Source organism: Dromaius novaehollandiae, chromosome 8 (assembly GCF_036370855.1).
Source record: "Dromaius novaehollandiae isolate bDroNov1 chromosome 8, bDroNov1.hap1, whole genome shotgun sequence".
Taxonomy (NCBI): domain Eukaryota; kingdom Metazoa; phylum Chordata; class Aves; order Casuariiformes; family Dromaiidae; genus Dromaius; species Dromaius novaehollandiae.
The window spans coordinates 12,203,523-12,489,237 of NC_088105.1; the positions used below are offsets into that span (position 1 = coordinate 12,203,523).

The 285,715-nt window shown below is 43.5% G+C and overlaps 8 protein-coding genes and 2 long non-coding RNA genes across 15 annotated transcripts in view; 5 read left to right on the top strand and 5 right to left on the bottom strand.

The window, feature by feature from the left end:
• Positions 1 to 10,137: 10,137 nt before the first annotated feature.
• On the bottom strand, positions 10,138 to 17,631 carry SELE (selectin E). The gene is made up of 13 exons (XM_064515667.1): positions 17,501 to 17,631; positions 17,154 to 17,229; positions 16,348 to 16,734; positions 15,406 to 15,513; positions 15,094 to 15,279; positions 14,263 to 14,448; positions 13,977 to 14,162; positions 13,550 to 13,735; positions 13,001 to 13,186; positions 11,956 to 12,063; positions 11,520 to 11,541; positions 11,337 to 11,409; positions 10,138 to 10,984 (listed from the first exon to the last, which is right to left on the bottom strand). Exons 2-12 carry the CDS (start codon positions 17,188 to 17,190, stop codon positions 11,352 to 11,354), a joined length of 1,650 nt encoding a protein of 549 aa, XP_064371737.1. The 5' UTR covers positions 17,191 to 17,229; positions 17,501 to 17,631; the 3' UTR covers positions 10,138 to 10,984; positions 11,337 to 11,351.
• Positions 17,632 to 32,590: 14,959 nt separating this feature from the next.
• Positions 32,591 to 35,577, top strand: LOC112997426 (14 kDa phosphohistidine phosphatase-like). Its single transcript, XM_026123442.2, has 3 exons — positions 32,591 to 32,830; positions 33,239 to 33,363; positions 35,397 to 35,577. Exons 1-3 carry the CDS (start codon positions 32,701 to 32,703, stop codon positions 35,487 to 35,489), a joined length of 348 nt encoding a protein of 115 aa, XP_025979227.1. The 5' UTR covers positions 32,591 to 32,700; the 3' UTR covers positions 35,490 to 35,577.
• Positions 35,578 to 39,926: 4,349 nt separating this feature from the next.
• On the bottom strand, positions 39,927 to 42,234 carry METTL18 (methyltransferase 18, RPL3 N3(tau)-histidine). 2 transcript variants are annotated; one of them, XM_026123441.2, is made up of 2 exons: positions 42,123 to 42,234; positions 39,927 to 41,198 (listed from the first exon to the last, which is right to left on the bottom strand). In XM_026123441.2, exon 2 carries the CDS (start codon positions 41,012 to 41,014, stop codon positions 39,980 to 39,982), a length of 1,035 nt encoding a protein of 344 aa, XP_025979226.1. In that variant the 5' UTR covers positions 41,015 to 41,198; positions 42,123 to 42,234; the 3' UTR covers positions 39,927 to 39,979. The 2 variants fall into 2 exon arrangements, with proteins under 2 accessions (XP_025979226.1, XP_025979225.1); XM_026123440.2 differs by lacking the exon at positions 42,123 to 42,234 and adding an exon at positions 41,495 to 41,570.
• FIRRM (FIGNL1 interacting regulator of recombination and mitosis) lies at positions 41,615 to 62,296 on the top strand. 2 transcript variants are annotated; one of them, XM_064515668.1, is made up of 24 exons: positions 41,615 to 41,798; positions 42,306 to 42,346; positions 43,063 to 43,151; positions 44,112 to 44,216; positions 44,795 to 44,935; positions 45,933 to 46,095; positions 46,469 to 46,553; positions 47,089 to 47,227; positions 47,679 to 47,759; positions 49,887 to 49,951; positions 51,628 to 51,776; positions 52,763 to 52,871; positions 53,360 to 53,546; positions 54,562 to 54,644; positions 55,015 to 55,066; positions 55,667 to 55,760; positions 57,046 to 57,227; positions 57,913 to 58,035; positions 58,883 to 58,978; positions 59,369 to 59,482; positions 59,935 to 60,039; positions 60,412 to 60,492; positions 61,324 to 61,437; positions 61,736 to 62,296. In XM_064515668.1, the coding sequence occupies exons 1-24, from the start codon at positions 41,707 to 41,709 to the stop codon at positions 61,919 to 61,921; spliced, it is 2,676 nt and encodes an 891-aa protein (XP_064371738.1). In that variant the 5' UTR covers positions 41,615 to 41,706; the 3' UTR covers positions 61,922 to 62,296. The 2 variants fall into 2 exon arrangements, with proteins under 2 accessions (XP_064371738.1, XP_064371739.1); XM_064515669.1 differs by lacking the exon at positions 41,615 to 41,798 and having other exon boundaries at positions 42,329 to 42,356.
• Positions 62,297 to 62,356: 60 nt separating this feature from the next.
• On the bottom strand, positions 62,357 to 83,847 carry SCYL3 (SCY1 like pseudokinase 3). Of its 3 annotated transcripts, none has more exons than XM_026123437.2 (14): positions 82,976 to 83,259; positions 78,102 to 78,317; positions 77,359 to 77,544; positions 76,628 to 76,741; positions 75,568 to 75,624; positions 74,733 to 74,835; positions 73,391 to 73,502; positions 72,709 to 72,786; positions 69,815 to 69,954; positions 68,815 to 69,002; positions 67,899 to 68,070; positions 65,796 to 65,939; positions 64,405 to 65,123; positions 62,357 to 63,072 (listed from the first exon to the last, which is right to left on the bottom strand). In XM_026123437.2, exons 2-14 carry the CDS (start codon positions 78,264 to 78,266, stop codon positions 63,010 to 63,012), a joined length of 2,241 nt encoding a protein of 746 aa, XP_025979222.1. In that variant the 5' UTR covers positions 78,267 to 78,317; positions 82,976 to 83,259; the 3' UTR covers positions 62,357 to 63,009. The 3 variants fall into 3 exon arrangements, with proteins under 3 accessions (XP_025979222.1, XP_025979224.1, XP_025979221.1); XM_026123436.2 differs by lacking the exon at positions 82,976 to 83,259 and adding an exon at positions 83,745 to 83,847 and having other exon boundaries at positions 62,623 to 63,072; XM_026123439.2 differs by lacking the exons at positions 78,102 to 78,317; positions 82,976 to 83,259 and having other exon boundaries at positions 76,628 to 76,694; positions 77,359 to 77,530.
• Positions 83,848 to 91,793: 7,946 nt separating this feature from the next.
• On the bottom strand, positions 91,794 to 163,238 carry KIFAP3 (kinesin associated protein 3). The gene is made up of 20 exons (XM_064515671.1): positions 163,069 to 163,238; positions 158,200 to 158,331; positions 156,745 to 156,899; positions 155,481 to 155,536; positions 154,859 to 155,000; positions 153,221 to 153,320; positions 152,144 to 152,268; positions 151,560 to 151,658; positions 150,566 to 150,744; positions 148,008 to 148,170; positions 135,167 to 135,267; positions 131,043 to 131,151; positions 129,601 to 129,713; positions 128,439 to 128,604; positions 128,140 to 128,265; positions 127,649 to 127,747; positions 126,044 to 126,129; positions 117,126 to 117,315; positions 112,050 to 112,149; positions 91,794 to 92,238 (listed from the first exon to the last, which is right to left on the bottom strand). The coding sequence occupies exons 1-20, from the start codon at positions 163,098 to 163,100 to the stop codon at positions 92,130 to 92,132; spliced, it is 2,382 nt and encodes a 793-aa protein (XP_064371741.1). The 5' UTR covers positions 163,101 to 163,238; the 3' UTR covers positions 91,794 to 92,129.
• NTMT2 (N-terminal Xaa-Pro-Lys N-methyltransferase 2) lies at positions 163,225 to 197,057 on the top strand. Of its 2 annotated transcripts, XM_064515672.1 has the most exons (7): positions 163,225 to 163,410; positions 163,696 to 163,776; positions 168,227 to 168,303; positions 179,030 to 179,249; positions 185,903 to 186,078; positions 192,255 to 192,504; positions 196,161 to 197,057. In XM_064515672.1, the coding sequence occupies exons 4-7, from the start codon at positions 179,096 to 179,098 to the stop codon at positions 196,433 to 196,435; spliced, it is 855 nt and encodes a 284-aa protein (XP_064371742.1). In that variant the 5' UTR covers positions 163,225 to 163,410; positions 163,696 to 163,776; positions 168,227 to 168,303; positions 179,030 to 179,095; the 3' UTR covers positions 196,436 to 197,057. The 2 variants fall into 2 exon arrangements, with proteins under 2 accessions (XP_064371742.1, XP_025979203.1); XM_026123418.2 differs by lacking the exon at positions 163,696 to 163,776.
• Positions 197,058 to 231,247: 34,190 nt separating this feature from the next.
• LOC112997405 (uncharacterized) lies at positions 231,248 to 247,722 on the top strand. Its single transcript, XR_003262690.2, has 5 exons — positions 231,248 to 237,246; positions 238,141 to 238,247; positions 238,383 to 238,472; positions 240,135 to 241,323; positions 245,466 to 247,722. It is a non-coding gene; the product is annotated as an uncharacterized LOC112997405 (long non-coding RNA).
• A 30,927-nt stretch (positions 247,723 to 278,649) lies between these two features.
• The window catches only part of LOC135329009 (uncharacterized), a 7,085-nt gene continuing 19 nt past the window's right edge, over positions 278,650 to 285,715 (bottom strand). The window contains exons 1-3 of the long non-coding RNA XR_010390128.1: positions 285,571 to 285,715; positions 282,642 to 282,779; positions 278,650 to 278,722 (exon numbers count right to left, since the gene is read on the bottom strand). The exon at positions 285,571 to 285,715 is cut by the window's right edge and continues 19 nt beyond it. This is a non-coding gene — a long non-coding RNA (uncharacterized LOC135329009). The remainder of the gene's footprint in view (positions 278,723 to 282,641; positions 282,780 to 285,570) is intronic.
• The window catches only part of GORAB (golgin, RAB6 interacting), a 9,388-nt gene continuing 8,773 nt past the window's right edge, over positions 285,101 to 285,715 (top strand). The window contains exon 1 of the mRNA XM_064515673.1: positions 285,101 to 285,264. Coding sequence (XP_064371743.1) covers positions 285,195 to 285,264 — 70 coding nt within the window. The 5' untranslated portion in view covers positions 285,101 to 285,194. The remainder of the gene's footprint in view (positions 285,265 to 285,715) is intronic.

Sequence of the window (285,715 nt, forward strand, 5' to 3'; positions counted from 1 at the left end):
GACATGGGAATAGCTGCTCCTTGCAGATAACAAGCTGGCCAGCTGGGGCCTGGCTTGAGCCACACAAGACATCTGGATGACCCTGATTTCAAACTTCAGTTCAGAGTACAAAACAAGGCACATGATTTTTGTTAGAGGACACCTTTCAATCCCAAGAACATTTGAGGTGTCGGTAGTATCTTTAGGACAACCTTATTTACAATTCAGTGTCATGAAAGGAAAAGTGGGAGTGCTTTTGTTTCTCAAATACTTTCAGTAATGAACAGGGATTATTTGTAGTGACAAAACTTGAGTCAAAGAAGCTGCCTGATCATCTAAAGAGGTTAGTAAAGATTCTTGACTGTCCTTGTTCTTGGTCTGGAGTCTTGAAGAAAGCCCAGTTGTGCTCTTTTAACAACTTTAACAAGATGCTAAATGCTCTTTAACAAGTGCATTTAGGGTGTTCTTTTTCTTTCACCAGTCAGGATGCAATTTCTTTCTATAAATATCTAGTGGTTTTACTGTGCCATTGAGCACGCAGGTGAGCTGGCTGGATACATTTATCAGCTGACCACCTGCAGCCTGAATGATTCATTCCCCCTGCAGCAGCAATCTGCAAGTAACATCCTCTGATAGAGGTTAGGTAGGCAAGCCAAACCGCTGGGCTGTGATAGTCCCTGCTAGCTTTATAAACCCCTTCCTCTCACCCGCTGTCTCTCCGGAAAAGGCTGCAGCACCTATCTGGAAAGGGGGGGTGGGGGGAGAGGGGGTGCACATCTGGGCATGCAGACCCAGGCCCATAGGCTGGATTTTACAGAGGTGGTCTGGACTGCTGGGCCCCCTAGGAAGGAAGGGGCTGCTGACAGCATTACTGTATCTGCACTCTGTCACAGACATTGGTCCTTGCCTGCACCGGAAGCAAGCGTGTAGACCCTCATTGGAAGCTACAGCAATTAGGTTAATTAAGTGCTGGGCCTGTCCCATATGTTTTCTGATCTGTTGTTCTTGGGTCCCCTGTTGCACCTGTTCCCACAGCATCCAAACACCCTGAAGGCTTGGATTTTCCTGCTCCAGACACAGAAACAGAAGCACAGCTGTCCCAGATCAAAGCAAAAGCCTGTTTGCCCTCATATCCAGTAGCAGATAGGTGGGGCAGGAGATAAGAACAGGACATATCATCATCCCCCTAGTACAGGTCCTCTCTTCTCCTGGCAATCTGAGTTAAGGATTTTATAGACTAGGCATCGCATTCAAATTATCTTTTTTAACAGCCACCAGTGGATTTGCCTGATTTCTTTTTCTTTTCTATTCATACATCTGGCCTCCATCGCATGTAGTGGCAATGATTCACTTCCATGTGCCTTGTGCAGAAGAGCTTCCTTCTGTTTGCTTTCAACCTTCAGCTTGACCATTTCCTTGGGAGTCCCTTTGCTCGTCTTGTGAGAAACAGTAAATAATTGAGCTGTACGAGCTTTCTCTTCACCATGCGTGGTATGTGACCCTGTCGCAGCCCCTCTCAGGCTTTCTCCAGCAGAGCAGTTCTGTTCTACATGTACAGTTCATCTATACTGCCTTTAAGAGGGAAAACTGGACATTGTAATAACAGGCAAAGGAGATCTAACTTGCTTAGGGCCTCAGCTGAAGGCAGTCTTTCCATCAGCATCAGTTTGTCTGAATCAAACCTTGACTTACATATGATATTTCATCCACCAACATGCGAAAAATTCAGGGAATTCAAGGATTTCCCATTCTCCCTCCCCAAGCCATAAGCATGCTTTGACAATGCGTGGAGATGCAGGCAGGATTCATGTGCTTTGCTTAGCTGTATCAGGATAAAGCTGACAACAAATGGAGCTACTCCAGACTTTCAAAAGCATAGGAAAGATCGTTATGTGGCCTTCATTTGTACTACAAAGCAGGGAGCCAAGCACTTGAGCAGCCTAATTTCAGTTCCTCTGCTGATTGATTCCAGGAAAGGTTTGCTGTGTGCCTCCATTTCCCCATGTATGAAGGTATGTCTCTAATGTAGGTGGGGACTAGTGTTTTTAGAAGAGGCGATCTGGAGGGAAGCACTGGACCTTGCCGTCAACCACTGAGAGCAGCAGCGGGTCTGCAGCTCTGTGACTACAGGCCAGCCCCTGCATCCGCAGAGCCTTGGCCGCTCCTGAGCTGGGCACAACGTGCCATACAGCAGATGTGCACTGGCTCATGTGCCTGGCTCTCCAGGGAAAGGTCCCAGAGCTCTTCTCTGAGGAGTTCGGTATCATTCTGTTTTAGATGCGAGGCAGCAGGGATACAAGGTGGAGACATGAGCTGCTCAGACTTAGTCAGCAGCAGTGCTGGGAAATTAAACCTAGGCCACAGACTCCTGTTAAGCTGCTAACAGTGACAGCTTGGGATTTCTGAAATGGCCAAAGAGCCTTAGTCATGGAATCCCGTCCCTGTAACCCAGGGCCTGTGCACCCATCCTTGGCCCCGCAGACGTGGGGGGCTGCTGTGTTGGGGTCGCTCAGGTCCTGCTCAGGGACCCCCACGCTTTTCACATGAGGTCGCAGTGTGCAGCAGCAACTTCCACCTGCAGCGCCGTCACTCACGGCCAGGGACAGGAGTCTGGAGTAAGCAACTTCTCAGGCCCCATCGAATCCTGTTTCCTGGGATCCTCTGACAAGATCTTTCTCCAGGTGCAAGTGTATGTTCAGTCTTAGGAAAAAAATGCTCTTCCAGTTGGCTTTCTCATTGCAAAGTCCAGAGGAGCTGTTCTCGATATTCCTCCAAGGCAGCTGGTTCATCTGTGCCCAGTGCATTTCTCTGAGGCAGAATTGCTTCCTGTAACTACATTTTAACATTGACATGAAAGCATGATATTATCTATCTCATGAAAGCAGAGATTATCTGTCCATTCTCTGCAACCCTCTCCATTTCCACAGCTGGTGCTAGAACATGAATAAAGTGCTTTAAAAGTCCCCAGAGTCCCCATCCCCAATTTCTGTCACCAAAAGGCTAACTTGCAAGAGTGCATAGTCCCACTCCTTCTTAGAAGGTGAAGGGTCATTTGCCATTTAATGGGCTAGGAACCAAAACCTCTCCTCTGTGCATGTGCGAGGAAAAAGGAAGTAAAAGCGACAAAACAAAAGTCCGCCCAGCCTGTTCTGCGTGTTATTAGCTTCATCTGGCAACAAGCTGAAACAGTCTTGTCACCACCTAAAGGAACCACTTCTGAATTTAACGCAGCCAAACTGAAGCAATGCTGCTTGCAGGCTGGAGAAGAGAGCACTCTGTGCCCGACTTGTCCTTAGCACTTATGTGACTTCAATGAGCCAGACACTTGTTTGTACGCAATTCCAGTCACTCTACAAAGAACTGTTCTTGAAAAGCTACTGTCTTTGAGCCCTTGAAAGAAGAGCAGAGACAGATAGATTTTGGTGGGTATTTCTTTAAGTTTGGAAGTTACTTTTTATGTTCAGGATATGTCTAAAATCTGGATTTTTAAATTCAATGTTAGGAAAGACAGGGATTTTTTCACATCCTGAGAGCTCTCCTGCTGATGTGTCAGCTCGGATTTTATATCGCTCTGAGTAGAAACTAAACCCTCTGCTCAGTCAGAGCAAATTAAAGGGAGCACTGAATATTCCCAATGAAAGAGCTAGTAGGGGGGGAAGAAAATGAACCAGACCAATCTATACTGACCTAAGCGGTAATATCCTGCTGCCCTGGTTCAAAAGAGCAGAATGGCAAATGGATTCAGGCAAATGGCTTTAGCGAAAATAAACCACTAGCCCAAGAAAATTCTGCATGAAGAGGATGTTAAAGTTGTGCATCCAAAACTCACTGCAGCTCTAGCAATTACCCACACAATGCAAAGTGCCACTGTTCCCTTCGTGGGCACACAGCTCCCTGTCTCTCACCTCATCCCAGGGCCTGTCTCCCCCAAACTTGCAGATGCTCCATAGGTTTGATAACTCAGCCTGTGTCAAACGGCATTGCAAGCCGACCACGAACTAGGGGGGAAATGGCAGACAGGCAGGCCCAGACTGACTCGGAGGTCATTTCCCTGGGAAACCAGGCTAAAGCATTTGCGCCACTTGCAATAACTCGAGCAGCCTTGCACACTGGCTTCAGGCACATTTGCTCTGCCCATCTCTTCCTCCAGTCCGTGTGTCCAGGCTGCTCATGCCCTGGTGGATGGGGCTGCATGGCACTCACAATCTCCGAGGTCAAATCAATCCTGTCGTGCTGTGAGGCTCCCACCAGAGACACAGGAGCTTGATAGCATCGTATTGCTAAAGGTCAGATGAGGGGGGAAGGAGTTGCTCTAGTAACTAGAGGGTTTAAAATGTCCATTCACTTCTCAGCATGCCAAACCTTCTGCATGAGGAAAGCTGGGTAGAGGAGTAATACAGTGTTTCTGTACAGGAAACTCTTCCCTTCTCTGGAAGATGCTCATTAAGGACGTGCTAAGATGTGGGAGCTTTGCTTCCCAAGGCTGTGTAATCCGTGAGCCCTTGGCCATGCATTGCCTGAGGCTCTCCAGGCACTCTCGCCTTGAGGGATGTGCTGCCCCTGCCATTCAGCCCCCTCCCCTGCCCAGGGCAGCAGACAACAGGGCAGCCGGTTAGATGCCTACTGAGCCAGGCATGTATCTTTTTTTTTTTTTTTCCTCTTTTTGGTAAATCAGAAGCTTGGATTTGCCATGGAAATAAAGGAAAAGGAACAGTATTTTCTAAGGGGCTTCCTTGCTGGGGAGGATTCAGCCCTAAGCCAAGCTTGTGTGCTCAAATAGCACATTTCAGATATACGTGAAGACCTGTCTGGGGCCACTCCATTTACTCTTTGCAGGTGCCTATGGCCATAGGTTTCCCTGCGACACTGGGTCTCCTACTTGACAGTTTTTCAGGGTGGTCATGAACTTCACTGTCAGCATCCCAGAAACTTTTTATGGCCAAAAGCCAAGGAGTAGAGCATAGGTGGCAGGCAAGGAGGGTCCCCAAGGCTTCACCACTGAAGGGGATGGCCGTGAGGTCCCAGGAAGAACCAGCAGTGCTGGTCCCATGCGTAAAACTACACTTTTACTTGTGCCAGGAGATACATAACTGCTAGAAAGGCACAGTGATGAGATAAAACTGAATCACAGCAAATATCCAATGCTGGAAAGGAAGAAGGCCTGTCCTGTGGGGATGTGATTCATGACAGTCAAACTCTGAGGGAAGCATCTTTCCTATCCCCAGCATAACAAACCTCTTGAGCCAATTATTCAGCCATTGCTTAACCGATCAGCTGGGGTTTGGACATAGTGCTGGGTGGCCAAAATGCAGCCTCGGTATTTCAGCCCCTGGGTTGGCTGAAGGGATGGTCAGCTGTCAGTAAGCTCAGCAATCCCTGCTCCTCTGGATAGTGCAAGACTGAATGGGCAGGGACTTTACCTTCATCCAGGACCCACACTCTGCCCAGGAAGTGTTACATTGCCCTGCTCTAGCAGTTAAGCATCCCTCGCTGCTTGCCTCCACAACCAGGGATGTCCTTCAAGCTCAGGATCTTGCAGGTAGGCTCTTGTGAAGCAGAGCTGGAGCTGTTCTCTGCTCCAGGAAAGGAGGTAGAGCAGCGGAGAGTGCGGGCTGTTTGTCTCCCTGCTCCCTCCAATATGACTCTTCCGTCACCATCAAGTTCTTCAACTAAATCTGCCTTCAGTTGCAAGAGGTTACTGAAGCAGGTGAGTTTTCCCCCACAAGTGTTTCTGACAGAGTAGAAGAATCTCTTCTACAACTGATTGCTTGCAGGGCCTGTCTGGGTCAAAACTGGCTAGCTCCAAAGTGGCAAAGATCTTCACCTTCTCCATTATCTGACACTGAGTCAGCAGTTCCTAACTCATCTGCAGAGCTCTCCCCTGCTGCCTTCAGGGGCCATCCAGATCAGACTCTAGTCTGGCAACAGCCCAAACTGCGGCACAGACAGCATGTCCTGCTCTCCACTCTGATGGCCCCAGGATCCCCCACATCCGCTGGGGGATGAGAGGGAAAGCGAGTACGACTAGGACCAGAGGGGGCAGTCCTAGGAAGCTCTTGGGACAAGGCTTTCTGGGAATATCCCCACTGTCTTCCTGATAAAACCATTTTCCCCATAGAGCATCTTGGTTATTCATGTAAACCCGGCATTTCACCGTGTCTGCTTTTCACAGTCTGGCTTGTTTGCACTGACATGAGATAAGGTGAAGTGGGGATGTCACTGTTTCATGCAGCGTGGGCTGCACTGTATTTCCCTTTTGGTTTAGGCCCAAGTGGGCTCGATTTCCCAAGACGTCAAAGAGAAAACACCCTACCCGATTGCAGCCCCTCCTTTCCCAGAAATCTCTCAGTGGAACAAGCCCTGTACAAAGTGTTTCCTGTCTTCCCTTTAACCCTTTTCCTTCCACCCAAGTGCTCCACAATCCAGGCCTGCTCCAGCAGGCATAGATTCAGTCTGGTCCCCTCCTCTTGCCCACTCAGAGACTGTCAAAAGCCCAAAATGACAGCACTGGAGTGCCAGAAGCAAGCAAGTCACCTGCAATTTCACACCTGCCAATGCTGCTTTCATGGCAGCTGGTGAGGCGAGAAGTTGATGAAGGTCCCACTTGGCCCAGGCTGAAAGTCAAAGCAACTGTTGGGCTTTTCAGAGAACGTCCTTCCCTGAAGTGGGAAGGCAGGTAAAAAATCTGCTGGCAGCTGCCTGGGGGCATCTGTTGCCTTATTGAGGAGGTATTTGTGCTTTTTGCACATAGTCCTGTTCCTGGCACTAGCTTTTCTGAGCTGGAAAAAGCATTGGCCACCATCAGCTGTGGAAGCACTTTCTGGACTGTGGATTTCTTTCTCTCCACTGGAGCCACAGCTGAACTGTGCTGGCCAAGTCTGCCTCCCACCCAGGTGAGATTTAATAGTTCCAGGTACTCACTATCTAGCAGGTAACTATCTAGCAAGCTTTGACTGTACAGGGCAAATCTAACCTGCAATTCGGCTTTCTCCACCCTAAGGACGTTCATGAGAGAGGCCATTCACCAGGCCTGGGACCCCTGTAGTAGCTCAGTGTGACTGTGCAAATGCTATGGAGTGCTGGGCCATGATGCCTGCTGCTCTACCCTCTACCAAGCTTCTGCTGCCCGCTACCAACAGCGCCCTGTGGGCAAGCCCATGCTTTGCTTCTTGCTTGGCATGAGTTACGGCTCTCAGGGCACAGCTCCCAGGGCCCATTGCAGTCCTCTCTGTCCCCAGTCAAGGGCAATAGGACTCACCACGGAAAACTACTTCTCCAGGCCCATGGGCTGAAGACTCCTGCTCGTGTTAGCCACATGCTCAAGTCAAGAGGAGGGAGCCAGCCACCTGCAAGAACCAGGGGAATCCAAACCTGAGTAAGACTCAGGGCAGAAACCAAACTCACAGAGGGCTTGAGTATACAGTATTGCACAGACATTGCATGCTGCAGTCTGGCCTCCTGGCCCTAATATCCTCTGACAGCTCCCAGAGCAGGAACTGAGCAAGTTAGTGATTTGATCACGACTCCAACTCCTGTGGGAGCTCCTGCTTCAAAGTCCCTGCTGCCAAGTCCTTCGCAAAGCACGCAAAGACCTGCAAGGAGCTGCAGTCTCCAAAGCCTATAGCAGTGACCTACCTTTGTGAGTTTAGAACTGCTGGCCAAATGCTGGGTCCAGCTTAACTCTTGGAAACCAGACCTCTGGAAGGCAACTCCAGCCAGGCACTGGTAAAAGACCACTTGTCTGACAGCTAATTGCTTATGAAAATAGAAGGCACAAACTAAGTCAATATCACCATGGGCATGTTAGATACAGAGGCACCTACCCCAAATCAAATGCTACCTGTCTGTCTTGGAGGATTTAAGTGTGAAGTTTGTTTCTAACTCCCCTTCTGTCAAACCACAGATGTAAAATGCTAAAGCCACCTGGTAGCTCAGCTCATTAGGAATACATTAAATTGCACCATAAAAACCATCCTCTTGCCAAACAGCAAACACACAGAGCTGCAAAAGGACATCTGTGCCTCCCAGTTAATGCCACCTTCACAGCTTCCACAGGTCACAGCACAAACAGATATCTGCTCTGAAACAAGATGCCAGGCAAAACACAGATCCTATTCTGGACAATGCCAATAGCCCAGTGAGACCTGGGGAATTTAAGGGAAATGGAGCAACAGGAAATGAGGAAAGTTCCTCCAGCAAAGACTCTGTGGTCTTTTCGTGGCCGTGGCCGCCTGGCACCGCACTGTAAACAGGAGTGAAACAATGGAGTTGCTAAATGACTGCCTGGCAGCAAGCATTCCCTGGGTCATTATCTCAAGGCCATCATTTCCAAAGAGGGTCCTAAATGCATAGCAAACAATAAAAGAGCTCTGTTCATGGTCACTAAGACAGACACATCCATTACAAAAAAAAAGTTCCCAAAGATACTAAAGGCCTGGACCTGCCATATCATCATGGCTGGCAATTCATGTTCTGAAGCAGGAAAAAAGCAGTGCCCAGGAGAGGGCTGAGAATCAAACTACCTAGACAAGCACATACTAGGGCTAACCAATGTTAATTATAAGGACAGAGGTAGCCTGCAAGTTGCTGGAGGCAAGGGGATCCCCTTCAGGGAGTCTTTATCTGGCCTAGGTATTTTTTGCCAGGAAAATGGGAGAATTGGAAGACCAATCCTGTCCAAATGTGGTTTTACTCCTGCTGCCACTAGGAGTCACATGAGATGTGGAGAAAGGGGGACAATTTTAAAGTCTGTTTTCTGGTAACAAAGTCCCCATAAGATCCCAGGAAAAGGAGCAAAGAAAAGCTGCCAGAAGCACAAGCCCTGCTCCCCTCCATGGGAAAGGAGGAGCTAGGCTGCTCCAACTACACCAGGGTGGGAGCCATGCTGGCCACAATGGCTCTCTCTAGAGGATGCTGGGGGCTGCACAGGTAGAGGACAGCAACAAGGACAGGCTGGGGGACACATGTGGTGGTTTAGCACTCAGAACAGCTCCTGCAGGGATTCAGAGCAGGGCCTTTCAGGCTAATCTCCTACATCCCCTCAGGGAACCTGAAGGATTACTGCCCTACATCTGCTCACATGATTGGGCCCCACCTTGTCAAGGCAGGGGACATGGTGGCAGTTTGTTAATCTGGGATAAAGAGTGATGGGCTCTATCTGTTGCAGTGCAGCATCTCCTAACAGACTCCCCTGTTCACAAGCCTGGTGGCTTCTCTTGGGCCCTGCCTCATGAAGCCTCATGTTTTACCAAGTGCTGGCCCCTGTCCATGGCTATGGAGGGCCATAGTGCAGCCTCCTTGGCTACATGAGGGGCTGGGTAAGACAGCCACAGCAGTGCCTGGCCATTACCAGTATCTGAGCATTGCTGGCCCAGGACAAAGTCCTTGGTTACAGCTTGAGCCAAGGTGGAAGCAGAGGTCCCAGGATAGGAGTTGTCACCCACCCCCAGAGCCATGCTCCTGCCTGCTGGTACATGCTCTCCCAGCCCTCCTCTAACTTCGCAGCAGACAAGGCTGCAAAAGACCTGCATGGACTGAGGGCTTTGGGTTGCTAGCTGTTCATCCAGGTCACCTACTTGTTTCTTTCTGCTTTCTTATTCCTGCAGAGCATGCCGTCTCTCAGAGCTCATTGCTAGCCGAGGCACCTGCCTCACAGGACAGAACTGAGCCTTCCTCTTTCCTTTCAGGACTGGAGATACCAGTTTCAGGTCCAGCTCTGGCTGTGCTGGCTCCCATGCAGTCAGTGCCACCTGCCGGCTAACCTTTCCTTGACTGCTATGAAAAAACAGAAAGCTAAATAAGGGAGCAAGCCCCCACAGCCTTGCTATTTGCCAGTCTTCCTCACCACATTTTGCTACTGAAGCTGTATCCGCAAAGCTGACAAATCATCAAAATGATCAATGTTTCCAAAAAGGGAGTATTACATTTAAAACACTTTATTAAATACTACTACAAATATGACAATACATATCAGATTAGGTCAAACAGATGTTTAAGTGAGATGTCTTAAGTTATATTTAAATTGTGATTATAATTTAAAGTCCTTCCCTAAGACCTTAATGATTAAGCTCTTTATACTTTATTGCATACTTGCAATATGAAAAAAACAGGGCTTCCATTTTATTTGCAAATAATATACTGGCATGAAATCCTTAAAAACATCTTTAATTTATTTTAAAATTACCCAGGCCCAGATCAATGGCCACAGACCTACTCAGAGGCAGATATTTTACAGTACTTCTACAGTTAAACAGTACAGAAATACCCACAGTAAACAAATGCACAATTAAATATTATATAAACACTTATATTACAGTGCATAATCCCATTGGGATGAAAACATTTCAGATCCACTTGCTGCACTCAAACCAGAGTACCTAGAATAGACACTAACACTTGTAGTGCTGCTACAACATGAGTTTAAAGTCCAAAATCTTCCTAGGACATGCAGCAGAAACCCAAATAACTGCCCATATTGTTACAGGCATACTTTTTGACATGCTGTTAAAATAAACAGACTTTAACAATAAGCCAGATCGAAGGCTTCAAAGGAACTCAATGAATACTTTTTCATCCCCAGTTATTTTGTTTCTGCAAATATAACCCATGTGTCTCCAGAGGAGACCTCTCCAGCAGCATAGTAAGTGATGGGAAATAATGCATGTCTCCACCTCACCTAGGTACCTTCAAGTAGTCCAGAGGAGAAACCAGCCTCCTCTTTACAAAGCAGCTTACTATTTGCTCACCATCTGGAGAAGAGATGGCAAACTCCCAGTACAAATGCGTGACTGAAGGTAGACTGCATTTTGCCAGAGGGCCAGAGTTTTGCCCTCTGCTTGTTTGTCTTCAATGGAAATATCAGACAGCTTGAGTTCAAAATGTCTTACTAATAAACAAGGTGAATCATCTTGTCAGCAAGAGGTAAAAACATCTGGACAGCTGCTGATCTGCATGCAGTTTTGTTTCTTATAAATCTCTGAGACATAAGTAAAGATGGCTTCAAATCCTGCAGAGAGAACAAAAATCCTCTAAATTGGAGAACTGGCACAGATTTGTATTTGCTCTCATTTCAGAGCAATTTTGTATGTGGCAGGTAGTAAAAATGTACAAAAGTATTTCTAATATCATATGTGGATGGACAAAAGCTTAGCACAATCATCCTTTGATGAGCTGAACAATCATTTCTGAATCAATAAATCCATCGGTCTCTTTAGGAACTTTTACACTATGCTGAGATAGATATTAGATACTCCAAAGCACATATTCCCATTTCTGCAACTGTATAGCAACTAAAGCTCTGATTGCTTCTGTGATTAACAGGAAGAGAAATTGTGAGTGCAGCTATCTTATGCGCTTACCTGAAACATTTCTATTCAGACATTCTGGCCAGCACTCTGGAAACTACCTTCAACAGTGAGGCTCTGACAGCTACTATAAAACATAAATGAAAGGCGCTTTAATGACAGCCGTTCTATATCAAACACATTTTAGTAAAGAATTACTGCAATGTTTCTCATGCTGCTTTTTGAGACACAACTTACCTGGAAGGAGTATATTTCTTTGCTGCAAGAAGAATAAGAAAAAGCATTAGTATTTCAAGATGAAAGTCCCTTCATGCAAACTTTTTTCTGCTAAAAACCTCTCATTTCTGAATATTTGACAAAAAGCCATTGATCTAACCAGCCAGTTACTGTGTTGTCACCAGCCCCATCTCAGCTTCCCATTCATGTTTCCTGGCAGTAATTGCTGATGAAGAGAACTGTTGCTTTTTCCTCTCATAATTTCTATTGTTTTTAATCTTACAGATTTAATTGCCATCCAAAAGCAGCATATATACAGGCTTGTTGAAAAAAATTGTTGGAATTGGCTCAATACAGGAATTTTCACTTTTTCAGAAAAGTCAAGGGTTCTACTCCACTCCCCAGTGAAAAATTCAGGCAGGTAAATAAAATCAGTTAATCCAGTCCAATTGCTCACCTTTTCTTTGAAAACGTCTTGCAAGCCAAAGGAGGAATGACACTGTGGACAGCAGAGAGGCACTTGTGGCTGCAATGCCCACAGAGAGATAGCTGGCTTGTTCAGAAGCTGAAAAGATGAAAAATGCTTCAGTGAGATTAAGAGACATGTGAGGTCTTTGAAGTCTTTTCTACTTCCTTTTCCAAGTGTCCTTCCTAAAGAATCAGAATTGCTGCTTGTCACCTGAGTTCTCTTGCTGAGACAGGACAAATCCTGTACACAAGGTGAAAAGCTGCATACTAATAATTATTCACTTTTGCCAAAGCAATAGCAGGGTAACAAGCTAGCTGTATGAGGTTCTGCCTAACCTCCAGGCTCAGATGACAATTCGCACTCATCTTTTTTTTTATGTTTTGGTTCTTATTTTGATTTCCTCTGGAGTGTCCTCCTCTTCAAAAAGTCCCATTGAAATCAATGAAATTATTCAAGGATCTGAATTCTAAGTAAATAAAGCAGAGCTGAGCTCTTAGGACTTCAAGCAAAGGCACTCCAGGGGGCCCAAGTATGTTTCCACTGAAGTCAGTGGCAGAGCTCTTATTGCCTTGGATGGGCAGGCAAGGCTGAGACTTCTGCCCTATAAAATCAGAGCTTTTGTTAGAAGAGCACTGTGAGGCCTTTGGCTGAGAAGCTGGGGGCAGGGGAGAAGAACTATCAGACTGAATCAGACTCTGAATATAGATTTTAAACCGCAAGGTTATGCTTCTCTAGAAAAGCTTTTTCTTTGCTAATGTGGCAAATGCCCAACACTAAAAATATTTTAATTAAAATTACCAGCTTGAGGGCTTTTGTTCTTGATATGAAATCAAGATTTCTCAATAAGGCCTTTTAGGAATAGGGTTTTGTTTTCCCTATTTTCAAGCAGCATATTGAGATTTTGTTGGTCTTCTTTCTTTGTGAACTGCACTATAAATTATAACTCACTGGTTGGCATATCTGATCTACCCTTCCATACCTCATTTGATTAGAAACCCAGTGCCACCTCTGTGGCTAGTCGCAGGTAGCATACCTTCACACATGGGCAGACTGGCACTCCAGTTTCCTGAATGACTGCACTCAAGCACATGTGAGCCAGTCAGCCTCCATCCTTCTATGCAGCTGAAGTGGCAGGCTGTGCTGTACGTGAAGTTCCCAGCACCATGTAAGCAGTCCACAAAGCCTTTCTCAGGAGAGCTCAGTGGTTCACACTGTACAACTAAAATACAGGAAGAAGTATTATGGTTAATAAAGTATTAAGGACTTTCCTGTCTTCAGCCCTGTTCTTTGCACTAGTCAATGTACACTATTTTTAAAGGGTAATTTACATTATCTTGCCAGAACAAGTGTTCTTTCACTGCTCTTTCCCTAAAGTGTCTTAGAGTTCAAATAAAATGAGCCTGTTAATTTTCTCCCAGATATAGGTATTATTAGTAGCTGTAAATCAACTATTAACTAATAAATAAAATTAACTGCCATTAGCTAATTGGATTTCTAGAGCAGTCAGCACAGATGCATCAGGAATCCAGCATACCCATGCTGACAGACCAATCTGTTCAGAGACAGGCACAAAGAAAGGTACCTGCACAGGCTGGCTGCTGCCTGTCCCAGGCCCCAGAAGACCCACACTGCAGCATGGCTGGTCCAGTCAGGGCAAACCCTTTCTCACAGGTGAACTCGCAGGTAGCACCCCACATGAGCTCCGCAGAGGAATGGGAGCAATTCACAAAGCCATGAGCAGGCATTTCCAAGGCAGGACAAGTCACAGCTGAAAGCACAAGAGACAGCACAGAGTTTAGCTTAGAGCAGGCCAAGACAAACATTCTTCTCCAAGCTGACATGATGATGTGCCCTGCCCTGGAGATGACCTCTGCGGGCCACGATATCACTCTGCAGACCCAGCAAGTCCTGGATACCGGCAGAGTTGACCCAGGAGCCTCAGAGAACAGTGACTGATTTCTTTTCACTGTGCAACACACTGAAGTAAGTTCCACCCCAGCAAGTCTTACCTTTGCATTTTGGGAATGGCTCTGACCACTGTCCCTGGGCCATGCACTGGACACTGGACGGGCCCTGCAGAACATAGCCCTCGCTGCAGTGGAAATCACAACGTGAGCGGTAGATGAGATCTGCAGGAGCATGCTCACAGCTCACAAAGCCTTCCTCTGGCCAGTTTATAGCCTCACATCTCACAGCTGCAACAGATCACAAGAGTCAGCACAGATGCATCAGGAATCCAGCATACCCATGCTGACAGACCCATCTGTTCAGAGACATAGGCATAAAGAAAGGTACCTGCACAGGCTGGCTGCTGCCTGTCCCAGGCCCCAGAAGACCCACACTGCAGCGTGGCTGGTCCAGTCAGGGCAAACCCTTCCTCACAGGTGAACTCACAGGTAGCGCCCCACATGAGTTCCACAGAGGAATGGGAGCAATTCACAAAGCCATGAGCAGGCATTTCCAAAGCAGGACAGGTCACAGCTGAAAGCACAAGAGAAAATTGAGTTTAGCTTGGGAGAAACTGGGGAAAAAAGTGTTTTTACCTGAAGCCTAGCAGCATATCCAATGCATCAAAGTAGAGTTGGAGAAGAGACCTACAATCCTGCCATTTCAGAATGTGAACATGCTGGTAGGAGCTGGAGGATCTCAAAGTGAAAGGCTGTTTTATGGATTGGCTGTAAATTCATCTGCACTTCACAGTAGCTGGCTACAATCTAAAATTTTCAGTGTGACTGCTGCTTGTTGATAAGTTTGATGCTGTTTGCTCCAAATGGTCACTTATTTTAAGCTGAACACTTAAAGAACTAATCACTACAATCAGGATTAACTAGCCTGTGATGAACAGTCTCAGCTGGATCACCTCCATTCCCTGTTCTCTACTAAGGGGGCAGAAAAGGTTTTCTCTAGGAGGAAGTCTAAGGTAGGGCTAGGGCATTGGTCTTGTCCATTCCACCTCTTCAGGGACAAAGAAGGGCCTTTGTACTGCAATAAAATACCACCTCCACCACAGTTAATTAAAAAAGAACGGGCCAGAATCTCAGTTTGTATCAACTGAGAGAGTAACTTTGAAGTATGTAGACCTATGTACGATTTGGAAAGTTCATTAACACTGCTTGAGAAGCTCACCTTTGCACTCTGCAAGAGAGGCAGACCAGACCCCAGAAGAGGTACAGTGGACTGATTCTACTCCAGTCAGCTCATAGCCTTTTTCACACTGAACTGTGCAAGATGAGCTGTAGCTGAAGCTCTTCAGTGGATGGCTACACTTCAGGCTCCCATGATCAGGTTCCTTTAGGGTGTCACAAGTCTCAACTTCAAAGAAATACAAGGAAATACAGTCAGTCACTGGCTGAGCGCGTAAATTGACAAGCCAGACAAACCAAACACTAGTTAACATGACCGTCTTTCTGGTTGGAAAGAAGGATAGAGTAATCTTACCAAACTCGCATTCAGGCCCATAGAATCCAGGGTTACAGCGGCAGGTGTGATTGTTAATAGTCTCTATGCATTCCCCACGGCCACTGCAGAGAGATGGGTTGCAGGAAGCTGAAAAAAATCAGCAAGTTATAAATGAATCAGCAATGGTCACTAATGAAACTTGGTTAGCAATTCGCTTATCTTTCTGGTGCTGAACACACATTTTGTATAGCAAAAGAAAAGCAGGAGACTTAGTATATAAAATTACCTTATTGCATGACAGCATTTCAGAAATCAACACATCTGACAGCCTAGCTCATAGTGAAAGGATTCCACTGGCTGAAAACTCCATGACCATTTGTGCTCAGGTAGATATCAGCAATATTTAAAATGCAACAGGAACAATAGACTATGGTGTAGGTAGAAATCCTCAACAGGGACATTCTTCACCAACTCACTACAGGTCTGATTTGGCAAATACTTGACAACAATTTTTTTTGACCTAATTGTAGCCACCTCCACATAGAGTGTCTAAGCTGATCCAGTGGTCTGTCATCAGCAGAGACACAGGTGCCTCCAAAAGGGCAATTCTTACCACCTAGCTGAGAAACCCACTGCAGGCCAGCTAAGGCACCTGCAGTGTCTCAGCTATTCCAGGGTGGGATTTAAAAAAAAAAAAATCACTTTCTGAAAGAGCTTCTCTCTCCACCAATTATAGAGAGGGTCTGGTGACTTGCTTAGGAAAGACATATAATATTCTGAGGGCTAAGAGGTGGGTGAGATTAATACAGCTCTTAGAACACAGCCAGCTTCAGCCCTGTGAGTAGTCCACTAAGGCACTGTGTTTAAGGGTAAGTGTACAAGTGTCTGCAGGGTCAGGAACTTAATATGTAAGACTACATTAAATGACACCATGCTATGTCATCTCCACAAGGACTTACTGGGATGGACTTCATATCATACCTGTATAGCACAAGGCGACCTTCTTTTTCTCACACTGTGCATCATTCCATCTGCCATCATCCTTCCCTCTTTTGATGTAGATTTCAACACAGTCCTCGTTGTTCCCTTTGCCATTTGGCTCACCTGCAGCCCAGTTTTCTGCCTCTTCTGTCAGTTCTTTGTTAGTTCCAACCCAGGTCCACGTCTCATTAATTTTTCTGATTCCAATCCAGTAGTAACCCGGATTGAAGGGTAAGAAATTATTGAGATAGCTGATTTCCTCCTTATTCTGAATGGCAACCATGTTAGTATACTTGTCTTTGCACCACAGCTCTGCTTCATTGTAGGTCAAGTTTGTGTCTGAATAATGGTAGGTCCAACAATTCACCTCCTCCAATATCATAAATCCTGGAATGAGAAGATACCAAGAAGTTGGTACCTCTTTCTTCTCTAGAAGAGAATATATAAAGACCTAAAAATATTCCATGCTTATCAATATCTGAACCTGCATAGCCAGTAGTTGCAATTATTTTATACACAATTACTCAGCAAGCTTCAAAACAGGCATGTCATCATCAAGTATAGGGACTTCAGCCTGTAAAACCATGCCCAATTACAAAGTTCTGCAAACTCTGTAGTAAACCATATGAGCCACTAATATCTGACAGGTGAGCAGGGAAACATGCTATTGCAGCTAGAATTTTTTCTATATGAGTCTAGCCTCATGATAATTAGCTCATGTTCAAAAATTGTTTAATTTGCAGCTCAGTTAAAATATTTATACTAACATCACCCAACTAGTTTTCTACAGAGACATACACACTTACCATAAGCAAGAAGAGATAGGAACCATAAGCAAACCATGTTTCTGATAATTTTCTCTTCTATCTTTTGCGCAGACAGCTATGAAAGACCAGAAAAAGGGAATACATTTGTATAGAACATATACTGCTTTTTTGCAATTCAATATAAAATACTGCCTACATTATCTGCCCTACATACCTTTTAACAAATCACTGAGAAATTAAATAATACTTTCATTTAGAGGAAATGTAACTTTTAAAACAGTTCTTAATGTCAAGACAACTTTTAAGGAACACCAGCAGAGAATTCTCTGTCCAGTTTTTCCTTAGCTAAGCAAGGAGATTGAATAAAACACTCCATTTATACTCACAGATTGTTGTTACAATGGCCAGGTGCTATAGAAGTCTTCTAATATTTTTCAGTGACTGCTTTCCTTTGCTAAGTTGCTGAGTATGGCCTTGAAGATGAAGTTCAGCTCAACACATCTGGACTGTGTGTTCCTTTTGCCTTTACTGCAGCCTTTTATTCTCTCAGCACAGCCTGCCCCCTGTGAGATGGGAAATTCCATGTGGAAAAAAAATTTCTTGGAATATCCCTGGTTCTGACCCTCACACATATTAAGCCTGACACTTCCCTTTCCCATATCAACCCTCCCACAAAGCCACACTGTGCTGACAAACTGCCAAGCGCTGGATTATACAGTTTTACTGACAGAAACACACAATTCCAGGATACCAGCATAAAGGTTAGTTTAGGAGTTTGCTGTGTGAGTTGATGCCAGCTTTTCTCCTAGCATAGATGGTTGTGCTTTTCTTGATCAGAGGGAGCTCTGATTTTCAGCCACAATTGTTCTTTGTAATAGTGAACCTATGCAACTTCTTGCAGAGTAAAAAAGGAAATACTCTTTACTGGCTTCTGTAGATGTTCAGATACCATACTGATGACATAAGAATCAAAAGAAATGGACATGACAGCTTCTTAAAAGTATCACCATCTATCACTACCAAAACCGTAGCAGATTTTAAAGCAAATGTCTGAACTATGCAAGGCAAACTAGGGTGTTAAGGTATACAATTCCCCTTACTCGACAATGGAATTGAATATGTATATGCCCCAAGAGGCTACAGAAACTTTGAATGTTCATTAAAGCTCTGAAATAGAAAAATATATATACTTCATCCAATTATTCTGTCACTTTTGATACATTGTTCATAGGACCAGATGGGAGGAGAATGCTATTTTGTTGGAAAACAGTTAGCTTTACTAACCAAAAGCTTTCAAAGGAGTATACCTACTACAGCAGATCTTTTCCTCAAAATTATGATGAGGTTGAATTCAGCACAACCAGTATCCTGAGAATTGAAACATCAACTTTTTTCTGGAGTGAGGTTTTATGTTAAGATGTGCCCATCAATACCACTGACAGCTTGATAGCTAAAGCTATCAGCATGCCACCTGAGCTGATGATAAAATATTACAGCAGAACAAGTAGATCAAGTAACATAAAGTGGTTTTAAGGAATAACTTTTGCCTTAGTAGAAAAAGTAAAACATCTGTGAAGTAGCCATAGCTTGCTAAATCTCTGCCCATCCAAGGAAGCCAAAGGAAAGAGGACCTAGCAAAGAGCATATTCTGAAGTGGCCCCAGTTACTGTCAAAATATTAGAGTTTCCTATAAATTTCAACATTAAGCCTTAGAAAGTATGTCAAAGTCAGTTACCAAATATAATGAGAATTAAACAGAACAAACACATACTGAATATTTGCGGGGAGAGGAACACTTTCTAGCAGGTGTGAACTAAGGCTAGAATCACAGATAAACCATCAAGAAATTCTGGAAAGTTGAAGTTAACTTTTGACTGTCCTGTAGATGCATTCTGTGACTGCAGGCCTGGTCCAGCCTCATTTGTAACAACCAGGGTCTTTCCATAGACTTGGAATTCACAGGAAATCAGGACTGCTATTCCTTTAGCCTCAGTTGTTCATCTGTAAATTGAGAATTAAAACATTTCCTGCCTGTCAGTGATCTTCAGGTTGTAAGCCCTTGGAACACAGACTGGTATTTTTAATGTGTCTGTGTAGTACATCATGCAGTGGGTCCTAATTTCATGAGGGTTCTGTAGGTGCTATTCTAATACAAACTAACAATAACAAGCTTCCATAGGACAGTCTTTTTTCTCCTTAGATACTGCTCAGATGTTGCAATCATACATGCACAGAAATAGACCACTTCAGAACAAGTTTACATCCTGCCTAGTGTCTGAAGGGGAAAAATGCTTCACCTTTTCTTGGAGATTCACTTTTTCAAATTGCTTTATGAGCTTCCTACTGGTAAGTGCTCATCTTTTTCATAGCAGAAGGTCCAAAGCCTAGTGGAAGAAATTTTACTGGAATCACTTCATCAGGGGAATCTCCACAGGAAGGAAGAGAGTGTTTCATAGCTTTTAATGGTCTTCCTCTACCATGGCTGTCTGAGACTGCTTGTCTGGAGCAGGGCAGCAAGGGGCGGGGGGGCAGTGGACACACAACTGAAAACAATATCTCTGTAAAAACTCCAGTCTAAAAAAAGACCAACTGTCTTTTTGTTGGCAGCATTCCCATGTTCATCACTGATGTGGGGCTCTTTTTTCCCCCCTGGGAATCCTGTCATCCACAGCTTTTATTTTTATCTCTTTTTATTAAAACAGATGAAAGATACAAGTGCAAAATTTTCAGAAAAACAAAAAAGCCTGAAAAGCATTTTCAAAATCACCCAACTGACTGAGGGGTTAAAGTCTCATTATTAAAAGTCTCATTAGCACTTAAGAACTTAAATCCTCATGTTGTACTGGAAGACTGGGATTCCTATGAGCTAAAGCTACTTTTGAATCCAATTTACATAGGTATTTCATGGAAAATTTACCTCTGATGCAGTTACTTAAGTTGAACTCCAGATATCCAAGCTAGACATGCCAACCAGTCTGCCCCTCAGCTGATCTTTACATTACCGATTTATTCTTTGCCTTGTTTTTTTTCCCACATTTGCACATTTTTCTTCCTTTGCCTATTGATTTGAGTATAATAAAGAACCCCCTTTCTTGTGCTTCAGTGCTTGGTGCAGTTGTCCACTCCCTTCTCATACTGTCTGAACACATAATTCCTTGAAATTAATCCACTCTCCCTCTCTGCCACAAGAACAGCAGACTTGTTAGCCTAAATCAAGTCCAGCTTTCAGAACTGCTGCTCGCTTGTTCCTATATGCTCCAGAGCTTCATTTCCACAGATGAAAGCCCAGCTTTTTCAAAGTGAATGAGAAAACTGTAGATCATCTTTCTTCCCTACAGATACCTCAAAACAGAAGGAACAAAATGTCACAACTAAACAACTCACTAGAACTGAACTTTTGTTCTGTCTCTATTGCCTGCCATTCCCAGCTTTGAAAGAGTATAAACTTGATCTACTACAAGGAGCATGAGCACAACCATTTATCTGCCCTATGGGTACTTTCCAGTATATTGAAAAAATAATTCCACACTTGTATTAAAAAAGTAGCATTAGCATTTCTAATACACACACAGACTGCTTTCCATGGAAACTGGTTTATATAACGTTTAAGAATTTAACAGCAATTTCTAACAAGGATTATCCAACAGCAACTATTTTCTAGTTGGAAAGTTTAATTGATAACCCACTATGAGACAGAAGGCAAGAATAAAAGGCTATACAAACACATTAGGAGTAACTGCAACAAAAAATAGTCAAGTCTGTTATTTAAAGAAGGAGAGCAATTGACAGAGGACACTGCTACCAACTGTCTTTTCTTTCTTTAGAGAACGGTTAGCAGATACTGACTGTGATAGCATTATGCATGGGAAAAGAGACTAGGTGAGAGTAGGCAAAGATTAAAGACAATGTAGATGAATTATATTTAATCAAATTACTACTTGAGGATCCAGCCAAGCTATCTAAGTAATTATCCTTGAAAGAATGAGGAAAGGTGCTGGAGGGTTGAAGAGGAACAAATATTGTCCCTGTACTTCTAAAAGGAAACAAGGAGGAAAGTAATTAAAAGCCAGGGCCTCCAACTTCAGTACCTGGGAAAATACTAGAACTGTGTTGGAAAAAACATTAAAGAAAACATTGAAAAATCAGCAGAGGGATACTAAGATGTCAAGCGTAGCCAGCATTCATTTGCCAAAATATATCAGTTGTATCAATGTATTTCATTTGTACTTAAAGGCTGAGTGAGTAACAAAGAAATAGTGCATTGTCATCTGCTACAATTAAGACTTCACACTATCCCATGACACATTCTTACAAGTGAACAGAGGGAATAGTGCTTAGCTGAAATCACCAAAAAGTGAGCAAGGGGCTGGAAAAACTGCCCTCTGAGTACCCATTTAAGATCACTGCAAATCTGAGAGAACCGTACAAGGAACCATGCAGGGGTTTATCCTGAACTATATTAAGCTAATTAACATGTTGGATGCTAAAATATAAATACACTTATAAAATTTGCAGGTAACACCAAGCTTTGAGGAACTGCAAGGGTTCCAAAGAACCAGTGTAGAATTTGAAATGATTTTGATAAATTAGAGACATGATCTGAAAGAAATAAGAGGAAACTCAAACAAGCACAATGATGCTTTTAAAAAAATCTGAAAATTAAGATAGAAGTAAACTGGGAAATTGGCAGCAAGGCACAAGCATTGTGGGGAAAAAAACCTAGGAGTTGTAACAACTCACAAATTCAGTATGGGTTAATGATTTGCTGTCATTTTTAAAAACATGTAATTTTTAGAAATTGTAATTATTTCATTCAATCTCATTGCTAAGTCTCAACTTGTTGATTGCACCAAATCTTAACTACTGCAATTTAGAAAGACAGGCAGACCAGATGGAATCAAACCAGGAGCAACACAATTGATATATTTAGAACCTTTTAGATCAAAGGTTTATTTGTCCCTTTTTTCTTTTCCAAAAAAGATTATCTCGTGATCTTGACACCCTGTACTCTTTATTTTCAAAGAAAGAAACTAAACAAAAATTTTAATATTCATCGACTAATTTTATTTCTTATACATATACCCTCATTTTGTTTCCTTACCTGGAAACACATGCATGCTTGTCTGATGTGCAAGCATATTGTAAATCTAATTTTACAAACTATCAGTTCCTATGGATCATAATTCAAATAACACAAGTTCAGAAAATATGGCCTACATAAAAACACTGAAGGCATTTAGGTTTTTGTTGGGTTTATTTGTTTCTTCCCTGAAAAAGGACTAGCTAGAAGGGAGAAATCTAGATATCTTGTAGCCTTTGGAAGACTATTTTAGATGTTATAAACTTATAAGATGTACTTAGGAGAAATACAATGAACTTTTCTCCATATCTGCTTGGTATATAACAAGAAATAGTTGGATTAGTTTGTAGTAGTAAAGTTTTAAAGGAGTGTCTACAAGATATGAAGGTAGTGAAGTGCTAGAGCAGGAGTTTTGTAGGGTCTAGCTTTCCATTAGAGATGGACTTGGTTTGAAAAAATACATCAAGATCTTATCAGTAGCTTATGAAAAGGGGAGGCAGTGGAAAATGATTTTTAGATGAGGTAAAAAAATCTGTTGAACTTGCTAGAATCACAAAAATGAGATAAATGTATATATTCAGGCTATCTGAGAACCTACCATGTCCTACATGTAAAGAGCTATAGATTTGTATATCCATATAGAAAGGGAGATTCCCATTTTCCCTGTCTTCATTAAAGAATAGGGTTTTTATCTACATTATAAGATTATACCTGCATTTACATATTTCTAAGCCCCAGTCTTCCTTCTTACATTTTAATGATACCTTTATGTCAACAGACGAAACCAGAGACTTTACCTCTGAGTAATCCAGTTCCATCGCTCTAATAGCGGGTTTACTTGTCACTAAAAAAAATGAAAACATTTCATAAGTACTTATATCAAAGTAGTATATACAACAGAATTTTATCACATGGCAGAGGGCTATAAAACCACTAGAAATCTTGAAGTCATGAAAAAATAACCCTTCACCCACAGTAACACTCAGAAAAGGAAAGCAGAAGAGGAAGAATAAGTGCTGTAACCAGTCTTAAGGGGAAAGGGAGTTTGGTGCCAGTAGTGAAGATGTTTCCTGTTTGGAAAACAGTTTGAAACACTAATTCTTTAAAAATTCAGAGACAAAGTCAAATGCACAAGTTTTCCCTAAGGTCTAGATAGGAAGAAAGATAATTTCCAAGGAAACACTCATCCCTCAGCATCTTTGTGTGTCTCATTAAGTGTGAATAAAGTAGGCAAGAACAGCTGCAGAAGAAGCTGGAATTTGTCAGGCTGCCTAAGATAGTCTCCAATCTGTCTGGAGCAAGACACCAGGAGCCAGAAAACTTTATCTCCATTTCTCATTTCGGGAACTCTGATGTGACTCATACTGCTCAATTTCCTACAGTCAGACAAAAATACATCTTCAAACAAAAATCTAACCTGAGGCCTGGGATCACTGGCACTGGCAAAGTGTGATTCAGTGCATTGAAACATGAAACTGAACAGAGAAATGACCTGATAGTCAGGAGCATCCTCATACCTTGAGGTAGACAAGAGTAGAGAGAGTCTTAACATCTAGTACTTGGTTACCTGCAATTGCAGGTGGAGTTGATCCCATGCATAATTATATTTCCAACTTTATAATGTATCTTATGGCAGAGGCCCTTGGAACCTTACTACCCTTTAAGTCTTGATAAACACATATGAAAGAATAACCATATAACTGATGCATAGATACTGTGGTGTTGAACTTACTGTCCAGATCTACTTACCTCCGCTCTCCAAAAAAGTTTCAACTTACAACACATGTGAACTAGCAGCAGCACTGGAATGCTCACACGACCTTCCATTCTCCATTTGCAGTACTATGAAGGAAAGACTACAAAAACAATGAGGCAGCCAGTAGCTTCACTTCCTTACAGATACATTCAGCTATTTATGAACTCCAAACTTCAGCTCTGTTCTTTTCAGTGCTTCAATCAGTTTCAGATTTCTCCACACACTGATGAACACAGCATTTAATTTTTTCAGTTCCTAGCTAGAGCAATCTTTGGTAAAAAACTTAATCATTAGATACAGCATCTTGTATCAGTATTTAATTCCTCAGGTTTCTCCATGGATTTTCAGTCTAGAACATCCATCCCAGAAGCTCTGTGAAGAACTGACTGACCTCTCTGAAGCTGGCTTAGCAAAGGGACAGAACAGTATTTTAGTCCTTAATTTGTTACTGGGAGATGGGCAGTGAACAAAAACTCTGCAAGAGTTATCTGCAGCAGATCATAAGCTAAAGAGCCATAGTTCTGAAATATCTAGAAGCCTGGGATCCTGTACCTAAAAGGCACTTGGGTGGTGATAGCCTCTGCATCTAAGACAGCCCCCGGGGACTTTTATTAGTGCTTGAGGTCATTTGTAGAACCAAGAAGCAGAAAGGACCATTACTAAAGCCACAGGCATTCTGTGGAATGAGATCTTACTACCTGTATCTGAAAGCTTCAAAGCAAGACTGAAATGCAAGAAATGACTACACAGAGGGGAGGAGGAGAAACTGAGCCATGAAGAGCTGGTAAGAGTGTATCACACTAGTCATAGCTCCCCCCTCCCCAAGTCAGTAGACCGTGAGAGAACAGAGGTACTTAAGTTCTCAAATTACGTACTATTTCATGAGCACTCTGTCCACTCTGCCACAGGTTTGAGCAAGCAAGTTTATTTCTATCAGCTTGATAAATAATTGCTTTTTGGGACAGGCATGTTTAACAGAAGATTAGTGGAGTGTAGCTCAATTGATTTCTATGGCAGTTGCTTCAAGAACAGAGAAATTCATCCCCAACACTGAAAGCAATGGCATTAAATTTCTTTGCATTCTTGTTTTCCAGACAGAAAAGAGTGCCACAAGGCTTCTTGAAGCTTTTGTTAACTGAGCTCAAGATCATTAGGACTTTCCTTATTTCCTGGGACAGAAAACAATGCTTCAACTTTCCAGTGAAATCTTTGCTGTTCCGCTCCCTCCAGACTTCTTGACTCATCAGGAAGGGCAAGTTTGTCACCAACCATTAAGTTGCTCCACTTTGTGGAGGTGGCAAACAGGGTGTCAAGTAGACTACTCACTTTCATATGCCTTTTTACTTGAGTCCAAAAAGCAATCAACACAAACTTTTTTTTTCCAGATGCAAAGAACATAGCCCCCCTTCAATATATATTTAGCAATCATAGTGCATATTAGTTGGGGTTTTTTTTTCCCTCTCAGTTATTAACAGGCTTGTGCTCATCTTTTGTAATTTTAATCAGTAGTAGTCTGGTTTAGATCATGAAAAAGTCATATGCAGCTCATTTGAGCCACTGGGCAAAAAAATATTCTCCACTTATCAGCTAAGTTTGCTTTCATAATAGGCATAGGAGAAGCAGAAAATGCAGCAGTTATCATTTATCATCTATAAAATACTGAGCCCACACAAAATTCTCATCTGAGGCAATTAACAGTTTGGTTTATTTGTACTTTTTCTAAGGGACAAAATCCCCATGATGTTAGACTGGCTATATTAACTACAGAGGAGAAGTTACCTTACTGTAGAAACAGAAAGTGTCCAGATTTATGTCTACTTCAGTGTACACAAGTTAGGCGTGCAGTTGCTCTAGACCCTCTACAACTAATAGAAAGACAAAGGTTTATCTAAAGGCTGTTTAAGTCAAAAGAGAGCCACTCTTCCTCCATTAACAAAAATGAGAGCTGAGTGTAAATAACCTTGGTTAAATGCCTAGAGACAAAGAAAAAGAATCCAAAACAAAACCAAGAATATTCTAACTTTTTCATCTCTTACTCAGGTTGGCAGAGAAGGCCTAGCTACTAATTATGCAAAAAAGTTAAACCATCTGTCCAACAATTCTATAGGTCTGCACATATCCTCTAAGATAGGATTTAAACTCCTTCCCCTGAAATAAACTGTGTACATGTCATTTTGAAGGCATTTCCCCACTTACCAGGGTATATAAATTAGTAACATGGAATAACAAGGATCCATTCCTGTACATTAAGCATTATTTCCTGAACTTGGCACTCATTGGATGCTGGGATTTCAGAAAGCTGCTCTTCATTCATTTTATCTGTATGCAATGTCCCTACTCTCAGGGCAGAATTATTGCTATAGCTAAACCATCCCACAAATAAGAATATTAAAACACCACCACAAGAAATAAAAGTAGTTATTTCCCCTCATTCTATAGCCAGAGTTCTGCAAGTTTGACACCATGTAATTAAATTCTCACCCCTCTCCATTTTCATTCTAATGTTCATCTCTGATCTAGAAAACTGCACTCTCACACCATGAATAAGGAGGGACATAGTTTCCCTTCTCAGTTCCTCCAGCTAGACTCCACCTTTTCAGCTGCCCTCATTTGTCTACTCCATGAATGGGCATTTGAAGAAAAGCAGTTGCATCTGAAAAGCCTTTGTGTTAAGGGTATCATAGATCCCATAGTCTGATCAGTTAAAATAACTCATTCACACTGTTAACAAAGTTAACAGCTGGGACACTGAAATCATTACCTGTACACAGTGCTTCTGTACTACACACTGGCATATGCTGCAGGACAGTGATAGTGAGAACAGGAAAGGACGACAGAAGGACAGCACAGAGCCCTGAAAAGCAAACCCAGAAGACTGGTTTCACAAAACAAGTGGATACTACAGCAGGTGATGTGTCCAGTACTATTTAAGACCTTTCCCTCAAAGTGGGAAAGACTAGCAATCCTATGCCAGGCAGGCAATAATTAAGGTCATGCAGAAGGAAAGCTAGGAATAGGACAATTCCAGATAGGGAACTCTAGGATGGAAAGAAGCAGGTCCAACAGGTCCAAACAGGAGAAATATTTCATGAAGTTCTCTCTAAAGAAACCTCTTCCCAAGTGCCTATTAGAAGTTTGGGTGTTTAAGTTGTGATGAAGAGGAAGCAGCTAGAAAGGCTCAGAAAAAGATGTGATGGGCTCTTTATAGATGTTAGGTCAGTAAATAAGATGATCAGAAGTCTTCTCTATATAAAGGGATAAAGTTAGCACACCAAAAACAGGATACAAGCCATCTGTGAGTAAACAGACTGGAAATTAGAAGGAAGTTTCTAGCTACCAGAGCAATGAGATTCTAGAACAGCCTCCAAAGAGTAGCAGAGCAAAAAGCTTGACTGTTTTGCTACAGATACTGTCTGATTTATGAAAAGGGTTGTATGACAGCATTATGCATGAAAGCAAAGGACAAGACTTGACACTCAGAGCTCCTTTATCTCCTACATTCTGGAGTTTGGTTTGGATTCTTAACCTTAGTGCAAAAAGCAAGCCTCTGCCTTCAGAACTGACTATACATATACAAATTCAAAAGATTTTAAATATTAAGATGGATAATGTTATTATCTTGCATTTCTGCCAGCTTTGTTGCTAATCTGAGCAACAGCTAACCAACAGTTGAAGAAAAATCTTCCTTCAAAGCCTATTATGAGTGACCCAAGCAGCAAAGCAGACCTGCAACCTTTGACATCCATGATACACAATGTAAAACAGTATATTTCATTTGCATCAGTGTATTACCAGGCATTCCTCTGCTCAGCTGAAGTATGTACTCTTGCTCTGAGATAAGGAGCTTGCAAGTCAAACCTTTACATGTACAGCCGAAAGACAGCTCTCATTTTTCCATCTTCTGTATGAAAATACCATGGGATGGAAATCACCTACTTCAAAATTCTTTCCTAATATTTTCCTGTAATACAGCAGCAGGCCAAACATATCCTTACATCTTGTGCCCTGCTGTCAAAGAGCTCATTAAAAGGAATAATTTATAAGCTGGAGTTCAAGCATATTGTTTCCCTTTTCCTGATTCTGGTAACCTGGATTGTCCTTAATGGCTTGACAGAATCCCAAAATGAGCTACCTCTGAGCTCCACCACAGGACAATGTACGTTTAACACATTTGCACAATAGTAACATTCCTTTTCTGCTCACTTGATGCCTAGAGACTAAAGAGAAAAATAAACACAAGCACATTTTGACATTATGATATTCCTGGCTTAAAGATTTTTTTGCCTATTCTTCAACGAAATGTTACATTTGATCTTGAACTACAATCCAGTTTCTTCCTTCTAATGTGTTGTGAGTTAACTAGGGCAGCCTGGGCACTGAAAACAAGCTAGCCACAGCACCTTTAAGACCTGCATGGTAAATTTACCCCTTTTTTGGAAGGATAAGCCAGCCCAATTCAAACTGTTTCTGCAGCCAGATAGCTTCTGGTACCTTCTCCTATTACAACTGACTGATATCTCCACATACAGCTGCAGTATAGCCACACCTTCTCTTCCCCATCTCTCATGTCAATCCAAATTGAGACAAGTGACAGTTATTAATAGTTAACAGCTTCTCAGAAATTCCACCCAAGACCAAAATAGCTTTTGACTACAGATCAGAAAAATCTAAGTTTTCTACTAAACCATCAGGCACAAGGATCAACCTACTTGGGCTTTCAACACAGGCTTTTTAAAAAAAAACTCTTTTTTTGTTAGGAGGTTACTCAGGAAGGGAAACCAGTCTGTTTTCTTTGTAAGACACTGTACTAAACCTTTCCACTTCTTTAGTGACTTTAGCTGAAGGCCAAAACCAAAACATAAGGAAATGGAAGAGAAAGGAGTCATTTCATTTAGACAAAGCTATCTGAATGTTAGCATTTGAGTCAAAACAGAATTTAGTCTCAGAGCCAGACCCCTGATATCCAGCCCAGGAAAGGAGTTGAAACACCGTATGTAGTGCTTTGCCTGAATTTTAAGAGTAAATGCATGAATCCAGTCTAAATAAGAAATACCATTCCTGTCTATACAGAATTTATCTGGAGAAACAGAAAGAGAAGGTGTGAACCTTTTATTTGTGGAGATTTCCTTTTGTAAAGATCTGGTCTTTGCAGGCACAAAAAACATTTAAATACGAAGTCCACTCATACATTTGTAAGCATTCACGCTTAGTCAAAAAAAGACTGTTTTCGTTGCTTTTTCAGTAAATCTTAGTGCTTGAATTCATCCTGCCCTGCACATATGTGCATTTTCAGGGATATTTAAAGGAACATTAGTAAGATTCACCCCCTCTGCTTTTGCAGCAAATGTTTTAGAAACTCAGCAGAGGAGGGACCTACAACAGCAGTCTCAGGTATAATTACATCAAGGAAAGAAAAGAAAGCAATAGCTCAAATGTAGGAAAGGCATAACTGAGCAGAACTGCTCCTGCCCTCTGCAAATCTTTGAAAGGTACAGCACCCACCTCCCTCTGCCAGCACATATTTCTCAGGAACTCCTTGGGACCTATCTTTTGACTTAACCAGATTCGTTAGTCCAGCCAGCAATTTGGCCCAGACATGCCAGATTCACTCTCATACAACAGCCTAACCACAAAAACTGTTCCACCAACACACAAATGCTGTTATATCAACTCTTCCATCTACTACTGCAGCATATATTATAAAATATCAACACAACCCAAAACTAATGCAAGTGTAGAGGAATTTTACAAAGCCTTAACAATTAAAAAACCTGATGAAAGGAAGGGCATAAATAGCAATAGCACAACTTTATAGTCACTTGGGGTCAGAACAAAGGTTGCAAACCATAGTAGAAAACAAACCCCATACATAAAATCAAAGAGAAAAACACTAGCAACAGTCACCCTTATGGTGTGCCTACAACTAATCAACAACTCCATTATCCTATCTTAATTACCATCCAGTTATTTCACTCTTATCTAATTTGAGCCATTTACAACGCTCTTCCTCAAAGCAATGGTTTTAAAACCACACAGTGAAGAGAACACATCCCTTTGCCACGGAAAATAACAAGAACCCTTCATTTTTCAAAAATATTACCAAGCTCTTTACCACAGTTAGATATAAGTAAGCCCATACAATAGGAAAGTCCCTGTACATAATTTTATTAGAGGCAGGCTATCTCTGGTCTAAGACCCACATCACCCTATGCCATCCTCTTTGCACCCTTGAGGACCATAAAGTGACATATTAATAACTACTGCCAACAGCAGGGGCTTTTTTCTTCAATCTGAAAGACAGCAGGAAACTCATTATGGCATAGGAAGTCACATTCAGATAGTGTGGGCACTCAGGAAAACAAAAGACTTAAAAAAAAGAATACAGACAAAGCATACTATGGGCTTATCTACTCCAGCTCATTTCTCCAATTTATGCCTGGTCAAGACCACATAACCGCTCCCTGGCTGCACACAAATTGCTACACAAAATTTAGTTTATGCCTAAGGTATGCCATAATTGTTTCTATTACCATAACTAGGAGCCTTTCCCTTACTCACCAGCATTAGTGCTGTTTGTTGCTAGCACCTTCCTTGCATCACAAAATTAGGCAGTAAGCTTTCTGTCCTTAAGGCCATAATACAGAACTTTACACTCTACAGAACAAAATACCCTATTCAGGTTAAAATAAAAAGATAGGGCTCACACAAGGAAGAAAGGTCTGTGAAATCTTCTGCAGCCATAAACACCAAATATCAACACAACTATAGTTAGAACAACAGGTATTTGAATGAATTAACAAATAAAACAACTAAGGAACAAAGTATATACATACAGAAGTTACCAAAACAAAAAAATACCTCTTAGAGCATTAAAAGCAAGCTTAAAGAACTATTGCTACCACAACACTCCAGGCCTCTCTTGTTCTAATAACAGAGCTACCAGACTGAAGAGCAAACTTCAGAGGCCACTGTTTCATCTTTATAGGACTCTCATTCTCACGATCTAAAAAGATCTCTCAGCCAAACACAGGTTTTATCATTTTCTCTACCTGGCTCAACAAATCCAGAACAGCTGGGAATGGTAGGCTTGGGTTTCTATTTATAGGCCTTCCTCACTTTTCCCCTCTTCTTTGTGATTTATTTCAAGGACTTGGCTTACCTTAACAAGACTTTATTGTTTTTCCTCACAGCAATCATGTGTCCAAAAAGGTAATTAACAGCAATATCAGAAATGATAGGCCATTATAAAATTTTATTAAGGGCTGTGATAGCTGCAAGAGTACATTAGTAAACTCTTTTTTAATTGTGAAGCAGTAAATGATAAAATAAATGATAACCAGAAAGTGCATATGTCTCATTAAGCATCTATCTAGTGCTGTATCTAGATGACATGTATGCTTCCTTTATTTTACCAATGTCTTTTGTGTCACTTCTCAGTCTATATAGTATTCTATCTGTAGTCAAGCACTGTTTTCACACTTCAAAGCTATTACAGTTAGAGAAATATGTATTAATAATAACTTATTAACCATCCTTATTTATTACATATACCTATATAGCACTTAAAACTGATGTAGCTATACCAAAAAAATGTTTGTGGAAGTATTCAAAAAGCTTTTTAACAGTCTTTTTTTAAGATTCTAAAATGCCTGAACCTTATCTCTTCCGAGTAAGTGTGTGATGCAAGAGCATACTCTTACATCAACAATGCAAAGAAACAATCTTTTCATTCAATGAATATTATAGATTCATTTTTTCAACAAAACAGTATATTGTACTTTAGGTATCTGGGATTTCATGAAGACTCTGTACAGAACTTGCCTGACTCACCAAGTGGAAGACTTTAAAAAAGTTAATGGGAAGTAAACTTTTATCTTTTATCTTGAGTAAAAAGCAGCCTGTAGAGTCTGTTTTCCAGCTCTTTTGTGTGTGTGTGTGTGTAACACTCTGGTTTGTTGAGGAGGGACAGAAAAAGTCTGTCCGTAGAACAATGAAGACGTGACTGAGACAGAGGTTTTTAGTTGCAAACTTAAAACTTTTGGGGTGTTTGCTTTTAATAGGGTCCGTTTAGATGCGATGCAATGTTGTCAGCCCTCACAGAAATACTGCAAGTGTTATGATACATAGCACTTCTATTTTCTGCACATAGAAGCACTCAGATAAGCAGGAATGTTGAGTATTTACTCACAGAAATTAGCTTGGGGAGCTCACCAAAGCGGGTGGAGGGCAAGTTCCCCTCCCCGTGACCCTCTTTTCCCCACAGTACCAACACCTTGCTCCCCCAGTGCAACCACGGCAGCGGCTCTGCCTTAATGCTCCAGCTCCCGGGGTCGGGATCAGCAGGAGCAGTCGCTGAGGAATAATTAAGTGCCAGTCACACAGTTCTGAGGAGAAGTGTTGAAAAGTGAGCTCCCTAAGGCCTTGAGAGGCAAATTAAGCGAGTAATAAGCACGTTCATGGGTGTGTTTTCTGTTTTTTTTTTTTTAACAACCTGTTAGTGGGTGGAAGAGCTGACTCCAGCCCTCTGCCCATTTGGGGGGGGGGGGGGGGGCAGGCGCTGCCTCGCCTCACGAGGAACCGTTGGGCGGCGACACCAACGGCCGCCCGCAGCCCCGCCCCCGCCAGGCGCCAACCTCAGCCAATGGGCGGGAAGGGCAGCGGCGGCCCCGCCCCCGGCGCGCGGGCGTGACGGCGCGGTGTGGGCGCTGCGTCTCCGCTCGCTCTCCCGCTGGCGGCCCCCGGGCGCCGCCATGGCGGCGGTGCCGGAGGTGGAGATCGACGCCGACGGCACGTTCAAGTACATCCTGGTGCGCCTGCAGCGCCCGGGCGGCGAGGAGCGGCGGGACATCGTCCGCGGCACCAAGGCCGCCGAGTTCCACAGTGGGTGCCTGGCGGCGGGGGGTGGGGGGCGGGGCGGCCGCGAGGCCACACCCCGGGGGGGCGGGGGGCCGCGTCCCCTGTCCGAGCTGCCACCGCCGGTGGGTGTCGGTGTAGGCGGGCGGCGGTGCCGCTGGAGCCCCCCGTTGTACCGTGCGGGCGTGGAAAGCAGAGCAGTGCGTGCCGGCCGGCTGCCACCCCCAGGCCTGCTAAACCTCGCTCAGGAGTGCGGGATGTGGTAACGAAAAAAGCGAAATAGTCGGCCCTAATTATAGCTTCCACACATCTCTCTCTGGAAACCTCGCTTTAGCTCCTGAGGGAATGAAACCGGAAGAAAAGGAGTAGTTTAACATAGTTCTAGAGCATTTGATACTTGGGCCGTCTTGTAATGGCTCTGTTCTTCCCGTGCAGATCACATATTTGAGAAAGTAAATCCTGAAATGGAAAAGCTGGGATATGAGTGCGAGTGCCTCGGAGGAGGAAAAATTGATCATAATAGCAAAGACAAGAAAATTAGGGTATTTGGACTTTCTACAGTAAGTGGATCTCTTGTATTCCTTCAAGTCTTTTCATTTGTGACGTTCAGGGGAGTTTGTTTCATAGTGCAATGATTTGCAGCGCTTTGAATCGCATTACAAACATTAACTGGGAAACTTGCCTGGCTCACTTTTGAGATAGATAAAACACTTTTTAAGGGAAGAAGGCCAAAGCAAAAAGAATAGATGACCTAATGCTGCGTGTTAGTTATTACTGAAGCTAGAAATAGAAGTTATCAACTCTCCATTCAGAATCTTTTAGTCTTAGTGCCAGAACAGGAATAGCTAATATGTAGCCACACCCATCCAGCTATAGTGTGATCTTTATTTGACCACAAAATGTTGGTTGGTAGTTGATCAGCAAAAGTGTGAATGCAGTTATGTGTATGTGCTGGGTGTGAAGAGTAGACCCAGTTTAGGTGTGGTGGATTTTTAGTAAGTGAAGATGCAGTTTCACACACATGCGTCTTGTGGGAATAAAAGTATCTTCTGGCAGTATGGAAACTAGAGCGTTTTCTGTTATCTATTACTGTTCAGTGTAAATTCATTTTCTTTGTAAGAGACTCAGTAATTTGGGAAATATGCTGTAGTCCTTCTGGTGTTAATCTCTGATGCATAGCTGCTTATATAGTAACACTGAGAGTAAACATTCTAGGCTTCTGATGTGGCCAAAACCAAAATAGTTCTGTCAAGTTAAATGAAATTATTATAGAAGGTGATGGTTGGTTAGTTCAAATTTGCTTCCCTTAACTTCATGAAGATTGAAGGTTGGACCCTGAATGTCTTAAGCATTTTTAAATATTAGTGCTATTTTTGTTCCAAGATTACTCTTCCCACCTGGTATCATATGAAAGAAGAAACTCTTTAGGGCTCATAGGGAGTGGGAAAGGAGTGTATAATGCTTACTCTGCTAAAGTCTCATGATAGTATGTGCCTCTTGTAACTCTGAAAAAGACAGACAGCAGTAGTATTAATTCAGTGTTAGAGACAGCAGTCAATTCTTGCTCTTATAGCAAAGTGTCTAGGGAAAAGATTTTGTTTCTCTGCCTTTTAGTACGTTGCAACTTACAGATGAGTGCCATGTAAAAGCAGAGTTTTATTATCATGAGGGCTTCTGTCAGGCCCTGGAAATTCAGCTCTCAATAGTAGATCAGGAGCTGGTATGTTAACTAATATATATGTTAGTTGGTATGTTGTGATGCTTTTTGTTGTTTGGAGATTTGTTGCATAATTGTAAAACAATACTGGCTTGATGTTTTATGAAAACCAGAGGAAAAAGTCAGACTATCTGTAGTTCTAAAATGAGAAACCAAGATAGTAACTTCAGTCATGTAAGACACTAAGGTATATAAGGCATGTAAGAGACATGAGAAAAAGGCATCTTCCATCACAACTGTTCTAAGTTTCAGTGAAAGTAAAAATGTGACCTGTGATTTAAATGAGGGTCAAAAATCAGATGGGACATCTAACCTGCTTTAGTTCAGAGTTGCAGTGGCTTTCAGTTTGCTCCATTGCCAGCTAAAGGGAGATGGCAGCTAAATAAAACATGGAGAGTGTGATTTATTTGGTGGCCAGAATAGTTCTCACATGTTCATGCTTATGGCTTGTTGTTCCTTTTTCCTCCAGCTGAGCCAGATTAGATGTTTGTATGCCCATATGTTAAACTGGATTGGCGCCATCTCTGTGGTTTAGAAAAACAATTCTATGGAAGTGGTGGTTGAAGGGCTGGGAACATCTCAAAGCAAAGCTTCTGCTGCAGAAGTCACAACATGAAACTGCATCCTTTATTACTTGAGATTGTCTGACCTTATCTTATTTATAGTCTATGAATTGGAGGGGAAATGGGAGAGAGCAATAAAAAATTAAAATCTGATACTGCAAGAGTAACTCTGCAGAACCTGTATTTCTGATTTGTATGTGAACTACTGGAAGTATCAGACCAGGTAACCAGATAGTTTGTATTGACAAGAACTTGATGGTACTATGGACTTACTTTTTGTACTCATCTAATAAATGCTTGTTCTTTCTTGCAGGGCTATGGTAAAGCAGATCACTCGGTGACTGTAGAAATACTGAAAAAAAAGTATACAGATTATGAAATTACATGGTCAGATGACAAAAAATAGACTACTTATGAAATCTGAACTTCGACAAGCGATTCAAAACTGGTAACTTTGTGAGCTGTACTTCTATAAATAAAATGGAATGCAAGTCTTCTCTGTGTGTGTTCTCATAAATCTGGAGTAACTGGACTCTGTAACGTATATTACTGCTAGTAATGCCCAGATATCTCTTATTTTTCAGATCATTCCTTTATGAAGAATCTGTAGTTCTAAGCCTTTCTCCTGCTGCTTTTTAACATGCCATCTTATTAAAGACTCCCCAATTATCTTTCTTCCACTTTCTGCCTTCATCTGATCCTGTCTGACTGATATATCCTACAATATTTTGCCATCAAATGAAGTGCCATAGGACCAAAACTGTTTCCTTGGGTTTTTTTGACCACAATATTTTTTCTTATTTTCTACTGCTGTTCAGTCTTCTCATCTTTATCTCATCCATGTTTACGAAAATTGGGAGGTTTGACTTAGTTCATCTAAATCTTCCATTTATTCCATGGCTTTTAAGTCAGTATTTGTGTTCCAGATAAAAATAATGATCATGCCTAGTGTTTACATTGCATTTTCAAATTTTGTTCAGAAGAGGATCAGTAAAACAGACTGGCAGGTGATGTTGAATTCTGACAATACTTGTTTCATTCTGATTCCTCTGGACTTCTTTCATTCCACATGAGTAAGTTCATTATGCTTTTTCCTTTTCTCCAGGGCTACACTGATCTTCCCTAGGCAGTGTCTGAATTAAGTTATTGCACCTGCTTCCTCCTCTTGTGGCAGAATATTGCCCTTCATTTGCCGTGAAGTTGCTTGCTACAATTTTCATTTTCTTGTTTCAGGACAATCTTCTGAAGGCTGTTACATATTTCAAGGCAGTACCTTTTGTTCCTATGCTTACTTTGTTGACTTGCAGTCTTTAAGAGGTATTTGTGTATAAATCCTAATTATTCTCTTTGCTGTGATTCCTAGTACACTACCTTCCAGATCTGGTAGTGTCTGGTAGCTTTTTCTTTTCAACATGCATGTAACTGAAAGTACAAAGCATGAAATTTGAGTGGCTTTAGTCCACTTTCTGTCATAAAAATCTTGCTGTTACTGCCTCACAACAGTGATTAGACATTCTGTCACCTTTATATTTTGATTTTTCTTTTAATCACTGATGCTGTGATAACATTGATTGCTGGTTTGATTTTTCTTAAGATTTTGATATCAGAACATGACTGTATGCCAGTTTACCTAGTGACCAAGAATAGCAGGCAAGTCAATAATTTGCAAATTGTGTACTTTCCTTGAGACTCCAGCTTTCTAATTTCCTTATGGATGTTTTTCCCCTAATCTTTAGTAAAATAACTGTAACAGATGCCATTTAGCTGGTGCCAGTATACAAAACTGATTTCTTTTTTTAATGGCCTCATTTCCCATAACTGGCAAATAGCCTTTGAAGGAAAGTCATCAGTTAAGGATATCGCCTGTTAAAATAAACAAGCTTTTTAATTTAGTTTCCTGAGACATTTGATGACACACTTCAATGTTTCTCTCCACAATACTTACGGGAAAGATATAATTTAGACCGGATTTTGTGTGGTAATGGCACTTTGAAAAAGTATGGGGATGGAGGAGGGGGAGAAAAGGGGAGATAACTTAGAAATGGGTAGATAAATTGAGTTGTCAGCTGACTTTGTTTCCTCATACAAGACATTGGGCCTCATGTAATGGTTTTTCATGTCATCAAAAAGAGACTTTGAGGCGCCTCTCAATCCTGTTTTTGCTAGTGTGATGTCATTCAGGAGAAATGCTAATTGAACAAGCAATTAAGATATGCAAGTATTACAAGTGGGTAAGTGAAAGATTTTTATTGCAAATTATTTTGCTTCCAGAAAAGAAGCAGGAAACTAGTCACTAGCATTGGGATGATTTGGCAAGTAGAGAAAGTCTTAATCTTGGCTGTAGAAAAGGGAGAGCAGTACTTATCTTTAAATATGGACAGAGCAGCCAGCCTTTAAAACTAGGTGTTGAATCCTGCTTCCTCTCTGTATTTCCACTGGCTTCTAAAAATGGAATAGAACTCAACTGGAGTTATGGAAATCCCAGTGCTAGTTTTGCTGATTTCATGTGACAAAAACATCCTACATTGATTAGTTCTAAAATGGGAACTTAATTGTACTGTATTGGGTTTTCATGTTTTTCAGGTGTTGTGTGATCATTGTGTGATTGTGGCTCTGGCAGTCTTCACTTGAAAGTCCTAAAAAAGAAATCTGATTCTGTATTCAAATGAACACTTAGCTATGTTTGTCAAGTAATCCAAGAATAAAATGAGGATGCTGAGCAAAAGAATGGGTATATTAAACCAAGAGAAAGAGTGAGTTTGATAGTGGAATATTCTCAAGAGGAAGCATAATAGATAATTTTAAGTGCCTTTTTTTTTATTTACTCATCAATGAATACATGAGATTCTTGTTCTTTACCATATTCACTATCATCATAGTGGTCAGCATTTCTTATTACTCTCAGGTACAGTCCTCTGAAACAGCACTAGGCTTAGCAGGCAAGCAGTGATTTGTCTCCAGAATGTTTGAAAATGGCAAATGGTAGTTGCTTTGTTTCCAAGTTTCTAGTTTTGACAAAAAAAACCTGTTAACAGTACTTCAAAGATCTGCCAAAGCTAAAACTTTCTTTTATTCTCCAGTCTGTAGTTAATATGTGTCAGCATCCTATAAGGTAACTGTCATCAGTATGTTTCAGGGTCGATGCAAAAGAGTTCCAAAGCACAACCATAGCCAGGCTGACAAGATTTTTCCTCTCTTATAAAAGAGCAACTTCAGTAATTTCTGAAACATCCATTTAAAATAGCCTACTTAGACTGGTTTTTGAAACCACAGTAGTTAAAGCTCTTCTGTGAAGTACGGGAAATCCTCTTTGACTCTATTTTAATGCAGCTGGTCAAAATAAGAATATGGCTGTTGACTTTCATGGACTTAAATGACAGGAATTTACATAGTAACAGTGATTTAGGTTGCTGTTGTAATAAGCTTCTTTCCACTTCCTCGGACTCTCGTCATTTCTCCAATAGGTTTATTGAGTATCCTTGTATCCAGATATACGGCAGTGGCTGCCTGTCTACTAAGTATGTTTCTGCAAGGGTACACCAGTGCATTACTGCTGCAGTAAAGTGGTGCATGGTAAGTGGTAACTTTGATGTATCTGGTAGACTTGTTAAATAGCTTTTTGACCATTTTTAGTTGAGACAAAACATACGATGGATTTCTTATGAATTGTGATACCAAGCACTGAGAACCAGGTTTTGTAGTTTTTGATTTTGTTTGCTTTTTTTGATAGGGTAATTTCTGCAATAACATACAGTCTTGTCTCACTGTCATGATCTTCAGCCTGAAGCATAGAGGAATGACTTGTATACAGACTTTTCTGAAAGCTTATTGCCCTGCAAAACTGTTTAAAAGACTGAAGAGCTATGATAGTGTTCAGTAGTACCCCCAGAGGTATTATCTGAAGTTACAGTATTGCAAAAAAGCAAGTTTTGAAGCTGGGTCATTACATACAGGCGGTTATTGCGTGGAAAGGTCTTGTCAAAAAACAATTACATCACTCTAGGCCTCCTATAATAGTCTAGTTTATCTCCTTTCCCTGTTGCAACCTAAAGCTCAGCTTTCTGTCATCCTCCCATTTTCTGCATTGTGTTTTGTGGGATTTTTCTTTGCTTTAAAGAACTTCTCTTGTTTAGAATCTTATCAGCTCTGTTACTAAAACAAATCTGTTTTACTGGTTTCTGAAAGCACTGAGGCTTCCCCACTGCCAGTAACTTACTGAGATTTTGATAGTGATGATATGAATGTGAAAATACAAATATGAAAATTCATAAACAGTATTAAATATCCTCTAGTACAGTTTTTCTAATGCTTCAATAAATCTCATATGCATTATATATGGAAAAACTATAACTGGTGAGGTTAGGTTACCAGACTGGAATACATGTGATAAATACAATCACATCCCCCTCTGGTGGCAGAACAGCAGAGCATGCAGGTACACAATTGATTCTGAAACTTGTTGCTGCAGTTGAACCATACCTGAGTTGGGAGCCTGAGCCTTGAAAACTACTTTCTGTGCTATATTGGGATGCGAAATCACCTCTTGCAAGCTGCACTCAGCAGCCACTTCTGTGACTTAAGGTTCTGGCACTGCCAAAGAATGGGAGAGGAGGACTGGGGGCAGTGACTCACTTCGCTTTCCAGTATCTATATAAATGACTATTAAAATTTGCATAAATACTGGTATAAGCAGTACCCCATTTTTCTATGCAAAACAAGAAAGAGAACAGTCCTTCACTTGCAGTCAGACATCCGAATTTATCAAACAGTTCAGTCTCTAGTAAAGAGCATAATTAACTTGTTGGTTCAGAATAACAGAGGAAAAAAAGCAAAGAGATGAGGATTAAAATATCATGTCTTTATTAAGATGTTTTTCAAGCACCCAATGGCTGAATTTTAACTGGAAATGTTAAAGGCTATTTCAATAATAAACCGCTTAAGTCCTTCATCAATTATTTTAACTGTGTTGGTCCTGAACACATTCCTCTCCTCAATGAATTTCTCAAAGAGATAGACACCACCACCAACCCCAAAATAATGTGCTTTGCTTGCCAAATACACGCGGCCATTTTTATCCAACAGCTGAGACAGTGTATCATGCAAAGCACTGTAGTAGTCAGGGTTATAGATGGTCTCAGATGTGAGAATGAGATCGTACTTTGAAAAGGGTTTGCTGCTGCTTAACAGGAGCTGGCTGACTGCAGACCATTCTCCGGAAAAAAATCTGCATTTGGTGAGCAGATCAGGTAAGCACTTTGCTTTCTTGAGCCTCTTTGAAGGAGGCTTACTAGTTTTTCTGTCATCTCTGCTGCCAGTCTCATTGCCATCAAGTATACAGTTAGCCACTGTGTTAGGCAAGGTTATTTCATCAATCACTGTGCTGTTGTAGTCCTGAAAATGGACTTTTTTAGCTTTTCCCCTCAATGCAACTATTCCTAGCAGTCCAGCCCCACACCCGAGATCCAACACTGTCTTGTTGGTAAACTGCATTTCTGTCTCAGAAAAGTAATCTATGAGATCGAAGGTGCATTCCCAGATCTTCATTCCCCCCTCATAGACTCCTGGGATGAGATCAGAGTGCGACGCAACACTTTTAGACACTATGTCTTCTCCATGGGAGCCATCCAAAAGCGTCATTTCCACTACGGACATATTTACGTAATGCAGACCTGATACCGCTTCCACAACTTTGTTTTCCAATACTTGGTTGACGTCTTTGGGAATATCGTGCTCTTTAGCAGCTTTGAGGCAGCACTGTTTCTTTGGTGTCGCATCTTGGTGCTTAGGAGCAGCCAGCCTTGGGCTGCAGGCTGCTTCGGCATCAGCAGCTTGCCTGCTTCCTGCCAGAGAGCCCAGCTGTGACTCTGACTTGTCCCCAGCGTCTGGTTCATCACTTTCATTTTCAATAGAAAAATTAAATCGGAATGCCATTTTCAGGAATAACAGGCAAAAAAGTCAGCTCAGCTTATTACAGCCAGAAACACTCATCTAATAGCAGTGTTCCTACAAAGATTTTGCTTTTTTTTATAAAAAAAGGATGTTTTTCTGTAGTTATGCAGTAGTGATTTCCAGGTAGAATACCATCTGTTTTACCAATATATCAGGTAAATTATTTCTGGAAAAGAGAGTAAACGGTAGTTTAATGATGCAGGAGACTTAAATATTAGCAAAAACATTGCCTAATTGTAGCATCCTAATTGTTATTAAAAAAAAAAAAGAAAATTTAAGAAATTTCTGAAAAAAAACAGCAAGTAGGCAACAGCGTCAGAAGCGACCGCATCATGTAATTCAGGTCCAGCCTTCGCATACGTGTCCTTATGCCGCGCCCCCCCCCCACCCCCGGCTCCCCTTTAGCGCCGCCGTGCTCCTCGCCCCGCTTCCCCCCGCCCCCCGGGCCCGGTCTCGCCCTACCGGCACCGGGCGGCCGCCACCGTCCCGCTCTCACACGTGAGCCGCCTGCCCCTTCCTCTTCGCTATGCGCATGCGCGCCCGCGGCGGAAAAGGGGGCGGGGCGGCTGCGGACGCAGCCGCCCCGCCCCCTTTTCCGCCGCGGGCGCGGAGGCTGCCGGGATAGCGGCGGGACTCCGCTTTCCCGCCGCCCTGAGGTAAAGGGAGCGGGCGCCATGTCCCAAACCGACCCGCTCCTGCAGGAGCTGGGTGGCTGGGACTGGGACCTCTGCCGCCGGGAGCTGCCCGCCGTCCTGCCCCGGCTCCTCATATCCTTCGGGGGGGGGAGCGGTTCCGCTTGGGGGGTCCCGGCGCCGCCGCGGTGGGGAGGGAAGGTCCCGAAATGCCCTGAAATGGGGGCTGGGGGTGTTTTCCTCCCTCGTGTGAATCCGTGGGTGGGAGAAACGTGGTGGAAAGGTGGTGCAGCCCTGGCGAGGGGCTGACACAGGACGGAGAGCGCCACTGAAATAAGTGAAAATAAGTGCTGCTTTTCACCGAAGCAAAACACTTACACTAGAAAGTACCGTACGGTTCATATAGCACTTTAGGTGACCTCCCCCCATCCCCCCCCCCCAGCTTGTTCCCCCTTTACCTTACAGAAATCCTGCGAGTGCTGAAGCGTATCTGCTCGCCTTAGTTGCGGAGTAGCTCCCCTGATTGCACGTGATGGGCTAAGCGTACGCGGGACAGCGTGTGCAGAGCCCCTGTGACTTCTGCAAACGGTTTAAGAATAATATTTACAGCAGGACAAGTTTGAGATTCTTTAACGTTTTTACTCTATGTATCAGGAGTCTGAAGACTGGACTGAGCATATTCGTAAGTAGAGGTCAAGAAGTGCCCCTTCTCCTTACAATCTCTTACAATCACGTTAGAGATTTTGCGCTAGTTTAAAATATTTCTCTTATAACCGATGACTTCCTTACTTCCCTGATGTTCAGCAATCCTGCTGGGCCTTGCACATTGCAGGAATTACATGCTGAATAAGCTTAATAAAAGTCCATGAAGAACCTATGCATGTAAGACCATAGATTCTGACAGAAAGGCACGTTTCACCTTGTATTTTATTGTATTGTAGTGTCACAATTGGCTATTATCTTACAGGCAGCTAAACTCTTTTAATACCCATTAGTGATGAAAAAATGAGTCTGATAAGCAACTGTTTAGGGCTCTTGCTAACCTTCACAGTTAAGTTGTGTATTAGAGGAACAGGCATATTAAGTATGCAGCTATATGCAGTTTAGAATATGGAAAATTCTGGTTGCATTTAGGTATCTAATGATGGACAAATGATTGTGCTCAACTTTCAACTGAGCGTAGTCCAGTGTGTTGCAACAAATGGGTTTATGTATGTTGGAGCCTTTATTGTTGCTTGATTTTTTAGATAATGTGTGTGTGGCAAGTGTTATGTTGCCTCTCAAAATCAAATACCTGGTCTGTTTCACATAGTTCTTTGTTTATCTAGTAGGTTGCCACATATTCTGATAATTATGTGTTGTATTTCTGTAACAGTTTGTAAATATTTTGCTTTGCAGGTGTTTTAAGGATCCTGACTGAAATGTTTTTGCCTCATATCAGCCTTGAAGATTTGGAACAAACTTTTTTCTCAAAAGTATTGCCTAAGGTATGTCACCTTCAGTTAAATGTGAAATTCTATGTTAATCCAGTCTTAAAAAACTGCTTAGGATGAGGTCTCATATTTGAGAATAGCATAGCAAATAAACTTCTAGGCCATACTGGCCTAATGTATGTTCTGTTTTTTGATTAAATGGTAGAGAACTTTGTGCTGTAGTTATATTAAAATTCTTTAATAGCTACCCTTTAAATGAAATACAGCAGGGATGAATTCTGATTTAAATTTCAGGCCTCAGTTTATATATTTTAAGATGCCTGCAAAAATGCCTAATTGATTTCCATTTCCTTTCTTTCATATCTTCTAGCAGATTTTAGAGATTAAAATAAAAATGGCTCATAACATGTATATCCTGAACAAGGGTCAATGTACCATACTGGTTTATGTAGTGTCCTGCATGTGCCTGGAACCAGCTCTCTGTCTCAGCAGGAACCCTTGTAAAATATCCAAGGGCCTCAACCAAAGTAGAAATTATTGTTGTTTGACGGTCATATGATTTTATTTCTTTGTATATTCAAAATGTTAATGATCATTTTCAGAACAAAAACCTACTTTTCTGAGACAAAATGAAAAATGTTCTATCTTAAAATGATCCGGTTAAAACCAAATTAAAAACTCTTCGATAGAATGAGATATACATTATTTCAAGCAAATCAGCTAGGAACTTTGCTTTACTAACAGAGAGAAAGTACTTAAAAACAAAGTGTTATTAAACACTTACGATTAGTAACAGCTACTATAGTTTCTGTCTATAATTAGAGAAGTGATGGTTTTCAGTTTTTGCATATTACACTTCATTGTTTCAAAAGTTAGGCTAGAAAACATTATATTCTCCTGTGACTGACTTCTTTATGACTCCATGCCAAGGAAGCAAGCAGATGCATAATGATGTTGTTATTTGTGTGAATATGTTTATAAATAAAGTGTTTCACCTTTGTTTTGTTTTGACAGACTCTACAATTATTCGATAACTTGATGTATGAATTATCCAATCAAGCCAAAGGTTTAACCAGCCAGAATACAGAGTTATGCAGTACTGTAAGGAATCTCTTACAGGCAAGTCTTGTGAAAGAAGCTGTCAAAGCAATGGTTATTTTATTTTTTGATTTTACCTAAGCAGTAATGAGGTTTTTGGAATATATTTGCCACCTACTAAGCAGCTGGTTAGACTGTAGTTTGATCTTCATTTGCATTTGGCATTTCATTAAAATTTTCTGAATGATTTGATTAGTTAGTGTGTGATGCTAATCAGAATTAAAAAAAAAAAAGACAGCTCAAACTCTTAGTCTCTAATGCAAATGGCATGTGACTCTCCATATTCAGAGAGTAAATATGGCATCTATTTATATAGTCACTTCTGTATTTTAAATTTTTTTTGTAAATTGAAAACAGTACCCAAAAGAAATATGAAGTTTTCATGTAAAGAATATATGGCATTGGAGAAAAGTTCTGGAAGTGCTTCAGATTATTTTGTGGAGCTTCATTCATCTTTAGCAAACTACTTACTTATATAAAAAGCTGTGAACTTTAATGTCATAAACATCTAGGAACAATTCAGCTAAGAAAAGCTGCTTTTGAAATTATCATCAGAGTTGGTATCTTCACTGATTGTTGTTGTTTAATTGTGCTTTCAGACTGTAGTGCAACTGTTGGAAACTTTGACCAGTTGTGTGCGGTACATCTGCACGCTTCAAGAGTGTGTGCCTCTGGAAAGTGTCCGCACCCTTCCGTCCTCTGTTCTTTACATGATAAAGAACACTTTTGCACACTGCAAGGTAGGTCTATGTTAGCGGAAGAAAAATTGTTTTCCTTGTTTTTTTAGGAAGCCCTCCTTTGTAAGAAGATCCTGTTTTGAAAAAATATTCCTGTAGAGGTTTTTTTTATTATTGCTTTATTAAATCATTTACGGAATGTGCTTAGCAACAAGTACAAAGATGGTTTTTCAACTATCTGCCTAGTGAATTTGACCTCATACTGAATGGCAGACTACATTATTCCCATATTTTGCATCAGTGTCAATTAAACATTTTGTCCATAAATTTAGGCCCTCTGTGATATCTGTGCACTTCTGATGGCTGCAGTGGTTTTCAGAGCTATAAATGGTTACCAAAATGGTGTATTTGCCATATTTCTGTGCAAGTTCCAAAGTGGACTGAAAGTTGAGATTAGGATCCTGATGTTACTTATGATAAGTAATGTATATGAGTGTCAGACTTGCATTTTCAGATGCACCAGTAGTTATTGTGCTGGTAACATTTCCCTCTGAAGCAGTGTAAATAAAATAAGATTATCACAGAACTCAGTAGCTTTTGGTCTGCTTTCTTTTTCACTTTTCAATTTGTCCTTCTCTCAGGTACCATTCCTTTATTTACCAATTCTAATTTGAAAGCATTGGGAAATATTTGGAATGCAGCTTTCATTGTTGTTAACAAAACAATTTGTTTCATTTTTTTTTGGAAATCTGATATTAAATGCATGCATCAAGGCCTGATCCAAAGCCTGCTGAATTCTTTATAGCCAGGCAGATTTCATTAGCTGTTGATTAGAGTGCAGGTGAATAGCATTTTGTATTTAACACATAACAAGTAGAGGTTAGTGTCAGAAGCTACAGATCTTGCTGAGTAATGAGTTGAAGCAGGTGTGTCTAAGCCTTGTTCTTTTTTCCAGTGAAGTGCATAACAAAGCTCATAGTGTTTTCAACAGGTGAAAGATCAGGCTGTGATTCCAAAAAATTTTTTTTATTTTTTTTCCACTCTTCCCTGTTTCCTACAGGACAGTGAATCAGTGTACTGTGGACATCTGCACTTAATTTCTGACCTTCTACAAGCTATGTTTAAGGAAGCTTATTCTCTTCAGAAACAGCTGATGGAACTACTTGATATGATTTCTATGGGCTCTGCTTCTAGTGAAGATAACATTGCAGATATGGTGTCAGGTACATGTGGATCTAAAGATCTTTTTTAGTCTTACCCAGTCTTTTTTTTTCTGGCAAGTTTGCACCTTTGAGACAGAGTTTTGAGCCTGCTCAGTTCTGTTGTCTTGACCAGCCCTTCTGAAGGCAGCATTTTGCATCTTGAAATATTTCTGTTCTCCTCCTGAGACTTTCTCTGTGAGATGTGGGGTGTAGGTCAGGGTTGTAGGAAATGGGCAGCACCTCTGCACTGAGCCATTTTCCTGTTCCAGTGTGGCTACTGTAGTATTCTCTAGCACATTCAAATATGGCAGCTGTGTTTTTTCCCAGGTGAGTAGAGTAGCTGTGATCCGAGGAATCTGCTTTAACTTGGGTTTTGCTATTATTTCCTCCACAGTAATCCACACTGTGCTGGACATATGCTCTGTCATTTCCAATATGGACCATGCTCTTCATGCTAACACGTGGAAGTTCATAATCAAGTATGTCTTTGAACTCTTTGGATTTCATTGTAGTATGACTGGACTGTAATTTTAAATAACCAATGTTTTATGTTCAGGGTTTCAAATACAGTTGAATTTAGAAAATTCAATTCCTGTGGAAATTTAGCTAATAAGTAGAATTAAATGAAGATAGCTAAGAATCTTGCATTAAAAAGTAAAAGAAGTTTTATTTTTTACATTAGTATCAGAAGAAAGTTTGAAATTCCATAGTGCGAATGAATAGTTTTAAAAGGTCTGACCTGCAATTCTGCTTATATTTTTGGATCAAGTTGTGATTTCTTGTGCTTTTATCCTGCCTCTCCTCTGTGCTTTGGTCATAACTGCCAAGAGGGTAGTTCTCCTCTCTAAATTTCTGGACTTTTTTGAGGATGCTGCTGTTTTAGCGTACACAGGTATCACCTGATTAGTGTGGCATAAAAGCCTAAATAGAACAATTAGGATATTGGGATTCGTAGTAACTTTTTACATGATCACTTTTGACAATTAAATATCTGATTCTATTCCTGTCTTCTAGGCAAAGCCTGAAGCATCATTCCCTGCTTCAGCGCCATCTGAAACACAGTGAAATCCTCAGTAACCTGTGCAAGGATACTCTTCTTTCTTTTCACTCCTGTTTGCAACTGGCTGAGCAAATGAAGATGTCAGAGATGCAGGTGAATTAAAAAGCTCCCAGAACTGCTTTTGAACTGGAAAAAGTTAAGTTTGTTGTGCTGTATTATTGCTTCGAGTGTTTTCTAATGCATATGGTAGGCAGAATACCTCGTTCTTTTGACACCCTGTGAAAATGAGGCCCATAATTTGCTTAGATTGGGGATGTTTCAGTGAGGCATTGAAAATAAGTTTCTGCCATACTCTGCAGAAACTTTGTTTATTTCCTAAACTGACTATATCCAAAGGAGAATCAAAACACTGTATTTCAATTCTGAATATTACTATGAAAAATTTTGAGGCGTATACTGAGGTTTCCTAAAGTTTTTTCCCTGTTACTGGAGAGTGTGTGGGAATCAATTTCAAAATGTGTTTTGAGTGCTGTTGGCAATTTAGCTTTCTTTTATACTGTATTACTCTCTCTATATAAAATTTTATAACTGCTTTTTTGAATAGGAGGGCACTGACCTCAAGCTGTTCCAGAAGACAGTCAAACTATGCAGATTTTTTGCTAATTCTCTTGTACACTACACCAAGGTAAGATTTAATACTTGAATCCTACATTAGTATTAAATTTAAGCCTCTGCTGTGCAAACTGGGCGATTATGGTACAGCATAGTATCTTACCAATTTATGACTACACCCTATGGGTGGTATAATTAACATCCATGCATAACTTGCTTGTAGTTCTTTCAGCTGAATACACTTGTGAGCCCAAGCAGGATTATCACTGTGATTTAACAGAAAAACAGAAAAGAATAATAAGCTGTTAGAAGCAATTAGTAGGGGGTGTCAGGTCTTTACCTGCAGCCTTGAGCCAATGGAAAAGCAACTTTTCCTTGAAGAATTAAACAGGCTAAACCTGTTCCTGGGGTTTCAGAGTTGTTCCTCATTTTTCCATAATGATCACAATCATTCCTTGTTTAATTTTCTGTGCCTCATTATTGTCATGAGACTACTAGCATTTTTGAATAGGTTTCTAATGAGTATATTTACCCAAATTTACAGCAGTCCTGAATTTAAGATTTCCTCAAGGATTTTCAAGGTTGATTTAGAAAAAATGTATTATTTTTTAGATAGAAGTTTGAAGGCAAGTTACATTGAATTGTCATGTGTGGTTCTTTCATCGTTTAATACTTATACATGGTCTGTTGCATTAGAATAGCTGAGGTATAGTCATACAATATTGAAGACTTTTTGGTTTTTTTCTGAGAGATGACTCAAAAGTGACTTTGGGTTTTAAATCCCTAATAGATGAAAGAAAAATAAATTAAAAAAAAAGAGTTATCTTAACTGTAATATTTGCATGGACTTAACTGCAAGAAGGATTTCTGATCAGGAGAGTCCTGATTTAGAAGGCTGTTAGTAGCTCCCTTTTTATTTTCACCTAAACCTTTTTCTTTGTTGAGTAGTGGTTGTAACCTCTTGCCATGGAACAAAATAGTGTAAGAAGCAGCATCATCTAGTAGTTTGGATGCAGTGTTGAGGATAAGAAATGTCAGTGTAGTATTACTAACTCAGAGGTTAACTTCCTTCTGTTGCCTTGGCCAAGCCACGTTATTGCTGTGCTTTAGTTTCCCCATCATGAGAAGAGGATGCTGTAAATTAACCCATTTTAAGAATGTATGTGAAAGAAATTTGCTGGTACCGAGGACTAGTGATCTCCAGATGCCAGATTTGTTAAAAAGCCTAGTACAATGTCTAGTCTAACTATTATCCTTTGCAGAAGTGGAATAGCTCTGCTTCTCAGCAGGAATCTGATATGTTATGAGCACAACCTCTGGATTTCAATATCTTTTTTTAAAATAAATTGAGATTTTTTTCTTTGCTAAACTTTATGCTAAGTAATCTTTTCAAAGGCCTCGCCTCATTTAGAGTCAAACAAAATTCCATACTTCTTGCATAAAATGGCCAGAGCTGTTAAAATGATTTTTGTTGCTGAACAATGGCAACAGATTCCTGTCCACCATCATTTGCTCAGCAAAGCCTTTTTTCCATGAAGCACATAGGAGAGAAAGATCACCTCAACATTTCTGAGAAAATCCTCTTCTGATAGATAATCAATAATATTTTCCTTGTGGAGTTTTTAATGAGAACATGTGGTCTCACGTGGTACATTTGCTTGTTCCTGCTCAAAAGTTTTTTTTCCTCTACTTTCCATCTTTTATTTTCTTGGTAATCTCTTCCCCTTTTTTCCTCTCTGTATTTCCAGTTTTACCTTTGGTAACCATTTATGAAACATCAAGCAGCAACAGTAAAAGGCATTGATGGTATATAATGTATCTGCTTTGTCCCAGGGGTAAAAGCAGGGTTTTGGTATTTTTGGCACAAAGTGAATAGCATTATGACAGGATAAAATAGCTTTACAACATGTATGTGAGCACTTCAGGTTTTTGCAGCTCTCTATGGCTATTACATCTGTGCTTGCTAAGTTTTTAAAATAAGCCTATAAATCTAACTGTCTTAAGTAGAATATATATACATGCAATGTAATTAACCTTAAGAATTCTTTGTTTTGTACTTGCCTTGTGCTGAAGACTATTAGAATTTAATCATGTTTTGCAATGTATCATTTTACACATAAATATAATAAAACAGAAGGAGAATGTGTTCAATCATGTATTTTATATTAAATGTACTGTTCAAAATTAATGGCTTTTGCAGGAATTTCTTTCTTTCTTCTTGGATTCGTGCTCTCAGTTACACCAGCTGTTTCTTCAAATATACAGGTAAGTGAAGTACAAACAATTGATTATTGATAGTATCTTATCTGCATATTTCATTTTTAAAGTTAAAGTTGCAAGTATTTTGGGATGAAAAAATATATTTCTTGTTCCAGAGTTGTTTGTTTCTTTTTTTCAAGTGCAGAAGTCGGGGAAGTTTGGTGGATAAGATGGGCATCTTTTCTGTGGTACTGGTTACCTCAAACCCATTCTTAATCGGTGCTGTGTCAAAAACAGAAAACAAACCTAACTTTGTTGCCCTTGCTTCTGTCAGCATTTCTTAAAAGGTTGTGTTAGATTACACAATTGATTGGCTTGGACCCTAGGTCTATCTATGCAACTTCATTTGAAGGCTCTTTTTCCTAAAGTCAAAATTCCTGAAGGTAGGAGTCACTATTCAGTTGTCCTGCAGTGAAGTAGCTAGGCAAAGAGGTAAAACAACAACCCAGCAGTCTTTGGAACAAACAGTAGCATATTGTTAGTGACACTGTGCAAAGTCTGGGCAATTCAGAATTACCCTTCCCTAATACCAATTCCTTCCTGTTTCATCTGTCACTAAATGGCCATGCACTCTTCGTCCATTTTTAAACTCTAGTGAAAGAAAAAAATCCCAAAATCTGAACACAAGTATCATTAGGAACAGTTTGACAGATTGTTTCTACTTCAAGACCAAGTATGGAAACATTTGGCCTGAAGGGAGTTTGAAACAGAGTATCTTGAAATTCTTTTACAGCTTTACTGTTGTGCTTGTAATCTCATGAAATCTCACAAAAGGACTGCATGGGTCTCCCAGAAGCAAAGGCTTTTTAGTGTTATGCTATAAAAAGCAAAAACATTTTCTTTTATAGTCTGCAAACTGCTTATCGTTTCTCTTTCAAAAATAATTTGTTCTGTTTGCTGCAATAATGAGGAAGAAAAGGGCAAATTGAACTTATAATAGAGGGCTGATTTCAGTCATTCTTTTGGAATCGAAACCAGGTTCTGTGGCGAGATGCATGCATGAGTTCAGTGCATGTGTTACTACAAAATCCGGTGATTATCTTTTATGAGTTTCCTCTTCTGACTTGACTTACCTTGTAGAGCTTTCCTAAGAGGAAGGTTGTAAATTTTTATTCACTCAGCAAAATGAAGTGGGCTTTTTCAGTAGGAAAGTAGCATTTTACAGTCTCTTTATAAGCTGCAAGAGTAGAAGGTTTTCATTTCATGATCTATTCTGCTTTATTCTCATATCACTTTATTTTTTTCATTTATTGCTCAATTTTTTTTCTTTTTAAATAAATTAAGTGGTACCCTTTTATTAGTGTTGTCTATTAAATTAGCACTGTCAAATTTATTACTGTCAAATTGTATCTACAAGTGTTTCTTCGGCTTTCATTGCTTGCCTTTTTTGTGATACATTATTTTTCTTCTTATATATGTTGCATATTTTACATGCATCTTCTGTGAACTTGAAAGGTTTTTTTCAGATGTTTAGTGAAATACTGGGTTGTGATGCTTGGTTTAATGGCTGAATGCAGAGTTGTAAGTCCCAGTTTTAATAGGTATTATAAAATGGGGAGTCCTTTCTGTCTTGGCTTTTATTTCACAATAATAGGGATCCCATGAATTTGCCTTTTTGCAGTTCTTTTGAAAAGTAATGCTACTGAGAATGTTTGACTCTTTCTTTTTTCTGCCCTCCTCAGCAAGTTTCCTCCCAGTCTCTATGCTCCAGTGATCTCAGAGGTTCATCGAGATGAAATATCCAGGGTTTTTCTTGTGGCTTTAGACCCTCTCATCAACCAGCTGCTTCCCTTAAGCCCTTTTATGGAGCAAGTGCTAAGTGAAAAATTAGGTGGGTTTAAAATACAGCTGCTTCTATTACGGTACTATGTAACCACCTTTAAGGCATCAGACTTGATATTTTGATTTTTTTCAGATGACAAGCGCTAATGCAACATTCTGCGCTTGTTTGTTTGCCTCTTGTCCTTTTGAAGGTACTAAGGTATTTTTTATGCTAGTTGCATACTAACTCAGATGAATTTTATAACAGAGAGTTCGTGTTGCTGTTGAATACATATTTTCCAAAGTACTCACAGTAACTTCAATACTAACCTGTTTAACAGAAATCCTGTTGAATATGGCTGTTTTGCATCATTTCAATCCACATTTATGTCACAATTTTTTAAAGTAGGCTGAATGTTTCCTGCTGTGATATTCATGGGGGAGAACAGCTATTTTTTGTAAAGTATTTTATGTGGAAAACAGAGTGCCCTCAAACTAAAAGATGATCAGCTTTTTGTCGTAACTGCCCAGAAAACTTCTGCTCTGACCAGCATATCATGATTCTGAGATAGCTGTGCTCCCTCTTGGGAGTTATGGTGTAAGCATCAGTTGCTCCCTTTCTCTCTGTAGGCTGGCCTTCCTTCTCGCCCACATGCGCGCTCTGGCCTTGTGATCACAATGATGCACTTAAACCAAGCTTTCGTCTTTTATTATTCAGCCTCTGAGGAATACAGTGCTTTCAAGGAGACTGAAAGCATGAGGCTCCCAGATTGCAACTCTTTTGCAGCATGTTGTAGTGGCCATTCAGAACTGAAATATTTTAACTTTTGCCTGAAATAGTGTGTATTATATGTTGTGTTTATTTTTTGCTTCAAGCATAATACTCTTGATGAGACATTACTTTTTTGTTTTTGCATCAGCTGTGTCAAAAAGTGATTTTTGATTGTTTTGCTGGAAACTTGTATTCTTCGCCATTTCTTTGTCATTTGTCACTTGTTTAAAAGCTACTTTACGTACATGCAAAATATATTTACCAGGGCAACTATACATCTACAGGTCTTCCTCCTGAGCAGCAGCTGCCCCAGTGTCTTCTTCTGATTGCCATAATGGACAAGTTGTCCTCTCAACCTGAAGAAGTGCAAAGTCTCTGGAACACAGGAAGAAGGTACTAAAAAAGGTTTCATGGTAATTCCTGACCATAGCAATCAGGCTGCACAGGCAAACTGAGGGGCTCTGTTGCTAGGGTTTTGCTCACAAACAAATGGTAAAATTAGCAGGTTCTGTGCATTTACATTCTTATCCTGGGAAAAACATGATCTGACATTCTGCTTCAGGGTGAATGACGTAGGTCCAAAAAGACCTTTGTTCAGGAAAGTTCAGGAAAGGGATGGTATTTGGCTTCCTTCCAGGATAGAAAAGGGCCTCTAATTTGTTGATGTTCCACTAAGTTAAAATGTTGCATTTTTATGCCTGAACCCTCTCATAATCACCTGAATTTGTAAAAGGGGAAGGTAATTAGGGATGTAGACCTGTAGCACTAAGGTTACCGGCAGTTTCCAGTCTGATACAAAGATTCTGTAGTACAGGTGTTGTTTACAGGGTTTGGGATTTGCACATCTGCAACTGAACTGTTTGTCTTTTTTTTTCCTGCAGCTTGTCTTTGTTCTCAGCACTTTTTCTCAGTTTCCAGCAATGTTCTGGTGAGCTTTCTCTCCCTGTTTGTTTGCCAGAAATGATTGGTACAGGACAGCCAGCGGCTCCCATCACCTTGTATCACTACGTCTGTGTCCACCTGTGTTCCTTCATTGCTTCCACACTCCCATCACACTTTTCTCAGCTGGTAAGATTGTTTCCTGCTTATTCATCTTTTCAGATGATGTGATGCATACCTAATATTTAAAAAAAGGATGACTTCTGTCTAATGATCTAGCTCTGAAGTCATGCCTAGATATGAAGGGGTTTGTTTACTCTTTAGAGAACAGCTATGATGTAGTTATATAACAGGAGTTTGGTTATACAGTAGAAGTCATTTGTGGGGAGAGGGGGGAAAAGTCTTTATACATACTGTTGAAAACCTTAGTTTCTATCAGAAATCTTTGTTCTCTTTGGGGTGTGTTGCTAAAAGAAAAGTTCAGTGCTTTCTTTTATGCAGTATTCCAACTGTTTTAAATTTGCCTGGTTTTGTTTGTCTATACTGTAAGGTAATAAGAAAGTGATATCTAATATTCAGAATAGATTATTAGGCTAAAGATACACTGTTGTGATTCCACTGAAGACCATGCCATAAAATGGAAATGAGAATTTTTTTCTACATTGGAGGATTATTCTGGGCTTTGATAAAAGTTTTGTAATGTTTTTCACTTTTTCTGATGCATAGACAAAAAAGTTCTAGATAAATGTAAAACTTTATAAAGTAAAGAGCTGTCACAAAAATAATACTCATAGTTTAGCTTTTTTCTGAATGCTACATTCCCCTTTCAGATAAAATTTAGTTTCCCAAAAGAGGAAAGTTTTTGTGTGTTCTTCAGTAAGCTGCCAGTAGACCTAGCAAAAATAATGCATTCATAAAAAATATTTTCATAAATGATGCCTTGTGAAGAAGGGATGCACATATTGAAATACCTTGAAAAGTGAAGGACCTTTGGCTCATTGTAATAAAATGTATGCAAAACTAAAGGTATAGCTACTTGCTTGAACTTGTAAGTGAATATAGAGTATTAAAAGCAGTTGTTAGAACATTTTAAATGGATAAGGTGAAAATCTTTATAGGTTTTATGCTATTTAGTAGAGTAAAAGTGATAGTAAGCCTGCAATCAGTTTCTGCTTTAATTTGCATATATATATTTTCTCCTCAGGAGCGTGCTTTGCTGGATGCTGTGCTTGGTTCTAGTATGATCACATCTTTACTAGCTATGGATTCATGGTGTTTCCTTGCCCGGTAAGCTGTTTTTATTACAGGTCAAGTAGGGTATCAGCAGTTCCAGTCAGTTCTGTTGTTCCTCATAATTCCCCAAGAGAGATTTAAGATAAAATTGTCCCAGAATTGAATTCTATTCAGATATAGAGCATATTTTGAAAATTAGGAACAGAAATGGCTTCAGCCATTTTACATTCATGCAAGGGGGATATACTTTTCCTGTTACTAAATAACTTTTTTGGAACAGTTCTCTCAAGTAAATTATATCTGTGCTTATCAAGTTGAAATATGTTAGGGGAAATGGTCATCTCTAAGACAAAACTTAGAATATTTAGTTAGGAGAAGAGTAGGGAGTATAGCCCCACTAACTTCTTTCTCTTTCACATTCCAGGTATGGAACAGCTGAACTGTGTGCTCACCATGTTTTTGTGATAGCCCATTTGGTAAGAACCACCATGATGTTTCGAATTTGGCACCTGTTTTAACCCTAGTTCTATTGCTACCTTTCTATGACCAAGGCCAAGAGTTTCATTTTTCCAAATGCAAAATGGAGTTTTAATTCCTCAAAGTGATTAAGAATTAGCATCAGCAATACTGTGAGAATACAAAGCTAGGTACCTAGTAGTTCTGACATGCCCTGCATTGTTTTATTTAGAGTGCTACTGTTGAGATCCTACATGGCATGTCACAGATTTTTACTGAGAAGAGTCAAATGGGAGGTCAGTGAATACTCAGTGGAGAATGTTAGGAAAACACTTACAGGTGAAAATAATAAATTAACAAAGGGCTAATGGTAAACCAGGAAGAGACCTTGCTGTAGTGGTTGATGACATATGAGTGGGTATTTCTTGTGGTGCTTTGATTGAAAAGTAAATATAGTCTTGGCTGTAAGAACAAGATCTCATGCTGCTTAAAGTGAAATACAGTGTCTATTTACATTTTTTGGTTTTACGACTCTCAGAAACATTCTGTTTTGAATTCATTTGCTGAATGGTGTTTTTTCCTTAATTTGATTAGATGCATTCCCTGTTATCCTAATTTAGATAAAGTCTTGGCCTAATGAGTGTTACCAGGTCTCAGCCTTGGGTGTTCTGCTGAGGCGTATGCTGTTCTTAATGGCTCCAGATCATCAGGCAAGTATAGCACCAGTGTCATCTGTCTTTAATAGATCAGATTTGAATAAGCGGCCTGTGTTAAAATGTCCTGTTTCCATTCTTCAGAAATGGCAGGAGGTTGATTGCTCTCTTGCTGTACTTGATTTTACTTTGTCATAGTGGATCCTAATTTGTGTAGATGTGATCTTTAAAATATGAAGGGCAATACATCTTTCTAATGCTGGCCTTATTGGATGGCAGTGAAGTCCTTTTTTTGATTAAGTATGAAAACAGCACATCTCCCAGATCTGCTGATGCTGGCTGTGACCATAGTTTCTCTTCGAGGGTGGAACCAGCCTTCAATGCCTATTTTCTTTATGTTTTGAAGCTGTTTTCCAGGACAGTGATGGGGTAGAAATTCACTGTACCCCCGCTTTAATGAGTATAAGATAAAATTTTCTGTAGAATAAAGACAGAATTCACTTAAAAATGAATTGAAGGATGCAATGTGAGTGATTATTATAAATAAAAGTCATTTAATAGAGATTATGGTAAAGGATAATGCTGGAATAGATAACTAATATACAGGAAATCAATAGAGTAAAAAGCATATTAGATAAAGTCATTTTGTTACTTGGGAATACAATGTTAACTTTTTTTTTTGTTATATACTGATCTGTATCAGATTGCATCAGTTGCACAGGGAAAGACTAGTGGCTGTTTATATGCTCATTCACTGTAACATCTGTGAAAAGAAAAGTATGCTCAAGTTTTGTTGCCACGTAGTCTTAGAGTGGGAAGAATAACAGCCTGGTTCTGCAAACTCTTAAGAACCATCATTGCAGATGGTTGGACTGTTCCCAGTGTATGTTACTTAAACAAGTGTTGGCAGAACTGATTCGTCATTGATAACAACACTGATCGCTGCAGGAAAACCCACCACTGTGTTGCTCTTCAAGTATGAGGAATTGTTTCATTCTCAGGTTCTCTAACTTAATCTCTAGATATGGGCTTGGGTTTGGTCTAGTGTCTCTAGTGAAGTCATGCATATTTATGACTCTTGAGCTCTTTCTCAAGTGGCTGAAAGAATAAGTTGTGTTATCATTCTAACATCCTATTTGTGACAGGGAAGTGGCAGTTGTGTAAGATTTTTTTAATACAAAAAAGTTGGACTTTCGTTAAAGAAAAGGTTTTGGACAATTTTTTTCATGTAATACTTCTAGAGCAAATGAGTAGTGCTTTTTGATTGTTGGTTTCTCAACTCTTTGACAGGTTGTCAAATTATTTCCTGGTCTTTTTAGTTCATATTAACTTTTATTTGCAGGTAGAATTTACTCATAAGTTTCTTCCCAAAGAAGTGGAAAACTTGGCAGTGTGGCAGCATATATCCCTCAAGGCCCTAAGTCCTGATCTTAGGAAGCAAGTGGCACATCAGCTCTGTGTGGCAGGGCTCACGCAATGCAGGCAATGGCTGAATAGCAGGCGTGCTTTGGGAGAGCTCCGACCTGTGGTAAAGGAGGTTTGATTCTCTTTGTAAAAATGTGTGAACTTCAGATTTCCAAACTATAAGGATTCTGTTGCTCACCTCAGTTCTGTTTGTCTGTCTGCTGTGCAGCTTTTTCCTATGCCTAGTTGTCAAACACATGAGCAAAGACTGTCATTTTAATATTGCATTCTATTATGTAGCACATTAGGGCCCTGTACTCTGCAGGTGAGAGTGGAGGTCTTGTGGTTCACTAGTTATTGTTATTTTTTCTCTAGGTGAGCAGAGGGATTTTTCCTTAGAATTTCTGATTAATATTATGTCATACAATTACTTCTCAGTTTTAAGATTAGAGCATTATCTTTTGGATATGATGCCACGTGAAGTTTGCTGGTTTCTGTGGCAAAGGAGAGGGAGTGCGAGAAACCGGAGACTTTCACATAAAGCATTAGCTGCCATCTTTTCCCTGACAATGCAGCTAACTACTGTAGCACAGCGTAAAATTCTCAGAGAAGTAAAACATACTGTCCTTGATTTGGAAGCTTTGTTGGCCAGCAGCCTGGTGAATTAGCTGTACTGTACAGCTGACATAAGCACATTGGGCTTCCAGCCATCTCATATGGTTTTAGAAGTTTAATATGAGACTGGGGTTTGGGTTTGTTTGACAGGTAGGTTTTTTTGGTCTTACTTTTGTACTGCTTTTTTCTACCAGAACATTGCTTTTTCTGTCATGTTGACTGCCTGTAATTCTGCTGGTGACACTCTGGAAGGAGAACTTCAGGCATCTATCTCGGGAGTGCTTGGTCAGTTCTGGACTTTCCTCCAGGCTAAGCAGGTGAGCAAATTTGCTGTTCTAATGGTGAAAGCATGTCTTCTTTGGGAGGCTTGTGCAGTTTCGTCGTGTGTGTGTTACTAAATCATTTCACTTGGATTGGACCATTTCCCTAAAGTGCAATGTAGTTGTGCTTCCCATGTGCTATCAGCTGGTGTATGTATTAGGCACGTGCTCTGGGAAGCATCGAGTTTGAATTTTCCTGAACATTTCATATATGACTCCTCACTACTCCATCTGCTACTTGGTCCAATGCAGACTTGCTTAACAAGAAGCCTGAAACACCTCATTCTGATTTATCAGTTATGGGTTTGACCTATTTTAAATGTTGATTACAATGCAAACAAAAAACATGGTGATTTAGATTAGCACATGAAAGCCCGTAGGGGTAGTAACCCTCCTCATGTCTTTGAGCACAAGGGGGAAAGGTTGTCTCTTGACTGTATATCCAACTGTTAATGTTTGCAGTTGGAGACGTAAAGGAGAAAGGATTTGTCATGACTCATACTCCAGATTAAAAAATAAAATGTGAGACTGGGTGTGCAGAAGACATTTCACAACTGATGAAAGAAATAGCTAAGTTAACCTTGTTTGTATAGCTTCTTATATTGGCAAGACTGGAGGAGTCAGATAAGAAAGATTTTTAATAAAAATATAAGGAAAAGGCCTTGTAAAGTACAACTGGCTTGAAGACTACTTTAATCTTTTCTTCTGCTGCATATGATATGTTGTTTTATACATGTGAAGTTAGGCTAAGAATTTTGGAATGTTTCTGTGATTTTACATTCTCTGTTAAGTTGTTCCTTGAGCTGAAACCAGTGATACTAATACTGCATATGAACTGTTGAAGGTGTCAGATGACCCATGTCTCCAGCAGACACTGTGTTTATTACTTCACCTTTTGGAATTTTTCATCCAAACATTGGGTGCTCAACTAATTACTCAGGTAAGAAACTTGTAAGTAATTTATTTCATGAAAACCAAGTTCTTTGTGATTTACTGAAGATCTCTAATGAGAAGATTTCCAACTTTTATTTCTTCCTTGGTTATTTTCCTGGTCTTTAAACCAGGTATGTGACACTTTAGCTAATGTTGCTTTTGAGAATCCTGCTATTCTGTAAGATAGTGCAGATATATAACTATGCTATAGAACATGTTTATTTCTCTCCAGAAGGCACACTGTGTTTATATTAGCCAGTTTTATTCAAGCTGTAGCATACCTACTTTTGGTTTGCATCCAGTATTCTAAAATTAATGTCCTCAGATTTAATGATCAGACAGAACAGTTTTCATCTGTAATCCATGTTTGATGAAGCTTCATTTTGGTTTCCTGCAGGTGTTTGCACTGCAGTCTTCCCTTTTCCAGTTAGATCCGCCAGATCATGTTCGTCTAGCAATGCTGGATTTTCTCTCTTCTATGGGAAAGGTGTTTATACCACAGGAAATCCAGGTAAATATATTACCTTATTTTAGGTAATTAAAAAGGTAATTACCTTTTTGGGGCCTTATTTAATCTCAAGTCCTTTGATGAAAAGATGTGCTTTTTATTTTAATACATGGAAGACTGCCATGGCATAATGATCTTGGAGACTTATTTAATGATCTATGGTGGTTTTATTTTTCATTGAGACACTTGCACTAAGTGCACATAAAATGTTTGATGCATTCATTTGCGTGTTGCTTCTCAACAATCAGGCAGGACTGACATTTGAACCCTCAAGAAGAAAAAAATAGAATGTGTGTCATCTTCCTAAGTGTTTTTTTGCCAGGCTGGGCAGTAGCACTCTTAAATTTCACAAACTTATCCTTTGACCTTAGAGTGAATTTCTAATAAAATTCCATGATGGTAAGACACGCACAGCTAAGTCTGGAAAATCTGATAGATATTTGTTTCTCTTTTAGAGGCAAGTTGTACCTCAGTTGTCATGTCTGTTTGCTTCTCTGCTATCTGACCAGACTTGGCTGATTCATCAGCATGCGCTGGAGGCATTCACACATTTTGCAGAGGTAAGCAAAGCAGTGCTTTGGATGTATAGATCTGGCTCTGTTAACTTTTGTCATACAGAATTTCTTCTGTCTTAAATGTTTGCTGCTCTTTGCTGAACAGTTTGGATCTTAGCATTACAGATGCTGTTGCATGTGAATAAAAGTAATAAGGGCTAACGCACTATGTATGATTTCAGGATCTGGAACTGAAGGAAAATCAAGCATCGGTTGATTAAATTGATTGCAAGGAGCAAGGTTGTTTAAAACTTGTTGTTTAAAAATCTGTCAGCACAGAATTCTTCCCAGATCATTTGGGAAGCAGTTTCTCCTTCATCTTTTATTTCTTTGTTAATATGAATGTACTGAACAACTGTTACTCAATGGTTTTGACAGGAAACAAGCCATGAAGATGTTGTTCCTCAATGCCTTAATTCTGAAGAAACTAAGAACAAAGTTGTTAGTTTTCTGGCTAAGGTATGATCTTAAACTGTTTTACTGTTTTCTTAGTCGATGTATACATCTAATGCCATATTAAGTAGGACTGATGAGCTTAGCTTCAGTGCCACAATAATGTAGCATCTGGCCCATGTCTGTGTCTACACCTGCATCACCTGCATGCACATTAGATGGATAAGTTTAAAATAAACTGCTGTTTACTGGGATCTGGTTAAATTTTTCCATTTGTTTAAATCAGCAGGCCTAACAAATCCTGTATCTATGCACACTGCTCTTCCAGTATTTCTCAGATTTGATAAAAACGCTCTGCTCTTCCATCCTTGAACAAAAATTAAATTGCATCATGATTTTTTAAGTGGAGAAAGTATTTATTAAAAAACTGCGATTCCATCATTCTATTTGTGTGATTTCCCCCCCCTCCCCCCCCCGCCCCGTCTTTTTGGAGCAGTGTCTGTAAGCTAAATGAACCTGTCTGAAACATCTTAGTCCTCCTTTCTTGCAGGTTAAAAAAAATTCTATTAAAAGCAGATGGCTATTTATTCATAATGTAACAACTACCTCCTCCAGTTGTTTATTGGGCTGTAAACCTTAAGGGACTGCTATCTGGACAAGCAGTTCCTGTCAAGTAGATAATTAGCAAAAGAACTGATAGGCATTGATCCTACACTGAAGTTGCAGATAACTTTAACCTCCTGCTCAGAAAAGTGAGAGAGGAATTAGGTTCAACTTGAACTGCAGGTTAAGATGATCCATATATTTTTTTTTCCATTGTTCTGGTATACAAACTGAACCTGTGAAGGCTGGTAACGCCTCCTTGTTTAGTTACCTCTCCTGTGGCTTTCTCCCTAGATGAGGCAGGTAGAAGAGACAACAGAAGCACGAACAGAACGCGTGAAACGAGAAAGGATCGTCTACAGTGCTCATTTTCTGAAAAAGACTGGAGAACTGGAGTCAGCAGGAGAGGTATGTCCACTTCTTTAAACTGTCTGGGCTCTACTGTAGGTTTGTGTCAGTTCTGGGAAGTAGTTAGAGAGGTTCAAGACTGCCCTGCTGCCCTCCATGTTCTAAGAAGAAAAGCTTGCCTGCACTCCTGCCCCTTAATACTAAACCAGAATGCTCTGTGCTGCCTGCCAGCTGGGAAGAGCTCTCACAAGGCATGGGAGCATCTCACAGTTCTTCTCCAACTGAGGTTCTTTTGCAGTTGGGCGACTAATCACTTATGGGATTGTAAATGGTGTCTAACCTGTGTTTAAATCTGCAGCCTCTGGCAAAAAGAGCATGTCACTCACCCTCTGAGGAGCAGTATAAGTCAGCAGTAGGCACAATGGAGGGGGCAGTGGAAGCTGTGAAGCTGCTGCTCCAGAAAGGGTCACCCCCTGCTTGGCTTGCAGTGAAACTGGAGGCTCTACATACAGCTATAGCCACTTTGAGAAACAGTGTACGGTAAGGTTGTGCAACAGGTTTTAAAGATGCTAAAACAGCTCAGCTCTGTGGTTGGAGGGAAGAGATACCTTGTACTGTGATTGTTGGAGAAGGAAAAACTGTGACACAGGGTGATGCTCTACTACACTGTTAAGTGGTAGTTAATATACCAAAATGAACTGATTGATACACTTAACGGACTCTGTGCATCTGAGTGTCATCTTGCCTATTGCCAACATATAGCTTATTTTTCTAAGATACTGTATGATAACAAACATTTAATGAAATTGTCTCGGTGATAAAGATGTTTGAACTTCTTATAGAACTACTACAGTTTTTTCTGTCGTACAGGGTGGTAGGCATTTTTATATTAACTTTAAAATACACTCAAGAATAACAATTTAAGACTCCATGCTGTTCACTGAAAACACCTGTGCTGCTGTTCCACTCCACAGTAAGGTCATCTTTTAAAAATAATCTTTATTGGTTGCAGTTAAGAGCAGAATGAATGTGGTACTTGAACACAAGCTTGTTTAACAGTCCAGTCCTTCACTGCAAGTTTCCTAGCACCTCTTGTGCCATCCACTGACAGAATGGTATAAACAGATATAAATATGTTGAGTAAACTGTACATTCATCTTAAAATCATCTTCTAGATAAAAAGTTAAAATGAGCCATTTCTCATGGCTTTGCTTTTCTGAAAAAAAGGCACATTAACAAAAGAACTGAATGTAACTTTCATTTATTGTCATCAGTTTTTCAGAGCAGCGATGATTTCTGGAACAATAGCTTACACCACTCATGTCCTCCAGTAGCACGTCAGCACCGACACACCATTCAGATTATTCCTCCTTCCTGTAGCAGTGGCATGCACTGCAGCTGGGCATATTGCTTGAGTGCAGGCCTCACCCCTGCAGTTTTTGGCACAGGCTGGAACAGAGCATCCTTTGCAAGGAAGGGATCAGGCCCTGTGGGAGATCTTGCTGACTGCTGCAGCAAGTGCCTGTCTTCCAGCTAAAGCAGTGCTGAGGTACTTATCCATTATACCGTGGAAGCAATGACTTCTCTTACAGAATCCAGCACGCTGTAAAGCCTTTGTCTCTTTCAGTGCCATCACCAGTTAGTATCATCTTCCCAGTTCACCTCTTCCTCTTCACCCCAGCCTGTGGCTTCAGCCTGGAATCATGTAGAAGTTATCAACATTAAGGCACATGTACTTTACTTCTGCACTTAACTCAGCCAAAAAACAAAGTCAGGCATTCAAGGGCCAAAGGAGCTTGGCAGTGCCCTGGGTGGCTTATAGTGACAGAGCAAGATGAGTGTTCAGAATGCTCCAGGAGAAAGGCAGCCTCTCCCTGCCCCATGGAGCACCTGGGGCTCTCAGAAGCAGTGCTCACAGAGAAAGCTGTAGTAGATGAAAGCCCCTCATTAAGACCAAGAGGTGCCAATGTTTGCAGCTTCCTAGCTTAAAGGGCTTCTACCAATAAAAGGAAACACCTTAAACATATAAAAGCAAAGTAACAGGGAATTTGCTGTCCTCCTTCCTAAACAGTTTAAACTAAAGGAAGAATTGTCTCACTAACACAGCTCTGCAACCATGCCAGACATTGCACTACAGTGAGTGACCCCAAAAAGGGGATTGATGTCAAGACAGGGCTGCTTAAAGAGCAGTTGTAAACAACTTCAGTTTGTATCCAAGGCTCCTCTCCCCTTGCTATTTCTGTGGTAGGTCTCTTGAGGTTGAGTTAGCAAAACAGCTTGAAATCAACACCTATTCCCTAATGGAGCTGTGTGTTCAGCTAGCAGTGATGGGGGTGCTAGCTCTCCTCCTAGCAGAAGGAAGCAACCTCTTGAGTATCTATCTGAGATGGGCTAGAAGGATATACGTTCTCACTCAAAAAGGCAGTTTTAAAACCCTGCTCATTCTCTGAAATCGTGAAATGTCTCAGCTGTTTCCTTCTGGAAATTAGGCACCCAAACAGCTTTTCTCAGTAAGCCAGAGGTTCTGGTTTCCTGTTCCTTTTGTAGCTTTTTTAAGAAGAGTCCAAGGGAGCAACACTGAGCCCAGAACATCCTCTGTGCTTGAAAGCCCTCTTCTGTTTGTGTTTGGGGCTAACTTTGTTTTACCTCCCCTGACAAACCAAGACTCACCTTAAAGTAACATAGGGTTCTAGCATCAGGATACAGTAAAAACTCCTTAGTTCATGCCTTTGGTAGGGTACAAGTTAAATCTATTCCTTTAAGGTTTCTTAACATGGCTGTCTTGCTGCTGCAATGCAGCCCACTAAGTTACCTGGTGCCTGCTAAATGCATCATTCACAGCTCAGTATCTTGTATGCACAAGTAAAGACTCAGCTGCACAGTCATGTGTCATTCATACTTCCTCAGGTTAACCACCATCTGATTAAGGAGTCTGTAATGCCAGAGCAGTATGTTGTAGCATATACATGCTTTAGGAATCCTCTGAAATGTACAGTCACTTAAACCCCACTACCCGTAGACTCTTACCTCAGTAACATCAATTGCTGCAAATTTGGATGAAAACAGCATATTCTGGGAGGCACCTTCTCTGCTGGATACTGCACCAGAGTGACTGGGAGCAACTGCTTCTGTCCTCACTTCAGGTAAAATCAGGATTGCTGAAGATGGTTTAATGTCTGGGATCATATCAGCAAACCAGTCCAGCTCAGGGTCTTGCACAGGTTTTCTTTTCACTTGAATAGTGAACTCTTCTCCTAGGCCAGACTCTGATGAAGACTTTGACCTTTCCCGAAAGGTTTCTCCCAGTTGTTCCTGGTGGTCCCACTTGTCATTGCTCCAGCTACTCCCAGGGTAGGACGTTGCAGGGGAACTCAGTTTGAGGCTTTTAAATTCTTTGCTTAGTGGATGGGTCCCTGGTGGAGGCCTCTGCAGCTGAACTGCATCAGCTTGTGTCACAGTGAGGCAGGTTCCTGAGGACAGTTCAGGACTAGGGCTGCTGGGCTCAAAGTCATCCCATGGCTTCTCATCAACATCACGATCAGCAAAGTAAGGTCCTGCTCTGCCCTCTGACTCTCGAGGCTGAATTTGGATGTTCACAGTTTTCTCGGTGTCTGTCTCCTCTGCCTCGCTCCAGTCTGGCCACTCCTCTGCTGGCTTTTCAGAGGCAGTCAAAGAGCTCCTGCTGCTCCCTAGTGTGTTAATGTTTCCAGGAACTCCATTCAGGGGGAGGTGAACGTCTTGCTCACCTATGGAAAACAAGGGTATTATACACTCATCTCAGGAGGACAAGCATGAAGACTGAGTTGTGCCTAAAACTCTCTGAAATCCTTGACATTGCAGGTAGCGCTTGGTATGGAAATAAGCCAGTTCAAAAAATCATGTTCATTGGAAATATGCTTCAGTGCTAAGTTATTCTTATGTTAGAAAGTACAGCAATCTTCCTGCTCATGAAGGAGGGTTATTAATATCAGAATACCTGGGCAATACACGCCAACTACTAATAAGCGTTAGGTTAGATGAGTCGGAAAAGGCCATGAAAATAAACCAAGTCAACTTCTGAGGTCAGAGAAGCAGCCAGCCCATAGTGACAGAGGAACAGCCTGCAGTAGCCTGTCCAGAAAGCTGTGGGGGGCAGGTGAAAGACCACAGCTGAGAACCTGTGGTAAGGGAACACAGCAATTCAAGACAGGCAGGCTGGCCAGCAATGTGTGTGTACCAGATTTCCAAATAAATATTCCCGAGGAAACCAAGGGTCACAGTCTTGTTCCTTGACTTTTTACCTTCACTTTCACCTTTCTTGCTTCACTGAATGCCTGCCTTTTCAATCAGCACATGGGGAAGATATACAATATTTCAAGCAATTTTTCATTTCTATGACACTTCATTTCTAAAAAGGAACAGCTGGGGCAAAGTTTTACCTGTCTTTAAAGCCAGTGGATTGTCTTGTCGCACAGAATGTTTCTTGACAGGTACATTTCCAGAGATGGGGAACACACTAGAGTTAATCTTCACAGGCCGAGAGGGTGGATTTCTCCGATTGCTTACAACATGACTGGGGGAGTCTGCAGGAATAAAACAAAATAAAAGGACACCAACTCCATAAGGTCTGTTGTCTCTTTTAGTTGAAACTGCCCACAGCATTGGAATGCTCTTACCTACAACAGAGGCAAGGAACAGTGAATAGAGTTGCAATGCAACAGCTGCACCTCTTGATCTGTATATGAAACAACACTCTCTTCCTACAGTCTGCAGTTCTTACCAGGATAAAGTTTAGGCAACTGTGAATTAAGGGTCAGTTTCTGTTGACACATTCTTTCAAGAAATTGACAATGAACAAACTTCTTAGAATCTGAACAGATGCTTTAAAAAAAAAAAAAAAGTCTGCACCTAGCTGGATGCAAAACACCAGCTTCTATACTGCATGGCATCACCAATCCCCTGTTATGTGCAAAAGCACAGAGCTGACAGTCACAAGAATGCAAAACAAAAGCAAACCTATGCTATTACACTATCCTTTTATGCTTGGACCTGAGTAAAGCAGTTTAACCTCTTGTTCCTGTAATGTACTACCTGAAGGCTATATTAAAACCCTTGCTCATATCACACACCCTGAGGTGCCCGTGGTGGGCAATAAAGGCTCATACTTTGAATCTGCACCAGGCAGTTTGTTTTCCTGGGCCAGTGATGATGGGTTTGGCAAGCACCTAGTTGCATTTCATTGCTGGGAGGCGCACACTGTCACTGACAGCAAAGATTTGCCAACACTGGCCTAGGCTGTATAAGGCCCCATTACCACAACTGTAGCCTAGTCAGAATTAAAAAGAAACAGAGCTTTACATAGGATGGCTTAGCCCAGTACTAAGTATGTAAAGTGTATTTGCACCTATCCGGTTGTCAGCCAACTGCACCTGCCTAGGCTAGGGGTTATCAGCATAGCCAGAGAAGTGTGAACTGCAGCACTGAAAAGGATTGCAGTTAATAGACAGGACCCCTCCCTGGCCCAAAGCACCTTGTTAAAAGGTGCATGCTTTGAGGGGCTTAAACAAGCATCTTGTTGAGCGTTACTTGGCCTTACTTGTTCAGCCTTTAGTGCTGTTTTTTGCAGGTTGCCACTCACTGTTTAGGACAAAGGTTTTTTTTCCCCCTTACTCCTCAATATTTAAATCAGAGCTAATATTATTCTTTTGAAAAATAAACTGGTTTCCAGCATGAAATCTGAAGGTCTTCATTTAGTATAGTCTATTAAAATAATGTAAAGGAAAATAATGCAATGAACCATCTGCAGATTTTAATGGCGGGTGGTATTTGTCAGTACATACAGAATCAGGAGAAAACATTTATACTTAAGTTGTTCTCTATCATGCATTTCATTCAGTATCTATACTTCAAGTCTAAAGCAGAGCAAAAGCTGATTTTTCCCTCCAACTGTAAGCATTTTTAATTTCAATATCCAGAAAAGCTTTGCCTCAGTATGCTTGGCTCGAAGTTAGCTAGCAGATGCACGGACTACTTTCTTCATTTGGATTAGCTGAACAGCCTCCTGAGAGCTGAGAAAATAGGGAAGTTTGTATTCCTTTTCCAATCTATGAACAGAAATTGGGGGGAAGAGGATGAGATTTACTCCTTTTAAAAACACAAAGGACAGGAATATTAAATAACTGTCTGTAGGTAAGTTCATAAAGAGCACTATAGTTTTTCCATGAAAGACAAACACACAATAAGTATCTCTTGCTTACACAGATTTTTGAATAGAAAAAAAAGGTGTAAATGTTCTTTCTTGTATTTCTTGCATTTAAGGTCCTTTCATATAACTGTTTTATGATGCCAGTTTTGTATCTGCAAACAGACAGCACCTAATTTAAAATTAAAGTTTAATTGCAAATTAGCTTCTTTCAGTTAAACCTGTCAACAGCCAGAGGTTAATTACCCAAGAAATTCTGCCTACATTGCTTGGACAGAATGGGCAGAACAAGCAGAAACAGTATGATGGGAATCCCAAGGACTCTGAGTACATCATTTACCTTCTGGAGACAGATCAGTAGTTTTCATGAAACTTGGTGCAGAGCTTTTGAAAATCTTAGTTCTTTCGCCACCTATAACTACTTCAGGTCCAAGCAGGGAGACAAGAACTGCTAAGCTGTGCAGCGTTATTGCAACGATAGAGTCACTGGTATCTCGAAGGCCCAGCAGTACCTACACAAAGAACATGAGACTGTTACTAAGAACAGAAAATTCTGCTTTTTTGCTCTTCTCCCATTAGATGTTACCTTTGTAGCACATTTCGTTTCTAAGATTTCCTCACAGCTCTTACTAAGCAGATACTGGACCTTATTCTACAGCAAAAAAAACAGCCTGCCACTTTTTGTTCCAAGTTAAAGAGGACTGCTGATCCCAGGGCCTAGTGAACACTGAACTCTCTTGCCAAGGCACCCTCAGCTTAGACTGATCCATCCTCTCTGGTCAAGAGCCACTCGAGTTGCAGAGCAGCATGAAACATAAGTGCAGTCTCATGATGAAGCTGCCAGGTGTCAACACAGGTGGTGTGTAACAGAGGGCCTCAGTGCTGCAGGAAGGGGTGTAAGGCTTAGGACTGGCATAGAAAAGGGTGCTGCACACCAGCATTAGGCAACACTGGCTCAACTGGTAAAGGGGGGTAGGATGGGAAGAAAAGGAATCCCTCAGACCAGAAACAACAGTCCTGACTGCTGGGTTTAGGATTGGAATACTCCACACAAATTGAGCAGCACAAGTGAGGCTGGCAGTGGGGGTTGCTAAAATTGGAATCTATGACGGATGCTTTTGGTAAAGGGGCAGCTGGGATAAAGCTTGCACAGAGGTTGCCCACAGGGTGTTGCCCGGACTACAGGATCTTAGCTTTAAACTGCTCCAGAACTGATCCTAGCAGTAGAAAACCTGTATGGTTTTGCTGTCCTTAACCTGTGGCAATATGATGTTTTTCAACTCTTCCTGAGAGAACAGTTCTGCGTAGGCATGAATGTGAGACAGCAACACCATCCGAACATGCTCTTCGTGAACCTCAAATAGTTTCAGCAGCACAGGGATCACGTGAGTCTGGAACAAGGCTGGTGACAGGAGGCAGTTGGTTTGGCTTTCTCCAATTTGCTCTAAGGAAAAGAGGTGAAAAGTGGGAAAAGGCTGCTTCACAAACCAGAGACAGCTCACCCAAAAATTATTCACTGGCAGATTTCCACAGCCAAGATCCACAGTGTCACCCAACTGCCAGGTCTGGTTCTTTGTCCTGCTCCCTGCACAGTCAGCTGCCAACTCAGCTTCCTTGGGATGTCAGAGGAGATGCAAGAGAGGAAGAAAGGGAGCAAAGGAAGAAGGGAGGAAAGGAGAGAGAGAGGGAAGAAAGGCAAGGCAGGAATGCTTTGCTCAGCAGCAATGGCTCTGAACACTTAAACAATCACAAGCCAGATACTGCTTGGCTGAAACACCAGTAGTTATTTTGGAGAAACCATAAGGGAGGGGAGGCACGCCACAGGTATAGAAGATAGTTGGGGATCCAGTGAGACATGCCACACACCCCTTACAGAGGAAAGAAGAGACTGAACACCCTTGCAGGAGAAAGAGTTTGCCATACACCAGTTCAGTGGCAGAAGAAAAAAGGGAAAGGAGGGTTAGAGGAAAAGGGAGAAGATGGATATGTAATGTACCACAGAGAAAGCCTGCGGTGAGTCGATGGGGGGACACTTCTGAAACAAGAGAACAGGCAATTCCTAATTCTCTTCCCAGCATCACTAGAGCAGTGAAAAGCCTACTGCAAATAGGGAAGACGATATTTCCCAATATGTGGAATAACTAGTTCTGTGTATTACAGTATTTGTTCTGCTTAAACACCGCTAATCTCTTTGTTCTCTGAATTCACCCCAAACTTGTCAGTGAAAGTTTTGAAAATAAAATATTTAAAGTTCACCTTTCTTTGGACCCAGCAGATGAGGAAGAAAACTCTTGACAGCTACAGGTTCAGCAAATACAAGCTGATTGAGTAAGAGAGGCACTAGCCGTGATGCTATCAGCTCCTCTGACAAGCAGGCCACTCTGTCCAGCAGGAATCTGTGTTCCAAGAGAGAGCAATTAGTACCAAGACAGCCTTTCATGCACTTACAACCATTTCCCTTAAATACCACTCTCCCCCTCTTTTTGAGTCTGCCTTGTCTGCTAGAGATGAAGTCCCATCACAATCTCTCACTCTGCATGTATACTGCCCTAGAAGGACAAAGCTCTGCTCCTAACTGAGGCTTCTAAGCAACCATAAAACAAATCATGAGGCAATAAAGAAACACTGAGAGATGCACCCTGTAAAATCCTACACCCGGACCACTGGCTGTCAAGAGTGCATGCCGAAGTGCCACCACACCGACAACCAGCACCTGAATGTTTCCCCCCAGAGGAGCTGACCACTGCTGTGGCATCCTGACTGGCTCAGAGCTGGCAGCTCACATGAAGCACTAAAGCATTAAAACTGCAAAAGAGAGTTGCACTCCCACCCTGCACCTTGGTGCATTGCAAGAATCATTCTCCATCTGCTTGAGAAATTTTACCCACTGCACTCTGCAAATGGGCTTGATGTCCCACTTGAAACCACTTCCATCTAATGCAGAAAGTATTTGAGGTGGCTGTCAAAGCACGGGTTGGGTTTAAGTTGCAAGAGTTGGACTTTGTTTAACAGCTCTTTCTTGTAGAATTTTCCTTTTTGAAATATCAGTAACAGATACTGCTCTTCTCTAGGTTTGGAGGAGACTAATAGTGCACATACTGTGACAAAGCGTGCCAGAAACGGGAAAACTCTATCTTATCTTTAAATAAAGTGTGTTTTCCCTCCCTCAGTAGACACTGCTGTTACAGAGATGCTGAGAATCATTCTGAATGTTCCTGCAAAGATACCCTTTCTCCTCTTCTTTGGTCCAACTAAGTCTCAAACTAGTGGAATCAAACTAGCACTATAATTGATGGTGACCACAGAAGTATAAAACAAGTGGGAAAATAGCTCCTTAAGAACTCCCAGGCCTCTTTTATATACACAAAGAAAGAAAAATTCACCTTCTCCCTTCTTCTAGCCCAGATATGCCATGACTACACTGAAGCTTCTCTTAGAGGAAAGTTCTTGGGGACCATGGCAATAGGATTTCCCACAGATGCTGACTACTAGCACTAGCGCAGCTTAGACATCCATTACAGACAACAATTTTACCCACACAAAGCTGGGTCCACAAGTTTAGCTCACCCAGTATTTCCTATTGAAAACTGTATCCTTAGCAGTTTGTAAGATCTGCCTAAACAACATAAGTTTTCAGCCTTGAGCAGTGTCTGGGGCTAGATTCCACTTTGCAAAGTCTCATCTAAAATGATGAAGCTACTCTTAAGAACAAGGGTAGCAAAAGATTCTTTTTTTTCCAGTCACATTGAAAGAAGTTCTCTGATCTTTCAGAGTACACACTTTGAAACTGGGCAAGCAGGTGGCCTTTGTGTAGAGAACATCCCTGCAACAGCAAGGGGTACAACATGCTTAGCCTGGATGAGGACAGAAGCCATAGGGAAAGTCTTACAGCTCCCACGCACTCAGCAAGCTAGAGCCGCTTCCCAGAGACTGCTGTAGCTGGTAGCACTCCTCACACCTCTGTGCTACCGCACCACCATGGTCCAGCCAAACTGAACATCTGGGCCTTCTCGGCAGCAGGGCTGACGTGGGAAGCCTCAACGCTGCAGTAGTTCCTCCATGGCTGCCTCAGAGAACTAATTTCCGCTCCCTTACTCCAGGACTGGCCTGCAAGGGGCAGGAGACACTTGGCCACAAAGAGCCAGGCGCATAAGAGGCGAAGGAAGAGCAGAGATCTGGGACCCAAGGGCCATGGTGAGGCTGGGCAGAGCTGGAGAAGAGCAGTGGCAAGTGGAAGAGCAAGCAAGACCTGCTGGGCAAGACGACTGGAAAGTGGCAGGGCCCTGGAACAGCTCCAGCAAATAGCCAGAGGACAGGCTGGAGGTCAATAACTGCTCACCAGAGCTGAGGGGAGAGAGCTCGATTTAGTTCATCAGCATTGCAGCAGACAAGCTTGTTATACCACCCTCCGCCACAGTGTCAGCACAACACTAGAGCATACAAATGGGCTTTTTCAAATGATTCCTGCTTAGCCACAGTGCAATGAGAGATGAGACAGTGCTGCAAAGAAGAACGGAGGAAAACTGGAAGAATTAAACTTCTGCTAATAACATCAACGTTATTCCCCACAGAGTGCATCATCTCATTTAGAACACAATGGAAAGAGGTTACAGACAATAGAAAAATTGTTTTCTTTTTACATCCTAGTTACCCTTGGGAAAGTTTCTGTTCTTAGCCCTGCATGAGTTCGACCAAACTGCTAGAAAGCAGATAGGATTCAGAAAAGCACACTTTACGTGAACTGCTTTTTACTGCAGTCCAGTTTCTGCCCAATTCTCCGGCAACAGCAATTGGTCTGTAGCAGGTAAATATTGCTGTTCATACAGCTGTCCACAGCATCATTCCAGAGGCTGGTATCAAAATAATGTAGAGAGGCTGGCAGGCACTGCTCCTCCCAAACACCAAACCATTCCCAACAAGAAATTAGAAAAGGGGGGAAGGAAGAGTTTCCTCTGATGCAAGCACTAGTTTGGCTTGGAGTGCACAAACTACTACATTACAGAGCAAACAATGGTCTGCCAGAGTGATCAAAATCAGGCCCCTGAGGAAGAACCTTTCATGCCACTAGCCTTCCAAGTTACCACCAAGATCCTACTTGGCAGAAGTGTTTCTGAAATAAAAAGCTTCCAGATTACAATTCTTTGACTTACTTGAAAAATTCAGTTTTTTCCTCCTCAGACTTCAGTGTTAAGGTCTTCAGAAAGTTCACGACTTCCAGAAAGTCATTCCTAAGGATAAAAATGTAGGCAGTCAAGCATGATCCTTGATGATGCTTAAACCATCCACAACTAAGAACTCACAAATCCCCATTATTTAGCAGACAGAAACAGAAAGGGAGATGCAAGTCAAATGCTGGTGAACCAAGAACACCAGTGTGACAGTCTGACCTGTTTGTTACCCCCCAGCTGTATGTTCACAGTGCCAAAGTACAGCTGACACTTCTGAAGTCAGCGATTCACAGGGCAATGAGGACAAGGCTGCACTAGCTGTCTCTGACCACCATCCAGGGGCAATAAGCAGAAGCAAGTGCCCACCCTACTCTAATACCACCACCAGGAGAAACATTTAAGTGACAGCAGACACAGGTCTGTGCAGGTTATCTCAGAACCTGCTTCACTTTAAGTGCTACCTCTAATGGTTTTGTTTTCTAGGGCATTCTCCATCTTCTCCCATGAGTTTGAGGAGATCTAACCAGCTGCATGCGACAGAAAGACACACTTCTGTCACCACTGCTAGCTCAATACCTCATTTGGAATGTTGATTATATGTTGGCAATGCAGAAATAAGCAATATCAAGACATACCAAGACAGGCAGGATATTCCTTTTCTTACCTAAAGAACTCATGAGACAATAAGCTTGACAGTGGTGGACGACACTTTGGATCTGGATTCAGCAGTGTACAGTGCAACGTTTGCTGAAAGCTGGAGAGAATATCTGCTGAAACTGAAAGCCAGAGCACTTACAGTTAGATTTCTTTCTCAGCACTGAACATATACTCTGGTTAGGGATCCTCCGCTCCTGCTGAAAACTTCCTTTTAGAAGCTCTATTTGACAGCAAACTATCCAATTGTTCACATCTCTACTGTCCTGCCCCAAAGGAGGGGGGAACAGCATTCCCATTTTTCTCCCTAAGTTGCTGAGCTACTGGGGCATCAAAGAGTTAACACTAAACAGGCAAATGCAGACTATAAAGGTCAGCGTTCTAATGAAGACAAACTTGTCTCAACCAGAGTGTTACTATCCAGCAAATAACTTCCTTCTCCCTCTCTGCTAGAAGGCAGCAGCCCAACTCAGCAGCAGTACAGAACATCTACGTGCTGTGTGTCTGTGTCCCTAACTTTTGATGAAGTGGCTGATGAGGGCAGGACCAAGCTGTGGATGGATTTGGGAGTGCTCATGTTGTGTGGGCTGGTGACTTCCAGCCAGGCCTAGGAGAGCACATGTGACCATGCTCAAAAGCAGGAAGAGGGGAACACAGGAGAAACTTAAGTCTGTATTTTAATCTGAGTAACCCAGTTCTCATCTCCTGTTGCAAGATAAAACTCATTCCTGCCTCCACATCCAGGAAGCTGCTGCTACTCTCAGTTTAGGAGGGAAGAAGTTATCTCAAGGGCCACTTGCACACGCATCACTCCTCACCAACCATCTCAAACCCTTTCGGAGAAAGGGGATTGAAGTTATTAAGTTTTGTGGATGAAGAAAAAAACCCAAAGACAAAAATTATGCAGTTTACCATAGGTAGGCAGAAGGAGACAAGATTCTGGAACAGACACAAGCTCTGCCCACCACCAACCCAACACCCCAGCTCCTAGACAACCCTGACCCACATCACCACAGCCACCTCCTGTTCAAACAGGACACTGCCCCACCAGGGACTGCGACTCCTGGAATAGGAGCCATACTGGTCTCTGTAAGTAGGAAACCAACACTCTTCCTCAAAGAGGCTTCTGTCTAAGAACATGAAGCAAGAAACAGGAGGAACTTGTACAGAAGTGTTTCTTATTTTGGAAGTTCCTGGCAAATGTGAAGAACAATAGCACTCACTGTCCCTGTAAGCATCTGTCACAATATGCAGCTGCGACAATAGGCAAATACCTCAGTTTATGCATTTAAGGAATAAGCTATGCAGGATTGTTGGCAGAAAAATAAATGCAGTCCATTTTCATTCCTCACCCTGATCATTTAGGGCAGTCAGGAGATTTTCAACCATCATTCCAAATGCGTAAGCATCCCGTGCATACCCATAGCTGTTGGGTAGAATTTTGAAATCTGCAGACTAAAGAAATAATCATTAGCAAAGCAGAAGTTCATAAAATACTTGGTAGTTTCCATGAATGCCCATCCACCCTCCCATACACACTCTTCAATTCTTTTTATAGCTCCAAAGCTTATCAAGTACCCTACAAGTAGAATATTCTGCTAAAAAACCCTCCACCAGGGAATTTATAGCCCAAAGGAACAACTACCTCACGATGTAACAATTCCCCCATGAATGCACGCGGCAATTACAAGTCAACAGCTTTCAGCATTTCTATGGAAACAGTTGTTAATCAGAGGGAGATCTCACTCCTTTAGAATACATAGCTCATAGGATGTTTAATAGATATAACGTGACTAACAAGTAAAAATAAAAAAAATAAATAAAAAGAGGCTGTTATATATGAGAGGGCTACATAATCATGTTATCACAGTGATCTTGGCAACCTCAGCAACTGCTCTTAGAAGCATTAAAGCTGCAACAAAAAAATGTTTGTAATAATTACAAGAACTTGCTCTTCCATCACTACTTATTCAGAACTTCACTTCCCCATGCCCAACACCATACCCAGACTAGGGACAGGAGAAGAAAAAAAAAGTAAACCTCAGATATTATCCAATGGCCATTTCTTCCCATTCAAGCATAAGGAGATAAAACATGTGAGTCAAAATCCTTTTCTGAACACGGTGCATTTCTTTTTTGCCAGCAACAAGTTCCTCCAGCAATCTGTAAGGCAGCAATATTACTCACCATCTCTTCACAAGGGATGCACGACTGGTCTCGCACGGACTTCACATGACCCAGGAACTGGAAAGGGGAGGGGGAGACATTAGCTGCCTTAATCTATTTTCTAGGCCAGGCAGCAGGAGTGACCTTTCCCTACAGCACAGCAGCCTCCTCCCCGCAGCCAGGGCTGCGCATGGAGCCGTGGGTTGCCCCTGCCCCGCCAGCGCACATCCAGGGTGGGCTGTGCTCTGCTCTGCCCGGAGGGGAAGCACAATCACATAAGCATCAGGTGTGAAACGCCAAGCTGACGTAGAGCAACTTCAGGGCATCACAGCCAACTCATCCCTTCAGGTCTTCAGTTCTACAGTCCCTGCATGATCCACCCGCACAGGAGATGGATTTCATGACCTGTAGCAGTCAGATTTTACTGCTACACTCTTTGCATTGTTGTGCACCACCACACGCACCAGTTTGTGCCTGCCTGATCCCTTCTGAAAGGTGATACTTGCCAGGGACACTAAGCACAGGTTGTGAAGGACTTGTGGATTCTCTGGGAGAAAGGGCAATACACATTTATTACAGACTGCCAGGCTGCAGCAATGACTCTGCACAGCATGCAGCAGAAATCAAACTAGGAATCTTTCTGCCAAGATCAGTAACAAGCAATGAAGATGCCAGTAGCAAAATCTAGAATCAATTAAATTATTTTTATTTTTGATTCATTTCAACCTGCATGTTCCTGCTTCCCAGTACAGCAGTTTATTTTAAGCAAGTCCAGAGGAGCAAAGATGTCTCCCTCTCCCCAATCTTAACCTACCCTCCAGCCAGTTCTGCCTCCTTCAGAAAGCTAGTTGCTTTTTAGCTAATGGGGAATGAGTTTCTATGTTTACACAGATGTTGTTGTTTATAGTAACAGCATCCTTGGAGCAAAGATTCACATCAGAGCTGGAAGCAAGCCAACACATTTAATAGTAAACTGAGATAACCGGAAGGATTTGGGCCTTCACAGCAACAGAAAGCCAGCTTCAGCAGGCCAGGAGCCCTCTTCCAGGCATCAGAGGGGCATCATTTACTTGTCTCTTACCTCTGGAGTGGCTTCATTAAAGTTGCAGACTGTTTCCATTCCTCCCAGTTTCCAGTGCCCATCCTCACTTACAAAGACAGATGACAAACAGACATTGTTATGTGTTAAGTTTCCCTAAAACATACAAAAAAAAAAAAAAAAGACTTGGGGATAGATGAAGACATCAAATCTTCAGTAGTGCTAACTAGGTGTTGTGAGGAACTAAGGAAAAGCTGCCAAAAAGAACACATTTCTATATGTCCTTAAGGATTTTGTAGGCGACTAGCAGGTATCTCACAGAAGGACTGTGGTTTCAGAGCAAACTTTCTTTGCCACAGTCTGGTAATGTAACTGTAAGTGCAGAGAAGACCTCCAACTAGGAACATAAAGCCTGAAAGCTAAGTCTGAGCCAGGATCTATCTTCAGTCCTGGACAAACACACAATGCCAAAACAGGGGAGCAGTGACACTGATATCTGACATGCGGCAACAGCTGTAAATAAATGCTGAGGCTGAGCAGTCCGTTTCCCTAAAACATGAAGCACTGCAAGTAGTTCTCAATTCATGAACCTCACTTCCTAAAATCACAGGATTTTCATTTACCATTCCTTCTAAAAAGCAGCCAATGGTTTTAGCAGTTTCAGCCTAAAAGAACTGTGGGGTAGGGGTCTGTCTCTTTGTGTGACAACACGCTCCCGTCCTGTTTCATCTGACTCCCAGGGAGGCCTCATGACTGCTTCTGTTGGTACCTACCCTGTCATGGAGGAAGATGAGAGCCAGCAACACATCGTAGATCCCTGCACAGATTTCTGCAGAAGAGAGTGTCTCCAGGACCATCTCCAAAGGTTTCACACGTTCTGTAACCAGGTGGATCCCATTTGCTTCCACAGTACAGGAGAGAAAGCGCAGAAGGCAAGGGTGGCGCAAGGTTTTCAGGTGCTTCCAAAGGAGAGAGAAAAAAAGAGAAAAAAAAAATCAAAGGCTTCTGTTTCAACTTCAGAGTCTAACCACATACCTTTAGCCACATTTTCTGCTTGAATTTAGACAATCCATCCCTGCTCCTCACCAAACACTTAGCACACTCGCTCATCCACTCACTGCAAAACCTTTTATAATACACCTAGGTACAAAGTCTTATACAGAAGAATAAACACAGTATTTTGGGCATAGCCCACCTAAGAAATTCTGTCTGTCTTAGGAAGATCTGCAAGAAGAGATCAACACTCCACAAATGAAGGCAGGTGTTACTATCTGAACCTCCCTTCCCATCACTGTCAGCATGAAGCAGCGCACTAAGAGCTTTGCAGCTGTTCCCCTTCTTCCCCACCACGCTGCAGCTACATTCAGCCATGGCCAAATTCAACAGTTTCTCCTTCCCTCACCCCCTGAGGGTCTGACATTCAGTAACCAGCAGTTACATTCAGTAATTTCCACCGCTCCTAGAAAGGAGAGGAAAAGCTCCAAAAAGTTTGTTCCAAGCGCGCTCTCCACAGTACCTTGGCAGCTTTATTAACTGTATCTTCATTCTCTGTCTTGTACACAAAGACTGAAGCAAGTTTGCCATCTTGCAACACAGCTGGGTAAATCGTGTGTCCAGTTGGCAGCGTAAACGGTGGTTCTTCCAGTGCGTAGCTCTTCAAAGCACTATTCTCCGAGCCCATCACTTGCAGCGTTAGGCCGTTGCAGAGGTTCCTTCTCGATGACAAACAGGCCTTTGGGTGAAGGAAGATTTTTCAAACAAAATTAACTCTAGCAGGCACTGTCCAGCTCACCTTTACAGTATTTTCTGCAAAGCGTGGGGCAGCCATAAAGAACCTCATCTTAATAGTTCTCTTCTCCCTCAGTTTAAGAGCAAAACCTGCATAGTTTATTTTGTAAAGGAAACCGAGTACCCACCAAAGAGTTCAGACCAACAGGTGAGAAGATCTCTGGCTATGGAACCAGGACTGCACTGGCATTTGTGCCAACACCGCCACCAGCCCCTGCCAGGTCTGCCAGACAGATGAATGACAACACAGTGTCCATGACACATTCGGGCCTTGGCTTGGCTACCAAAACCGGATTTCACCAAAGGCTTAATTCAGGCTAAACACAGTCCACAGTTGGGAACTGACTCCCACTGCCTTACACATGAGGAGCTCTTGGCCTCCTCTAAAAAAGCCATTTCTCAATTCTCCAAGTCACAGAGCATTTCACTAGGTGAAGCTATAGTCAGATGCAGTGGAGAAGTCCTATCGCTTTCCTGGTGGGGCAGTACAGGCCAAAAGAAAGCGCCTATACCCGTCCCAGGGTACCTGAGGGAAGCGGTGAAGAGCAGTTTCGCCTGAGCACTGTCCAGCTGCACCCCACAGACCCCTGCTGCAGTGGCACAGCAGCTCCAGAAAGCACCATCCAACAGCACCATGCTCAACCTACAAGAGCTCTCCTGCCAAGCCATACCCGCCTCCAACAGCATGCTTTCTTCCCAATTACCTGCTCTCCATCTGACAAATATCGTATCTGCCTGCCAACCCTTCCTCCCACAGCCTCTACAAGGAAGTGGTGACACAGATTTTTGTGCTGCTTCCTTCCATAGGAAACAGAAACAAACATGCTGATTGCAGAGGCTCTTTCAGAAAAGTGATGCAGCATATGTTCTGCAATTAGTTGTGCTCGAAGGCTATCAGCAAGACCCTTCTGTATACAGAAGTTAACAAATGATCATTTAATAATGAGAGAAGAAGAAAGCAAAACCTAACTTTTCAGGAAAAGTGAGAAAATCCTCCCCCCGCCCTGCTCCCTCCAATATAGCATTTTTTGCAACTGGAGAATTGCTTTATGATGGTTGTTTCCAGCTGTGACCTAAGGCTTCAGGAGGGCAAAAGCATCAAGAGTTGCTCAGCTCCCTCGCTGAGCTAATCCAGCAAAGCTTCTGCTCTGGCCCCTCATGTTATTCCCTACTTTGAGCCCTCCTAGGAATTATGAGGTTAGCAGTGCTGGGTGTACTTTGGAAGGCTTTTCCTTCCAGGGCTTCAGTTACAATTTAGTTATCTAAACAACTGCATCCTCCCCCCAAAAGTACATTAAAATTCAATAAAAATGTTAGAAGATAACATGTTTAAATATACCAATTGCATAACCCACTAGTCAATAGGAGCATTGGAAAGGAGCAAAATGCTACTTTTTTGACAGACAGGTGTTATCTCCTTCCACAGTGGCAAGAGACTGCTCTCTATACTGGAGACTGATTCTATACAAATCGTGCTTACACATCATTTATTCGTTTTTGACTGTTAGCTAACTGTTTTGTAACAAATAGGTGTGTACACGTGCTTCTTGCTGGCAGGTACGAACCATATGAACACCCCAGGTATGGGAACCAGACAGCTCCTAACTGTGTGATATTAACAGAACTTAACCCACCAGATTGTACCAAGCAGGAACACAACAGTCACTACAGCGGCTGAAACTTTTTTTAAATTGAGCTTGGGGACACTGATCCATCTAATATCTAACACTGAATTATCTAGAGACTGTGCAATTTCAGATCTAAAGATACTTTATACCTAACACAGTATTTGTTTTCCATGTAGGTTCAGATTTTAGGCATCAAGGCATACCAGTTCTCTAGATCCTCCCAGGAACATCATAATTTCAGTCAAAACCTAGGAAATCCTAATGCCACCACACATGGCCTTGCTTGTAAGGTAGAACTGCTTCAGGACCACTTGCTAGCCTATTAATCCACCCTTTTAGATCATCAATTCAAATGTAGCCCAACTCAGAAGGAACATTTCAGCCAGCAGTGACCTGCACAAAACAAAACTCAGCCCCTGAAGCCCAATTCTGAGGGAAACAGGAATTCAGTATCTATAACTGCATTCAGCCCCTGGTTCTTCTTTCCTTCCACAGTACAATAGTTGAAGCACAGGCCACACACCATGCTACTTTACCTCACCCTAGCATCAGGGATATATGTTTATCTTTTCAAAAAGAAACTATCAAAACTCAAAGTATCAGACCTTAAATGTGACCTTTAAGGAATAAAAATAAAATTGTATCAGAGTTTTAGAAGCCTTAACTGCTGCTCCAAGCACTGCACAGAGGGGCTTTTAGGTGGAAAGGGAAACACAATTTAATATTTACACACACATTTCTAAAAGGCCAGGAGATCGCAGGGAAGTGCTCTCAGCTCAAAGGCAGGGCTTGCCTCTCAAAACAGTCACTCAAAGCTTTGCTCTGGCTAATCTGAGGTCTAACCTTTCACACCTGTGTACAATACCTGCTGCTCCCCCTGGCACAGCTGAGTGCAATTATCAGCATTTTCGGTTCATTTCAGCTTTGCCTTTTTTTCTTTTTTTTTTTTTTTTTTCTTTTTTTTTCTTTTTTTGCTGCTATCCTCTACTCTAATTATTTGCCAGATTTTATGTAGGATAGCTGAAAATGCCCGAGCAGACCCTGTGCCTCAGATTGCTGCAGATACCCAAGGACACGTTCACTGGCTACAGATCTGGCTTCAGGGACTTTCACAGTTCAAAAATACTGTAATGGCAAAATCATTTAAATAACTGATCTACTCAAGTGCCACTGCATGACAGCCAGCTCAAAACAAGCATCCCCCACCCCAATTAACTGCACCTAACGAGGAGCCCAGCAACTCTCAATATCAAACACCAAGCACCTTCAAGAAAGCAGTTTCAAACAAGCAAGCAACAACAGCAATCTGTGGAGCCACTAGCCACACTTCTCAAGCACATGACAGCCTCACAAAACTGAGCAGAACCACAACGTCTCCTGGTTTCTTTTCTTTCTCACAGCGTTCCCAAACATGCCAGTTTTTGAGACTTTAAGAGACAAGCAATACCATTTGCAAAGGTGCATACCTAGGTGCAGCCAAAGCCCATGGAAGAATTCTTCAAATGCTAGAATAAACTCTCAGGCACACAGCTGCACAGTTCAAAGACTACATAAGCTTTGTAGGTTAAGACTAACCCACATTATAACCCTGTAATATCTTATTTTCAATAAATTGTAAATATGACCATTAGATGTAACAGGCAGTGCACCCTGAGATGTGCAGGAGCCCAGCGGGGAAAAGCAACAGGGGCTGGCAGTTAAGAGTTTGGGTGTGTTACCATAAGCGGTACTAGCCTTGCAATTTCGGTTTAGCTTCATTGCAGAGAGATAACACTTCCCGTATTAGGTATCTGCCTGAAACACACACTAAGCTCTGTAACTCCAGAGCTAAGAGTGAGGCAGAACTGCTGCCTTTGCAAATTAATACAGAGTTGATAAGAAACCACATCTTCTCCATCAGGGGACATTACTCCCATTAGAGCAGGGTATGCGCAGGTGAGGGGAGAAGGTGGTGTGAAGCCAACAAAGCTGTGGCAATAGCAAGCAACCACAGGCACATGCAGTGCTAAGTGTTCCCTTCCCCCTAAATGCACAACAGGTTTAGTCAGCTTGATAATTTATGGGTTTCTTAGCAACAGGAAAATCTCAGGCTAGAAACCCAGGCTGGGCCTAAGGACTCCCAGGGCAGCCCTACAGCAAAGTATTAACTGGAGCCCAGAATGGTCCCACAGCTCCCTCCTAACGCGCTGCCACCCGCACGGGCTGGCAGGCACAGTCCTTCCCCGCTCCCAGCCTGCGCCCCTCGCTCCCTTGCTCCTAGACACTTTCCCCCTTCCCTTCTCATCAGGTTGCTCCAAACACCTTCGGCTGAGCTCCCGCTCAGCTCCCAGCAGATTCGCATGCACCTTCAGGTGGCTGAGCCGAGCCGCTCCTGGGCCCATCGCCCCGGGAGGGATCTAACACACGAGCAAACACCACAGCAACAAACAAGGGCACTGACTGCACCTTTGACCGCTCTCTGCTCACCCCGCGCTGCAGCCTCCCGCCCCGGCCGGATGCCCTCCCCGGTCAGCAGAGCCTTCTAGAAGCAAATGTCACAGGTTATCTGTGCTTTGCTCCCAAAGGCAGACATTTCTTAACATGGGAATTGCAAAAGCTCATCACACACCTTGCACAAGCAAACCCCAGCCCATGGGCTGTGCCACAGACACACACGTGATCAACAGCCGACAGCCTCTCCGGGAAAGGAAGCGCGGTATCAAAGGATATCAAAGGATATCTCAACTTTGGACACTGAAGAAGGGGAGCGAATGTGCATTTTAATGTGGAAGGTACCTTGAAAAACAGCAGCATAACACTAGCTTCCAGCAGCAACATCACTACCTACAGTGTAACCAAAACAACAACGGTCGCCAACACAGTATCACTTTTTCCCGAAAGAGTGCAGCTTTACCAAATGCTCTATCTGCAAGTTACAAACACCCAAACAAACGGCAGCGTCATTATTTTCCTCCCCAGGTTTGCCAGGACCTACCCTGCGCGCGGCCTGGCAGTGCCAGGCACCTCACGGACAGGAGGAGGAGGAGGAGGCGGCGGCGGCAGCAACCCCAGCACCATCTGACAGCCCAAACAGCTCAGCCAGGCGAGGGGGCAGGGAGAGCCCGCCCCAAGGCCCGGCAGTGCCGCACCGGGTGCCCCGAGGGACAGGGGGTCCAGCCAGGGCGCTGGGGGTGCCGGGGCCTTGGGGCAGGGGGGAGAGCTCAGGCTGTGCCCTCGGCAGCCTCCAGCCACCGCAGGGCTTTCCCAGAGGGGCATATGCAGTGGAGCCGCCCCCGAGATCCTCAGTACCCCCATGGCCCTAGTCACCCCTCCATTAACTGCCTCTCCATTTAACCCATTGAACCCCCTTCATCTCCCTTAACTGCCCCCCCTTTACCCCCATTGAACCCCCATCACCCCCCTTAACTGCCTCATTTACCCCATTGAACCCCTGTCACCTCCATTAACCACCTCCCCATTTACCCCCATTAAAGCCCTGTCACCCCTTGCTAACCGCCTCCCCGTTTACCCCAGCATTCCCAATTAAACCCCTTTCACCCCCCGGTAACTGCCTCCCCATTTACCCCAAGTCCCCCATTAAACCCTCTCGCCCTCCATTTACTGCCTGCCCGTTTTCCCCAGTATCCCCCATTAACCCCTTTACCCCCCACTGACTGCCTCCCTTTGCAGCCCCGAGACCCCCGCCCCACTAGCCGCCTCCCCATTGACTCCAGTATCCCCCGCTACCCCCGGCTCGGCCCCACCTGCTGCCCGCCGGCCGCGGGAGGTCGCCTCGGCCCCGACGGCGCCTCCCTCCTCCCGCCACCGCCGCCTCGCGCTTCCGGCACCGGCGCACCATCGAGTCGGGCGGGCAGAGCGCCGCCGCGCCACGCCTCTGTCTCCCTCTGGCGGCGGCCGGTCGGAGCGGGCGGCGGCCATCTTGCGTGAGGGCACGCGCTGTGGCGCAGCCCGTCCGCGAAGCTGCGGCGGCCATTTTGGTCGTGGGCGAAAGGGCGCTGAGAGCGGGCAGGCTGGGGCGGGAGCAGGAATTTATTCACTGGCCCTCGTTTCCCAGCCTGGGCCCCTTGAAGGGCCTCGTGTAGGTACGCAGCGACTGCGCATTGTGTGGACCTTCTTTTGCTTCTCTTGCCATTGCTCCTAAATGCTGACACGGATGTGGATGGTCCCCTTGTCCCGAAAAGCCCTACAGGAGGCTTGTGACACTGACTTCAGCACCAAACCCTGGCCTCTGCTTTTCTGCCGGGGGCCGAGATGGAGCAGGGCTGCCCTTCTCCCAGGGGAGGGAGGTGCTCTGGGACGGCCGGCTCCACTGGGACGTTTGGAGGGAAAAGAGCAGCGTCTGCACAACGGATCCGGGGGAAGCTGTCGGCTGTGGCAGGGAATCGCACTGCTTTCCCCTGACTAGCACACCGCAGCAGGGCAGCAACCACAGCAAGGACATGCTGTGGCCTGGCTGGAAGGGAGAGGGTGGTGAGGTCTGAGGGTCTGAGGAGCTTGTGAATTTGTCCATGTGCGAAAGCTGACAAAGTCACCTGAGCTTGTCAAGGAGCGGGCGCCTCTTCTGTTTTGCTCTTCTGTTTTGCTCTAGCAAGGGTGACCCGAGTCTCTGTCACTACAGAAGCATTAGATAAAGCTGATATTCTGGGCAGTGGCAAAAGGCATTGATCTGATAGCATCATCTGTGCTCAACTGCTAAACATGGTGCTTTCCCATACTGCAATGCCCAAGGACCTGCTCTGTTCGGTCCTGGGCCTGTGTCAGTAAGGAGGGCGCTGTGAGGCTGGGCATACACAGACGAAAGGGGCAGTCCCATGCTGTGCTTGTTAAAAGGAGTATTGACCTGCCAAGGATAAGGCTAAAAGCTGTGGTGTATGGTCTTTTCTGTCCAGTTGCTGGTAGCATCCTCCCTGACTTCAAGATACAAGGGAAGCATAGTAGTTCTGGTAGCAAGTTGCTTTTCTCTCTTCCAAAGGTCAGAAACTTTCCTCGCCCTGCTTTTTCCTAACTCCTCAGGAAGTGAGTGGATCTCTTCCTCTCTCCTCTCCCCCTTGGATTTCTCCTTCTCAACTTCTCTGTCCTGGTTGCATGATCTGGCTGCTCTGAGTATGGTCAAGGATGCTGAGGAAGATGTTTATGAGATCATGTGCACAGGACTCTTCCCTTGGGGATTTCAAGACCAGGAGGGATGCTGCAATGCAATACTGTAACCTCTAGCACAGCAGGCTACCTGGAGTCCCTTCCATTGATTCCTCCACCAATACCATGATTTCCAGATGGGAGCATGTCTTATGTAAAGGCAGTATTGCATCAAGTACTTAGGCGATGGAGAATCCATCTCTTCCTTTGCTAAGCTGTTGCACAGCTTAGTTACTCAGGCGGTTCCAACTCTAACTGTATTCCCACTTTAGCTTTGGCTGGCTTCAGATTCAAGTCACTGATTCTCAGCATGCCTCTGACTGCTGGACTGAATAGCCCTTCGCTACTGGAAAATTTCCCTTTACTAGAGGCACTTACCAGCTATGCTGAAGCCATTATGAATTTTAGCTTTGTTCAGTGCGATTCAGCTTGGGGAAGTTAGAAATTCAACGCTGTGGTTTGTACTGCAGCCAATGAAAGACAAATCCCAGTGTGTAACATATGCTTTGATCAGCCCCTGAGGTTTCTGGCTGCACTGTGGTCCAGACCCTTCATCACTGGCTGGGCTGTCCCCTGGCCAGTCCTATCCTCTGCTTGATTTCTACTGCTCTGTGCCTCAAGTATCATGGGCAAGAGGGACCCTTCATTGAACCCTCCTCTGCTCTGTGCAAATGAGCTCTGTGTGTGATTTATGGGGAATAGGTGTCTCCCTCCTTCTAAGGTATGATTGCCTCCTACCCCCCAACTGCATTTGGTGAGCTAATTTCCTTCCGCAGTTTCCCTTTCAGGGCGTTTGTGTTCAGCCCCCACACCAGTGCTACAGGGAATCTAGCAATAGTTTCTCACCTAGTGTAAATAAAGGGTGGGTGACTGGGTGAAAACTCCATACACGAGGCAGGTGGTCTGTCTAACTGATCTCCCCACACCATTGCCCCAAGCCCTGCTCATTTGCTTCGGTGCTGTAACTTGTGCATCATAAGGAGATCTATTTAATGCCATTAAAACTAATTGCTCTCTATGCTGCAGAGTAAAGTGACTCCAGGGAGAGATTTCACGTGAGTATTTTGGACAGCAGAATGAACGTTGAAAGGAATTACTATAGTGCAGTGGGAGGTCTGGGCTTTTCACACACTATTTTCATATCGCCAATGTTATTCCAGTTTCATGCAGTGCCAGGGCATTAGGATGTGGTTTGCTCAATCATTTTGAACCTAACATTTAGAGTGAGTAGGGCCCAACAGCACACCCCATACCCGTGGCCTTGTCTAGACAAGGATTTAATGGCAATGGCAGTGTATGTAACAAAGGTGGTCTAAACTGTGCTAACTCCTTGGCTTTCTTTAGTAACTAAACTCAACCAGTTTAGCATGTATTAAATTTTGTGCTGTCAAATCTGGCATGAACTTTGTAGAGTGTATTCTTTAGTAATACACTTTTTCCCCCCATTTCAGGCAAAGCCTGCCAGCTCGTGCCCAGAGCATGGACACTGCAGATACTCCAAGAGAAGCATGTTTGCTGGCCAGTAACTCATTTATGTTAGAGTCTCTTTGATGCAACAAAACCACAAGTATCTGGACAGAAAAAGGGATCCCCTTAGATCTTCACCCAAACTCCACAGTTGAGCTTTATGATCTGTTTAGGTAAGGAAAAAGGAAGACTTTCTTCCAGTACTGGGCACTGGGAAGTCTGTAAGCTGGCCCATCGGGGTTAACAACGGGGCACCGTGTTATGAGGAGTCTATGCCTCTGGCCGATGGAGGTATGGGCAGCTGGATGATTTGGGTCTTTTTAAATCACACAGAAAGATGGTGGGAGAAGGAGGGTGCGGGAAAGTAGAGCAGGTCCTTACCCCATGTAGTGTGTGAGCTGTAGTATGTCACATAGTATGTGGTGACATAATAAACGCAGGAACAGAACCTAAAATAAAGTCTAAGTACCCCACCTCCCTCCTTCAAGGGTAGGAAGCATCAGAAGTCTTTGGCCCAAATGAGACAAATAGTGATGCCAAAAGACCCTGACCCGAAGTGCAAAATAAGGGGAATGGTGGACATTCCTCACCATAGAGAAGCCATGCAGTTTATTCAGGGGCCTAAGCAGGGATTTATGTACCTGAATTTGAGGTAGCCATGTTAGAAAACACTGGCCTCCAGGCCTACAATCTGGGCAGATGTTAGGGGGTGAGGGGAAAGAGAAACAGAAGATTGGATGATGTGGACAGCTGCAGGGGGAGGACAGAAACCTCTTAACAACAAGCAGTGACTGTTTTCCACTCACAGCATGTAGCTCTGGCAACAGGCTTCAGGCAGTAGTGTAATTCGTGTGGCTCTCAGGAAACAGCAAACCTTGGCTGCTGACTGCTCTGTGTCATTTATGGCATATTCACTTCGCTGAGATGCTCTCCTTCCCTTTATCTGCTTTCCCCATATGAGTCCCTTATTTCATACCAGCTGAAGCAGTACCAAGGAGCTCACTCTGATCAGGGCCCTACTGTGCTAGGTGCTGCACAAATACAAGAGCTAGTTTCTGTTCTTCAATACTTACAACTTGCCTTTCCTAAGGAAAGAGCCTAGCTGCAAAGACAGCCAATGTAGGTGCCTCCAAAGAAGAATTCAGGACCTCATTAGGTAGGTGTGTACCTCCTTCCTTCTCTTTCAAGAGTAGAAAAAGAAAAGAGGAAACAGAACTGGCAGGACTGCAGAGCTTTTAGCAATTGCCTTGTTACATTTTGTAACTGGTTATTTAACTCATTTGGGCAAGAAGAGCTTGGCACAGTTGAAGAGACAGTGAACTGCAGTGAGGTACACTCGCAGTACTCAGGTGCTGAATACTGTACTCGGGTACTTAGTGACTGCAGAAGAGGGTGGAGCAAAGACAGTATCTACACAGAGCAGAGCCTCCAAGGTCTAGAAGGACAGTTTTGTAGTAGTGTCCAGCAGTCTCTGCTTCAGTCTCTGCTGTCTGCACTGGCAGGAATATTTCCCAGCCCTTCCTTTTCCAGGCCAAAAGACCTTTGGAAGAGGCAGAGGGCAGAAATAGGGCTGGGGTGATGCTCCCAGCAGCAACCTGAACTGCAGCTGACATCTCTTCCAATGATGTCCTCCTGCCACATAGTCATGTTAGATACAACTACATTACAGTAGCCTTCTGCTGCTCAGGGTGTTTCTACAGTACTCAATTTCTTAATAAAGAGAAGTAGGTTTCTCTTTTTTGGGGGGGTGGGGACCCCTACAAAACAAAAACAGCCCAGGACAATATCCTGTCTTACATACCAACTCCAGGAAAATCCATGTTCTCATTCAAATATGTCTCTAGACTGGCCGTTTGCAAATATCACCTTCTAAATGTGAACTACATGCAGTGTCGTCTTCTGCGGCTTGTGCAGGCAGACGGCTCCGGTACCTCTCTTGTTCCCTCAGTGCTCTCTCCTGAACATCACAAAACAAAAACGAGCAGGTCACAACTTTAAGTGCTCCAGTTGGAGCAGAAGTCGCACTAAGAAGTCAGCTTCACTGTATTTTATTTTTCTTGAGAATGATAATGAGAGGAGATGAAAGTTGGTGCTGTTCCCTCAGCTGGGGCCTAGAACCAGAGACTAAGGAGAGGGTAAAAGGAAATGATCCTATCTACATTGGTAATAGGCAGATCTGTGGAGAGTTGCCGAAGAGGGCCTATTTCCCTTCCAGCAGACAGATACGTTTGGGATCTTTATCAAAAGAATACACGTATGACAACAGCACTTTGGTGCTCCTAAGCAGCAGTAAAGAGGGTTCTTGCAGGGCAGCTTCTTAGCAGGAATCAAAGCATGTTGCCTTTTTCCATTAAGGGTAGACAGTTTAGTTCGTCAGCGCTGTATTACAGGAATTCCATTAAAGAACAGGTCAGAGGGACTTGAAATCTGTTCCATCTAAACAGACTTTGTCCTGCTTATTCCAGAATAAGATGCATCTTGTTCTTGTTTAATTTAATCCAGAGTGGATTAGATTCAACAGAATCATGGTAGTCTCTCAGAATGAAATACGCATGTGAAACTGTTATCAGACAACTCCGCTCGTACACCAGTATTGAAAGACAGCTCCTTTATAAGCTGCCTAGGACAAGGCTATTTGTTTGCTTTGGGTTTTTCCCCCCTGTGTTGCCATAGTAAGCTCCTACACATCAGTGTGATACAAATGATAAATTAAAATAAGATTTTAGGATGGTGCATTAAGTATAAAGCTCACTAACAGCATAATGTACATCTGCAGAAAGCCTGAGTAATAGCTAACAGAGGTACAAACTTCGTAGCCTACACTTATTTAACTGTGCTATTAACTTTACAGCCTAATTAGATGTGAAGCACCTGCATAACATCTATCTTTAATTAATTAGCAGATTGGGAAAGAGCAGACTTCTGGGATGGTTAGGGATTGCTGCTGTAGGGAAAGAAAAGAGGAGCAATACAAAGTCAGGGAGAGAAACCAGGAAGAGGAGTAAAGCGCCAAAGCAGTCGAAGTTGTTAAAAGAAAGCAGATCCCTTCTCGCCCCAGTTTATGCAGCATACAGTACTCAGGGCCTGAATCCATAAATACAAATAATTAAAAAGTTACCCTACAGGTCAGACTCTCCAGTCTCCCTCTGACACCCACAGGAAATGTGCTATAGATTGGAACGTGTATGCGCTCATATCTTTTTTCCCCCTTTCTGGCTCAGGGACTGTAATTAAAGAGAAAATCAGCCTCTCCCCTGCCTTAGAGAATATAGTGGCACAGCTGGTTTTCATCCTGGCTAGCAGGCTCTGTCCTCAGGCTACTAAGTGCTGAGTAATTTTTACCAAGCTCTGCTTGCAGATAAATGATGTTCTTCTTTTAGCTGTTGCCAGGCAAAGCTACAAATACTTGATCTTTTATTCTTTTCTCATAAACTCCTAACATTGAATACTAAAAATGCAGCCAGGATTTTTCCATTGCCATTTATTCTCAGCATGGTCACAAATGTATTACAGTTACAGACACCCACCCATTTGCTGAAGCTCAGCTCTAGTTTCTCGTTAACCTGAAGCTTCCAATTAAAGGCTCCTTCAGTTTCATTGATAGTTTGCATATACTCTAGGGACCCACTTGTTTTTTGTTTTTTTTTCCCCTCCAAAAACACATTCCAAAAGGAGGGCAACTGCTTTAAATAACTTCATGCTAATTTTCTGGAAGAGCCTGATGTGTGAGTGCCAGTCTCAAAAAGAAAGGCCTGAGTGTTAATGTGCAGTTTGAGTGTTTCTGTCACAGCTGTAAATATAAAGTAGCCAAAATCTGTTGACTAAATGTGGCACAACCGCCGGGCAGATAAAGCGTGGGCTCAGAGCAATGGGAAGAATCTAGAAAGGGATGGTACTGGAACCCCAACAGTTTAATTCAAGTTTTCTGCAATGTTTCTACAGAGACCTTAAATTTTCTAATAAATTGCATAAGAATTAGTTAAAAACTGTTTAAAAAAATAGTAGTTATAATCTTGGCAATGCTGTTCTTCCACCCACCTCCAGTAAGTGAAGCCAGCACAGGGAGGAGGCTGAAAACTGGTAAGGAATACCATGGCTAATTTTGGAAGCCTTTCCAGTCATGCAGAATGAAACATGATGAGTAATAGTGCATATAAACATACCTGTGCACTTTTAAAAGATCAAGCGAAGTTTTAACCAATCTTGATTTCAAAGATACTTTAAAGGCATAAGAACAATACCATGTCAACTTCCTAAACACCTCTATGCCTTTGAAGATCACCTTCTTAGCATATTCACTGGTCTTAAGGGATTATTGGCTATTGTTTTAGTAGTATCAGCTCCTGATTCAATTTTCTGTACAAACCAGAAATGAGTGAGCAAAGAGGGGGGGAACAATACTGCAAATTAATAGCCATTCATCATGAGTTGGAGGTAGCTTTTGCTTTAAAAAGTGAGCTACTATTTGAATTGCTGTCTTGATAGCCATGTCCAGAAAAGGCATCTGTCCATATGCTTTCTTGTATCTATTCTGGATGGGGGTACAAGATTTAAGAATAGCTTTAGCCTAAACTCTGCTTGCATGCAGCATGTTTCAAAACATGGCTTAATGCAATCCCAGACATTGCAAGTGTAAATCCAAAGTGGAGGTGTCTTGGCCTGTCTCTGCTGCTCAGTCAAAGAGCTTTGATCCAGTTTAAACCCTGTGAACAAGTGGGACGGGATGCATTTGTATTTTAGGATGGGGAAGTGGGGGGAAAACTCTGCATCTGGATTCTGAACTTAGTCGTAGCGTTTTTCTCTTGCTAGTCCTCATTGTGCTTGTGGCTGTCTTCTCTCAGCCTACAGGAACTCTTTTAAAACAGTTTATGGTAAAGGTATTCTTTTGTAGTGTAGTTTCTAATTTTAAGTGTTCCTAAGTGTTTAAGCTAGACTGTAAGTGTTTCAAGCCCAAGGGAAGTGAATCTGTGCCATCTTTCCATTCTTAAAGCCTTCAGACCCAGGACTGGACTTTGGTAACTATGTGCCAAGGCAGTGCCAGGAGATGCTGCGGCTTAACAGTGTTGCTGTTACTGAAATGTTAAAGGGAAAGAGTCCATGCTAAACACACTTCACAGGAAGCATTGCTTTTAAATGCCTTGTAAAACAAAAGAAACATCGTTTAGAAACACTCATCACTACTGACAACGCAGGTTTTAATATTTAATAGAAATTAAATTAGTAGCTTAATATACATAACGTGACACTTTCCAGTCTAGTAGCTTTCCCATACTTACTTTCAAGTCACAGAGCAAATACTGTACAAAAATTATAATAAAGAGCAACTGAGGAGCAAACACAGTCACTAAAACATGGGACCCAGAAAGACTAGGTTTATCTGGAGCTACACACGCCAAAGGATACTTAATGATGGATCCATCATGGTACAGTCATGCATTACCAAAGGACGGATCTACTGCCAGCCACACACAGGCTGGGTCCTCCAGGGGCAGGAGGCAGCATCCTGGACCGTGGAAGGGGCTGCTTTATCGTGCTCCATAGCTGTAGTAGTAAGGTTCATCTGGGCGGTATCCATAAGCAGTCGCAGGGCGGCCAGGAACCCCAGAGGATTGACCAAATCCATCCACTCCAACGCTATAAAAAGAAAAGAGAGAGAAACTGGAGGGTTTTGTACTGTGGGGAAGGTGCAGTAACGCTGGTGTCTCAAACTTTTCCTGCTGTGAAGACAGTTTTAAGAGGCAACTTGGCAAGCTACCTTCCCCTTCTAGTCAGTACTGCTCTGTCTTCCCTCTTGCCTTGGTAAAAAGGAAACGCTGCAGAGAAATCGGCACAAATCAGATTCCCTGTGTGGGATCAGCAGGCCTACGAAATCACTGCATGAATTGTTGGCTTTTTTTTAGTTAAATGTAACAAGTGAGGAAGTGGTGAGTCGGCACTGTGGGATTAACGAGCTTTTTGTGAGCTGCTTTCAACTTTCAGGTCAAATAGGAATCCCAGAGGAGACAGAACTCTTGTTTTCTATCCTGTTGTGCATTTACTGGCAAAGCACTTTGTTTCTGTGACTCAGTGTCTCTACCTATACATTAAAGTTAACACATCTTTCAGGGAAGACTTCAAGTATGCTTGTTGCAAAGTCCAGAGTCCACTGGTAACTCTGCCCTACACAGCACATCTGAAGAGTCTAATTTCCTTCTAAGGGACAGACAGTACATTTCTAAAGCCCCTGGGAAAGCACCAACTGGAAATGAGAGAGTGAGAATATCTGGCACAGCAACATAGTTCAGTAAAGGACACAGTGTTTCTGATGGGATAAAAGATTGACAGCCAACTGGCAGAAAGAATTCATCACATACTAAAAGGCTATGTTCTAATGAGACAGAATAATTCATTTTTCACATCGAAGAGCATCTTTTACATCTGAAATGTCCTACAGCAATGAATTACATACTAAAGCACAGAAACTGCATGGGGGAAAGTGGCACATATTTCATGCTCAACAGTAACTTACATGCGGGAGGTAGAGAGAAAATGAATATGGCCTAAGATACTGGATTATTGCCTATTCACAGTTATGTCACTTTTAAACTTCCACTTCAGTAGAAGGACAAATGGAAAAGGCTTCTAATTTATTGTCTGACTAAAGATGCATTGAAAGGAGATGAACTTCCATGCTGAAGACTGTCAAAACACAAAGAACCGAAGTGCTTTTAGAGTGGGGAAAAGCTGAACCTCATTATTGCCAACTATACATATGGAACACGGGTTAGGCAAGAGTCAGGGCCTGGGAAAGAATAAACCATCCAGAACACGTACAATGGGTGGGCTGCGGGCCCTGGCTCGGCGAAAAGCTGGCACTACTGAATTGCTGGGACCCCAAGGGCTCAGTTGAAGTCGTGGGGACCATGTCCAGCACTCCGTCCTTGCAAAGATATTTTCCTAGGATTATGCCTCCATGAATTCCTCAAAGACCAACCTTTGTGTCTGTTTCTTCAGAAAACTAGTTCACTTATGGCACATTCTGATAATCATACGAATGTCAAAAGCCTGAGGCTGAGATTTGCCCTCAGAGGGGGAGGGAACACAACCAGCAAGCCAAACTGCAGAGAAAATTGTTCTGCTTCACCTGAATGTTCCTGGAGGAACACAGTGCCCTGAAAATGCTTTGCTATTTCCACGTCTGCCTGTCTGTATTTGAACTGGCAGTGCCCCATCTCACAACTTGTACACAGAGCCATCAGTCTGACCTTAAACACTGATCAGTCCCTTCAGCGTGGCAAAGAGAAGCTGAGTAGCAGTGGTGCACCGTATAGTGTCCTGTCTGCTACAGATACAAAGCTATGTGAACACCCATTCCTTTTCATATCCACTCCAAAGTCCTATTACACTTTTCCAAGCCCTTTATGCAATGAGCTGCTTTCTGCTCTAGGTCCCTCATTTGTACCTGGCAAATGACATCTTTCTCATTAGAAGCCTTGAAGCTTTAGAAGACTCCTGCAAAAAGAGATTAAGGGAAGTCCTCAGGCTTACCTTCTCTGTATCGATCGCTTCTTGTCTCCAGAAATGCCAAATCCTGCATTCCAACTTTACGGCAGCCTGCACTCACCTTAACCAGGGCATGGTCCCCTGCTTCTATTCCTGTGACTGGTTTGCAGCATGCAAAAGGATTAGACAGACAGATCTCACATGGGCTGCCCTTAGCTATAGCCTTCTGAATAAAGGCCACAAAGCTCTTCTAAACAAGCCAACAAGGACCTAGCATGAAGCTGACCAATTTCTTTGGGAGTTCAGAAAATGAAAAAGCTGAGTACTCTAAAACAAGGCCAAATTTTTTTAAAGAGTTCTTCCAGTACTGATAATATCAGGAGTTAATAACATATGAAAGCATGCCATAGTGGGATTTGGAGGTTCAGAGTCCAGTTTTGTTGTGCTACCACAAATTTCCAATTGCCAGTGATACCTCCTGTGCGTAACACAGGGTAACAGCAGAGACACAGGACCGTGGTAAATCTACCTTTCAACTCAGGAATTCTACTGTTTTCTTCAAAAAAATCCTTAAAATGCCTGCAGCTGATTTATAATGAAAAGATATTTTAACAGAAAATACTTTTCTGTGTTTATCTTCCAGTGTTTTTTTCTGTGACTATAATAACACTAGCTGTGCATAAGTTGTTTTTATTTCTAGGGGCTCCTTACATGGCTGTTAACTGTTCACAGCACTACCAAAAGCTTCATTCTGGAAAGATGTTGGAGGTATGGCTGTGAGACCCCTAAGCTGGCAGTCTGCTGGCTGCAGGTCAGGCCACGGGGGGCCATCCATGCCTGTTGGCTTACCAGGGAGACGGCTGTAACAGCTTCAGGTTTACTGCAGCAGAGAGGGACAAACCAAATGCCGCAGCCTGGGACACCTACCTTGAAGCAGGACTTCCTTTCTACATGCCCATGTGGCTTCTCTTGATACCGCAGTGTTTCCATAACTTCTTTCGGCCCCTCCTAATTCTCTGTTAGCTCCACTACCTACTACCAAACTAAAACAACATTGTTTTTCCCTTTGGGTGAGGAGTAATAACAACAGCAAGCCACAAGGTGGCAATGGGTCTCTATCACTGCCAACAGTTTTCCCAGCTACTTCCAGTTTAGTAATCCTTATTCAAAGAACTTTTAAATGTATTTAAATTGATAAAGAGAGTGGGGAAAATATGGTTTCAATTACCTTCTCAGCAAATCTTTTTTTATATATTTTTATAAATGTGTAAGTAATTAGGTAAAGATCCCTAGAGTTTAAACTTTGAGGAGTATCAGTTATTTCCAAATGGTTTAGACATATGTTAGTGTCCTGAAGAAAACTGGAAGAGATGGATCAGCTGATAACTGCTTTGGACACTAAATAAAAAAAAAAAAAAAGAACGGAACACAAAGTTACATTAAAACACCTTGATCAAATCACCACTCTCTCCTATCTAAATATTTTTCATAAGTAAATGAAGGCTTGTCCATGCTTCAAAAAAAGTTGGCTTCATTTTTACACGTTAGTGCTTTTGAGACGTACCAGCTTTGCCTATGTGACTGTTTGGGCTGGCAGGCTGTAGCAAAAAGCTTGTCCTCTCGGCTGAGGGAAAGGCTATTGAACCCGGGAGGTAACTGAGGGGTAGGGCAACAAAACAGCACACGCACGTCTGCGAACTGAAGTCTGGCTTACTCATGAGGCTGGCAGGCCAAGGGCAATGACTCTGCAAGCACAGCCTACAGAGGTGGAGACAGGGGTTTAGAAATCTAGTCCTGCTGAATCCTGGCCACGTCTGCCAAGAACAGCAAAAGGGTACAGCCAGGAAAGATGGTAGCTTTTCGGCTGTAAACACTTGATGGCTAATGATTGGCCCGAGATCATGGTTTGTGCCATGTGTTCTTAGATTTATACTAGCAATCAACTTCAAAACTTTCCTCTTGGTTGTTGGCATTATTTATACCGCACCTACATGGGAACTCAGCGCTTAATAGAGCAAGCACCAGCCCGTCCTCCCCAAAAGTCAGGGACACACAATTGTGCAAGCAAGGCAACAACACTCGTCCCCAAGCTGGTATTTTTTTCCTCCCGTTAGGCAGCCCTGTTCAGCTAGATACCTAACAGGAGCGCACGCAATCCCTGTAGTTATATAACAGATACAGATCACACACCACCACAACGAACCTCTCAGATAAATGACTTCTCCAGTTGCCTTAATCTGCAAGTTACTTAAGGCAGCTTTGTCTTACAAAATTGCACGCACAGAGATACTGGTGCTTGCTAAGCACACAATCAAAGCACCACTGTTTTCTTGTGCAAAGGTTACCACCACGCCTGGAGCTTATGGAGTTAAACAGTGAACAGCACAGCTAATTACTATGTACTGCTAACCTCAGTTGCTGGTTCATTTTGAGACCCTTTAAAATATGAACTGTGTATTTTACCCCTATGCACTCTCTTAATGATTTGTTTTTTTTAGACTGAAATCACTTCCAGCCATCAGTTATACTCGCGGTCTCTACACATGCACTTCTCCAAGCACAAATATTTCTTTTTCCTATTGGTCTGCCAGCCCCTGTCAGAGCAAATTTCACTTTAAACTAAATGCTATGATACTTAAAACCTCTTGGATTACTCAGGCTGCTAGTGTGATCTATGACCTTCCCCAAATGACAGCTGAACTTTCCAATTTGCTTGTACTGTCGGGGAACTGAAGAACACATGCTGAAGAGGAAAACGTTCCTGATGTGCATGAGTGAGGAGAGATTTCTTAACAGCTTTGCTTATTGATACTTACTCTGATTCATAACATCCAAATTAACACGCCCATCTAAAATCCTAGGTGCCCTGACATCATTTAAAACAAAGACCAAGAGGGTCGCCACAGCAGGAAATGCCAGCCAGCATCCCACTATGCCACAAAATACTTACTTTCCTTAACTCCCTCCTGCATCCACAGCCTCAGAGACGAGATGGGCTTTGTGGTATGTCTGGAGGACTAGGCTGCCTCAGACAGGGAACGCCCTGCCAGCAACCCTCCGCTGGGGTTCCTGTCCGTACCTCTGCTGCTCAGGAGTGTACGGCGTGAGCAGGCAGTGGGACTCTTGGGGTTAGTCTGCACTTGGATAATTAGCACCTGGTTGCACACTGACTACGGAGCAAAGCTGCTTTCTGTAAATTTTCATGATGAGATAGACACCTGAGCCTGTCCACACTAGCGTTCACACTGTTACTAGTGCTAGTGCTGACAAGTTGCTGTAATATGGATACTAATTCCTCTGGCATAAGCAGGGCTTCAGAAAGGCTGGTCCCAGGTCACTGGGGAAATCTTGGTCAAAACTAACCCCTTGAAGTCCAGCTGGAAATCCACAAGGTAGGATGCACAGGCCTGCATTGATCCCAAGAGCACATTCATGGAGGGGCGTGCACGTTCATGACAGAGGCATGGAGCACTGTGGCAAGAATTGTATCACAGAGAAGAGGTTGTGACTGCCTGTGCAAGCAGAAGTGACTCACGAAAGCAGTCTTCAGCTTACAGAGTGAAGTAACAGTTTAGCAGCTTACACTTAAAGGCCCACAGTTCATCATTTTCAGCCTGTCAGTTTCATGGTTAGAACCCCAAAATTAAAGCACCCTGAAGCCGCTGCCCACTGAAAAGGAAATCCAAACTAAACATTACTTCAAGCACATACAGTGCTTCCACCAGAGCTGAGCTTTCAGCTGCATTTCTTCTCATCCTAAACCTGTTCTAAAACCCTGTCAATCCTCCCTCCTTACTCTGCATCAACAAAGCTTATAGCAGCTCATTTCTGAGAGGCTTTCAGCTACTCAATGGGGATACAAGTTTTAAAGGGTCTCCACTTAGGAGTATTTATTATTCACTAGGTTCTCTGACCTTGGTAAGACCAAGCAAACACTACTTACAGCTCTGAGCTCGTGGTCAACCCTACCGACTTCTGTGGAATTAACCAAAGCTCTCCATGTGCTCCAGTGAACCGCTGAGAGGGGTTTGGTTACAGGCCTAAATATGTGACTGGCGTTTACACACCAGTAACCTTCTCCTGCACCCACTGATCACAGCTGGGACTTCAAAAAAACTCCTCCCTGGGTTTGAGAAAATGGGGTTTGGACCAGAAGGTTTTTCAGCATCCTTCAGAAGCCTGACCTTGGTACAGGCCATAGCAACCCCTTTCTCAGCTTCTTCCATACCGTCACCCTTTATGCATCTTCTACTAGTGTTTTTTAAAACACATTGTCTTCGCTGTCAGAATATCGCACACCTCACCCCTCTGACAGGTATCAGAATTTGGTACAGCGCATCTTTGAAGTCTAATGTTTCATTTTTGTGAATCTTATTAGTGCGCGACAGCGTCGTTGGTAACATATGGCACAGTTACCATCCTGCTCTCTCCTTATAAACTCATGCCAAAAACTCCTGTAATTTATAATGCTGTATCAAGTTCCTGTGTATAACACAGAGAATAAACTATGTTCAAATGAATGCTGAAAGCTGTATTTTTTCCCCTCAGGAGGTACCTAAGCCATAGAAACAGAGCACTAGTCTCTGTAATCTTGAGACAAGCACAGCATTATAACCTGTACAACTGCGATGCAGTTTATTGTTTATAATGCTTGTCAACAAGAGACACAGGAGTTTGCCAATATTAAAAGTCTGTATCCATTCTCCCCTCTCTGTGGCTCCTTTTTAAGTGCTGATGAAAGCCACTACACTGTAGGTCTGAGCCACTGATTGCAGTGCAGGGCAGTATGGCCCTGGAGGGGCTGTTAGAAGATGCTGCAGCTCCCTCCCTCCCCAGTGCCCAGGTCTCCTCTGCACAGAGGCCCCGGTACCGAGAGGCAGGGGAACGGGAGGCAGCCAGCTGCTGTCTCGTTGTACAGCTAGGATTGAGGCAGCGCGTGTCCGGGCACAGGAGCTAGGAAATGTTTTGAATTCCACAGGACAAACAAAAAGACCTCTAATTTCTTCAACTGTCTTCAAGTAAGAAGTAGTTCAGGCGGTGGAAGCTAATCCTCTGTAGGTAGCAGCTATCCAACACACTAAGAAAGGCTCAGAGCCTGTGGCTGCACAAGCTGAAGCCCATGGGCCTTTCTGCTGGTCCTGCCAACCAAACATTGGTTGGGAATCCTGTTCTTCCAACACCAGCCATGAAAGAGTGGAGGGCATCAGAAAATGGAATAAAGCTGGTTGCTGACTGAAAAGATGATCCTGTTTACTTCTCTGTGCCAGCTACTTCTTTGGTTTTGCTTCACCAGTCATGAATTTTCTGCCCTTCAGAGTAAGAGTGCAAACCATGGGATAAGGAGAAACAGCATAAAACTGAGAAGCTTTTTATTTTATTTTTTTTTTTTAAAAAAAAGGGTTTCATTATATGTCCTGTAACTAGATTCTCTCATTATTGGTAATGACGTTAAACTATAAACCACAAGTCTCTTAAATTATGTCTCTCATGGTCCCACTTTCTTTTTCCCCTATCTGTGAAGTTTTTTTTCCATACCTTCTATCCCTCAAGTGGGAAGGGAGCTTTGTGGCATGGACTGTGCCTTTGCACACTACATCAAATACCACATCTGCCTCTATTTCAGCATCTAATATTAAGTGTTCTTAAATAGTTACACTGTATCTCCTCAAAAGATAGGAAATGTCAGAATGAACCTGTGCAACCCTCATTTAGCTCCCATGGACATTGTGATACAGCTTTTACGGCTATGATCATGTCTCCCCTTACATGTGATCCTACTTCTTTCAGTGCACTCAATGACCTGAAAGTTTCCAGTTGCTCCTGGACTTGGTGCCCAGTGGTATCTCAGCACAATACTGCTGCTTCTGCCATTTAATTACAAACAAATGCAAAATCTGACAGTTGTGGAGAAATGAGCACTGTGTCTTCTGTGGCAGGGTCAAGCTATGCATCAAGCAATGAGCATGCCAAAATTCACTGGTGGGAAGACAGCATTAAAAAAAAAAAAATGTTTCCCAACTGAATGGTAGGAGAGCACTGGGCTAAAAAATGGCCTTGCTTAGCCAAATTCAGGAAGAGCTTTGCTTGAAAGCAGTACAGCTTGCCATCCCGACTCTGTGAAAGCAGCCTGGGACCTGGGCTCAGTTTCTTGCTCTGTTACCCGCTGTGTGATCCTGGGCAAGCTGCTCCTTTTCACCATGACCTTGGTTTCCCAGATGGAGTGTTGAGAGAAAAAAAACCCTCCAAAACATTAAAGACAGCAAGTGATAAGCTACAGTAATGAAAAGACTCAAATTAGTCTGACATAGATAAAAAAAGAGACTTTTGATTCTGTTGTAACACCCCTCAAAAAAAAAAAAAGACTATTTCTCATCTGCTAAAAAGCAACCAATCAAAAATACAGCCAGCAGGCAAAATAGCAACTCAGTTGCTTCATACAGCCATCCTCTTTCTTTGAAGGACATCAGAATAATTTCACAAACACTCCCTTACCCAGATTCACAGCTCCCCCAGGTGGCAGGGGAGTTTCCCAGCTATTTTGCAGAGGATTTGTTAGAAGGTCAACTGCACAGTTAGAGCTGGAACAGAAACCAAGAGTTCTGACTTTCCATTATAAGTCCAACAGAGACGTCTCCTGCGCTGTTGGCTCCACAGCTGGCCAAAGCCACTGATTAGATGCATCCATTTCTAAAAAATTAATTAAAAACTAAAACAAATAAAAAAGCCCCGAGAAGTAGGCAATAAAAAAGCAAGGAAGATATCCTTTCATCCCCCTCTCTCCTTGGACAGGCCAAAGTATTTGTGTCAACTCTATATACTGAAGAGTAGATTGCCTTAAACTAGTAATCTGGCTGGTTTGGGAAGGTTTCAAGCACCTCTTTTACTGAGCTCCAGTGATGTCAGTGCTACGTTGAGACAGAAGCTTCTGCCAGCAGCCTGAGCAGAATAAGATCCAAAAGTGCCAACTCCAGAGTGTGACTGGTGTTATTGATTATATCAGCTCAGGATCTGGTCCACATCTTCAACAGGCTTCTGACTAACCTTCCAATTTCTAGAGGAGAAGTACTTCTTGCTTCCTCTGCTAGGTTACAGATCAGGCTCACTGAGAAAATGTACCTTGAGATAAGTAGTTGAAGTGAGAATGCAAGTTTTCAGTGCCCTGGATTGAAGCTCTCCCAGCTGAGCAATTAATTGTTCCTTTAAATATTTATATAAGCTCCTCAAGTCCAAGCACTGCCTCTCAGCTCTAAGCTTCAACACAAATGGGAAAAAAGTTCTCTCTGTGCACAAATACACCGAAGAGCCATGCCAACAGGTTACTAGCTGATGGCCATGCTGTCCCCAGGCTCAGCACCAAGAACCACGCAACTTAAGCCACGGACGGTTTGCAACTGGCACAGTGCAGAAACAACAGGCACCTACTCCAAGGGCCCAGCGACACCGCAGTGAAGTGCCACTCGTGAGAAAAGCGGATGATAATCTCAGTGCTGGAGCGAAGAATGGAGGGGAGGGAGAGTCAAAGACTCTGCTCTACTTTGACTTACAGCTGTGGCCAATAAAAGCTTTCAAACTCATTTTTGAAAGTTAACATTACCAGGGGATTTGCAGTATTCACTAGAGTGCACACAGCAAATGCAATGGAAATATTATTATTGATGAACAAACGTTAAAGATTTTTACCACCACAGATGATTGGCCAGATTTAACCAGTTATATATAATCAAGACAGGGCCCTAGTGAAGACTTGTCAAAACCTATCCCAAATCAGCAAAGATTTTAGTGTAAATCAAAAAGGAATAAGTCTCAGTGTCTCCTGCCTCTTTCTTTTTTTTTTGCTTTAACATTGGATATGTTAGGGAACAAGCCAGATAAAAATACAGTCATCAACCATTTTCTTGGAGATCCATATCTTTGAATAGCATTATTAAGCAAAAACTTCAACTTTAATTAAATGAAAGAGAAATAAAATGTTTCCAGGCCAAAGGTTGGGCAGGGAGCCTTGGAAAAAATAAACTTTAAAAGCTCAAGACCCAGAAGGCAAATAAACTCCCTAAACTTATTTTTTTTTTTAATCTCATAGTTAAAAAAAAATCCTGTTTTTCCAGAAGGAAGGGAAAAGGGAGGCTCAGCATCATATTTGAATGACTGAAGCTGATAAATGCAGAGATTGAGAGTCAATTTTAAAACCAGTACAATTCCAACTATTTGACAAAAGAAATTAATTTGACCTGTTAAATTAATTTTTATATTTGGGACTAGCTTACAGCACGTGTTCAGTTCGGATAATAACCTTAAGAAGTATCCCACTGAAATACGGGACTTTTTAAAACTACTCATTGTAGGTTTAATTTTGAATTCTGTGAGCGTGCTTATACATAATATACAAAACACCCTTCAGTTTATTACAGTTTTAAATCTTTCTTCCAGGTCTGGCCTCGCAACCACTTGTCTTGATAAAATAGGTCACTTGAAAAAGGAAAGCTCAATAAAATGAATTACAAAAACAACAAGATTAAACTGATTGTGCTGTTTTTGTACAGTGCAGCTGAATTCTGCAAATATGCTGCTGGCTGTGGTTTGGCATTTAACAGCATGCGATCAGTGAGAAGGAGGAAATTTTATTCTCATTAACTGTTGCAGATTTACTGCAGTGAAAAAGGGCTATGTAACCTGAGAAGTGACAGAATGGAAAGATCAAAGCACCAGTCTGGAAACTAAATAAACCTTCTGGCTACTTCCTGCAAGGAAAATTCACTCTGGCAATGTAAAACAGAGTCCAGTTAAAAACTACTCTCAGTTTTATGAGCTGTCACAGCAGCTTGAGTGGTTTGGACCAGTCGAGTTTAGAACATTATATTTCCTTGTTTTTGTCTCAGATACTTCTGTAAGCAGTTTTATAGTTTCTTTTTCTTTTTCTTTTTTTAAAGAGAAAAATAAAATTCTTTTCTTTCGGTTGAAATCGAGAAGGTCACAGCTAAACTCATTAAAAACAGGCAGGTCTTCATTTGCACATTCCATTCCCATTTACTGCATTTTAATATTTTACTTTGAGATTTATAAGCAATGTACATTTGCTTTAATAACTCTTCCGCATTCTGTTCACTTATTGTTTAATATAAGTGCAAATCAGTTTACAGAGCCCAGATGGCTTGTAACTGGGGAGCCAGTCTATTCCTAGTAGCACATCTGGAGGGACTAAGAGCAGCAGACAGAACATGGGAATTAATTAATGTTACATTTCAAAAGAGACAGACCCAGGTTTGGGGGCTTTTTGGTAGGACATTCCAAAGGACTTGAGCTAACTGCTACAACATTTTGGTATTCTTTTAAAATTCTTAATAGCCACCTAAACCATGTCGGTTAAACTAGGCCAAAACTGCAGGTGGAATATAATAAAATAAAAAGCAACTGAAAAATGTAAAAGAAATGACTGCAACTGAAAAGGCCCCCATACCCTATTTTCCAAAAGAGCTGAACTGCATTAAAAACTCAATGCTAACTCTCTTCCCAAATGGCATTTGCACCTTGCTGAAAAAATTACACCTTTAAAATATTCCCAACCAAGCTATTTCACCTATTAACATACTAGTATAATTGTTCAGAGCAATTAAACATCCTTACAGTAAATGAAACATGTGCAACATGATCCTTCATGATTATGGACCACACACCTTGGCGCGGTGGTGTGGTCTGGTCAATGGGGCACTGAGCGAGCAGTCAGGAGAGCACTGCTCTACTTGAGGCTCTGCGACCTGACTTTGGATGAATAACTTCTCTTCTCTTGCCTTTGGTATCCTGCCTCTGTCTTGACTATCAGCTCTTTGGGGCAAGGACTCTGTGTGCACTGTGGACACCAGCTGTGTGTTGGGAGATGCCAGGAGAACTGTTTGGAAAGTCTTCCTAGTAAAGTCTAAGAGCAAAGCAATAGTAAATAACACCCAAACACACAAAAAAGCTGCTGTATAGAGGACAGCTTATATGAAAAATATTGTCCACATGTGGATATTCCCAAACTATAGGCAGTGCTGAGACCCAAAGTATTTTGTGGTGCAGCATGCAACAGACCCCCAAACCCTAGGAAAATCCCATCGATATGCATGGGACATACAGAAGAATCTTCTCCCCCTTAAAGAATTGGACCCCTGGTCTTCAAAAGGCTCCAACAGCTGTCCATATTATAACTGCATAATTTGGTCCAATGCATGTTAGTGAGACCTAAAGGGGTTATAATATGATCAGGGTGAAGTATTTAATTTCTATAAGCATGTCTTTTTGAGAACACAGTATGAAATAACTCATAAAACAACAACTACCAGGGAACACGACCACTACCTAAAGCACCAGGGAGAGGAAAGAGATAATGGTAGTTCAGTACTGGTGCAGAAACGAATTATCATAAACTCTACATGAAAAAATTCAGGCCAGCATTCAAAAGCTCCTAGCAATGAGGCACTCGGGTTTTGGATGCACATCTCCCGAATGTAAGCACGTAAGCGAAATAAATACACACACTGAATTTTGTCATTTAGGCCATGATCCAGGATCTGCAGAAATCAAATGAAGTCTTTGGACTAGCTTGTCCCATGTCACAATCAAAACCTCCCAAAGGCAACAGTTCTCCCTTCCTTCCTTCTTTTTAGATCTAAGATCTCTGTTCTATGTGTATGTAACATCTGAACAGACACTGTGTAATAAATAAAATGAAAAGAAATGCTGAAAAGCACCTGTCTGCTTCACATGAATAGTCAGTAAATGTTGTATTGTCCAAATAGGAAGAGCATTTTATCTCTGTCCATTATGTCAAGCCAATATAGAGCTGAATTAGAAACATAGCGAAAACCTCCTGAACATACTCCCTTTAATTTCATAAAAATTAAACATGTAGGCAGTTAGGACAACAGAACGATAAAAAAGATTTGACTTTGCTACCACTAACAGCATTTTTATGGGACAGAAAACAACAAAAAAAAATCCAGAAACTTCACTGGTTCTGGGCCTCTCTTCAAGGCCTTTTCAAATTCGTTTCAGTGGGATTTACAATTTGCTAATTCTGATGTGTGATAAACTAATAAAACCTGCCTACAAGGTTATAGGCCCAATTTACTAATAAAACCTAATTCAATTCTCCCGGGAAATGCAAATTAAATAGTGTCCAAATGGTAGAAGCAGAGTACAACCCTGCTGAACATACTGCAAAGGAAAGAAAAGTGTTGGTTTTTTTATGAAGTTTAAGTATGGAAAAGAAAAAAGCAATGCACAGAACTGTAATAAACATCACTATGGTAAAATGTTTGAAAGTAAAATCATATTTTAATAATAATTTGCACTCTACTAGCTTTTCTTTTCATTAATTAAAAGATTTAAAACCCATTATATGTTTATCTCTGAGTCCTACCTGTAAACAGGTAAGCATTATTGCCTGTGTTTAAATGAATAAGAAATATGAAATAAGAAAAAGAAAAGAAAGATGTGGACATCTTCATTTCTGCTCTGGCTTAGACTCCACATCAGAACATGTGTTTGCTTATCTAAGCCAATCTTCCTAAGAGCCATGAAACAGGCAGTTTCTTCTGCCACTAACTAATGCCTGTAAACAGTTGTGTGAGGCAGCTCATTTTTACCATCTACATATAACTAAGGCATTAGTTTTTCACTTTCAGAGATAACCTGCAACATGGCATTTAGCTGCTGAAAGGATGGAAGTCCAAACTTCTAAATAAACCATGCAGGTGATTGAAAATTGGTGTTTCAAAAGAAAGATACAAGCACAGATGAGAAATATTCCATAGCAGGGTCCCCAGCTCCTCCTGTCCTTAGAGAGAGGGTTTGTTATAGTAGATCCTGTAGGTCTTGGAGACTAAGGGAGGGTACCTCCCTAGCAATGAAATCCCAGTTTCAGTGCTTCGAAAAAAAAACAGATTAGATTTACTTTGCGTAAATCTAATTGAAGATGAAGATCTATATGGGAGATGGCTATAAATGCCCATGTAGGGTATAAGTTACGGGTACGATCATTTAAAAACATTTTTACAAACATTTACAAAGTACATATCTGCCAACACACCTTGCAGTTCCTGCATCTGGCCTGAATAGGTGCTGTTCAGCTGTGACGGGTGACTGGCAGGTTGCTCCACACTGCAGGAGTGTGCTGGAATGGAGGGCTGATCCTAACCAGGGCACCCAAGCAGAAAAGCCCATGGGGATGGCTACTCTTGCCATTCAGTGTGGGATTTTAGCATATGCAGACATTACATGCAGGTAACTTAGCTAGAGGTAACTGAAGTCACAGCAATATAGTTTTCTCCCTGTGCTCCCACCGGGGCCTCTCACCATGTAGTCAATCACTGAAGCCCACACCAGAGTTTCCCTCAACTCAGGACTGAAAGCTAGCTCATGTATGCCCATACTTGCCCAAAACAGACACAGTTTAACTGAAGTCGATGCAAAGCCACAAGGTTCTGGCTCCAGACACTTAGTTCACAAAGCATCACAATGAACTGCCATGGCAAAAAGAAAAAATGCAGCTACAGATTTACGCTGTAAGTCCAGACAAGAGCAAAGATGTTCAATCAGGGACAGAGACAGACAGTCACCCCATAAAACTGATTTTGTTTGACATGCCAAACCTCACTGCTTCCTGGGAAGAAGCTTCAGTCAGGTCTCTGTTGAAAGGACCTGCGAGTACACATGCCGGGAACTGCACACACAGAGAAACTCCTTGTCTCAGTGAAAACAAAGATTGTGCAATGGCAGTTCTGCTACATTTTGTAATGGAGTTAAAAGACTCTGTACTGGAGAAAACTTCCTCTGCAAGAAAAAAATGAGTTTGGGCTAGCTCCAGCATTCCTAACTATTCATCTTTCTAAAGCTACACATAAAGAGAATTTGAGAACTCTGATGAAGATATTTACAACAAATTGGCTTTTCCACTTGAAGTTTGTGCCGTTATCTAGGGATAGCTGGAAAAGGTTAAAAGTGGTCTCTTTCCCGAACAGAAAGAGAAGTCCTGTGGAAATCTCTATTATGAGATATTTAGTCATCGCTATTCCGCCTGTGTCTTATGAAACTAATTAATCTCTATAAGGTCATTAAAATCTGATAAATGACCATAGATGCTTGAAAGCTGGTTTTTCTCCCTTGCAGCCCAGACACTAAGCTGTCATCACATTAGCCGAAGGTGAGGGATTTTTTGTTTGCTACAATCATAAAACCTTCACTCTATATTAAGACTTATCAGAACCAGGAACCCTGAATACAGATTTTAATAACAGATGAAAATTTCAAACCTATGTCTAATGCCCATATGCTTCTGAAAGACAGTATGATGATTCAAAGCTGGCGATCTAATCACAAAAGTCGTTTCCTAGCCAATGAAAAACCTGGATACAAGCTGTCAAAACAACCTCCTCAGTCACATATTTTCAGCTGAATGGAAAACATACCTTAGAATCAGTTGGCTTTCTGCTCCAAACGTTGGAGGAAAATGAGAGATGCTGTTTACGTATTTTATCTCCACTTCTGTGTACAATGTATTCTAGAATAGCTCTATTTATACACATCATACACAATACAACTCTATTAAGAAATGGAGTTCAGAAATAAAAGATAAGAGCTTTCATTTGAAGCTGCCAAACTCACAAACTAGATTACCTAAAATGGACCATTTCTACTTCTAAAGAAGGGTGGTAATATTACAAAGATGCCAGCTTTCCAGGTGTTCTCTTGCATGCCACTTCTCCTTTATGCTGACAAATAGTGGAATGGACAATTATCCCTGCTCGCTTCAGCATATGGCCAGAATAGCATGCAAGCGCAGGTACAGTCAAGAGAGTATTCTCACTTTAGGCCTAGATACTTTTACAATTACCGTCAAAGTTGTTCCACACTTGATGCAGGAATTGTTCATGCAGGGTAGTATTCTCAATCCTGACAGTAGTTGGTAATCTAATTCAATCTAATCACCTAATTCAACAGATCTGTGGATATTCTTACAGGTTATACTATTTCTTGGTGTTTCCTTGTGAAAAAACTATGGGAAGAAATTATGTGCTAGCCCAGTGAATCCAGGCACATATATATATATAAAAATATATATATATAAAAATTTATATATATAAAAATATATATATATATTTATATATATATATAAAAATACCTCAACTTTCTAAAAAACTGACTTCGCTACTGGAATAAGGCTGTGCAGCAGGTCTAGATATGTAGGTCTGCTGTCTCCTGGGACAGGGACTCCACAGGAGACAGCAGTGGTTTTCCCACCGTGTTGCAGGGAAGGCACTGACTTTGCTGATTGCACCTCTGGGTGCAGCTGCAACTCTGATTGCCCTGGGTTTTCCTGAACATAATTGTGTGGAACTGCAAAAGCAGAGGCCACCCTGGACCTCTACTAGAAGCACACCACAACCAAGGAAACACATGTTTTTCACTGCCTGCTCCATGCAGTATAACTGGAACAACAATCTGATATATGGCAGTTGGTCTGGGCTGACTTCCCTGGTGCAAGTATTATTAAACATTTCTTATGGTACAGACCTTCAAGACAACTTGAGCTTGGCTGTGGTCTCTGAAAACCCTCCTGATGGAACCATTTCTTTAGCTCCAAAAAATGAGCTTGGTGATCATGACCCACTTAAGCCCCGGTAATGCCCCCCTTTATAAATGCACTGGGGACACCAACACCAGTTCAACACCACCTCAGCTTCTCAGTGACAGGCAGGCACTAAAAAGGTGAGTCTTTCTGTCCTACTTGTAAGATTTATATAGACTCTCCTGGAGGCAAGGGCTTAATCTTTTTTTCCTGATCCAGTCTGAGCCCGCTGCCAGAATAGGAAATAATAATCTCAGAGAAATTAAACAGCTGACATATCCTAAGACTTCCTCACAGGGCTGCAGAAAGGAGAAGAAAGGATTAGATTTTTCAAAGCTGAGTGGAAAAAGTCAAATTATGGTTGTCACCTACCTCAAATTTCACAGGGTGGTCTAAAATGACAGAACAGACTCCTTCCCAATTCACCCCATTGCTAAGCAAACAACTGTTCCTATTACAGAACAATAAAGCTTAATATAGAAGACCAAGAACAGAAGACGCAGGCGCAACAAATAGAAGTATAACAAATAAAAAGATAAAAGTGTAATAAATGAAAAGGCTGAGAAATATGCAGCTACTCAGTATTAGACCATCCCTCTTTGAACGCACAAAAAGTCACTATTAACTAATTAGCTAGTTGTCTGTGTAAATCATAACTCAACTTTATTTAAAAAAGCTTTCTGAAAACATATCCAAATATTAATAATAGAAAAATGAACCATTTTTATAACAAAAATCTTGATTTATTAAAAGCTGGAACTGGTTAAAAATAAATCCTTGACATAAGGTTCTTGTTAGCTTTAAAATGTAAGCATAAAAATACCCTAGAATTATGTTTTGGTATGGATGAAATGTACACTATATAACACATAAAAAGAGTCTTGACTTGCTGCTATTATTTTTAATTAGGCTCTCTAGCACGTATGGTTTTACCTTCTAACACCAATTCAAATCTGGGAAAAGGGAGGGTTTGACTTTCCAAACTCATGGGACTGGCAATTCCATGGCTCATGCCTTGGAGCACTAATGCATTTTACATTAGCTCTAAGCATCAGGAAATCCTGGCTTCTGGCGCCAAGAAGTTCAAAACAATAATGACACACATCTGAAAACCGGGATTCGCCGTCCGACTGCCAGTATCTATTCTATCAAACAATCCAGTCTTGCTACGTTACAAATAGGACAGAACATTTGCAACAGTCCGCACTGTTTCCAATTAGACTGCGTGTCTGGACTGCAGATAATTCCATGGAGCAATCATATTGAAAAAAGCCTTCCTAGAAAACAGAATTTTAATGAGAAATTTTAATATTTACAGGGGCAATCAACAACGGGCAATTACCAAGTTTGTAGTTTACCAAATTGCAGTTTTTGTGTGTCCTGTTTATTGAGGTTGGCCTCTACAATGCCTTGAGACTTTACAAAGAAATTCTACAAACATTTATTTTAACTAAAGATGCACCCAATTTATTTTACCACTTATTTTAGCTGGAAGATCAGATTAAAAAGCAGCTTACAAACACAGATCCTTGACAAAGGCTTGAAATCTGAGGTTCAGTGAGCTTCTTTAATTTCTATCCAAGGACACAAGATTCTCCCCAGCTGAAAGATTGCTGGCAAACCAGGAGGATCTTGACTGGGGCTATCTTTAGTTTACTGGAAACAAAGGAGCCTGAAAACCTTCCCCTACACTCTCTCTTCCCATGGCAAAGGGGCATGGAGACTGTGGGGATCACCTACCCATATAATGTCCCCATAAGATCGTGGTTAATACAGAAACCTGGCATCTCTTGGATTATATTTCTATTTCGAAGTTCAAGATGGTAAGCTGTAATACTAAGACTTCTAGAGTAACATATAGCTCATACTTCCCTCAGTTTCTCTGTAATCAGCATACTTTGAAGGGAAAGCTGCACATTTGGAAATGATCAGATGACACGGTGTTGGCCGATCTATCACAAAGGCTTTCATTAAAACATTAATTAATTATACTCTTCATAAATATAAAATCACTAACACTGGATATTTAGCAAAAAATTACCTGGCAAGTACATCTTCCTGGACTTTCTGTGCCAGTATCTCTTTCCCAAATACAAACTTCATGCAAAGGCTTACACACACTGATCTAAACTTGATCCTTACCAAGCATAAACAAAACTTCCCTTTCTCAAGGAGACCCATCTTTTAGTCCTACTTTTTTGAGGACTTCAGATATTTTAATCTGTTCTTGTAAATGTTGCCACCATTCCACCTCTGCCTAATGTTCAGCCTTTTGGTGTATTACAGGTAGAACAAAGAAACCAATGTCACCTTCTACTGCCCCTTAACAACTACAAGGACTCAAGGTAAAGAAGAAATCTTCTTTTTTTTGCTTCATCTGTACATACTGTGAATTACTCATTTTTTACAAACGGTGAATAAAGTTGCAAGCGGTGAAAATAACATTATTACTTTCGAAATAACTCCAACCACAGTGCTGTGCATGTCCAGAAAACATCCTGTTAAAGTGAATTCTGTACATTGATTGTAAAGTGTTTGAAACATTTCCTCCTATTTAGTGAATATAGGTCATGCTCTATAAAAGGCATTTCCTAAACCCTACAGAAACTATGAAGAAAAGAAAAGAACCCTCTTCTTTGAAATGAGACCGTTCTATTTTGAACTTGTTGGAGAAACCTACTCAGAAATCCAAACTGGAACAGCTTACTAACATTTAGAGAAGGCGAGGTCATAGACCAGAGGGGCAATTCAGAGAAACATCTCCTAAAAGTCAGGCCATAACAGAGACATCTTTTGCTCATCCAGCAAATTTGCAAAGTAAATGCCATTGGTAATCAAACTGAGAACATCCTGGGAAGATTTAGCTGGGGGGCGGGGGGGAGGAAGTCCAGAAACAGTTTTGGCAGCTAAGAAACTTATTTTTAACAACTTAAGAACACTGGAAATAAAATTCTCCTAGGTAATCAGCATCTCAAGTGTCTCTTTAGACATTTCCCAACAATGATGCCTGAATAATATTTGAGTAATTGTCAAAACATGCAGTTAGCTGTGTGTTCTAGTTTTATTTTACTATGTTACAGCTTTTAGAAAGCTAACATGAATTACAACATGCATGTTACTGTGTTAAAAGAAATGTGTAATTCAAAAGACAGACTAGGTTTTCTAATGTGATGAAAAATTATTAATTCTTTTATATATGATTTCCATAAAACTGCTTTTCCAGTGTAAATCATTCCCCCTACTATGCATTTAGAACATAACCCTACTTAAAATTATAGAGGGCAACACAAACAAAGCCCTGTAAAGAAACCTGAACTAGTCATTTTCTGATCATTTACGTTCCTTTCAAACAGCAATTTACCTGCTGGAGAAGGGATGCTGCCCAACGAGGTCTCCATTCTGAAGATGATAATCACTGAAGAAATCTGGACTCACTGCTCCATCAGGAGCTATTAAGCCATCTATAAAGACAAGAAAGATACAGGGACCGTGTGAAGGAGCACGATTCGGGGGCAAGTAGGCAACAATCATGTTTTGTCTTAGGAATTCATCAGCAATCTGCAACACTTCTGGGAGAAATGACAAATAACAATAATACTGAAAAAAAGCAGCTTCAGTTGCAACAGAAAACTTGCTGGGACTCTAAGCAGCTTAGCCTACTGCCCTGAGAAAAGTTGCAGCTCAGAACTATTGCTCTCACCTTCATTCTCAGGCCTGGAGGGTTTTATCAATACCCATCTGGTCTGCCCTGTCACAAAAGTGGGCCCAGAGAAAAAGTAATTAGTAAGGTCAAACATGAATCTATGCTACCAGAATAAAAGTAGAAGAGCAACAAAGGTCTTAATTCCTCAGCTCTTCATCACTGTATCTTTTAAAATGAGTTAAATAAAACAGGAAAGCAACTTCAAAACCATTTCTTTCACCTCCTTCATGTCACAGAACAGTTGGGGCTGGAAGGGACCTCTGGAGATCATGTGGCCCAACCCCCCTGCTCAAGCAGGGTTACCTAGAACAGGTTGCCCACAGCCACATCCAGTTGGGTTTTGAGCATCTCCAAGGATGGAGACTCCACAACTTCTTCAGGCAACCTGCACCAGCGTTCAGACACCCTCACAGTAAAAAAGTGTTTTCTTGTGTTCAGACGGAATTTCCTGCGTTTCAGTTTGTGCCCATTGTCTCTTGTCCTCTCACTGGGCACCACTGAGAAGAGTGGCTCTATCTTCTTTACACCCTCCCATCATGCACATTGATTAAGTCCCCCCCTGAGCTTTCTCTTCTCCAGGTTAAACAGTCCCAGCTCTCTCAACCTCTCCTCATGTAAGAGATGCTTCAGTCCCTTAATCATTTCTGTGGCCCTTGCTGTACTCACTCCAGTAAACCCACGTTTTTCTTGTACTGGGGAGCCCAGAACTGGACCCAGTACTCCAGATGTGGTCTCACCAGTGCTGAGCAGAGGGGAAGGTTCACATCCCTCGACCTGCTGGCAACACTCTTCCTAATGCAGCCCAGGATACCGCTGGCCTCCTTTTCTGCAAGGGCACACTGCTGGCTCATGGTCAGCCTGTTGTCCACAAGAACCCCTAGGTTCTTCTCCACAAAGCTGCTCTCCAGCCACTCGACCCCCAGCCTGTACCAGCGCATGGGGTTATTACTCCCCAGGTGTAGGACTCTGCACTTCCCTTTGTTGAACTTTATGAGCTTTCTCTCTGCAAAGGGGGCCTTTGCTTATGATGTGCTCATAAGAACACAGATTACAATTTTCCAATTCTTCTTTTATATAAAAACACCAGCAATATCAAGATGCAAACATTTGTAAAGCCAGCAGTATTCCTTAAAGACTTCACAGCTCCTGTTTGCTTTATAAGGAAGAGCAGGAAATCAAGGGCTAACATCTTCCCTCAGTTACATCAGTGTAAATCCAGAGTGTCTTTGAAGTCAAGTCAGTGAAGTGACCCTAGCTGAATGAGAACCCAGATTAACTCTTCCCTGTTCTCATTGCCAAAACACATTTCTTGTTAATACTAAGGGCACAGTTCTTACCTGGTAGTTAGTATTAGGCTCTAATTAGATAAAATGAGCTATTTCATTAAAACAGACCCTACTTCAGTTTGTCTCCATTGCTGTATGAAAATGAACTCAGACTTGCCATGCAGAAAGCACCCTAGTAAAAAATAAAATAAAATAAAATAAAATAAAATAAAATAAAATAAAATAAAATAAAATAAAATAAAATAGCAGAAACAGATGCATGCTGACTGATACTTTAATAATTTAATGGAGGATAGAGAAAGATTCCTAATGACTAGGAAGTAACAAATGCCATTCCACTTTAAAGAAAAAGAGATAAGATCCAGGGAATCACAGGCCACTTAGCTTAACCTCTGTGGTTTCAAAACTACTAAAACTGCCTGTGCAGGAAGCAGTGGAAAGTTACTTACAGACACAGGGGCTTAAAGATGACGAGTCAGGCATTCAAACAAATCTCTCTGTGCTTTATGAATTTACCTGATGCTTTTTGAAGATAATATAGTGACAAATGATAAAAGGAATAGAATTGACACATCTAGATTTCTAACAGACATTTGATGAGGTGCTACAGAGATTCATCTAGAAGATAGTACCTCATGGGAAAGTGACTGAACATAATGCAACAGATTGTAAAGGAAAAATGCTAGTCATGATCAGACTACATTTTAGTAGCATAAGATAGCTGTACATGGCTATATTCTAATTGTATACATCTGTATACAGTATGTGAGAGAGCATCACTTTATAAGCAAGTATTCTGGCACAATCTATATTATTGTCTTTCAGCATGTTCAGATAGACAAGTGCTATATGTTACCATACAGATGGAAAATAACCAAAGAGCGAGGAGGAGAACTGAAATGGCCATTATTAACACTTGTGCCACGTTTTCCTATTTCCTCACCTATCCTGTATTTTACACAAAAAAATAAATGAGGTGGAACACTAGCATTTCTGTACCTGTGGTATTTCAGATTAAAAATTATCAAATTAAGTACCAATGTATTTTAAACAGTTAGGTTTGTTTAGAATTTATTTGAAAGCAGAGACACTTAAAAATATCATCTCAATATCTTTCTGTTAATAAAGAAAGCATTACATTTTAACTTTGAGGCTAGAGCTATGGCTACTTAAAGTGTCTTCAATCAAGAGTGCTAACATTCAAACCATAACACTCAGAGTTATGGCTCACATGAATTTATAGGAAACTGAAAGCACATGGATAACATCAGCTGCATATAATATGATTACAGTTAAAGGACATCTGTTGTTATGTACATTTCAACATAAATTAGGGTTATGTATTTTCAGAGCGAAGGAGATACTGAGCTCATGAAGGTAACTTCGGAGATTCTACCAAGTTTTTGATGTAAGTTTAAATTATTTTGCAAGAGATATGTTGGTATATCAGGGCAATAGGAACTCATCTGGTCATCAGTGAACTCCAGAACTGCTGCAGCTGAGAGGAGATTTGTACTGTGCATCAGCTATCAGTGCAGATCATCTGTAAAATTATCACACTGAAATATAAACATTTAATTTCTGACTGGACAAAGTTTTGCATTTTTGGTATTTTTGACTAAGGCATGCTCTGTACTTCAGAAATCCAAATGCCTGCTCCAGTTGGTACAATAATCCATAGCTTTTTCAAAGAAATACCGTGTCCCCTCTGGCTACATTTCAAAAGTATAAATCTAGCAGAGTTCAGAAGCACACCATTATTGGCACTTGCCAAAGGAACCTGAAAAGTGAATCTGTATTTTGAATATAATCACTTACTCTTATACCTCCAAAAACAAAAGCACTTTTCAAACATCTGCAGAACATATCACTGGAAATCTGCCTCTCCTTCCCTGGTCAAATATCAATTCCAACACAAAAATCTTTGTTCAAATAACATTAAGCCTATAACATAAATGATTAAAAGCCAGGAAATTCAATGTTACTGGTGACACTCCCTCTCTAGCTCACACTACCGGGAAAAGAAACGGCCCAGTGAAATAAGCAAGGGTTTATTATTAAGACCTGAGAAGTGGAGACTACAGCAGGCATGCTTTCACATCTTTAACTGAGGAAGTCCAAAAGAGACCTGATATAATAAGAAACCCTGGTACTGAACTATACTTGGCTCAGACTAGTAACCTTGTAGGTCAAGTAAAGTAAGATAAAGCTAGAGGATTCAAAAGGGAAAAACCTACCACTAAGAAGGCGTGTTGATACGGATGACATACATAACTAAGTACATGAATAAGAATGCTTAAGTTCTGATATACTTTGAGAATAATTTTAGAAATGCTACTGAGAGCTTGCACATTTATTTTCTCATAGCAACTACAGATAAAGTTTATGGGTTTCAGTGGTTTTGTTTTGCTTATTACTATTCCTGCAAATTCATCCAGAGTCAGTTTTGTGACTCATGCTTCATAGCAAAGGACTGGACGCTTATATGGAAAATAAAAGAAACAGACTCAAAATCAACTATTAGCAAAAAAAAAAAAAAGTATGTGCACACAGTCCTCCAGTTTGGAAAGGATATAAAACCGCAAGTTTGAAAGCACAAGCCAACACCTAGTTATTAAAGGTTATGCAGACATTTATCCAGTGGGCAATTTACTTCACAATTGTCTCCTGCAGGGTTTTTTGAACCTTCCTCTGAAACAACTGGCAAGAACGACCACTGGAGAGAGGATACTGGACTAGACAGACCTTTACCAAACGACTGAGAGAGCAGATTCCACTTGAGGTCCTCCAGAACCTCAACTGTGCAGAATTGTGTTACTATGAGCTATCAATAGAAGGTTAAATCTCAAAAAATAATATGACTCCTCTTAATAATCATTCTGATTTTTTTAAATTAAAGTCTTGACAGTGATAACATGACTGCAAAATTATAAACACAGATTAACAACAAGTCACAGAATGATTCCATCTGCTAAGGAAGGTACAAGTTTTACAGGGATATTCCAAGGTCTTGAATCACCCTCTGCTATAAAAATTCCATTATGGAACCAACAACACATAAGGCAGAACAGAGTTCAGCATCAAATCCCATAGCTGTACTGCTCTGTGAAGTTAACAGGGATGAGAAAAGGTCTGTGTTTGCCAAGCAAACAAACTATGGACATAAGAGGTAGGTGTGGGCCAGCTTTATTCAGTCTGTTAATCATGCTCAGTTCGCTAGATCTACTCACATTTCTAGAGACCTGTGATACTCCATAAGGTTATGGATATATTGTACTCAGTCCTTCATTAACATCCTAACAAGGACAATCTCCCACTGGCACAGAAGGGCAACTGTCCCACTAGTTTGAGTCAGCAAGTTGTTTCAGTGTTCACAGATCAAGTTCTGGTTCCAAATACAAGTAGAGGTAGCAATCCCAGTCCCAAACACTAATATATGCTGCCTTACCCGCATTATAGTAAAGGTCAGGTCTTTCCAGAATATCCCCTTCATGGATGTAGGGCTCAATACGATCATCTCCATACAGATACTGCTCACTGTCATCCATCTGCCGACTCTCCACCATCTCCAGCCACTGAGAGTTGTGCCATCGAAATTTCTCGCTCTGGATTTTTTTAGCCCACTCCTCATCATATTCCTGTTAAAAATTGCCACACAAGATTTTAGGACTAGGTATAGACAAAACTGTTTGGTTTCAAAGGACAAATGCCAGAGGAATTTAATGTCAGTGAAAGATGCATATTTCAGGGCTCAATGACTTAAACCCTCTATTCAGTCTGCAGACTGCTTTGAGCAAAAAAGGCAATTGTTTTGAAATGCTAGGCATTATTCTGTTTTTTTATACATGCAGTAGCAGTACAATCTTCCCTTCATGGTTTGTAACTCAACACCATTGAGAAAAACCTCTTGCTTTGAGTGAGGCAGTTCCATTATCATGGTCTTCTCATTTGCCGTATTGAGGAGAGCCAATTACTGCCAATTTTCAGTGGGATCTCAGTGATTAAATATGAAAACTGACCAAATACCCTGAATGTCCTTATTAGAATAAATTTTGCTAGGACAACTATACCAGAAAACATAACAAAAAAGGTTTTGATAAAATCAACAAATTTTTATTGTACTTCATAAACCCCACTAAGATAGGATTTCATTTGCAACTTCTTGTCAAAGTTTGCAATGGCTTTCTATGTTTAGTACTGAATTCCCAGAAAAACAGCATACAACATTCATAATAAAAGGGATAGGGGAATCCAAGGGACAAGCCTAAAATCTGAGAGGAACTTCTCCAGAATGCTGAAGGAAACAGGAGACAGGTTCAGGCCGCTACAGAAACAAAGAGACATGAAATTTCAGTCTGGATTACAGCCTGATTGCACTATAAAGGAAGTGACACAGCCCATGGTCACTGCAATGAGCTGTTTAGAGGGCTCTTCTAAACAGACCTTACCTGTTTGTATCTCTCTCTAATTCAAACAGATTTTATGGGTTGTTGAATATCCACAGCTCTGTGGTCATTCAGTGATAATACTCAGTTTCTCAATGCTACTGGAAAGATAGGGCACAGCTAACACATGAACATATAAAAATTGCAGATGTTATCAATTTGGGCAGATTCACAAATAATGCATAGTGATTGATACTTCTTTAATCAAAGGACTGTAAACAAGAACTTTTCTTAAGAGATCTAGTTGGAGCATTTTAAGGTTTTTAAGTTTTTAAAAATCTGTTTTACTTTGACCTGAAAGGGATGAAAAGCGTTCACACAATCAGTGACAATGTCTTGGCTGCAGAAGTGGTAATTTCTTAAACTGCTCCAGCTAGACGTGCAAAAGCAGATCTGTCTATAATGTGAGGTGAAAAAATAGCAGTGAAGACAGAATAACTTGGCTTAGTAGCTCAAGTTAAACTTCTAAAACCTCCGTGGACGGAACATGAGCTTTTAAACTGATCTAATACTCAAATTGCCTTGTCTTCACTGCCATTAACCTGACATAGGTAACGCTCTCTCCACCCTGTGCCTTTTCCGTCCTCCTGACTGGTTGATAACACAAAAAACAGCTGGCTCAGTCATTCTGGCAGAGGGTTCTCTGACACTGCTGATCAGTCTATCTTGAGCCCCCAAGATTTCATGGGGAATCATGTTGCATTCATCATGCAACCACAAAGCCATTATTCTATAGCAGTGGATTTTTAAACTTCATTTTACTTGGAGGAATCGCAAGTTTGTTTCTTTTGGCTTAAAGCAGAACATAAACTCCCTTTTTGATGGGACATCCATGAAAGCACCTGCAGATTTGGGGCTCTAGTCTTGTCTATATCATCATTTCAAATTTCTTACATTTCACTTCTCATCTGCATTAGTTCCTAGACCCTCCTAATTCCCCTCTGCATCATCTTGGCACAGAAGTAGTCCAGTTCAAGCCCTGGTCTCTCACATAACTTCCATACATAGTGCAAACATCACTGCAGGATCTATAGATACTCCCAGTCCCTAGTGGCTTCAATCAAAACTCCAGTTCCTTGCAGCCACATAGTAATGCAGCGTCCTTAGGGGAAAAAACACCTCATCCTCTTTCTGCTTCTTGATCTTTTCCCCACTTCCACTCTTGATTCAAAGGAAAGACTAGAAACAGCAAGGCAAAAAAAAAAAATTCCCTGGAAAAGGCAAGCTCATCACTGAGATTCATAAGATGACACACAAAAAATGAAAGGGCACGATTTTCAATGATGACTTCTGACCGGCATCTTGGAAATGTCTCCTTTGCTGTGTCTGCCAGAGCTAAGCTGTGCATTATCTATTATATCAACCCTCAGCAGCTATGAATTACTTTCAAGCTTTAGAGAAATATCTTGTAACTGCCAGAGATCATTCTGTAATCCTAAGAAAATTATTTCCAGAAATCATGATTTTGAAAAGGGGCGGGGGGGGAACCCTCAAATTTAACAAACAACAAATTAAAATAATCTGTGGGGAAGCTGAATTGTTTTTACGTTACCTTGTTTGCTTTAAAAAGCCAGAAAAGCCAGTGGTTAAATTCCTAATTCACATTTAGCAAAATGCACTACAGAAAATTTAAAAATTTCCTAAAGTTGCAAATGAATCTCATTTGCACAACACTGCTGCTCCATTCCCCATCACTATCTGAACAGGCTGAGCATCTGTCACAAATAGTCATGAACTTATCATATCCTTCTAAAAATTAGTTAAAATTCCTCAGATCTTGACTGTTCTTTTCTTTATACAATAGCAACAGGGCAGAATATTCCTATGTATTCTACATTTCCCATCTCACATAAAAGCCTCCAAACTTCCAGGTATTTTACTGCAATCATCCCTCCAATATTTGGAAAACAAGATCAGCAATTTATTGGCAAATCACTGGCTATGAGATTGAACATTTTTCATATTACTTAAAATTCATTATCCATTCAAGCAGTTTGAGTATTTTAAGTTTTGAGCAGACCTTTCACTGTGAATGAACAACAGGAACAAAGACATGACCATACCAGAATCAGACTAATGATGAGTTTTGTCAAGAGTTTCATTTTTGGCATCAATCCTAAGGAGGATTTGCAATAATCTAGAATGATTTACGTAACTTCAACACCAAGAAGCTCATCTAGGTACTGTCTGACTGAGAATACACCTGTAGATTTGCCACAGAAATGTGCAGAAACACCACTGGGTAAAAGATTAATGAAATAGCAGCAGAATGGAAGAAAAGCTGTAAATGCAGGACTAAAGTCAAATAGCACAAAGAAACCAAATTAAAGAAAGCTAGGGTAAAACAATTTCCTAAAACACACCAAGTCTTCCATCAATTTTGTTTTGAGCTATTAAAAGCCTTTTTTTTTTTTTTTAACATGAAGGCATGTCTTCTTTACTAAGGAATTCCTGCAAAACCGAAATCAGAAAACTGTTGAGATGATAGAGATAAAAATAGCTTTGTCCCCTCTTGTCCTTCTAAATTTTAGGCCACTAGGGAAATTGGGAAGGAGGCAAGAAGAAGGTGGATGGAACATGCTTGTACTCCAGCACCACAAATACTGTGAGCTCAGCAACATAAAAGGAGGAACTCTGAAGGTTGATTTTATTCTCTTTGGAGCTCCCTGACATCACCATTTTTAGCATTCAGTTCCCATAAATTCAGGAGTGTCATAGAAGAAGCATGGTTTGACTCTGCGTGGAATGTGCCATCCTTTTTGAAGTTCTACTTCCAACTTTGTTTACTACTGAACCATTGAAACATTATGAAGCGTTAACTGGCCTATTATCAGAGTGTGTCTGTTCCCTATCAGGGGTCCCCTTTGTCACTGGCTTCCGTCACACCTTGTATCTGATTAACACACTATAGGATAACATAGAGCTACAGAGATGTGCTTTGTGTTTTCTCACAGCTGATGAAAAACAGATTTTCCTTTTCACTTTAATGTGGTTGCCCTTTAATTGGGTCTGTAATAGGGTTCATTTGATGCAATTCCTCATACTACACTAAACCTGCTACACAGTAAGTTGAATGCTCATTATGTTTAAGGATGTAGCTGGTAAAGTGATATGTTACACTCTTCATTACTTAACCATCCCTAAAACATACACTTTACATGAAAGGTTAAATTAACTGTTTATTAGTTAGGGAAAGATTTATCTTGTCTAACTTTAGCTATCCAAAAGTTAGGCATGTAATTTAAGCTATGCACCTCTGTTAACCAAGGAGAGAAACAGATGGTATGGATCACCTTCTGCAGGTGTTTATGACACCCACCTTAGGATAAGTACCACCAGAGGACAATTTATTCACAGGCTAAAAGATTCTTCCACCATTTACACCTGTGCAACCCACAGTGACTTTCTTTGCAGTCAAGCTCATTACTAAATTTATTTTGAGAGGAAATGAATAGAAGTCCATGGTATGAAATTAATGGCAAGGCAGAGAAAGAAGATGATGTTCATGTCTCCTAAATTTACATGCCTACATAAAATGCACATCTTCCATAGGGTCTATATTGTTGACGGCTGAAGAGAGGAACTTGTTTTTTCTCTGGAAAAATTTAATGCAACTCCTTGGCCAGCTGTTATGATAGTAACAGAGATCAGTGGTTAGCAGAGGTGGTTTGGCTCGTCTTCCTTGTCCTAAAACTCAAAGTGTAAGCACTAATGCCAGTAGAAAATCTTACAAAAACAGGTTTATGTGAAGACAAAAAGAATTAGGACACACCCGCCCTTTCTAATGCTCTCTCCAGTGTGGTTACCATTCTTTTAGTCCAGGTAGAGCCTTTCCTGCTGGGTGCATGCTCTGCCACACAAAGCCACCAGCACCAAAGTGGGCCGATATCAAATTTAACAGTGCAGAAGCTGATCACTCAAAACAGGCGTCAACAGTACAGCCTGCAGTCCTAGCTACTCTTCTCCCCACCTCTCTCTATTCGGAACTGTTAGAGGATGACAGAGACACCACAGAAGTGGAGAGTCTTGATAAGTGAAGGTTGAACCTCTTTTCCTGGAGGCAGCACAGCACTTTTCATGGAATGAGGACACCAAGATGGAGTCAAAGGTTATCTATTTTCATAGTACAGTGCCTATCCAAATAAAGTCCACACCAAATCCCTGTGGTCTGCTCTTCCTTGATTCTGAGAGAGCTGGCCAACATCTTGCACAGCTGACCCCAAATCCCAAAGCACTGAGAGTTCACACAGCACATTCCTGCTTCTTATGTGAAATTCCAGCATTCACAACATGGAGGATCTGTGCCAGGGCACTTGGCTAGCAGAGAAAGATGTAAGCCATTCATTAACACATACCTTTCCATATGAGGCAAATTTTATTTGCTTTTCATTACTACGAGTTGGGGCAAAGAATGAGAGCTGGAATAATGCCTTAGGCACAAGGCCCTTCCTGGGGCAATGGACATATGGACAATGCTGTAGCTATCTAGAAGACATTTTGCTTTGCAAAAGGCATAATGATCCATCCAGGCCACAGGAGAACCAAGATGGTCCAGGTACAGCTCCTGGACTTAAAGCTGCTCAAGATACTGAACAGGAAAAGGGGGGGGGGGGTAGGGCTCATTAGACTACACAAGCTAATGGTCTGGTTATGGTTAAATATCCTTTGAATAAACAAGAAAAGGCAATAAGGGAGAGCTAGGAGAGAGTACCAAAAACCTGAGAGCTTAATGACCTCCTCAGCTCTTGATAATACCATCTATTTGAGGTGAAGAGACTAAAACTCTCATAAGTCAGCTGACATTTCTTTCCACAGGTTTCCAGTGCAGGCATCCAGGCTTCTGATTCAGTGGAATAGGGAACTTCATTTGCTTGAGAATCCTGTAGAATACCCTAAACTAGCTATTGATGCCAGGCTTTCAACTGAGCCATCCAACCTGTCCAGGTTAGGTGTTAGGTTCACTAAACTCCCTGCTTGGTGTCAAGACTCAGCACATGGCACAAAACTGAACCATTCCTAAGTTATCAACACATTTTTCTGTTAACAAAATGGCTCTCTCACATCTACCAGTGCAAACCCTAGACTTCCCCATATGTACCATGCCAAAGCAACACATCTGTTTCAGTTCATCAGCAGTAAAGTCCAGCCAAGCTATATTTAACAATCATCACTAGTGTAACATTTCCATAATTTCTGTGACAATTGCTTTACTACAGAAAGCATACCTCCCCTAAGGCTTATATGGCATCTGATTTTCTTCAGTGTTATTTGAATCACACTGTATAGATTTTATTGATGAGTGAAAGAAGCATTTGTCCGCCTGAGAAAAAAATCACTTTCAAGTGTCAAATCTCTCTTCTCCAGCATTTAATTTCTGATTTCCATCAGAGGAACTAATCGTGTCAGCATGTATGGAACAACAAGATTGCAAACTTAATTTTTTTCTTGCTGTGGATTTAGCACTGATGAGAAGTTCCACCAGACCTAGAGACTGCAATCTATGTCTATTCAGACACCTCAGAAGGTAGTAGCAGTGCAAAGTTTCCACAGGGCCAAACACCTCAGTGTTTACATGCTGCTTTACCATATCCTCTGAACTGAATGGCAAAACATTTATCAAGATCTGAGGGTCTGATAACTTAATGTTTGGTATTTTCCCCCATGACCATCCAAGGTGTGTTATCATCTGCCTTGATTGCAAGTGTTAGATGATGTGCACCCAGCTTATTATATGGCTAAGAAAGCAATGGGAGAGTGGTTCCCTCTGTCTCCCAGACAAGTGGGCCTATTGGGCTTGCTCTCCCTAGGCAGGCATGGTGATGGTTATGGTTTATGCAACTTATAAACCAACACCTATGTAGCAGAAAGCAGAAAAGACCTCCTGAGAAAGGGAATTCTCCTAACATACCAATGAAAACTATTCTGATTAAGTGTGGCATTGTCCCAGCACCAAAAAAAAATTTACAAAGAAAGATTTACTACTACACAAAATATTCCTAGCATATGCTATGGTTTCTTCTCCCACACCCCCAGTATCAGCTGTATCAGCTCATTTCCTCCCCTTATTCTTCCTCAAGACCCCAAAAGCCATGTTCAGTGCTTCTTGCAAGTTCGGAAAGGTCCTTCCCATCATCACACCGCTCTGTTTATTCAAGCCTACCATAAAGATTACCTCTTAAAAACTATTTAGTCAGAGGTTAATGTTGAATGTGAAGCTGTGTCTCAATACACTTATTATTCCAGATCCTACCAAATAAACTAACATTTACTAACATAAAAAGAAGGTCTCAGAATTGGAGTTGGAAGGTCATGGATCTGCCGATTTGATGCTATTAATAAAGTAATCTAGCTACTGAAATGCTAGTACCACATCGTGAGACTTCCCCCTATGAATAAATCAGCCACTAAGACACCTAGAAACTGCACTGACTAAGGAAAAACAAGTTTTGAATGTACTCTTCAGCACAGTGTCCAGCATCACCTAGTAGATAAAAGTCTTTCTACTGTTTCAACCAGAGTTGTCCCTGGAAATGACTGATCTTGGCAAAATAAACATAATGCCCACCAGAAATAAGTACTAAGTGCTAATTCATCTTGGTTAGAAATCTTGCCCTTAGTGAATACCATAGCAGCTCTGCCACTGTTTAGTGCAGCAAGATTTTCCTTCCGTATCTCCATGAAGCAAAAAGCGGAGCCAGATTAAAAAAATCCAACACACAAAAAAGCTTTGTAATTTTATTTGTTACTTTAGACAAATATTAGATTAGAAGGCATTACTCTGGAGTATAAAAGGACAGAAGACAATAGCACTATGCAGAGTAGAATTTAGGTTTTACTCTATATAAAACCTCCCTGAGAGCAAGCTGCAATATGCATAATTCAACTGAAGATGACAGTAGGAAAAGCACTTAAGCAGTCAAAGATTTTAATAATACCCTTAACTTATAGCTAAGTTGTCTTTGGATATAGGACTTACTTTCATGATAGGTACTGTAGATCCAAAAGACCTGGACATCTAGTGAACGCTATAACACTACTATGTGGTGGAATTCCTTTCTGTCAACAGTCCATCCAATTAAACAGTCCAAGAAGGATTTTAACAATGAAATGCAACTTCTAAATGGAATCAGTATCAGATTGTTTTTGCTTTAATGAAGAGCACCTTAGAAATATTAATGCTTCTGGAGTCAAGGACTTGCACTGTACTGTAAAAACAGGATTCTCAGAAGCAGGTTACACATGCCATATATGTTATAAAGGCTGATAAGGCAATAGGGATTCAGAATTTAGTATTATTTCTTTTCTCTAAGTTTCATGCTAAACGACTATCCCAAAAAGTTTATTCTGATTAATGAGTGGTTGGTCAAACTAAGTTGTGTAGCTAAAGGAAACCTATCCACAAGTTGAGGACATTATAAACTTCAAGATTATACCAACTGCTTTAATAACCTTCTCCAGCAGAAAAAGTCAGTTCCAGAATTGCCTCCCACATTTTTTTTTTCCCCTCCAAACAAATACTGGCATCAGGCATTAAAGAAAAGTTGAATAAAAGCTGCTGGGTAACAAGAGCCATTTGTTTGGAGAACTAGGAAATAATGACAGCTTGACATACTTATGCAATGTTATTAATAGTTCTTTTTCCCAGTAAAGAAGCATTCTTTAAAATATATTTGTAGTAAGTAGTTAACTGGTATGGATTTTCAAAGTATATATGCACTTTCCAGAAAGAAACTTGGTATGCAGCCTAGAATAATGACTGTCATTGTCTCATGAAAATTCATCTTTCACTTATGTGATTAAGAAGTTGCTAATGAAAAATATTTTCAGTCTGCAAGTGCAAATTATTGCTATCCAGTCACTATTTCCAAATTATGTCATGCAAAGAAGTTCTTGAATGAAACATGAGAAAAGTCAGACCTACCGCTATAATATCCAGAGTGTTGTCACAAACTTTGCGGATCTCGGCATTTTTATCATGCATCAGGTCTATAAGATATGCTGGAGCCTCTGGGAAAAAATAGTTAAGGATATAAATGCTAGTTTTTAAATCAGTCCTAGGTTCTTCCAACTGCAGATTTCATCAGGAACTCCAGTGTGGGATTTTCCATAACATTTAAGTTTAGCAGCCTTCCCCCAGACTCCCCCCCCCCTTTTTTTTAATTAAAGTAATTCACATTTTAAGACTCTTGACTATTCTTCAAATTTCTGAAGAAAACTTATGTGCCATTTACAAAGAATGCATGCTCTGATTTGTCATCAGAAATCGATGCATTATATGCCTTTTGGACTAACATATGTTTTCCAAAAATGTGTGGCATTGTTTCATCTGTTGAGAAAGTTTCTGTTGTAATTTTTAGGGAATATTTTAATTAAAAAAAGCTTTCAACGCATTTATTTCAAAAATACTGAAGATAGGTCTATTGTGCAAACTGTAGCATTATCACTAGTCTTGTTAATTTGAAAGAGAAAATTGTTATTTGAATATAGAGGCTTTTTATCATTACAGATAAATACAGATAACAGTGGTTTTTTTCTTTAAAAGCTAGCCATCCAAGTCCAAACAGGAGACAAAGAACAACCTCCCAAACAGCTTCTCAGATATGCATCAGAGCTCAAAGAATGAAAGGACATTAAGAGGCAGTTATTATGTTGTTAGCTAAGTACATCACTAATCTGTTTTCCTTGCAAGGGTCCTATTCAATCTGTTCCTTATGTTTCAGTAACAGTTAATACTCATTTAAGGTCCACAAAGATAGCTAATATCTCTTTCCAAAATTTCTGGATCATTTGAATAAGCTCAACATCAGAAGTGACTGAAAGAATGAGAAAAAAAATGATCCAAGAGGATAAGTTACAAGTATCATATCAAAAATTTACCAGATCTGTTACACATAGGAACTGGAAACATGAAGGACAGATTCAGTCATCAAAAGTCAGGTAAAAAAGGAGAAAGAGAGAAAAGCCAAGAACATAAATCCAAGTCTTGATGGTAGGGAGAACCTGGGAGACTCATGCCAAACAAAATGCAAGGAATAATTAGGTGGACACAAAATACAGAAATGGCTTGTGTTTATGGTGTCTTTAGAGTATTTAAAGTATCTTAAAAGTATTTTAATGCCCTTGCTAACTTCAGGCTATGCAACATATACCTGTAATGGTGCAATGCAACAAGATGTTTGTCAATGCTCTGTATAATTTTTCTACAGACTATGACTTTTCACTTTGATTTGCAAAACGAATCATAGAATAATTCAGATTGGAAAGGAACTAACGGGTCATCTGGTTCAATGTCCCTCCATTTCAAACCAAGTTAACTTTTCCTCTGTAGCACTCATCTTGCAGTTCTGCTATGTACCTAAGCTGCTTTGTTTTGTTTGTTTTTGTTTTGTTTTTTCTTCAGCTGAAATAAGCCATTTACAAAGAAACCTCTGAGACCAAGAGGTTTATGCAGGAGAAACATGGGCCAAGCATCAATGATGGCAAATGAAGTACTGAAGTTCTACATGTTTCATCTTTAAAAAGATACGAGTCTCCTTAATAATGACATCTCTGGTGGCTTGGTGGAAGACCATCTGATAAAAGACATAGATGATCTGGCAGACAAACTCATCATCTTCCTGTTGAGCTGCAAAGGCAAAGCACAGTTTCAGTTTTCAGGTCTCACAAACAGAACCTCTTGGTGTTTAGAGAAACATCTAGCTCTTACATGTCAGCTAGACACTTCAATGGTACGTATGTGCAATTCATCTCCTGACAATGCAGACTTTTCTTCCCCACTCCAGTCAAATAGAAACATCACAGACTGCAGTCAGAACTGTACAGGTGTGGTAATATCAAACCAACTAGACCATTAGTCAGTATCTCTATCAGTAATGGACTAATTGTTCCTCCTTTCATAAACAAAAGACCTTCCCCTGCCTTGCAAGAGAAAAGGAAGGGTGCATCTGGGTCAGCGGGCAACTATAGCACCTAAACATCTCTGAAAAGCAAGTCCCAAAGTCAAAGTTCTCAATATACCGTTTAGAAGCTCAATAAGCGCAGGAATGATTCCAGATTTGGCTAACAAAGCAGCACAAGAGTCATCCATAGAAACCGTTCCAATCATTATCACCACTTCCAAAACAAGGTCATCTTCTGCAGAACCTGCAAAGTCAGAGAGCAGAGAGCACTGTCCTTTAGAAATTCTTAATCTTGTGGCAGTTATACTTTACTTGTACATACACTTCTGGTTTTCAATGTTATGTTTCCTAAAACAACCACAAATATTAGAGGGGAACAGACTCTACTTTGAAAGATTAACCAGACTTTGTACAGACCTGGCTTTAGTTTATCCTTGAGGTATGGAACCAGTGTATACTCTTTAAGCACAAGTTCCCAATCAAGATCAGGTAAGGTCAAATTTGCAAGTGTTCCCAGGCATTCAATCACAAATTCCTCCTCTTCATCATTTGATATTTGAGCTGCTAAATCACCAACATAATCCTAAAGAAAATATAGCAACAGACAGATAGCAAATGTATTAGATATGGACAACCTGGGGTTCTGAAGAACTCACAGCTTAGTCAAATCAAAACTAGTTCTCAAAAGAACAAGGAGAGGCTAGTAAGGCATTTTCACTATCAGTTGAAGAATGATTCAAGAAAAATTTGAGCATTCCTCCTCTCATTCCTTTCACTTTCGAGAGATGTGGATCAGTTCTTCAGACAAAAAGTATCTACTGAGCACACTAACAAAGTTTATGAAAGCTAGAAAGTGAAAAAAATGAAGACAGTGAGCATCATACTGCCTGTGTGACAGTAATTGTTTGCTCTTAAAGACTGAGAAGTGACTACAAAGTTTTCAAACACAAGATAGCCATGAGTTTTACTTACTAATACTGTACTGCTTTAAGATGATTTGATATTCAATTCTTATTTTAATAGTACACTTAAAATTTCACAATTAGGATGCTGTATTTTGTTTTTGTTTTTAAAAGGGGGAGGGTTTACATACCTAACTGTATAGTCTGCATTCAATATTTACAGTAATTCTACTTAGGAATTTATTCTGATGACAATGCTGGACAACCCTTTGACAATTCAAGTCCCTTCGGAAGAAGGGAACTTCAAATGTAAGCAGGTCTTATGAGACCCTTCTTAAAAGAGAACTGAATATCCACTTATTCAAACCACTTGGTACAGTTAAAAACCCTCTATTTTGCCCCCATCACTAAGAGATTTTTTTTTTTTTTTTTTTGGAAGAGGGGCCTATTGGATACAGCTGAACACCTGTTTCCCTGTAGTGAGGGATCCAAAGCTTGACTTATCAACTGAAATATTCTTATAGAACAAAACATAAGTACTAATCAATCTACACAAGCCAAAGTAGGTACAGACCAAACAGGATACCTGTAACAGCAAAAGACAGCAGATGTCTAAATTCAGAGTCTTTTCCAGTAGGAAAAGACAGAGATCACATTAGGTAATAGCTAGTACTTACGATAAACAAGTTTTTAGTTGGCCCATCATGTTGTGAAATATTCCTGATCATCTTCATTAACAATGGGTCCTTAAATTTCAGGGCCCGCTTCATTAACATTTTCAAGCCATTTCCTGAAAAGAAACCACTCAGTAAATCCTCCAAATAAAAACAAGGAAAATACTGGCCGATCAAAAAGATATAGTAATAGCTTTATTTATTTATTCATTTATTAAGTTTAAAAGGGAAAGGTAGAGAATCTAGACAAACTATTTCTGCTTCCAAGTTTTACTTAGAAAGGAACAAACCTGTTCTATTCTATAATTTCTATAAAACAGCTACTATGCCCATATGTATTGGTGGGAGACTGTGTTATAAAATCAGATAAATACCTAAACGCTCCAGGTGTGGATTACACCTCCAAAAGAAGCCTGGCTCACTGTTCATTTCCATCATTAGGACAATCCTGCATATGTTCCCAGCATAAACTAAACATTTTGTAAGTTCACAAATTGTCCCTACCCACCTTCATTTCATGAAAGAATTAACTAGCACACTACAGTGAGTGGAGATGTACCACAGCTGTTGGACCTCTGCACTTCACTCCATGGAATAAATACATGCTTTACAAGATTGTTTACCAGTCACATAGAATATAATGGAATGCACTGTGTGGGAATATACACACAAAAACCACATACACAGATTCAAAGTATCTGACTGCACAGGACAAGTCCCACTTTTATATTTCTAAATGATCAATTTGCCTTTTTAATAAGTGCTATTAGCTTGATTTTTTTTTTAAACCTTTAATGCAAAATTGGATATCCTTGTTTCCCCTTCTACATGGCTATAGACAGAAGTGGAATTGCTGGCCATAGAATTCATTGATTGCAATTGTCCCTTTTAAATTTAAATTCTAGTAATCTATTACAGACGTTAATGGTGAAAATTCTGAGTACATGTAAAAATAAGAGCCACTGAACAACAACATGCTGCTTCAAACTAACTATGAAAGTAATGAAACCTGAAAAGCAGTGTAGGGAGCTAAGGAGAGAGTAACTGAGCTACTGAATAAAAAGCAGAGCCCATCTATACCACATAACAAATCACTAGAACCTCAAAGATTTTTTTTTTTTAATGGAAAGATGTAATTAGAAGTCATCATTGTGCTGTTGATTTGGTTTTGGCAGGTGAAACATTAGCTAAATATTTTAGTCATCAGGTAGAACAAAATCTTGATCTCTGTATATAACCATAGTTTTCATGTCACCAGTGTTTTACAGAACTGCTTGCACATATGGGAGATGTGGGCAAGCGTGGCTACTAAGTGTCACTTCTGTCATCAAGACCAATTTGGGAGGGATATGGTCATTTGTTTGCAATCATTACTCAAACGAGTGCATTTATATCTTAAGAGTGTTGCCATCCCCAAGGAAACAGTGAAGTTTCAGGACATTTACCTTCACAGATAAGTTGCACATTTCTTTTGTTAGCAGCAAGATTAATGCAGAAGGAAATAAGCTCCAAGTCAACCCGCTCATCAGGACACTCAAAGAGCATCTTCATTAACTGCCAAGAAACACAAGCACACAAGCTTTGAGATTACTCTGTTGATGGGTAAATCAGCTGTGGCGTATCTGCAGCAGTGTGTTTTATTTTTGCAGCTCTCATTGCTAGAGCTGAACACTGCTGTATACCGGCCAAAGACTTCCCAGTAGTACTCCTGTTCTTTTGGTAACAAAAGGGAACAACCTAGGTCAACATAAATTAATAGGCTGTTGCCTATAATCCTGTTCCACAGTTTAGCACGTGTCAGTGAATTCCTGGAAGATTCCACATGCAAGTAACCTTTCGATTGCCATCCTTTTATATACCTGGCTCCCCTATTATCCATTACAATACAGGCCAAATATTTACTCTAATTTTGTCCACTACAAACTTGACACTTTTTAAAATAGCATATTGAGTACAAGAACATGGCTCAAATGCATCCATTTCATTTTTTCCAGCACCACAGTAGACAAGCAGCACTACTTCCCCACTGAGGGGCTGTAGGACATCACCCGTTTTGCTCCTAAAACCCACTCAGTTCATAAGACATGTCAAAATTATAATGCACAGCAGTGTGATGACAAGACTGAGATTACTGGAAGTTGAAACAACTGAACTGAAAGATAAGACAGGACATAAAATACAACACACATAGCTCAGCTGTGTCAGAAGCGGGGCAGGGGGGAAGAAAGCAACTCCTCTAATCATTAAATAATTGTATGCTTGCCACCTGGTGGCAAGAGAGTTTGTAATGCATTAAACACAGGAGAAGATCGGGTCAGCAATCTGTTTAGAGGGAGAAAAATCGGGAACAATGGGATTGTAGGAATGTCACTCCACGACAGTTTACTGCAGCAATTCAGTATGTTTATCTATTGCCAGATAGCAGGTTGTCATTCCAAAGGGACCCCCAGATAAATAAAACATATTTAGGTTGCAACAGAGTGATTAATGTATTTTTCCTGGGGCTTTCATGTACTGATTTAAAAGCTATCGCTGATTTCTTCCTCTCCGTCTTGGAAAGGTAGAATCAGATTTCCCTTGGTGAGTTTAAGAACTTATAAAACCTTTAGTTTATTAAATCCGTAAGCTTGATGGTCACATAAGCAGAAATTAAGCAGAGAAGAACGTAGCTACTTAACACGTAGAACATGACCACTCAAAAACCACCCCCTGCAACTCTTCTGCTACAAAACCTTTAAAAAGAGATGTTTAAAACCCTTCGAATAACTTGAAGGGAAACAGTCTAAGTACTTACACAATACAAAATCTGTAGAAAAGAGATGGGATTACACTGTTAATTACTGAACTACTTCTCTATAAAAAGAAAAAATATACCCAGTTTCAATTAAACTCCATTCAAATTTTAAAATAATAGTTTCGTACGAGCTCCATGTTTCCCATTATGTCTTCATTTAATTTGATTGCTTCTTGTGCCACTTCAAAAGGAAGAGTAATTGCTGCCAAATAGGAAATATTAAAATTAAATTTGTTCTGCTTTTACTATGTCCATTGTCATCTTTTACTGATTTAACAGGAAGGCAGTAAAAAGACTGCAGCATGTGCAATGAAGAGGCAGTAGTGTTCAATCAGACAAGTCCCATATTGAGTATCAGATACCACAGACCAGGACTGAAATCACTGTGTCTAGACTCTCTGGCACCTGCCTTCACTTATTTACCAGTGACCAGAGGCCAACCCCCACAGCTCTCTGTTCACATACACCTCTGTCCAACCCCCTCCCCAGCCCCAGCTCAAACATCTTTGAATGATTATGCCAGAACTGCATGCCTCAGGAATCTCTCCTGACCGGCTACTCCCTAGCTCTGCTGTTTGAAGTGATGCTCTGGTTTCTGAACTTCAGCAGATAATGGCGGACAGGAGCAAAGGGTGCTGTCAAGAGAGGACGTTTACCAGCATTAAGCTGAAAAGAAGCTTACAGATCAAAGAGGGGCCAAACAGGACAACTGTGGTGGAAAACATGTGGGTAGCTGTGGAGAACCTTGCACACTGCTCTGCGGTGAAATATTAAATATCGCCATGACATCACTGCCTAACCATGCCCTTTGATTGGCCAGGTTATTACCAATAAATGCTTTTATAAGCATCTGGATGGCATTTGCACCTATTTAAACAAAACACGCATTGCTGAGGTCTAAACAAGAATGAACTGTTAATACTCACTTTTAACTGTTACTAGAATAGCACCCACTAACTCCTTGAATCCACAAGGATGTTTACTTGGGACAGCACGTGCAGCCCCCTTGTCAAGCATTTTACACATTGCAAATGACAACAGGGGACAGGCTTGGAGATCACTTTCAACAACAGCTTAAAATTCATTACCAAATATTTGCCAGTTTAGATACACGCCCTTCCTGAAAATAAACCCACAAAAGGGCGCATTCTATTACTGAAGAGAAAATTTGGTATTCTGAGGTAGAATCAAGCAGCAGCGAGCCCTTTTTAAGAGGCTGTTTTCTTCTCTTGATGTCATACCCACCTCCCCTATTTTTTTGCTACCTTTGTCTTCCTGTCCTGATTTTAAGCATTCATCAAGAAAATTTACGCTCCGATTGCTCAGCTTGTCCTTTCTGAACAGTCTCCGGACATGATTTGTGAATAATTACATTGATCACTGACACATCAACAACCACAGGCATCCTTAGAATTTTGCAGTTTTAGCCGAAGTCCAATTTAGGCAGTGGGAATGTTTCCTATTCCGTGGGGCTTTGGATAATGCCCTGTAAGCATTACTTTGAGCAGCCACTGCCTATCAGAACAACGATGTTCACTAAAGCTCGGAGCATGATATCACCGAAGTTTCCATAGCTCTTTACATCTGGCACTGGGGAGCTAAGAACCATGCCAAGATTCCCTGAAAGCACGTCAAAAGTGAGCCCTGAAACACAAAGCATGAGTTCTAGCTTGGCAGGTGACTTTTTAGAACAAAGCAGGTCCCTTAGATCATGCAAATGCCTTAACATAAAATTACTTCTTGTAGCAGAAAGTGCAGTCAGCAGGATGTTTACAAGAGCATTTTGTAACACACGCTCGTTATCCCCATCAGCTTTCTCCCTTCCTCTCCAAAATCCCTCCTGTATTTGGAAAAACACTAAAATTTTTGTCATGAAATAACGACTAGAAACATTCTGAAAACTTTCCATGGCAACTTCCCATTCTGAATGTATTTGATGTTAAAAACATGTTTGGCAAGAAAAAAGATACCACGGTGAAATTCCGAAAAAGCTACCGGAGAGCTTTTTACACTTATGCAACACAGACTTTCTCAACTCCAGCCTAATCAGGACTGAGAAAAAGCTTGATAAGAGAGAATTTAGTGTTTGTTTAAAAACAAACAAAACTACTCCCAAACAACAAAAAAATCTCCAGGAAGTTGTTCCTGTGCTTGGGTCAAAGTCTATGACTAGAGACAAAGAGTTACGAGACAAATTGCCGCCTGAAAGATCAGTGAAGAGTATTTCATTGCCTTCTACAGAGTCTTCACGTCTCCCCTATTGTGCGTGCCTGCAGTTAGAAAAAGGAGTTGTCATGTAGCAATGTAACACTGCTTGGCTGGTTTCCAGCTCATATCCTGTAATACTGGAGACGTTGAAATTTTGATACCCAATGGGATCAGAAAAGAATGCCTCCTAAAACAATAAAGGAAATACTTTCCACAGGGCTCCCTAAGGACCTACTGGGCACACATTTTAATCTCTCTTTAGCATTCCCAATCTTCTGTAGGGATTCATCAGGTCACCTGCATTTTTACCAACTCACTGATGCAGTTCACCGGTTAGGAGTACTGACAAAGAATATCTGTCACCTACCTTTTTTGTAGGACTGTTAAAAGACAGCAAGAATAGTCAAACTGCCCTATTAATAGGCAGCTCACTATTGACTCAGCAGCAGCATGGCTGTTCACACTTTCACCTGTGGGTGTCAGTGTGAGCTATGCTATGAAGAAGGAAGACATGCACATTTGTGGGAGGATGCATCTTACCACTGCATCATATAGAAAAGTACGTACCTGTGGGATACAGTCTGTGTATGCAAACATTGATTTAAAGCGATCATCCATGCTTATGTGATACAGAATACACATTGCTACTTGTTTGTAGTTCTCATTTGCTGTAAGGAAAAGAAAATCCGTTTCAACATAAGCCTGATATTTTGGGTATTGAACAGCAAGGGGAGAACGAAAAGCACAAAAATCCTAGTTAGGGAATGGAAAGTTTAAAACAAGAATGCAACATTAATGAAAGGGTTTTACCTGGCATAGCCAAATGAACAACGTATTTGTGCAAAGAGGAAACAAAGGCAATGCTGACTACTACCCTCTTCCCAGCACCTGAAAATACTTCCTTATCACCACTTTGCAAGGAATATATTTTCTGAAAGGAACACTTAATACTGACAGCCCATCCAGAGAAAATCTTTGCTGACTTCCAGGTAGGAAATTAAATAGCAAATGCAATGTTGATTTAGATGTAGACTTTCCTGTTGAAGCAACAAGCTTGTCTCAAAAGCTAAAGTGAAGTTCTAGAGAAGCCACCAATGCCAGAGAAGAAAAAAGAAAAAAAACCCTAAGAACTACTGTTGTAAAAAGCGTTGTAGAAGAAATTCCATGCCATTCACATACATGCAAAAAAAGCACCATTAGTTTAGGAAAAATAAGAGTTTTTCCACACATTTCAAAGACAATAGTATGCTTTCATATTAATGGATACATATCAAAGAGACAAAGATTCAAGAAAACTTGGCACAGTAAATGCAAGTAGGCTGTAAAGTATTTAACTGAAAGGGTCTACAAAAACAGCCTAGACAAATGTTTGTTAGCAACAACTGGGACGCGTTTGATCCTGGCTCACTGCTGAAACGTGAACTGAACATTCTCTTGAGCTATCCTCTTCTAGCCCTACACTACTATATGGGATAGCATGCTCATCTGAACATCTATATTAGTTAGACCAGGACGTAACAAGATCACCATTCAATTTATTCACAGTTCTCATACACCTGATCAGAAATATCCTACTTCCCACTTTTATTTAAGCTAAGCTGAATATTAGCTGTTCAACACCTCTGCAAAGCATCAAGATTTCAAGAAGCAACCACTCCAGGCAAATACATCATTGGGAACTGAAAGGTACCATATCCTTGCTGCTTAAAGGAAATTCATCCTGAGAAAACACACTTGCATCTTCTTTCAAAATTCAATAACCAGAAAAAAAAAAACATGAAACTTTTGGCAGTCGCCATTTCAAGTCAGCATTTGCCAAAACAACAGTGAAACATTCTTTCCCATGCCAAGCCCCAAAAAGTATCTGACCTTTCAGATCCTAGTGGATCTGAATATTACCTGTATGAAAAACCTGATTAAATCACAACCTTCCACACACCTAACAGCTGGGAGAAGGCTAATATTCAACTTTGAAAGCTACTGTGGCTACAATTAAAATAAAAGCACAGACTCTACCATATTTGCCAAAATGACACAAATTGTTTTAAGCAAGCATAATGAAATGTTTATCTTTTGTGCTTCTCTTGTGAAGAGTCACATTACTGACACATTCATTTGTAGTGACATTACAAAACCAACTATTACATGAAAAAAATTTGCTACGCATATAGCTAAAGGCTTCTCCTAAGCAAATATAAAAAAATTTTTAAAATAAACTATGCCCTCAAATTTCATTGGGCTAGGAAAAAAAGCTGTTTACTCTGCTCTTCGCACTTCTTTCCATGCCTCAATTTAAGACGCAAGCATTAAGACTCAAATTTAAGACTGCTCCAACGCTTAACACACTCAGCATTATTCTTGCACACTGAGCAGACCCTGTATATAAGGGTAAGAAGTGAGAGACTGAAAAATTCACTGACAAGCCAAGTGCCATCTTACATAGGGACTTCACTCCCAAAAAATATAACTGGCAGCTATTGACTATTACCTGAATGTGCCAGCACTAAGTTGATCTTTTTTGTATTTTTTACTTATCTGAAAGCTAATGAATAAATCCTTAAGTCAATCATTGTTTGGAGACTTGGCTGTAAAAAGTTCAAACCTCGCCCAGTACCTGGCCAAAGAACAGCTTTTCAAAACATGGGAGTGATACCTTCTCTGCTAGTTTTGACTACTACTGAAAGATGCCCATGAAAAAGCAGGCACTGCAGAAAAGACTTCCTTATGACTTGGTACAGAAGGCATCAATTATTCCCCCAACTGTAAAAGCAAGGGGGGGGGGGGGGAAAGAAAAAGAAAAAAAGATTTCTGCCAAACGTGTTCATAAAAATCACCAAAGTTTCGGTGGGGTGCCAGAAAGTTGTGGCCTACAAATGCTGGTAGTTTTGAGCATCAAGCATTTTATGACTCAAGGTGGAATAGCCAAATCGCCTAAAGCGGTAAGGGCAGCCCTGGAAAATAATGGTCTAGTCATTATGGATTCTTCTGGTATTTATGGCAATAAAACATGAATCATAATGAACTCATTGGATATTAAATGTGGGGGTCACAAGTACTTTGATAGGATTTCCACAAGAATTTACCATTAATTAACCAAATAATTATTTGAAAGTGTTACTGAATTATCCTTACTACTTATACAACCATTCCAAAGAAATTGGTCATTCCCAGCTGAGTGCAGTTAATGCCTTAACAAACCAGTCATTAACTGCAGTTACTGATTTTGTGGGAATTATTGTGTTATAAAATACACTCAACAGTTTATAGAAACAATACTTAGTTTTTTTTTTTTTTTTTGCAGCTGTAGTTCAGCTGGAGCAGCTGGGATGGAAAAATATCAGGTCCCTCGGGCTGTTTTCACAACTAGTTTTCTGCAAATTAGAGAGGGAAATAAATACATGATGGGTTCCGAGTTCAAAATGGCTTCAGATTTTTAGCCTTTGAACATTAATAAGCAGCCATGTGCCAGTTCTGTGGACCAAAGCCTTAATTACTTGCCTAGATGTTGCTAAGGTTAAGGATTGAATGATCCTAGTAACAGAAACTAAGGAAAAACAGTTTCTTGATCACAAGATCTAGTCCTAGTTGAGACTGCAAGCTTAAAGTGAAAGAGCCTCTGTCACCTTCGTGATAACAAGGGAGGATTCCTAAAGTTGCAGAACTGAAATGCCAATTTAAGTTTCAGCAGCAGCATTCAGCTTCCAAATGCTGAAACAACAATGAGAATATAAATTATGGGCTACATTATCCAAACGGAACAGTATCAGTAATTCATGTAGACATCATTTCTAATGGAATCACCAGTGTCTCCGCACTAGATATGAAATACACCCTATCCAACCCACATGCAAAACATTAACTGCCCTGCATCAAAAACAGAACTCAAATGAAGGTAAATAGCTGTTATGGCAGAGTGAATCTGTATTTCAGTTTCAAGAAAAGAGTATCAAAGTTTAAGTCAAATCTGCTGCAGAATTAGGCAAATTATAAGAAATCTAGAGGGATAAGAATGTCACAAACTGAATATCATCTCTATACACTGTCTCACACTGCTGTCAGGAAACTTTATTTACACTGAAACCAAGAAGAGTTTATTCATGCGTATCGTAATTAGTAACGTTCTTGTGAAAAAAGCAATAGAAAGTTATCTCAGCTTTATTCCATCCCATATTATTTCTGGTAACCAACTCTGAAAGAGTTGGACTAAGTTACTCCATGTGTGGTTTAGACACATATTGGTTTGATTTACATATGTAAATATAAATCATATTGGATATGTCAGTTTATTTTATCAAGAGAACCCGAAAGAATTTGCAAATCTGCTCATACCCAAAGAGACTAGACTATGTAAATAATACACTGTGTTATTAATTATAGACTAATAACCATTACTGTGCCACCTTTATTGTGTTTGAAACTGGCTGCCTACTATGAGCATGACTTTGAAGAAAAAAATTGAGAAATCTGAATTTAAGGAACTAAGCACATGTCACATCTTAAACATGGACATGTATTTTTTCCTAGGAAACAAAGAAGGAACTATAATGATATTTTCTAAGCCAAAGGACTAATAAATGACTAAATTAGGCTGAGTTATTCAATGTTGAAGTTACAGATATAGACAAAAAGGAAGTTGCACATCTGGAGCTCCAGACTCAATTTCTTTGTCTTGAACTCTATACAAGACAGACAGGAAAACACACAATAAACACCTTACTGCATCATTGCTACCTATAAAAGGAGACTAGGCGGAACCACTGGGTAGACTATATACTGGCTAAATTTAGGTATTATGTCCTTTCTTGAGGAGCGCTCTTTCTACAGAAGAACCACATTCTTGTTATTTAGAATGTCCTATAGTCCATCATGCTTGAACTGATTTGAATTCACACAAACTGGAAAATTATTGGGTTTTAATACCCATACTAACCAAATCAGGAGAGAAAATGGTAATAAGTTCAGGGTAGAGACAAAGCAGGAGGTAACAGGATTATTCCTGAAGAAGATAAAGCTACTTCTCTTCTCCTTTCTCCACAAAAGAAAGTTTTTGGTTTAGGCTATGACCGAGAAGCAAAGCAAGAGATAAATTAAAAAAATTAAACAAAAAACCCTACCATTATTAAAAGAAACTGAAAATTAGAAGAGGTTCTTCATTTACAAACTAAGTAAAAAACCCACTTCCAAAGTAGGTGGAAAAAAACTCCATGCAAAGCTTCCAGCAAGCTATGTAGATTAAATGCTATACGATTAAACGTAGATTTATGGAAGCACATACATCTTGCCATATCTGCACTATATTTCGTTAAACCATGTCAATTACTCCAATTATGATATTCTGACTTGGAGGCTATTTTTAGTCCAGACAAGTCTACCTGTTTGAAGCTCAATGAGAACAGAAGTAGCTGGAGGTATTCTGTGCTCCTGGCTCTCATGGTGCACGAGAAGAGCTCCTCAGCAGAGGAGCCTCAGTTCCAAATAGATGGTGCAGCTACAATATTTCGAGATATTCTTGCTCAAAGGAAAACAAAGCAAAAAAACACACCACAATGAAGGATGCTACCTTCCACTTTGAGAAAGGGATCACTTGCCACACTGCAAAAAAAAAATTGTGTTTAGTTTTTATTTAGTGTTATAGTTTAGTGTTTGCTTATTCCATTTTCAGTGCAAGTTTCTGAAGCACAGAGCCAATGTTCAAATTTGTTAAGTCCAAAAAGTGGAGTTACATATTGGTAGAGCTTTTGTGTCTCCCAGATAAAGAGAATTTACAATTCTGTACTATTCAAGACATACCATTCCCTATGCAAACACCAGCAAGCTCTCTTACAAGCAAAGTCTTGGCAGAAAGGTAAATAATTCAATTGTATTCTTCTTATCCCGGAAACATTACAGTTTTATTATGTAAAAGCTCATTCACTGATGATCTATAAGGGTTTCTCTCAGATCTGGTAGTTTTTCCAAAGAGGAGGAAGGTTACAAAAAAAGACATCTGAGACCCTTGCGGTACAAACAAATAGCTCTGTTTTATTCAGATACGTAAAGCTGTGCTCCCATCCTGCAAAGCATCTGTATGTCTGAGACCAAAGAAACAAACTGTTTCTAGAAGTAGAATTTAAATGGTGGGAATCTCTCTTTTCCCCTAAGCTCAAAGGGTTTGAAGATAATACTATCAACCTACAAAAGACTTTTCACCTTACCAGCTGCAGGTATAGGGACACCTGCGGATGGGATCCTGCACTGGAGAAGATAATCTGAGGAACTCTAAGAAAAGTAGCAGAAACACAGCTCTTCTGAGTTAAGATACTTCCCTGTTTTCAAAACAGCAAGTGAACTGGAGCCTTCTCTCTTATGTCTGAACTTATAAGAACTTTGAGATCTATGTGACTGCTACATCTGCAAAATTCTTCCAGATGATCCTTTGAGACCTCCCCTTTACCTACAGGCTTCACAAAGGGTCCAGGAAAGGTGCTTCTCTCCCCCTCCAACCTTGGCCCTCATCCAGGCTTTAGAAAGATTTTGCCACCGATTAGGAAGATAAGTGCCTCATCCCTTTCTTATGGGGGCTTTCTGAGAAACTGGAGTTGGTTGTTTCTGTCCTGTCATGCTTTAGGCATCCAAGTTATGCCCCGTAAAGCTTTAAGATGTCAACACTTCACATAGCTGACCAGATTTACATTCTACTGATAAGTATTAATTTGCTCCTGCAATGTGCAAAGAAACAATTAAAAGAATTCATTTCATTATTTCATTATGTAGTAATTAACATACTGTAGGGCCACACGAGAAATATTGGCTTGTGGGATCCTTCCTGCTCATCAGATCAGGGAGCTTCCGACAACTCAGCTCCCTCAACTCTAAATTGCTGCCATCTCTACCACTCCTGTCCTTGCTGCTACCTTAAGCATTTCTGTTTTCAGTCAACACACAACATTCACTGCTTCTTTTGTCTTATGCCAACATTATCCTCCTCAGTTAAAAAAAGCTAATAATATAGCTAAATACATACATGCACTTGTGAGCAGCACACTGCAGCAATAAGCTTCCGCTCATCTGAACAGTCACATAGTCCAAATATTCAGATTAGCAAAGATCTATTTGTAACAACTACAAAACCAAAAAAACCACTTTGCTTCTAACTTTTGACAGTTAGAAACTAAAGAAATCAGCAAAGTATTAGATAATAGACTTCAAAAACTTTCAAGCAAATATAAAGATTATGATGTTACAAATTTCAGTTACTTTTTCCTGACAACTCACATTTGGCATGCAGCAGGTGAAGGCTTTTGCCCTAAAAAACACTCTCTAGGGATCTTATTTCTGCTTCAAACACAGTATTAATGATACTGTATCTTTTCTACCTTGAATTTTGTATTCCCCGACATCAGAAGCCAGTTTTTCTTTAACAATACTAAAGTTTGCTGACTGAATCCATAGTTAAAGTACGTAAATAACTGCTTGATTCTAAGACATGCCGAGTACCTAACGTTCTGCTAAAGTCGGTAGGACATGCTAGGTCCTCAGCACCATTGAAAGCAAAACTGTTTATTTAGACATCTAAGAGAGATTTAGAGGTTGAACTTCCAGGGTTTTCTTTTTTTTTTGGTAAAACAAAAAAGATCCCTTGGCCACGCTCACCACAAATGATAAAAAACCTACCATTAAAATAAATCCCTTAATAATTACTGCTTTCCAACAGACTGGTCCCTGCAGTTGAACTGTTACTTAATGTGCTTCAGCCAGCTTCTACTATAAAGGAATGGAGACACCCCAGGCAATATTCACACAACAAGTATTAGAACCAGCTGCTGCAGAGCCACCTCAGGAAAAAAAAAAGTTTTCTCAATTTAATTGGGGAAACAGGAGGAAGCATAAATTTTACTGCCATTAATAACTTCAAGCAATCCTGATATGACTTTACCTCACCCTGATGGCTGGACATGTGCTTTTTGTTAGGGTCTTTGCCACATCTGACCCCTATTGTTTGCTCACTTGATCAGGTAAGAAAATGTACGTTTCTTTATAGGATAAATGAGGCTTATTAAAGTTGGAAAAAACACTGCAGTAGCCTATAAGAAGCTCCATTTTCCAACAGATGTGTGAAGCTCCATAATAAGTTCATTACGAAAAGGCCAAGTGAACTCATAAAGAGAACACATCTACTTTAAGCCTTCTTAAAAGAAACTTTCATAAAAGGAACAGACATTAAAAACCCACAGTGCGCCGTTAATTAGAGAGCAAACTACTACTTGGGTTTTTAAACAGCAGTCAATGTTCAATCCAGCTCGGCTGCATACCATATCAAGACTTGATTGTTTAAAAACCCAGCCTACAACTGTTCGGTTTAATGAGCAATCAAAGAATTGCAAAAAAACTTATAAAGAATGGAAAAATATCAGAGGAATTACAGGAGTTTCCAGAAAGGATTTTAGATAATACAAATACTCACAGAAATCATATCAATGAATCCAGTGAAGATGGACTTTTTGGTGAAGACTAAATCAAGGACAGTTAAAGTCACTCCCTGCTCTGGCCACCTCCAACTCAGACAAAGAACTCATAAAAGAAAAGTTTGACCCATTGTGGAGTAAGCAAACTATGGCACAACCCTTAAAACTTCTACATAAGATGAAGTAGACACTCCTTGGTATGCTGATATGAAGTCTTGGAGCACCAAGAAACGAAGGCATTCAAATCAGCATGCTCACATTCATGAAAGAATATAGGCTCGGTATATACTGTAACTGAAAAAACTATACTGTTGCTATTTGGGACTGATCACATTGTATTTCAGACTTCTGTATAACAAACTCATCTGCTTGGCTAAAGGGAAATACAAACCCACAAAGCCAGTTTTCTTTTAGTCACAGCAATTTGTACTTAAAAGCCTAGCCCAAGATGTTCATCACCTCTTGTTTTGAGATGAACACCATGACACTGTGTAACACTTGCACAGGCACATGCACAACCCTGCTGCACTCTCCTCCCACTTTGGGCTAGATTTGTAACCGGTACTGTTTAGCAACACACCCATTTTCCAGGTCATTAATACCTATGTTCAATCAGACCTTGATTTTCATAAGCAGGTAGTGATTTCAAGCAACTAAGTTGAGACACTTTGCTGGGGGAGGAGGGGGAGGAGGATACGGATGGACTGACTTCCAAGCATCCTGGGTTCTTCACTCTTTAAACATAGTTTGCACCAGGAAGTGAATGAAAAAAAGAACAGTTTTTCAAGACATTACATCTTCACTATACCTAACTGTCCAGCAGCTCAAAGGAATGAATCCACATACCACAGTTTTGCTCCCTGCATGCATCCAGAGATACTTGTTGAAGAGAAAAAAGTCCTCCCTACTCCTCTTGTCCCTCAAGCATCAACATCGTTCCCTCTGAAAGTTTTCACACCATTCATTATCATTTATATCCTTTACAGAGCAATGACTAACTCACGGATGGACACAGAAACCCCAGGACCGCCTGCCACACCCTCATTCTGCCAGCAGCTCCTTCTCAACAGGGGTTCATCAAGAGGAGGTTGCAGCCTCCCATCACACACACAGCAGCACTCAGCTGGGTCTGTGAGAAGAGCAGGGAGTGTGTGCAGCAGAGAACATAGAACTATTTGTCCTGCTTCACAAAGGATTTAAAAAAAGAAAAAAACCAAACTTGTACACAGCACAAAAGAGCACCCTTATTAGAAGAATGTGAACCGCAAGCTGTGCATGTATTTAAGAGCGCTGTACTAAAAATTTTGTATTTGGTTTGGCCAGTTAACTGAAAAACAAAGTGTATTTGGTCCAAACAAGAAGTGACTTTTCCTATTCTTCCCTGCAGACATAATGCTTTTTGTTTCCTGCCATGGCATTCTACTGTAGAAACCCATTACAAATCCAGGAGAAGGGTTATGAATAGGGGTAGCATTTCCCCTTTTGCCCAGCAGTGGAAGACCAGCCATAAGGAAAAGGAAGGATCTGCATCTGCTTTAAGACTCAACTCTACACTTCCCACTTTCAACCTGTATACTGTCCACAAGCAAATACACTAACCAAACTCTAATGTATTTGGAGCAAGTCACTCTCCTAATCCACATTGCTTGAGTTATTCCATGCAAAGTGAAATAAGAGCAGCGTAAGGGTGAAGCAAGCCTCTCCAAAATATTCTGCAGCACACTGGTTTGGGCTCTTCTTCCAAGGTGATGATTAGAAGGCAGTGAAACTGAGTTTTCCACATCTTGGGCAAGTGTCCAGTTTAAACCACTTGGTGAATTCACCTGAATTCTCACCCTAAGTCTACTGAAACCACATATCTGGCAAATAAAACATTCACATAGAAAGTGTATTTTTTTTAAAAAAAAAATGATCACTCTGTAGACTCAAGAATTACAAGGAGAACCAAAGTCACACAAATCAACAAAGTCTCTTTCCACACCCTTTCAAGCAGCCTGTGTATGGACGTACCAGAGTACAACAAGCTATATCTTACAGACCTCCACAGCTCTCCTCCAGCTTCTGATCAGTAAGTCTGAAACTAAATTTCTCCTCAGCTGCACCCAGCTCTTTGAGATTAAGAGCATAACAAAGATCGGCTGCAGATGATTAGCTTGGGTGTCTGGAGGGAGGAGCAGGAGGAATCTTGTCATATACAATACTTCAGACTTGTGAAGAGAAGCCACGAAAACTAGCAAGTGGTGTTGACTGGCAAAGCTACATGAGGAAGCAAGCATTGGCACTATTAAAAAGAAAAGGATAATTAAAATGGAAACCAAGACTGAGTAGAATTTCTCATGTGCATGCTTTCAGCAGCAGCCTCAATGACCTGAAGCAAGAGAGGAAGAAAGAGGATGGTTCTCCAATATATCCATGCCATACTTAGCCCATTCCTTTGATAGCTCAGTTTAAGCCAGTCCATCCCCTCAATTTCCAGCCTCAATCTACCTTTCATATCAAGTCCGTCCTGCTCCCAAGCCATGAAACATCCCTTGAGAAAGGTGTACGTCCTCCAAAATTGCAGACTGTCAAAGGAGGCCACCTCAGCGCTCAGTTCTAAACTGCTGCCTGACAAATCCTGTCCATTACTTATTTGCTATCCCAACTCTCCTCTTAAGCACCTAATATACTTAATTTATACTCACCTCAAATCCTGTGCTAAAGACTCTAAGGCACAGCATGCATAAAGGCTAAATTTCAGCAGACCGAGTCAACAAGCTTGACCTCTTGGTATTAGGAGCTGTATGGTAACTTGTCAACAGTTGCTAAGGTGTGTTAGCACTTTAAGGTGACCTGCAAATACAAGCTGAAGGGTACTGACTTGAATAATGTGTGTTGAATGCCCAAATAACCTGTATAAAAGGGGCATCTGGCACACAATTATTTTATTATTGAGGTCACAAGCTTCCCTGAGCCAGGACACACACAATTATGTATTTGGGAATTATCTGAATCGCAATATCAAGAAAATTCTTGTGAATCAGGGCTGGCTTAGGAAACAGGTAAAACAACAGATAATACTTCTACTTATGTTTTTCTAATGGGCACACTGCAAAATAAGTATCAAGCAAATCTAAAGTGAAGAGATAGGGAAAACAGCACATGCCTCCACGCAATAAAGAGAGGTGAAAACTTCCACATCAAGGAAAGAAGAACTGCCCGCAGAGCCAAGCACAGGCAGCGACACTTCTGGAAGCACTAGTAGAATTTGCTACAGATTATTCTAACAGATGCTTCAGGAACAGATTTCAATTTTAACAGCCAATTCTACTGAACTGAACAGCCTTCAGCACAGGTCTAAGTCCAGGAGAATAGCACTGGAAGAGAAATACTCCTCTCCAGATTAGAGTTAGGCATTAGAAAGTGGGTATCTAATGAGTTTAACCTGACACCAGTGTTAAATAGAAAATTTGTGGGAGCTGGGACACCTTGGTGATCCGAGTCATATCAGTTGTCTGTGAAGCCCTAGACCTAGTCCTGGACCACAGTGCTGGGTGCTGAAAAAAAACAAGATAAGTTCCTCCTCCAAAAAGCTTATGATTCAAGCTGAACCAGGCTACCTAGCAATATCTTCTCTCGAATGAGAGAAAACATTTCCTGACCAGCTTCAACTTCTTAGCCTACTTTGCTGCCAAATAACTGTCTGGAGAGAAAAAGTATGAAGAGGGATTCCAAATGTCATTTTCTGCTTCCTCCTAGTTCAGCCTGGAGAAGGATGGGAAGTGGAGACATGTTGAGGGCAGAGAGCATGAACAGATTTGAGGCATTTCAGGATATATCAGGTAGCCATTACGTTAGTCACTGACACAATTAAGGCTTCCAAACCCATGCAAATTTTCATAGTACTAACTTGTAAATTAAACAACAATAAGGTAACGTTGAGGTTGAATATAAAATTGAGAAGGCAAATAATCTTAAGACTGTATAAAGTTAGCAAAGAAAGCTCATAGATTCAGTGCTGCATCCCACTTGTTCCATCAAATCTGGATACACCAGCTGCACTGGATTCAGCACATCTCAATCCCAACGCATCACAGAAAACTTTCACAAAGTCTTGCATCAGAGCATTTTATGTGCTTAGGGCCCTGCAATATAAGATTCTCAGCTCCTATTTAAAAGTGAGCACTCAGCAATTCTTACAGCCAAACCCTACTAAACATGCAGTGTATCTACCCAAAAGCAGCTTCTATATAGTATCAGCCAAAGAGCACACATGGAGCAATAAAAGCTTTCCTCTTTAAAACTCAAGTGTACAAGAGCAAATCAGACAACCCTGTGCTTTTTCCAAACTCCTCACTGGGTCCATAGCTCTTCCATACAGCCAACAAAAAATTTCACTTGTATCTGAAGTACTCACAGGGGCTAACCACAAATTACAGACTGTCAAGCTTAAAGTCAAAAAAAAAAAAAAAAAAAAAAAAAAAAAAAAAAACCAAATCAGTCCTGCCTAGAAGTTTCCCAACTTTGTCAGCTTCAAGTCTAACCTCTTTATCTGGACTACTACACTAACTAGAAGTAGTGAGTATGTGCAGCTCTACAACAAGAGGTAGTTGGTATCTCCATCAGCTAAATTCCCTGAGGTAACTGGCTATTTTTCCTGGGCACTCCTCCAAAATACAAGCATCATTTAAGTGTCAGCTCAAATGATTCTCAGTTAGCTATCAAAGTTGTTTTTAAAGACAAGAAAACTGATTCAACAGTTTAAGAGAAAATGGGAACCTAGTCTACTGGGAACTTCATTATTGTAGACGTCCCTCTAAATCTTCATCTGAAAGATGGTTTGAATGATAGAAAGACTGGAGATAGTGAGACAGTTCTTTGGGAAATACATAAATAAAAGACCTAGCAAATTTTAGGCACACTGTCGTGATGCCCACTTCACTGGCCCTGAAGAAATGTCCACATTAGAACAAGAGAAAACATACCTAGAAGCGCAGTGAGTTTGGGAAGCAGACCAACTTGTACCATTTTATTTCTCAGGCCTGTATCAAAGGAGAGATTTAGTAAGAGTCGAAGAGTGATGTTCAGCAGGTCTTCATGTTCACAGGGTACCATTTTCACAAGTTTTTCAACAATATCCATTTCAACCTGTACATCAGGAAGAAGAATCAAGTCCATAATCCATTGAAACTTAACTTTGTGTTCAGTTTAAAAAGCCCCGTTTTATACATTCACACAATTTGCACACACAAGTGCAATTTCCACCCATAGTAGTGACTGTCAATGCATTTTCATCTGAAGCAGCCTTACATATAAAACTGTGGTTTAAGTCTTCTGCATTGGGTTACCGGGTAATGATGAATAAAAAGTTTTGAACCAAACGTTTTAGCTGTCCTGGAAATATGACCCACAGTTGGAATACTGTGAGAATGTAGTCAGACGACATCACTTGCAGGATTGGGGTGGGAGGGCAGGAGGGGATCAGGAAGCTCATTTAAATTTAGACACAAGCAACCCTGGAGGAACCAACATTAAAGTCAAATAGATACCCAACCAAGACAGAATTTGAGACCTTTCATTATGAATTTCAATGAACCCCTAGACCAAACTTTGCATGTGCTCTCAGAAAAGGCATGCTGTCCTGTATGTTAATTTAATAAAAGTATGAAAGTCATCTTGAAACATGTATCGCTTTCAAATTAAAAAATGGAATCTAAGTGGTATCAGTTCCTGAGATCATGTTCTCTTTACCAGCCAGAAAAGACATCTGATCAACTGGCAAGACTTCAGAAAGTTTTTATCATCTTTTAAGCAACATTTCTCTGCTTTAATTTGTCAAATCTTTTGAATCTTATGAATGCATTCATTCTCTGCCTCACAGAACCTTCTTTGGGCAGAAGAAAGCACATAAAATTACTCTGTATTTTTCAAACTTTTGCATGTATGTAATTAGTCTTCCCATTATAAATATACAGAGAATAAATTCTAAGAAAAGAAACTGAAGCTCTCACCACATGGCATGGGGTAATATTCAAATAACTGACTGGATACCTTTGATCAAAAACAATCAGATAGCAAGAACTCCTACTTAACTGCTTTGAGTCTAATGTGGCACTTGAATTCCAAGGGAAAGAATGTGCTATAAATATAGGTGGATTATTTAGTTTTACTTAGAATCAAGCACTACACAACTAGTCTTCGTTCATTTTGCCTTCAAAATTTGTGTTATTGCTTCTGATACAAACATCAGAACATCATCTCCTTCACTGGTAAGCTTCCATAATAATATTTCAGAGAAAAAAGTATGCATCTCTATTATCAGATAGAAGTGTTCTAACAGACAGCTAATCTAAAGCATACAAACCTTTTCAAAAGTCTTTTCATGGCTGTTCAAACCCTCTGCAATAAAATAAACTCCACAATTATTTCATTTGTCTTTCTGCTAAATCAAATGGAATGTGAGAAGTGTGCCAGGCAGTGGGCTGCACAGCTAATCCTTATTTTCCTAATAAAGTGCTTCAGGGCACTGCACAACTATAAATTAAATCAAAAACCAATCACCTGATAAATAGTCTATATTCCTCAAAACCACATGATTGATGTCTTATTTTTAAGAAATAGGATATCCTCATATAAATATAGGAGATACACAAGCATATTCACCAAACACTGTAGACGAGGTGTAACAGAATTTCAGTAGCAAAGATGCAATTAATATTCTATTGCATTTACACAAACCTTTTCATTGAATGATCTAAGTGTGACAGTAGTCTCAGATTACCTCTTGGATAAGGAAAATTTAACATTTTGATTAACAAACTGGTATACCTAGGTACAGAAGCGAAGGCATTTATCTGTTCCATTGCCATTGGGAACATACTAAACAAAAAACTCAGCTAGATCCTGAAGTTTGGGGGGGGCGCACACACATGGAGACAACTTACAATTTCAGATATTTGAGATTTTGCCTACAAAAGCTTATGAAAAGTACTGCTGCCTCTAATTCATGGGAGCTATTGGCAGCATGAAGGAACAGTTCTGAGGTGCTTTTGAAGAGCAAGCTGACTTTGGGAAGAAGTAGACTAGTTTAACAGACTGCCAATGGATAACTATATCTCCCTTTCCAAGCTAATACATGTTAAGGACATTAATACATTGTCAAAAGAATCTAATCTGGGGGGAAGGGTCTCAGGGACCTCTAAGTGTGCATATGACAAGACTCTGGGGTGCTAACTTCAAAATCTGAAATTCTTTGTATCATATTTTGGTATTTTGGGGATGGCACAGTTCTTCAGATATTTTCGCAGCATGTTACGGCTGGTCTTTGCCTTTCTTTCTTTTATTCATTTTTGTAGTGCCAGCCCCCTTCCCCCCCCAAGCACCCACCAAAAACAAAACGGGGGAGGAAAAATAATAATAATGACCAGGGCTATAGATATTTTGGGTGGAGACAGAGATGTCTCCCTCTTCTGTCCAACCACTCAAAGTCTTTAGAGAGTGTGCATCCCTTTCCAACCTTGCGGTGGACTGCTATGAGCCTTACCATATCATTTTTGTTCTCCATAAAAATGCTGAGTTTCTTCAAGAAAGATACAACCAGGATAAGCAGCTCAAAGTTGTCACGATCCAGAGCTTTCACTAACATATGGACAATGTTCTTGTTTCTCATCTTCAGCTCAGTGCGAGTGTCCTCAGCAAGATTTAGGAGCAAGTAAAGTGCAACTAAAAGTCAAGACAAATCATACCAACCGACTAAAGACATTGATACTAAATGAGTTTATACATAAAGTATTTAAGACAAGACCTTCAGAAGCATTCCACTCTCTTCCAAAAGCATTTTGAAGAAAACTGACTATCAGTGCTTTTTATTCACATTTAGAAAGTTTTAAAAAGATTATAGTTCTAAAACTGGCTTAGCAAAAAAAACATAGATCATAAAATTTAGGATCACTAGAAGCTTTTTAAAAGTTTTTCTTTCTAGTCCAATGGGAACCATTAAAAACTAACCACCCCCAAACAAAATACACAACACCCCTTCCCCCCCCCCCAAAAAAAAGACAGGGGAAAAAACAAACTTTTCCTGGGAGAACTTTGCAAAACTTCTCCCAGGAGTGCTTTGCCACCCATACTTAATGTTAGATTGAAATGGTCTATTTGAAGACAAAACTGAAATAAGCAGATTAAAAGCTATTCAGTCTGAGTCAGATACAAGCTTTAACTTTCCGGTTAAGTAAAAACAAAACCCAATTCACCCCCAAACCAACATCACTAGCAAAAGAGAGTAAAGTCATCTCTTTCACTATTTCTGCAAGCCTGACAGATCATTTTAAAAATTGTTAGCATACATTGTTAGCATACATGATGGTACGTTAGCATACCATCAAACAACTTGAACATCTCCCTATTCTTTGGTAAAGCTCCTCCACATTCCTCACACATTCAGTATATTTAAATCCTCCTAGTTGTAACAAGCATCCAGTAGGATTCTCTACCCACACTCACAAGTAAGGAAAGGATTTGCTCTTTGGCTTTGGTACCTCTCAGTAGCTGTTCCTGTTTGACAACCAGACCTTGATACTTCTTGTACGTTTTCTCATAGTCCTTTTTCAGGGTTTGATTTTCAGGATCTTCATCAAGTAAATAGTAGGAGTTAAGGAGTTCAGATAAAAGTTACACAGTTTGGACGAATATTGTCCACAGAGGTGCTATCTGATCACTAATGGAAAACAGACGGAAAAAAGATCTAGGGGAGAACCAAGCGAAAGAGACTACCTGGGCAAAACCTTGCTAAACCTGTAATCCACAGCACAATTTAAAAAAGACCAACACTAGTCCTTTGTGTAAAAGAGTCTAATAGTCAGTTAAAAAAAGTTCACGACATACTACCGATAAAATAAAACTAAGTTTTTTCTTGAATTGTTTTAATTACTTTACGTTAATCTCTTCAGCAGCACAAACTTCTCACTTTCAGTCTTTTTCATATCTGCAATTATATTCTGCACTTTCTAATAAGTTCTACTGCATTCATAAAAGTTGCTGTACGCAGACATCAAATAACTCAACAACAGCAATGAAGACAAGTCAGAAGCTATCAAGTTGCCCCAGCACACCAAAAGGATATCGGCTTTCTTCTTTTTAGCAAGTTCTTCCTGCCAAAGCTCATGTCTCTTCAGTTCATGATCTATGATATTCATACACAGAGCTCCAATTTTGTAGTGTGTGATTAGTCCATGAAATTGAGAAAAACTACATGGAAGAAAACATAACACATCTGAGGAAAGAAATAAACTGCAAACAACCCCAAAACTGTTTTGACGTCTAGGGCAGCAAGGTCCCAATACTGCATCTGAAGTGTCATAACAAAAATGGTAGTTACCCTCTGCCCCTTATAACATTTTCCTATTGGGAAATTATTTCAACACAATAACACTTCCTGAAAAGATGAATACTTTTCCAAGCTTTTAAAAGGACAAACTTTTTTTTGCAACTGTGCTGACAAAGCAAAAATGCATTTCACCAGGAAAATTAATTTGGATTTTTTCGTGGTATGCGCTTTATTACGTGAATTTAGAAGGAACATATAAAGAAATTAGCTTTGTCTTTTTAAATTAATCTTATAGTCCCAGCTAGAAGGTTTTTTTCTTATGGAATGAAAATGACAAAATCTTAGTATATTTTTCCAAATCAAAATAAAAACACAAACACATAAAGGAAACGTTTACCTATCAGCCCCACTTTTCACACTATAAGTGCCTCAGAGGACCCTCTACACACCAGAAATAAGAGAGAAGTTTAAAAGTCAATTTGCATTACAAATTCCATGTGAATTATTTTCTAAGCAAGGTAGGCTGAAACACTGAATTATCAAAACATGTGCAAGCACTTGCTTCAGTTTTGAATGCTGTTTCTTCCGTCTAGGAGTGTATGAGAGAAATACAAGATGGCAGCACAGTCTATTGGCTATGGGTCAGAATCCTTACTAGATAGTTTCTTCCTAACACTTCTACACAGTGCCTCACCATGGGGATTCTTTTTGTGCCTCAGTTTCATCATTTGTAACAAGTATGTTTTCATCTCAGCAAAAGTAGTTTTTCCTGTTTCAGTCAAGTTTTGCAGTACAATGCAAATAACAAATGAAAAGCCACCAAGCAGAGAAAAGTTCCTTTTCTCCTTAAACACGGAGAGACCTTGCACTTGCCTTGAAAAACAGAAGAAAATATAGATTATATTAGTAGCGAGTTCCACGCTTTGTTTCCAGTCTTCCCTTAGCACTCTAGCCAATGCACCCAGGACAGTTTCTGAAAGAAGACAAGATTTACATGAGCATCAGCATTTCACCTCCTCCTTTTTGGTTTGTGAGATACAAAATCTGGATACATCTTACTCAGGATCAGTTTTTTGATGGAAGAGTTTCGAAGCTATCTCACTTTAATATGTAACGATGCTAACATTCTCTTTGGAGACTGTATTAGAGTATTACAGAGTATACTGATTGACTGATCATCCAGACACAAACCTAAAAAGAGGTGTCATGCAAGGAAGTCACAATGAAATCCTAAAGTCATCTTAAAACTACTACTAACCTTACGATTCTGTAGCCTCTGCCACTTGAATGCTCCATATTACACCCCCAGCCCCTTCCTACATCATCATCACATTCACTTCCAAATCCCTTTAATTTCTGCCTTGACAACTACAATTTCTCATCCACTATTTTCTACCTACTTTTTCCCTCTAACAATTTTGTATTATTTAACACTTTGGTTTATATTTCCTGTTGTTATACTTCAGCTTATTGCTCATTCTGGGATCGCATATCCTTTCCATTTGCTTTCCCCAATCTAGTCCCTCTTCAGATGCACTGTGTTAGGCAATCTGAACAAGAAGAACAAAAAAAGCAACAACTAGCAATTTCAAGCAGTAAAATACACTCAACAACTCATGGGTACAAGCTTACCATTCCCCTCCCATCACAATCTTTTTTTTTTTTTTTTTTTTTTTTTAAACAATATTTTCACTTTTTTGACTTTGCCAGATGGGCAGCAGGCATTTTGAAGCCATTTGATGAATGTGGGATAGAAGGATCAGGGAAAGAGACAAGACATGAACCTACTATCACTCTGGAGGTCTAGCTTGGATCTCCTTTATCTTTTGTTTGTCTGACTCACCTTTACAGATTATAAAGTCCTGTGAGAGGGGACAGTGGGTAGGGAAACAAGGATATGTACATATACACACATATGTATTTACAAACACACACTACTCCACGTTGACATAACACTCAAAATGCACATAGCACAATCCATATGCATGTACCTGTCATGCATTCTGATACAATTTTAAGATGGATCCATAAATAGAAAGAGTATGGTATGCTAGTGAAATATTTGGGTCATGCATTTACATTCAGTTTATTAACTCTGTTGGATACTAGACCTCCATCTTCATATCAGACTGCAAATCCCATTTTCAAGGCAAGTTTCACCTACAGTCCAGTCTTCAGGATAGAGATCTACATTCTTTTCTCCAGCAGCGATGCCAGTTTAAGGTAATTCATCATCAAAATAACTAGGATCAGAACAAATGGCTGAAGCCTGTTGAGGCCAGGGAGATTTTCAGGTGTTGAACCCACCTAAAACAGCCTAAGAAGCATCCATTTGTAAGATCTAAACAGGCTTTGACAGCCAACTTACTGAGAAGCACAGCCTAACAAACTACAAAACACAGATATCCCAAATGAATAGTAAATTACTTTTCCCTGGAGAAAAACACCACAAAACCAACACAATATCAAGAGAACTTTAAATTCTTTGTTACCACTGGGTTTTAAAGTTACCATTGATCAGCAGTTCTTCCAGATTATCAGGATTCCTAGCCAGCTGCAGGATGAGGGCAGAGCCGCGCACCTTGTCGGGAATGTCCTCATACAGTAACTCAATATACTCATCCATGTCATTGATATTGGCAACTTCATCAATCTGAAAGCAGCAATAAGCAAGAGTTTTAACAGAGAAAGAGACGTCAATTCAACACAATCAAACACAATGTTATTCTGCAGACAAAAGAGTGCATGGGCTTGAGTTTTGTTAGAAAAAAATAAAATTAAAGAAAAAATCAATGCATACAGAATGACTGCCAATAAACACCAGGAAATCTGAGAATATTTAATTATAAGAAACAAAGGATGCTCAGACATGACTCCCTGCCTCCTGTCCGATGTTCCAGACCTCACTTGCTGTCCTGCTGCGTGCTATACTTAGAAGAAGTATGCAAGTCAAATATTTTACCCTTTATGGAGATGATTTTTTATTCTATTGTGCAATATTTCTAAACCAAGTTCTTTGTTTAAAAAACAAAAAGAAAAGAAGAATTCAGCATTTTCCTCTCCCACCCCCATTCATATGGCCACTTATTTAAGAAGTAATACGCCTTTGTGTTTCTCTAATACCAGTATTTACCTCCATTCCTTCAAAAGGGGGTGGATCTTTTGGCTTACTGGATTTCTCTTTCTTTTCTACAATGAAAAAGACATGGCCACAGTTGAAGGTACGCATGTTCACAGACAAAAGCATACCCAGTATTGTCACATTATACATTTTGGTAGAGACCAAGGTCAGAGTCCCCTTGCATCGAGCTGACCCCTTAAATACACTGACCCCTTAGACTAACACAGCTAAAGGGTCTCAGTTTCTGCAGCTAACAGCACACAGGGAGCAAAATAAACCCTCAGATGCCTTTGACTCCTCAGTCCAAATGATCAGTTATAGCCCAGTTAGCTGGGGAGGCAGAGAACGACAAATCTTAGTGCAAGTCCAGAGTGAAACATACTCACTTCTACAGTGAGATAGCTTAACTGCTTTGCCAGTGTCCAAGCAGAATCATATCTGTCCTGTAATACATCAAGACACATATAATACATAATAAAAGAGGGTAAAACACCCAGAGCGGTAACATTAATCTTTGTTTTAAACTCATTCAACTGAGAGAAGTTATTCAGCTTGAGAATAGAGCTTACCATTTCATGATTGCATGAAACCTTGCTATCCACAAAGTAATGCAGGATTGGATGTTGAGTATGAAATTGTCCGTTGGGCAGAAAATAGAAGACGAACTTAAGATACATATAGCACCACTAAGATGCCTTGGCATCAGAGCAGAGAATTATTGTTCTCAGTAATTTGTTCATCAGGAAGTTAGGAAGTAGACAAGTGTATCCACTCAAGCTGTTTTTAACACTGTACCAAAGCTTAACAGAAACTCCTGGCTTCAGCTTTACAGAGAGCCTGAATTCAGCCTAACATCATCTCCCCTTGCAGCAAGTGACAACCAAGGTCCTCCCAGGAAGATCCTCACATTGTCTTTTGATGTCATTGCAAGAGCAGATGCAATTCAACGAGGCTACACTGAACAGCAGAATATGTGCCTCCAAGATCTTGCTGAAACACTAAGCAGCCAATAAGAAGCATCAGTACCAAGTTTGACCAACCTAAAATCATACTTTGATTGTTAAAATGATAATCCTACCTTCCCCCCCCCCCCATACCCCAAGACTGTCATTTCTTTCAAGGGCAGTTTAACCATATACCTTCCCCATTCTCACCTCTCTGGAGAAGGTTTAAATCAAACAAGTTAAGATCTCAACTAAGAGAAACCTCAGACTGTACTTGCTGGTAACACTGAAGCACCCCAACCACCAGGCGACTTTATTCCTGTATTATTTACCTTTCCCTGCTGAAGCATCTCTGCGATTCTGTAGATAGTATAACAGCTGTTCTACCTCTGCAAGTTTGGAGGGGTGAATGAGTTTGCATTCTTCAACTACCTTCCGAGCCAGAGAAGCGATGTCTGTATTTGCGTTGAGACTCTTTAGCCGAATGCTGAAACACAGTCAGACAGATTTCATCTCAATTGCTAGATTTCTATATCTTCAAAGCTTCGATTTAAGTTTACACAGTCATGAATTTGTCACGGCAGAAATGAGCACAGGCATTGAAGATACCTGTATATGATTTGGAAAGATAACATCAAAGCAGTGACTCTCTACAACTCAAAAAGGCAAGTAACTGTCAAACAGATTTGACAGGGTGGAATTCTTTCTTAGCCAACAGTTGACAACGCTAAATTCAACTATATGAACAGATCCCTTATAATCATCTCAGATACAGCAGCCAATAATGTATTTGTAATAAGTTCCAAAACAAAGTGCTCAGGATTGCAAAGGAGTACAGCACAAAAAAAAAAAAAAAATCTCCAAAGAAACAGCTGAGGATATTAACTGCACAAGGAAATTTCTTTTGTAGCACCTGTGGATGCAGTGTCAGGAGTGTCCTATAGTTCTGAGAGCACTGCAGCAAAGATCCCACATGCAACAAGGAGGGGGAAAAAAAAAAATCTCTGTGGGCATTAATATCTGGATGGAGCAAAAGGGGATTCCACCACATTGCCGATGTGAGTTAGGTCAGTTCATCTGAAACCAGAGGAAAGTTTTTGATGCATTCAAAAATTCGAGACAATTGAAGGGTTCTCTTCCTCTTCTCTTCTCATTCTTCTTACATGCATTCATACAGGCAGCCACTTCAGCTCAATTTAAAAAAAAAAAAAAAAATTCACTGGGCCAGGGGGAGAGGGAACAGGAAAGATCCAAACTTGTAGTTCAGAAATTATATTTCTGGACTTTTTCAATGAGGAATGCTTCACTGCTCTTGAAAGAAAAATAGAAAGCAAATTAAAACGGAATGCTGTAGTGAAATCAGGAGCAGGGGTGACAGACTGAAACAATAGGAGGTAAGCAGGCTAAAAGCTAGGGCACAAGGTTGTCAAAAGGTTCAGTAGTATTGCTTCAGTGGCATTGACATTAACCACCACCGGAGTAGGAACCAATCACTTCATGTTTCTGAACCTCAAGTTCCCAGCATGTAAAATGGGAATAACTGCTTTTCTTTATAAAACATCTTAAAGTACACAGATGAAAATCAGTTTACAGCATGTGTTTTAGATATCAACTCTCCTAGGCACATCCTGGCTTCTACTTCCTGGCTTCTAAACCCTCCATTAATCTGGTACTAAATTTTGTAAAGATTATAACCTATTATTTCTTACAAGTTGTTCATGCTTTGAGTTATCAAATTTATGACTGTTAAAAACAAAAAAAGCTATCAGAACTTGCTATGACCTTACATTTTCTGACATTCCTTGCGTTCCCCCAGCATGGGGTCTCCCATCTCCCCAAGAATTGTTGCTTCCACTTCATAGTGGACAATGAGGGCTTTCTCAGATGGATGTACATCTATGTTGCCTCCTTTTACCTTCCTGCCGGGAAGAAAAAAAACAAAAAAGAAAAAAGATAAAAAAACAAATGAATTACTGATTAAATGAAAAGCTGAAAAAACATGTCAGAATATAGATTAATAGCAGCCATCTGTCTCTTGTTCTTTTCAGATCAAAACCCAGGCTTGGGCCTTCTGCCACAGTATGGTGTCACAGTCCTTCATTTCAGACAGCTGAACAGAAGCTTAGTGATAGCTGCACATACTTGAATATTGCCTCTAGCATGCACAAAAAACACTGGTCAGGTCTTAGTCATAGAAGCAAAATAAAGGAGGAGGAGGATATATCTTTGGCTTCTTAGTCTTCCAGCTCCCTTGAGGAACTATGATCAGGAAAAAAGATGCATTTCACAAGGGAGGTGAATTTCCCAGTTGATTCCATGTTACAGTACCAATGTTGCAAAATCTTCTGATAATGGCACAATTCTAGAGGTACAAGTACTGTCATTTACAAATGGGAAGCTTTCCCCCAAAGAGTCTGTTGGTAGGCTTAGCTAAATCTTAGATGTTAAAAATCTACCAGGAATGAATTACAAAGTATTTGAATTCAAATTCACTACTCTCTTCTCAAGCACAACCCTTTTCACTACTGTTCTTTAGCCATTGTCTGAACCCCCATTAGCTCAGGATGGAACACATTTAATAGCTTGTTACTGGGCTTGGGGAATTTCCGGATCAACCGACACCAATAGATAAAAATCAAGCATATCTATCTGCTTTATTATACCTACAGATATTCGGGAAAAGCATTCTCCAGGAAAGCACTCTGGATTCCTTAATGGCAAAGGGCCTATTTTGCTCTCTCCTCCTTTGTGCCAGCAACTCTGTGGCCACACAGCGAGCTATAACAGCCCCTTGACCCAGCCTGCCATGCAAACCCTTGCACCAGCACAAGCGTCATGTCAAGACTGCGCAGTCAGGGACAACAGGGCCATGAGGCTCTATCTCATTCCTGTGCTGGTTTAAAGTAACGGTAGAACCACATCCAGAGAACACAGCTGCACAGTTCTATCTTTGGTAGTAAAGCTGACACTTGCTCCTTCTCCTCTTGATACTGCCAACAGAGTTTGTGCAGCCATCCCATGAACCAGGCTGCTAAAATATTGCAGGTTAAAAGCAACTCTCTAAAGCTATTTTTTGTTTGTTTTAGGCAGATCATTTCAATAACCAGATTTACTGATAGCTTCCTGGCTTCACAAGTAGTTGCATCAGCATAAGTGAGGAGGCAGCTAGCTGTGGCACGGGGTCAATTAGATCACGAGAGACTTCTTAGGTCAGCCTCACAGCACTGGAAATGCTAGTAAATTTGAATGCAGCCTTCAGTGTAACCACTCTCTTTAGAAAATGATTGGAATACATGTCTCTTCACCCAGTTACCGTGGTGGCTGCTTTCTGTTCTGCAGAGATGCAACTGCAAAAAATAGCTTTTTCTTGAGATGCTCACTGCTGCCCAAAACCCACCACAAATCACAGAAAGGTGTGCTATGAGAAATTAACAGTCTAGTTCAACTACCAGCCTTACAAAGTCTTAGCAAAGCTACAGGGTAAACAAATATTGCCCACTGCTAAAGAGCAGCGTTTTCCTGTATGAGATTGTAGCAGAACCCCATTTATCACTTAAGGTTTTCTGGAGAGACTTCTTTTTCCTCTTAACAGTACTTTGAAACAGATTCTTCATTTCAGACCATTATCTGTTCTCATACAGAAGCTTCACAAGATCTGGCCGAGCAGAGCAGAAAGCTTATGGAGAATCTATTTCCAAAAAAAAAAAAAAAAAAAAAAAAAGCTTTCTTTCCTCACCCCCAAATCCATTTCCCCCACATTTACATCTTCCCTAAAGCCTAAGAGCCTAATCATGAACGTTCCTCCTGAAAGTCAAACCCTTGTTAAGTTACAGCTCAATAATATTTACAAATACGCAGGAAAGGACAGGGGTGGCCTGAAAGAGTTGGGTGCAGTTTTACAAGCACTAAGCTGAACTAACGGCTCATCTTTTCCAAAAGGATTTGATCTTCCCAAGTTTTCCCTGCTCCTGCCAGTCACTTTGTGTCAGCATCAGTGCTTGTCAAACCCTTTCACACACACTTGCAGCAATTCAGCAGAAAGCACTTCATATTTTGGGCAGAGGGAGTTTTTTGACTCATTACTAAACGAATGCATCTATAGAAAGGGAATAACACTTCCTATCTATGAGCAGGGATAAGGAGGAAAGCGTGAGATCTCCTCCTTTTGACAGCAGTATACCACCAATCAGCTTAGCTACCAGCAGAACCTCAGGCTAAGACTGCTTAAACAGCTTTAGCATTTCCTGTGTTTTTGTCCTTAAGAGGAACAGATGGGATAGTTGAAGAATTTTCAGCTGCAAAGATTTTCTGTCCTCTCACAGAGTCTAGCCAATAACCACCCTCCCTATTTGAGCTACATCCGGGCTGAGGGATTCACAAATAAATCCACATTCGAGTTCCTCCTCTGAAGAATGCAACCTTGTGAGCTGCTTGAAGACCTACACTGAAATGCGCGATACAATGCATACAGCCATTATCTCCATTGGGAGAATACTACATTCAAATTGCCACTATCACAAAGAAAATCTCTCTTTCATTAAACAAAACAACCCCCTTTCCTCTCTCCCTGTCAATTAGCAACACTTACTGTATTGAATTTCTATCCATCTTGAGATTGTATGCATCTAATCACTTCATCAAACATTTGAAAATACATTCTTATAACTGACAGAAAAAGCAATGCACTGGGTAGCTCTCACACACAGTCTGGCCTCTCACTTCACTGCCTGCTCTGCTGACAAGAATTTTGCACTATTAAAGATTTAAAAGAGAAAGGCATTTTCTACAGGCAAAAACTGTGCCAGCTGAGCTCTCTCACAACTGAAACTGGTGTGCGAATGCCCTTTATTAACTAATTCTTTTAGGGGGAAGTAGCCAAAACAAACTATTCTAAGAACAAGTGGCACAAATTGCGCACGCGAATAAGACTGAAAATCCAATTGTAAATCCTAGCAAGTCTGACACAGTGGGAGGGGGACTGCTCACAGAGGATGACAAAGGGAAATAGGGATCAGGAGCACCAGACTTGCACACAAGCCTAGTCACGTTAAACGTCAGCACAGTATCCGCAGTTTCTCAGTTTGTGCTCCCCATAGGACAGAAAATGAGGCTTGTTGCAGGGCAGACTACAAAATAAAAAGATTCCTCCAAGATCACATAAGATGTCACAAACAGAACATGCAAGGCCAAAAACAGGCACTGCTCTGAAATTACAACCATTTCTTTAACTACAGGTGTCCATTTGATTTTCACCTGCTAACACATTTACACAACAGAACTAGTGTTCATCAAACATTATCAAGAGTTTTTTGATTGTTTCTGAGGAAGGGTCTTAATATGCAGCATGGGGGGGAGGGGGGCGGCACACCAAAAAAGCCTAAGCAGCAAGTTCTGCAAATACTGCTGGGTAACATGTAAAACAAGGAGAAAGAGAAGGACCAGTAACTCCACAAGGTTCAAGATAAGATGGATAAAATTATCCACATGGTGGGAAAAAGTGACACTGTTCACACATCAAGTCTTAGCAGAGGCCTGGATGACCTGACGTCTTTTGGGATTGCTAACATCTTTGCTCCAAAACAAAGGATGGAGACCCATCCAGGGTCACCTACACGGACACTACTCTGTAGGTTGACTGGCTTCGACAGAGAAAGACACCATTCATTCATTACATCTTTGACACATTCATCACATCAAACCCTGATCACCCACTTTCTATATCACTATCTCCCTTCAGGACCATCCTTCCACCTATTATCCTTTCTTATCCATGCTGCCCACATCTAACCACTCTCCACAACCACAACCCAGCCCGAGCTATTCCTTACTCCTGCCACCATCTCTGTCACCCGACCATCTTTATCCTCCCCATCACACCCTGCTCCTACTCCTCTAACCACAACCTCCCCTCTCACTTCTCAACACACGCTGCTCACACACCTCTCCAGCAGTCCCCCACCTCACCATCCCATCCCTTCCTTGCAACCCACTTTCACGTGAGCTCATAACTCACTTTTCCCAATGCTCGCCCTCCCTCTCCTCGGTTTCCCACCCCCACACGATCCCATTTTCCCCACCCCAACGTCACCGCCTGCCATGCTCTAACATCGCCTCCAAAACAGGCCACCTCTCCCAGCTGCACCTCCAGCCTGCACCCAACGCCCACCACCCCTCCCGCAGCCCCCCGCCTGCCCCCTCCTCCCTGCGCCATTCCCCAAGGCACCCCCTCCCAGCCCCGAACATCGCCACACCACTCTCCCCACTCACGGCCCAAACACAGCCATCACCCCTCCACCTGCTGCCACCTGGGGCCTCCCACCCAGGCCCCTCGCACACCCCCCACAGCCCCCCCACACCCTCACACACCCCACAACCTCCTCCCCAGCCCCCCCACCCCCTCACACACCCCACAAGCTCCTCACACACGGCACAACCTCCCGCCCAGCCCCTCGCCCTCCCCCCACAACCCCTCACCCCACAGCGCCATGACCCCCGCCCAGCCCCCTCACCCCACAGCCCCCCGCCCCACACCCTCCCACGCCCCGCGACCCCCCGCCCAGCCCCAAGCCAGCCCCCACCACAACCCGCAACGCCTCAGCCCCGCACCCGCTACCGCAGCAGCCCCCTCCCACCCCGCAACCGGCTCCCCCGGTTACCTCTTGAGGTACCGGGCGTCCTCGCCCTGCATGGCGGCGGCGGCAGGGCAGGGGGGCAGCGGTTGGAGGGGGGGCGGGGGTCCCGGCTGGGCGCGGCCCCGCAGCGGCCGCTGTTACCAGGGTGAGCGCGAGCCCCGCCCCCGCGGCCCTTGAGCGCGCAGGCGCCGCGGCGGCGGCGGGCGCGCATGCGCACCGCGCGGCCCCCGCTGCGCGGCGCGGCTGGAGCGGCGGCCCCTGCAGGCGCGGGGGAGGCGCTGCCCGCGCTTCGCGGCCTGCTCCCCTCCCCCCCCCCAGATCCCCCTGTGCCGCCGGGGTGCGCCCCGCGGGGACGCCGCAGGCCAGGTAAGCCCCGGCCGCGGGCCCTCGCTGGCCGGGGCAGCGATCCGCGGGGAGGCCCGCACTGGGGCCGTCTTGGTGCCCGGCCCTAACGGCTGCCTGGGCGGTTCCTCACGCGGAGCCCGCCAAAAGGCGGCCGCGGCCAGCGAGGCCTTTCCGACGCAACCGCCCTCCGGGGCCCGCAGCGCTGCTGCCCGCGGCGCGACGCGGAAGCCCGAAATCCTGGTGTGAAAAGTCACGCCGCACAACGAGCGCCTGACCCCTCCGTCCTTTCACCTCGTGTTTCCAAAGGGCGCTGGGCCGCGGCGTTCCCGAGAGCGGTCAGACGCCGTCTGTAGCAAGGGAGCCCGTGTGGACTGTCGTTTAACTAAGGTTTGTGTCAGAGCAGCGTCTGGTCCCGAAGGGAGATTCCTCCGAGTTATCCAGATATCCCCGACAGAGGTGAACCGGGCCCACCCTGGCTGCGGCACGGCCCTGCTGTCAGGCTGTAGAAACCAAACGGATAGCGCGTAAAGCCAGCGGCAGTTCTGCCTCCTTGGCTTTTTGAAGTCTCTGTGCCGTCTCAAAATAACCTTTTTGTATCTGCTCGTTTTTGTAAGATGCTATGAAACTGTATGGCATGGGATTTGTAGAGGTTTTTATTTTTTTAAGAATTGCTTGAGGAGTAGGGATTGTTTGGGTTTCAGGATAAAAGGGCAATACCACTTTGTAGCAGCTATTATCAGTGAAATATAAGCTGCGGGGCAGATCCACTCGTGTGTAGTTGGCTGGAGTGCCCTTCACAGACCCACAGTCCCATTACATATAACTGAAATGGCCTGAAGTCACAGAGGTAATATAAAAATAAACAATGGCCAGGTACCTAAGCTTTCATTTTTGTTGCCACAAAATATTAAGAATAAAAGCTTAATGTCCATTAATCCCATTGAACACTACCATTTTTTTACATTTTCATTTTTTCTTTAAGACACCAACAAAAAATATTTGTCATATTTCAGTAGCTATTCAAATAAGTATGAGCCAAAATTTAAACTCTGAAGTCATCTAAACAAACAGCCTGTACCACATACCTGACAGCCTCTGCCTATTTTGCTGAGAATTTCTTTTTTAATCTAGTTGCATATGCAAAGTAGTTTTAGACGCACATTAAAAAAGTAGGCCAAAGATTACAAGATGAGAATGATGCAAAAGAGTGAAACCTGAAAAACATGAGGGAAAGAACATTTATTGCAATTAAGTGTGCCGTGCTGCCTGGGCTAAAATTGGCTGTTTGTCAGGGCCTGGAAGGATAGCAGAGCCTGTCTCAACCTGACAGCGACCAACAAAATGACCTCAGATTTGCTCTGCTTGTAGCAGTTGAGCCACAAGCAATGTTAAGCAATGTCTGCCCATCAGTGCCAGGTGATGCGGGGCTTAGATGGCCACGTGGCATAAACACTAAAAACCTTGCCTTACCTGGCAGATTCTTTCAAAATTACGTTGGAAACCAACTGCTGCCCAGGGGCTGGTTTCACACACCTTCCCTGAGTTGTTTATATTGCATTGCGCAATTTCTTTTACTGCTTTTGTTGTAGTGTGATAAGGTTTATGGCGTTACTTAGGGACCTTAGAGATTCCCTTCACCTATATCTTGGAAGCATACACAAGGACAGATAAAGCAGGCTAAGCTAGTTTTTTACATGTTTTTCTGGGGTCTGATTTGTTCAAAGTTTCATTGAATCCTTACCAGCTATTTCAACGTCGTCATGAAAAAGAATCAAACAATAACCAATATTGCTTTTCTGTAGAAAATGAAATTATTAAAATGTAATAGATTCGATTCTGCCTGGAAGAACTAAGAAACCAAAGCAGCCTTGAGATTTGTAGTCTCTCCTTCAAAGAGTGCAACATTCTCTCAGGGAAAAAAAAATTATGTAGGGATTTCAGGGGAAAAATAATGAATGTGGGACATTTTCATAGCCCTTTAAAAATGAACTATGTGTAGAACTCTAGTGACCTTGATTAGCTGAAATAAAATACCACAATCTGAAAGGATGGCTTTCAGAGTAAACATTTTAAGTGATTAGACTGTGCCACTCGGTGGGGGCAGAGACAATCTTGTTCTGGTGTGCTGTCACATAGTTAAGTGATTGAGGCACGGAGTAATAAACCCTTGGCTTAAATGTTTATATTAGAAGGAAGAAGTGAGACGAGGCAAAGCAAAATCTGATATGCAAAGAGAAACTCTGCTTTAACTCTTCGTGATGAAATTAATTTGAGGACACAGATCAAGATAATTTTTCAATGTCTTTTCGATCAGCAGTGGCAGAGACGTCTGCACAAGAGAAGGACATTTTCAATATGACACATGACCATACTGTTAAGCACTGGATGCTCTTGCTATCCTTGAAAGCAAGACTTCACAAAAATGAAAACAGCAGTGTCCTTGGAGAGCTTGATTGGTATTTTGTAATATGCCTAATTCAACACTGACCTAAGGAAATGCATCAATTTGCTGCTTATTTTAACCAGTGGGGAAATTTATGTGTAGATTTTCATTTACTCAGATGTAAAAAGAAGAGTTTAAAGATGTGAAAAGAAACAGACCTCTTCACAGAGCAGTAGAGCTTTCTTTTAATTAGACACTATAGAGCAAAGGGCACCATTTTCTCCCTTGGCTTCTTCAAATCAGAATTGCTCGCTTTCATGATTGCAGTCTCTTTTGACTGCCTTATACTATTGCTCACTTGGCTGAGCTCGTGTATCCAGCTGGTGGTAAACTGACTTCTGCCATCCTGTGTCTCAGCAATCTCCGCAGCAGGAGTGTAACAAAATGTGCGTGTGCAAACCTGCACAGCTGCCTGCAAAGCGGGATAAATATCTATTTATTTATTTCTTAAGCATGGCTAGTCTGAGAAGCATTAGAAGATATAAGACAATGGTAGTACTTTGCCTTTTTTTTTTTCTTAATGGATCCACCCTTTAAGAGTTAATTTTGCTGCAAGGGATACAACAGAACAGCGGGCTGTGTATTTTCAACGTCCTCTGCATGGTGCAGTAGAATTCATGCATCTCATTTCTGCTTATTTTCTGACACACAAAACCTGAAATGCAATATCCCTATGCAAAGAGCCAAAGTTGTATTTTCAGTCTGGATTAATTTTAATTGGATTAAGGAGAACATAGAAAGATCGAATATAAAAGTGTCCATGTAAGAGTGAGCAGATGGCCTGTCTCTGTAACATCATCTTGTTGGCCCCGGTGTCAAGGATGCAGATTTCTTGTGCAAAATCCTGATTCCACTGAAGTCAATGGGAGTTTTACCATTGACCCCGATGGGGACAGAATTTCACCTCTTCATATTTATTAGATGCAGCAGGCAGAAAGCAGACTCATAGCTGTAAAGGCCATGCTATTTTATGGTTCTGACTCTGCAAGCGCTCAAGCACGTGCTTTATTTTGCCACAGTAATAAAGTTAAGCGCCAGCTTAAGTTTTGCAAGAAGGGGTCTCTTTCACACTCGAACAAGCCTATACTTGGTCATAAATCAGGAGTTCTCCCCCTCTTCCCTGCCCCAAAATAAAACAATTCTGAATGTGGCCATCAAAATCTTTCTACTTTGCTCACTTTTTTTTGCCTTTTTTTTTAGTTTTTGTCAAAAAAAAGGGACAGGCAAAGGAAAGGTAAGGAACGGACACCTGAACTGAAATTGTTTTGCTTAGGTGACATTTAACTTGAAACAATTTACTTGTTTCAGACAAATTCAAAGAGAAAATTTCAATTTCCAATAATTCTTTATAAATATCTTAGACAAGGCTATTTCTTAAGAAAAAGTGCTGCTTTTCAGCACTTTACAGCCAAAATCTTTTTTATTAAATTTTTGAACTATCCTCCCTTCATGTGGGGGCAAGTCCTGCTCCTGTTGCAGCCAGTAGAAATCACATTGCTTCTGCTTCTTTTTAACCAAAGCACAAGAAGTGTAGCAGAGAAGCAGCACAAGGAGATACATTTAAATTAAACAAATTCAGACCTGAAATCGAGCATAAAATTTTAGTGGGACAGCACTTAACTGATGGAATGACTTACCTTAGGAGTCATGATTGGATGCTTACACATTATTATCAGTGTTTGTATCAGGAGCAGAGACAAGTGTTCCAGGTTAAAGAGAATCATAGATTCATGGCAAATAGTACTGGAGGCAACCTCTTTTATTCTATCCCTTTGCCCCAAGGCCAGATCATTTGTACCCTTATTATTCCTGTCACTAATATCATCTCCAGTAATGGACATTATAGTCTTCCTGGGCTGCAAGAAAACCTTTCTTTTTTCGTATCAAAAAGTTACTCAGTCAGCCCATATTTTTCTTGAAGAGCCATACCCAAACGTGGACACAGTACTTCAGCTGAAGCCTTTCCAATAGGCAAGAAGGTTGTCTTCATGTTGTTTACAGAGATAAAGTAATCCTTCCACTTTGTACTGATAAAGTTGGTCTTGACACAGGTATCATGGATGGGATTCTTGGACACATGCTGCACTGAAGGGCCAACTAGGTGGTTGTGACAGTCCCTTCTGGCTTTAAGTCTGAGAGAATGTGGAAGATGAGCGCACAGTAAATTACTTTAAGGTTTCTATTCTTATGTTAACTTGTCTTACCTACATCGTTGTTGATAATAATAGAGGAATCAGTCCATGGGGTAGGGGGGATTGTGGGTAGAATCAGTTTTAGCCTCATCAGGAACCCAAATGGATGCTAAGAGAGGTCTTTTATCGCCCACGTGATGCATGAACTGTACTTCTGTCTGATTTAGTGCACTTGCCCTTTCACCCTACTTTCCCTTTCCAGAACCAGCTGTGGCAATGAGGCTATGGTGGAAATTGGAAGAACTTGTGCAGCAAAGGCAGTGCTAAAACAAATGTAAGGTAAGTCAGAGTCAGCTGGGAGCTGGTGACAAGGAGGGTGCATAGAGTGAAGGCACATCATGGGGGCTGTGGTTGCATTTCCCTCCTGGTTAGGAGAGCCTTAAGGCTGCACTTGCTCACTGCCTAGACAGGCCCTGTCACTCCACCTAGGCCATCAGTTTTTGGTGGGGTGATATCAGACAAGCGGAGTGCTCCAGGATCTTTTCCTGTGACTGCCCTGGGTTGCTTCCAAAAATGCCTCTGACAAGGACAGATAAGATTTGCACGCAGCTTGACTCTGGAGCGGTGTGGATTCCAGGGGCCGTCCTAACCGGCTCAGCACAGAAACAGCCAGGGAGACTGCTGAATGTGAAATATGAAGGAGTGACTAGCGAGTGTATGGCGAGCTTGCAAGAGAAGGCTTTTGTCAGAAGAGGACAGAAGCCAGAGGAAGGAAGGATTGGGCCTTGGTGTGACCCTCCCCTGGTTAGAGAGTAAGAGAGTCCAGGAGTTCAGCTCTGGTAATGACTATTTCTCATGAGCTTCTGAGTTACAATAGTGGAAGTTTTACAGTGCTGTTGAGCTGTGTGCTGAAAAAACAATCCTCCAGCTTTCAACTAATTTAGTTACCATCTGTGAGCTGTTTAGGTAATTCTCCTCGTTTAGCTTTCCCTGTTTAATTTTGCGAGGTATGCCTTTGCTTTATTACACCTCCTTTACATATGTCTGTACAGGCACAGAGTAGCACATAGGTACGTTACTCAGAGGATTTTCTATAGTACTTGTCACTGATGCGCTTTGAGGGCAGAAAAGGGTAATGCTAGATCACTGTAGCGTAGCCACACCTTACAGTAATTTTGGTGTGTGGACCTGTGGTCTGTTCTGTTCTTCACGCACCAGTGTATTTTAGACGCACACAGAAAGTGCAAAATATATAAATAAAAAGAGCTTCATCCAATTAAGCTTCAACACTGGCATTTGTATAGATGTCTGTGTTTTATTTTGTGCTTTCTGTACAAAATTCAGTTCACTGTTGGATTTCAAGTTTTGAAGTTAACGTATTAAGGTTGTCCTTAATTCACCCAGGTCAGGCTAAGTATTGCATCTCATATGATGCATAAGATTTCCCTGCAACCCAGGGGCATATCAGTTGTCGTGGCAAGGCACAGTGAGGTGAATTAATTAATTCCAACACATCCTGGGCTCTGTCGACCAATACTGAAGAATCCCAGAAGAAGAAAAGAGCTATCTAGAGCTACCAGAGCTATCCTGTGTTTCCTATAGTATCGTCTGGAATTTTTTTCATATATATTGTCTTGTTGCCAGTGTTCATGGTCTCTGAAATTAAAAGCATTCCTCATAAAGGGGATTACAAGATTAAAAATATTGCTCATAAAGAACATGTTGATCCTCACTGGGAGGATGACAGACTTAAAAACATCAAATTACTGATGTCACCAAATAAAACTAATTTAGGAGATAGCGATGCATTTTTAAAGAAAAAGTAGGGATGTGTTAGATTTACAAACTGTAAGAGATTTCCTTCCCAGTAAGCTCATTCTTCATTTATCATTTTATAATGAGAAAACCCTTTAAATTTAAAGTTAGTCTCATACAAATGTCACTTTCTAGCTTTCTTGCTAATCCAGAGGAAATATTATCCTAGTGGTCCCTGAGGTCCAATGTCTAGGTGTTGGATACATGATAAACTTACTTGAAGCTTTCTTAGTGAGATATAGTCCTCTGGAGACAGCTGTGGATTTAATTTTTCAAGGTTTAGTACAACCTAACCTTTTAAAAATAAGATTTAAGTTTCCCTTGTCAGGTCACTTAAGAGTTTCTTCTTTTATTTTCCGCTTTTTTTTTTTCTCTCCTCTGCTACTTGCCCAGACTTCTAATCCCTGGCCTCTGGAGGAAACATTTAACCATCTCAAACTTTTCATATCTTGATTATTTTTTCATTTCCAAAGGACAATACAGCACATTTTGCTTTTGAACAGTTGCAGTGTGAGAGCTCAGATAGCATGCAGTCATGCAAAGCAAAGAGTTTTCAGTCTGTGCATGTAGGTTTCTACTTTCAGCTCTGAACAACAGTGGTTTTTTGAAAGTTCAGAGTCACTCCTCTGTGTGAGAACAGTATTTCACAAGAAGAGGTATGTATGTACTCTCTGAAATCCATGTTCCCATGTGTTTATGCTGTCCAGGAGTTGGGCTTAATCTAGTTTTCTTGCCCCTTGATACTTATCACTTAGTTTTCCAGAAACTGAGTTTAGTGTTCCAAGGCATGCAAAGGATTTAACCAGATAGTTCCTGGTATTGTGAAATTCCACACAACTTGGAGACAATGTGAGGATGGAGGCTATCCAAGCCAGCGATTTCACAAATACACTATATGTAAACTGTAGAAGGTAGTGTACTTGTGACACTTCTATTGATCCAGTAAAAATGCTGCTTAGAGCTCCTAACCTCCTCCCCTTTCTGGTTCCCTGTGTGCTCCCCTCCTTCTGCCAGGCCAGTCCTTCTCAGGAGCTAAAGGTGGCTGAGGCCTTTTAAAAGTCACTCTTCAGAATTGTTCCCTACAGTCAACGTTTTTGGGTTTTTTTTTGTTTTGTTTTGGTTTTTTTTTGCTTTCAGCTTTTCTTTGGGCTTGCTCAAGAAATGAGTTTTATGCTTTCATCAGGTCTCTTCTTCCTCCCTCTAGTAACTTCTTGACTTGTTGGCCAAGTGCAATGACCATCGAAAGATGTGTACAGAGTCTGAAAGACAACTAAGAGGTTTGTGCAAACTGGCTGCCAGGTAGATGAGAGAGAACGTGCTGCCGGGTAGATGGAGAGACTCCACTGGCGAGGGTTAAGCAGAGCTCAGCTGCTGAGCAGCAGTTAAGGGGCCAGTCGCTAAGTGTGCACTAGCCAGCCAGATGGCACAGATGAATGGACTGGCCAAGCTCTCCCAGAACAGCTTGAGGCTGGCCACAGCCCATGCAGTTTCTCGTCTCAGGTGGATCTTTTGCAATATGTGGCAAGTGGGAAGAGGTATGTGGGCTATTTCAGGTAGAAGCAGTAAGACACAAATCTAAAGGAAACTAAGCATTGTGTAGCTCCATTACTCACAGACAACACATTTGCCAGTTAGTTTTAAGTGCCCTGTCTAAAAGGATGTTCTCCACCACTGTTAGGTAATGTGCTGCTCTACTAGGTGGGGAGGAGCATCAGGGAAATGCCAGTTTGATTTTTGCCACCTTAGCCAACAGCAGGGAGGGATCCACAGAACTCCCTGTGTGCAAGCCTGAGTCTTTCCACTTCAGCCTCTCTAATAACCATATGCTCTCATCTCCATCTCTGGCAAATTGCAGAAGATTGAATGTTCTTTCTAACCCATGGTCTGCCCAGATCATTTCTACGTATTTGTTATCCATTGCACCCTCTCCTTCCTCGTGTCAGAGTTTTTTGTCTTATCCTGATGTTCCCACTCCAGAGAAGGGCTGTTCTGCCCTGGCATCACCACCCTCATGTCCTGTCTCGTCACTAGTACGTGCTCTGATATGCCCAGGATGGGAGCCTTGATGCATCGATCCTTTAAGAGTTCGTGAAAATACTTGGTCTGGCTCTGTGAGGAAGCAGCATGTAGATGCTAAGAATTAGCTGAAACACAAGTTTCTTGACTGATGGATTTAACCGCTTCCCTTAGGCATTGCTACCATTCACTGTCAGAGACAAGCTACTGGGCAAGATGCATTTTGGTCTCAGCAGATGGGTCAGTCTTATGCCTTGGATACAGTCCAGTTGAGAGGAAGTGGAGAGGCATGTTTTTCCAGCAGTGCTGCGTTCAGAAGTAGCTTCGATGGTGTGGTTTACTGTCTTTCTTTTGCTTTGGAAGTGAACATAAAGCCTTTTTGAGAGACTCTACCAAAGCCTTTCTGGTCGTTACATAGCAGAGCTGAAAGAGATCATCAAAACCAGCTTATCTTCCACTTGCCCTGTTCTCCTACAGGCTTTTCTCTATTGTTTTTTGTGCTGTTTCCTGAGTGTGCAACATTTGCTTTATTCTGGCTCACCAAACCACTATCCCCTCTGGTCACTCCTTAAAACTTTTCTTATGTGCAGTCCACAGTGACTGAGACAGCCAGTCTCCACACCTCCTTCCTCCTTGGTTAAAGAGCTGTGCCTGCATTCTTAAACACAGAGCAAGGGGGGATATGTACTATGCAGGCACGCACACAGTGGGCTACAGCTAACTTGAGCCTTCATTTTCCAAAACCCACAGACCCTGCCACTCAGCCAGAAGGAGATTTTTGTTAGCTTTCACCTAGAGAAGGAGCTTTAGCATGCACTTGAGCCAACAGAGGGCAAGATACACAAAAATCGATATCAAGAAGAAGTGCCTTTAAAAGACAGTTCTAAGCAGCCCAGCCCTCACTGGAGTATCTGGAGTCACATATCACAGTGAAAGGCAGGATTCCATGCTGGACCTAAAACCTTCTTAGGCTCCATCAATTAAACCATCACATATGGGGTGGAAGAGACTCATCAAGGAACTCTCACTAAGGTTCAATGAAAACCAGATGTTGTAGGCACAGCTGTCATGCTTCTTATCAAGAACAACAGAGCAGCCCCACTGCAGTTTCATCAGAAACCCTGCCCTTCCTTCTCTCCAGCCCCAACACTATTCGGAGTCCCTAACCAGAACCAAATAACATCCTTGCAGTCAAAGCATGCAGGAGTCCTCCCCAAATATTGCTGTTTACATTATCGTAGTGTTTATGGATCTGCAAATCAGTGCCCCACTGTGATTGTCGCCTTCCTTGCAGATGTGATGAGACAAGCTCCCACTCCTGCCTAAGTGGCTTCACTCACTCCCTTAAAAATGTAATTTTAGTGGTGGCTCCTGACCTAGAAGGATTAGAGGGAAAGAACTGTGTATTCCCTCCATAAGAATAAAGCTCTGGCCAACTTCATTTACATGAATTATAATGTGTTTACCCATAGGGCTCACATGCTGTGTTTTGTTGCTTTAGATGGAATTGCAGATTGCTAAATTCCAGTTGTATAAACGATAACGGATTGCTGCTGTGACTGTACCCGTGAAAGGGCAAGGGAATTGTGCAGGGTATGCCCTGAAGGGCGTGAGTCATCCTGACCTACAGGCAATGAACTGTGCTTGGGAAATGTGGCTCAAAGAGAAGATCTCTCATGAGAGATTAGAAGTCTTGTCCTAGGAATTGGGTCTTTGCCTAAGGACCTGTTTTGCTCTGCATCTGTTTGGTCCTTTTGCCACAAAGTGATTCTGCAAGACTGACTAGTCTGCTGGTGACAACAACATTATTATTGTTTGCACTTGTAAACGATACATTGAAACCAAATTTACCTAAGTGTGATTACAAATAAATAAAGAAGGGAAATAACCCTGCAAACAAAGCAAGACATTTCATTTGACCTGACATGGAATGTTTGTTCATGTGAGGAAACAAATACTTCAGTTTCTGGTCAACCCAAAACAGTATTTTTTCTCAGTTCAGCACTCACCTAAAAACAAATTATTTTCATTATTTCAGTAATTCCTGTGAAGACAGCTGAGTCTAATTGTACCTCTAAGTAGAGTTTAGGTGGGTGAGGATTGTGGCTTAGCGTTCTGGACTTCTGCAAGTCAGACAATTAGCTCATTCATTGTCATATTACAGTTTCCCAGCTAGACACCCAGGCACTGGCATACGCTGTTGCTCTGAATAAGCCACTGAAGCTGCAGTCAGAACAACACAGGCACTTGCTCTCCTGGCTGCAGAGAAGTCAGTTATAAAGGTTACCATCTGCTGTCCAACCTACAGCTGTTCTTCCCTGCCCTCAGGTTTGCCAGCATAACTGCACTTGTGCTCTCTGCTTATTCTTCTTCTGTCACAGTGATCCTGTGGTTTTCAGGAACTTTTAAAAACTTCTTGTCAGAGCTTAAAAAAAGAAAAAAAAATTGCTTTAACATCTATTCCTGACATCATATGCCAGGCCTGAGCATGAGGAAGAAGAATTTGTATAAAGGCTGTTTTAAGATAAAGAGACATCTTACAGCAATCTGATGGCTTGTCTGTGCAGAAATCAGATTGCATACCAGGTGTTTTGTAAGCAGAACACAGTAATTTAAAGGCAAATTTGACCTTTTGTGACCTGCATGATATGTGGAGCTAGTGCACATGTTTTCTTTTTCTCTTCTGTGCAGCTGATATGTTTCAGAATATACAGATCAGATCTGCATATACAGATCAGATCTGTGGAGATAGGTAGTTACCTACTAATGTAAGAAAAAATCCAGCTTCTCTAAATACCCTGATGCTCCAACAAGCAGATCTGCCTTGGATCTTGCAGTGACTCATTATGAGCTATGTGATACCTTGTTTTAAACCTGCCACCCTCAGGCATAGATCAGCTGCAGGTATTTTAACAAGAAGCTACCCTGGCTAATCCTTTGCTTTAATCTGTGAAAGATCTGATGTCCTAGGACTGCCTGATCACACAGGGAAGAGGAAGAAGACAGATGGAGGAACTATTTGTTTACCCACTTAAATACAAGCACATTCTTATTTTAGACCAGAAGCTGTTCGAGGTAATGACTGTCATGCATTATGGCTGTGTCTACACTGTTATTTTAGTGCAGGGCTTCAGTTTACCCCAAGGTCCAGATTCCCGAGTGTCCCTGCTAACAAACAGACTGGCTTTCTGCCTTTACTTTGGGAAGAGTCAAATGGCCCTTTGGGAAAGGCAACTAAAGCTGAGAAGCAAGCTGGCCCACAGTAGCTCTACAGGTAGTATGGGTGCCTCTGTGCCCGCACTCAAGCCCCACTCTTCTTGTTAATGGAGATACAGGCGATATATTCGTGCATGGGCTGTGCAGCTGCGAGATAAATTGATACTGTTCCTGCTCAAAATAAGGAGCTAGGAGACTGTGTGAAGCTAGCAGAGTTGTGAGTTGTTCTTAGCTGGAGATACTAAGATGCTGCTCTTGACAAGTAGAGAATATGGCACCTGAGTTTTTGGAAAAAAACTGAATGTTTTGTGGCTTTTCTCCAGGCACTTCTTGGCATAAATCTATGTTTCTGTCTAATCTTTGACAGCAACAGTAGGAAGTGCTTTAACAGCCTTGGTGCTGTTATCATTCACCTGCTCTGCTGTGTTAGTATCTGAGGACTTAATGTGTCTCCATAGTGACCATTAGAGCGTAAGGCTGTTTGGAGTAGGGACTAAGTCTTAGTTACATGCAAACAAAATGAATGTAATCACCGTTTATGCCAGCTTGTGTGTGTCTTCATTCTTCTTGTGTGAGGCAGGACTGCTGTGAGTGAAAACTACCCTAAGATCATTGCCAATTTATCGATAGCATTTGTAGCCAACATTCATAATAATAATAATTCATAATTCATATTTCTGTGAACTTTAGTTTCTGACAGGTTTGTGTTGAATGGTTGGGCATGGTAACTTGGAAAGAGAGGCACAGAGGTGCTCTTTCACCTTCCTGCTTGTGGGTTTTCCAGTGTCTCAGAAGGGCAAAATTCACTGTGCGGACTGACACTGAGATGGGAACTGTTTTTCTACCCTTTCTACTGTTTTGATGTGAGCTTTGAAGTATTTTTGAGACCTCACTTTTTTTTTTTTTGAGATTACAGCTAGTTTAAATGTTGCTTGGGGAAAGGGTAACAGGGAAATTCAGAGTCATAGGCAGAGACATATACAACATGATTGCACATATTTTTTTTCTTAAGGAAACCAGGATAGAAATGTATTATGAGAAGATCAGTAGCAGAGCATTAAAAAAATAGGGAGTGACTGTTTCAACCTGAAATATGCCCTATTTCTCTTGTGTACATATTCACTGTGGCAATTGGCCAAATCCTTGGAGGTCTAAACCCATAGAGCTTCTCTGGAGTTCCAGCCTCCGGTGTGACTTCATCGGCCCAGAGGAACCTAAATGTGTGGGCCCGAAGGGAGAGCTAACACTCACTTCTGCTTGGAAGGTAGGACAGACAGGGCTCCTTTCTGCCTGTGCTCTTCACATCCTCATAGTGAATGCAAAAGCCCAGTCCCCTATGGGCCTCATGAGTGTCGCAGCCACTGGGAGCCCTTGGCTCCAGCATCCTCCCCAGTGTTGTCCCAGCTCCTGGCCCCACTGGTATACACCAGGGCTTACGTTTCACACTTGGAGTCACTGCTGCCTCTTTGCAGAGAGGTCGCTTTGCTGTACCATAGGCATTGCCAAAACCACAGCCATGACAAATGTAAACTGCAGTGTGAAATGTGGAACAGGTGGGCTCTGAGTTGCTAGGTGGCATCTTACAAAGTGATCTTATGCAATGTCTTTCCAAAGCGTTAATATGCTGTCTTGGCACATCTGTTCCTGGGGTACTAACTGGTGAATGACTGAAAATAGATAAGCAAAGGGGAAGGGCTAGGTTTGTGAGGAAACCAAGAGAGGTATACCAAGGATGCATCTGGGCCCATATTTTTCAAAATGAGTTGGAGAGAACCTTATGCTTCTCTGATAGGTATGTTACTAGGAAGAAGATTTGAGTCTGAGTTACTGCAGGAGACGGCTGGCGTTTCTCAGGCCAGGAGAATGTAGGGAGGGCTCAGGCTGTGGCACCAGGGAGCAAGAACCGATGTAACTAACCCCTGGCTGCCGTGATCCCACCCTCTCCACCCTATCCTCAACTGCAATGTTTTTGCCTCCCTTTTTGCACTTTTCTGGCACTTGTTCGCCTCTGCACTGAGTTGGTTCACTATGCTGACCTGACAGAAAAAGACAACTGATGTAGCAAGCTGAAATGGCTCATCAGAGACCTGAACAGCAGGAAGGCAGGAACAGGGAGGGTAGGAAAAAAGCTTGCAGTACTTAGGTTACCTTTGGGTGTCATGAAACCGCCTCTGCGTGCATCTCTGATAGGGTACAGGGAGGAAATCTGCATTATTGGTAAGACTGCTGTATGGCTGTAGCCATATCAGTTCCTCCTCACCTCCATCCTGGGTGGTTGTTCCAGCCCCCATACTGTAACGCACAACAAATTCCCTTGTGTCAGCTGTGGGATGGATTGGGGAACTGATCCAGCTTTAAAGAAAAATGAATACATTTTTCTGAATTACTTTTCAGGTGTATCAGTTCTCTGATCCGTTCGCCAGTGCAGTTGCCCCATCACATAGACTGGAAGAGCTGAGGGAGCAGTGTGCCAAGGCATTTAGCTAGGAATGGGTAGTATGAGATGGTAGTGGGGGAGGGGGGGTGAGAAAGGCGGTAAAACCTGGAGATGATTTTGCCCTAAAGACTCTGTAGTATCAAAGCACACAGATAGAAATTGACTGCTCCAAGGAAGCGAGTCATGTTGGAAAATATCCTTTAAATGATGCATTCCTAAATGCTGCTTAGCAGCATCTGACATAGACAAAGAGAGTCCTTCTAAAAATGCACTTGATGCAGCAAAATTACTAGTGATTTTCTTTGGGGGAGGCCAGATCTTCTTTGTTCTGCTCTCAGAAGCTTGATCAGATATTTGGCAGGAGTTGCAGTACTGTCCAGGACAGCACAGCAGTATGGCAACCTTTTTGTGATGAAAACACACACTTTCTGAGTATGCATTGCTCAGTCATAGTGTGCTTACACTGCAAACAGTTGGATAAACAGCTTGAAAAGCAGAAGCCCTCACAGCGCAGTGTGTGGAGTTCAGTGCAGTCAGCAGAAAAGCTCCCATTCCCTGCCAGGTACCTCTGCGACTGAGGAGAGTTGAATCTGTACCACATCAAGTGCCTGAGCTGCTGAGTGGCAAACAAGGTTTTGAAACAGTATCTGTCTGTCCTTGTCTCTTAAGGTCCTGATCCTCCTCTTGGATGTGATGTACTTATGATGTACAGCTCCTTCAGAAACTTACCAGTCTCCATCCTAAAAGCAGTTCAGCTTTTGACCCTAGTCTTCCTATTCCAGAATTTTGTTGCTGTAATGATCTGAACTCCTGTTTTCCAGCCAATGTATTTGTCTAACTTTATTAATGAACAACTTATCTCCTTTTGTTCTTCAGTCTATCCTGTTAGCTAAAACAAAAACTCTTCTCCTTCCCGGGTTTTACGATTCCTGTGTTCCCAGACAGCAACTTCTTCCAGCTAGTCTCTGTTGACATGATAGTAGTCTGTACCATTTAAACAGATTAAATGAGTCAGGGCAGACTGAAATGCATAGAATGTGGCTTGCCTATCATAGACAGTGGCAGAACATAAAGTTAAACCTATTGTTTCCTCATTGCTTGCTATAATCATAATTTATTAGGACATATGATTTGTGCAGAGGCATGTCCATGTTCTCTCTTCTGGCCTTTCTTTTGGCTCCTTCTGGACTGGAAAAACAAATAGTGAGGGAGAGGCTGGGAAACAAAATCACCCTCTGAGATTTAGAAGAGATAGCTGGGAGACCCTGGATAATATCTGTGTTCCTTTGAAGTGAAGGCTAAAGAGATTAGGAAAAGAAAAGCGTAATTGAATTAAATCCCCTCTTTTTCAGAGTGGATATACTTTTACCCTGGCTAAGCAATTTGCTGGTGGAGGTTTTTATCACTTTCCAGCACCTGCTGGTTTAGGAGGGCAGAGATTATTCTGAGCGAGTGCCAGCAGCCAGCATTTCTCATCCACTCTCCCCCGCCTCCACCCCCTGCTCTGCTCTAGGCACACACACCAATATAGAATGACAGCACATTGCCACAGTTTAAATGACACTGCCTCTGTCTCTTTAGAAGGACAGGTCTTGCTGAGAGTGCCAGCCACGGCAACCTTCCACCCTTGCAAAAAAAGTCTTTGTCATGGCATATAAGGGAGCACATTTGGCTTTTAAGTCACGCTGGCATAAAACAGATGAAGAACTCTGTCGGCACAGCATGTCCTTCATCTTGCACAAGGCGATCCGGAATGACTTCTTTCAAAGTTACCTTTATCTGCTGGAAAGGCTTCCCCTGGGTGAGTAGCTGGTGGGCAGGAGTGTCTGTGTGCACGTGTGACCGCTTTCCAGAAAGACGTATCATGCTAGACGGTAGACTGCAAACCCATTAATGACAATAAGTAGTTCTGAGGAGCCCTGCTAGAGACACTGCAATGCGAACTAGACCATTTGCTGTTCTCTTTCTCAGCTCCGTCTAATTCAGTATCCTTTGGTATCCTCCTGTTTTACCTAAATACCCCCCAAATTGTTGGCAGGGAGGCAAAGGGAAAGACCTCAAAAATAAAATGTTTTCTACTGATGGTAGCATTAGACCCTTTTTTGTCACCATTAAATTAAAGCATACATTGACCTGTTTGGAACTTGGAAGGACAAATGCAAAAGTACCAGAGCTGGCAGGCCTTACTTTCTGTTGTCTGATACCTATTTTGTTGTTTTTCAGTGTGTCCTTAGCCTTGTCATATGTATTGCTTTGGACAAATGTTTGAAAGATAATGATTTTTAATTTTTTTATCAAGAGCCTCTTTAATCCAGATCTCTGCAGCAGGTTGTCTTGCCCACTGTTTATTATCTAGTGGGAAAATACTTCCAAAATGTTTATTTATAGCGCAGTTTCAGTAGAAGCCTCTGGTTACAGGATGCCAAGACATTTATTTAGGTGCAGAAAAAGGGTGTTCAGTTCTCATGAGAATTTGACTCTGAACAAGAATGAAAGCTCTCCCCAGAACAGCATACCTAAAAATGAGACTTTACTTGAATCTGTATTATGTTAAAATGTCACTTTTTTTTTTAGCAGAATTATACAGCCTCTACTGAATGTTAGAACTGTAGGCATTTGAGATGGGAAGGATGTGTCTGTCCAACCTGCTAAGCTGCTCTTCAGAGTGAATTCTTGAGGGCTACTTCCTAATTGAAAGATCTATTTAGACAAGTGGATTATTTTACCTGATTGTGTGAAAATGCATGGACCACAGTGGAAACTCTGCTTAAGATACTAGAATTCAAAAGTCATGTAAAGAGAAAAGGCATTTCCGTGTTTTTTTAGTATTCAGTGTGACTTCTAGCATATAGCAACATCTGCAGCTATCTAAAAAGAAGCAGGGAAGATAAATTCTCCTGTCCCTAATGGTAGGAAGATGGGAAAAATTAAAAGGAAGGAAAGATGGAAAGGAAGGAAAGTTAAAGGTCCATGTAATCTCAAAAAATCTATGAAAATGTTGTTCTTCCATTTGTTTTGAAAGTAAACACAACATATTAGGAACTAAGCAGGATATCCTGCAATGTAACTGTTAGTATAATTATTAATAGTCATTTAAAGGCTTTAAAAGGTACTACTATGAACATCTAGCCTAGAATTTCACATAACGGTTCTTGTATCATGCTTGTAACTTTTGACTGGGCCACAGTATATGTTTGTGAAGACAAAAATACCTTGATTTAAAGGCTCCAAGTGACTGAGAATTCATCAATCTGTCATTAAGCTGTTTCCAGGCCTAATTGCTCCACTGTTTTACAACTGTATTTTATTTCTTGTCTGAATTTATTTGAATTCCCATTCCCAGCCAACAAGTTTTGTTAAGCCTTTGCCTATCTGATTAAAGAGCCCCTCTGCCAGATTTTTCAGGTCCTGAATCATTCTTACAACTTTTTTAAACAGTTTTTCATGTGTCAGCTTATTGCCAGCAAATACACATTAGTTTTGAGTCAAGCCTTCATGTGAACCTGTAGTTTGTCTGTTACTCCATGGTAACTGTCATGGAGTAAAGGTGACAAGAGACAACGAGCATAAATTGAAACAGTAGAGGTTCAGACTGGATGTAAAGAAAAACTGTCTCCCCATGAGGATGGTCAGGCTTTGGAATGGGTTGCCCAGGGAGGTTGTACAATTCTCCATCCGTGGAGGTTTTCAAGACCCAGCTGTATAAAGCCCTGAGGAACCTCGTTTGACCTTATGGCTGCCCCTGCTTTGAGCAGATATTTGGACTAGAAGCCTCCTTAGTTCCCTTCCGACCTGGATTATCCCATGATCCTGTGCTCTAAGCAGTGGAGAGCACAGAATGTGCTAGGTCTGAGCATCTCTTCAGAAGTACGTTTTCCAATTCAGTTCAGAGTGCAGCTGAAGAGAAATAAACTGAACTTTTCAGACTTAAACACTAGATCCAGATCCCTCTGTGTAAACACTGTTAAACCCCTTAAACAGCACTAAGACTGTCACCTAGCAGTGTAGTTAAGCATGTGCTTAACTCCAAGCATCAGTAATAACACTGAAATCAGGCCTCGCATTGAAGGTTGCAGTGCAGCCCAGGGTCAGCAAGGTACAAACTTCGCTTTGAGCTATACTAACTCCAGACTCATTCCACCCCTCCGTTACTGGGTTCAGTGGTAGAGCGCTTTGGCATGTTTACCTATGAGCTGAGCATATCTGGTATCACAGTCTGTTAAGAGAAACATGTCATGTTTACAGACCAGAGTAACATTTATAAATAAAAGACATGACTAGCTTTAGGCCCTGATCCAACAATGTACTTATATGTGTGAATGCCCTTAAGCCCAGTGGACTTTAATGGAGGTATTCAGATGCTGAATGTTACGCATGTGTTTACTTGGGCTGTGGGACTCTGTGCCAGTGGAGTGAGATCTGTAGTGAAAGACTCAAATGATCAGTCAACAGAGCCAGATATTCCAGCGTGTGAGGCACGTGTCTGTATGTAAAACTGCTTTGGGGGAGTTAATGTTCATCCTCTGTAAAACAGAATTTAAGTGATCCTCAGACCACAGTGGAGAGGTGGATTCCATCCTGGATCCGGATCGCTGTTTTTCAGCTGATGCACAAAGCAGATGTTAAATTTAAAAGGGAATACTCAGCCAATCTGGAATTAGTTAAGTATCTTGCAGAAAGCATTTGGAGCCACAAAATAATGCTTACAAATAAAAACTTAAAAAAAAATTATTTGCAACATTTGCTTCTGGCAAGGAAATTTAGCCGAGCAAACCCTGCAATCAAGAACTATAAGACAGTCTATGCAGGTTGGGATTGCACCCAGTCCTCCTCGTTAAGTGCTTCCATTTCTCTAGAGATTTAGATCAGCTGTGCTGGGAACCTGGAAAACAAATTTTTGAACTGATCCATAAAAAACTGTAGAGATAATGTTGTGGACTTTGCAGGGGAAAGGGCTTAGGTAAATGTTCTCTGTCTAGCCCAGGGGTTGGCATTCAGCTCTGTGTCACCACTCTGCATCCAGATAGTGTTTGCAGTGACTGAAGATTATTAACTTCTGATGAACATTCAGTGACCCTTAGAGAATCAGTTTCTGTTCTCAGCCTTTTATTCCAGTGGGTTCATCTTAACCATCTTCACTTGGAGGTCTTGCCAGCAGGTTCAGCTGAGAGACCAAGCATGTCATGAGAAAGAGTTTCTTCTTACTTTATTTCTTCTTTATTTCTTCTTACTTTCTTACACTTCTCTAACTTGAAGCCTTACAAGTCACCTAACTTACTCCTGAAAACCTTGTCTGTGAAAGACAGCTATACCCTCCCACCCAAATCTCTGTGAGACTTACAGGCTCCATTGTCCTATCCTGCCCATGCTGTACTTTACAAAGTACACTGAAATCAGGTTGTGCATCAGTGACAGATCTCAAAAATATTTCAGTTCCTGATGCATGAGATAGTCCCACATGTGTCATGGAACGGGAGATGCCTCTGACTAGACAGGTCCTGTGATGAGGAGGTATGCTGGAACGGAGTTGCAGTACTTAACTGCTACCAAGGACATATGCCTTCTCACAGGGCTTTTTTGGGGTAGATTCCTGCAGGCTGGCACTCCTCCTGCTGCCTCTGGTGCTGCTGCAGGCGCCTGAGTGCCAGGCGCAGCCAAGAAGAAGATCAGAGGTGAGGCTGATTGTCTGTGTCTGGAAAACTGGGTTGTGGAGTGGGAAAGTTGGCAGTGTTGCAAATTCATGAGAGGGAGGAGTAACACTGAGGGAGCAAGAGGTGAAAATCATCTGTATGGATCGCACACACCATGTGTGAGACCATAGGTCTGCAGGAGTATGCTTTGGGTACAGTGCCACCCTTCATGTTAGCCTGTGTCCTTACATGCCCTCAGGTGGGGGACTTGCATAAGAATATCTCTGCATAGCCTCCATGGGTAGATAAAACCCCATAGATGCTAAGACCAGAGCTGATTTCAGATGCCAGCACGTAAGGCAGGTCTCTGGGGTCCCAGCTGACTAGGGGGGAGTGCATGTCAGCTGGTGTATGTACGCAAATCCCGCCAGGCTTTTTGTGAGTCTGATACTGGATCTGAGTGAGAAATTTGAGAGCACACACTACAGATCTGATATCCTGAACCACATATCGTCTCCATATGTTGCCTTGGGTCAGGTTTCTGTTTTGAGTAGAGGGACTCTGAATATTTGTCATTCATGCTGCCAACTGCCTGTGGCACCCTGTCCTTGTGTGCAGACAGCCTGTAAACACCTTTCCCTTCCATCTAGCAGAATGGGATAAATCACCATGCTTTGGTAGTTCCATTAAACAAGCCCTAGAGATCATCGCTGGACTCTCATAAGGAAGGTCTTGCAAAGCTGACATCCAGGGATTCAGTTCTGGCATCTGAGTGGGAAAAAAAAAGACACTCAGGGAAAAGAAGATGGTGCCACTCCCAGGGGAAGATGGAGATCATTCACTAGAAGAATCACAACCACCAGTGAAGTCTTTATTTCCCAGGCTCTGGGAAGCACCCAGGCCAGGTTGTGCTGGGGATTGGCTGCTACCCTCTGTATTAATTTCTTCAGTTAAATGGTTTCTTCTGAATATGTGAATATAATCAGCGGAGTGTGTAAAACCCCCAGATTTGACCCTTGCTGGGCTCAATGCTTGCTTGTGGTATAAATTTTTCAGGCATAACATAAATGTGTAATGGATTAAAGCTTTAATAGCATCCGTTCAGCAGTTGACTTAAGCAGGTGATGACAAGAGGGGCTGGTAATGCTGCTTTTGTTGGATGAAGGATATGCCGGGCATGCTGCTTATGTGTAACCCAATAGTACTATTCTGTTCCGAGTGGTCGTTGGTGGTAATTATTCCCCATCCTACTTCCTTTGTCCCCTGCCTTATTTTCCTCCAAAATGTCATTCTCCTGCTGAGGATGGGCAGGCACACACTTATCATTCCCTGCTGAGCTTGTTTGCCCTCAATAAATACATTCCAGGCTTATATTCAGGGCCTCTGGCCTAGCTCTCGTCCTCTGCATAGAGGGCATAATTCTCATTCCCCAGCCACAGTAGGCAAGGCATGGCCTGTTCAGACCCTTCTTAGCAGTTACCAGCAATGCTTCTGTAGAAATTTAAAGCTGTAGTACGCAGAAGACTAACTCAGAACAGCAACAAAGTACTGCTCCCTCATCCTTCTGTTTATTTAGTCTGCAGGGAGGTCTCCATTTCCATTGTTTGTAACCAAAAAGGTATTTGCTGCTTGCTCATTTCCAGCTCCTTGAGCATGCTTGAAATCTGCAGCAGAGCTAGTCTCACACTGCAGAACAGCGCGCACAAGGACTTGTTCCTGGTGTAAATCCATCTCTTGTTATTGCTTAGCTTTCACACGCAGGCTTGTAGTTGTGTTTTCATTGGAAGGCCTGGTCGGCAAGAGCTCTGTGTCACACGCAGAAGGAAAACCTGCCTGTACGTGTGTGTGAGACAGCAAGAGCCGATGGGTTCCAAGCAAACTGTTTCTGGTCTGTCTGAATCCAGACTTTTGAGATACAAAGCATAACTACTGTTCATATGCCAAAGCCCATCAAGCATAGAAAAACCCAGGATGCTGAGGATAGATCTCAGTTCTTCAAAGAATGGGGGAAATAACCCTTTACCAAACAGACCTCACAGGTTTTAATAAAATAGCTTCAAACTTATGATTGCTGTATATATACAAAAAGCAAAATAACCAAGCAATGAAAAGAAACATCCCAGCCTCGGCACACAGGAGCTTTCCAGTATATCACCCATTAATTATCTCATTCCTTGATCTGTGACAGATGAAAATTTAGGACTATCTGCTCTAAGATGTCTCCCCTCTGTATAGTCATTTAGGCCTGAGACTACCATCTGCTCTTCGGTTCAACTTACTCACCGTGCCACAGATTGTAAAGTATCACTAAAAATAAACCAGAGCAAGTGCTTCATTCATCCACACTCTCTCTTCTTCTTCGTGCATTCTCTATGCAGCTGTCAATAGCTAGAAAGCATATATGGAGTCTGTAGATTGTAAGAAGCAGTTAGGTTTATCACAGCCAAAATGATCACCCTGCACAGCAATTTATACTGCCCATAGCTTTTTGGGGAGCAAACCAACCCTATTGCTCTCATTGGCATGAATGTTCATCTTCAAACCCAAAATGATTTTTCACTGGCGTGAAAACATGCAGTGTAATGACACAAATGGGGTCTGAGCCTGTGAGCCACTGAATGTGCCCAAGGGGTGCTGCGTCCCTTCAAGGCCTTACAGGATTAAATACAACACCTTTCCTTCCACCTTTGCTTTAGAAACAAAGGTTTGTTAATTTGGAGGGTCAATCCAGATCTGTAGATCTTAGCCATCATGCCTCCAGAACAGTAAACTAACCCAGAAGTGTCTGTTGTTAACAATAAAGTAATGAATTATCTGCTTGCAGTGAAACTTTATGCTTTAACAAGTCAAGTCATCAATGGTGAGATGCAGTTCTACGCCAGGGCCAAACACTTCTACCAGGAGGTGCCAGCCACAGAAGAGGGCATGATGGGAGACTACATTGAACTCTCCAGTACAGACATCGAGTCCTCCAGGGAGTTTCTCAGGAAATTTGTTGAGGTGAGTCATCTAATCACATCTTCTGCAAGAAACAGTGGTCATGTTTCATAAATGACATACATTGTCCCCAGTCACATACATTTTAAATGGCACTGTATCTCATATTTCATGTGCATGAAGCTCAGTCACAGGTCATAACTGGCTTTCATTGTGTCCAGTGACATATAATTTATATGCATTCTACCAGATCACACATCGTAATGAATATACATTTTGCCTGGGCATATGTCATTATTTACCTGCTTTGCATTCATTTCTTATGCTCTGAAGCTGCAAAGAGAATTGTGCAAGGAGTTCTTCTAGTTAGGTTTGGGTAGAGGATTAATTCTCAGTGTAGGACTGGGACCTTTCCTGATACAATCTTTGCCAGCTTCAGTGGGAGAATTGCCTGTGCAGATTCCTGAAATAGGTTTGGGAAAGTAGCTGAGACTAAGTACCAAGTTTATGTTTTGCATATTTATCAATATCTCAGAGAAGGCTGCTGTTCAAGCCTAAGTGCATCTAGAAATCTGCAGATCTTTAAAAGTGCAATTCAGTCATTTCTGACTGCTGTTCCCCTTCCCAGGGGAAAAGCTCAACAACAGTATTAGACGCTAAAGAATCCACAAAGCCAAGGGCTGCAGGAAACCAAGTTTCATGAGTTCTGCTCACAAAATGACTAGTTCCATGTAATGTTACCGTAGATCTTTCATTATCTACTCAAATGTACAAATTTGGGGTAGCCAGATGACCTTTTTTTAGCCTTAATGCTCAACTGTGGAAAGAAGCTCAATAAGTTAATAAGATGTTGTGTAAAAAAAGGACACAGTTTAAATGAATTGGGATGGAAAACAAGTGTGGCTTAACAACAGATAGAAATCTTGCATAGCAGTGAAGGGCAGCTGGTGGAAAAATTTACTGTAGCTGATAGAGGCTTCTGGGGCAACATACCAGCAAAACACAATTACTTGAGTGAACATCTCCAATATTTTTATGAACAGTCATTTGCATTAATGCTAACATAAAAAGGCTTTACAACATCTTAAGTCCTTGGTGTGTTAGGCTGTCTACAAACACAAAATAAGAAAATGTAAAGGAAGTTCAGCAAGGCAGCTGAACCAGATAGCACTTCTACAGAAAATGAAATGTAATTTATAAGTCTAGAGCCAGCCCAAGTCATATCCATCCCTTAAATTTTATTTAAGTCATGTTTGAAGGGTATTTGTGGAATTCAGGTGGTGTATATTCCCTGTACTCAGGGAAAGATTTCACACTTCCTAGACATCATATAGATTCAGCTTCCTGAATGGCAAGTTTATATCACAATGTTATGCTTTCTCCTCTCCAAGACCTGAAAAGGAAAGAAGTACAGTCTATAGCAGAGTTCTCACACGGCAAAGAGACATCATACCCAATGCATCAGGTGTGATGACGGATACAAAATACTCCAGAGCAGAGTTCCTGTTCCTGTTATTAGCCAGGGATAGTCTGAATGGCTGAGATCAAAAAAAGGGCAGAAAAAGGAATCTGCACGTTTTGCTAGTTCTGACTTGGCTTGTTCAAGCCTGTCCTCTGTTGAGATACAGTCAATTGGTAATGTTACTTACAGTTTATTTTCCTCTCTTACTACTGCAATTTGAATCCTACTCAACCAGATATAGATCTTTACTGACTTTCTGTAGTAGTGGCTTTACTGTAAAGCTAATTTGAGGTATGTCTTCCCAAGTTTATGGCTCCATGAATAATTTTTTTTTCCAATAAGGCAATTACAGTTATAAGAAAATGGTTCATGCTAATATAAACTATATTTTCTTTATTGACAAAAGCTATTTTTTAAAGACAGGAAATTTAACAAAATCAGAAAATATGAGAATCAGTTTCAGATCAAGTGAAAATATTTCACTTCATTCTGGGGTTGTTTTACCCTCTGAAAACTTCTCCCTTTGTTTTCAAGAAAAAAGTCAGTTCCAAAATGAAAAATGCTGTTTAGAAATGAAAAGTTGACAAGCTATTTTTTTCCTTGAAAGTCATCAAAAAGAAGTGTCTTGACATTTTCAACATTCTTTCCCATGTTTTTTTGGCTATAACTATTATCTAGATTTGAGATATCAGTTTCACAGATAGTTTTATTCTTCCAAAACTTTATTTTCTGGCAAATTCCTTAAAAAACAGTTGCCCAGTTCCACTCAAATTATTCCTCTTGAGTTAGTTTGGCTTGTGTGGAAATGCCACACAGTGACAGATTTCTCACATGACTGATGTTGCATACCTTCATGTATGGCATTTCTTAGCATGATTCTTAGCACCACCGTAAACTGAGCCTTAGATTTCTTTACCATTGAAGAATTTATCTTGCCTGGACACATGGAAGGAATTACAGAAAGGCACTGGAGGACTAAGGACTTCAGTTATATTTTATACTGTCTCCCTTCCCAGGTGAGTCAAACTGAGTTAAAAGTGCCACTGTGCTCAAGCTAAGAGGTTTTATGTGTGTGTGGGCAGATTTCAAACCAAGAGCAACATTCAAGTCAGAACCTGAGCCAGCAGTGCAATACAGACAAGCTATAAGTTGTCTTACATGTAGCCCATACTTAAAGGGTTATCAGCAGAGCTAGACCAGTGACTATTTATGGCAAAGTGTTTATGCCAGTTAAAGCCTTGATGTCCATGTAGACCCTGTGTTTTCAAGTGCCTAATCCAGAGGTAACCTGTAAAAAAAGGAAACAAAGAAAGGAAAGAAAACTTTAATTCAGGAACAGCTGTGGGCTATAGATGTGTGAAATGCTACAAGAGGAGATTATCCTCAGAGCTCCTTTTCTGCCCTAAACCCTTGCCCTCATTTCACTAGTCTGAGTGGTTACTGCTGAACAAAAGGTTTCTGGAGAGTGATTTTGCCCCTGTGTGATCAGGGGGATGGAAGAGATTTTGTTCAAAAACTGCAGGAAAAAAAATAATTTAGAAAGAAAGCCACTGCGCTTTTTAGCCGTGTCTTGAGCCTTGATTTCTTTTTGTTCCTGTATATCTACACTGTCTTCCTGCCCTTCCAAGACCTGAAGTGCTAGCATCGGGAACATATGCCACAGCTGTTTTACCCCTAAGGAACTTACTGAGTGCCCTGTTCAGGGCAGTGTTTCAGCAGAACTTCTGGCTGTGTACATATCCTAAATGGTAGTGATACTGAGTAATCTGAAGCATATAATCAGAGGAGCAGTTAATCTTAAATTTTTGAGCTTGCTCTAGCTTAAATTTTTCACTTAAACTGTTTTTTTTTTTAATAAGAAATCTGATTTTCAACTCAATTAGGCTTTTAGGAAAACGATTGCCTTCCAAGGAAAATGTTAATACCCTGTCAAAGCTCTGAGCACTCCCAAACTGAAAATATATTAGCTGAACATGAAATTATGTTAACATTTTCATTACAAGCAGAGCCATAGTGCTTCACAGGGATTCTAGTCTGATTGCCATTTGCTCCTGCTCTCTGTCAGTGAAGTGTGGGATCAGGCTTCATCTCCCAGGATTGTCCCTTTTCCTACTTCTTGATGGCAAATGGAAACATATCATCAGACATCCTTTCCACGACACATCACGGGAGATGAATTCCCTGTCTTGAATGAGGTACCCTAACTACAGCTTCCCTGAACACAAGTATCAGAGTCAAAGTAGTCCTTTGAGGTTTTGTCTAATAAAGTTAGCTTTTTGGGTAGATAATCTTTCTTTTCTGGCCAGCTCTCTCAAGGCTTTTTGCTTAATCACATCAGCCTAGGCCTGTATGGATCTGTAGGCAGACAATACAGAGATCTTTGTAAAGATTCAAGACACAGTTCCTTCCCCTTTCATGAATTCCTTGTTACAGCTTAGTCTGGTCCTCAGTAAATGCCACATATTCTTTAGTGCAGCCTATGAATGCAGAATAACTCATATATTTTGGCCAACTACAAGCAGGTAGTCTCCGGAGGGGATAGGGCTGAAGACTCCTATGGACTCTTGCACACATTGGGAGATTAATCTTTCTAGGTATACAAATTGGGACCGGCAGCCCTGGCGAGTTGTAAGAGCCTTTGAGGTCCCTGTGCTCTTTCTGCAGCTACTCAATGTAACCAGATGCTCAGCTGGGCTATTCATAGTCATGTCACTGGTAGTACTGTCCTTTGACCTTAATAATCTACTGAATTACCCACTGAAGCAAGGCCGAAAAAACAGTGAGCTACATAATTTATGCTTGGTCATTATGGGGGGGGGTCTTCTAATAAGCAGGAAAAGCTAAACTCTTCCTGGTCTTATTTCCTTTAGGAGCAGTGAAGCTGCAGCAGGAAGACTTTGGCCCATAACTTTCATTTCAACTTTCAGTTCCAGAGAACAGGGAAAAGGTGTTTACATTTGCCTTTAATATATTTGTTTAACAGATAACTTCGGGCAGGGGAGCTCCAGTCCCACAGTCAGTGCCTGTGCAGCTTAAAATTTCTGTTTTACAGAACAGCAGCAGGCTCTTAAGAACCTTTTTATAGCTAGAATGGAAGCTTTAGGGATGAAATACTTCTTTCATTATAAAGCTCCTTTTCCAGTGACTCAGTATTTTCTCATAGACATACCTTTTGTGCCATGATTTTTCATGTCTGATCCCAGTCCAGAGATGATATTTATAAAGAAAAAAAAGAGGAATTATTAAGTATAATCTACTCAATCATCTTTTTTGTCTCTACGTCTAAAAAAGAAATTCTGTATATGCTTCAGTCCAAACTTTCTGTGTTGTCATAAGTTACCTGTAGCTCTAAGATCTTTGTTCAAAGACAGCTTGTTTTGAAAATTGCACTCAAAGCTCAAGGACACTCTGTATGTGTAGAGATGTCTTTGGGCACCTTGGAAGTTTTGTACTCTGGAAGTTGATTCTTGCATGCAGTATACAGTATGTGCTCATTTTTAAGCCTTCACTGGGCTCAGAATATAATGAGACTTATCTATGTAGTTGGCTGTGAGGTGTGGATACTTGACAGATGAACTTGCAAGGACTTTGTAAAGGTGAGGGGATCTTCTGAGAAGGTTAGGAACTTGTGAAAAGATTTTGTCTCTTCTTATACCAAGCAGAAACTTATTGTACAGCAATGAATGCAGGACTGCAATGAAAAGGTCCCATCAACAGCAACCTTTGTGTTCTAGAGCTCAATAGTATTGTATAGTTATGCTTCCCATCACTCTTACTGCACAGGAAAATATAGGTCTCCCCTTTTTCCCAGAAGAGAAGGCTGAGTCCCAAACTGCAGTGAGCCTCCCAAGGAAGGGAGTGCAGTTTTGAGGAATATAGCCCCTTTAATATTTTGTAGGTTTTTTGAGTGTCTTTTGGGAACAAAACTGTGCCAGCTAGCTTAATTCTTCATGTCTCTTCCTAAAGCTACTACAGAGAGGGAAATTTAGAGGAGGCCTTGAGAGAGCCATTTGAAGTCAGTGCAAATTGAACAAGTCCCTTCTTGCCCTGGGTGAAACCAAGAAGCTATGTCTGAAGTGAAGGCTCTGTAAAGGATGCAGGGAGCTCATTACCAGTAGATACCTGAGCCACAAATGCTGGCTCACAGATGATCTGAATAGATCATTTTAGGTCTGGTAATAATATTTGCAGTTTTACAGACCAAGAGCAGTAGACTTTTGTGCATGACTCTGTATGTTAGTGGCAGCATAAAGCAGGAAGGGATTGCCACCTGCAAGAATGGTTCATGTGCAGATGAAGGAGTGTCTTTGGTTGAGTTACATTTAGAGCCTGCAATGAAGGTTGCAGGAGTAGGCACCAAATGAGCAGTAGCTGCTGGAGACCTGCGGTGGTGAATATGAAAGTCAGTGTGCTGGGGAGGGGAGCCTGGTGCAGGCAGCCTTGGCTGATAGGAGTAGGGCAGGGAGGGAATCCAGCTGGAGAACTAGGGGAGATGTGTTTTCACTCCCTCCTCCAATTGGTTTGGGTATTCAGTGTGAGGTTCTGTAGGACACTGGGCTTCACTCTCAGCTAGGGGGAAGTGAAAACGGAAGAAAAATGAATCAAGACATTCTCTGAGAATATAGCAACCAGCCCTGCTCGCTCATAGGTGCCCAAAGCTGTTTTAATTCTGTCCCAGGTTGTGGCGTCTTGCACAAATAAGGAGATAAGACACTAAGCTCTGGGATCTTTCAGGTGGTATTTTTCAGGTTTCAAATGATTTTCTTGTATTCCACAGGGGGTGGGGAAAGCTGGCACCAACCGCGCCCTGGACTGCGGCTCTGGGATAGGTCGGGTCAGCAAGCATGTCCTGTTACCAGTTTTCAAGAGCGTGGAGCTGGTGGATATGATGGAGAATTTCCTGGCTGAGGTCCCGAAGTACCTAAAGGGCAAGGAGGACAGAGTAGAGATGTATTATTGCAAAAGCCTTCAGGAATTCACTCCAACCCCACAAAGATATGATGTCATCTGGATTCAGTGGGTTTCAGGTTAGTTCAGCATGATTCCTCCAGCCAGGCATCTCAGAGAACTACACAGCCTGTGTTAAAAATTATTTTAAGAATGGTGCAGCTATAAAAAAAGGTTTTCAAATGGTTGGAAAAGCAAGGCTTAAGACTGACCAGTGCTGGGGGCACAAGGCTTGCCCTGCCCTCATTCAGTTCCAGTGCCTGGTCCCACAGCAGCCCTCCACTGCCAGCACAAGCAATTGGGGAAAAAAAAACCCAAAAATAGAAACTACTATGCTCCTGCAGCCCTACTGTGGAGTCAGGCAGTCCTCACAGTTCACATCTCTTTCATATCTCTCTTGCCAGAGAACCCCCTTAGCCCAGGAACAGCCCCCTTCCTTTGAAGTCTTACAAGAGACCTTTGAAAGTTCTCCCAAGCCCCATGCACAGTGGGTACAGATCAAGTTGCTTTCATTTAGATCACATAGTGTGTGTGGGGGGGTGTACATTGAAGAGTAGCTTGCATGCTAAGGTGCAGTTGAGGAGTAGACCTTATATCTAGGTTTTCTTGAGCAGGGATCTTCCTTAGCAAGCTAATGATACTGCATACAGATATGCTGGGTTAGCCTCATCTGTGAGCAGTGATCTATCAACACCTCTACATCTGACATGTCGTGGGAGAAAGACTGTAGCACTGTGGCAGTAACAGCATGTCAGGTTCAAGCTTGGCTGTGAGGACATAGAGCATGTGAGAGAGAGTTGTCTTAGTCTTGGCAGATCTTGGACAACCTTTTGCTCACGTGTTTTTCTGGGGAATTAGGTACTACAGCCAGTCAAAGGGATATCCTGAATGATTTCTTACCATTCAGTCTCGCAGGGAGAAAGAGCTTCTCTGAGAGATCTGCATCCCTTCTTCAGATTGGGCAGGCCAAGGGTTTGGACAGAGGGCAGGTGGTTGGGTTTGTTTGCTCACAAGTTTGGTACAGCCTTCATTTAAGGATAGCTTCTTTTGGCTCTTTGCAGAAAGCCTTTTTCCACACACACTTCACCAACTCTGCGTCACATCTTGACATCCCTGGGGATGGTAACCATAAAGGTCTTGTGGGAATCACTAGCATATCACATACCCCTTGCACACTGAATTCTTTTAGTTGAGTGGCTCTTTAGGTCCTTCCTCAGTCTATGTCAATGAGTGTTCCTCCCTCTTGCTGATTTTCTGGAAGGGTTTTCTGAATCTGATGATTATCCTGACTTGGGAATATTTCAGGAAACATTCTGGAAAAAGGCATAGTAAAATCACCAATATCTGTAAATCAGATCTTATACATGCACTGATGTTTATCAAACAGGTTCACCTATTCATGTCCCACAGCACCTCTTCATATTACAAATGTCTGCTTCTTACCCTGCAAGCCACCCCAGTGAATGCACTGCAGTATTAAAAGCAGCAGACTGGCAGTCAGATAGTGTGGGTTATGTTCTTAGCTCCATTATTTTTATTTGATTCCTCCCAGCATGAAAAGTGCTATAAAGTCATAAGTGAAGGGAGCTGTCCTACACCTGTAGAAAAAGAGAGTGGAAGGTGATCTGAGAAGTCATCTTTCTATTCTCCGAAGTCACACAAAACCACCATTTTTGACAGATGTTTGTCCAAGCTGTTCTTTAAAACCTTCATTGATAGAGATGTCATAATCTTTCTAGAAAACCTGCCACAGTGCCTAACTGTCCATCCAGAAGGAAGGTTGTCTCCTAATCTTTGAACCTAAACGTCCCTTGTGCAGTTTAAGCTGTCAGAACTCATTGTTCTAAAGCACAAGATGAGGCCTGAACAAGAATTTCTCTCTAAAACTCTGGAGGTAGTTTCTTGCTAGACAAAAAAAAAGAAAAGGGACAAAGGCAGAGAGGTTGGCGCAGGAGATGATGTTGTTCAGGAGCACATACTTGTTCTCTACATATAGTCTTAAACAATAATGAAATCAGTCTCTGTAGAACAGGGCTTTTTTCTGTAACTGTGCAAACAAATTGCTTCAGAACAGTATCATTTTCCTTTGTTATTTGTCCTTTTTGAGTAACTCATCATTGCAGTAAAGCTGGCTCCTGCCTCATCTCTTCAGCAAGTCCAAGTCAACATGAGACAAAATGAGCTAAGGCTTGTCTGGAGTTGTGCAAATCAGCTGTGCAGCTGCCTTTTCTTTAGCATAGACACAGATCTGGATTTCTTTCCCAGTCTCAATGAAATATGTAGGAATTTATGTATTATTCAGACTTCTACCCCTCTTTTGAATGGTTGAAATATGCCAACAAGCTCAACACTTATTGGTGGAGCGGCAGCAAGCCAGACTGGCAGGTAGCAACTTCCTGAGATCTTATTTTGTTAGGAAATTAGGCTAAAAGCTAGGTTAAGAGAATGTAAAGTTACAAATTAGGTGTTCAAATGCTTCAATTAATCTTGCTCATGCAGTCTTGATTTGTCTCATGTTTACATAACTGTATGAGCCCATGCTATTATTTTATGAAAAAATAAAATGAAAGCTTACATTTCATATTGAAATTATCATTTTCCTTCAACTTGAAAGCTATTCAGTTTTAGGCTTTGGGGCTTTTTTCTTCTTCTTCTTTGAGGGGGGAGAGGGCTAGTTAAAAAAACTGGCATTCTGTGTCAAAATGTGGTTTTGAAATGACAACTTCCATTTATGAAAGTTCAAATCTTCCATCAAGAAAACTAAATATTTTGACTAGAAAATATAAACAATCAAAATTTTCAAGTTTTTCATTCAGTTTCTGACCAGCTGTCCTTGTTAATTCATTTTAGATGGGTTTCACATGTGAGAGTTCTCAGTTTGCTCTTCTCTGAGGCCTGCACTACTGATCTCAACATAACCAAAGTACTGATCTTTCAGAGAGAAGGATACAAAACATAATCTCAATAAGATATTTTAAAATTTAAAATATTTCACTTTTTTGAACATATGTGGTAGATGTAGAAATCATAACAGTATGGTGTAATATAAAGAGTTTATTTGGCAGTTTGGAAGGCCTTGCATTCTTCACTGATCTTTAATCCAAAGCTTCTGTGATGGGTACACAGTGTTACAGAAAGATTTATAGGTCTGTAGTATTAAAACCCAGAAGGGACCATTAGATTATCTAATTTGACCTACTCGATATCACAAGGTGTTATATTTCATTCATTTACACTCGTACTAAGCCAGTAGTTTGTGTTCAATTAAAGCATATCTTGAGAAAGTCAACCACACTTGATTTGAGGACTTCAAGAGGTGGTAAATCCACCACTTATGTTGGTAGTTTCCAATGGGTAATTACTTGCACTGTTAAACAGTTGTCACTTATTTCCAGTTTGAATTTGTTTGGCTCCAGTTTCCTGCTACTGATTCTTATTATGACTTTAACTGCCAGATTAAAGAACCCTTCAGCACCCAGTATTTTCTCCACTATTCCCAATGACTTCTGTCCACATCTGTTGCTGCTGCTAATACGGATCCTAAATATTGATTTGAGTTTGCAGGTGTTCATCTCACTGATTTGCCCTGGATTTCATAATGAAATCTGGCAGGACTAGAACTTCTCCTCCAATAAATAGGATATAGAGAAGCAGATCAAGGCACCATTCTGGTGTTCAATGGGGGAGTCCCTTTGAAAGGCGAATAGTGATGTGTTTTGCATCTTTTCATCTGTAGGATATCTGACAGATAAAGATCTCCTGAAGTTTCTCATCCGGTGCCAGAATGGTTTGAAGGATAACGGTGTTATCATTCTCAAGGACAATGTAGCCAGGGAGGGCTGTGTCCTGGATTGTCTGGACAGTAGTGTGATCCGAGACCTGAACATCCTCCACAGCCTCGTTGAAATGAGTGGACTCACCATCCTACGAGAGGAGAGGCAGGAGGGATTCCCTGAGCAGTGTGTTCCCGTCTGGATGTTGGCCATGCAGAAAGACCCTGGCCATTCCTGATGGCATCCTGTGACTACAGAGACTGGAATATGGATCAGCCACAGGACTGTGAAGGAGAAGGGGGAAGAAAAGCATCTGCTAGAATCCTACTAACCATGTACTGTTACTACTACAATTCTAAGGGATCGACTTCTGAAGGATCAGGAAATAATTATATTTGATCTAACTTCTCCGAGGGACTGTTCTGCTTCTAAACCCTGCCTGCTTCATCATTCTCTCCACTTTTAAAAGTCTTTTTAGCAGCTCATCATCAGATTTTTCTTTCATTAGAGAGTCAGTACTGTGACAAACCCCATCTAGTTAAAGTAATTTGGTCTGATGTTTCCGTAGTGGCTAATGCTTTTTCGAGTGCCCTATATGAGGGATTAACAAATAAGCCTGTTTTCTACAGTGGCACTTAAGTCTTCTTGGAAATTAAGAAGGATCTGTCAGATCACTGAAGCAGGACATTCAATAACTTCTGGATAACCTAGCCCAAATTTCAACTATCATCACTATCCATACTTTAAAATGTTTAAACCAAAAATGTAAAAAAAGTTGTATCTGTTTGTTGGCATCAGCTGGGCAGTTTATTTTTTGCATTCCTGTCAGTTTGGACAATAAAACAACCTGGCTAATTTTCCTTTCTTTTTTAGGAACTATTTTATCTTGCTGGTGTTTCTGCTGTAGAACGATAGTGGTGTATAAGGGTTTTCACGTTCCGAGGGAAAAAAATTAAGTGACAAATATATGCATGTTTGCACTGAAATTTTGTGAAAAGATTGTCCCACAAATTATGTTCTGGAAAATATTTTTTCAAAATGTTCACAGTGGAAACCACTTGAAAGCATTTCTTTATTATTCATACCACTGTAAATTTCTTTCTTTCCCACATTCAGAACAAGTCTGGCACCATATGCAGAGCTAATGGGATTTCACAGGGTGTTAATAGTAAGACTGTAAGAAGAACTAATACAGTATTGTATTAATTAACAACTGTACTAAACTGCAGAGGGTGTCAGTGTAACCCAAAAGCATCTATAATTTATATTCAAACAGCAGCTGTATAAGCCTGGATTCAACAGTACTAACACACATACCATCTCCTTAAGGCTCACAGAAATCACACATTGAGCAGCTTCTTGTCCTCCTCACATATGCACAGAAAGTGCTGTGGGAGGAATGAAGTTCATTTTGCAAAGTTTTTCAGAATTTGAAATTCTGCTTTATTCTGAATGAGGCCAAAAAGGGAATTTTTAAATTCTTTATAAAGGAAAATTCCAACCACACGACCACAAACATATTCCAGGTAGATTACAATTTTTCATCTGGACAAAAGCAAATGTTTCATTTGAGTTTGACTTTTAAAAACATTTTCATTTAAAATAATTGTTACTATAATGCAGTAAAAAGCAAATTAAAAATGGTTTGTTAAAAATTTTAAAATGAATGATAACGTTAAAATGGACTGTTTCGACTCTGCCGGAACTTATATCTTGTTTTATTCTTATGAAATGCAATTCTTGCAAAACTTACCAGGCTTTGCAAAGGGTTGCATTATGACAAACCTCCATGCTCTGATGGCAGGAGGTTCTCCGCATGGCTCTATGCACAATTGTCTATGTCAGATACTGTCATCTGTGTTAAATTAACCCACACAGAGGCCTGAAGATAACGAGATCAGGGAACCTCTCAGCTGGATTTTAGTGCTCTTTGCCATCCTTTGATAATGAATCTCCAGTTTTGTTTTGAGTAACTCATCTTCTCTAGCAATATGGTTGCATATGTTGAGAATTTCCAGTATATGGCAGAGGTCTTCCTGCAGTCAAATCTTATCCAGTAACTGTACTGTTAATGTGCCATCACTAATTGTAGCATTAAGGATAACAGCCCTGGTGATTTGGTAAATATTCTGGTGTGTCATATAACCTAGAAGCTTATGGTTCCCATGACACAGATGCTTCTGGAATGTTTTGGCTAATTCTTCCATTTTAATCAAGTGGTAATGGAAGTAAATTTAGCATATAATGCTATAAAAAAAGTTAGGTGAATAGTTATGTTCTGAACGTGTCCCCAGGACTAAGTGCTTCTAATTCCTTTTAAGCCACTATAGTGGTTTTGTTCTGCCAAGTCCGCTAAAAGCTGTGGCAGTGATTGGGTGAATATGAGTACGTGCAGATATTTGAAGGAAACCCAGTCATTTGTTTTACAGGAAGGAGGCATTGGTCCTATGGTTAGCAACACTGGTTAGCAGTAACAGAAGAATATTTAAAAGACCTTGGTGTGGATTACAAATTAATTTGTCCTTCACCATTTTTTCTTCCAGCCAGAGAAGTCTGCCATGGTACAGAGTGGAGACTGCTGGAGATCCTAGTACAGTCGTGTCTGTGCCAGGCATATCTGAATGGTGTTGGTCACTACAATGGTGAGAGAACTGCATGGTGGAAATAGGGAAGTAAACCATTTTTTAGAAATCTAAACAGCTGCCCCATCTCACTGTGCAGAATGTATCGGCTGTTCCCTTCAAACCAGAGTGGGTGCAGTTCAGTAATGAGAGAAGCGGTTCCAAGACGGATATAGGATGTAAAGTGGTTTACGATGAAAGGTAGAACATAAATGTTTGATACTGATATCAGTGAAATAGATTTTTCTAGGTAGAGGTGTTCTTCACAGGTTTTGTGCATCTTTCCTCTTTGAATTTCCAGAATACCTATATATGAACATATCACAAAAATACATCACAAAAATATGTTCCCTTAACTATGTGAGAATGGAGACAAGCAAAATCTTAATTTAGTAGAAAAACCCATATTTCATGGTTCCCACATTCCTGGAAATTAATGTTTCATGGCTATTTTGCTTCCACAGTAAAATATTAAAGCTTTTCTGGTGACATAATGAACCTCAAGAGTAAAGAAACACAAGCCCTTCAGGGGTTTAGATGCATGAGATTGCTGCAGACTGAATAATATTTTGGTTTCCTCTTTTTCCAAGGTATATTTTAATTCAAGAATTCCCAGTCAACCAGTAGGCCACCCTTAAATGTTCATAATTTTGGGTAAGGGCCAGTCTTAGCTTAAAAGTGCTGGACTCTCTGGACTTTAGCATAATGTGTAATAATAGTAGATCATGAATTTCGAACTGAAAATTTTGCTTAGAAATCATCTATGTATCAGTTGCCCTTTGATGTTCAAAGACTGGATAATTAACTCAGATGCTCCACCTCAGCTTTCAGGTTATTTAAAAGATGCATTTAAATAAATCTTTAGCTCATCAGAGTGCACTGGGAGTTTGAATTCCATTTATTTGGTGCTCATCTGGGACGTGTTCCTGATTTCAATGCTACCAGGAATTTAATCCGAGATCAAGGCCCTACCTGAGGTAGCATTCACAGAACATTCAGCATCCTGTAAGCTCAAACCCTCCTTTACCACTGACAGGTAATTAATGAGCTAGCCGTTTAGTCCTGCAACCAGCTCTTTCTGTCACACACCCACTATTTAAGTAATCGCTTAGCCAAAGTGTGGTGAAGCCCACTTCTGCCATGTCACCACCAAAGCTCTTGGTAATGCCTGTTTTTCCCATATCGGGTCCCATACTTCTTTGTTGTGTGGCTGAATATCAAGTATTATCTTTATTATAAGAATGTGAGGTCCCTGCAAAAGAGATCCTCAAACACTGACAGTGGCCTCTAAATGCTACTGCAGCCCAAACAAAATGTAATGAAGTAATCCTGACAGCAGTCTGAACAGCAATCCCAACTGTGCAGCTCCAGCAGCCATCACAGCTCAGGCTGTTCATGTTCGGAGGGCTATATAGACATTGCAAATGTCCTTTCATTCCTGATTGGAACAAAGAGCCATCCTTTTGAAATGTACCACTGAATGGATGTTCTGGAATATTTTGTTTCAGAAATATTGAAATGATAGTATCAAAATATATAGTTTGACTTTCTTGTTTGGATGTGTATATAATCTAATCTAAACTTATGTGAGATGATATCTGAAATAATACATTATATGGTATTATAATAGTTGAAATGAAACATTAGTTTCCTACAGAATACTCTGATAAAATCAGTACATTCCCTGCCCCCAAATTTAGTGAAAGCAAGTCAGCAATTTCCAGAGGAAAGTGTTTTCAAGAGAAACAGTTCTGTCAAGAAATTTGCCCAAACTCTTTTTCCTCGGATGTATCCTGTCCTTTCAGGCAGCTTGCAGATATACCTGGACTGGTGAGTGGCCACTGTAAGCTTTCAACAGGCAGGAAGAAGCAGCATCTCCAGAGCAATTCAGACCACCTCAGAGCTGAACTGGCCTGGAGTAAGACAGCATCCCCTCTTCCCAGTGGCTGTAGAGTGGGAATGAAAGTGCATCGTTGTTACAGTCAGTTTAGCATCTTCATTGTTAATGTCAAACAGAAGTGCACAATGATCTGATGAGCTGTGACTGCCAGAACTGTGAAAGGGTATGGACTTGGATAACCAAACACCTATTAGAAGTCCAAGTCCTGGTACTGGGCTACTACATTAATGGGAGGAATATATATGAGTACGTAATGCCAACTGACAAAAGCTTTGTCAGTAGTTCCACAGAGTACCCTGAGCACCTTTATGCCATTCTCCTGTTTTTTCCATTCTCTTAATCCAGGCTCCCCAGAGCGTTTACAATGGCATATCAAACAGTAGGCTTGTCCAGAGGAACTTGACTGTTATGTGTGATTAAAACCAGTTGTGTTGCATCCCATTGCTCTTCTCTTCCTTTGATGCTTCTTCCAACTTGCCAAGGAAATCCCTCCTCCACTTGCCAAAAATGATTTGTTCCCTGTGGACATCACCACATCTCACTGAAGTAAAGCAGACTACCTTTGATTTTAAGAGGAGGTAATTCTGTTTATCTGAGAGCAATAACAACACGCTGTATTTCAAACATACAGGTTAATACCTGTCTCTTTAAATTGATGTCAAAGAGCCACTCCAAGACCTTTTCACCAAACAAAGCTCACACTCTCATCATCATTAGAAAAACACTTTCCATCCCTAGACCTTGAAGCATGTGTTATCATTGTATTCTGGATGAGGAAACTGAGGCACAGAAGGGTGATCTGGGCTGCCTTACAGTTTTATCTAAGTGGGAGCTCTGAGTGATTAACATCTCTACAAATCAGGCCACTACAGGAACAACTACAGAATGTTTTGCAGACAGACATAAGCTTATTCTGCCTGTGCTTGGAGCAGACTGAAACAGTGTGGTTGTGGTTAGCCTGCTGATTAGCCCAACCCGATATGTCCTGCAAAGAACAAGCTCGGGCTGAACATTGCACTTGCGGACATATATAGCTTCTGCTCATTTGAGAGCATTTGCAGAACAACCTGGAGTACACCTGCAAGGGAGGCTGCAGACCTCCTGTTAAACAACAGAATGGGCTCAGCCAGTGCTGCAACAAAAATAAAGACAGAAAATTAGTGGAAATTTTCTCTTCCCTGTCTTTCTGTTCTTCATTGACCTTACAGGTCCCCAGATTGATGTCTGATAGTACCTTCAGTTTGCACCATACAGTAATTCTGATTTCAGCAGGCAGAGCAAACCCTGCCTTTGCCTGCTGTAGCTGAGATCAGTAACTAATGCTCTCTTCTTCTGTGCTATTTCTGGACAGGCAGCTTTGTCCTGTCTCCCCCAGCAGACTGCATTCTCTACACCAAAAAGAGAAATACTGGCTCACAAAAGATGTCTTAGCACACCATTGCTGTAATCTGAACCAGCCATGCAACAGCCGGGACAGCTGCACCTTTTCAACAGAAAGGATTTTAGGAACTCAGTGGACTCCTTTCCTTGGTTGCTTTCTCAGGTAGACAGATCTGCTTACAGTCAGGCTCATATGCCCTTCAGCATCTCAGCATCAGAGCACACTGTAGTATTCAGTACACTGATCTTCTCCACTCCCTTGTCAGATGGGGAGGGACTAGGTAGCTTCATTGCATATATGGGACAATCAGAAAACAGAGTTAGATTCATCTTGTTTTACCTCAGCTGTTTAGTCTAAGCTGGTTTTTCAACTGCTTTATAATCAGGAGAGCAAAGCTGGTACCTCTGCAAGGCCTTTCAGTCCATCCAGCGCTAGCGGACAAATCTGGCACTAGGAAGACCCTGTCTTTTTCTGAGTAGTGAGTCAGTCTTCAGCTGGAACCAGATACTTAAGGTTAGTCAGCTGAATCTCACTTTTGGGGAGAGAGGCCTTCAGGAGTTTTATACATCAGAACAGGGAACAGAACCCAGTGTTCCTTAGACACAGCTGTGTGCTCATACCGTGAGCTTTTCCCTCTCTTATTTATGTAAACTGAGGAGGTTTGGGGTTTGGTTTTCCAGCATGGTAAACAAAGATTTAACTGCTTCCTCTCTCCTCCCAAATAACTTTCCCTGAAATGAAAATGGTAAACAGAGCCCTGACTCTTAAGAAATCTTTTCGATTTTGTGTTGTTTCTGTAACCGATGCTCTGCTGGAAAACAAGCAACTCATTTGTCCGCTAAAAAAACAACCAAAGGGAATGCCTTAACAGTAACATTACAAGCAGTCTCATACCCTTCTCTGCTAGATGTTGTGACGGGAGAGAGGATGCCCACCCATGGATGGGTTTATAATCCTTGTTTTCACATTGGTGCTGTGTGATGAGGAAGTACCGGGACAGTTGGGGCAGCTGGCTATATGCGGAATGTGATGTAGAGCACTTCACTCCCCTCCAGCTTCATGCCTGGCTTGTCAGACAGGAGTGGACAGTAGCTAGTCGGCAACATCTAGCAACTGGGATTAGGAGCCAGAAAGAAGCTGTGGCCTCATGCTGGGCAGGTGAGGGTTGTTAATATCATGGCTGGAGAAGAGAGAAATGCTTGACATGGAAAGCAGAGAACTTGACAGTTTAAAGTATGTTCATCTTCAAACTCTCCATTATGAGACTAGCTTTCACATAATGACATTTTAGAAAATGATACTTTTTTATTTATAGTTAACATCCCTTAAGGCTTAGCTGCACCATGAAGGCTAGAAAGCTGCTCTTGTAAAATGAAAGTTCTTACATAATCAGAGGATGTAGAAGTGGGTCTAACTTGCTGTGCAGAGAGCAGGTGAAGAAAAGGCAGATTTTCCTCTCTCGCTGCGCTATAACAATGAGTGCTCACAAATACACAGATGACATTGCTGTTACCTGAATCTTCAGTGTATGGGAGCACAGCACCAGAAATCAAAAATCAGGACAAAGGCAGGGAGTAAGGAGAAGGTGGAGTCATAGAAAGGAGAAAAACAGGGATTGTGCTACTCCTTCTGAATAAGGAATAGCAAGAAACTTGCTGCCTATCACAAAGGCTAGGAATATGTGTTGAGACTGTGCTTTCTCATGTCCTTACTCAAGTTCAGGCCTGAAAACACAAACCAGCCTACAGGATTTCCATTTGTAGGTCCCAAAGGGTTTGCAGTGCAGAGAGGAACACATGCTAATCCTTACTGTAGAAGAGGAAACTGGCCCAGAGCATCATATCACTGAGTAGCCAAGTTGGGATCACACCTGAATCAATCCTGCCTCTGGACAAAGCTGCCACTTCCCTGTACGCCACCTGTGAGTACAACAGGTCAGTTTTTTCACAAGCTGTTCTGGGACTTGGTCTCCTTTGGCATGCCATGCACCTTTCCTTTGCAAGGGAGCTGAGAATGACAGAGAGCAGCCAGCCCTCTGCCACGGCCTCACTGCTGCTCAAGGCAGAGCAGGGCTGCAAGGAGAGTATCTTGGTGTGGTAGGACGAGAGTTCCAGCCAGGAGAGCTGAGGTGAAAATCCAGCACAAATCCGTATGAGACACCCGTGCAGCTCAAGACATCCATCAGCTAATCCTTCCTTTGGCAGTCTCCCCACTTACCCATTCCATCAAAGGAGCTTGGATTACAGCGGCTGCTGTCTTAATGAGTGAGACTCCAAAGGAAGCTGGTTTCTCTAGGACAAAAATAAAGTACTTTGCACTCCCTGGGTCACCTTGCCTTTTAGGAGAACCAGGCGTTTAACAAACTGTTATCCCCAGGGGGCTATGCACACAGAGAAATCAGGGCTGAGAGAAGCTAAGTACCGTGCCCCATGTCACAACGCAATCCCGGATCGAAACTGGGTACAGAATCTGCGTGTCCCAGCTCCCAGTTTTTCGGGCAGGTCGTGAGGCCAAGGCCCTGGCCATTTGCTGTCATTAAAGACCTAATGGTGTTCTTTGGCAGAGGAAAGGTGTTAACTCTAGTTTCCTGGCCACACTCCAATTTGGCTGGCTATATTGCTTTCTTATGTTCCTGCCCCACCCCACCTACCAGTTTTGACTGCATAGGCCGTTTGCTGATTCCCCAAATCGCTTGTTGATGTCAGCTGCGGAATGGGCCCTCTTTCACCCTAGACATCACTGCATTGCATAAATACAGCATCTCAGGTTGTAAGATTATCTACCGTGGGGTTCCCTGTTGCTGAGAAGCACATTTGCAAGATGTGTTATGGATTTCCCCCCTTCCTTTCCAACCACTGGAAGTGTGGCTGTCTCAAGAAGGGTGGTGGAGTAGGGTGGTCTCACGCTATTGCAGAGCTGAAGTACTTAGAGAGGGTTTTCCAGTTCCTCAGTTCCTGTTGCTGCTATTTCTCCCATAACTATTGGAACAAACTGCCCGTGCCCCTCTAATCAAAGAAATGTGAAGTTAGCGAGAGGCCCCAAATACATTTCCTGGCAATGAGACAAAAGTAAGTCTACTGAGAAGTTTATGCAAAGAGAATATTTCCAGTATATACAGTTCTGTCTTGTACTCAGATGCCCATACCAAAGCAATTACTGTAAGGGAGATGCTGACTGGCTGGAAGAACCTGTTCATTCTGAGTCCGTAATGGGGTCTGTGAGGAGCTCAGCTTCCTGGTGTGGAAGAAGGTAAGTGTGTGTGAGGAAGGGAGGCTGGAACATGTTTATTTGGGAGGGTAACCTTTCTGGGCTGGGAGCCTACCTTTTAATTTATTTGGTGGTCCAGGGAAATTCATCACATCACATTTCTCCAGCTCCTATTTCCACTGAGGCAATTACATCACCCTGGAGTCTTAGCTAGCTAACAGGGATGCAGTGTATAAAGCGCAGGCTGACCGTTTCACGATGGGATGGCAACGATGTGGTTTGTCCCTAAGACAATGTTGCACAGCAGAGGTAGAAGTCTGGGTCCAGCCAGGGAAATGCAGATCCAAGGCCAGCTCTGAACTTTGAGCCAGCTCATGGCTGTTTTTTTCCATGTCTGCCGTTACCCCACCCTTGAGCTCCTCACATCAGATCCAGAGAGACGTGGTCTCCTTGTTCTTGTAAGCACAGGGGCTGCTCTTTCTGGGTTCCCAGCAGAAATGCCCAGGGCATGTACCAGAGCCTTCTGAGTGATAACTCCAATGGTCTGAGAAGCATTTTGATGGTCTGGAGTTGCAGGGCCTTTCAGCTACTTGGCAGCAGTGTGTTTTGCAAAACAAGGATGAGGGGCCAAGGCCTGCAGGAGTTGGGGCAAAGACTGGAGCAGAGGGTTGTGGCAAACTAAAGTGCTAAGAGCGAAGGGAGGTAGAAGGGGAGAGCCCTGGAGAGTAGGATCTCCAGGCTGGAGAATCAGTGGCTCTGGTGTGGGAGACACTAGCACCCAGCATAACTGTGGGCACAATTGCTTCTCCACTCTGCCTTTGGACTGGTGTAGCTACATGTGGCAACAGTTCCTGAGCATTCCCTGCTTGTGCCTCTGCTCACATACTCCCTGTTTGGTGTCATCCCAAACACTAGCAGGAATACAGGAGAAAACTCAGTGCCTACTGGGTCAGAGCCCTTGCTATGGAGTGCCTGTTCCTAGACTCTCAGTATGCAAAAGGATATTGGGATATTCACTCATGAAGTCTCACAGCACCTCTGAGAAGTGTCTGTGTACATTACCCCTGTTTTACTCACAGCAGTGCTAAAACAGTGAGGGGAATAGCCTTACACAGCCAGAGCACTAGGCAGTGTCAAAGCCAGAAAGAAAACTGGAGACTGCCTGGTACTCATTGTGTTCCCCTCCAGACCCTGCTGTCTCCTCTGGGTAATGCTGAGTCTGCTTCTGAGCGCCATGTCTCATGTTTCTAGTCTATCTTTACACCAAAATCTTTATAGTAGTTTAAAACTGACATAATTGATTTTGATAAAATATATCTCTAAGCTCTTTCAGGCAGGGATTCTGGTTTCAAAAGCTGAACTGTTCCTCCTGCAACACAATACAACCGTGCTCTCAGAGAGTTAATAAATCCATGCGTGCCCTTTAAAAGAAGAATCAGGAGGATTTTTTAGACATTTTTAGGCAAAGGTTCTTTTTTTTCATGCAGCCTCCTTGGTAACCAGTTAAAACAAATTCCTCCAGACTGTAAACTAGAGATAATGGAGTTCGCCTTTAATCTCTGTCCACTGCAGATCAAGTTACCTCTTAGAAATTACTTATCCTGGCCAAGCAAATGAATTGGAATTGATGTTCTTAATTGTTTTCTAAATTGCTGTTCCTCACTCCCTTCCTCCCCTTCTCTCCACACAGCTGTTTTGCATCAGAGTCTAGTCTAATGGGTACTGTCACTCACACAAGGGGGTGAAGTCATGTGGTCATAAAAGAGAAAGATTGGGGGAAGAGAGGGAAATACCACCCAGTGCATTATCTGGCTGTGACACACACAAATTGAATAGAAATAATTCCTCCTAGGGGGCTGGTCCCAACAATGGACACAATTCTGTCTTGGGCTAGAAGAATGTGGAGACTTACTGCTTTCTCTGATACTTGTTTCTCCCTTACAGAGAAGGAAGATGATTAAAGCACTAGTTCGGGACAGAGGAAACCTGAGTTGAAACTGCTGACTCTGCTGCAACCTCCTTTGTCTTGGTTCGGGCAAGTTGCTTTGTTTATGCCTTAGTGCCTTTATTTGTAATACATAAAGAACACAGTTCCCCTTCTTTGTCCTTAGGGCAACTGTGGTCTTTCATTAGCTTTACAAAACAGTTTAACCTGCTCTCCGTCTCCAAAAAGTGCTTCAGCACTCCCTGTGTTTATGCAGATGAGTCTCCAGCTTACTTAGAACTTGAGTTGCAGAGCTTTTGGGCTGTGGGGGCATCGGGCCAGGACTTAGCACCAGAGTCCTGGCCTTCCATGTCCTCTAAAATGGAGACAGGTCTCAAGTCTTAGGCAGGAGCCATCTCCTAAGGATATTTTGGTCATATAAAAAACATTACTGCATGTCGAATGTACGTAAACAATTTCACCAACCTCCCTGTCCTACCACTGTGTTCCCTCCCACCCAGTAAATGGCCTGTAATCCCAGTTTTGCTGCCAGCAGTTTTCCAGAAAGTGGCTGTTCCTTTTTGGACCCTGTACTTACAGCTTCCATTGATGGGCAACTGTTTTCTGCTCATCTGTCCATTCAAAGTGGAACCTAGAAGTGCAAAGGTTATCCTCTTCCTAATCTCCCCAAGAAGGTCTCTCTTGACAAACAACAGTCTATCACTCACCCTCGTTACACTATTGTGTCTGTTTGCTGAGGGAGACTAGGCAAATGGAGAAGTGGTGGGGAAAGCTAATATCATAGCTGTGGAGACTTTTCCCTCCTTTTCAGTAAGGAGAACACAGATTGCCTGGGCTTGCTGCAGCACTGAATTATCAGGTACCATATCATTGTTGGCACTAGCAAAACTGTGTGCATTAATTCTGCAAACAAGTATCCTGGGGGAGCTACACATTCAGCATCCTTCCAAATTGGAAAGAGACTCTAACACTGGCTGGCCTGTCCTTGTAGACACAGCTATTCTGCTCAAGCAGCCTTGTTTCTGAGGAAGTGTAATGCAAATAGTTATGATTAATACTAACAACACAATACAAATATGCTTATCTCCCTGCAGAAAGGAGGAGGAAAGGAAAATCTCCCTGTGACAAACCTTAGTTAACAAGGCTGGGAGGTGATTTTGATGCTGTTATGGAAAATATGGTGTGAGAATCCAAGGAGGATGGAATTTGCTTTGCTTTGCTTTTCTGCATCTAGTCATCTCTGCGACAGGTAGGGCCAAGAGCTGCTCAGTGTCGTGGAAGGAAGAAAATTAAATCTGCAGGTGTTAGGGGTTATGACTGAGGTTTTCAAAAGCATGTATGTGAGTTAGGAACACAACTTCCAAGTCATGTCAATCAGGTAGTCCTAATTGTCTGAATATGGGATTCATTTAGTCTAACTTCAGCTGTCTAAAAGTCAGGGTGTCCAGTCTAAGCTAGTTCTAGGAGACCTCTTAAAAGTCAATGTAGCAAGATAGAAAATTCATGAGGATGATGCATCCTCCCATCACAGACACTATGCTAGTTGCTTCTATTAACAGTTGCAGGAGCGGTCCGTTACCTGGTTCTGTAAAGTGATCCAGAATAGCAAAGACATAATTTAAAGTGACTAAGTGTGACTGTGACTTACACTTCACTGACCCAGCCTGGGCAGCAGTCACATGAGTGGTTATGCCAGCAACCTTACAGAAGGGTGTCTTCTAGGAAGAAATGGTTGGACTTCTAGGAAGAGATGGCTACATGGAGGTGTAGGTAGACAGTAGTATGTTTCTCCTGCCTTCACATGTGGGGACTATTGTTCGGTCTGGGAGGGAAAGCAAACAAAAAGTGATTAGAGTAATGTTCAGGAAGGAACTCTGACCTTCTCTCCACAGCCTCCTTTTATCACAGGAGAATTTTTCTAGCTGTCAGAGCTGTAAACCCAGCTCCTGTTCTTTTTGCTTCTTACCTCGTTACCAGTAAGGAAGAATCTGCAACCAGCATTTTGCTGAAGAGGTGCCAGGAAGAATGGAACCCAATGTGCTTTTTCTGTAGCTGTGTGTGCTAATAGCAGGAAAGAGGAAAAAAAGCATTTGTGTCAATGGAGCAAACAGATGTGACCCTCTGTGCTACCCTTGCTGACAGTAGGTACTAGCTGACTCCCTGAATAGCTCCGTTCAAATCAATGTAACTGCTGTTGGAGCAAGGTTCTGCTCAGTGTTAATGAAGATGTCGGAATCGGCCCACAGGGAATAAATGCATTGAGTAAGAAGGGGCTTTTTTATAGCCTCTTTCTTAGAACAAGTTTGGAGGCCTACATTTGCAGCTGGTTCCTATCTCAAAACCAGGCCAAACCAACCCCCCTTAGCAAAAGATGCAAGCATGCCCAGACTTTTGGAAGTTCAGCTCCAGATCCAAACATTAGGTCTGATCCAAAGTTGATAGACTCCCACTGACCTAAACAGACATTTGGACCAAGCCTTTGTGACTGCTGACACAAAACAAAATACTTTACCCCAATATACTGGGGTCTCTTGGCCCATTTCTGTAAGAATACAGTCCCGTTTCTTTTTTTCTCTTGCCCTTTTTTTTTTTTTTAGAGAAAGGATTGGTCTCAGGGAGGCATAAACTCCCTTCTTTTCTGTCCCTGATTGAGTATCAAACTCCTCCGCTGAGATTTCTCCATGGAGACATTGGGTTTTCCTGGCAGGCAGGGTTGCAAACTACTCAGCGGAATGTCTACAGCTCTGCAGCTCCAGCGGAGCCAGGAGGCTGGGCATCCCAGCCAAGGGAAATACTGCTGTCGTCCCAAGAACACTTTCATGGAGACTGAGGTGCATACTGGATTAGAGACGGCTAAGCTGGGTTCTTGGGGGTTTTTGTTGGTTTCTTTTTCCCCTCGAAAATCTGAAGTACAGGGAAGAGAAATCCACAGACAAGAAATCTGGGGATCCTTATAGATGTTGCAAAATGTGGTTTGCTGATGGATCCTTTTACTTCTGGTACTTCTGGCTTGTTCAACACACACGCGCACATACAAACATACAGAGAATAACTTGGCAAGCTCGTGTTTTCATGGCACAGCACCAGGAAATGGGAGTTCCCCTCCCAACAGAGAAGATCAGGGCAATGAGGCAAAGGTGGGGAATCAGACCCAGCCTGAGTCCCAGTGGAGCGCTGGCCCGGACAGCTCTTACACAAATAATCTCCAGGAGCTCTGAACTCGTGCTTCGTTGTGGACACAGACAGTGCCGTAGAAAAAACAGACTGAAATTGCTTCTCTTTCATGGCATCTGTAGTGTAAAAACGGTTTTCGTCCAAGACATTTGTGGTCGGAAAATCCTGACACCTCATAAATTATCTTAGAGGCGCAACAAAGCTTCAAAAAGATGAAACTCAATGCTGAGGTCAGCATCATTTTTTTTGCATCTTCTGCAGTGGAGGAGCTTTTTCAGTCTCAGGAAAACCACCACAAAAAGAGGCAGCAAGAAGAGAGAATATTTCTTGGCATGAGAGCCTCAGTGCTCAGGGGAGTGAGGCATCTTCTATTATTTATTTTTGGCCACCTCTATGTTCACACATCATCAGAACATGATCCGAGCGAGTAGGGGCAGCCTGATAGCGAGGTGGCTGCTGCAGTCAGGTGACAGTTCCAGTTCCACCCAAAGACAGGCTAAACGCTCCTGCATAGTATGGGGGCTGCATGGGCTGAGCACCTTGCAGGAGTGGTCTGACAAATTTTTTTAGGTGAAGGAGACTCACAATAGGGGTGAAGTACTGCAAGACCACAGTATGCTTCAGTGCAGGTTTGCAGAGAGTGTGGGACAGTGTTCCAAGGAAAGGGTCATGGTGTCCATCAGCTCATACCCACAAGCAGACAGCTGGCATTTTTTAAACTGTTGCCCTGTTCCCCTTGACTACAAATGCAAACCACTGCTGGAGCTCTGGCTGCCTTGCTGCATGAAGCTAAGCAGGCTATCTAATCCCTTACACCTTCCCTTAGCTAACTTAATCTGAGCAAGAATAGCTGCCTGGCAGTTTCCCTTGATCTCTTCCAAGACATTTCTTCTTTGCTATATAGAGGAGTTTCTTTCCTCCAAACAGGGAAGAAGATGGGGAAATAGGACCCCAGTCGTAATGTCACATGCAGTCTTTTCTAATGCAAGAAACTTTGCAGGTGCTCAGTCACCACAGTTGAGAGTTGGGCTAGTGACCAACTGTTCTCAGCAGCACATTAAACCCTGCGTTGGTCAAAACAGAGGGAAGCTGAGGTGATGCTTGCAAGGAGAATAGAAACTCAGTGTCCGGGATGACCTGTGATTCCCATGTTGTGGTGTGTGGCAGGAAGGACCTAGCCAAAGTCAATTAGTTCAGGAGAGAAGGGCTTTTGTGGGATGAAAAACTGAAACAGATGTAACTAAAAGGTTCTTCTGAAGGTTCCTCTTTGGGCACATAGCTACCCTTGCCTTGTATGGGGTCTCGCATGGTCCTTCCTCTCCCTCCTGCCAGGATATGCCATGCATGTGCTTTGTAGAATGACTTCTTGCACACAGCCTGTCTGAGTCCCATTCCTGGGGACTGGGATGGCCTTCCATCCCTCCCTGCATGCAGAGACCATTGTGCAGAGCCAACTCAAGGCTTACCAGCCAAGTCATCTTCTCGGGGCTCTGGCATGGCCAAGGTAGTCAGTGGGGCCACAGCCCTGTTGCTGCTTCTGCCACTCAGCTGCCTTAGGTAACTCCTGCCATGCCTGAGCCTGGCCTGGCCCTGCAGTGTCCTGGGAGGAGATCTGAGGTGCTGCACACATGCCAGAGGTGTGCGTGCAGCCTGGGTGAGGGGTGCCCAGGAGAGGCAGTGCCCAGGCTCTGACAATGAGCCCTGCTACAGGTTCTCAGGGCAAGGGGGACAGTGCGTACGTAGTCAGTTTTGCAGATGGGGACAGTGTCCTCTGGGACAGACAGTGGGTTTTAGGGTTGTTGTTTATTCCCATTACCGAATGATCATCAAAACAGCTCCATTTTAATATATAGCATTGCCTGTTGCTTTTATGTGTCTTATTTTAGATAATGAAGTTACAGAGTAAGATATGAACTGCTTTCTATTGCTGTGGGTGGACAAAATGTTAAGGTTTAAAACTTCTCTCCATATGTTCAGCCTTCTGAGTCCCTAGCAGGATCTGATCTCCTTGCCCACTTAGTAAATCAATGGTTTCTAAGGCATGTAGAACTGATTTTATGGCAGCAAGATGCATTTCACTAGATTTATGTTATTAAGCTGGAGGGGGGGAGCCTCCTTTTATTTGGGGCAGTCCTTGAGTTTTACAGGCTTGTTTGAGTAAGTAATTATTTTGGTAATGCTGGGGCCTCCTTTATTGAATCGTAAATGCATCCTGAACAGCTCTCAGAATAACAAGCAGACCTTTCGCTGGAAGTCTACGGATTGCCCTGATTAGCAAATCTGAACATTACTAGTTTACTCCCCAATTAGGTTTGCTCCTGAGGGCTGCCTCAGTTCACTTCCCTGGGTCTACTCACAAGATTAAGCATGTATGTAAATGTTTGCAGGATCAGTGCCACAAAGGGAAAAAAACAATCCAAAGCTCTTTCTTTGGAAACATCCTCTCTGACCATGTTAGGGAAAAGGATCAGATAATTGGGATCTTTATGATGCTTGTTATAAAAAATGTTCTGGAACTAGTTCAAGCACCAATCAGAAACCACATTGTTCCACTAAATCACTTTCAGATGCCATTTCAGATACAGAATACAATTACTCCTAGTTTAAAAATATAAATGTTCCCTTCATAAAACACACACACACACACAACTATTTTAATTTATTTTATTTTTATCTGTCTTGGCTGGAGTTCAGGCCTTCCACAGATGATCTCTTAACAGATTTTGTACCGATCCTTTCTGCCCGGAGTTGTGTAGAGCCCACAGCTTGGTGCAGAAGAGCTCTGTGACAGACAGTAGGACTTTACGTGTGAAAAGACCTCCTGCACAACCCGGGGGGCTGGAGGCCTGGGCTTGGATGTGTACATTCTCAAGAAATCAACTCACAGCAAAACCTGGAACAAAGATTCTTCCAGAATGTTGTGTTAAAAACCCATCCGAGATGCCTGGAGGGGTTCCTGGCCTGTCATTTTTTGTTATTGGACAGCTATGGTTTGTGCGCAGCAGACATCCTTCCCTACGTGGTGGCTGCCGCCCACGTGCTCTCCTTGTTGTTAGGAGAGGGAACGTGGATGCCATCTGTGAGCACAAACTGTGAGTCCGTAAGTTGGGGACCCACCCGCCGTCCATGCTGTTTATGTGCAAGCACATGCTGAGGTGCAGGCAAACAGGGCGGTGTGAAAAAGCTGTTTTTCTGTGGGCTGGATGGGCTGGGCACCCCACAGCTGGCCAGCAAGGCCTCAGCTCGGCGCTGCCAGGATTGCTGCCCAGTGCCCTGGGCACAGCCAGGACCCCAGGACTCAGCCCCTGCCTGATACACTTAATTTTGGAGTACAGGCACAACGGGCTTCCTTCCGAGGCTTTGTAGGGGTGAGCAGCTCTGCAGAGAGGTATGAGGAGAGCCCAGAATAACCAGATGACTACCTCCAGGGCTTCGGTGGGCGGAAGTTGGTTGGAAAGGATCCCAGTGTGCCTGGTGGCAGCCCTCAGTGCAGACACCCTGGGACTCGCAGCTGAGCGTACCCTTTTACAGCACAGCTGCTGCCCCCGGGGCCATGCACAAGACTTTTCTGCCTCACTAGAGCACCACACTGCCTCCAGGCTGGGACTGTGGGGGATGTTGCTTTCCTTGTTGCTGGGAAATCTTCCTTTGTCATTGCTGATATCCTCCTGGAGAGTGGTTGTTCTGTGTTGGTGCGCAGCCTCCCAACCCCGGCTGCAAGCATGAGGGCACACATCCCACATCCCTGCCAGCCACTGGCGTTGCTCCCCAGGGTTTGGGGCAGCTGCGCTGTGTTAAATCCCACTGTGCAATGGGAGGCCACCAGCCCCAGAATCCTTCTGAGAAACCTCGCAGGAAGCCCTGGGAACCTGGGATCAAAACAGGGATAACATGGCTTAGCTTTCTTCCCCAAGGCTAGAGATGCTTGAGGATGCTGCCATCTTTCAGAGACTCCACAGGCCACCCCCCCTTTTTTTTTTCTGGGTGAGTAAAGGGACTTCTCAGCAACAGAACAACGTGAGAATCCTCAGGGCTGCTCCACTGCATTTTGGAAAAATTGTATGGAAACATTTTCATATTTTCCAAAACAAAAGATGCTAAGGGGGTTGTTACTAAGAGAAAATTCCTGCACTGTATTTTTGCAAGAGGCTGGGATTTCTGAGTTTCACTTAGCGCAGCTCATGGCTTCTTTAGGAGTGCTGTAGTCTTGACCTTGAGAGGAATAGCCTTTGAACTCAGAGGTAGCTTAAACACAATGTGTGAAATCTTGGCCCCAGGGGAGACAATAGACTCCCAATAACTTGCACCAGTGACTCCAGTGAGAACAGGAACTTGGGCATGGCACGTTAGCTTGGGCCCTGCCTTCTCCTCATGCTGGAGTAAGATATCTGCTCTCGGCCAAACTCCTGGTCTGCATGGACAAAGACCATTTTGCTTCTATGTCTCACAGGCCTGTGAATCAAAGTTTGATTGGAGAACAGAGCCTTTTCTGACGAATGAGTGTTTAGGCTAATGTAGGAGTTGAAGGAGTATTTTGTAGCAGTCTGAAATAAATCCAAAATAGGGGATTTTTCAGAAGCACAGGCTGTTCTTTCTGCCACCAGTGACTGAATTTGCCATGGGAGCACAGTTACGCTGATGCAAGGTGACTTCTCAAATTCTACCCTCAGTGCTCAGGATTTCTAATGTTTCTGGCCAGAACATAGGGGCTCTTGCTGAGATGTGATTACTTCTGCGATGTTTCGTTGTCACAATAGAGTAATAGAGCCTCATTCAAAGGCCAGGACCTGCCTGTGCTTTGCTGATTCCCTAAAGGATGTCCCAGTCCAGCTGGGCCATACCCGAATCAAGTCAGGAATGGCTCACAATCCCCTTCAATGAGTATTTTTTAATTATTACATGTTAGTATCATAAATCACTTTGGTTTTCAGCAAGATGATTGTAGCCTTCACTATTCTGCAACATGCTGATTTCCATTTAAAAGAAATATTTCACAACCCTCGCATTATGATGTGCTTCTTACCTCAGGGATGCGAGTTCTGCTCTGCAAACAGGAAAAAATTTTCACTGATGAAATGGGGAGATTTTATAGGTCTTGATATCTTGAGATTCATTATCAACTTTTGAGCTATTCATGAAGGCTTGGTTATTGGTGGTGTGTGATTCTTCAAACCTCTCAGGTTTTCTGCTTTTCAAGATTATGTTCCTAGCGCTTGTGATTACAGAAAGGTTTCTAGTGCAATGAGACAACTGCACCTGAAAGCCTAAAGAAACCTAGAAAGCCAGTAAAAGAAAGTCATATTCTTCATTCTTTTCTCTCTCCTTTTTTCTTTTCTTTTCTTCCTTTTTGTGCCTGCCTCCTGATTCTTTGATACTGAGGTTTGGCATCTTAAAAAAACTCAGTGGGAAGAGAGCCAAGACTGTTTATGCAGAGAGGTCTGAGCTGTGATATCAAAGTGCAGCTCCAGCTTCAGATCCAAGTGTCCTCAGAATCCGGTTTTCATTAGCTCTGATGGTTGGGTTTGAGCTCTTCTGCACAACAAAGAAAACTTAATTTACCTATATGGAGGTGTGGAAAAGCGAGTGTCAGTAGTTATTAGCAACGGCAGGACAAGTGCCTTATTTCTAGGTATGCACCTCTTCTGGGGCTCACTCCTCATTCCACGGTAACATTGAAAATGCCAGAGGAAACAGAACCAGCAGGAGCAGAGGTAATGGGCTCAGGATGGTGCCAGATTGCCACGGGTGAGTTTCCTTGCAAGCTGCCCTTGGAGAGGGCCCGTCAGCATGCAAGAACAGAGCCATATTTCATCTGCACATAAGAACCCGGGATTGTCCTGGGAGTACACGTAAGGAATGAGGCTCCATGGTCGGTGCTAAACCAATAACAAATACTGCGTTCCCTCCTGCTAAGAGATCACAAAACAGTGGGGGGACCGCAGCAGAGGCAGGCTGGGACAAGCATGGAGCAGCAAGGATGTTTGTTAGTTCTTCAGCGTGTCTCTTCCCAAGCGTAACTAACCTCGCCATCATCAATAGGGATTGTGACCAGGGAATGAACACAGCTTCAGGACTTACTGGACATTTTTCCTCAGAAGGTTCTTAAACAAGATACAGTATTTTTCATGCAGACCCTATTTTGAATATTTTTTGGAGAAAAAAAAGCAAAGAAAACCCACTCCTCCTCAAAGTGAAACATTTTTATAATGTCGGAAAGTTATGTTTTTATATTTTTGAATGTTCTGAAATTTCATATTTTGCAATGTGAAATGTTTTTGGTTATTTTTTTTAATGTTTCAGAAGACCCAATTCAAAATGGAATGCATATGTTCACATACACATATCAATACAGTTCAACTGACCTATAAGGAGTTTATTTTCAGAATGTTACCTTATGGCAACAAAAAAAGTTTTACCCACTTCAGAAGACCAAAAGAGTTCAAAATTGAGAAAAAACTCATGAGACAGAGAAACAGAAAAATAAAGAAGGCATGACATGATGAAGAGGGGCAAAAGGAAAAGGCTTTAGAATGGAAAGAAGGGGGTTTCAATGAAGAACCATCCAAGGTTAAAAAATGGGGAAAAGCAGAAGGAGAGATTCTCTGGTGTGGGAAGGACGCACTTAGAGGCCTGGAGGTCTGTTTTCTGTGAAGTGGTAGCAGAGCGCCTGGGCTCAGGGTACACAGAGAAGGCCCCAAAGAAGGCCGTGCTCGAGGCTGAGGAAACTGAGGGAGCACTGTTCCTGCGCACTGCTAACAGCATGGGGATTATCCAGAATACGGGAGAGCCTGGCTAGCAGCATAACTACTTCTCCACAGCTATGGGGATTATCCAGAATGTGGGAGAGCCTGGCTAGCAGCGTAACTACTTCTCCACAGCTATGGGGATTATCCAGAATATGGGAGAGCCTGGCTAGCAGTGTAACTATTTCTCCACAGCTAAAGAGCACAGCAGGACGGACAAAGGAGGGGGACAAAGATGACAGCGCTTTACTCCTAGCACCTCTCCATGGCTGGCAGGCAAACCTGTTCCCAAGGGCAAACTCTGCAGAGCCAGCTGCAGCAATCCCCCTCTGGAAAGCATAGGAGCAGTGTGGGGTTTCAGAGGCTTTCAGGGTCCTTGAAAACCACCTCTTGGGTCTGCTGCAGTCTTGAGTAAACACTTCAGGGACACCACTAAGATCCCCTGCCTCTCAGACAGAATAAACCAAAGTGATAAAAAACAAAAGAAAATCCCCAAAGACAAAAGGGAAGAGAGAGAAAATGCTGTGAGGCCCAAAGGGCCAAGGATGTGGGTACTGCTGGGCTTAATTGTCTTCTTCCTTGCTTTGCGAGGAGGAATGTTGCTGGGGCAGTGTTGCTTGCTTTTGGGTTGTTACTTTTTTTTTTTTAATATTTTTTTCCCCAAAACAAACAGGCGAGTGATGTAAAGCAAATGGAATTGTGGTTCTCAAGCTGGGAAATTCGGAGATGATCCCAAGCTGCAGAATTGAGATCTGGATTTTGAACTCCCTGCAGCACAAGGCTTTTCAGGCCTTCAGTTGGAGTTAGGCCTGTAGCATCAAAGAGGGGCTAGCTGCCAACTTCAGAGTCAGGTTCAGGTTTGAATTCTGAAATGAACTTCCCTTGCTGAAAGTTCATGGTTGTTCATGGAGGCTCAGGGGGACAGCACTGATTCCGGCCCTTCTCTTCTAACAAATTTTGAACTTACTCTAACAATTCATCTGGGCCCCTACTGAGGAAAGCCGTCCTCTTTGTGATGACAGTTAACTATGTGCTTGGGCTCTTTCCTCAATCAAAGGTCAAAGTTATTTATGTTTAAATTATTTCTGTACTGTGGATGTTCCCAGATTTCACAAACTTTGTAGGTTATTCTGGTTCAGAACATGTGAAGGACTTCTGAATAAAGCAGGTAGATGTCCTCTCACAACCTGGGACCTTGTTTGCTTTATCAGCCTTGAATCCACGTCACATTGACTTGTTCTTCAGGGCTGTGAGGTGCTGGAAACAACGTCTGGGAATGAAACATGAAACAAAGGCCTTGAGCTCTGATTATCACTGCAAATCCGTGATTGTTTCTTGTTTTGAAAACTGGAATTCTTCCAAAACTCATGAGTTGATTGGACTTTCCATCAGACAGTTGGAGAGGAAATGGTTATGACATGATCGATAATTCAAGCAAATAAGAAAGGTCAATTTAAAATGGACTCTGAGAGCACATTCACTTTGAGGGGCAGGTTAGCCACAAAAGATACTGCTTCAAAGTGTTAAGCTATGGAAAAGCATTACAAGTCAATCATAGCTCCTCATCCTCATGACCTTCACAGACACAAAGCTGAAGGACAGTTCACACAAAGTAACCCCAGAGTTTGTGATTGACTCAAGACAGTGAAAGAGGAATAAAGGAAGCACAGTTACTGGATATGAAATAGGGCCCATGAAGTATGCAGGGATTGCAGACACTGGGTTTTTTTGCAACATTTATTGGAAGAGACAGGCTAAGAGCGCTGAGGGATAAAGGATCCCAAATCAAACAGCCTAATTGGTCTCAAATGGAGTGACTAAGGAACTCTCTCCCTTCCAAAATGGGTCAAATTGCATTTTAGAATGGGATCTCTGAAATTTGAGTGGGAGGCCTGGATAGCAAAACGAATGGATGAACTCATAATTGACATGGATTCCATTATGGCTAATGCCTATATCAGAGCTGCCACTGAATATGTCCTGCAAAACCAGGCTGGGGGAATTCCCTTTAGAGATGTGACCCAGGTGAAGCAAGCTATTTGCCATGAGCCTGTGAGGAACTGAGACCTTAATTGCAAACATATGGCTGGGTAACTTTCCAGCAAGTGAAAACTAGGGAATAGTTAGAGACCTGCTCTGAAACAGATGATCCAGGGCTTTCACTATCTCTGAATCTCATAGGCCTGAAAAGGGAGTGGATTGCTGTGCTTGTGTATCATTTTATTTGATGATTACAAAATTGTGAAGAAAGAAACCTCAGTATCAAAACGCAGTGTTGGCACAAAGAGCCCAATGATTTTAGGAAGAATGAGGGTGAAAGGAAGCTCCTAGTGATTTTATTTAGGAATGGTTGGAGCCCTATCTGTGTCATCTAAAAGGTATTGAATTGATTTTCAGCTTGCTCCTTTCCTGGAGAAGATTTGAGGTGGTTTGTGCCATGAACAGCTCTCCCTGGGGACAGTTCCAATCTGAGAAGATGTCTTGAAGGACAGAATTGTCACTCCCTTATGTTGGGGGCCATTGTGGCTGCTTTGAGTGCCTATGCTGGTGCTCTGCAAGCAGGGTAGGTGCACTGCAGAAAGGAGGGCTGGAATCTGCTCTTGAATCTGCTTCAAGAGGTGATAGGGAAAACCACTCTCCCCATATCCAAAGTCAGGATCAGCAAGGTACATGAGCACATCAGACCTACAGTGTAGCTGAGGCAAAGACCAAGGGCAAGGTCCTAAGTTTAAATGCAGCTCCCAAGTGAGGTGTGGAAGAGCTCTGTAGAGGCTTCTCACAGCTCTTAATCACACCGCTTTTTTCACAGCAGTCTGATTCCCAGCTTTGAGTAGCACCATCTCAGAACTGGCCTTCAGCACAGGCAGCCAAACTTCAGGGAAAGGGGAAAGTTTGCAGAACGTTTTCGTGTGCTCGGGGTCTTGACAGTGTAGACTGTGGATTTCATCTTGTCTGTTGTTATCTCTTCTGATTATCCTGAAAGTTGATGGAGTTCATGCTTTGCAGCATATTTTGAATTCTAGGAGGTCAGCGTGCATTTGTGCTTTTCTCTGGGACAGCCATCCCTGAACCTGAAAGCATGTTCATATGCATAAAGAAGGGCACATTACTAATGTCCTGGATGAACAGGGAAGAGAGATGGGGAATATTGGCCTGGCGTGGATCACAGGGCCAGAAGGGATGAGCTCAAGGGACTTTTCAGAAAGTGTTTTTTATTTGTCCGGTGGCCTTGACAGGACAAGAACCTAACAATACAAGAACAGCTACCTTGTGGTAGCTAGACAGGAATGCAGATGGGCTGGTCAAATTTTGTTAGGTTGCACACTTTCTGGGTTTTGGCCTGGGTGAGGCAGTCCGTTGGCATCACAGGCAGCTGGCCCCTGGTGAACTTGTGCCTTTTCAGCACTGGAGTTGTTTGACTCCTGAGCGTTTGAGACTCAAATGATGGAGCAAATTGAGCAAGGCCTGTCCTTGCTAAAGACAAAGGATTTCCCCTTCCTTGAGCAGGCATCCAGGTAAGGCAAGCAGTGCATCAAATGTCAGCTGGGTGGTTGCCTTTTGGAAGAGAACCAAAGAGAGAGAGAACATATGCGACAACCCATGAGTGCCACTTTTCTGTCCATAACTACACTCTTCCATGTGACCTGAATATTAAGGTTTGAAGAAGGAAAGTGTGTAAGTAACTTACAGTCTAATTGCTGCTTTGCCATGATGTTTAGCAGTTCACACAGGCCAAAGCACCAATTTTGGTCAGGGCTATTTTTCTAAGAGCAGTGTCTGGGACATCTGTGGCAAAGGCTCTGCTTATTCTGTGTAGTCGTGAGAATGGAACCAAGACAAGTTGGGTCTGCAAAAGCGGAGGCATTTCACAGTAAATATTCCCTAAGCCACTGACCACATGTCTGAAAAGGAAGATTTTTGCAAAATAGGAAGGGAAGTTTCGTAACAGCACTCTTTAATAAAATAACAATGACGTATGCACACATGTACACACACACTCATTCTAGATAAGATCAAATACCCAACACTCTAAAGATGAAACACTTTTATACTTATTTGTCCCCTTCTGACTTTGAAATACAAATTTTCTGGGACTGACGGTTCCAGGCAGAAAGGCTATGGAGGTCCTGCAGGACTTGTGTCTGGAGCAGGAATTTTCATTTACACTGTTTGTGGTTAAAGAAAAGGGTGATTTTTCTCATATTTTCTGAATCAGAGCAATAAGTGAATAAAGAAAATGAGCTATGAACCCCTATAGGTGTGACACAACTGTCTTCAGTTGTAATGGATGGTAACGCGCTGGCTGTGCTTTACAGCCAGCCTGAATCTATGCTTTTGAGAAGATGCAATAAGGTGTTGACTCTGAATGCCAGTGATAATATCTTAAATGTTATCATTAACTATTCTGTTGTTCATGTTGTATTTCTGGTAGAGGAAAATCTATGGGAATTTTCTCAGTGAAAATGTTTATATTACTGTTATTGTCAGTGGTTAAAAAAAGTGCTTAAGAGTCATAGTCAATGGGGACAAATGAGCACTGTTACACTCTATGCAGACTAAGAAGTTGGGCTATGATCCCAGGGAGCTTACAGGGATTTTAGCAGATAAAATAGAGATAGGGAAAGGAGTGGAGCCATCAGAGCAATACTGAAAGCTGTTGGATAGGAGGAAATGCAGAAAGGAGTGAGAACAGGAGGTAAAAAGTTAGAGGAGGGGAGGAGAAGTGGAAAGGGGAAGGTGGAGAAGGAAGAGGAAAAACAGAAAAAGAAAGGATGCAAAAGAATGACAGATTATTCCTCTAAGCAATGTTATATACTGCATAAATTATAGTAAATTGAAATACTGTTGATTTATAAAGGCTGTATTGTTCCCTTTTTCCTTTGGCCAACTGCTGCTGACGTAAGCAGGAACTCTGCTCTGGGCTGCAGGAATCTAAAGCCTAACAAGCAGCCCTGGCACCCAGACTGTTGAAAGTTGGCCTCTGCTGCAGAAAGGCTCTGAGGACTCAGAAACAGAGGAACCCAGGCAATGTGTGACTGCTGGGGCACGCTTCAGACAGGAGCATTTAGTCAGTGTTTCTTCTATAAAAGCTAATAAAAATACATCTTTAAATGTCTTACTGGAAGAAGTCAGGGCTCTTCTGCGAAGTTAACGTGCCCAACATGGAGAGCAGCTTAATTATTACAGGATGAGACAGAGGTGTTTTAGTCCTGCTAGATGTGCATATATTCTGCAAGTTTACTAAGTAGGTGCTGCCAAGTCCATGATGTATATATAGATGTGTGTGTGCATATATGTATACATATATATACCTAAATACATATACATATATATATCACTGTGTATAACCACATGCAGCTATCTGTTTTCTACCAGTTTTCCAGTAACTCTGCCTTTAGCCTTGCAAACTGCAGGATTCTGGCCAGCTGGAGTGGGAGAGGCTGCCAAGTGCGTCAGGTTGATGGAGCCAGCAGGCCGCGCCACCTGACTGTCTGGAAGCATTCTTTTGCTCTCTTGGGAGGTTCCCAGAGTGTCTCCATTTCCTCTGAAGGAAGGTTCACCCATGATTGCTACGTTTATGTCAGATCTTCTTTCCATGGGTACTGAAGCTGCAAAACCCAGAGACCCATGGCTCCTCTTTGCGTTGTTTCATCCATCTCCCAGCTGCCGCAAGCCCTGAAATTCTGCAAAATACAGCTAATGAAGCAGATGAAAAGACACAAGCTCTCAGCAAGTGCTATAGCTGTTTTATAAAAATGAAGGGATGGAACAACAGATGATCTTCTCAAGACCTCTTTTTACCTCACAGCCTGGTGAAGGCAGTAACAAACTATATTTCTCTGCTCTTTTAAAAGAGAGGAAGAACTTTTTTGTCAACAACTGAGAAGATCCTAAAGAATCCAAAGATGCATTAGTAGGTAACAAGAGGATAGCCAAAGTTTACATCATTAAATCTCTGTGCTAATCTCAAGAAGGGTCATGCTGAGAAAATGAATCTTTTGCAAATGTTCATGAATCTCTGGCATTCAGGTGCCCTGCAGGAGAAACACAGAGAGACATAAAAAAAGATTTTCACCACTTCATCTCAGCATGTGGCTCTCATCTGGTTCTGTGCTCTGCCTGCTCCTTTCCTGGGATGTTGTTCAAGGCAAGTGGGATTTTCAAAAGTGCTCAGTTTGGAGGAGATGAAACAAATGTCTGCTTTTCCCCCTGGCCAGGCTGAACAGCTTGCTCCAGCTTCACCTGCCCTTCTGGTTCCTCTTCCCAAGTACAGATGAAGGACAACCCTTCACAAGACTTGGAAACAGAAACAGTCACTTGCATGTCATTTATACTGACAGTTCTGTTATCCATCTGTAGTCGTTTCCTACTGTTGTACTGCCTAATAAGTAGGATGGTCCTTTCAGTCTTGTTTTACACCTGAAAGTGCTATCCTAAGTTTGTGCACAGCAGTGAGGTGGAGCTGAGAAAGGGGAGGGAGAGAAAGAGAGAGAGAGAAAGGAGAGGTGGAAAAAAGCACCAGCAACCAGCCCAGGAAGTTTGGTAAATGCATAAGCAATACTATTAGTGAGCGCTCCTGAAATGACATGTAATATGTAGTATGTAGCAGCTTCACTGATTCTGGGTGACTTGCAGAGTAGGTAGAAACAGGTTCCTCTGTTTCTGAGTCCTCAGAGCCTTTCTGCAGCAGAGGCCAACTTTCAACAGTCTGGGTGCCAGGGCTGCTTGTTAGGCTTTAGATTCCTGCAGCCCAGAGCAGAGTTCCTGCTTACGTCAGCAGTAGGTCTCAACATGTCATTAACAGGTGACATGTTCACCCTGGCAAGGAAATCTGTCATTTTTTGTTCAAGCTCACTGTAGTTTGTCATACATGGAAAAGAGATGCAGCTCCGTGCTCTTTCTCTCTTTCATAACCCAGTGGTTCTAAAACCATGACAAAAATCTGTGCCAGCCTTCTTCTTGTCTTTTGGAGCATGTACACTTTTATTGTACAACTCTGAATTGAGAGTCTTTGAGAAGAGTTGGTTCTGCAGACCAGCTACAGACTTTTAAAATAACCCTCACTGACCATCCATGGCTCTAGTGTGAGAAATGCTGTTTGGACAATAAAAGTGTCATTTTAGAGTGAAGGACTCATGATCTGCTCTTTGACTTTTGAAAAATAAGAACATGGATGAAGAAGAACAGCATGTAAAAAGAAGCTAAGGATAAATGAAGAAGCAAAGAGCAGGTCTTTTTTGCTTACGTGGATAGGAAAAAAAAGTAAAACAGCTGCTTGTGGAAACATGGAAAGTGTCCAGTATAATGAATAATAAGAACAATTTCAAATATATTTTCAGAGATCTGAACAGTATTTATATGCAAATACTATCTCAGAAGGTAGTGGAAAAAATCAGCTTTCCTAACATTGGCTGGAAAACAGAATTTGCTGTTCTGGAAGACTTACGTTTTCCATAGGAACCAGATGAGATGAAGTAGAAAGACTTAACAGAGGTGATTAAAAAGTATTTTGTACTGAAAACAAACTTTCTAGCTGAATGACATAAATTACATCTAGGGGAGCAAATGGCTTTCTAGTGAGCTTGAAAAAGCATGCCAGTATCTGCCCTTTGATTGCTCTCCGTAAGAAAGCCTTAGAGATCAGAGAGCTAGGCTGCAGAGCACAACCTAGGAGCAACCATGGGCATGTCTCTGGGGTGGCACATTGAGCTGGTGTACATCCAGACAAGGTAACCGAGGTCAAATGGACAGTACTAGTTTATGCTACCTGAATTTTGGGGCCCTGCTAATATTTGAAAGAAAGAAATCTGGTCCATAAATCAAGAAAGGACCTCCCATTATTTTCGCTTGTTTTGAATCCTTCTAGCCTTCCTAAAAGATTGGAGGTCAGGATTGTGGGCAGAACACTTCATCCACACTGTCTGATGTTTGGGAATTTTAACGAAAGAAGGAATTATGAATGACACCCTGCATTAAGGATTTGTCGAATTTTATATTTTGTTTTGGTTATTTTAGCAGTAATAATTTTGTGGTTTCTATACTCGCCTTCCCAAAGGAAAGAGCCATCACAAAAAGGCAAGCTACTTCCTCCACAGTGCTATTTCTGTTTTATTTTATTAGTAATCTAAAAAAAAAAGGTTGATCCACTTTCCAGCTTGATACATTTGGTCAAACTCTGATCCTGATTGAGCTCATGTTAATCTCAGCAAGATTAATACAGGTATATGCTAATTCAGGTACCACTCTTTTTAGACAATGGAATGGGCTCTTGCAGTTAGACCTTGCTGGTACAAGGTCAGTGGATATCTCTGCGAAGATAAAGATCTTTCTGTAGAGAATTCATTGCACGATTGGGGTATAAGGTGAAAGGTATTTGGCTTAAAACACAGTTAATTAGATACATGTAGGTAAGCTTTAACCATACATTTATTGGTCCTTCTTCCACTGAAATTGATGGTAAAACTCCTGTGGAGTTCAGCAAAGTGGGATGGAATCTATGTAGAAATTATTTTTCCCAGAACAGCTTTGCAATAACCAGTGGATTTGCAAACTCCTCACTCTGACACATTGAAACAATTTGGGACTTTCATTCCATTTTGCTTTAATTGGACTTTGCTACATCTGAGTCTTCCTAAGTGAGTTGCTCTGCCTAAAATATGTGCAGGCATGTTTGCGCTCTCTGAGGGAACACAGAGGTTAAACTAGAAGGCGAGGTTATGTTAGCAAGGATATTTTCTTTTTATACTGTTTCCAAAGGCAACCCTGTTTCGGCTCACCACTCTGGCTTGACCGCTCTGTGCCTCTCCATACCAAATCATGCTGGGATTTGATGAGAAAGCACATCCTCTTTCCAGGAGCCAAGCCAACCCCTACATCCTAACTCACTGGTGTTCTGGTACCGTAGGCACTTTGTGGTCTGAAGGCAGACTACGAATGTGAGTATTAGCCGTGGTGATATTAGACTGTCCAAACCCTCTGTAGGAAGAGAAGAAATTTCTTATGAAGCTGCTGTTGCCTGTTTGTTTGCCAGTTCCTCCATCTTTATGTTTCTTGAACAGTGCCAGCCAAGATGGTTCTTAGCTGGATCCCAGTGCAGGCAGGGCTTGATTTGGTTCATGTCTTCCATAAAAGTTTTCCATCTCTGACCAAGGTATTTCAGTTTGGGTTAAAAATGTGAGTAAATCAGAGCTGGCGTCTATCCCAGACATATCAATTCCCTTAATTCCCTTTTTCCTGTGGCTTTGGGACAATCAAAATAGGGAATGTTTCCATTGCTATACCTTTATGAAAGTACAATATGCGAATGCTATATCCTGAGTGCATCTCAGTGTTTCCTTACCTTGGTCGTTACCAACTGCACAGCTTTCTCTGGCAATTATCTGAAATGGAGCACTGCAGTAGAGTAAAGCTTTTGGCAGGACTTGGCTTGAGGGAAGATCAAAAACTGTGGTGTGACAGTTAATGAAACAAGAGGGAAGCTGTCAGTCCCAGCCAGCCAACACTAACAAGAGTCCAAAAGCGACTCAAGGTGCCAAGGTGTCTGTCTGCATTTGGAAAGAACTGTGGGGGTCGTACAGAGGGCTGGGCTGAAGGCACTTTTCCTGGCAGGAAAAGCTACTCATAATAACTCGGGAGTTGTGGAGACCAGTCTTCCTCTCCAAGATCTGTCATGACTGTTGTGTACTAAAAGGTGTCCTTATGATGCTGTCTTTTTTAAGCTATAGAACAAGTTGGCATTATTCTACATCCCTTGGGTAACCTCACTTTGTTGAGGGCCACAGACTTGGGTGGAGTGTATGGAGGCACACTGTGGATCCAGGGATATAAACTGAATGCACAGTAGTTGCAAGGACATGAACATGAACTGAACGGTGCGGAGTGCCTGGTCCCCAGGAGAGACAACCAGTGTCCTTTAATGGGCAGTGTAATGGAGTTAAAGACAAACGTGGCAGTCTGCAGCAATGTGAGCCATAAAGCAGAGCAGAGAACAAGGACTTCCTGTAACGAGCCTGTTTATCTCTAAAGCAGTGTTTCTTAGTTTGTGATCCAGGGGCCTTTTGGGGTCTATAAAACATCCAGTGGTGGCTCATGAAACAATAGTAAACTCTCTCTCCTCTCCTCTGACAGCCACACAAGCAAGCAGGCAAACAAAATGGGAGAAAATAAAAGCTAGTATGGCTTAATTTTCTAATTTTAGGCTTGTGTTTATTTGATTGCAAACGAAAAATATACAAGTTGGTCCTTGGATTATTTTTTTTTCCTGAAGAAAAAGGTTAATCCTTGCACTTGAGAAGATTAAGAAATGTGGCTCTGAGGGTGCTGTTTTTGGAGCCAATTACAACAGCATCGAAATGTTGAAAGATTCCTTTTGTTTGTTGAAAGATTAGGCTGAAGCCCTTGAGTCTATAAAAGAATAATAAACCCTAGAGGGATAAAATACTTCGTCGCAATGAGGATATAAAAGCCGTCTCAGAGTGGAATGTGACCTGGATGGAGGCACAGAGCTGGCAGAGCTGGCACTGATAATTTCTAGAGCTACCTGTGCCCAGAAAAAAGGACTGTGAACTCTTGCATTATTCAAGTTACATAATCTCATCCTCCACCTCGTGCCATCACCTAGAGCTGTGCAACTTATGTAAAAAAACCACTGTCATGTTGATGTAGCATTTGCAAAAGCATGTGCATTTACATGGTGTGCCCAGTCCCCATTAGTGTCCCTCAGTGATGTATAATCTACTCTGAAGTGAGTTGTTAGAATGGGTAGATTAGCAAACTCGTGTCTCATGAAACCTTGGAGTGAAAACTAGCTGTAACTGACCTTTTCTTCCTTGCCAGTATTGTCATCTGGGACGTATCTGTTTTAAGAACCAGGCAGTGTACATCTTGCAACTGTGCAGTGTTTGCTTTTCAGAGTATCGTATTTTCAGGAGTATAGTTTCTGGATTATCTGTAAACCCCCTGAGATTCATCAGCAGTGAGGATTATGTAGCTGTGCCCTGCCTCTGACTTTGTGCAAGTTATCTGCAAGCGCAGATTACTAGAGGGGATGGATGAGCTGAAGACTTTCAAGGAACAGTATGTTTGAAGAGACACAGGCAGTCTGAGGTGCAGGGCTTGCATGAGAAGATAAAGTTGCCGGAAAACACTAGCCATGCATTTGTCTGGTCTGGCTGAAATGGTGACAATTCAGCAACGGGAATGGCAGCAAACACCTTGGTGCAGGTGTAGGTGTGTGTGTGAGATAAAACAGCCAAACAGGAGTGACGACGGTGTCCCTGGGTTATGAGCTGGAAATTCACAGCCAGCGATTCACTGTTGGTCCCATCCTCAGGCACCTGTCTGAGGCTTGATGGTCATGGGTCACGTCCAACAATCCCAATCAGCCTGTTGCTTATGGAAGTTTTGCCCAGCTCCCCCTCTCTCCCCCGGGCTGAGTACTGATCCTGCTGCCCCAGCCCATTCTTGTGGGATGCTGCTACCTGTCACACCAGGTATGGATGGAACACAAACAGAGCCTGATAAAAATCACATGGCGCCTTTCACTGTTGTCTTAGCCAAGTTGCAGTGTGATTAATCACACTATTCCTGCCTAAACTTCCCCTCGCTCACCACGATTGTAATTCCTTTCATTTCTTTTCTGGCCAGCGTGTTATGTTGAGCAGCACTTTCTCATTAGTTAAGTGTCTTTGTTTCACCTCAGAAAATGCCCTTTCTCTGTAGTAAATGAGGTGATTCCTCAGTGTCTCTTCTTTCTTCCCAGGACGACTGTGGTGAGGATTTGTAAGCAAACATTTGCAAAGTACTTTGTGATCCTCTGATGTAAGGGTTTATACAAGTGTGAAATATTGCCTTTAATACGCCTTGTGCTGGCAGTCTGAAGGTCAGACCGCCGCTGCATGTGCCTTTGTGCTGTAGGTGCCGATATGCTATAAGCCCAGAAAGGGGAAGCTGTCTTCCTTCTCCAGCTGTATCCAGAACTGGAATCATCTCTCCTAGCCTTGGGATCAAAGCCTGGCTTAGCATGCCGGCTGGGGTGAATCTCTGGATGGCCGATGGACAGGTGGTGTCTGTGGAACATTTGGGTCTTATGAAACCAGTCTCACCAGGATTTGCAAGATGGAAGGAAATTCGCCCACCCTCAGTGGCTTGAGTTTGATAGCAGAGTGGAGGTGCCTTTGGGGAATGGGTGAGGAAGAAGAACTCTTGAGAAACTGATTTCTACTTCATGAACCAATTCCACACACAAATGAAAAACAAGCCTAAGCAGAATGAAAATCCCTAATGTACTATAAACATAACCGGCTCTGACATGGTGTGTCGTCCCTGTGTGCCTTTTATTGGACTTGTCCAATTCATCAGACTTTCACTGAGTTGACATCAACTTGGAAAACAACATAGACCCTTGGGCAGGACTAAGGTCAGGCGATTGCTGGCTCTCACCACCGGCCTCAGCAAGGAGTGTCCTGGGACCTGTGCGCCTGCTGCCAGGCCTCTCTGCGGTTGCTGTCGGCAGGGCACAAATTCGATCGCAGCCCAGCAGGGAGCCCATCCTCCATGTCTGTGAGTTCAGGTAACTCTTGGCAGACTTGTAGGAAGCTCTGATTCTTACCTTGATGACCTTATGGTAGGAATAGGAATGATACAACAGGTCTAATCCACACCTACTAGTCTGGATAAGTTTTGAAACTCAGTCTCTCCTTTGCACTCAAGCAGAGCTATAAAAGCAAGTGGGTCTGTGAAATCAATGAAGCCAGCTTTCCTTTGCCTACCGCCTGTGGGTATTCTCTGATGTCTAATAAAATAAGGTTATTCACCTTCCCTTTGCTTGGGCCCCAATTTGGATCTCTCTCCACTGTCAGGGTATTCTGTTGTCAGGAACTTAATGCCTCTGAAATGTCTGCCCCTTTCACCAAATGGGTTTCAAAACTTGACAACCAGTTCAAAACTGACAAGGAGACACAGTCACGTGGAATATTAGCACACTGATGTTGTTTCCTTAGGAAATTGGCCTGAAAGCCCCCCCACCTAGCCCCCTTCCACCTGCCTGGTTTCAACTTTGTTTCTGCTCATCACTGGAGCCCCTTGGTGACTGGCGTGGCAGACTGGCATCTGCTCCTGGAGTGGCAGAGACCAGCTCTATTGGGTACTGCCGTTTCGAGCCGTGAGGCAGGGCAGCAGTCTCCTACCTCCAGCCAGCTCGATGTTTGCTCTAGCTGCTGAGGGCAAAGCTGTCTCAGGCAGCCCTTCCCACCCAACATAGGCGCCCTCCATCGCCTTCTCTCCACTGTGCCTGCGATGAACTCAGGCTAACCAGCAGATGTTTTGATGGCTGAAGTTATGTGGATGGGTCCTACTTTATAGGGTTGTACCAGTGGTGTGCCAGGGATAGTAAAAAGAGTCACTTGTTTAGAGAAGACTTAATGGGCCCTGAGGCTGGTGTGAGAGGAATGGAGAGAGTAGGACTGTGGGACAAGAGGGAAGGAGCCACGGAGAGAAAGAGAAGAAAGAGTGAAAGATAAGGCTCTACTTAGACATGGATAAAAAAACTTCTGGCAGCTTTTATTATTATTATTTTTAGCACATAACAGATCAACCCTTCATTAATTCTGACCTTCCAGATTTAGAGGATTTTAGATAGAATTCTAAGTGGTCTGATGAATCACAGTGGATAGTAACTTTAGGCCTACTTTGCTGCCAGCCACCTCTCCTCCCAGTGCCACCTCAGCACGAAAGTACATGAAAACACACACAGGCAGGCGCGTGCGCGCACACACACACACACACACACACACACACACACACACACACAAGCAAGGACAGTGCTGTCAGACTGATCCTCTTGAGGACAGGAGAGCACATTCCTCCCTGGGTGACAGCGTGAATCGTCCTGTTAAAGGGGAAGAGCCATGGCAAAAGAGATGCAAGTTGAGTCAGCCGCCTTGCTGGTGGGGGCTGGAAAATGAGGGTGGAAGGCAGGGGTTTCCAGGGCTCAAATTAATTGCAGGGAGGGGGCTTTCATGGAAGGAGGAGAGGTCAGTTGCACTGGATAATGCCTTGGATTCAACTTTTCTAGGAAGCTGCAGCCCAGAAGACTTCTCTTCCCTGCCAAGTGAGAGCCAGCAAAATGACACCCTTCCCCCAGGCCTCCACCCTCGGTATTGCAGTAATTGAAAAGGGAGATTATTCCTCGTGTGCCAGGCATTAACTCTTCAGCTGCTGGAGCAGCTCTTCTGCCCTGAGCAGCGCTGTCAGGGAAGGCCCACGACACCTCCAGGAAGCTGCCTGCACCCTGCGGCTTTGCTCGCTGCCCCGAGGATGCAGGTCCTAGTCAACAGGACAGAACCACATCTGCCTCAGAAAACCACTACCACTTGAAGCAGCAGCAAAGAGTGGAACTCACACGTCCGCAGCTCACACCTCTGTCCCCTTAGCTCACAGCTGTTGCACTCTGAGCTTGCACAGAAAGGCCTTTTCCACCACTCTCTTTACTCCTCTGTTGCCCTCCCTGTCCTGTTTATCACAGCGGTGGGTCCAGGCTCTGTGTGTCAAACTGGGAATCTGCTCAGAATTAAAACCACCCCATGGAGGTTACAGCTCAGCCCTTGGTAGACTCAGGTTTGCATAGCTGTGAGATTTGAATTTATACCTTAAGGGACTTCCAAAGCTGTGAGCCAATGCCAGTTCCTGAAAACTAGTCTGTTTCTCCTAACTAGTTAAGGAAAATGGAAAATCCACCACATGTTGGGAGCCCTCCTGCAGGAGACTCCTCACAGAAGCTGGCTGTCCTCCTGACTTGGGGAGCCTGTGGGGAGCCATGGAAAAAGGTGCATCTCAGACGCCAAGGAAGCATCACTTGGTGACACCACGTCTCTTGAATTTCTTCACTCCATCTTTACACTCTTGTTAGAGAACTGAGGAGAGGCATATGGCCTGACTAACTGTTAATCCACTTTCCTCAAAGAGTAGCTCTGCCCACTGGTCCTTGTGCTTCATTTTAGAGAAAGCTCCTCTCCGAGGCACTCTGTGGGCATGTAAAAATAACGTAAAGCCTGTAGCCATGGGAGAGCGCTACACAACTGCTGTGCAAGCCCTACACAAACAAATTGGATTCATCCCTGACCACTGCCTGTGCAGAGAGCTCCTCAGAACGTTGCAGGGCTCACACCAGTGCCCTGAAGGCAAACTTGTTGAGGCTGTTCACCCTACACATGGAGACCTACAGCCAGAAGCCCGTCCACTGCTCAGCAGGAGCATGCCATGCTCCCGGACCAATTGACATTTCTTTGTATGCTGTCTCTCATGCTGGAGGACGAGGTGTAATGTCATTGTGGACAGGCCTGGTATATCACAGCCACTGGGACTCATTCCATGTGACTCCTTGGATAAAACTCAGGGTCTGCTGCAGGACTGATGGGGATGGGACCCAACTTCATAGGTGCTCGTGACAAGCGGTGCTACTTTCATCATCAAATTGGGAGCTCTGGCAGCCCTCTGGGCACATGTGGGGACTAGTGTCAGATCCTCAGCTTGGTCTAGAAACTTCAAGGCCTCATCACTTTGTCAGATCACCTTCCTTGGAGAGATCATGCCCCACGCCATATCTGCCTGAGCTGAGTTGTGCTTTTTGTCCCTCCCAGGCTTATGCTGCTGAGAACTGAAATGAAAGAGAGTGGCCATGGGCTTCCTTTACACCACTGCCAAAATGCATGAGGGGATGGGGGTCCCAGGACTGGCTCTTGTGCCCCGTCATGTGGGTCTCTGAGCAGAACGCGCTTCTCGCAGTGCGAAAGGGTTAAGCTGTGTTGTTCATTGTCACATGATGCTGGGAATGCAAACTGAGTAAGAGGCTGGGGAGCTGGAGCAGCACATCTTGACTGCACATGTGGCCTCTACCACAAACACTTCAAAGTGCTTCCCTCAGACTGACGGAACAGTCTGACGCCGACTGTAAATGCCCTTGACACGCAGAGTGGAAAATATCAAACGCTTCAGCAGTCCCCCCAAAATGCAGCCTATTTTCACTGGGGAAGGCCTTAATGAACCTGTGCTGGAATGAAGGAAGGAGGGAAGGGGAGGGCTGAGGAGGACGGGAGGTGTGACGGGTGGTTCTGATTTAGCCCTTGTATAGGTACACGCCAGCCTGGGCAACTGGACTTAATCTGAGGCAAATCCAAGCACTCTAGGACATTTTAAGAAAGGCTGAGACATCAATCCCGGGCTGTTTTGTGTCAAGACCCCACTGTGCCTTTCCCCTCCTCCCTGCCCCCTTCGCATGTACCGAACTGCACAATTAGGAACAAAAGAATTTCCAGGCTGGAGATTTTTCCTTTTCCTCTCCTCGCAAAACCCCCCACCTCTCCCCATCCCTGTGCTACCCTTCCCTTTGCCACCACCAGCTTTGAAACATCCAGCCTCACCAGGTGCTCTGTTGATGCTGGATTTCTCTCCAAACCCAGCACGGAGCGACCAAGGGCCGTGACTATGTCGCAGGAGGAAGCCTGCCCTGGTGAGGGGTGCCCATGGGCAGGAGCAGATAAGCCTGGCAGCCCCTTAGGCAGTGCAGACCCTTCTGCTGTCTCTTCCCTTGCTGCCCAGCAGCTCTGGAACACGACCATGTTTGCATACGGAGTGACATGAGGAAAAGCCCTGCAGACTGGAGCAGCAGCTCTTAACCTCAACCACACTAGGACCTGGGAGTCTCTGGAAGCCCTGTGCTGTGGTCCACCTAGGAACAGCATCTCCTGCCCTTCCTCGTGACCTGCCAGGACATGCAGTCACCTTTGGGGGTGCACACAAGACATTCATGTTATGTCACCGTGTTGGGTGACACTGCCATGTGCCTGCCTACAGTGGGAAGGGCAGGCAGCCTCCAGCCATTGGAACAGCAGTCTGTGCCCATCCCTGTGCCATGAGACACATCCCTGGCTTGTGATGGAAGACACCAGTGTCGTAGTTATGGGAGGGACTTGCAGAGTCAGAGAACCTGGGGAAGAGGCGGCAGCATAAGCAGCCAGCTCCCACAACAACTCATGCAGCCTACCCCATGCCCAAGGAAGGAGGGCGGTAGTGAGCACCCCACCAAGAAGGGAAACAGCATTGGCACGCTGGCTGTGCCCAGGTTGGCTACTTGGGTCGGGATGGTGAGTCTCTTGAGCCCGCTACAGCAGGGCCTCTACGTCCTCCATGGCAAGGGGATAGGTCTGGCTGCTGTGGCTTGTACAGATATCATCAGCCAAGAGTGCGAGTGAGCAACGGAGTTTGGCCCAAATCTTTTGAGACCATTTCCACATCAGGTGCTGCACAGAGAGTGGGAGGCAGAGCAGGGGCCCCAGCCAAGGCAGAAGGTGTCGTGTTCTCCTTGCTGCCTGCACATGGAAACCCCCAGTGGACCAAGAGCAAGGCACTGCCTCTACGGGAGCAAAAGATATGAAGTGCAAAAGTGTGGCTCTTGACCAGCAGCTCTTGACCCTGAATTAGCATCCAAAAGACATAAACATCTCAGGTGGCCATTTTGAGCATGATCTCAGCAGACTCAAGGGACAAACGAGCTGGTTTCAGGGGAGTGAGCCGTGGCCAATGGAGCAAATCTAACTACACAGCCAGACACAACCATTCTGCATAGCCAAATGCAGAAGAGGGGACAGAAAGACGACAGGTCTGTGTGCGGTCTCCTTGGCTCCAAAACAATACACATCACTGAAAGGCTGAATGGGACTCTATGACTGTAGGCAGGGATCCATTGGTTATGACACACTTGGCATGAAGAAAATTGCCTCATAAAATACTTCTCAGATCAGCAAGAACTTGAAGGATCTCAGGAGGGAATTGAAGGAGAGGAAAGTTCAGACGATCAGCTTAAAGATCCCTCATGTCTTAGAAGCAAAAGCAGACAGGATCCAATGGGGCAAAAGATGTAAAATGAGGTAAAACAAAGGTGTTTCAATTCATGGAGCATCGGGTATGCTTTCTGAGGGAGCATTTCCCTTTTCTGAGGGAGCTGGACCACCTCCATGTCCCTGGGAGACCAACCACTATTCTAGATAACAAACGAGGTAGAGCAGTTAAGAGGGCTTTAATGGAGCATCTTTGGGGAACAATATTTAAGAGGGTAAACAGAAGACGTAGGTGCCATCATAAAATGCTGACTCCTGGCAGCACAGATGTTAAAAAGCAAACCTAGAAGCCTGGGCAATAAACAACAGGAGGTAGAAATAGCCACTGGTGGGGGAAAAAAAAGACTTGGTATTTCTGAAACCTCATGGGAGCATTTACCCATAACTAGTCTGTTGGACTCACCAGTACCCTCTGTTTGGAAAAGATGCCTTGCCTTCTTTAGTATTCCTGACTTTTCAGAAGGGCAAGACGTAGGATGCCCACTATCTGGTGAATCACAGGATGGGATGCAAAGGGAGTTTGCTGGGGAGACCGAGTCAGAGAAAGCAGTCAGAGCAGCGGTGTGTTCCTACTGCTATCCGCAAGACATACTGGGGGTATAGTGAGGGAAATGCTCGAGGTGGTGGGATCCTGCTTTGGGGGAGTGGGCAGCCACAGAGATGCCAGGTGGCCGATGGTGAACCTCCCGGGCACTGCCAGAGCCGATGGGTGATCTTGGGCACGAGCACCAGGCACATCGGGCACTGTGGCCGGTGCGGGGTCCTTGTGTGCTGGTCCTGTGCTGACAGATAAAGATGGATTGATCGTTGAGTTGCAGATTGATGACTGCTGTCAGCTGGTGGCCTGCCTCGCCAGCCAGCGAAGGGAAGCAGACTCCATGCCCAGCCCTTTTAAAGGCTTTTGCCTCAGGATATGATTTATTGTTAGAAAACAAAGGATGTTTAAGAAAAAAAGCCAACGCGAAATAAAACATCTCAATTGATGAAAGCTGTCTTCAGTCCCCTGTGGCTTTGCCCCCTCTCCACAAGCCTGAGAGAAAAGGAGGGCTACCCCCCCCCCCCCCGCCATATAACCCTAAACCAGCTTCCTCTGCCTTTTAGATATGTAACTCTCGTCTCCTGATGGGCAGAGACTCCACAACCTATTCCCAGGCTGTCTCTGTGCCAGTGAGCATGACATTGTGTGCAAACCCAGAAGAACTCTGAACAGTGCTATTTATATGTGATGAGAGACCAGATTTTTAAAAGCACAGAGGTGCCCAGCTCTGGTCCCTGCTTCTGGTAAAAGAATAGTTTCTCCAGGCTGAAAAGAGTTAGGAGCAAAATTAGGAGTGGAAGGAATTATTTAAACCAAAAATTTGAATAGATGATAATTGGGAAGTGTTTATGGACATTTTGTGAGGTGGTTTAAGATAACCACTATTCTAGAAGCATGAGTGCTGTTTTGTTTAGACAAGCCCCAGCTAGGAGAGAAGCAGTGTTACTTTACATTTAATATACATATATACTTAGAGAAATAGCATTATGAGTATATATATTTGGTATCTATGCACATGCACACATATATATGTATGTTAAATTGTAAATAAAGAAGAGAAATCTGATAGCAGTGAGTACAAACCACTGAGAACATGCAGACAATTGGGAAGAGAAGCTAAAGGTGGAAGTGAAAAATCTGTGGCCTGTAGGGTTAATGATAAAAAATTGTTTAAATGTATCAAGAAAAGCCAAATCCTAGCAATCCCAGGGATCCCAGACAACAATGGAAAAATATTCAGTCCGTGTGTAGAAAAGACAGTTATTTGTTCAACATTTATTTTCTCTTTGGAAAGAAGGATGACACATTCATACTTTACAGAGATAATGAAATACTTTATATTCTATCAGTGATGAAGCCGTATGTTAAACAGCAGTGATTAAAGTTAGACATTCTGCAGGATCAGATAACTTGCATCAAAGGATAAACAAATTGGCCCAAGAGCTCTCTGAACCATTAGTGTTGATTTTTAAACAAATCTGGGAACACTGGGGACGTTCCAGAGGACTGGAAAAAAATCTAACATTGAGCTAATAAAGCCGTAAACAAGATGACCCATGAAAACAAGCAGTGCTTAGCAAGACGTGGATCCAGAAAGACTGATCATAGGAAGAACCTTTATGGACCACAATCCGTGCAGACTCAAGGTATGTAGCATAATTGACATCAATCAGCTGTATTTGCAGAAAATAGATCCTGCTAGACTTTTTACTGTTTGTAATGGGAAAACAACTTTAACTGACAGATCTTTGCATGATGTTTGACTTAAGTCTGCATGGCTTCCTGACGTAAAAATATCATCCCTGTACAAAATGAGTATAGTCAGGATTGAATGACTTTATAACTAGGTCAACTGTGAATTTAGCAAGGTTGTCTGGCAGGATGGTTCCTTATGGGATAGATCACTGCTAGAAAAATGTGCAGACAATCCAAAAAGGTATAAACCTCTATGTGGACAGGTCATTTGAGCTCTGTCTATGCTAACCGGTCTTTGCATCCTCGTCTCCAGATCCTCCAGATTAGGGAGCTATTGCGATGCGCCAGCATTCCCATCTGGGTTTCCTTTGTGTGCAAACTGAGGCTCTGGGGTTGCTGGTACATACCCAATCTGGAGCTGGGATGCAGCCAAAACATGCCTCCAGATCAAAGATTTCGGAAGCATTCTGGGAAAACTTCATCTAGACATAGCTTGTGTCCCTTGGCCAGGAGGACCCCCCCTCAACAATATGTGCTTTAACCCAGCTGAACACAGAGCTTCCTATACCTAGAAGGTTTGACTAGCTGGCATAACAAGTCATTCAGATCCTCAGAGCAAGGTAACCCCATAAGCTCTGCAGTCCTCTCGGGCTTGTGAGAAACAGGACACATCAACCAGTGCAAAGGTGCATGTGATAGCAAGTGCCATGCATCTTTCCCAGAGCTGCCCCACACTCGCATCAGTTCAGAAACAGCTGTTCCCCATCATGCCCATTTATTCCCTCAGGCAGTGATAATAATCAACTCCATTTCAGTGTATGTGACGGTCTGTCTATTCCCTTCAGCCGAGTTTCCACAACAGTGGTATTTACAATCAAACGCTTGCACCCAGAAATATATGCAGAAATGCCTGGATGAATTTTCATGGAAGCTGAGAACCCAGTTATTCTAGGTATGCAGTTTTCAACCTGTTATGATTTATGGAGTCTTAAATCTTTTCCCTGAGTATTTGAGATCCTCTTTAGAAATTTCTAATCTGTAGATAATTGCAGAGCAAATATGAATATTGTTTCCTTATTCCTTGTAGGAGCAGTTCACAGTGTCTTGCTGAGTTGGTGGGTCACAACCCCCTGATTTAAAAACGGAATTCCTGTCTCTTCAGAGCATGGAGAAGGAGGTAAGACCAGGAAATAGCTCAGGTTTTACATAATGCCTTTTAGCCTGGGAAGTGTCAGTGGTTTGACTTTGTAGGAGCACCACTCTGTGCATGGCTGGAACACATCTGCCCACACGGAGAAGTAGGTAGGGCAGGTATCTCTGAACTCTCTACAAAACTAACTACACCCCAGCAAAATTCCAGGGGAAAGGTAGGTGGGCAGAGGGTAATTAGCCCAGCTGGAACTCAGTAATAACTTTGAGGCTCAAGACTGAAATAATGTTTCCTGCAGAGATAAGGCTGAGTGATTTACAGGTGAGAAGGAACCATGGCTCTTCTCTGAGAAGAAGGCAGCCTAGGACTTTACCATCCACCAGTTGTCAGAAATGAGACAAAAGATCAGAAGGAAAAGGCCCTCTCCTCCAGGTGTACCCAGTCCTGGCCACAATGCCAGACAGGCTAGCGCACAGCAACTGGGGAAACCTCTTAATGGTGGGTGACCGTCTTCCATCCAGGAATGGACTGGCTCATCGTGGTTTCATTTGTAGGGGCTGCTGGGATGGCCATGAACATATGAGTCTGTGGCGCATTCATGGGGTCAGCAGGATACAAAATGAAAATCCCTTTCCCTTGGCAAGCTGCGTGCTCCATAACTCAGGAATGCGAACGACCACATGTTTGGCTGAAAAATGATCATCCTCAGGAAAGGAATAGGTCTATCATGCTAAAGGAAGGGAACAGCTCAAAGCATGACATGCAGAAACGACACCTCAGGGCTTCAAATTTGTTCCCCATCAAGGCAGAGGAAGAAAATTGACCTAGATGCTGTTGAGGTTGACAGGTCTTAAATTTAATCTGCTCTAAAGGCAAGACATGACCCTTTTTGTGCACTTTGTAAGGCTGCAGCTGTTTTACCGATTGGCTTTTCCTACTTTCTGGCCACCTCACAACCTCTCAACAAAGCAGAGAAATATTCATGTCTCTATATGACTGTCAAACATTGACTTCAAGGGGATTTTCTGCGTGAATAGCTGCAGCTAGGACTGCCTGGACTGAAACCCAGGGCCTGAGGAGCTGGCTGTTGCCAGAGGATGCCATACCAAGGCCTAAAACCCTGTCTGGATTGCTCCTGCAGCCGGAGATGGGTATAATGAAAATGGTATCTCCAGGGGGGCCCCATAGGCTGCCTCTGGGCTGAAATAGTGAAAGACATGCCTCCTAGCACTGCTGGTCTGCTATGAAACTGCTGTTTAGTGACAAGTGACTGTCAGCATTGACAGCAAAAAGCATGAGCACCCCAAGTGGTCTGGGCTACAGGTGAGGCCATGGTAGAGGGCATCCCTTCTTGTGACCTTGCTCCTCTCTGGTCAGAACAAGCCTTTCTCTGGATCCTGAGGCTTTCCTGCTTGCTGGCTGCTGCCAGAAAAATAGCTGGGGCATGTCAAAGTCCCTGTGTTAACTGTGAAGCTCCTGGGAAGTGGCCTGGATGAACCGAACCCTTTCAGAGCTCCCACTCCCTCACTCCCTCCCCTTCAGCCCTCAACCCTGATTCCTCAAAGGGAGCACGTTTCTTCCCCTTTGACTTTTTGAGACCCCCAAACTGGGGTTTGGGAGTTTCTTGGACTTGGTTTGTCTGCTGTTGCTGATTTTGCCTTTTTCTTCCTTTTTATATTATGTCATCAGGCAACTGTAGATTCAAAACTTGGTGAGCCCTGCTGCAGAAGCCAATGGCCCTTCCACTGGTTACTGATGCACTCAGAGCCGCGCCGGGTTGGACCTGACCCCCGCTGATCCCACCACCGTCACCTCCTGGCTCTTGCTGGTGGTCTGAGCTTTGCTGGCAGCCTGGCCATGAGACGTGGTTCCCGGCACGGCCCTTCGGGGCCCTGTGGTTACCGCATGAGCTAAGGCCTACCTGGATCTCAGTTCAGCTGCAGCCGTGTGAATAACTGCTGGGCTTTTTGCTTTACCAGTGGAGCCAAAATGCTGAAGAAGAAAAGGTTCCTGCCAAGCCAGCAGAACACATCCATCTTCCTGGTGAAATGAACAAAAAAGGGTTTCAGGTTAATCGATCTACCCAAAATGAAGCATTTTGGTTTGGCCTTCTTCACTTCCCTGTTTCCTCCTGAGTTCGCCTGTTGTGACTCCTTGGATTTAGGATTTGCTGAATTCGACCCAAAGCCATGGAGGGGTCCAGTCCACTTGAATTAGTATTTCGCAGACAAAGTCCATATCTGAAAACTTGTGTACGATTTTAGTTTCAGTAATTTTCTCTATCACAAATTCCCTCCTTTGACCTTGGTCCAAATACTTGAGCTCTATGGGACATTTGTTTATTTGTGTAAGATCCTCTTCCCTTTCAGTGCTGATTGTTCGTCGTAGCAAGGACTATATTTAAACAGTACCCTATGTTTACGCAGTTGGCTGATGTGCTGTTGTGAAACCGTTGATTGAGGCCTGTTAGAAGATGGAGCATACTCAGTGCAGATGGACTTTGTGCTTAATCCATGTGCCAAATGCTAACCAGTCTCTGCTATTTAAGAGGCTCGTGATCTGTCTGACTTCAGGCGCTGTCACAGGGATAGAGAAAGGCCCATCTTCTCACTCAAGGGACACATCTTGCCAAGCTTCCAGTCCCAGCTCCAAAGCCCAGAGGCACTGCCGCTTCTCGGTAAAATGGTTGTAATAATGTTTTAACATTGTTAAAAAAGAAAAGGAAAGAAAAGAAAAAAAAAAGACCTCCCTAAATCTTGTTCAAAGGGATGGTGTAAATAGAGTCATGGAATTTTTTGAAAAATACAAACCAAAACACAGCCCGAGGTGGAAAACCAGCATGGAAAATTGGAGCCCAGTTAAAGTCTGGAAAATATAAGTAAGTGGAGAAACTTCTATTCTATTCTATTCTATTCTATTCTATTCTATTCTATTCCTAAAAAGCTGCCTTGTATATCCTCTCCTTGGGCAGAAGATGAGAGAATAGGTACAAGGTGACTAGGCACCTCAGAGCACAACTGGGAAGTGTTTGCATGTGTTGTGTGGATCAGGATATAAGAACTCCAATGGGCAGAAGAGCATGAAATGTTCACCAGGGGTCAGGGGCGTGGTGGAAGAAGTAGGAAATGAAGAAACCCAAAGTTTGGGCTCTGGTTCAGCCACTGTTCCCATGGTGCCATGGGAAATGTCAGAATTTGCCTTTCTGTGTCCCAGTTTTACATCTCTTCAGAGGTAACAAGGCTTCCTTGTCTCATTTGTGCATCAGGAAAATGCACAGTCCAGGGTGACAGGACACAAGCTACTCTGCTCCCTCGTACCTCATTGATAGGGTAGGAGAAGTCAGGAAAATGTACTTGGCATTGTTGAGGGGTTAATTTAAAAACCACAGTTTTGTAAGAATTGAGGGAGGGGTTTCCCAGTCCAGATTCCCCTGCATTGCGCTAGGTAGTTCTCTGCAGGCCCTTAGCAGGCCCTTGCAAACTCCATAGCATAGTCCCCATGTGACCTCATTATTTTCCCTCCTGATTATCCTTTGGGCATGAACTAAATAAGGGATGTTTCTGCTTTCCTCTCACATTCCTCTCTTTCTGGCCATGTCTTCTAGTCCTTCTGCCTCCCTTGGACCTGGTTCCTCCCATTATTTTTCCTTGCCCGCATCTTCTCCCTTTCCTATTTGAGGTTAGTTTTGTAAGAGGCCCAGCTGCTCCCCCACACCTCCCAGCTCTGACAGGGCCCTGCAAGAACTTTCTGCCCTTGCTGGGTGGTTTCCCAAAGGCCAAGTGCCTAGGGAAACTGGGGATGAGGCAAAGCCCAGATGCCACAACTGCACCACTTGCCAGGGTGAAAACAAACCCTTTCCAAGAGGCCTTGGGGCAGGGATGCTGGCTGCAAGAGAAAAGTTTTTCTCATGTGTTACAGACACCATGCACATGAGAGGCATGGCTCTGCAGAGCTGGGGAGCAGCGGGCAGTGCATGTTTCATGCCTGTACGACACCCTTGTGAGCCCATGGCACTTCAAGGACCAATGAGGTTTTGCCCACTCTAAGGCAGCCTCATGGTGGAAAAGGCTGGGATGGTCTCAAACTGCCTCGGGGCTCACCCTTTTGCAGCCCCTCCAGCAGGAAATTTGCAATGAGTGAGACCAAGGCGGGGTGGGGACTCTGAACGGAGCTGGTGGTAGCAGCCAAGGGAGCACACAGTAGTTCCTGGTCCCCATTCAAAGAAAGTAATTAAGACGCAGAAGATAATCCCCCTTCCCTCTCGGGTGACGCTGCTGTGTTTTTCCTACTTTTTCCACTGCGAATGGGATCCAGCTGTGAGGTGGGCTGGCATGGGGCAAGGAGATGCTGCTGCAAGGGGGGTCGAGTCATTCACAGCATGGACTGAGGCCCGGAAACCAGGGGCTGAGGCTGAGGATCCACATGGCGGGTGTGACACTCTGCAGCAGGCACCCACAGTGGACGGCATGCGGATTTGGGGCTGACTCACAGGGCCAACGGGCTGGTGGGCTGAGAGAGGGCTTCAGAAGACATTAGGCCATTTCTTCAGTCAAAAGTGGGTGCATTTTTCACTGCCCAGCTGAGGAAAGGTGCTACAGGCATCCGAAGGGTATGGTCACTGGGGAGTGCAGCCATGACCCCGCGGTGCCTCTGCCCTGCATGGTGCTACTTCCCCCTGTGCAGACTACACACATCATCCCCAGCACTTCAGGGAGGGAGCGCAGGGGCAGTATGTTGCATAAGAGTGGTGGCAGAGGGGAGATACTTACTAAAGGCTGGGGAAAATATATTTATATCCGTACAGAGACCAAACTGCTTTGCCTGCCGGGATCTTTGTCCAGACATCCAGCTTGAAATTGCCATGTAAAATGAGTGCAGAAGGTTGTGAAATGTGCTCTGCTCAGGCATGAAAGTGCACCGGCAGGAGAGTGCATGTGCCTGGAGCCAGCCTGGCAAGGTCCTGCTTTGTCCATATGGGAATCCACCAGGCCAGTGACTCAGTTGGCCTCAGGAATGCATGTCTGAGCCATTTCCCCTCAGCCATCTGGGGAACTTCCTCTCCGTGTAGTCATCCTTGCAAGCATCGAAACCATGCCATTTCATCTGGTGAGGTGGGGGGAGCTAGAAACAGGGCCATGAAGCGGGGTGGACACCTGGGCAGTTCTTCGGACATGCCTGCATGTGTCCTCAGCTATTTGGCAAGTCTGTGTCTGGACCATGGCAGTTCCCAGCTTGTCTTGCACAATTAAAAAGTCTAGTTGTGGCTGGGCAGCTCCTACATCCTGCTGGAGACTTCTTCTCTCATTGTCCCAAAGCACGGCCTGAGGGGTCAGTCGTGCTGATCTGTCACTCATGGGAAGAGATCGGAAAAAAACTGCAGGCTGCATTTGACTATGGGATATCCCAGACTTCAACACTCAAAGGGAAGAAGCAATGGGACCCCCAAAACTGTCAAGGCACCTTTCTATATGGGGCAACATGATGGGGCAACAGAGAGGAAGTTGCTCCTGTTGATGGATCCACAAATAAGTCAGAGGAATAGCAGGGCATGTCCTGGGGATTTTGCTGGAAAAAGAACTAGCAGGTGTTGATGAAGAAGACACTGGACTGAAAAGGGAGCAGCAATGCCCATGACCATGTGGCTGCATGACTCCTGGGGAGGAGAGCAGAAAAGCCTTCTCAGAGGACATCTTTGGCAATAGAAATACAGATTGGGTAATGCCAAGATCCATTGCGAAAGGGAAGAGATAGTTAGCTTTTTTGAATTCCATTTTCTTTTCCGATTCAAGCAGATTCTCATATCGAAAGTCCATCCAGGTTTCTATGTGTGCTTAAAAAAATAAGGAAAAGATCCTCAAAATTAGGCAAAAGACTTTTTTTCTTTCTGGTTAAACAAAACATTTCAGCCTTTTTTAACTTCTTGCCTCAGGCGCACCTACTTAAAAACATTATGTTAGCTTGAAAACAGTTCCGGATTTGAGGGAGGGGGTGTTTTGTTTTGTTTTGTTTTCCCCTCTTTTAACTATCAGGAAACCAAAAATCACATATTTACATCAATCTTGCAGAATTCTGGATTTATGTCCTACTGAATGGAGGAAGGTTGCAGGACTAAAAGATGGGAACCCTAAACGCCATGGTGGGAAGAGGCTGTGAAAAGTTCAGATAATCACCTAGCTGTTTACAGCAAACCCCCATTTCTCAAATCCCCCCACCTTTCTTAAGGGGGATTGTCAGATCTTGTCTTTCCAGAATGATTTTCCTTGCACCTGTGTCCCAGAGAATATTTGCTTCTACCTGATCAGCAAGGACATCTGAGAAGTCCTCTGGAATATCTGGATGCAAGCTTTGAATTATTGACAACATCTTTGGAGGCACACATGAGACAAGTGTGCCTGAGGCCTAGCGGAAACCTTGCAGAAGACCTCCCCGTGGCCGAGGCCCGAAGACCTGTGCAAGTGGGTGGGAAAGCTGCATTTCTGACTCTCTGTTCCTGAAGCAGCTGAGGAACGGAGGCAATGGCTCCAACAGATGTGTCTCTGTCAAGAGAACATAGCCAAGGAAAGCAAGAAACAAGAAAAGCTCAACCACACGTTTTGTTGTTTACTTGCTTACTTTCATGCTTTCTCCTTGAAGATGATGTCAGGTCTGGGACACCCGCAGCCTTATGACAACGTAACTGCCATTAAAGTGCCATCAAAGGAGGGGAAAGCCAACAAAAGATGCTTCCCATTTCCTGAGCTTCAGATTGCATCCTTTTAACTAACTCTGTTAACTACCTCTGTCTGTCAGTAGCGAATCTAGGGCCAGTGAAAGGTACCAAAATTGACAGCCTCCTTGATCTGCCTTGCTGTCAGTCCTGACACAGAGGCTGAGAGCTTTGTGGGCTGTGGAGACCAAATTCCTCCCCATTCCTATACAGCATCCATTTGGGCAGCGGGGGATCACACTGATGAGACAAACTGGTTACACACTGGCAGCAGGACAGGAGGTTTCTAAGCATGCTTCGCTTCTGTCTCACAGGGTGGAGAGAGGAGTGCCTGCCTTCCCAAAAGCCCAACATCCACTGCAGCACTAAAGATTTCCTCACCTGCTCCCTCAACAGCCTTCAGCAAGGTGAGACACTATCACCCAACTCAGCCGGCTTAAAGCAGCCCTGCTCCTAGCATGGACCATGGAAAGGGAGGCGTTTCCCCGGGGCATTTGACCCCTACCATCCTAGCCCCTACCACCGGATGGGATGGAGAGTCCTGGAGGGATGTTGCTCCCCTCTTGGTGGCTGTAGAGGGAGCAGGCAAGATGAATAGTTCAGCAAAGGTGCTTGACTTTGGGATGATGAAGGTTATCATGAGACAGCCTCACCCAAAAAGATTTTAAATGCAAGAGAGATCTGAACATCTGTAAACTAGGGACATGTCCTATTTCTGTAAGGGGCCAAAATGAACCCATCTGGGGTCTGCATAAAATATGGCCATTCCATATACCATTTGAGTTCATATAGCAAATGTAGCTTGCATTTGGATAAATATGGTTTGGAACCAGCACGCTGTCATTTGAGCTGCTCCAAATGCCAGAGCATGTGTGCATGAAAATGAACTACCAGTCCCCTGCCTGTTCAGCCCTGGAAAAATCAATCTTCTGACAAAATAAAAAGAAGCCCATAGTTACAATCTTGCCTTTATTTAGGTATGAAGGCCCAGGTCCACAAAGGTATGCTAGAAGTCCATCCTCAATGGGAGTCTTTATAGACTCCCTTGATCCAGGGAATGAACTCCTGGTTCTGGTCATTTATTTAGGACCCCACCACATCAAAGCATTTCAAGAAAGCACTGGGGTCCTGTTCCAGGACTTTTGTGTGTGCTGAAAGATAAGCATGTTTAGATCCTCCTGAAAAATGTATATTTGGGGATCCTTCTCCACATCTGAGTTACAGAGAATGTGAATTTATCATAATACTCTGAAGGAGCACTTGGCCAACCCTGTCCCTTTCTCTCTTGAGAGTCCCATCTCAATCCCTGGATTTAGACAAAATGGGGGGCAAGTATGAAGGCGTGAATAGAAGATTTGGGTGGGGAAGGGACTTCGTAACCATCCCACATTGTAAGAGTAGTATATGCCATATCAGTCACTGCTAATAATTCCTCAAGAGACCTGTCCCAGCATCAGAGCTTTGGTGAAGAAGGTGTATTTTTACTCTATGGACCTGAGAACGATTGCAGGAGTCTGAGACAAGGATTGATCTACAGGACCCCTAGTCCCTGCCTCTAAGTCATATGGAGTGTGTCCTTGCAAACAAAAGCTCATCATAAAGCAGACACCCAGCTAGGAGAACTGAGTCCTTTCTTAGTCCTTTCTTGACAAAAAAAGTAGTTTAACCTCAGGTACTACCTGGATGCTGCTAACTGGCACTGAGACAGTGCAGTTTAACCGCAGACACACCACTAAACCTTCTCTTGTATCTGGTTTGAATGGAAAGGGAGCAGGCTGCCAGCTAGAGCGCCTGGAAGGACATGCTGCACTACATGTGGTTAAAGTAGCCTTAATTTTTTGATGGCAATGGTATTAAATGTGTATAAAGCAGACAGACTGGTGCTAAAGTACTTACTGGGAACATTAATAAACCATGGACCACCCTTCCTCATCATATGATGTGGTTCTGTCCATAGGCAAGATATGTAAAAACAATTTAAAATTAATTTAACTTTTAAACCTTTTAAAAACATATAAAAAACCCACCCTTTTGATATAGGATTAGGCTGTTTTTCCAAGTGGGAGAATGTTCACATCAGGATTGATTTAATTTTTTTTCCCCTTTTAAATCATAAACAGTCCCGGTACAAGAAACAGTAGCTGTTATTGATTAAAAGTTCATTTGCCTTGTCTTTACTGATGATTGATATTTGGGAAGGAGGGATGGAAGAGGGGAAGGGTGTTGTACGTTGGAGAGAAAAAGAAAATGTGTCACATGTTACCTGCATCTTAGAATAATGTTAGTGTTGGAAGGAATACGGATTGTGAAAAATAATAATTGTTTTAAGGTTCAGTACATCTCAGTTCATTTTGTGTGCATGTGTGTGTTTTAATGTGTTAGACGGGCCCTCTTCAAATAGCAGTGTGATGCAGGAGGGGAGCAAGGCAACTGCATTTCCAAATGGGATTTTTATGGCCCGTTGAAGGAAAGCAGCTACCCGCTGAATAATACCGCGTAGTTTCCAGTGGCAGGCTTTAAATGCTTCCTTTCGCGAGCACGTGTGCTGCACAGCTTCGCAGGCAGCGAGTAGCACAAGGTGGAGCAACTCCAGACCTGGCCAGCAGCTTTCAGGTTGGCGTGTCTGGGCCCGAAAACCTAGGTCCAACCCATGCACAAAGCAGCTGGCACTGCTGCCGGCCTCCTCGCGCCCCAAAGGGCTCTCTGCGCCCACGTGCTTGGAGGGAGCAAATTACAGAGACAAGAGGTTGTGAGCTCAGGGGGTGGCTGGAGAGCTGCTCCGGCCTGACCCAGGCCAGAGGGGATGCGGACAGGAGACCAAACGAGGGGCTTTTGGGGGAGCAGTGTGACACTGATGTGGCTTTGTGAGTCTGGAGGATTGTCTCAATTTGGTGAGGCAATAGCCGACATGCTTCGTAAATGGGGTGCCCCAAAACCACCCTTTTTACCTTCTGAAAGGCTCCAGTTTCAGCTGACTCACATGGAAATCACTCCAGAATGCTGGAGGTGAAGGTCCCATTCATTTCAAGGCATTCAAAAGAATGAAACTCAATGGGACATGAAAGATATTTCTCAGTCAAAGCATTTTCCAAATGAAAAAGGACAGGTTCAGAGATGGCGAAATTCTGTGAATTCCTCTCCGTTCCCCAAATTATTGAATTGGGGACAGGGCAGAAAGGGAAACATTTTGCTTAGATGTTTTTGAAGCAGAATGTTTCTGAGTTTTACTTGCACAGTCTTCAGTTTCAAGACCTCCTTCAGTTTCAAGAAAAAATAAAATTCTTAAAAAAATATTTAAAACATCTGTCAAAACAGAAACTTCTCAGCAGAACTGAAATCTGCATTTTCCAAGACTTCATAATTTGCTGAAAATATTTGTGGCAAAATTTCTTCCCAGCTCATTCCCAGTGCAAAATATTTTTTGCACTGAATGAGCATGCTGTGATTTGCAAAGCTCTCCTGTACTTTTTCACAGCACTTCTATGAAGATCCATCAATGTGTGAGGAAATTATGGTAAAAAACTAACAGATTTCCCAGGAAAAGGAGTGCATGGGGTTGTGTCACATGTACCTTCAGACTGGTTTAATAAAAATTCATTGATTATAAATGGACGCATGTTTTAATTTTCAGGCATGGCTCATCTCCATTAGCTTGATCTGCTTAAAAATTAGACACTTCCTACATTCCTAAACACTTCCTAACACACCTGATGCACCCTTTCAAAGATGCCTTTTTTAGTGCTCATTTACACCTACCTACAAAGAAAGCTGACCTTCTGCTAATTACAAATAGCAAGGAGCCCAGAGGGATGCATGAGGTTTTCACCTAAAAGGGCAGAGTTAAGGGTAACTTAGCCTGCGGCCAGCAACTTTGACTTAAGTTGATTCATTACACATTCTCTAAAAGTGATTTTGTCCATAAGGCAGAGGCATCTGGCATTTTATTGCATTTTCCTATGTTTTGAATTGGTTTGAAAGAAGAAGAGAGGAAGGGAAAGGCATTCTTCTGTCTGACATGTGTGGATGTTTTTCTGGCCTGCTACCTGTGTAAGGGCAGGCTTCTTTATATCCTCCTGATTTTATTGCTGGCTTTCCCATAAACAACGTGCCCTGCCTACTTTTCTCTTACACTAAGAATCACATCTTGCTCTTCTGAAGCAGTTTATAGCCAGGAGAAGCAGAAATGCATCTGAGTTACAGACCCAGAGTCTGGGTCCCCTCAGCAGTGCTGGGAGATGCTTGGGTCACCAGCCACAGGTCAGGGCCATCCCTGATCAAAACGATACCAGGCAAGGGGGCAGATTCTCTGCTGTGAAATTTGGTTATTGACAGCGGTGCATCCATGCTTATTTGCAGAAACAGGAGCTTTGGCCCTGTTGGTTCCTTCCTTCCTTCCTTCTTTGCAGTTCACAAACCTAAACTGCTTCCAGTTCAGATCTTCAGTTAATGCAAGTACCACCAGGGTCCAGTAGCTGGGATTTTTCGAAGTAGGACAACGAGTTGTCCAGCTCTTCCTTATTTCCAGTTAAAATTTGCTAGTGAATCTTCTCTGCTTTTGTTCCCCGGAAATCCCAGCCCAGGCTTTCAAATCTGGGGAGTCTCAGCACTCCCCCTGTGGCGTCTGCTGAGGAGACAGGGAAGGGGACAGCAAGGAGGATTAAAGGGAGCAAAAGTCAAGGTCCTTCAGATGCCCCACGTGGAAACCAGATGCCACTGTTCCCGCGCCTCACGCTCAGCGCTCGGAGCAGGATGGGCCCCTGCGTGCTGAACCCACCAGACCAGGAGGCTTCAGGGCCTGGGGCTGTCCTGGGCTCAGCCGCAGCGTGCGCACGTGTCCGGCAGCTGGTGCTTCCCAGCAGGACGTGCACCAGGGACCCAGGGAGAGTGGCAGCACTCTCCCATGCCACTTGCCCTGCTGGTGCTGGTGCCATGCTGGTGCTGCTCTTCCTTCTGTTCGCAGGAGGGGAGCAGCCACATGGCAGTTCCCAGCCCAGGGCAGGGGAGTCTCTCATTGAACCAAAAGAGCTTGGAAAGACCACTCCCATCCAGCTTATTAATGACTTGTGCTAATTACCATTAACCCTTTTCTTGGCCTGGCATCGTCCTCTGTGACTTTCATGCCAAATGTTGTGACATTTGCATCCATCCACCCAGTCACGCCAAAGATGGAGCAAAGGAAGGATGAGATGTCCCCTTTGGCAGCTCAGTCTTTGTCCTGCAGGCAGGCACAGGACCTGGCCCAGTGTGACAGGGGACAGCTGACACAGACGGGCCACCCAAGGTTTGTGCTGCACCTTGAGAGCCAGCCCTGCTCCCCACACCCAAGGGGCTCACTGCAACCCCAGGCTCATGGGACTTCGCCCCCCAGCTCTCTCCTTCTCCCTCTCTGGCAGAGCTGAACTTTCAGGGCTTTGTAGCACACGTGCCCGTGCCAAATCCCCTCTCCAAAGCAGGCGTTCCTAATCATGCATAAATACGGCGGTGGATATAGCCGTCTGTGTTGCTCCAGAGAAAGCCTTTGATCCTGGATTGAGAGCTCATGTTTCAGGTGTTTGGGCAAATCAAAAGTACAAAATAGAAACTCCAAATTGCCTTGTAATTTTTAAGAGGCAGATCAGGAAGACACTGCTTGCTGGATGGGGAACAGATGTCTCTCCATCAACTTTACCGCTGTCCAGAGCTGAGAGGCGGCGCGGCTCTCCTTCCTGCGGGGGCTCAGAGCCAGAGAGGGTGGTGGTTTGGGGAACGTGGCTCCAAGGTTTATGGATCCTGTCTGGGGGGGGGCAAGCCTGTCTGTCTGTCTGTCTGTACAAACTCCAGCTTCAGTTCAAAGCTGGCCCCGTCCCTCCTGCTACTTTTCACCTTGGGTTTTTCAGGACTCATAAGCAGTCCTGGCCCGGACTCGCACTGAAGGCTCTTGCCCTAAAGGCTTTGCCGGAGAATCAGTTTCCCCCCAGGGGATAAATTAACTCCCTGCACGCAGGTGAGCATTGCTGCTTGGTGGGGCATCAGCTGGGGGCTGATGGACTTACCTGTGAGACTCCGAGAGCTACAAAAGCAGAAGGCAGAGGCACTGCCCCTTCTTTGGGACCTGCAGCAGCATGACCTGAGGGAGGTGCAGGGGAGAGGAGGACCATGGCTGGTGTGTCTGCACCCTGGCAGGGTCAGCTGGAGAGAGGAGTGTTGTGTTTAGAAGGTACAGAGGTTATTCCCTATAATATAACATTTTCAAAAGGTGACCCTTTTGTGCTTTGCCCTTCTGGGAGAAGCTATGGTGTGTTTAGAGACTCCCCACATGCTGGCTTGTGTGTGCCCTCTCCGTGAGCTGGGGTGATGGTGCCCAAGGACCAAGGTATGTGAGATGGGATGTGCCTTGGGGACATGCCCAGGACCTAAGGGGGATGGCCAGGTCAGAGGCAGAATGTGTTTTGGCTGGAGTGCCTGGACCCCCATTACTGCTTGGCAGCTGTCAAGGGACCAGAGCGAGCCCTGGAGCTGAGCCTGCCTCCCTGGGCCCTGCTGAGCTCCCAGGGGTGAGCTGGAGGCTTGGGGCCAGAGGGGTGCTCTGGGAGCACAGTGCTCAGCACAGGGACCATGGCCCCATCTCCAAACCACTTGAAAGCAGCTGGGGACCTGATGGCAGCGGGGCCGATGCTCCTAGCTTCTGTGGTGACTCAGCTGCTGGAGGCGAGCAGGGAGCCTTGAGGTTAAGGCAGAGCCTCTGAGTCATGGCTGCTGGAGCCATTGGGGCAGCAGCCTGGTGCCAAGATGCTTTTCAATGGAAAATAACAAAAACTGTACTTGGCATTGAGAGGAAACCTGAGCAATGCCAGGCCAGGAGCCTGCATAGAGGATGGGAGAGGGACGATTGCGTTCCCCTGCCTGGATGCCCATGGGAGGCCTCAGCACCTGGCTTGTTGTAATTGTGGGGCTGGCAGGTCCTTCTCCTTGTCCTTGGTGCTTGAGGCACCTGCCCAGCTGTCTGGGGCAGGTGAATGGAGCAGGAATTTGCTCCCTGGCCTTTCCCCAGGCCTGTGCATGTCTCCACCAGGCCAGGACAAGGCCTTTGTGCTTGGTTTGCTCCGGGAGGCCCTGCGGAGCAGACGCTGGACGGTTCCCCTGGACCAAACCAGCTGGCTCTGGGCAGTGCACTGAGGTCCACGGCCAGCTTAGTGTGAGAGCCTCATCAAAACCAGCTGAGGAGCAGCATCATTTAAGGCCAAACTGAAGCTTGCAGGGTGCAGGCAGCTCTTAGCAGAGCTGGTGTTGAGAGTGAGGGCAATGTAAACTAATCTAACATTTTGGAAAGAGATGGGAGGGAGGGGAAGGCTTTTCTGAAAATAGCGGTTGTTTTTTCTCCTTTGTCTGAAGCTCTTGGATCTGCAGAGGGAAGCCTGGGTAAGACATAGACGTGGCACTGAGCAGAGGGTGAAGGTGCCTGAAAGCAGGGACTGGCCTTGCTGGTGCTCATGCTAGTGCTGTGGAGGAACACGAAAGGATCTCTGCGGAGGTGGCTTGGGCAAAGCAGCACGTGCTGCTGGGCTGTGAGCCTGTGGGAGAAGGTGCTCTGTGCTGGGCTTGTGAGTGGCTGTAGTGCTGTGACTTGGGCAAGAGGCTCTCCTGGCTTAGGAGAGAAGCTAGCCCAGAGCATGGAGAGAAAAAAGAGCTCCTTGGGGCTGGTGTTTGCTCTGGGCCTCCAGGAATAGCTCTGGGAGGGGCTGTAAGGTGGTGTGGGGAAGCCTGTGGAGGTGGTCGGTCCCCAAACGTCCCCAACTGTATCAGGAGGATTTTGCAGTGAGAGGTTTCCAACCTGGGCTGGAGCGCAGTCAGCCTTGTCCCCCCTCCCCTTTGCAGTACCTGCCACTTGACAGCACGTGTCCAGCATTGCACAGCTTCCTCCAGTGTGCCAAGGAGCTTGGGTTGGTCCTGCTGGACCACAGCATGGTGGTCTTCATCACCCCAGAAGACCCTCTCTGCCCACTGCCTCACAACACCCTGCCTTGGTGATGTGTCATTTCATCCCCTGCCCCTGGGGCAGGGGCTGGATCTGCTCATGCCTTGGCCTTTGGCTGTGATTTATGCTCTGGGCAGGAGGCCTGTCGCTGAGCAGCTTGGCCACAATCCCTTGGCTGGGAGCAGATCGAGCATCTCAGCCATGTTGAGTCTGACCTCAAGCTGATGAATACCAACTCTGGTGCTGTTTGTGAGGCTTCAGTGCTGTGTTCCCCCAAATCTCCCTGACTGTGGGGAGGGGGTGTGGGGTATGATGAGACAGCTGCTGTGAGTTAGAGCCCTCTCTGCTAAATTGCCTCTGCCTCCTCCCCCTTTCCCCCCCCCCCCCACAAAAGGCAAGCTGCAAACCCCTCAGAGTTTATGATCTGCGAGTTCATGCAGCCTCCATTAATTTTATGAGTAGATTTTCCTATATTTACTCTCATATATCAGCCATGGGAGCAGGAGGTGGGGGAGGAGGAGGGGGAGAATGATGTGAGGCTGGTCTGGCACTCACCACTGCTGGTGGGAGCACCTGGCCTTGTAGGTGAGCATCTCTCCTTCCTCTGCCTGTCTTCCTGCTGCTGTGGGGAAGTTTGGGGGGTTTCCTGTGTGAAAGGGGACATGTCTGAAGTCCCCTGGGTGGCATGGCCTGCAGGGAGAGACCATGCTTGCAACCTGGTCTTGCAGCCCCTGGTCTGCAGCTTGGGACCTTGCTGCAGGAATAGCTTCTGGCCTGCTGACAGGGTAAGAGGTGGCTAAAAACCTCCCCAGGGCTGGTGAGCTCCTTGGCTCCAGCCGGATGTCTCCGTTAGTGCCTGGGCTTGCTGGGAGGGTTGAGAGTTGAGCAGGCCAGCACTGCACGGGGTGTCTGGGCCCACAGCTGGAGACAACCTTGAGCATGCTGTCACTGTTACCGTGAGCGGGATGGAAGGAAATGGGGTTGAGGTCCAGGAAATGCATTCGACATGTTAATCTTAAAGCTCCAGAGGGCAGAATAATGTGAATAATGGGCACAAGGGGCTGGTAAAATGACCCTTTTCTGCTTTAATTTGCCCAGCCTAGGTAGCATAGGTGGCTCTTGCATGCTGGGTGCACTAAGCATCCCCAGGGCCCATGGGGCAATGGGCTGTATAGACAGAATGAAAGAGGGACATAAACCCCCAGACCTTGCCATAAACCTGTGGGGTAATTGGCAGCATTGCACTTCATATGAAACCCAAGAAGGAGCTAAGTCCCTGAATGGGGAAGGGCTTTTCGAGGAAGGTGCAAGGGAGCCTGTTAGAAAGTCCAGGTTTACTTCAGGCTCTGGTTCTCCTTCCCCTCGGGACCAGCTGCTCGTGCAGCTCCAGGCTCAGGTGTGGCGTATGCCCCCTCCCAGGATGTCCCCCTGAGGGGCAGCAGCCAGGAGCGCAGGTGTGGGGAGCACTGCTGGGCCTCTTCCCTGGTGGGGATCACACTCCCTGGCAGCCAGGAACTGCTTAAAAATCCTTGTCTGAAGCCTTGGCTCCTCAAACATGCTCAGAGCGGGCCGCGAGGGGTGGCACCAAACCAGCCTGTCCAGCTCATCTCCCCCCTTCCCCAGTTTGGGGCCAGGGCTGGAGAGATGCTGTCTCAGGGCGGTGTGCAGGGCCAGCCGCACCCAGCCAAGGCACATGGGCATGGTGTGGGGAGCCGTGGGGCGCATCCATCCACTGCTGTGCTGTCGGCAGCATGTGGGACCGTGTTGTGGGGGGGATTGCAGGCTGGGGGCTGAGCTGCTAAGCCAAGAGGGCAGGTTATGGGGCTGCCAGGACCCAGAGCCAGGCAGGCTGGGGCCTGAACATAGGCTTTTTTGGCAATGCGTTATTTCCCCTGATCACCAGGGTCATTTTCAGCAATGTTTTTTGATGATCTGGTCATTCTTTTTGAATAAAACCTGACAGTTTTTGTTCATTTTGCCAGTGCTTTGTATCCATTTCCCAGCTGGCAATGCTTGGGAATTTTTTAGCAACTTTATGTTGAAAGACTTTGGGGATTTTTTTTTTCCCAGGATCAATTTTGCAGTGGAAAAATCCCATTTTTCAGCTACCTCTGTGCATTGGTTCTGACAGAAGAACATCCTCTCCCAAACCAACAGTAACCAAACCACAAAAATTGTTCTCAAAGAAGCAATCAAAAAGAGAAAAAGAAACCAACGAGAATTTCTTTTTCTTTCTATCATCTGAGAAAGCATGTGAATTATCCTGCTTTCAATTCTCCCAGCCTTCCCAGAACATCGTAGTAATGTTACAAATTTAGTCATAAAGCTGTGGTTGAATTACAGTTATCATTGTAAAACAATAATAACTATGCAGATACTTATTATGGTGCATTAAGTTACAATGATAGTAAATCTGTCATAATAACCATGGCAACTCTCTTAGCCGCGCAGTAGGAATCCTGCTATGTTATTGATAAAATCTGCTGAACTCTGCTGTCTTACCCTCCACAGAGCCGCTGTACCGTTTTATTGTAAATGGTGATTAAATGATGCAAACCATATCTCCCCCGGCAGTCATTTGTGCTCTTAGTTTGCATGAAGCCCTGAATGCAACACACCAAATGGTCTGATTTAGTACATGGGGCCAGGGATAGTTGAGGACCCTCGCAGGGCTCAGGTCTAAATGAGGCTGGTAGGTTTGGTTGGCGGATTGCTTCTTGGGACCCGCTGGTGTCTGGCTGGATCCCACCCCATGTCTGGCTCCTCGTCCTTTTGCAGCATTGGGTGCTGTGAGAGCAGGTTGTGGGGCTGCTCTGGGGGCTCTGCTCGTGGTCTGGCACCTGCCCCTGAAAACTGAGAACACCTCGGAAAAGGCACAGCTCCAAGCAGCTGGTCAGGAAGATGCTGGAGATGCCTCTCCTTTATCAGGCTGGAGATGGTTAAGTGGTGCCGGACTGCAGGAGCCAAGAGCTGATGCTTTGGAGGGCCGGCTCGAAGGCTGCCAGCCCTTGGGAGCATGCCGGAGGCAGATCGGCGGTGATTGAGGCTGACTCAGGCTGTGGTTGGGCTTGAGCACCCAGTGCAAAGATTCGCATCATGTGGCTAAAGCTCTGACATGTTTTATGACCCTGTGTCATCTCGCTCCTGGTTCCGTCCAGCCTTGCGAGTGCCAGAGTAACCCACAAGAAAGGGTTGTTCTCATGAATTTCCCTGACTTGTTTTGGGGCAAGGGAAGATCACACTTCTCTGGATGCCCCTGGGAGCCAAACCACAGCAGCTCCTTCCTAGTTTCCATCAGTCTCATGTATGTGCTGCCCTATACACGCATGAGGAGCAACATCTGCATGGGTACTGGTTTGTCCAGTGTGGGATGCCTGCAGAGGCACAGCTTCTGGTACATCCAGATCCCATCTGTACAGGCTGAGATGGCTCAGATAGACCCAGCTGCAGTGACTTCCCCCCTCAGCCCTGTTACAAAGTGGGGCCACTTTCTAGCACAGACCTGGCCTCAATTTTTATTTGCCCGTATGATTGCTCTGTCTGCTTTCTGCCTTATTTCTGGTGAGTGTGGCAGAGGGGTAGAGCTCTCAAAGGTGGGGAGAGCCAGCAGGTTTTGAGGCCGGGAGGGGTGGGGTGGGTGGCAAGAAGGTGTCCTCACTGCAGGATGGGGATGCAGAGCCTGGCTCAGCCATATTAGAAGGCAGAGAATCCACATGGCTGTGCTGGGCACTGAGTTGTGGGATACCCAGGGCTATAGGCAAGGGGATAGTCCAGCTGCAAGGAAAGTCACATGTGGTGTTTCTATGTTAGCAGAGACATCCTAACCGGAGCATGGGGAAGAAGGCTTTGGAGGCTGTGCCGATCATAGAAAGATTTAACTTTTAAGCTGTGTTTTCACTGTGCTGCACTACAAGGTGCAGGTGTGGCTGAGACATGGTTTGAGTTTGCACGTCCTGTAAGAAGTGGCTCCATCTTAGTCATCCACTTGGGGAAAAATACATAGAAACAATTGCTCCTTCAGGCTGGCACAGCAGACAGGCCAGCTCCAGGCACAGGCTGTGTGTGTCCACATCACCGTGGGCTGCCTGAGCTGTGGACCTGAGCAGCGAAGGTGCCCAGGGCTGGGGAGGAGACCCAGGACGGGATGGGGTCCATCCTGCCGCGCTGGGCTCACTCCGGCTCCATCGTCCCTGCGGGCGTTGCCAAAAATGGGTATGTTTCTCCTTTTGTCATTTTTCCATTGTAATGTTTCATGCTGCTTCAGGAAAAAAAGGCTAATAATTTATCACCGTAATGAGGATTTTCTGGCTGAAGAAAAGCCCATTAAGGTCTTGCTGAGTATAGGAACCAAAGTTTTGTTGTAAGTGTTTATATTTTCTAATTACTCACAGATGACTCCAATTGTGTCAGGGTGCAGCTGGATATTGGATTTTAAGCGCCAGTTGTTTTATGCCCCATTTGTTTACTGGCTACTCCAGTCAAGTCTGCCAAGGCAGGGAAGAAATTCAGAGAGCTGATTTTGAAAGGGGAAAAGATGTCAAAACACCAGTCTGCTCAGGCACAGCCTTAAAAATCTGCGTTGATCCTACAGGATGTGTTTGGCACGTTTGTGCTTATTTCTAACGGGCCTCTTCACCCCGGGAAGGGGCTGCCCAGGGTGAGCTGCAGTCTGAGCGCAGCTGGTGGAAGTCAGTGAAGCAGTGGGAGAGCTGGTCCTTCTGAGTAACACCCTTTAAAATACATCAATTTGTTTTAAAGTCTGAGGAGGATGTCTATGTATTTTGCTCATTTTTGGGCCCAAAGCATCCAACCATACTCATCCCAAGCTTGCAAATGGTTCTGGCCGGGCATTTTCAGTGCTTGCTTATTACTTAAACAAGTAATAATATTACTAAATAATTTGGGGAATACATGCCCGGTCTACATGTAAGGAAACCTTCTCTGCCTTTAAACCAGAGGAGTTTCCTAGCCCTAGGAATTTCCTAGTTTTGATCCCTCTGTACGTGACCGAAGCACAGGTAGGGCACTGCACAGAGGCTGGTTGAACCCACGGCGACCTCGCTGGGTGCCAAACCCCAAACTGCTTTGCTCCAAGAGGGCTGTGCTCTGCATTTCTGTAAGGGTGGTGGTGGTCGTTCTTTTGGTTTTTTCTGCGGACCCTGTTTGACACTGCCAGGAGCCCCTGCTCTGGCCGCAGGAGCCGCCGCTCCCGGTGGCGGCTCTGCCGCTGCTGTTTGGCGCGTGCAGGTGCAGCACGGAGCGAAAGGGCTCTGCGGGGCCAGTATGTTCCCCAGCCTGAGAGCGCGGGAAACTGCTGGGGAGAGGAGGATGGGAGGGGGGTCATCAAAGTCTCATTTGCCTCTTAGATGTTGTGCGAGTGCGTTAGCCGTCTGCCCAGCGTGCAGGGAGACAAAGGCGTATTCAGTGCGCGGCGGTGAGCTGGGGAGCAAGGAACGGCACGGCAGGGGGAACAGCCCCCTTGATGCCTTTGGGATGCTGTCCTGTATCCGAGTGTCTGCTCCTTTTGGGCTTGCGAGCATTGAATGGAGAGGCTGGATGGCAGCTCTCCCAAAAAAGGCCTTCCCCAGATTTCCTTGCACGGCTCTGCAAAAGGAGCGCTCCTGGAGAGGGCGATTTGCACCCGCTCGCTCAGCGGCGGGGGGCAACGTGCAGCAGAGGTTAGAGCTGGCAAAGGATGACGTGGGTCCTTATCGCTTCTACTCTGCGGCCGACAGCAGCCTGCCCTTCTGCACCGTGCTGCTCCCTGTGCTCCCAAAGACACTCTGCAATTTTTTTTTTCAGCTGCATGTTTTCTTCTTTTTTTATTTCATGTAAGGATTTGTGGACAGATTTTATCTCTGTTCATTGCTGATTGGAAACTTATCAGTGTAATTACACAAACATATGTTTTATAGGTTACATATTAACACTATTAAATGGCACTCTGGTATTTACTGTAAGTTATATTAACTGTTACTGATTACTATTACAACAAATGCTGACACAACTATTGATAGAGTTCCATTTTCAATCGCAAACTCCCTATATATGCCACTGTGCAGTACTTTTTGCTATTACTGAACTGAGCAAAGGGACTCCAACCATCCGGACTCCTTGATATATTTATGTGGCTAGCATGATGGATTTCATATGTTGCAAAATACAAGGTTTCTGTTAAAAAATAAAAATAAATAATAATAACTTGACTGTCTAGGTCACCAGCTCTGCTCAGCCCTCCTCATGGGGAGGGGACATTGCTGTGGAGCATCTCATCGTGCCATCACCGTGGGGACTCTGGTCATCCTGGTTGGGCTTGCTTGCCCATTTGAGGTGAAATGTGTAAAAGCAGGGATTTCCAAGGCTTGAGGTTTCCCAGAGCAGCACCCTTTGAGCAGGCCCTGGGTGCTGCTGGGGCCCTGAGATGCCGCTTTGCATCAGGCCTGGTGCAGGAGGGCAGCTTCTGCGTGGGGAAGGAGGCCGGGGAGACTGCAAAGGTTTGGTACGTCACGAGAGCAGACATTTGGGAGCTTGTTAAATTGGGGAAGGGGGGAAGAATATTGGTTTATGAAAAGGAACTCTAAATGACTCAGGATGCAATAAAAGCTCTGTTTCCAGCTGAGTAGGTTGGGTTACGCTGTGTTGCTGAGTGGGAGGGGGGAATAATCCTGCGCCACTCGCTTGGATGCGGCTGTGGGGATGTCTGCACTGGCCGTGGGGCGCAACTTTCCCTTGTGCTTTTTTGGGCTTAGAGGGAGATGAGATCTGGGGGCTGGAGTGGGTTTCAGGACCTTTTCTGTGCCATCCACACACAGGATGGCAGCAGCATAGCCTCTGATGGCTGCTTTTTAAGGAATGTGCCTTTGGTGATACAGGGCACCTGGGAGCACTAAATAATGACTTATAATGGGCCATATAAAAATAAAGACTCATTTTGCTCTGGCCGTGGCTCACGAATGGAAGTTATCATCTCCTCTGCTCTCCAAGGGGCCGGGAAGCCTTTGCTGTCTTCGCGTTGTAAAACTTTTGGTTGCGGGAGGGGAGGCGAGCGGGGCTTGGGCTGCGTGAGCGCGAAGCCTCCGACCTCTGCACGGAGAAGCTGGCTCCCTTGCCGGCGCTCTCGGGGCATGGACGAGTCTCCACCCCAAACGCTGTGCTGAAATTGTCCAGCAGGGACGAGGCAGTCGCGGTCAGCTCGGTCGCGGTGGCAGCAGTCAGAGGGGGCTGCTCCCAGGTTGCCTCTTGGAGCTTGGGAAAGCCACGTTGCCCTTTCCCGGTCTGTTTTTGTGGCTGTAGGGAGGAGCAGACAACTCCGTTCACTGTAACAATCTCGAGGGTGACAGTGAGGAAAGCACAGGCTATACGTATATATGTATGTATAAAAATACCCACGGTAACTTTGGCCCTTGGAGGGCCTGCCTGCATGCATCCTGTCCTGAGAAGTCCTGAGACTTCTGCAAACAACTTTCTGCCTGTTTTTCCTTATTTCTGCCCCTTAATTTGTTTCCAATTTTGACCCACTTGCTAGTGAGGCAGAGGCTTAAAGTTTCAACAAGCTTTGTGAAAAATGGGAGGTGGTGAGGAGGTGGTGACACTGTTAATGTCCCCACAGAGGAAGAGCCCGGCGCAAGACCTTGGCTCTTATCGAACAGCAGAGCGCAGGCCGGAGAGCACAGCCTTGCAACGCGTTCAGGTAGGAAATCAGGTATCCTTGTTGCTTCTGCTCTATGAACTGTCTGCTTTCCCCTAAAAGACCTATTCCATGTGTGACTGGAGTGTGGCAAAGTCTTACTGTGGCTTGTGCAATGCAGAAAACTGCAGAGAAAGGGGATGTGCTGAGGATGGGCATCCGCCTCTGCCTCCTTGGGGAGGGGAAGCCCGGACCGAGGGTGCTGCTGCCTCTGCTGCGAGGAGGCTGCAGAGCCAGGAAGGGCCCCTGCAAAAGCACCGGGCGCTTGCCCAGGCCGGGTGTCTGTGCCAAAGCTGCTTTATGATCCCCCTAAGCCAAGCAGAGATGTGAGTTGCCGATGGGCCAGGACTACCCACACTATCCTTACCGGAGAGCTGAGGAGCAATGTTGGGAGGTGCCACCCAGGGGAGCCTGGTTTGTAGGACCAGATCCTGTCCTGCAAACATCACAGATGCAGACATAATGCAGAGTGGATTTATGGGGGTTTTTCTCTTTGATCTGACAGTTTATCAGTGGCAGAGGGGCATGCTCGTATAGGGAGGTATCCAAACTTTCCGGTGCATGTGTTTGTCGTGGAGGGATGGTCATGCCCTGTGTTTCTGGCCCTGGGATGCTCCTGGCTCTTTGGGGCTGGGGACTGGAACAGGGCTGCTCTGCCCTGAACGAAATGCAAGGCAGGACGTCCTCCCTGCAGGTGCTCAGGTGGGAGGGACACAAACAATGAAGTTGCTGAATTTGAGGGTATTTTATTATCTTTACATAAATAAAAAATGCTGCTTCTCTGCCTGCCTCCTGCTCTCCGGAGAAGCATTACGGCGCAGCGGTGCTGGCGTGCAGGAGAAGGGGAGCCACTGGCTGGGGCGCAGCACGGTGCTGGCTACGCACCGTGTTATGGGATCAGGGGGGCTCGCAGCCCCCTGGCCTGCCGGCCCCGAGGGCTCGCTGGTCAAATATTTGTGCCTCTAATGGGAGCAAAGGAAGGCAAATCATTTGCGAGGAAGAGTCTCACAGCATATACTATTGGAATAACAGATGGAAATATTATATTTTTGAAACATTCTTGCCGCAGAGCAGCCGCTTTGAAGTGTGCTGGAGCAGGACGCACCGTGCCAAGAACAGGGGGAAAAATTATTAGTGTCAGCAGAGCTCAGAGCTTGCTCTTCCCAGATGCTGCGGAGCCCCGGCCCGCGGTGCCACTTGCCCTCGCCGGAGAGGCGGAGGAGACGAGAGTGCCTGCAGGACCGGCTCCTCCGCGGCACGTCTGCCAGCTGCGCCGGGGAGAGGTGCAGGGCTGGGCCTTTCCGCAGGTGTCTGCCCAAAACACACTGCTTTGTATGATTGCATTTAGACTTATGTACATCTTTCACCCAGATTATAAACAGCTTTTTGGGGAGAAAGTTAAATATTTGGGTGTTCTTTTGCCAAAAAAAAGAAAACCGTTGCTTTTCCTTCCTCCTGATGCTCTTGTTCACAGAACTAAATAATGCTCTTTTAGGCAATTTTGGGGAAAGGCGAGTGGGGCTGGAGCTTTGCGGAGAGCCTCCGCTTTGGCTCCGAGGGTGGTTCTGCCCTTCAGGGCCGAGCTTTGCCTGGCGATCCCACCCCGTGCTTCTGCCGGGGATGTTGTATTGAATTGGAGGCCACTAGGTAAAAGCAAATGGGAACGGAAGCGATGGCGGAGGCAGGTTGCAGACACCAAATGCCACTGAGGAAAGAAGCCGAGAGCTCTTTAACTGGGGAAGCGCTGCGCTGCCGAGGTCCCACCGGGACGGCTGTGCAGAGCTAGAGGGTGCTGACCCACAAACATCCCCTCGCTGCGGGGAGCAGAGTCACCAGCAAACAGCAAGGGCTCAGCTCGACATCCCTGGTTAGTGGGGAAAGGTCTGGGTTGGGTGAAACTTCCCCCAAAACAGGCGAGGAAGGAATAAAACGAGGTCAGGCAGAGTGGCAAGGCCCTCGGCTCTGTTTACAGGGTCCCTCTGGGTGAATAAATGCTGCTCTGCTCTGCAGAAGCCGTTTCTGAGCCTCGCGGCCATCGTTGCAGGGCGGCGTGCAGCGCCGAGCCCCGCGGGCTGGCGGGTTTGCTCCGGGGATGGTGGCGGAGGGCTGCAGCCCTGGGCAGCCCCAGCCGTGGCGTGGGCGTCCTGGGAGGGCCGAGGGGATGCAGTTGGCTGGCAAACAGCACCGTCCTGCTCGCGCTGGAGCACGTGGTCAGTGCCTGCTGGTGGGGCCAGGCAGGGCGGCTTGAGCAGCAGCCATGCCCTGGCTCGGGCTGAGGGTCCGGAGTGCAGTGGGGTCCCCGGGTGGCAGAGGGCGCAGGGGGGAGATGAAAAGGGCAGCGGCTTTTCTTCTTGGGCACGTGGTGGAGCTGGCGAGCACAGTCTCCAGCGCTGTTGGGCGTGAGTAATGCCAAAGCCCTGTGTGGGCTGTGAAAGCCCTGCCTTGTACTCGGAGCAGTCTTGGGACACGGCTAATCTGAGCCGAAACCAGAGGCATCTCCGCTCCTGCTGGTTGGTACATGAGTAGCTGGAGCAAAGAGCACTTTGATGTACCAACGCTGCTCGGCAGAGCAGTGCTCTGGGTTGCGTGGTAGGCACAGCTGAAGAGCTGCCAGGCACAAGCAGCCTCGATGCTCTGCAGATTTTGCTGTTCTGGTCTTCTGCTTCCCTCTCTCCCGGCCTGGGAAGATGGTCGCACGTGCTAAGTGCGGAGAGGCTGCCGTGCTCTGGCTTGGCCATGCTAAGCCGGGGACAAGGAGGTATTTGCACTCACAGAAATGTTTGTTTCCCTCTGGGCAGACACATGCTGTAGGTAGCTGGAAGCCTGCAGGAATGAGCAGCTCGCTCTGGAGGGTCCTGCGAGTTGAGCTGTCTGTGCAACACCACCATGAGCACACTCGGGTCCTCTCCACTGCACAGCCTGTAGCATGTTTTCTCTTCCCAGCATGCGTGTGCAAGAGCTGCTGGGGGCCATCCTGTGACAGGAGGCTGTGGTGTCATCCCATACCTGTTTGATCTCGTGGTGCAAAGGCGTGTGTGTGTTATGAGCTTGTGATAAAGTTCCTGTGATAAAGCAGTGAAGATGTGACAGCTCCAGACAGGCCCCCAGCCCATCCTGTTCTCTGGGTTACAGATGTTAGCTGTGCCATTTAGCATGCCGCTGAAGGATGTTCCTGTCGGATCTGCAGGGAGAAGAGCATTTATGACTCGCATAAGTTTGAGGTATCCTGAAATTTGGTTCCTTACTGATGGGAAGTGAAATCTGTGACATTTCAAGGCCCTTTGGGAGGGAGACTGGGGCCAGAGAGCTGCTTGCTGAATTGCCCTGGCGGGGTGGGGGAACCCTGTGGCTTGGTAGCCACCAGTTCTGGGTCCTCCTCGTCCCTCCAGCGGGCAGGTGGAGGAACCAGGGAGGAGAGCAGGCAGGTTTCCTGGGGGGTCCATCTGGCAGGCAGGTCTTGATTTCTGGCCTGGGCTATGACACCCATTTGCTGAAGTGGCAGAGCCTCTGCTAATGGCTTTGATTTGGGTGAGTTAACAGTGTGTGCGCGCTCAGGGCTTTCCCTTACACCTTTGGCTCATGTTCTGCTTGAGAGATGGAGAAACTGAGGCACGGGGAGTCACCCACTAGCACACAGGGAGGTGGCCCAGTCCTGGCCTGTGTCCTACCCCTCTCTCCGCTTGGAGGAGCGGCTGGACGTGGCTTTGCCCCGGAGGAGCCGGCCAGGCTCTGCGAGCGCCCTGACAAGCTCTCGCCGAGCCGCAGCGGTCCTCGCTTCCACCCGAGCTGATGGCAGTTCCGCTCCTAATAAGTTAATCTGATGGGTTTTGTCATGAGCAAAACAAGAAATCACGTTTTTAATAATAAAAAAGGGTCCTGCATCTTGTTAACATCTGGAGTTCAATCATTTCTGTGCTCAAAACTGTGGAATGCTTCAGCACGATATAAATCTTGCCACTTGCTGTACATGGGCTCCAGATGGGGCGGGAGAGCTAGCGCTCGCTTGTAACCCATCTGGGCGCCGGCGGCTTTGAGCGCGGCCGAGCGCAGAGCCTGCTGAGCTGCCACGGCGCGCTGCTCCCTCCAGCCCCAGGCCTCGAGTTGGGCCCCAAAGCCAGCGCTCGCACCCCGGGGATTAGCAGTAAACCTCCGTGATCGGCTTTGGCACCGCGCTAAATGTCGGGCATTCTGCACAGAAGCCTCGTAGCGTGGGGCTCCCTCCGTGCACCGTGTCTGCCTGCTGCCCGGCGAGGCCTCCGCGCCGCTTCATCTGGCGCCACCGAAGGTTTCCCAGCTCTGGTGCCACGTGGTGAAGCTGCCACAGCAAAATGCTTCTGCGGGAGCGAAGGAGCGATCCGATCGGATGGCTTTGCTGGGTGACTCTCCTTGACTGCTCTAAGGTGGTGTCCTGAGGGCAAGTGGCAGAGTGGAGCTGGCTGTGCATGGCCCCTTGAGCAAGGTGGAGGATGCTTCAGGCATGTGGAGCAGATGCCTCCCCAAAGGGCACTAGGGCTTGCTCACTGTCTTGGCCACCCGGGGCAGGCATGGGTGCAAGAAGGAGCCTTCCTGCAACGGCCGGCACTTCCACGGAGGCAGCAGCAAGGGCTGTTTGGCTGCTTTCTGGTGCCTCCAGCCCTGCACAACCTGTCTAGCTCCAGCACCAGCCCTGGTGGCACCTGCAGTCCCCCACTGGGTGCATGGGGCACCTCGAGGGGACATGGGATGGTGGGAGCCCTGAGCCCAGCAGCTCACACCACTACACGTAACCCAGCCCACGTTCCTCCGCTCCTCGCAAATCCCGAGGGGTCTGCGTCATTTGCGAGCTTTACAACCTCGTTTTTCATCCTCCTCTCCAGATCCCTGATAAATATATTAAAGCCCAGAGCAGGACTGGGGGATGCCCAGCTGTTAACCTAATGTCAAGCTGCAAATGAATCATTTATCTTTGCGCTGCTTCTTGGCCAGTTTTTAATCCACACCAGTTCTTTCTCTTTCACACAGTGACTATTTAATTTCCTTAATGGTCTCTGGAGGTGGACTCTCTTTGAAAATCTGAATGTAGCCATTGCTCCATGAACACTTTTATTGAAAGCAAGAGAATTTATTCTGAAAGTTTTCTTTAATAATTTTCACTAAAAAAAAATGAAAATCGTGTTTTTTGGTTAAAACCAAGATCTTGCCGCTTGAGGCCAAAACTCTATGGTTTCTAGGTTTTTGACATTTCAGACAAGCCAGGCGATTTTCCATGAAAATAGAGAGGGTTTTTTTTTTCCCCCTGTTTTTTTTTTTTTAAAGTAGCCTTCAACTGAAAAATGATCTGCTAAAAAACGTTTAGATGGAAATTTTTCAACCAGCTATAGTCAGGGCACTGATGTGAGAAACCCGGTAGTAGACTCGCGCACAGGAATAGGAAACGTATATGAGGAGGCTTGGGGAAGCTCAGCGTCGCTTGTGGTTTTGTCAGCGTTGGAGGTTTAGCGCAGTTGTGTAGCTATGCTACGTTTTAGGCACGTCTGGTCAAATATCTCTGGATAGAATTAAGATGAAGGGAAGGAGAAAGCAGAGGAGGAAGGCTCGGGGATGATGCATGGCCAGTGTGGGTCTTGCTGGGTGCCGGCAGATCTCTCCGCCAGTAGGAGTTGAAGGAGGACTCCTCTGCTCTTCTGAATCTGTGGGGCAGGTGGTCACCTTGAGACTGGGGAGATTATGGCCAGGAGGGATCCAGCTGCATGGGCTCCTGGGAGCAGCTGCTGGGGAAGTCCAAGGCACAGAACTGCTCTTGCATTGGTAAAACGGTAGCCTCCAGGGTTCACGCCATCGAAGGTTTGCTTCCCTTCGCTGGCTTCATGAGCAACGGAGATCAGCGGAGACTGGCAGACTAAGCTTAACCCTGCTCCGGCGCGGACCTGGAGTGCCTAAGCCTTGTGGTTAATGCCAGCTGGGCACGACGAGGGCTGCCATCGCCATTCCCCTCAAAGTGAGGATCTGAGGGGAAAAGCAAGGCTGTTCCCACGACAACACAAAGGTTTACTGCAAAAGTCCCTGCACATGTGCCTAAATCTGTTCTGTTCAGGCCAGCAATCAGGGGTGGGCGTTTAAAGGCATGCGTGCACCTCGAGCCCCTCTCCGAAAAAGTATGTAAGCTCTTAATTCCCCTAAAAACCCTGTGTGTGCCGAAGCATCATCTGAGGATCTGGGTCTTAACAGCCAGTGTCTCGGGCTTATCTGTACCTTTAGGCATTTAGATACCTTGCAGCTGCTGGGCGTCTAAGCAGATGCTCCGTTCCCGGTGGTTTCAAAGGGATCTGAGGACGTGCCTGTGCCTTTTCCCAAACTGAGATGCTTTCCTGAACAACGAATCTGCGCAGTTTTCCCAGGCCACTTGCCATTTTGACAGCCCCTCTCCCTCCAATTTACAGAGCTGCCTTATTTATGGGGAAATACAGAGCCAAGGCTCACAAAAGCCGTTCCTCATTTTTATCGGTTTGGATCCGCTTCCACGTAAGGGCCGGCCGGGCTTCACTGCTGCGCGCGAGCGGCTCTTGGTCCCCAGGAGCGCCGGGCAGCGAGCGGCTTGGGCTGGTCGCCGTGGGGGCAGGTGCCCCCTCCTGCTGCTTTGTGCGGGATGAGGCCAACACCTCTGCTTTGCACTGAAAGTGATCTTTGTGCTTAAAAGCGGGGAATGCATCCGGGGGACTGCGTCGCCCCTCTCCTGCAGTCCCGTCGGGTCGCCTCCCGTCCCGCCGCGCAGGGAGGCGGGCGTCTGTCCTCCGCTCCGTGGCTGGAGAGCTGGACGTCACGCTGGTCAAAGCTTCGAAACGCCTCCCTCCCTCCCCGGGATGCTCGACTTGTGCTTAAACTAATGTTTTTATGCAGAACGTCTGTCATCTTTCTGAAGAACTCAGGTTTTAATTGAAAAGCCAAAAAATAACCAAACTGGAAATTAAAAGATTTGAGCTGGAAAACATTAGATTCCCAGAAATTAAAAAAAAAATCAGCAGAATTGTTTTCTTTTCAGTTCCCAGCTTTTTTTCCCTGGGAAACGAACTGCCCCTCATTCTGCAGGGGAAGAAAGAGACAGACAAAATAAATCCACCGCCACCGCTGCCAAACCGATCTGGGGGGAATATTTCTTCCTGACCTGAAAATCCGGAGATCCGGTTAACCCCGCGTGCTAGCGGGACACTTCAGGCAGTACCTGCGTGCTTTCGCGGGACCCCAGGGCGCCCAGCAAACCCCTCCAGCCTCCCAGCTCGGCCCTGGAAGGCAGCGGGAAGAGAGGGGCTGGAAAGACTCTTTTCTAATAAAGCGCTCTGGGTCCATGCAGCACATCAGTTTTAAGAAGTAGGTGTTAAGGCCTGTCCGCGGCTCCCACCGCAGACCGGGCTGCGGCTCTTCGTGCCCCGGTCGCTCGGCGAGGAGGAAGGCTCCCGGGTTCTTCCTCGGGCCTCGTCACTGAGAGGCGGAAGGTGACTCTGTTTGCTTTTCCTCTCGTCTACGGCTGAATATCTGTTGATATTGTTTGCTAAATAAGAATGCCAGTGGCAGAGGAATTAGAAGAAATCCTTTCTTAATTGGAAACAGTGAGTTTGTGTATTTTTTCAGTTGTCTATTTTGGGCCTTGTAAAATTAAAGTTATTAACTGTAATGCAGCGGTTTCCAGATTCCCACAGCCCTTTACAATAGTGGGGAAATTCATCCCAGGTCACTGGGAGCCTTTAATGAATACATTAAGGCTTATTATTAAAATAAAGTACTTGCAGCTTTATGGGAGACATCTGGCAAGGATGCTTGTCTCTCCGAAGGCAGCAAGGCTCCCAAAGTGTCCTCTCCCGGCAGGCACCGCTTCTCCCGGCAGCCCCGGCAGAGGTTTTCCCGATTCTAGAGCTGACCAGCTTCTTGCGGGCACCGCCACGGCCCCGCAGCCCTTGCACTGCGCACGGTGCGGGGCCGGGGCAGCCCGTGGAGCAGGTACCGGCGTACACAGGCAGGTTTCATCCTTGCAGCCTGGGGAGCAGTGTGGGGAAGCCTACGGCCCCGGCTCGTGACCTGCCAGGTCGCCCACGCTCAGCAGAGCGTTTGCACCAGGGTACAGCTTCTTCATTAACCAGTGTTTTCCCAAATGCTTTTTACCCTTTGCAGATCATTCCTGGTACCAGCTCCCCCTCAGCAGTTATTGGATGTGCTTGTGAGACAAAATTACCTGCTGCAGACCTCAGGTGAGCTCTGCTGACTGCAGAGTGCTGCTGATGTTAGCATCCCAGTACAGGCTTAAAACTAGGTTGCGTGAACTCTCTCTCCGTGTGCAGGTGAAACCTTCTCCTGTGCATTTTCCTAGAATTATTCCCTCCGTTATAAACACTGGGAAGCTGAGGCCAGGGAAGGACAAACACACGCTTTCCTTGTTGGGGTGCAGGCACGGCTGAGCTAGCGGGGGTTAACCCCAGGACTAGCAGGAGAGGAGACAGCGCAGAGACAGCTGACCTGGATGCAGGCAGGTCAGCTTTGATCCAGATGCTGACCAGCTGTGCTGGCCCAAAGTGCGCAGCCAGCAGGGGTGGCACATCTGATGAGCCTGACCGGCTCCATAGCGCACGGTGCAGGCTCGCTGCTGGGGGTGCGTCGCTGCAGCCGGGCCATGCTGCAGCCCATATTGCACTGACGCATCCTAAAATAATCCCTCGGTGTCACACAGAAAGCCGAATCCTCAGGTTTTATCACGATTAAAACTACCCAGGCTCCCAGGGCTGGCGCCGAAGGGCGCAGGTAACTTGCAGCTGGGGTGTCGTGCGCCCGCGGGAAGAAACTGCACTGCCGGTCCCGCGGGCAGCGAGGCTGCAGCACAGCCCGGAGCAGCGCGAGATCTTATCGCTTCTTTATCTCTATCCAGGCTTGATCCCCGCAGAAAGCAGGGCCACGTGGCAGTAATTGTGTTAGGAAAACAAACTAATCTCTGCAGGGACAGCGTGCAGCTGTTGGGCTCTCGGCGTTATCGGAGGAAACGCAAGCAGCCTGCCAGCGTGCCGAGCGGGCTGGCCGCGCTCTGCTGCGGGGCCAGGCAGGGTGCAGAGAGCGGATTAAAAATAAGTTTGGGCCATGAGGTGGGACCGACCCGTCGTGACGGGACCTGCCCAGGTTACCTGCCCCTCTTCGCCAAGGAGCCTTTCGCCTGCCAGGTTTACGCGAAACGTGGCCCGGCGGAGGAGGCGCGGGACTGCCGGGCGCTGGTGCTGCCGCTGCCCTCCGGCGCCGCTCCGGGCTGGGAATGCCCCCGGGTGCCGGAGCGGAGCATCGCGGCCTTGGCGTGGCGGAGCAGGGCGGGAAGGCGGGTGAGCCGCGGGGAAGGTCGGCTCCGCAGGTTACCGACAAGCCCTCCCTCTCCAACGAGCCAAATCAAGCCCCTGGCTCCGAATAACCCCAAACCTCGCGAAGGTTAAAATCCAGATCTGAGGTGTCTGGCTCGGACCCAACGCAAACATTATTGTTGTTTCTGGATTATGTAGTTTAACAGAAAAGAAAATCCTATCGTTAAGTAATGCCAACGAGATACACACTTGTGTCTTGTATTTAGTCTGTCCTATGAACTTTATGAAGGCTCCCATAGAGACAGACTTAAAAAAAAGAAATTATGCAGCTCCCAAAAGTTTTCTTGAAAATAAATTTTTGCCGTGTTTCTCCACAGCAGTTAATTAAGAGTTCTATTAAACGCTGACAGGCGCTTGATAATGTTATGTATTGCAGCAGGCTCTGTTCAGGGTGTTATAATTACAGCAGTAAAACAGTTCCCATTATAACCCTTCTTTTCATAAGCTAATAACTTTTGAAAACATTCACTTTTCAGGTTGAAATTTTTGCATGCCTGGCCCTTACCCAGTGGTGGGTTTTTTTGAAGCTTTGAGCAGAATCCATCCAGTCCCTTTCGAGTTATCAAAGAGAGTGGGGAGAAAACCAAACTCCCTTTTTTAAAAGGTTAAAAAAAAAAAATACATTTTTTCCTAAATAGATGGATAACAAAAGCACCTGACGTTAGATGGTCGCTTCAGAAATTGATAAGATTGCTTTCAGGTAAGAGCTGAAAGCAGAAATGTTAGCAGAGTGCCTGGGGCACCTTTTGCCCAAGAAAACAGTATCTCTTGCTTAAAAGCACTGATGAACCCAATAGCAGACTGTTACAAGAATTCAAGTGTCACCCGTAAGAAGTGATGCTCGGTTGTAGGTTAAAAATAGAGGTTGGTAACTAGCAGCTTTTTTGCTTTTGCCAGCATTTTTGAGGTACTGACAGTATTTCTCCCCTCTCCTGGGGCTGAATAGTCAGTCCTGAAAAATTTTGTGAACCAAAAAATGGAAGGATAAGATCTCTCTAGGTCAATGAAAATATTTTTCTTTGATAATTTCAAACTTCCTGTTTGGATAGGTTTTTCCTACAAGCAGCCCAATTCTGAAGAGAAAAGACCTTTTAAACTAAAACCCTGGGATGTGTCACTGAAGGAAATGTAAAAGCCAAACATTTGGACAATTTGGAAATGCATGTCAATTTTTTCAAGTTGAAACAACTGCTGAAACTACCCTTGCCTGCGAAAAGCTGAATTGGCATTTTCCCACCAACCTCCCCCCAGCCGAGCCCTTTGCACCGGGAATTTTTCAGCTGGCCCACGTTAGACCGTGCTTCAGAAACCGCGATGGGTAAATCTAAAGTAACTGCAGCGGAAGGAACAGTCTGAGCAACCCCAAATCTCACTGGATTCCCGGTTAATTTTAACTGTCCCGGGAGCAGGTTTTGGGTAAAAGCACTGGAAAATGGGACTTAGGCTCTTAAATCGTTTCCATGCTTTCGAAAAGGAGAAAGGCTCCTAGTTGTCCGTGGAGCTGGTTCTCCTCCATCAGCGGCAGGGCCGAGAGGGGAAATGGGAGAGTCGGTCTAGAGCGCCCTTGGGGCACGACAGCTCTGCAGCATCGCTGTGCTAGTCTCCAGCCCCTCCGCCCTGTTTCAGACGGATCTCATAGAAAGAAAAAGTGCCTAGAGAAGGATATGGGGAATGATCGGAGGCACAGGCAGATCTCCACAGACGGAGGAGAGATTTGGCTTTTGCTCAGAGAGATGATAATAAGCTTTGGCAATGCTAATCAATGATAAAATAGGAGTAAATCAGCCACTCTTAATTACCGTGTTCCTAGAAGCAGAACAAGGGGACATCTAGCACCATCAACACACAACAGTCACTTATACATCATTCCTTCTCTTTCTGTAAAACAGGGCACTGACTGTTAAACTAGGTGTCGTGTGCTTATATACGGCTTTACATTCCCCAGTGACGGCTGCAAGGAGTTTCCAAATACCGGCTCGGTTTTATTTAGTTCCTCACAACTCGCCCCAGAAGAGACGGCCCTGCGGGACTGCGTGCACAGCAGCCGGAGGTGGGTCTGCAGCGTGCACCGAGCCAGCTTGCCTCTCACCGGTTGTGGGGAAGGCGCGGAGGTGCCAAGCATCCGGTGCCCTTCCCGACACGCCGGGTTTCTGTGCACGGCCGCCAGCCAGCCCGGGTGCTTGCTTTGGCCGGCCAGGAGCTCACTTGGCACTGTCGAAAACCCATGTCCTGACACTGATGTAATTGAAACTAAAATATCCCTGAAGGAAGCTTATCTGCAAACGTGCCCAATTCTGGATACGGCGGCCCCTGGACGAGCCCTCGGCCGGAGCTTTCCCAAAGGGCTGCACAGTCAAGGTGGTGGTATCTCCATAGCACAAGGGGCAATGGAGAGTGATGCCTGCCCAAGTGCTACCCAAATCCACGCTGGGGCTGCTCTGGCAACTCTGAGCAGCTCCAAAGAAAGGAAAGCCCATGCCGGGGAGATGGAGAAGGACCCCAGCCTGCAAGAGAGGGAGCAGATTAAAGTGCTGGTAACGTAAAAGGAATGCGACTCCATCGCTGCTCCGACAGCTCCGGGCGCGGAGGGCCCTGCTCAGGGGCAGCGGGGCAAGCCGCAATCCCGCTCCGGGTAGTGCACCCAACGCGTGTCCCCGCTCGCAACTGCCCCCAAAGGGGATGTAGGCTGCTAGCAGGATTCGTGCCAAATGCAGATCCTGGAAAGAGGGAAACAGAAAAACACTTCGCTAATAAATTTTGGAAATGCCCAAAACCATCACTTATGAGAAAGTAATCAGCTGGGCAAAAATGGAATGAGGAAAAAGGATGGATCGGTACACAGCAAATGGCATCAGTATTTTTGTCTCTGGGGGCATTAGTCAAAATATTGAGATTCGGAGAAGGCTTGCTAGCACGGCAAACACTGGATTAAAAACTACTGCAGGCATGAGAGTCGGCAGGAGGAGCTGGCAGAGGAAGGAATGTCAGAAATGTCACAGGAGGTTAGATCAAAGATGTCCTGTGTCCATCAGCAGGCAGCAGCAATTCCTTAGGGAAGACGCACAAGGGATGGATTATGCATGTAGCAATCTCTCTCCCACACATGCTCCCAGGACTCCTATGGCCCATGGTTGTGTCTGGCCTGTAATATTTAAATAGCCACGATGGAGCAGCCCTCCTCGAGCTTGAATCCGCTTCTCCTTCATCCCCCCACGTCACCCCCTGGGGATGACACCGGGGGATCCTGCGTCCCAGGGACGGGTTCGGGCCCACGTCTTGGCCTGCTCTAAGCGGGGTTTGGCTGGGGGCCACAGTAGCAGCCCGGCCTCCTCCCCGCTGCGGCGTCGCGTGGCTGCCCCCGCGGCACGGGGAGACGGGTGGCTGCAGGCACGCAGGCTCGCGTTCGCCCGCGCCTCGGCTCGCGGGGTCCCTCGGCTGCAATGATTTTTCCAGACCGCGGCAATAACGGCCTCGCAGAGGTCCCAGGCATGGCTCTGCGTCCTGGAGCCTGCCGCGTGTTTTCGGGGGGCGGGAGGAGCAGAAGGGGACGAGGCTTTCATGCCCTTTGCAGAGACCCGGGCTGCGCGCTCAGGTCCACGCGCGAGAGCGTCCCTGCGTGCCATGCCTCGCGGAGCCGCCCCGGGCGCGCGCCCCGCACCCCTCCCCGCGCATTCCTGCACAAACCCCTTTTGTTCGCTGCCCTCCGCCAATACACAGGCAGCAACAGCAGCCCAGATGTTCTCTATCAAACGCAGAGCCATGCCAACAAACTTTGGCACACATGAAAGTGTGCTGAGGAATGGGCCTCTGCAAATACCACTTTTTTTCCTCCCCCCGCCTCCCCGCTCCGATTCCTGCAAGTATTTTTAAATGCTAATGGGTTCCACGCCGCGACGGCCCGAGGGGGCGCCGAGCCGGCCTCCAGGAGCGTCCGGCAAAGTAGCAGCTAAGGCATCCCCGGCGCCTCGGCGCTGCGCTGCCCCGCGGCCTTGCCGGGCCGCGCTAACCTCCAGCCCCCGCCGCTCGGTCCCCCCGCCGGCTCGCCGCGGCGGTGTCGGCTTTCGGCCGGCGGAGGAGACGCGGGCGCTGCTTTGGGTGGGTTCATGGTAAATCGGTTTTCCGGGGTTGTTCTGGTGGCCTCGAAACGCAGGGGCCAACGTGCCAGGGGTGCCGCGCTGGACGCTCGAGTGGCCCCTTCAGGCCCGGGCTTGCCGCGAGCTCAGCCCTCGGAGATGCATGGAAGAGCTCGTCCTGTCTCATTTAGATGAGAGATCCCCACTTGTCTCAGCATGAGGGCTCTTCAAAGGGAGCCCCAATGGCTTTTTTTTTTTCCCCCTTCACTACAATGGCAGAAATGTATTTTTTCACTCCTCTCTCACGTTGTAAAGACTGAAGCGCTTTTGCTCAAATTTAAAAAAATAAAATCATCTCTGGATGAAGACCAGACTTGCACGTTTCCACAGAGGGTGGTGAACCTCCCCCCAGCAGCGGGCTTATCTGAGATAATCTCTTCAAGGAACTGCCCAAGGTTTCCATGCTGGAAAAAGACCCTTTTCCCTGGAAAATTTTTGCACAAGAAGGGATGGCGTGGACCATCGTACAGTGAATTCAGCTGACAGAGAGACAGGCAACATCGTAGGGGGGAGAGAACAGCTACATTTCCAGCCCAGGGTTGAACTGAGACGAAGCAGTGGACGCGGGGAGGTTCGGAGAAGTCACCGGATGCGCCCGCGATGGCCAGGGCTGCAGCGGGGAGGGAGAAAATCGGTCTGAACAAGCCGAGCGCAGGAGTCACCTCTGGCTGCAGACACGTGGTCTCAGGTGGGCAGCAATGACGGCCGCTGCCGAAGGGCCTGGCTGGGCGTCCTGGGCAGCACGCTGAGCAGGGACTGCTGGTCAGAGACACCCCGCCGCAGAGAACAACCTCAAAAGACAATGTTAGCTGTACCCCCTATATCCTCATCCTGACCATGCACCTCGAAAATAAACGTAACCTTGGAGAAAAGCTTGGGATAAAGAGGTAGTGAAAGGAGACTGGTCTGAGCTGATGAAAGCCCTGTCCCTCTCTCCGGAGGAATGGGAAAGGGGAAAGTGGGATTACGGTTATGTTTCACACAAGGTTTGTAGAACTCTTCCTAAAAAGCAAAAGAAGCCGAGCACCAGACCCTGGTTTCCTTCCTTAAGGAGGGAAGGCAGCACATTGACTTTGCCATTAAAATTGTAATAATAATAATAATAATAAAAAGACCCTAAATTATCCTATTTGAAAATAAGAAAAATGAAGAGGTAGCTGCCATTTCACATGTGGTCTGGTTTAAATCCTGGGAGCAATGTGGCCCCTGAGAGCTAACCTGCCGGAGCAGAGCCCTGCTGGGTTCAAAGGCAGCAGCAGACCCTTGATTTTGCTTTCGAACGTGGGCTGGGGCCGCCGAGGTTTTTGAAGCCCAGAGCGAGTTTTGGAAGATCTCTTTTCATGACTAAGCAATCTGTGTGAAAAATATATTGGTAGATTTGCACAAAGGGAATAGTTTGGGATATGAGGCGAGTCTCTCCAGAGGCTTGCTGGGTTGTTCTTTGGCTTATGCAAAAAGTCCACAATCTTTGGGGCTCTGCATAAAACCGGGAGGACAAAGGTCCCCTCCGCAAGCTCAGACGCTGTCAGATTCCTCCAAATGAGGCTGACTCTGACAGTCAATTTTCATTTAACACTCCCAAACCAGATGAAAAATTGCAGACTGAATCTCACCATGTGTACTTAGGAGGGTTTCCTAGTTGCTGGTGCACAGGTGTTGCTACGGGGACAATACAGACATGCCCTGCTGGCTAAATAATCCTGCTTTTCCAAACTGGGTCAGTCCGCATTGGACTAAAAGGTAATGCCAGCTCCTCCTCAGCTGCAGAGTTCAGGATATCTGCTTGTCCTCTTTGGCTCATCTTCAGCTTCTCTGCTTGCGAGTGCATTACTACACTGAGCACGCGGACAGGAATTGCAGAGCCTTTTCTCCTGCTACGAGTAGAATCTGGAAACAATTACAAGCTGCTCACGCTTAATCATTCCGCTAAATCTTAAATGCCTGTCTTAATATTTTGCAGGACTGAAGATGGCATCTGAATTTTTGTGGTGCACAGGTTAAATGGCAGAGCATACAGACCTTGACAGTTTTGCTCTGTGCATGTTTCAGGGGTGGCTGGTCCTAAGGACACCACAGGTTCCCTGAAATTCAGGTAGAATTTCAAAGAAAACCTAAAATGTAAAGGAAAATGCAGCAAAAAAAAAAGTTCTGCCTGACATTTGTGCAATCTCTCAGCTCACCCATGCTCTTATGACCCTCACTGGACTTGAACATTTGTGCCCCAGACTAAGCTGGGAATATTTTCTTGGGAGAGTATTGAATTTGTTAAAAAAAAACGAAGTCTGCTGCAAAAATGAAGGCAACCAAAATGATTCACAAATCTGAGTGGAAGTAATTCAATGACAAGAAAAGGCAAGTCCTTCTTTCCTTCCTCAGAAATCAAAATGTTTCGCTTCAGCATTTTCAGGCTGAAGCAGTTTGCTTTAATGAAGATCATTTAGTTTGAAGCAGGATTTTTCATTTTCAAATGGACCTAAATTTAGAAGACGAGCTAGCTGTGTTTTTCAGTTCAACTTTCCTTTTGAGATTAAACAGTCTCAAAGCAAACCAAAACATTTTGTCACTGGTCAAGCACCAAAATGAAATGAATTTTTCTCCTTGTATTAAAAGTCCTTCCTCTTCAACTCAGATCCAAAACCAGGATTTTCCACCAACACTTTTCCTTTGGCCAACAGAACAAACCCCTCAAACTTGTTTTCACCCTGCTGCTGCAGTAGTAAAGAGTGTAATTCTGGTTGCCCATATTTTAGTCAGAGCTTTCTTTATTCGATCATTAATTTTTTGCTAGCTGATGAGATCTGTGTGATATCAGTGCTCACAGCAAGGGCTTGGTGTGGTACAGACACCTCTCCGAACTATCCTGGATACCTCATATGGAAGCTAGCAGCTGCGAAGCATCTTTGGCCATCAGGTTGCTTATTCAGCGCCTTAAGCGCAGATTTTGAGCCCAGGCTGTAGACACTCAGATTTGGGAATCTTCGTTAGATCATGTGGCCCGGATAAGCCTTGTGTGTGCCAGCTAGGTATGCAGTCATTACAATATTTAAAAACTAAATAAAACACTCCCAGAGAAACTACTGAACAACAGCTTTAAAAAGATCATTTTGAAAGGGAGCTACCAATTTACAAGGGTGATTTTCTAAGGTCATAAGAAGTTACTTCTAAAGTCTCAGTGAGAGCCAAACACTCTGCAACCCAGCAGTCCTTGGAAAACCTCTTCCAAATCCAGTCTCAGCGAATAAAAGTTCTTTCCTAAAGGACACCCATAAACACTTTGGGTTTTAAATCTTCTTCATGCTTGCTGCAGAGAGAAAGCATCAACATTTTGTGAACTTTATTGCAGGAAAGAAGCAACGTTTTACCTTAAAAACTCCCGAACCATAGCACATATCATCTGTGCCATGGCTAGTGGCCAAAGCCTCTGAGGGGTGGTGGAAGCACATCCCGCGAGGCTTGGGGCGTGCTCAGGGGCTGACCAGGGGCGGACACTCCTGATGTGGCATCCCGCAGGTAGCACTCGTTTGAGGCACATGTCCTGGCCACAGCTGACGCTGGGACGCTGCACACAAACTCAGCCACGCTACCTCAGAGCACCCGTTGCATTGCTGAGGATAACGCGGCTGCCAGGGGCTGCCCCGGGACTCTCAGCACAGCAGCAGGCAGTACCAAACAGCAGAGGGGATGGCAAGGCCATAACCCTGCACATCTGTTTGCAGCATCTGTCTGTAGCTTAAACGTTTGCAGGACGAGACGAAGTATGCTGGTGCATGCCTCAGAGAGTTTGCAACCTGCTGTTCTCAAAATGGGCTCCTCTGTCAGTGCAGATTTGGTTGTTTTTCCATAATATTTGTACTACAGGCACCTCCAGCGACCCTGAATGAGATGCAGACTGTGTTATGCCCTGGACAAGACTCTGTGGAGAAATGCCCCATGTCACAAGGACTCAGGAGAGGTGAGGGGACCTTTGCATTTCACAAACACGTAGGGGTTGTCATTCATTCTCCTTTGGCTTTGGACATGTCAACTGAGCTGGCATCCTCCATTCGCTGTTTGCGGAGATGGGAGGAGCCCACCCAAACTTGCCAGCAGAGCTGCCCATTTGAGCCACCTGGGGCAAAAATGAGCCAAAACAGTGTAAAATGATTCAGCTTTAGGTCTTTGTCACACCAGCAGCTAAGCCAGGATTTCCAGGGGGAGCCAAGTCATTCACTGCAGGTGGCGGTAGGGATGGGAGCAGTGCTGGTCAGGGAGGGGAGCACGGACTACCTTGTGGGGACGTGACAGGATGGGATTGAGGTCCCAGGTCACTCGCTGAGGACCACCAGTATTTCACTCGCAGATGGGAGTTGTCTAATACCAACCTGCTGAATTGCTGTGGTGCAAAGCTGGGAGAGGTGAGGGGACAGCATCCTCCGGCACATGGCTTGTGTACCTGGAAGACAGTATGTGGACTGGCCTTATCACATGCTGGACTGGGCTGTCGCAAGCGGGCTCAGACAGAGCGTTCACAAGTTACAGGCTATAGGGAGTCAATACACAGCTGGGGATATTTGGCACTTCATGATAATAAGTGATTTTCACATCATATAATACTTTACTGAAAATATATATCATAAACACTGCTGCTTCTTAGTGTTTGGCAACCATCTGTCCTTCTGTCATGCCACTGAAAGACAGTGGTTTCCTGTGACGACTTTTGCAGAGGTGGCAGGAGCTACACAGCTGGCCGACACCAAGAGCACAGCTGGCGGTGCACAGCTGCATGTCCATGAGAAGGGCGGATGGGGCCACGACAGTGGCACATGTGACAGCCATGGAAAGTGTCACAGCCACGGGCAGCAGGGCTGGGAGAGGTGTCGGAAGAGGGCCCTGGCCAGTTCTCAGGTGGCAGCCAGCACCCCCAGACGGGGACATGGGCTACCTCGAATGGGCTAACAAAAATGATGCAGCAGAGCAAAGTTGTAATGGTGTACAGAAACCTGCACCTGTGGGGTGTCCCTGGTGTCTCCATCTCCCTAGGACCTCTGCGGGATCCACACATCCCAAACCGCTGAAAACCGTGTCCTATTGTCCCAGGGCTGTATTGACCTTACCTCCGGCTTGCCTGACAGATGTTTGCTCTTACAAACGTCTGGTGATGGAGACTCCATGCTCTTCCTAGGCCAATTTGCTCACTGTTTTGCTGACCTAACTGCAAGGAAGCCCTTCCTAACATCTAGCCCAGGTCTCGCTTGCTTTACCTATCCACCATGGACACTGAAAACAGATTAGCCCTGTCTCTTTACAGCTGCATTTTATATATTTAAAGACTATTATCATGTCTTCTCCCCTGCAATTCAACCCCGGCTCATTCACTTGAGCATTTAACAACAATAAGTTTGTTTGATGAAATTCAATTTGTTTAGAGCAGTGGTTCTAACAATCCACTCTCTGCCAAAAATAACAAACGTTTAGTAAATTTCTCTTCCAATCGCTAGTTTTATCAACTGTTTTGACAGTTAGATTGCAATTTTTAACCCAAATGGTTATAATTAAAGCAATTGCTTTCTAATTTTTCTATATAAATGTTTGAATTACACCTTTTACATTGGCTGAGCAATACAATTAAAAGTATTAAACAACTGTCATGAGATATTTAGCTCATTTTTTAGAAAGTATTCTTTTAAAGAAATTTTGAAAATATTTATAAAGTATCTTTAGAAGTTATTAGCTGCAAAAATATTTCTTTAGCTATTTAAAAATACATATCAGTATCTGTTCAGCTCTAGTTTCGCCATCCAAAGCGGTAAATTTATAATCTTCAGGATATTTGTGGTGAGGATGAATTTTATTTTATTTTACCAGCTTCTTTTTTTCTGAAGATGATTTTATTTTACCAGTTTTTAATCCTGTTAAGATGGAGGTGGACAACTTTCTTCATACAAACATCTTAAGACAACGAATTACCAGGGAATATTTTTGTACGGCAAATTTATCTTAAATATCCTTAGTGAGGAAAGAAAGAAAGATACCCAAAAATGTCAGTAAAGGGTTTTCATTTTTTAAAAATGAAAATGTTCATATTGCATGCTGAGCAGTTTTCAGTTCCGATCTTACTTTTTGAAAGCTGAATTTTCCTTAAGGAAAAAAAACCAAAAGAGTTAAACTAGGAAACCTGGGGGCTTTCAAATCTGAGATGTTTTGAGACTCGGTTTCAAAGCAAACAAATCCATGCAATGCGGAGCATCCTGTGAAAACAAGCAGCGTTCCCCACCCAGCCCCGCTTGTCGCCGGCACAGTCCAGCCCCGCAGAGGAGCGTGTTCAGCGCCGGCTCGGCGCAGAGCCCCAGACACCCAGGATCGTTTCTCCCGAAGCTCCGACCCGGCTCCCTGGCTTTGGCTGCCGACAGACTGCGGCGCCCTCGGGAAGGAGTCGCAGGAAGCCCGGGAAATTTGCAGCTCACGGCATCCGTGGCAAAACACGTCCTGACTTCTAAGCCCAGCGTGGTGTTTTCATATCCCACACCCCAGGCTGTGCTGGGACTTTTTCCCTTGGTCCAGACCGCATCTCCCTGCTGCACAACCCTGCCTCCACGGACAGCCCGAGGCAGCCGGGAAGGAGCGGGGAGAGCTCTGCCAGCAGCTCTGCTAGGATGCACCCCTTCTTCCCTGGCATTTACGAAGCAAAACTTGGCCCTTTAACGTAAAGCTGTGCTTTCAAATCGTAGCCTCAGCCCAAGGATCAGATTATCCCTAAGGCCTCTGTGAACGGTAACTCAGAGAAGGAAAGTCTCAGCCTTTAACTTGTTACATAGGAGCATTTGCATCTTTGCTAGAAAATGTTTAAAGATCCACAAATCAAAAGATGCTGAAAACTGTTGGTTTACATGGTTTAAGCAGCAGTTTTTCAATGTAGGTTTTTTCAACTGGTAGCTCTTTAGATAAGCAGATTTTTGTTTCCCTCTAAGAAATTCTTACAAACCAAAAAAAAAAAACCCACCCTGTTTTGGGCCCAGAAATAACATCTCTGACTTGATCCCTCTGGGAACTTAGGAGAACAGAAACTGGGGAGGTAGAATAATGCTATATTTTGTAATTCAGCTTTCTCATCTTACTCTAGAATGAGAAGAAATCATTTTACACTGATAACACTAATTCCATTAGATTTGCCTGAATACACAATAACATTTCAAGGGGGGAGAGCAACAGTGAGCTTATTTGCCATGCAGATTATAAAAATATATTTATTGTACAGTAAGAGAATCCCAAGCGAAAACTGGAGGCAATCATCTACTTTCAAGTGAGAAGGAATCTCCTCTCACAGTGACTTTTCCTATGGTGAGCAATGGAAGATGTAGCCAGATGTGGAGTCTTACTGATGTCAGTAAAGAAGGGTCACATTTTGGTATCGAAAGGTGTTTTTGCACAAATACTGAAGCCAGCCCACTGCAATATGGAAGGCCACTGTGAGACGATGTTAGGGCTGTGTTCTCATGTTATTACAGAGGTTTGATTCACCGGCTATGATTTTATATCCAGAATAAAGCAGCCAAGAGGCAGAGTAAAACACAGAGCACTCACAATTAACCCACTCCAGAGCCAAGGGGGTGTACCGCAGTTATATTATCTTGTTGCACTCAGGGATTCATCATGCCAGAGGCTGAGCTCTGGGTTCCCAATGCAGTTACAGCCCCAAGTACCTGATTATGAGCACGCCGGTGCGGTGCCCGAGCCAGGCATCTTGGCACTTCCTTGGATCAGCCCAGTAAGGCCCAATTAAAGAACAGGGCGCTAGCACATGCCTGAGGTTAAACACATATTTGTGCACTGTTTTGGATCAGGGCTGGGGGCCCAGGCTCAGCTAGCCTAATTTCCACCTTGGTTTCTGTGTCTGGTGTTTCCTAATGGATAGCTCTCAGCCTGCAGGGGTATTTAGCCAGTAAAGAAACACCGAACACAGAGACCAGTATTGAAATTAGCCCCTAGGCAGAATCTAATCCACAGCCCACTGAACAATGGAAAAAGTCTGATCGCCTTAATGGGCTGTAGAAGAGTTAAAGTTCAGTACAGGAGTGTTTGCAGCCTCAAGGCCTGAAGTGCCCTCTTGCTTTCAGTGCCATACTAAGGAATTAAATTACTCATCTCAAGTTTGGAAGCTTCCTGGACTGTTAAGCAAGGAATCAGTAAAAGAAGCTTTCACAATATGGATGCCAAAAGCATCCTTTAAAGGACAAACTAAATCCACAAGCAAAGTCATTTTTAAAAGGTAGGACTTGCTCCTTGTTCACACAGAAACATGGCTTGGATGGACATGATAGTTCTTCCTAAGCCAGCCTGCATTATGTTCTGGTAAGAGGTGGGATAATACTTACATAGATACAGTCTGAAGTATTTTTCAGTAGAAAGAAATAAACGGATGTAGGATTTTTTTGGCTTTGTTTCTTTCAGGATGGTATTTCCCCAGGTCTCTTACATTGTATGTCACAGTCCTCAGGAACTCACAACAGGGCCTGAAACACAAGCAGAAAGAAAATTGTCTTTCCATGTAGAAGTCTTTCTCTGTCCCACATTATGGTTTGGCCATTTACTGTGAACATATTGCTCTGTGTGTTACTACTACAGTGAGCAAAGTGGTGAGGAGAGTTAGGTTAAATATATATGTCTAAGTCAGGGAGCTCCTTACAGGAAGAGCTTATTTGTCTCGTCAAAAAAAAAAAAAAGTTCAGGACTGATAAACTGATAAAAATTTAAGTAATGTCCTGATACAAATTGCATCTCTCCCAGGTTGAAATGTCACCTGAGGTCTGACCCAGAGAGTCTGAATTTGCCAGCCTATGATGGCATTTCCACACTGATTTGAGAATTGCTCAAGAAGTGATGTATTTGTGATCTGATGGCACTTGCTGCTTCTAAAAGCCATCTGGCTCAGGACAGAAAAAAAAAAACAACAAAAAAATGGGTGCACCAGTCATGGAGGTCTCTGGGTACCCCCTGAGATAGCCATTCTTGAATCAGGAAAAGAGGTGGGAGTCAAATCCAGCCCCAGACTTAAAAGAAAGTTTTGGGTTGTTGCTTCTTCATCTTTATCTGTGTCTTTCATCATCTCTCTTCTGAAGAGGGGATGGAAAAGGAGGCTTCTGTTTTCTCTTCCTCTTGTCCTTGTCCAAAGCCCTGTTGTAGCCATGGCTGCTGGGAGGATACTTTTGTCCTAGGTGGCAAACATGCAGTACCTTGTTATGTGCACAGGCCTTTAATCAGCCAGAGAGCACCAACAGCCTCCATTTTCTAAATCTGCCGTTTGCCCCATGAAATGACTTCACTACGTTATAATTGTTCCTGGAGAAAGCTGGCCGAATGGCTGGTAATTAAACCTTCGGCTGATGGAAACTGTTAAAACTGCTTTGCCTATAGCGTTATAGTTAACAACTCAAAAGTCTTTATACTTTTTCTATAAAACACATGGGAGTTTTATGCCTGGAATATCTGCTGTAATAAAGAGAACAGGGTGCTTCATTTTTGTTTGTAGCATTAAAACTTGGAAAAGAAGAAAGAACTAAAGCTCAAGAATGAGATCTGGAGCTTTTACTTCATGAAGTACAGCTGGTATCTGTGGGTTTGATATAGCCCATTATAGTGATTTAGATAGCTAATTTCTATATAGGCATATAAATGGGAATTAGGTATTTGCATCCTGTTGCAGATCTGGTCAAAACGGATTCACTGTAAAATTCAAGCTGACACCTGGTTTTGCCTCCTGCACTTCCTGGAGCTTGAGGGCATTTGAGCCAAGGTTTGATTGCGGTTCCAACTCAGACCCCTTCTGTGCTTGGGAAAGTTTCCCAGGGGATGCTGTCACCCAGTTCGCAGGTGTACTCAGCACCCCTCAGCCCCAGGCTTGCCAAGGAAGACCTCCCAATCCCTGCTGATAGACTCTAGACAACCGTGCCCCGCTACTCTACTGCTGGCCATCAGCAAAGTCTCTGTTTCGTATCAAGGCCTAGGACTGAGTCGATGGTGAAAAATGGCAACACTTCTACTCCCCAAAGGGCTCTGCAAGTCCTATTGGCAACACTTAACACCTGCCAGAGAGTGGCAATTCCAGGCCATTTCTCCTCTGGCTCGGACTGGTATTTATGGGATGTGTTAGTCACGCAGAAGCTGTTAAAAGTGCTTCAGTGATAAATCACAAAGTCTTACATGGTCATCTAGTTATGAGCTTGCTTGGGGAGACAGCAATACTTCAGAGCTTGACTAATCCCGTACAGATTGGAACGGATGGCAAGTGTGACGGATACAGTTAGGCACTGAAAATGTCCCCTTTTTATTGCCAGTGATGTATTATTTAAGCCTCCAGCCTGCAGGACTACCTCAGCTAAGCCCAGGGCTCACGCCCTTGTGTGCCACCGGACTGTCTCCCAGGGGAGGTAAGCTTGCCTGCCCATGGCAGGACCTCTAATGCGCTTAAAGCAGCCACACGTGTTTGTGCCAGATGGATATGACGCCTTCATGGCTACTGCTAGCGAGTGAGGAAACACTGCTGTTTGGTGCAGGAGTTTTTCAGTTTATACATAAGGAGGGAAGTGCGGGGCCAACTGCTCTCTCCATGGCTTTGCATCCCCAGCAGCCGTCGGGGGTGCACACCAAACCACTCGCCAAGCCCAAGCCCCGCTGCGCTGCCAGCTCGCCCAGGGCCCCTGCGCTGCGCCGCCTGCGCCTCCCCCGCCCTTCCCCGCCCCTCCGGGCGCCATCTTCCCCCGCGTCCCGCCCCGCCGCGTTGCCATGGTGACGGTAGGCCCCCTCCCCTGCCCGCAGCGCCGCCGGCCGGGCTGGCCGCGGCGTTCGCCTGCGGCGAGCGGGCGGCGGTGGCGGGGCAGCCGCGGGCCCTGCCCGCCGCGGGCGCCCCGTCAGCGGAAGGAGGAAGCGCCATGGCCGGCGCCGGCGCCTGGGCCGGCTTCTCGCAGGAGGAGCTGCGGCGCCTGCGGGGCCCGCGCCCAGGTACGGACGCGGCCGGGCTCCTGCGGGGGCGCCGGCACCGGGCTGGCTGCACCGCCCGCCCTGGGAGCAGCGGCGGCGGCGGGGCCGGGCCCGCAGCGCCTCCTGCGCCCCGCCCCCGCCCCTCAGCCGCACACACCCGCCCCCCGGTTCTCTTCCTCCGTCCGCGCCCCCAGCCGCCACCTCCACCCCTCTGTCCGTCCGCTCAGCCCCACACACCCATCCCCCCCATCCATCCACCTTGGCCGTTCTGGGTATCACTTCAGCCCCCAAATCCACCCCCTCAGCCCCCCCATCCTTCCCCCTCACCTTCCCGTCCCCTCAGCCCCACACATGCCTCCCCCCCGGCCTTTCCAGCCCCACCCAGCCTTCCCCCTAGCGTTCTCATCCCCTCAGCCCCCCACATCCTTTCCCCAGCCTTCCCATCCCTTTGCCCCTCCCATCCACCCCCCTC

What these genes read in the sequence shown, in the direction of transcription:
- SELE (XM_064515667.1), bottom strand. Translation starts at nt 17,190, where the DNA reads ATGGTTTGCTTATGGTTCCTATCTCTTCTTGCTTATG. An exon ending in CCTATCTCTTCTTGCTTATG is followed by an intron (nt 16,735 to 17,153) that starts GTAAGTGTGTAT and finishes TTCTCATTCCAG; the next exon opens with GATTTATGATATTGGAGGAG. An exon ending in AAGACGTTTTCAAAGAAAAG is followed by an intron (nt 11,542 to 11,955) that starts GTGAGCAATTGG and finishes TTCTTCTTGCAG; the next exon opens with CAAAGAAATATACTCCTTCC.
- LOC112997426 (XM_026123442.2), top strand. Translation starts at nt 32,701, where the DNA reads ATGGCGGCGGTGCCGGAGGTGGAGATCGACGCCGACGGCACGTTCAAG. An exon ending in CAAGGCCGCCGAGTTCCACA is followed by an intron (nt 32,831 to 33,238) that starts GTGGGTGCCTGG and finishes CTTCCCGTGCAG; the next exon opens with ATCACATATTTGAGAAAGTA. An exon ending in GGGTATTTGGACTTTCTACA is followed by an intron (nt 33,364 to 35,396) that starts GTAAGTGGATCT and finishes TCTTTCTTGCAG; the next exon opens with GGCTATGGTAAAGCAGATCA.
- METTL18 (XM_026123441.2), bottom strand. Translation starts at nt 41,014, where the DNA reads ATGGCATTCCGATTTAATTTTTCTATTGAAAATGAAAGTGATGAACCA.
- FIRRM (XM_064515668.1), top strand. Translation starts at nt 41,707, where the DNA reads ATGTCCCAAACCGACCCGCTCCTGCAGGAGCTGGGTGGCTGGGACTGG. An exon ending in TGAAGATGTCAGAGATGCAG is followed by an intron (nt 47,228 to 47,678) that starts GTGAATTAAAAA and finishes TTTTTTGAATAG; the next exon opens with GAGGGCACTGACCTCAAGCT. An exon ending in CTTTCCTCCAGGCTAAGCAG is followed by an intron (nt 58,036 to 58,882) that starts GTGAGCAAATTT and finishes GAACTGTTGAAG; the next exon opens with GTGTCAGATGACCCATGTCT.
- SCYL3 (XM_026123437.2), bottom strand. Translation starts at nt 78,266, where the DNA reads ATGGGCTCGGAGAATAGTGCTTTGAAGAGCTACGCACTGGAAGAACCA. An exon ending in TTAATGAAGCCACTCCAGAG is followed by an intron (nt 75,625 to 76,627) that starts GTAAGAGACAAG and finishes TCCCCTTTCCAG; the next exon opens with TTCCTGGGTCATGTGAAGTC. An exon ending in CAGCAATTGATGTTACTGAG is followed by an intron (nt 63,073 to 64,404) that starts GTAAGAGTCTAC and finishes ACATGATTCCAG; the next exon opens with GCTGAAGCCACAGGCTGGGG.
- KIFAP3 (XM_064515671.1), bottom strand. Translation starts at nt 163,100, where the DNA reads ATGCAGGGCGAGGACGCCCGGTACCTCAAGAG. An exon ending in AGATGCTTCAGCAGGGAAAG is followed by an intron (nt 155,537 to 156,744) that starts GTAAATAATACA and finishes TTTTCATTGTAG; the next exon opens with AAAAGAAAGAGAAATCCAGT. An exon ending in TGCTAAAAAGAAGAAAGCCG is followed by an intron (nt 151,659 to 152,143) that starts ATATCCTTTTGG and finishes CCTACTATTTAC; the next exon opens with TTGATGAAGATCCTGAAAAT.
- NTMT2 (XM_064515672.1), top strand. Translation starts at nt 179,096, where the DNA reads ATGGCATATAAGGGAGCACATTTGGCTTTTAAGTCACGCTGGCATAAA. An exon ending in GCTGGAAAGGCTTCCCCTGG is followed by an intron (nt 179,250 to 185,902) that starts GTGAGTAGCTGG and finishes ATCTGCTTGCAG; the next exon opens with TGAAACTTTATGCTTTAACA. An exon ending in TTCTCAGGAAATTTGTTGAG is followed by an intron (nt 186,079 to 192,254) that starts GTGAGTCATCTA and finishes TGTATTCCACAG; the next exon opens with GGGGTGGGGAAAGCTGGCAC.